Genomic DNA, 288,358 nt, shown 5'->3' with positions numbered 1-288,358 from the left:
AGTTCTTTCTATCTTCTAATCTTGCTGAGAATTTCTATTTCTAAATTTGTTTCAAGCAAGTTCATAATTGTTCATTAAAGCATTTTTAAAATGGCTGTTTTAAAAATCCTTGTCAAATAATTCCGATATCTGTATCATGTCAGTGTTGTCATCTATTGATTGACTTTTCTCATTCAGGTTGAGATTGCTGGTTCTTGGTATGATGGGTAATGTTAAAAAATTGTATCCAGGATATCTTTGATATTATAAAGTTCTGTATCATATTTAAATCATCTGCTTTAGTGGTTATCCTTTGATATTAGACTGGAGAGGAAAGGGGGGAGCTGTCTCATACATGGTGGTGTTGGAAGTCCAGATTGGTCACTCAGTCTCTCTTCATATCCTTGGTGGGGAAACATGCATTGTTACTGCTGGGGAAGGGTGAGATTTTTTACTCCCCACTAGACCTCTGCTGATACTGCTGGGTATGGGGGGAGGCTTGTAACAGGGATAACAGTTTCACTTCTCTACTCAACCTTCTCTAACACCCCTGGCTAGGATGCCATCATCTCCCCACATCTGTTTTCCTAAGCTTGTTTTATATATGATGTTCAGGGTTTTTAGTTGTACGTAGTGGGAGAATTGCATCTACTACCTCTTGGCCTGAACCAGTAGTCCAGAATTGATGTGGGCTATGGGTGGGAGGCTGTTCATCTCTTTGTAGATAACCTGAGCTGTATGTGTCCTGAGCTGTGTCTGTGGGACAGTGAGAAGCTGCAGCCCTGCCCTTGGTAACCATGGCAATGATTCAGTCCCAGGAAAACAATTTAGCAATGCAAACTCTATATACATACCAGTCAGTCCAGAGAGACTCTGACAATAGTGATGCTGAAGCTTAAATAAACTTAAGCTTGGCCTCAAAGGGGGGATATAATATGGCCTGTACATAAATTCAAAATTATCTAATTCTGTATCCAAGTGTGCCTAGAAATTCAATGAAGTAATATAGACATTTAGACTTTGAATGTTCAGAAAGGATGTGTATTCAAGGTTGCATCAGACAGAATGTGGGCGATATGTTAATTGAAGCTTACCTGGAATGTGGGGAATATGTTAATTCAAAACCTCTCTGGTACTCAGACAAACACTTAACCAACAAAGAAAGTCATTTTCTTTCATAAAAGCACCATTTAACTCCCCAGTCTTATATCTTTTCTGTATAAAAGAGAACCCAAATTTCTATTCTGGGCTCAGTTTTTATCAGGACAGGAGTCTGCTGAGTCCAGCAGGTTGAAATAAATCATCTTCCTTCTCAGAGTTCTCATGTCCTGGCTTTCAATACCATGTACACCTGACTTACCTGCTACTACAGAATAAGACCTTTATTCTTGTAAAATCTGAAGTAAGGCTAAAGGAAATAGCTCAGCTAAGCCTAGAGCTTAGAATTTAAGGAGAATTCAGGGAGAAATAATACAACTATAAAAATTTCTCCCTATCTACTGAGAGCAAACTATGTGCTTGGAATACACAATTTGTTTCTGATCTTCACAATAAGGCAGCTATTAACATTCCCTTTTTGTAGGTGAAGTGAATACATTCATAGAAATTAGTACTTTGGCCAGGATTTCACAATTAGTAAATGTTGGAGTCAAGGATGAAACCCCTTTCTGTCTGTTTCTGAAGGTTGAGATTTTTTTCAAATATCAAAATATAAGATTGGGGGCATGGAGGTCAGGCCTGCAGATGGAACAGGGTGCAAGTTTCAAGCTGTTAGCACATGGACATACATGTGATGATATAAATATTCTGAGATGAGCTTACATAATTACAGTGTATCCTGTCATGTGATGAACATGGACAGGTTGGCAAAAAATACTCCTACTAATGACAAGTGAGTGTAAAATTCAGTCTTTTTACACTTATTGTTGCAATAAAGTGAGCTCAAATATATGAAGGTAAGAATGGGATTCAGTTCCAATTTTGGGTTCATATTCTTTGTAGCCCATGCCCATGATGGTAATATTGGATAAATATTGTTGAATGAATAATTATTTTAAAACACTGTTTGGGCCTTGAGCTAGGTGTTTACTACATTATCCTTCTTTCTTATAGCAATTTATCAAGTAGGTGCTATTATTATCATATTTTACATAAGGAAACAAACTTTCAGACAAATCAGATAACCTGTCTAAACCAACATAGTTTTAAAAATGGATGAAACTGAAATTTGAATCCAGTACTACTCTAAAACCTGGGGGGTTGGCCACAAGACACACTGCCAAGTGGTGCTGGAAGAAGCTAAAGGAAACCTGACTGTAGAGATACTGCAAACCAGATTGAGCAGAATGATTCCTGTAACGGCCCTTTATTCGAGCCATGACTCAGATTATGTTGTTAATTCCCACCTGTTAGCTGGAGACACTTTTAGGAAGGGACTTCAGGTTTTCCCTTTTGAGAGGGTCATGGTTTGTCTTGATGCTAAGACCCTATGGCATTCACCCCAAATCTACTTTAGTTCTGCTGGAAAGTCCTGGGGTAGCTGCATGGCTTTCAAGGAGAGGGCACACTAAACCCTCATTTCTCTCTGGCCCAACTTTTGCTTTGATGAGGTCAAGTTTCTAGGTACAGCAGAAGCAAAGAAAGTTAACTTTGGGTTGAACATTTGGTATAATAAAACTGGCTAAATAGTAAGTACACCTTGGAATGGTACCTTTTGTGTGGATACAAAATCATACTTTAACTTATCATTAATATCGATTATTTGGCTAGTTTGATATTAACCTTTACCTATGCCTTTGGAAAAGTGAGTCTAAGCCAAAATATGGTGTAAACAGGATTTCAAGAGAGAACATTTACCTATTTAAGCAACAAATAATTTAACATGAAATCTAAGTAGGCTGAGATAAATTCTTCTTATAAAGTTTATTTTATATGTGAAAAACACCTTTAGGAGCAGTACATTCTATTATTTTTTAGTTTAATTACATTTTTATTTTTAGACAACTTACATGTTTTTCTTAAAAAACAATGCCTCTGCTTCAAATAAATCAAGATCAAAATAAATGACTATTTTTGGGGGGTAGGGTGGGGTGGGGAGACTCTTTTATATATTTAGAACTAGCTTATTTGTATCAAGCGTATAGTTTTACACTCTTGATTTGCTTATATTTTCTGCTATGGGCATGTACCATTGAGGGATGTTTTTGCTTCTTAATTTCAGAATGAAAGTTTTCCCCCGAACTTCTTCCTAAGAATAGTTGAATTTATAAGAGAGTTTATACACTACTTCAATGAAAGTATCAGTTTTACCTTACCTTTTGTAAGGTTTTATAATTTGTGGGGTTTTTTTTGTTTTGTTTTGTCTTTTTGCTGTGACATACCCTTCAAATATACTTAGGATGCCTTTTGGCTTAAGTATTAAGCTACAGTAAAATACATTTATTGCACTATCTTGAAGGAAATCTTTCTAGATAACAAAATGTAACTAGCTAAATAAAATACTTATTATCTGAAAGAAACCAAGAAAGGTATGTTAATCTATACAGTAAGAAAAATGTAACTCTAAAGATGTCCCTGAGGGAAGTTCAAGTTAGAGTCCAGGAAGAACTTAAAAATGAATAAAGGAAAAATTGGCCCCCCCAAAAAGTCTGCCAAGTTAGAACTTTTGAAGCATTTTCCTATCAATGTGTATGTTTTTTTTTAATGGCAATATTTAGTTATGGAAATGTTGATTTTAACATCCATATTTATTCTTATAGCTAGGTAGTGCTGGCAACTTCAGGTGTGTATTTCTATTAATCCTTTGTCTCTATTGATTTATGGAACTACCTTTCAATATCTGCAATTTTTTGTTCAAAAATTTGTGTGTTGTTTCTCATGAAAAAATCTCCCTGAAGATTTCTATTTTCTACCTATTTGAAGTTTGGGGAAAATAATTAATTTTTCCCTCTTGGTTCATGCTCTTAAGAAAAGTATTTAAGGTCAAGTTTCTTCTTGTATGATCACCCCTTCTCAAAGCATGGTGCCCAAAGGTCCACCATGCTTTTTGCTGAATGGAGATGTCAATGTCATTGTCTTTAAAAAATTATTTTTATTGTGGAAACATATATATAATATAAAATTTATAATTTTAATAATTTTTAAGTGTACAATTTGGTAGTATTAATTACATTCATAATGTATGTATTAGTTAGCCAAAGGGGTATTGATGCAAAATACCAGAAATTTGCTGGTTGTTATAAAGGGTATTTATTTGGGGTAGGAGCTTATAGATACCAGGCCATAAAGCATAAGTTACTTCCCTCACCAAAGTCTATTTTCATGTATTGGAGCAAGATGGCTGCTGACATCTGTGAGGGTTCAGTCTTTCTGGGCTCCTCTCTTCCTGGGTCTTGCTTCTTTCTGGATTCAGGATTCTTCTCTTCCTGGGGTTTTCTTCTCTTTCCTCTGTATGCTTACTTTCCAGGGCTCCAGCTTAAGGCTTTAGCATCAAACTCCAACATTAAAATTCTAACATCAAAATCCCTCAACTCTGTCCTTTGCCATGTCTTTTATCTGTAAGTCCCTAACCACCAAGGGGTGAGGACTCAATGCCCTACTGATGTGGCAATCAAACCATAATTTAATCATGCCCAGGTACAAACGAGATTACAAACATCCAATATCTATTTTTGGAATTCATAACTGTATCAACCTGCTACATTCCACCCTCTGAACTACAAAAAGACATTACAATATTCAAGAAAACTTTAAATCAGTAACCATACAAGTGCTAAATCATATCACAATTAATTTAAAGAAATACAGGTTGTCTTTGTTTGCTATAGACCTCTGAAACTTGCAAAACAATTTATCTGTTTCCAATACACAAATGGACAGACAAGGATAAACATTTTCATTATAATAAGGAGAAATTGGGAGGGAAACATGAATCACCAGTCCTGTAGAGTTCAGTAAACCTGCAGGGCATCCACCATTCGATTTCAAAGTCCAAGAGTCATTCTTAAAATGATGGTTTCTTTTCCTTGGTGCCTTATGGAAACCAAACCTTTCTACATGCTTGCCCAATGGCCATTTTCTTGGTTCCGCCATCATCAAGCATCTGGGTGTTGACCAAGCGCCAAACCTCATCCTCCAAGAGTGTTGGGGTTGGGAAGCGGATTTGGCTGAACTGATAGAGTGTCTGCCTACCATATGGGAGATCCAGGGTTCAAACTCAGGGCCTCCTGACCCATGTGGTGAGCTGGCCCAAGCACAGTGCTGATGCATGCAAAGAGTGCCTTGCCACGCAGGGGTGTCCCCTGCATATGGGAACCCCACATGTAAGGAGCGCACCCTGCAAGGAGAGCCGCCCTGCATGAAAAGAATCACAGCCTGATGCAGCAAGATGACACAACAAAAAGAGACACAGATTCCCAGTATCACTGACAAAAATGCAAGTGGACACAGAAGAACACAAGCAAATGGACACAGAAAGCAGACAATGGGGGCGGGAGAGGAGAAGAAGGGGAGAGAAATAAATCTTTTTAAAAAAAGTGTGTTGGAGTGATTGCCACACCTCACCTAATTTTTGGGTTAGAATCTTAACCCCCTAGTACAGTGATGTTAAGACAACATTCCCCCTAACATTTGGCATACAGGTTCAACCCTCTCAGAGCAACAAGTTGATCACCTGGCCTTCCCTAATCTATGGGGGACAGGTCCACCCCTCTCATACCTGTGGGGTGCTGACCTTAACCACCCTAATCCTTGGGGAATGTGCCCCACCCTCTCTGTACCCTGGGGCAGCAAAACTCTCCCAGAACTTCGGGCAGGAACAACCATCCTCTTCAACTGCTGGGGCAAATTCACCCTCTCTGTACACATGTGTGGAGTTCATCTCTTGACCCAAGGTGACGTCTTAATTCCAGATCTCAGCTTCCAAGGTTTTCCTCTTGAAGTTGTTTCCCCTTCAATAATCTCTCCTTTCCATGTCTCTTTTATTCCAGGCTGACAGTGTTTTTGTTCATACAGCTCCCTCAAAAACCTTGTTGGTTTAGAATGCAAGAAGCAGGGGTCCAAGCCATCAGACAGTAAGACTTTCCACAAGTCTTTTCTAGATAACTGCATCTTCAATCCTGATTTACAAGTTTCAAGTTTATTTAAGTCCTCCAGTGGGGCACTTTCATATGGGGGCTTGATTTCCAGAGTCTTGGAATTTTAAGATTCAATTTCTGTTTTCTTTTTACCTGACAGTTCAGTCCTTAGCATCTCTCTCTCAACTAGCATTTTGCTATAAGCGGCAAGCAGAAGCCAAGTCATATTCTCCAGATTTACTCTGGAAATTTCTTCAGCTAAATGCCCTGGAGTGACGACAGGTTATTCCACCTCTTTTCCTCAGAACCCGGTCTTTTTCCATGGCAGTGAGGTGGGGCCCAACCTCCTCTAAAGTGACTTCGTTTCACACATTTTTAACTGACCTCAGCAGTGTCGGCGAGGTGTAAAGAGGAAGGGATAGAGATGCCAAGGGAGTAGGGCCACGAGGACACGCATGTCCTCCAGCATGGCCTTTGACCCAGATGCCTGGGCGGTGCCTCTCACTCGTTGGTGCCCTTTGCTGCCGTCTCTGTGTTTGAATAAAGTCTGAAATGCTGTGACTTTTTTTTTGTCAATAAAGACAATGAAACAAAACAAATGAAAAAAAAAACCCTCAAATCTCTCCTTTCCCATGTCTTTTATCTGTGAGTCCCCACCCACCAAGGGGTGAGGACTTAACGCCCACTGATGTGGCCCAATCAAACCCTAATCATGATTTAATCATACCCGGGTACAAACCAGATTACAAACGTAATCCATTATCTATTTTTGGAATTCATCACTATCAAACTGTTACAATGTGCAACCATCATGTCATCCATTGCCAAGACTTTCATCAATCCAGACAGATACTCAATCCATTAAGCAATAACTCCCCAACCTGCCCTGGTAAACTCTAATCTATTTTCTGTGTCTCTGATTTTGCCCATTCTAGAGATATAAGTGGAATCATACAATATTTGTCCTTTTTGTGTCTGGCTTATTTTACTTTTCATAATTTTCATGGTTCATCCATGTTGTCATTTGTATTAGAATTTCATTCCTTTTTCATGACTGAATATTCCATTGTATAGTTATACCAGATTTTGTTTATATATTCAAATATTGATAGATCTTGACTTGTTTCCATTTTTTTGGCTATTATGAATAATGCTGCTATGAACATTGGGATGCAAGTAGTTGGTTGAGTCCCTGTTTTCAATTCTTTTGGGTATATATGCAGTGAATCTGTGGTGTCATAAGGTAGTTCTATTTTTAACTTTCTGAGGAACTTCCATACTGCTTCCACAGTGGCTGCACTGTTTTATATTTCCATGAGCAACATGTGAGGGTTCCAATTTCTCCACATCCTTGTCAATATCTATTTTCCATTTTTTTATATAGTAGCTGTCCTAGTGTGTTTTATGAAGTTGTGTCTCATAGATTTGATTTGCACCATGACTAATGATCTTAGCATCTTTTCATGTGCTTACTAACCATTTGTATAAATTCTTTGGGGAAATGTCTTTTCAAGCTCTTTGTCCATTTTTTAAAATTGAGTAGTTTGTTGTTGAGGTGTAGGTATTGTACATATATTCTGGACATTGAACAATTACCAAATATATAATTTGGAATTATTTTCTCGCATTATGATCATTGTCTTTTTACTTCTAGATAGTGTTAGGTGTTTGCAATAATTAACAAGCTGTAGCTCAGTTTCCCCTGATATGCACTGGGAAAAGGCTAACCCCATCCCCCATAAGCCTACATGTCCAAGGGCATGGCACTTCCTCACAGGTTAAATAAAGAAACCACATAGAGAGTAAAGAGAAATGGAAACCTTCCCTACCTATATATCAGAGGGAGATAAAATTCCTACAGAACAAAGAAACATCTGCTCCTGCAGCATTCTAAGAAACCATAATTCCCTAATCCACTATCAGGGAAAGTTTTCATCTCTAGGGCTTCCTATTGGTCCCTGCACTTCACTTGGACCCTCACCCCCTCCCACCAACTATCATTTCCACCTAGGAAAGTTCTGTATAAATTCAAATCCCCCCTTCCAGGGGTAGGCCGAAGTCTGTTCTTCAGAACTCCTCCGTTGGGAGCGCTTCCCAATAAATCTTTGTCTATCGTCATTTCATTCTCCATGTCCCAGTAAGTGCCATATTTTCTTCAATAGATAGCATCCTTTGAGGTATATGCAAGCTTTTAATTTTAATGAAATATGACTTATGTATTTTTTCTTTTGTTGCCTGAATTTTTGGTGTCCTAAGAAACTATTGCCAAGTCCAAGGCCATAAAGATTTGCCTGTATGTTTTCTTCTAAGAGCTTTATAGTTTTAGTTCTTAATTTAAGTCTCTCCTTCACTTTGAGTTAATTTTTATATATCATGTAAAGAGGTAAGCATCTACGTCCATTTTTTTGTGTGTGTGGATATCCAGTTTTCCCAGAACTGTTTGTTGAAGAGACTATTCTTTCGCCATTGAATACTTGTGGCACCCAAGTTAAAATCAATTGACAGTGGGATGTGAGGGTTTATTTCTGGACAAATGCCCTCTTTTTTAGAATTATTATAGTATATTATAAAAATATAATTCTATAGTATTTTGAATTCCATTTCCTTATTTCAAACTCTGACCAGAAATGTTTGTTTTGGTAAATTTTAATTTAAAAATTTCTAGGTCATTATTTTATAAACAAATCAAAAGCAGTGTTTGATAATGCAAAATGCATGGAACTGCAGATTGGGTAGAACTGGATTTAAATTCCAGATCTGCCATGTAGTATCCCAACCTTGGTCAATTTTTTGTTAGCTTCTGTGTATCTCAACTTTTTTTTCTATAAAATGGAGGCAATTATGCTAATCTTATAATGTTACAAAAATCATACATTAAAAAAATAAATCTTCTAGTCTAGTGCTTTGCCCATACATGTACAATAAATGGTCACTCTTTTTAAATCATAAGTATTCTATAATTTAATCCCATAAACTAACAAAATCCTTACCAATAGGTTTCTTTTGTTGTTAACCTACCTTTCTAGGCACATGCTAACTACTGAATTTCTCTTCTTACCTAATTTATGATGGGCCCAAGAATCTATATATTTAACTATTATGTTTTTTATCTTTGCTCTGCTTAATTTGAGAAGCAACTTTGAAAATTTTGTTATGGTCTGCTCCCTTTCAGAATATGTAGGTTTAATATGCTTTTGACAGTTCTGAATGATTTTTTAATTTAGGCTGTGGTGATTTGTCACTAATATTAAACACATCTTCAAATTGTTTTGCTGCACCGGTATGATGTAAGAGGTATTCACCTTTCAGATTGTTTTTAAAGTTTCTACCAGTCTGTCTCTTCTCTCTCCCTGGTAGATTGTATCTAACAAAAAGTTTGCAACAATATCAATACCTCCTATTCCATACCTTCTTTCTCTTCTTTCATTGTGACTTTGGCACTCCTCCCATTGAAATGCATGTGATGGACTTGTGATTATAGGAGAAATGACTCTGTGGGATTTCCAAGGCCAGGTTATAAAATGCAACACAATTTCTCCCCAGTTCTCTTGGGATGGTTGCTTGTGGACCCAGCCACCATGCTGTGATGACACCCAAACTACTCAGCATGCTGTGAGTCCTCGTTGAGAGACTGCCTGGAGAATACACATGCACATGTCTGGCTGACCAACCAGCTGACTACCAGCGCCAACAACCAGGCATGGGGATGAGATACCCCAAGATGATCCTAGCGTCAGCTGTTGAATGACCCCCACTCCTCTGCCTTCAAGTTGTCCCTGCCGAGGCCCCTACCATCATGGAGATGTGCTCTTTGTGAAGTTCTGACCCATAGAATCTGTGAAAATAGCTGTTCTAAGCCACTAAGTTTTGAGGTAGCTTATTACTTGGTGCTAGTATTTGGAAAAATTTCCGTCCCTTTTCCCTGTTTCCCCTTCTCTTGATCTATCGATAGAATTTGACTCTGTATTATATGTATAGTTTATGTGACTGTGCAGTGATAATAATGGCTTACATTTGGTCAGTGCTTACTATAACTAGGCACCATTCATTCTAAGCACTATACATGTCTTAACTTATTTAACTCTTACCATAATAATTTAAGAGAACTACTATTATCATCCACATTTACAAATGAAAATATTGTCACATAGAGTTTACCTAGGGAAGCAGATGTGGCTCAACTGATAAGAGCGTCTGTCTACCATATGGAGGGTCCAGGGTTTGATCCCCAGGGCCTCCTGACCCATGTGGTAAGCTGGCCCATGTGCAATGCTGCCATGCGCAAGGAGTGCCATGCTACGCAGGAGTACCCCTGCGTAGGAGTGCCCAACATGCAAGGTATGCACCCCGCAAGGAGAGCCGCCCCTGTGAAAAAAGCACAGCCCACCCGGGAGTGGCATCCACACACGGAGAGCTGACACAGTAAGATGATGCAACAAAAAAGAGACGCAGTTTCCCATTGCCGCAGGATAATGCAAGTGAATGCAGAAGAACACACAGCAAATGGACACAGAGAGCAGACGATGGGGGAAGGGGAGAGAAATAAATAAAATAAATCTTAAAAAAAAAAAAGAAGAGTTTACCTAACTCATTCAAGGCCAATCATCTACTAAGCATGGGTTCCAAAAGCCTCTCTCTTGAATTCTAAAATTCAGATGCAAGTGAAAGTAATATTGAAATTGTAGGTCAGGGAGAACATAATTTACTTTCTGGGTGTGTGGATAGAAAATGCTAAATTCCAAATATGTTAAAAAAAACATGTTTTTCATTCAAAACTAGTTTTTCTTTACAGGAAGCTAAAACCATCTTTTCTTTGTTTAAGTTAGCCTAGTTTGAATGCACAAAAGAGTTTGATAATGGTAAAGTTTATTCCTGGTTTTAAATATATTTTAAACAATTTAATGCAACACATCATATATCAAATGACTGTTTACTCATACAATTTTACTATTAAGATAATAGTAGGTATTTTACTTTAGTAATAGAGGAAAAAAACTATATTTCATTGTTAAAATGAAAACAGAAGATTCCCAGTAGAATCAAAACTAGTTTTTGAACTTTAAACAAAATATAAGACATTACCTTTTGTTTTAGTAACATAATTAGATGCTGGGATCCAAGGGCTAGGAATTACTAAATCTAAGTTTTGACATCAAAATTAGCATCATACTCTTTTAAATCATATTTATTCTATTCTAAAATGTACCTTTTTAACATTTTGCCAGCTCTGAAATGCGAATGTCCTCTCCCTTTCCCCATTATGATTGTGTGTCATAACTTTTAATAGGCAACATTTTAACCACCTTTAGTGATAAATAATGGTTGTTTTGGTAAAAGGTATATATTTCACATTTTCAAACTGGTAATCTAACATAGGCTGGAGTGTGATATATATTATTGTTGCAACAATGCCATAAACATACAAGGAAATAACTCAACAACCCTTTCAAATGGCTGATACAATGCGAAACTGAACAGTCAAGGAGTGTCAAAGCTGTAGAAGGTTCTCAAATGAGACCAGCATCCAGTATTGTCACTCAAGTAGCAATCATCATGTATACACACTTGGCCATATATATTTAACTGGGTCTCTTTCCTAGAATGAGGATTCATAAGATACAACCAAGATCCAGTGAAACTTACTGGGGCAACTGCTGCTGCCAATTATTTCACTCCCCTGCATACAAAGGTCTCTGGTACCTCATTTGATCCTGAAATTTCTCTTGTAAATCCATTTTTTTTTTCTGAATTATCATAAATTTAGTTTCTTCCTAACTATCTCAGTGCTTTTGCAAGCTTTTATAGCAACTTAAAAGTTTCTGAGGTCTCATGCATGGGAAGCAGATTCTCAACTGCTTGAGCTGCTTCCACTTCCCAACTTAAAGTTTTTTAATCATTTGTGGTGGTGACTGTGCTATACTTTGTTGATTCTTTTTTCCATAGAATCTAATTATCAAAGTTTTGTTTTGTTTCTAGTAGCTTAATAAGTGATTTCATTTACATTGTACCAGTCTATGTGTTTAATATTCATGAAAGGAATTATCCTATTATAGTAAGAGTTCAGAGTCTTTTAGACAAAGCCTCTGAATGGAAGGCATTGCACTGGCCTAGTGGTAAAATGACCACCTGTAAGCAGGGCTGTTGCATCTGCTGTGGCCGTTGCAGATCTGATATCCAACTCAAATATAAATTTGTTTTATATTTCTTCTTTTAGTGGAGCTTTTCATCTAATAACAAATTTTTTTTTTGTCTGATGACAGAAAGTGGTTTTAAGAGATTAGTTCCTTTTATATTCTTTTGTTTCAAAGGGAAATACAGAAAATGACTAATTGCTTTCAGAATTGATTTCAATTCATAATATGAAAATTTTGTTGAAGTAGAAGGGTCTTTAAATATATTGTATGTTGTATTATTCTGCCAAAGGGATGCTAATGCAAAGTACCAGAAATCTGTTGGCTTTTATAAAGGGTACTTATTTGGGGTAAAAGCTTGCAGTTAAAAGGTCCTAAAGAGTCCAACTCAAGGTTGACTCCTCACCAAAGTCAGTTGTCATGTGTTGAAACAAGATGGTTGCAGATCTCTGCCTGGTCTTTCCATCCTTCTTAGCTGCCCAGCTGCTCTGTTCTCTTTGGCTGCAAACTATCAGGCAAATGGCTGATTCTTTTCTGGGGTTTTAGCTGTTTGAGCCTTCTCCTTTCTGTCACATGGCAAGACTGAAATGACCAAGTTCTCTCCTCTGCGTGTCTTCTTGAGTGAGTGTCCATTTATATAGGCCCACCAAGGGGCTGGGGACCCAACCTGAGTCACCCCTTACTGACATGGTTAAATCAAAGCCGTAATCTTAACAGGTAATTTAATCAAGGACCCCTCAACTGAATCCAATGTAATAAAAGGATATCACACCTAGAATAGGTTAGTTTATAAACATAATCTTTCTCTTTTTTGGGATTCATAAATAATTTCAAACTGCCACATATCTGATGAAACAGAATGTGACGGGTATAGGGATTTGAGGCCACACATTTAAATGGTTAGAGTGTACAAGAGGTACTGTGAATTGAAGAGTCCACAGCAGAAGAGGCAGTGTTCTGAATTGAGATCAGAAGAACAAAAAAAGATTTGGAAAAAAAAGCCATTTGAAAAGTGTTTCAGGCAGAAGCAGCAAGTGCAAATAATCTGCAGTGGGAAAGAATTTGGCATGATAGAGCAAGAGGCCGGTGTATCTAGGACATGGTAAGCATCAGGGAACCAGGTACCAGACTGTTGGACAGAGAACCAGAGGAAGGGAAATGTTCACTAGCACCTTACAGGCCATGATCATAGATATTCTTGGTTGCCTACCAAGTGTCCATTTTCATATTTTCCATTTCCCTATTTTTTTAATCTTACCCTCCTTCATGCAGTGCTCATGTACTTTAGGGGAAACTGACCCCTTCTCCAACTCCAAGAATATTTCCTTTTTGGCCAATCATTTCAATACTCTGGCCATACTCATTGGTTCAGGGGAAACATGTAACCCAAGAGAGCTATTGAGAGCAAACCACAGGACGTTTGCCCTCTCCTTCAGATAGGAACAAGAAAGCCCATTATCCTGATTGTGTCTTGTAGACATTTTATAAACTATATCTTTGAGAGAAAGTCAACCATATGGTAAAAGAAGCAGAAAATAGGACTTTGATGACATCTTTGAACAGTTCTATTTTGGGATTTCTCTTATGTGAGTCAATAAATCCACTTTATTGTTTAAGCCCATTTGATTCGGGTTTTCTAATTTCAGCATGCAGAGTCACAGTCCATTGACAAGCCATTAATGGTTTTATGCCAGAGTGGCATGTCTTTCTTCCACTTTTATAAAAGGTTATTATAAATTTGTTTTATTAATATGTATTAATAAAATTGATTTGTTAAAAAAGCTTATTCTTACTTAAATAATAAAGGAATTTATTGACTTACATAAGAAAAATCAAGAATCAAGGAAAATATTGGAAGCAATTATAGTAGTGATTGCCTAGGGTGGTGACATGGGAGATAGAGAAAAAGGTATAAAGAATTTACTTTGGAGCTAGAACCAATAGAATTTGTTGGGGGTTAGCTGTAGGGAATGAGGAATAGGAATAATCATGGAGGCCTTCTCCAAAATCATGGGAAGGTTTTTGTTTGAACAATTAAGATGGTACCATTTACTGAGAAGGAGAAGCAGTTGGGCTGATATATGGGAACCAATTATTTTGGATATGTTAAAGTTTGAGATAACTATTTTTCTTTGAGATGTCAAATACATAGTGTACAAAGTGATACATTTGTAGAATGTACAAGTCTGGCACTTGTGGAGGAATCAGGGCTGTAAATAATACTTGTGAGTAATCAGCATATAACTGTATTAAAAAATGGCATTAGATGCGGAAACCACTAGAAAGATCATAGATTAAACAGAAAAGAGGGCCTAGGTTTGAGCCACGGGGCTTTCAAACTTTGAAGTTTGGATAAAAGAGTTTGGGAAGATATTTGGGAAGATTGGCCAGAAATGCAGGTAGAAAGTCTGAAATATAACAAAAAGTGCTATTAGAAAAAGAGGGAAAGATTTTAAGGGAGGCTTTGGCTATGTAGGCTCCTGCTGAGAGTTTGAGTGAGGTAGGGAAAGAGAGAACTGTCCATTTTACTGGGCATAATGGAAATCTGAGTTATTAGAAGGCTTTCAATAATCAAAGAATAAACTATTTAGTATTCATTTAAGACAGATATGTTCTAATATCTATACTTTGAAGATGATATTTCATGGGATGATGAATCATAATTAAGCAGATTCTTATCAAAAGTAATGATTCTACTCGAAATAACCCTCAGGTCTTAGGTGGCTCTGACTCCAACCAGCAAAAAGAATTTAGAAGTATTCCGATTCTTACTTGCACTTCTCAAAGAAAAGTAAGAGTTCCACGTCATAACTCATAGCCTCACTTCTCTTAATTTCCTGTTCTTTTCTTCTTTAATTCTTTCAAATCTTCACCTTTGAGAGAGAAATGTGTTTGTGTATGTGTGTCTGTCTCTCCCTAATATTGTCCCCAAATCACTCCTAGATTCATGTCCCCTACTTTATCTTTTATCTCCACTTCCCCACTCCCCCCCAAGAATCACCATGCCGGCTTTTCTGAGTGGCTGCTGAGATTTTTGTTCTGACCACCAGCCATCTCATTCCCGGATGATTGCAAGGCCCAGAGACTGCACTTCCCTGGCCCTTCCTCCTGGAGGGAAATGCAAGTGGCCTCTCATAAGCACACTCTTCTCTTATCTGATAGCTTTTTCCTTGTAGAGAGGTTCATATGAATCAAATTAACTTCCTTCTTTGATCTAATTTTCCTACCATGCTAGATGAAAGAGTTGATGGTTCAAACTACTTGTTTTTTGGGGGAAGTATTTAAAATAAATAAATTTTCTTACTGTTACTAATTTTCAAAAGTCAAAATACTAACCATATTGTAGAAGGCATAAACCATTTACTGCATTTGTGAATTAAATTTCATTCCAAAGGCTGACTCTTGCTCTTCTTTTGTTCCTGCTTTTCATTAGTTAGTTATGTGTTTTCCATAATGTCATCACCCCTTTGAAATCCATCTGTCTCGCCGTGACTCTCCCAACCCCTGAGGTAGGATTGCTATTTCAAGTTCAGCAGGGAAGCCAGATCAAATACTAATCTTATCCTCTTCAAAAAATATGTACCAAACAAAAACAAAAAAACAGACCCACATAGAAAAGACAGGTATACATACCCTTGCTCTAAAAGAGTAACATGAAACTAATATTCTGTTAATCTATTGAAACTTTACTCAAGTTCTTTCATCAATGCATTCACATCTAGGATAAAAATGACCACTGTTATATTACAGAAAAATAAACAGTATAAATTAGAGAAAGAAAAGCAAATAGTCCACATTTTCTGGCTCAAGTTGGGAACTTGACTGGTGTTCTTTTATTAAAGTCAAAATATGCTTCGACAGTACATTTTCAAGAGAATGGGAGAAACCTAGAGATTCCTGAATACAGCTTAGTATGTGCCTGTTTTCCAAATCCTTTCCTTTATTGGTCTGGGCAGGATTTAAGCATGAGAAAAAGCTAGTAGGCTCATTCACCTACTTCCTACAATACTTTAAATGCTGAGGTGTCCTAAAACTTCAGGTATTCTTAGGAAGTTAAGCTGAGAAGTTTTTTTTCTTGTTTATTCTGGTCCAGTGCAAATATTTGTCTATTGAGAAATGCATCAGTCTTTAGAATCGTTAAGTCCACCATCTGCTTAAAATGAGCCAACACCTACCTGTACAGAGACGGATGCAGGCTGGTATCCTGTTCTTCTGGCTCCTAACTGACGCTGTGGAGCTCTCCTTTGTTTGAGCTACCCCATGCTAAGACTGCCTGATAAAATTCCAAAAAAGGTGTGTACATTTGTTGTTACCAATAAAGATTACTGCCAGGTTCTCTTAGAGAAACAGAAATGTACTTTTTACAGTGAAAGGTTAGAAAGAGGCTAAATTGCTATCAGTTTTGTATAGGTGAGTGCATTTGTGGATTCTCTACTCTGATGCTCTAATACGAGGAATGAAATAAACTGATAAATTACCTGCAGTTATGTCAAGTATGAATGCCAACATTAGCTAAAAGAGAAAGAGCTCTTCATTGCCTTGTTCCTTGCAAGTGCCAAGAGGATGACAGCAAAATGAACATTCTTGCATTGTGGTTTGTCTTTCTAAATGTGGCTCAAACAATTGGGCTCCTGTCTACCATATAGGAGGTCTAGGGTTCGATGCCCAGGGCCTTCTGGTGAAGGCAAACTGGCCTGTGTGGTGAGCTAGCCTGTGTGGAGTGCTGGCCCGCGTGAAGCTCTGGCTTGTGTAGCGTACGCAGAGGAGAGCTGGCCAGCACAGGAGCACTGACCCACGTGGAGAGCTGGCACAGCAAGATGACACAGCAAAAAGAGACTCAGAGGAGAGATAATAAGAGATGCAGCAGACCAGGGAGTTGAGGTGGCACAAGAAAATTGTTGCCTCTCTTCCACTCCAGAAGGTCCCAGGATAGGTTCCTAGAGCTGCCTAATGAGAATACAAGCAGACGCAAAAAAACACATAGTGAATGGACACAGAGAGCAGACAATGGAGAAAGGGGGGAGAAATAAATAAATAAATAAATAAATAAATAAATAAATAAATAAATAAATCTTAAAATAAATCAAGACATTTGACTGACATTTCACCCTAGAGTTGACCTTGAAATGCTTGCTCTCTCCACATAACAATAAACTTATGAATCTGAAAATAAATTGTTAGTGAAGTGTTGTTTCTTGGAGCAGATTCCATTGCTTTTATAAAGACTTCCAGAGAACAAACATTTCCGGGAGATCACGTATCTGCTATTTCTTGGTAAAGTGATTCTCTGCAGGACTTGTCTCCGAGATTATCCTTTTTGCAGGGAAAACCTAATAAAAAAGACAGAAAGATGACTGGTTGTTATATTTTAGATTTTTAAAGTTTGAAACAAATCACAAAGGATTTTTTTTCACTTAAAAAATTTTTTTAGAAAGATATTTAGTTTACATAAATGTTACAGAGAATATGTAGGGGATTGGCATATGCTCCACTCCTCACACCTCCCATATTTTCCCCTATTAGCAACATCTTTCATCGGTGTGGTACATTCATTGCAATTGATAAATACATTTTGGAGCATTGGATTATAGTTTACATTGTAGTTTATACTCTCTCCCTTTCGACTCTGTAGGTTATGGCCAGATATATAATGGCCTGTAGCTGTTGTTGTAATGTCATTCAGGGAATCACCAAGAAGTTTTATCAAAGTTACAGACTGGTATCAATGTGCCTGACAAAGAAACATGATTAAGATGTGCCAAATCCAGGTATGAAATCAAACTGAGTTAAACCTGCTCTTTTGAGGGCATATTGCTTTACTCTGAAATTTCTATTTAGCTTCCAAAGAATTACATGGTTAGTGTAAATGAAATTCTTAAATGTCCTGTAGGATCAGTAACATTGGAAGTGAATGACTTCAAAGTGGTACTAGAGCCAGATTTTAGGTAGAATAGGTGGTTTTAAGGGGGCAATTGAAAGCCCCACTTACTATTGGTTCTTGAAAACTCTTCAGCCTTCCACTATTAAGCTTGAAAATATAGGTGGAAGGATCACTGATCACAAACACTTTATGGAGGATTAATTTACATAGCTGCTTTGACCATGGAGACTCTCTAAGTGGGATTGGACAAAGGGCAAATAAGGTTTGGAAAAGGACCAGGAAAAGCAAAAGCGATTATGGAGGACAAAGGTCCTGTGGCGAGGGTTTACCTAGTGCAGGTTTGGAAGGGAGCGTCTCTGGGTAATGAGTGATGTCAAGAGGGCAAGGTATAACTCAGGCAGAGATTTTAAGGAAGGGAAGAATGCTGCCAAAGGTAAACTGTCATCTTAAATTTTGCTGTGGGTAGCAGTGCATAGCATTATAAACTAATATTACTAGGTCATTTTAGATCAATAATATGCATTGGTGGGGGGTGGGTTATAGAATAATGGAACCAACCCAAGGACTTTTTCATGCTACCTTGCCCTTCCATTCTTTTTTTTTTTTTAAAGATTTATTTATTTTTATTTATTTCTTTCCCCTTCCCTGCCCCCACCCTGGTTGTCTGTTCTCTGTGTGCATTTGCTGTGTCGTCTTTGTGCACTTCTGTTGTTGTCAGCGGCATGGGAATCTGTGTTTTTTTTTGTTGCATCATCTTATGTCAGCTCTCCATGTGTGCCATGCCATTCTTAGGCAGGCTGCACTTTCTTTCACGCTGGGCGGCTCTCCTTTCAGGGCGCACTTCTTGCACGTGGGGCTCCCCTATGCGGGGGACACCACTACATGGCAGGGCAATCCTTGCGTGCATCAGCACTGCTCATGGGCCAGCTGCACACGGGTCAAGGAGGCCCGGGGTTTGAACCGCAGACCTCCCATGTGATAGACGGATGCTCTAACCACTGGGCCAAGTCTGCTGCCTGCCCTTCCATTCTTGACCACGAAGATTCTCAAGTTGAACATCACAGTTATACTGAGCCTTTTTTTTTTTTGAAACAAATCAATTTCATTGATACATACTGTACAATTTACCCAAAGTGTACAATCAAAGGTATTTGCTATAACATAGTTGTACGTTCATCACTTCAATCATTATTAAAGCATTTTCATTATTTCAATAATAAGCAATAAACAGACAAACAAGAAAATTCACCACCTCTCAATCTCTGTTTCCCCTGCTTTATATAACTGCTATTTTTGGTTATTCTTGTACAATTATTTGTTTATTAAGCAGTTTTATTGACATATATTCACATATGATCTATCCAAGGTGTATAATCAGTGGCTTTTAGTAAAATCACAATGTTGTACATTCATCATCTCAAAACTTTTGAACAATTTCATTACTCCAAAAAGAAAGACACCACACTTCAGCATTCCTTCCTCAGCCCAACATAACCACTAATCTAATTTCATCTTTATAAATTGATTTATATTTATATTTTATATAAATGGAATCATATAGTATGTAGGACTCTGTGTCTGATCTCCTTCACTTAGTATTATGCTTTTTTGTGTGAGTGTTGTTGTTTTTTTTTTGTCTGATATTAATATTTTGTAGTATTAATCTACATTTGTTAAGCGTCAAAGAAAAACAGTCTTATATATGCAATTTTACCTATATTCATATTATACTTCGCTTTAAAGGTTGATGGAAGTTTGTCATCTGGTTTCTTGGGAGGTGGAGACTCAAGGCTAGAAATGGAAGGATTTCCTACAATGCTGCAGTAAAATATATTTGAAATCAATGTTAACTATACTTCTTTAATTAAGGGCATAATCTAAATATTTTTAGTTGTTGAATTTATCAGTTTTGATTAAAGCTGATGTTTTCCACAATATACAAATCCAAGACAGCATTGTGTGGTGGCTAAGTATGTAGATCCTGGAGCCAAATTCTAGTTCTATTATTTTCACTGTGTAATCCTGTTAGCAAGTTATTTAACCTCTTAAATTCCAGCTAACTCATCAGTAAAATGGGGATAACAATTTCACATTTGTGGTGAGCTATTAATGAGACAATCCAGTGCAGTGCCAGGAACATAGAAAATGTTCAATAAATATTTGCTTCAATGATAATGAAAAATACCAAATATAATAATCAGTTCTTTCTCTGGGCAAAACTTTTGCTTTTTGAATAAAAACCACAGCACTGCCTTTAGATATTTCATAACTCTTAACTAAATCTCTGACATAAAACCCTTTGGTAACTCAGATAATATATAATTGGGCATAAATTTGTAGCTTAGAACTGGAATCTGACAAATTTAGTGTGAGAAATGACTTTTCCATCCTATCAGGGGTTCTTTTTAAGTGTGTGCTGGGAAATTTTGTTATTTCCTTATCTATCATGGAACTATTGCAAATTGTGATGGGAGAGAAAGAACATGTTCCTCTGGAAAATAACTGTAATATACTTCCCAAGGTTGCATTAATCAGTAATCAGTAAAACTCCAGTTGCATGATTACAAGGCTATGGGCACTGGATGTGTTCCAGCAAAGATATTCATAAATGGAATCACTGAAAACAGGAGTTAAGTGTTTACTGACATTCCATAATGGATGCTCTCTACAATTCCCAACTCCCCCAATACTCGCATAATTTATTTTGTGAAAGAAATTATAGGGAGTGAAAAGACTTTCTGCTCCCCGGTGGCTTTGCCTTTAGCAAAGGAGATAGATGTTGAGCAAGAAACAATTTTAAAAAGCAGAAAAAATGTTTTTCTTTACTCAGTATGGATGTTCATGAATATACTGATTGTGGATGATGCATCATTTTAAGTGCAGTTGTGTTTTAAGAAGTACTAGTGTAAACCCTCAAGCAAACCTCTATAAATACTTATAGTATGTTAATTAATATGTTTGAAAAGTAAGTTTGTCTGAAGCATGACACACTATTTTATTAACCCTACTCTAAAATTCTAAATACTCTACAAAGACAACTCAGTATAGTTGCTTGTGTTTTAGAGTTAAACCAATTAACAGAGACATCTTTAGTCTCTACGGAATGCCTCATTCTCTACTCCATTATACTGATTTCCATAAAGATGGAGAACATTCTTGTATCACTCAAGGTGCTGTCTCTGTATGATGCCTGACAGACCTACTAGGCGGTAGGGTCATCTGTCTGCTGATCCCACATCATTCTACTATATTGTTTAATAATGAGCTATTTCCTTTCAGCAATATACCAAATAATGAAAAATACCAAATATAAGGTTACCACTATGCTGTGAACTCCTCATGGGTAGCAAAATTGACTTTTTTTAAAAAAAAAAAATTTTTCTGTCTAGTTCAGCTTTATATCCTCAATACCAAATAGAGCATCTGGCACAGGGTAAAAATTGCAAATTTGAATACTTGGCAGAGATAAAATGCTACAAAAACAATTGGCAATTTTTTGAACTCAGAAATTGAGTACTTGATTTGAAATACAAAATAAAGGTTGCCATCTTAGATAAAAAATAAAGAAATTATAAGGAGGAAATGGAGGAGATTCTAGAGGGCAACTCTAGAGTTGTCAGAGTTAGCAAATAAAAAAATAGGATACCTTGTTAAATTTCAGATAAACACCAAATAATTTTTTCATATAAGTATATCCCAAATATTGCACAGGATAAACTTACACTAAGACAATTTTGTTGTTTATCTGAAATTCAGATTTAACTGAATGTCTTGTATTTTATCTAGCAACCCTATTCTAAACTCTCTTTGAATATGTAATTTGAGCATTATCTCTCTTTGAAATGTAAACAAAAACTCCGAAAACCCCTTCTAAAGAGGAGAAGGAAAACTAAATTAGTTACAGGGCTGCACAGTAATAAAACTGATGATCAAATTAGTTATATGGACAATATATGTACATATACATCAAATGGGACTGTATAATTATGTGTATAATAAAATGTTTAATAAAATAAAAATGCATATACATTAAAGATAATCATTTAGTAATATTTTTATAGTAATTGAGGAAAAAATACTCATTTTATTTACTAGTTATTAAAAGAGCAATTGAATTTTCACCTAATTTCTACTTTGACTCACTGCAAATGACTTTTGACATTCTCTGTTACTGTACTATTTATGCAAAAATAAAATGAAATTTATTACATTAGTCTTCATAAGTTAAATTATTAAGTTCAAGAATAGCAGTGCCTTTTGATATTCTAGTATTCATTTAAAAAATTAACTCCAGACTTTGATCTAATATTTAAATAATCAAAAATAAAATAGAATATTTAACATTCTTTTGCAAACAGGATAGATACAGGAATATCAGTACTGTTGGCATGTAACTCATTTATATGTCAATAAATCAGTGTACTAAAAGTTTGCTTAAAATTAACAGAATAGTGTTCAAATAAAACTTGGAGGAAACTTTCTTCCTCTGACTCCTCAAAAATTGGTATTAATTAGGTTTCTAAATCATAGCCCAGTGTATGTTTATATCTCAAATTTTGTTAAATTCAACCAAATTTATGTGTTAGAAAAATTTCTGCCCATCTGAAAATTTTCTCCCTTCTAGGAATTACTGCCAGCTAATTATTGTGCTGCATTAGCAGGAAATTTTTGTGTCATTTAAAGGAATAGAAGAAACAGTACCAACCTTCAGAAACTTCCTTTGAAGAATTCAGTTGGTGACTGGGAGTTTGATAATTTGAGGATGGACATAATCCTCCCCCTATTAACTAGAGAAATTCTTCAATCTTCCTGAAGCAGTTAAACTTTTCTTAAACTTCTTAAAAGTTTTTAAGTGTTCACCCAATAATTAAAGGAACACTTGTAATTCAATTTCTAAAATGTATACTTTCACTTATTATAAACTGAATTTTAAATGTCTATTTTAATTTGAAAGAGGATAAGAAGGAAATGATTAACTCTGAAACATGCAGCTAAAAGTTAAATGAGAAGTAGCCAGGATGCATCCACCTGCTTTAGCAATGTGCAGATCATTTACAGAGCATGCTTGGGACAGTGGGAAGGGATAGAATCAATGAGATTAGTTAGTGGAGTGAATGAAAAGTGAGGAAATAGAAACACCCAGTATAGACATCTCTTATTTAGGCCCTTCTCTTGGCTTGTAGTAAGCTTTCTTTGCTTCTGAGGCACGCAGAAACCAAACTACTTGGTCATGCTCTGGCTTTGACAATTTAGTTACTAAAATATAATTTTGCCTTCATAAGGACATTGAAACCATTTAAAAAATCTAAATAGTAATATGAAATCCATTTACTTGTACATTTAAGATTAGTCAATTAACCAGAAGTTTTCTTTGTGATATTTGATCTCTTAAAGGATCAGACATTTTTTTTTGATCATCCCTTACAACTCTTACTGAATCAGTCTTAGTAATCTCTTCATGTTTTTATCATGGAAGTAGAGAAAATATATTTTATGATACTATTAAATGAAAATAGCAAACATTATCATCTATTAAGTCCCATAATCTGAAATTGACTCATTTAAATTTATAGCTATGAAAGCATGTGAATTTATTTATGATATTAAAGAATATTAGGCTAAAGATGCTACATGTAAATATAGGGATTAGACCACTCAGAGATGGTTGATCAATTGTAAACAATTTTATGAGAGGGGTTTTAATGGTCTAGGATTTCCATGTTTTTATTTTTATACTGATTATTCTGTATCAGTATCACTGGATGTAATGGTTATAGTTGTATTAAAAATAGTTGATTTTAAGTGTTGTAAAAATTAGCTTAAAGTCCTATATAAGACTGTATCTCTCCTTCCTTATAGACTTAAAGACAAAAGATTTAATTATTTTCAATTTTCGGAAATTACATGTGATCTTTGACACGAAGAAAATTGACTGGCTCTCTTAAGGTTGGAGTAATTGTAATGCGTACGATATTCTTTTTAATGGTCATAAACCTTAGGGATCATAAAAATTACTAGGCATTCTTATTAAAATAAAGATTCTAAAGTGCCAGAGAGATTCTGATTCTGTGTGTTGGTGGGAGGCAGGAATTTGCATTTTAAACACCACCACTATCAATCCCAGTGATTCTGGTTTGTGATTTGCACTTTGAGGCACACTGATGTAGGGACTTACTGTCAAGCTACTACCATTCTTCAAGATAATGTGTAAGTACTTGCTTACTGGTAAGTTCTGAGGTTCATATGTGTACAATCTGTTAGAGTATCTCCCAGTTATATCAGCTCTGACTGTTAAAGAGGGACCTGCCCAGGGAAAAAAGTCATTGAAGTACTATTTAAAATGTTCTTATAGTCATTCTTCCTCTAAAACAAATATTAAGCAAAATTATAAACAAAAAACAGTTTTCATACATGTGAACTCAGAATGAGTTAACTTGAATTCTTATAATAATTTTTTAAAAAGAATAACCCTTGAACTAGCATTTAAAACGTAAGCATTCCACTCATTATTATTGTTATTATTCATAGGAGGTACCGGGATTGAATGCGGGCCCTTGTATATGGGAAGCAGGCACTCAACCACTGAACTACATCCGGTTGGGTTGCCCTTTTATTGTTGACTTGAAGGATTTTTTTTTTAACAAATCAATTTTATTGATACATATTAATAAAACATACAATCTATCCAAAGTATACAATTAACGGTATTTGGTATAATCACATCGCTGTGTATTCATCTCTTCAATCATTATTAGAGCATCATCACAGCTCAGGAAGTATGCATAGGACCCTTTTGGAAATAGAATACTCATAATGTGAGATTAGGCAGTTGTCAGTAAGCATGAGGTAAAAAATTAAAACATTTTCTGTCCTTGTTCATATCACTGTCACATCCCTGGAAATACAGGCTAAATAGATTTTGCAGATCACTTCATATCCACTTTAACATCATAATATAAATGATAAAGCAAACTTGGTTTTTAAATAAAAATTCTAACATCATTTTTGAAACTACAAACGGGACTCTTCACATATTAAAAAATGATCTAATAGCAATCTTCTGTATCTAGACTACATATATATATGTAGTATAACTTGTAGCTCTAAAATTATTTATTTTAAACTGAAGTAAAAACAATTAGGTCATTGCAGTTATTTCCTCATCTGAGTCATTTGTTTCATCTTTTAGTTAACAATTTCCCTCAATCGTTTTCTACGGTTGTAATATTTCTCCTCTTGCACTTCTTGGGAGCTGCATCATTAGCACAGATTTTTTCATTTAACGTTTCTTCAGCTCAAAATCCCATTCCCTAAAAGTCTTTGGATTTCTTGCATTAACCATGCCTGGAATCTCAAGGCCACATCCTTATGCTGCTGCTGCTGGCACACCGTCGGCTGCCTGCTGGGAACGATGCGTCCTCCCTGCCTGTCTTTGATGCTGTTATGTAACTCAGTCTTCTCCAGTTCATTATGGAATTGGTTTAAATAACTTTCAATTAATTCACAAGTGTCTTTCTTTGACTATTCTACCTTTTTGGAACTGTGGTAATTGTGAAACCACTCTAGTTTTTCACCAATACTGTTGCGATGCGAGGCCTTTTCATTCTTCAATTTTTCTCTTTTTTTGGCTGGGTACAGTGTACTTTATTGATAGTACATGACAAGGTAAAACCCTCTGCCCTTTGAGCCCCTCCCCTTCTTTAGGGAGTCTGGGTGGAAACCGTGGAGGATAAGCCACGCTCAGTGGTGGGAGATGAGTTGGGGCTAGGACACCCCAACAGCTGCCTTCCTCTCTCTTCCTCTTATGCTGTCGCTGGGGCTGGTGGTCCAGGGGGCTCTTACTCCTTGGAGGCCGTGTGGACCATGAGGTCCACCATCCTGTTGCTGTAGCCAAATTCATTGTCATACCAGGAAATGAACTTGACAAAGTGGTGGTTGAGAGCAATGCCAGCCCCAGCAACAAAGGTGGAAGAGTGGGTATTACCGTTAAAGTCGTGGGAGACAACCTGGTCTTCAGTTTAGCTCCGGATGCCCTTTGGCTTCCCCATCTCCTTGGTGTCATTGTATTTGGCCGCTTTCTCCAGAAGGAAGGTCAGATCCACAACAGACACGCTGGGGGTGAGGATGCTGAAGACATTCAGTGGGAAGTGAGCTTCCCGATCAGCTCAGGGATTGCCTCGCCCACCAGCTTGGCAGCACCGGCAGGTGCAGGGATGATGTTCTGGGCAGCTCCACAGCTGTCATGACACATTTTCTGGAGAGGCCATCTACAGTCCCGTGGTTGGCAGTGATGGTATGGACAGTGGTCATGAGTCCTTCCACAATGCCAAAGTTGTTATGGATGACCTTGACCAAGGAGGCTAGGCAGCTGAGTGTGCAAGAAGCATTGCCGACAATCTTCAGGGAGTTGTCATACATTCCATGGTTCACGTCCGTCACAAACATGGGGGGACTGGCCAAAGGGACAGAGATGACGACTCTCTTGGTGCCACCCTTCAAGTGAACCCCAGGCTTCTCCAGGGTCGTGAAGACACCTGTGGACTCCACAACATATTTAGCACTGGCATCGCTCCACTTGATATCGCTCCACTTGATATCGCTCCTGCAAGATAGTGATGGGATTCCCTTGATGACAAACTTCCCAATTTAAGCCTTGCTAGTACCTTTTGAACTTGCCACAGGTGGAATCATACTATAATATGTAGACCATATAGTTGAGGTCAATGAAGGGGGCACTGATGGCAACAACCTGCTCCTTTCTGGCATTTACAGCAGACCTGGTGACCAGACGTCCTATAAGGTCAAATTCATCTGACCTTCTCCATAGTTTTTCATGGAGGTGGCTGGCACTGTGGTTGTCTGTAGAATGTGGAGGAGCAGAGAGACTTTTTTCCTTGTTTGTGGACTTCTCTTAGAATTTAAGCTACCTTACTTCTGTATGGATGGATGGCTTTCCCCATCCCATCCTGCACTTTTCCCCTTTGATGGTTAGGCATGGTGATGTCCTCACCACCCTGGTGGAACTCTGCTCTCTAGACAGGGCAACCACACAGACCACGGCATGTACCACTCCTGGAGAAGTCCAAATACATGTGGGACCAGAGAAAAACCCTCTTCATACTTAAAAAAAACACACACCCAAACCCCTAGTGTTTTACTATAATTTTTTCATATGATCATTGTCTTTTATTTATTTATTTTATTCTTTAGGAACTGGAGCCAGGACCTCATGAGTGGGAAGCCAGCCCTCAATCACTGAGCCACATCTGCTCCCCTACCCATACATTTTTGAGTGTCATTTTGATCTTAACTCTGAAAAGCTTTTTTTAAAAATATTTATTTCTTTCTCTCCCCTTCCCCCCGCCCCAGTTGTCTGTTCTCTGTGTCTATTGGCTGTGTTGTCTTCTTTGTCTGCTTCTGTTGCTGTCAGCAGCACAGGAATCTGTGTTTCTTTTTGTTGCGTCATCTTGTAGTATCAGCTCTCCATGTGTGCGGTGCCATTTCTGGGCAGGCTGCACTTTCTTTCGCGCTGGGCGGCTCTCCTTACGGGGCGCACTCCTTGCGCATGGGGCTCCCCTACACGGGGGACACCCCTGTATGGCAGGGCACTTCTTGCACGCGTCAGCACTGTGCATGGGCCAGCTCCACACGGGTCAAGGAGGCCCAGGGTTTGAACCGCAGACCTCCCATGTGGTAGACGGACGCCCTAACCACTGGGCCAAGTCCGCTTCCCTTTCTCTGAAAAGCTTTGATAATAGCTAATTGGCTTTCTAATTATTTAAAGTAGAAAAATTAGAATTTTAATGATAGTAAAGAATAAAATAATTGAATTTGGATATAAAGGATGTCTCTAAAATGTTGCTTTAATCCTGAGAGGACTGTGCATCAAATAAGGCAGATTCTAGTGTGTGCTTAGTAACCACAAGTCTTTTAAAAATTTAACAGTTAATCATGTGAGTACCTGTCATTACATTACCCTATGTGGTACCAAATGTTCTTTAGCTTTGAAAAATGTTAAGTATGAAAATGTGAATGTTAATAATTTTATTTAATTCCTTAACTTGAACTATAAGTATATTTTAGGTAAGAATAAATCCTACGCTTACCCTTCATAAGATTTATGACAGAAAGCTATTCATGGTACAAAGCTAGCTTTTGCCAGCACTTCAAACTTACTGATGAAAAAACAGACTAGAAATCCAATGAAGGAAATGTCCTTGGCAATTTTTACCAATAGGAAACTAGGGCTAAGAATATTTATTGACTTTTTTAGAGACAGATCTATCTAGAAGGCAGACCTTCAAAGTATCAGTCTAATAGTTTCTACTAGATAACTCTTCCTCTGGTTGAGCTAGATAGGTACTGGGCATCCTGACACAAAGTTAAGGTTAGGGGCATGACTCTTTCTGATTTCTGAACTGCTCTCGTTTCTGCGCAGCACATACTAAACAGCCGGAAACAATTGCAACTATGTGTGGGGAAAAATATTTATGTAACCCTTTAAAAACTAATTTCAGCATCAGATTTCCAGACAATTGAAGTCCAAGGAAAAGTGATGAAGACAACAGAAGACTTCCGTGCTAACAGGTAATACTATTACAGGGTATTCACATATTCAAACCAAGACACTACCACTTCAGGAAAAGCACAGAAAATATTTCTGGCAGAATTTGAAGTAGGAACAGAGAGCTGAAAATTTTTTCAGTAAAGGGCCACTTAGTAAATATTTTAAGTTTTGTAGACCCTATCAGGCAAAAGCAGTCATAGATAATACATAGAAGAATAAAAATGTGTTCTAGTAAAGCATTTTTGTGCATTGAAATATGAATTCATGTAATTTTTCATTGTCACAAAATTTCTTCTTTTGAATTTTTCAAAAATTTAAAAGTGTAAAATCATTCTTAGCATGAGGACTATATAAAAACAGGTGATACCTGATCTAATGCCTGAATAGGCAAATCAGATTATGTGGAACTTGAGAGAAATAATTTTTAAAAACTTGATAACTGTACTTCTGAGACTGTCAATAACCAAAGCTTCCTGAACCTGGCTGCTTATCAGTATCACTTGGTGAATTACAGTTTTACATTTTATAATTTTGTTTTAAAATAGATTATAAATTCAGATGGTTTAAAATTCAAAAAGGTAAAAATCTCCCTCCCACTCTACCTTCTGGAAGTAAGCAGTGTTACCATTTCTTACGTATCCTTCCAGAGATTTTGAGGTCATATACCTGTTTATATCTATGTATATGTATATGAATTGTGTACATCTATATGGATTTGTGTGTGTATCACACATATATGTATATTACTTTAGTTTTAAAAAGCAGAAATAATAGCTAGTATACACATATATTTGTATGTTGCTTTTTTACATAACAATATGTCTTGAATATTCTTCCATTTTGCTGTTGTTTAATATCTCATTATAATTAAATTTATGTACGGAATCCCCCAAGGATGCAAATTTAAATTATTTCCAATGTCTCTAGGTTTAGTTTCCAATCATCTACAAACACCGCATTGATGAACATACTGTTATACACAGATGGTTTTGCACATATGTGCGTATGTTCATGAATACATTTCCAGAAGTGGAATTTCTAGGTCAAAAATGTGTATATTGGGGAAGTGGATTTGGCTCAACTGCTAGAGTGTCTGCCTACCATATGGGAGATCCAAGGTTCAAACCCAGGGCTTCCTGATCTATGTGGTGAGCTGGCCCACACACAGTGCTGATGTGCACAAGGAGTGCCGTACCATGCAGGGGTGTCCCCATGTAGGAGAGCCCCATGTGCAAGGAGTGTGCCCCACAAGGAGAGCCATTCCACACTAAAAAAGCACAGCCTGTCCAGGAGTGGCATCATGCACATGGAGAGGTGGCCGGCAAGGTTACGCAACAAAAAGAGACACAGATTCCTGGTGCTGCTGACAAGAATGCAAGCAGATACAGAAGAACACACAGTGAATGGACACAGAGAGCAGACAGCGGTGGGGGGAGGGAAGGGGAGAGAAATAAATAAAAAGTAAATCTTTAAAAAGAAAAAAGTATATATTTACAGTTTTGATAGATATACTCCCCATAGAGGCTGTTTCAATTTATTTTTTCTCTGGTTCTGTGAAGGAGTAAGTGCTCTAATCCCACTAAATCTGGGTTATCAAACATTTTATTCTTTCATAAATGGTGAAAAGGGAAAGTTAGCATGGTTAATTCTCTTATAGAAATTATCATCTTACTAATATGTTTAAAAGTTACTTACTTGTTTTTCTATCCTGTGAACTATTTTTCATATTAATTATTCATTTTTTTCTATTGACTTGTTGGCCTTTTTCTTATTAATTTGTAAGAGAACTTAATATTTAGAGAAATTCACCCTTGTGCTATGGTTTTTGGTTTCTGCTTGTTGCAGATGGTTTTTGGTTTTGTTAAGGTAGAAAATTCATGTAATAAAAAATAAGTCATTTCTTTTAGGCTTTTTCTTTCTTTTTTTTCCACCCTGCCTCTTTTCTTTTTCAAGCCTAAAGACCAGGACTAGGGTTAGGCAAGAGGAGTGTGTAGGGTGTAACATTTAAGTGCTTCCTTTTTGCATCCTAGGGGCCTCTCTCGTCTCACCTGAGTCCCAACCCTTGTCCACTCCAAGAATTTAAAAATTAAAATCCTGCAACAGAATATTGTAGTAACTTTATGATTTCATTTTATAATGATATTTTTGTAACTTATTTTGGCATAAAAAGTAAGGCATAGATCCAAATTTCTTTCTTTTTCCCAGATAACTACCTACTCCTTTCCGACATCAATTATTATATAGTTGGTCTTCCCTTACCTCTGATTTGAAATGCTACTTTATCGTTTAAAAATTCCTGTAATATGCTGTTGTATTTCTAGACTCCCCATTGTATTCTACTCATTTATCAGTAACTTTCTGTGTTGTAGCTTGGTAAAATGTTTGATATCGAATGATTAATGCCAACTGATTTCTTTTCAGAATTGTCCTAACTATTCTTTATTTTTCCATTTCACTTTGGAATCATCTTTAAAAAACATCCTTGTACCAAATTATTATGATTCATTTAACTTTTTTATAAATGAGAGAGAATTGATGTTTTTATGTTGTCAAGTGTAGTGTTTTTATCCACGAACGTTGATACACCTTGCTTTTCGCGTGTACTTTTTTTTTCCTTTGGTCCCTCAGTAGTGCTTCCAAGTCCATATGGGTTTTATATTTTTTCTGTTAAGTTTATCCTGGGATATTTTATCTCTTCTATTGCCACTTTTTATGGGGGTAGTTTATGAGTTCCTTTTGGTGTGTTTTCTGTTTATAAATGTTACTGACGTCTGTATATTAATTTGTTCTCATCAAACATAACTAAATTTTCATTGTTTTGATTATTTTCATTTCATTCTCTTGAGGTTTTTATATATACAATCTTCATTTGCACATAAAGATACTGTTACCTCCTCCTTTACAAGTTTGTACTTTTAGTTTTCCTCATATAATTGCATTGGTTAGTGCCTCCAGAACAATGTTAGTAATTATGGTGATTGCAGGCATCTTTGATTATCCAGACTTGAATGGGATGCTTCTCTTTGTTTTCCTATTAGACATGACATTGGCTTTTTTGCTGGGATGGATGTTTCCTTATTAGGGTAAATTAAAATAGTTAATATTGTTTAATAAAATTGTTTTTAAAATTCAAGCACAGACGTTGCATTCTATTAAATGCCTTTTCAGCATTTGTGGAGATAGGAGATGATTCTATAATTTAACTCCTATAAATATTAAATTATTTTAATTAATAAATTTCTTAATATTGAATCATCCCAGTATTCCCAGAATAAACCTCAGTATATCAGGGTGTGGGTGTATTTATAAAATGTTCTACAGGCTGTTCTTTGCTAATAAGTTATTTGTTTGCTTCACTCATATTTGGAAATGAGATTATCATAGAGACTTCTTTTATAATATTTGTCCAGTTTTGAGAGAATGGTTACTTAATTCTCATGTAATTTTCTATTCTAGAACAATTTAAAAAGTATTGGAATTGAATGTTCTTCAGATATTTGGTAAATTCTTGGGGAATTTAAAAAATGCAAGTTTCTAGGCTCTATGCCCAAAGATTTAGTATGTCTTTAAGGATAAAAATCATGCTGCTCTTGTTCATTGAGCCAAGAATAGCCTGGCACATAACAGTGGACATTCAATAGGTACTTGACTGACTGAATATAAATACAGATTTTAAAGAAGTTCCCCAAATGATTCCAATGAGCAAACAGGCTTGAGAACTACTGCTCCCAACCTTTTGCTATTTAAACTTGTAGAATTTCTAATGAGTGATACTATTTTTGTTTTTTTAAAATAAAACTTGCATTCAAGCTTGCTTGTACAATTAAGAAATTAATACAGAGTTATTCAGAACTCATTTATAAAAAACCTCCTAATGGCAACTAGTAGTCAAATATTATGCAGTACAGCAGAACAAACACCATGGCATCCTTTCAGAAAATAAAATGCCAGTTTTTGGCTCTTCAATAAGGAAGTACCTATACAATCTATTAAAATTAACTGAGAGATACTTTACCTTTTTCGAGCATGAAAGAGACCTTCTTCATAAGTCTGTACCCAAGCGATGTTATCTCCCCATCCTGAAACAGAGGAGAAAAAAATCAATAGATTAACCCAGGACCACAGAAGAACTCTGAACTGGGCATTTGAAAAGTAGGTATCTACTCACAGATATTTAACCAAGCACAGAACAGTTGGTTGGCATAAAGTGTATAAGGTACATAATTGTGATTAATATGAAGTTGTGTGGAGTCTTTTCCTATTTCCAACTTCAAGGACCATGGCCTTAAATGCAGTAAGTACTCAATAAATGCCATTATGCTTAGGGGTAATTGGAAGGACCTTTTCTGGATCTCACCAAAGCTCTGGCTTTTAGAATGTCCAGGCAATAAGAGTGAAGCTTTTCATACTTGGTAAAGGTATCAGAAATACTTAGGGCTGAACTCCACAAAGCTCTTGTATCCTGAGCACTTGAAGATACATGACAACCCCTTCGGAGTTAGTATACATTGTGGGAAAAAAAAGGAATTATGAATTTAGCTGTGAGTTCAGACGTGGAAAAATTTCTTGTGTGGGAATTTTATGGTTGAGAGGCACAATAAAACAGGTGTTTCGGAAGTGTACAGAAGAGTGAAGGAGAGAATCACAAAGCAAGGAAGAGAGAACCCAGTAGCGTTAGAGAAGATGTGATATGAGTAGTTGGGAATGCATGTAAGAGATGAAAGGGTGACTCTTCAAGGAGAAAAATGCACAAACACCCAGAAACATTGCAGAGTAATTCAGAAAATGTCTCAGTGTAGTGATGAGAAAGATTGAATCAATTTGAAATTATAAGTTTTGGGATGCTAGTGTGGATGCCAAATTTCTTGTGTGTTTTGAATATTGTCAGGCCACAGTTCGTGGTTTTGATGCCAAGGCTAAATAATGGCTAGGAATTAAGAAGCAAGATATATACACATTCCTGAGTGAAAGAACCATATTTTGCTTGCTGGTTTGTTTTTGTTTGTTTTTGGTAAGAACTTTTATTTAGATATAATTCAATACCATATTTACTCATTGAAAATGTACAGTTCAATGAGTTTCAGTATATTCACAGTTCTGCAACTATCACCACAATCAATTTTAAAATATTTTCGTCATGTCAAAAAGAAACCCAGTACTTTTTAGATATCATGTCCCCCAGCCATAAGCAACCATTACTCTACTTTCTTCTATATAGATCTGCCTATTTTTTTCATACATTTTATTTTATAGCTCATAAGGATCTGTATATTTTTCTTTTTCTCTTTTCTTTTTTAAAAGACACTTAGATTGCATAAATGTTACAGAGAATATATAGGGGAAGGTCTGCCTATTTTGAACATTTAATACAAATAAAATCATAAAACATGTGGCCTGTTATGACTGGATTCTTTCACTTAGTACATTTTCAATTCAGTTCATCTGTGCTGTAGCATATATCAGTACTTCATTCTTTTTTACTGCTGAATAATAGTCCTTTATATGTGTATTCTACATTTTGTTTATCCATTCGTCAGTGAAGGCCAGTGGGTTGTTTCTACTTTTTGGCTATTATGAGTAAAGTTCCTATGAACACTCATGCACAAGTTTTTGTGTGGAGATATGTTTTAATTTCTTGTGGGTATATACTTATGAGGAAAAGCTGGGTTGAATGGCAACTCTGTCTTTCACTGTTTGAGGATCTGCCAGACTGTTTCCTAAAGTAGCAGTACCATTTTAATTTCCTTACCAGCAGAGTTGCTTTGTTTTTACCTGATATTAGTAACTATCTCGGTTTGCCAGAGCTGCTTCACAAATATCTCACAATGAGTTGACTAAAACAATGTTTTTTGGTCCTTTTGTATTAATTTTATTTTATTTTATTTATTTATTTATTTATTTTTAAAGATTTATTTATTTATTTATTTCCCACCCCTCCCCTGGTTGTCTGTTCTCGGTGTCTATTTGCTGCGTCTTGTTTCTTTGTCCGCTTCTGTTGTCGTCAGCGGCATGGGAAGTGTGGGCGCCACCATTCCTGGGCAGGCTGCTCTTTCTTTTCACGCTGGGCGGCTCTCCTCACGGGCGCACTCCTTGCGCGTGGGGCTCCCCCACGCGGGGGACACCCCTGCGTGGCACGGCACTCCTTGCGCGCATCAGCGCTGCACATGGCCAGCTCCACACGGGTCAAGGAGGCCCGGGGTTTGAACCACGGACCTCCCATATGGTAGATGGACACCCTAACCACTGGGCCAAAGTCCGTTTCCCAATTTTATTTTAAAATTTCAAAAATTTACATACCTGCTATATTTACTGAGCAAAAGCTCCCCATTTCCCCTTACCCCTCCATCACTTGGAAATCCCTAATCTACCTCCTATCTCTACAAATTTTCTACTTTTAGATATTCATCTAGGTGAAGTCATATAGTATTTGTCCTTATAAGTCTTGCTTATTTCATTCAGCATAATGTTTTCAGAGTTCATACATAGTGCAGCATGTCTCAGAACCTTGTTCCATCTTACAACCAAATAATATTCCACTGTGTATGGACCACATTTTGCTTATCACCTCATCTGCTGATGGGCATTTGGGTTGCTTCCTCCTTTGGCTGTTGTGAATAATGTTGCTCTGAATGTTGGTGTCAAGTCAGCTCGAGTCTTGTTTTAAATTTATTTGAGTATGAAAAGCTAGGAGTAGACTTGTGGGGTAATAAGGTTATTCTACATTTAACTTTCTGAGGAGCCACAATACTGCTTTCCACAGTGGCTGCACCACATTACATTTCTACCACAACATACAATTTCTCTTCATCTTCTCCACTACTTGTTACTTTCCTTTAAAAAAATTCTTAAACATAATAAACTTTATTTTAAAAGAGATTTTAGATTACAGAAAAGTTACACCAAATGTATAAGGGATTCCTATATATCCCATCCCTCCCTGTCCTACATCTTCCCCTATTAATAACATCTTATATTAATGTGGTACATTTGTTTCAATTGATGAATAAATATTGAAGCACTGCTACTAATCAAGGTCTATAATTTACATTGTGGTTTGCATTTGGTTCCAATGCCCTATGTTCCAACTATTCTCCCCCCACCCCCAGAACCTCTGGTAACCACTATCTTTGTATCAGTGGTACACACACTTCCATTACTACTTTGGTCCATGGCCATTACTTTGGTCCATGGCTGCATTCCCCCTTATATTTGCTCATTCCTTAACCTTGAGGATTTGGGGATGGGGATGCCTGCTCTGCTTCAGATTGAGAGGGGGCTTAGATGTTATGGAGTAGATGGAAGGAATGTTTTGCTTCCAGTTGTAGATACTCTGATTTTGGGAGATGGGGGTTGTCCATCACCATCATTTTGTTCATTGTCCTGGGTGAATCTGAAAAACCAGAGAGTAAGTGTGGCTGCAACTCTGCTTAGATTCAGGGCTCAACCGGCATGTGAACAGATTGAAGAATCAAGTCTCTGGGACATTTATTTAAGGGGTATAGTGCTATTTATAGGTTTAAGTAAAAGGGATAGATGAATCATGTGTAGGGAGTTATAAATGAGTCTAACTCTGCTATATCCAAGGTAATGCCCACCAATGAGATGTCCATTTCCTGGGGTTGTGTATCTTGCCTATAGTGTCTGGATGGCCCTAGAACCCTCAGAAGCACCCCTATTTGAAATTTTTTACTGTGGCAGTTAGAGCTGCCTGAGATATGCATAAGTGCAACCTCTGAAATGAACTCCTGACTCACTTTGAAATCTCTTAGCTGTAAAACTCTTTTGTATTTAATGTTTGCCTCTTTAGGTCAGGAGCTTTTTCCAAGTGCGTCACTGGTTTGTGCTTGGTATTAATCCCTTGGTGCCAGAAAGGCTCATCCCAGGAGTCACGTCCCATGCAGGGCAGAGGGGGAGTGGATCATGGTTTTGAGGCTAGAAGTAGTTCAATATAAAGCTGTCAGCTAGACGATGCTTTCTCTCTGAAGACTAACATTCTGGTACTGGCTGCTGGCAATCCTTGGAGCTCCTTGGCTTATCTCTGCCTCCTGTCATATGGAGATGTCCTCTCCTTTCCGGCTTCTCTGACTTCTAGGTCCTCTTTATAAGGCCTCCAGTAATCTGGATCAAACCGCACTCACTCAGTTGGACCAAACCTCAAAGAAATAGTGGTCAATGCCTTTGTTGTTATACTGCTAATTTTGAATTAACCATCGAGAGACAAATGAGTCTATTTTTATTTTGGTTACATGGGGACCTAGAAACCAATTTTGAATATTTTTATTTGTAAAATGTTTCTTTATAGATGAAGATATAATTGTTTCTTAGGCCAAAATGAGACAATAAGTATAAAAATAGAACTTTTCCTAATCATGAAACTAATGACAAATCTATGTTATGACATCTGAAAACCACTGTAGCTGTTTTCTATAATCAATATAGCAAGACCTTGGTTAGTCAAAATTTTCAAGAGGTGGGGTAAATTATAATTTTCTGTGTAGACTTGTACAAAATCATCCCATGTTATTCTCATAGCTTAATAAAGAGAGGACAGGGAATATGAACAACTCTTGAGGGCTCATAAATTGTCTTCAGAACTTTGTTATACAAAGCAATCAATCCTTATCATCCAGAACTTTGGTAACCAAAGTTATAAGCAGCCAAACCAATTCTCCACTATTTTCGGAAAAGATGTAGCAAATTGTTTTCATTTTTTGTCAGATAGTTTCACTCACTCTCTAAAATTAAGTGGTCTTCTCTTTTTGCCTATTTTGAAGTGGTATACAGAAAAATATTTCAGTTAATTGTGTTTGAATTATTACCAGACTATGGATAAAAAGACTGGATATTTTTAAAATAATCAAAATGACAGAATTTAGAAAAATAAAGTGAGATTTCAGTACCTCTTGAGAGTATCTGAGGAGGTCTCTTCTGTTTCTTGATTGCAATGGCAAGGTTGGAAGAAACTGCTATGAATAAGAGGCCAAGGGCAGAGCTGGGATAATATCATTTCTTCCAGAGGATCCCTCAGAAGCAGCTAGGTGATAGAAAATAATGTTCAGATCTAGTAGGTTACCCCAGGCTGTCATTAAGGGAGGTTTGTTAACAGACCAAACCTGTGCTGACAGATGGTACTGCTGGCTGGATTTGACATGGTACAACCATGGAAACATTTCATTCATTTTCTATTTTAAAAACATTTTAAAAAATGCAATCAGCTCAATAAATGGTGGGAAGCCCTGTTCTAGGCATTCTGGGAGCAGTCAGAGGGGGTAGAAAGAGAATAGGACCGTGGGTGGACTTGGCCCAGTGGTTAGGGTGTCCTTCTACCACATGGGAGGTCCGTGGTTCAAACCCCAGGCCTCCTTGACCTGTGTGGAGCTGGCCCATGCACAATGCTGATATGCACAAGGAGTGCCCTGCCACACAGGGGTGTCCCCCACATAGGGGAGCCCCTCGTGCAAGGAGTGCACCCCGTAAGGAGAGCCATCCAGCGCGAAAGAAAGTGCAGCCTGCCCAAGAATGGTGCTGCACACATGGAGAGCTGACACAAGATGATGCAACAAAAAGAAACACAGACTCCTGTGCCGCTGACAACAACAGAAGTGGACAAAGAAGATGACGCAGCAAATAGACACAGAGAACAGACAACCGGTGTCGGGGGGGAAGGGAGAGAAATAAATAAATAAATCTTAAAAAAAAAGAAAAGGCTGAATTAAAAAAAAAAAAAGAGAATAGTACCAGGCCTACAAAGCCTGTTTCTGAACTGCGTTATACCACTCATAGTACAATAGTGAAATCCAAATAAGATCCTTATGAAAGGCCTTTAAATTGTAAAGTGCAATACAAAGGTGATTTCCAGCATAAAAGAAATACTCTTTGCCTTTTGATTGTTCTGGATCTAATAGATTTAAATAGAATTTAATTATACATCAAGATAATGACATTAGACATGAAAAAATATTACTTAAAATGGAATTCAGAGGAAAAATAGAATTTGTATGGGTGTTTCTTGTCCTTCAGTTCCTTCCTCTTCCTGCCTTCAGTTACTTAGCCTTTTGTTCTTAAGTTAATAGCCCAGCTTTTACTTTGAATCAAGAATTGCTGTCACCTTGTTATAAATTAAATATATATATAAAGAAGAGCAGACTTGTGTGATTACATTCTCTCTTGGTTAGCTAGATTCAAGTTGATGCCGTCCCTTACCCTCCGCATGTTAAGAGGTGATCAAAAGTTTTAGAGCTGGGCCTGATCTGGTCTTCAACCTCTTGATAAATATGTTACACGGAATGTTTAATACTGGTGAGATGTTGTTCATTTATACCATTTGCAGTATATAAAACCCAAATGAAAATGGTTGACATGTTGTTTTGAAACTTCACCTCAAAATAATGTACAGAAAACTTCACATTTGTTAAAAACTCCTTTAAAACATTTTCCCCTTGACGTCCATTATTTAGTGGTAAATTCCTACACCCAAGGATTAAAATGGTGACTTGAATGTTGAGTGATTCCGTTTATACAACACTACTAGGCATTATAGAAAATGGAAAGATTAATAAGACACAAATACATCCTTGAAACGTTTCATGCTGGGCAACGATATAATAGGTTGGTTGTGCCACATAACAGCTGTCATCATAGAGAGGACCAGCACCGGGGTCGTGGGGAAGTTTACAGATTCTAGGCCTCCAGATCCTTTCTCATTCCTCCCCTTCCAATCTCTTTACTCTCCCAGCAGTGCATCCCTTCACACCATCAGATATAGGAATGAAAATGCTTCAGGTTAGCCCCATTTAAATGATTTCTCTCACTAATTTGCAATGGACCCACCTATTTTTACTTTCTTTGTATTCAGCATTGAAAAACCCTGTTAAAGAATAACCATGGTGCCCGATAAGGATCTCAGTTTAGGTTCTTATAACTTACTAATACCATAAAACATTTAAGAATAACATTTTGTACTTTAAGGACTGAAAGGTAAGGTACTGAAACAAAGAAAAGGTGAAACTGAGGCAGGGATACTTTCAGGTGAATCTGGAACGCAAAGCCCGGTCTGGAGAGGGCAGGCTCAGTCAAGTTGAAAGTTGCAGTGGAGAAACTGAAGCAATCAAACAGGGTAGCATTTTTACCTGTATCCACTGGGCTTCTAGAAGGTCTATGGATGAGCTTCAGGAGGCTCACAGTTCCTGAAATTGCTTGTAAAATCTTATGTGTCTATGGGTACTTGACTAGAAAAGAGAGTCCATAATTGTTTAAAGATTCTTCCAGGGGCCTTGGACCTAAAGAAGAGTCAAGAAAAGGTAATCTGGAAGAAGTGTTAGAAAGGGTTCTTTATGTTAGAGACAGAGATTAGCGGGAGAAACTCATATGACAAAGAAAGTACAGCTTCACCATTTTCCTATTTGAAAGGTGCCAAGTTTAGAGTTGAGTGGGGACCAAATTTTTTTTCTCCAGATTTCAAGTGTTTACATATTTTTGTCAAATATTGTCCTTAAAAAAATTAAAAGCTTAGTTTTCTGTTTTACATTGTTTGATAAATTATAAAGTAGGTATTAAATATAGACTATGACAAACAATAAAACTTATGTATTTTTGGGTCCACACTGTTTGGTGAACTAGAGCACAAATTGCAGAGGTCCCATTAGCACCAGGCACACAGGTAAGCTACTTAAAGGAACACAGATGAATATTAACATGGTTTTGGCCTTGGAGCAATTTACTCAGGGGGTTCACAACCAAATGTATATAATTAGGTTTTATAAAAATGGCTAGTGAGGATTTTCTGACTCTACTATTTTACTTTTCAAAAGTAATTTAGCATAAGTCATTTACTTATGCATTATACAAAAAGTTCTCTATTTTAAAAAGAAACTAAATTTAAAAGAAAACAGGGAAAAACAATTGTTATTTGTAAAGTCATTTTGTTTGGTGCCACTGTGTTTAATATCATTATTATAAATACAGAATGAAATTATGAAACCAGCAAAAGAAATTCAGTTCATTAAGAGAAGAAAAGCACAATTTCGTTTAATTTTCTCCAGTTTAACTGAAGGTCTCACTTTTGAATAGTGAAAGTTGATCATTTAAATATAGCAGAATTTGACTACTGATTAAATAATCTGGAAACGTTGCATGCTTACCTGAACTGGCCTGTGCTCTGGCTAGAAGTGTATTCTGCATGTTTCTGGTTAAAAATGGGTGTGGATTTATAGACACACACACCTGGCCTATAGCCCCACCTACACAGAAACAGGAGCGAGTTCACCTGCAAACTGAAAAAATAGGCTTGTCTGAAAAAAAACGGTGTACTTCATTCCAATTCTCATGCTTTCCACGCTAAAAACTCTTCTCTCTTTCTCTAAATTAAGATTGAGTGTCCTCATAAAATAGGCCAAATACCAACTTTGGGCTTCTTTCTCCTCCGCCTTTTACTTCCCAGGGTAATTTAATGTTTGGCTGGAGTTCAGCACCGAAAAATGAGGGGGAGGGGAGAGTAGAAAGAAATCGTTGTGAATGTAGGAACTGTGTAGAAGCCATTGTTCTTAAGAGTTCCTGAAACTTGCAGGTTAGATACGAAGCAAATAGAAATTCCTAAGGGTTACTCTGTCTACTGTAATATAATCAACAGCTAAAGAGAATAGGTTTTTTGTTCTGTTTCTTTTGGAAGAGAGAGAGAAGGAAATAAAAATGCTGGTTTAAAGTTCAACATTTTCATAATTTGAGTATTCTTTAAAATCTTTCGATAAAATTGTCGCCTTACTATGTAAAAAATAGAACATGCATTTAGATAGGTTTTTTAATGCTAACTTTAAAAAAAACTGTATGATTAATAGATGATTGTGGAAAAAAAATACTTTGAAAGTATAGAGTTGTGTTCAATAAAAAGTAAAATTCTCTTTCCCTGCTAGGGGTTGATTTTTTTATTTCCCCAAAAGACATATTCAGATTCCTAACCTGTGGTCTTGTGAATGTGACCTAGTTTGGAAATGGGCCTTTGAAAATGGTTTTAAGAAGAGGGTGTGCCCTAGTCCAATATGACTGGTGTCCTTCTATGAGGGGAGAATTGGACACAGAAAGACAGAGACACAGGGAAGAATGCCTTATGATAACTGAGGACAGGACTGAAGCCCAAGGGTGGCCAGCACCCTGCCAGAAGCTAAGAAGAGGCAAGGAAGGATTCTCTCCTACAGCTTCAGACTTCTAACCTCTCCAACTGGGATAACAAATTTCTATTTTAAGCCATCCAATTTGTGCTTTACACCAACCCTAGGAAACTCAGGCTGCCCCCTTCTCAAGTACTCCTTTTCTCCCTTTTCTCTCCCTCCCCCAACCCCTCCCCACCCCCCACCTTGCTCTGCTTCCTGGATTAATCTCTGTTAAAATGATCTAGGGAAGGGTACACCAAATCGAGCCTGCCTGTTTTTGTACAAACTGGGAGATAAGATTGGTTTTTGTGTTTTTAAATGGTTGGGGAAAAAAATCAAAAGAGGAAGAAGAATGGTTTGTGACCCATGAAAAATACATGAATTTCAAATTTCAGTGTCCGTAAATAGTCTTGCTGGCACATAGCCACGCTCATTTGTTTACATGTGGTCTATGGCTGCTTTAGTATCACAACAGCAGAGCTAAGTAGTTGTGAATGGGACTGTATGGCCTGCAAAGCTTAAAACATTTACTATCAGGTCCTTTACCAAAAGTTTGTGCTGATCCCTGATCTAAGATATTGTTTAATAAATTTTCTTCCTCCTTCCCTCCTTCTCTCCTTCCCTCCTTCTCTCCTTCCCCGTCTCCCTTCCTTCCTTATTGTTTGACTATTTAATTAACGCACTGCTGAGAATGGTTAGTATGTAGTCTTGTGCCTGACTTTAAATGGAGTACTGCTAGAGTTTCAACTGCAGACACAGTGATGGCTATGGGTTATCATGTTAAGAAGATGAGTGACTTTCTCTCTTAAAGGCAGGAATGTTAGACTGTGTTCTATAGAAATGGATACATGTGTTTTCTCTTTTGATATATTAATATAATAATTTAATTGTTTTCCTCTTGACCTTTCCATGTATTACTGAGAGAAACACCATGTAGCCCTGTTGTAATATTCTTTTACTGTACATTGAGTGGTATATTTGTCAAATTGTGTTTTCTTCCTTGTACAGAATTCTCAAAAGGAACCTTCCCTGGAACACGCCATTTGAGCAGAATCCCTCCTACTGGAGGTTAATAAGCTTAACTTAGAATTATAATTCTAAATCCAGCATTTACAAAGCAAAGAAACAGCTGGACAGTGATCCATAGGTTTTCCTCTTATAGAGGAGTGTGGAAAAACTTCCAGTCTGTTCTCCACTGCAAGTGCTTTATAGGAAAATTTCAAAATATTTCAGACATTCCTGTTAAACTCCTTATCAGTTACCTATTTTAATAGAAAAGAACACGAGGAAGAGGAAGTCTAGTATCTAAAGGGTAGTGGAACTAAATCTTGTGGTGTCTATACTGACCAATCTCATTTGTTCTCTCACTCTAGGGTGACCTTGTACTTTATCCTTTAAATCAGGCCAATTTTAATATTCAAAGACATGTTTCTAAAAGTGAAGTAAACTGAAAATTGTAATTCTTAATCTGAACTGATGTTTTGTGTACTTGATGATTAAAATTTACACTAACAATCCTCAGTTCTGTTTTTTATTCATCTCTCTGTTTTGTTTCCAATAGCACAAGATTTTAAGTTCAGGTTTCCCTACTCTCTACACAACGCTTTAAAAAAATTACTGTATTGAATACTGTTGGCTGCCTACGTAAGGCTATTTTTCTTTCATTCTTGTCTCTTTTTTGACATATGTGAATTAATTCAGGTATTTTTCTACCTCTTCTATATGTCCTGTTTTTAGGCAAGTGGGCCCCACAACTAGACCCAGGGGGAAGTGAGATTAGACTATTCCTGTCATTCTCAACCAGGACTTATCGATCCCTGTCCCTGGAGACAGTCAGCAACGTATGGAGACATACTTAATTGTCACAACTGGGGTGGGTGCAGTGGAATATAATGGGTAGACGTCACAGATTTTAAACATCCTATAATATGCAGGAAAGGCCCCACAACAAAGCATTATCTAGTGCAAAACGTCAGCAGTGCTGAGGTTGAGAAACCCTGGTCTGTTCTAACCCAATCATCATGGTCCCATTCCTAAATCAGTGTTGGATTCTCCATGAGCATGTGATACAATTCTGATCAATGAAATATGTGGGGAAATCTAAGAAAAATTTCTTCTCATTAATAATGGTTGATAAATGTAAAGAAATGTCCCCTTTTTCCAATGTACATAGTCATGTCTAGATTGTAGTGCATGGACTGCAAGAGATACCTTGTTCTTATGAGGGTTAGTTAGGAAGGACAAAGCTGATGTAGTGGAAGGAACATGATAGAAAGATGGGAGAGAATCTGTGTGTTTGTGTGTGTGCATGTGTATCTGTGAGTATACTTGCACATAGACATACATGTGTACATATCAGAGCTACTGTTTTAAGCAACCTTGGAACCATCATATTTTAGTTTTTATTATAAGGAAAAAAATTTTCCTTTTATTTAAGCTTCAACTATGTGGAGTCATAGTTTTTTTGTTTTTGTTTGTTTTGTTTTGTTTTCTTAAGCTTCTAGGCTAGGTTTTGGTAACCTCTAATTTTTCTGTCTCTATGAGTTTGCTTATTCTAGATATTTCATAAAAGTGGAATCATACAATACCTGTCCTTTTTGTATCTGGCTTATTTCATTTAACATAATGTTTTTAGATTAATCCATATTGTAGCATGCATCAGATATTCATTCTTTTTTATGGTTGAATAATATTCCACTGTATGTTTATACCACATTTAGTTTATCCAATCATCTGCTGATGGACACTTGGATTGTTTCCACCTTTATCTATTGTGAATAATGAGTAATAGAGATGTACATTGGTGTACAAGTATCTGAGGCCCTGTCCTCAATTCTTTTGGGTATATACCTAAGGGGGAAATTTCTGGGTCTTACAATAATTCTAGGCTTAATTTTTTCAGTAACTGCTGAACTATTTTCCACAATGGTTGAATAATTTTACATTCCCACAAATAATATATGAGGGTTCCAAATTCTTCATAGTCTTGGAGATGTTGTTTTCTGTGTTTTTTTTCAATAGCCATCATGCCATCATCAAAATGTTTTTTTTAAAAGATTTATTTTTTATTTATTTCTCTCTCCCTGCCCACCCAGTTGTCTGCTTTCTGTGTCCATTTGCTGTGTGTTCTTCTGTGTCCACTTGTATTCTTGCCAGCAGCACCAGGAATCTGTGTCTCTTTTTGTTGTGTCATCTTGCTGGGTCAGCTCTCCATGTGTGCAGCCCCACTCCTGGGCAGGCTGCACTTTCTTCAAGCTGGGTGGCTCTCTTTACAGGGTGCCCTCCTTGTGCGTGGAGCTCCCCTATGCAGGGGACACCCCTGCGTGGCACAGCATTCTTTGCATGCATCAGCACTGCATGTGGGCCAGCTTTACCACGCGGGTCAGGAACCCCTGACTTTGAACCTTGGACCTCCCATATGGTAAGTGGATGTTTTTATCCATTGAGCCAAATCTACTTCCCATCAAAATGTCTTAAAGCACACATTTCCACTCCTTAGTTTTGTCTGGAATTTAATGAATTTGTTTAATGTAAAGACCCAAGTCTGGGAAACAGATGGGGCTCAACCAATTGGCCTGCTGTCTCCCAGATAGGAGGTCCAGGGTTTGATGCATACGGCCTCCTGGTAAGGGCAAGCTGGCCCATGCGGAGTGCTGGCCCAAGCTGGAATGACGCTCCGTGCAGGAGTGCCCCCCTTCCTGGGAATGCCACCCAGCACGGGAAAGCCAGGAGTGCTGGCTGATGCTGAGTGGTGGGGAAGTAAGATAATGCAACAAGACACAGAGGAGAGAAAAGAAGACATAGTAGAACAGGGAGTTGAGGTGGTGTAAGAGAATAATCACTTCTCTCCCACTCCAGAAGGTCCCAGGATCAGTTCCTGGAGCTACCTAATGAGAATACAAGCAGACACAGAAAAACGCACAGTGAATAGACACAGAGAGTGGACAATGGGGGGGGGGGGGCGGGATGAGGGAATGGGGGAATAAATAAAATAAATCTTTAAAAAACAAAACCAAACCAAAGTCTGTATTTAATTCCTTGAGGTATTTTTTTTTTCTCTTCTGATTATGTAGCTGGTTATCTATTCATATTCTGCTCATTCTGTTCAACTTTTTCTTTCTGTAATCCTTATTTTGTGTATATTGGATTTCTGACACTGTATTGGTCAGCCAAAGTGGTGTTGATACAAAATACCAGAAATTGGTTGGTTTTTATAAAGGATATTTTTTGGGGGTAGGAGCTTACAGATAACAGGCCATAAAGCACAAGTTACTTCCTTCACCAAAGCATATTTTCATGTGTTGGAGCAAGATGGCTGCTGATGTTTGAAAGGGTTCAGGCTTCTTGGGTTCCTCCCTTCCTGGGGCTTGCTTCTCTTTCCTCTCTGTGCTTACTTCCTGGGGCTCTAGCTTAAGGCTTCATCATCAAACTCCAACATCAAAAACCATCAACTCTGTCCTTTGCCATGCCTTTTATCTGTGAGTCACCACCCACCATCAATGTCCTAATGACATGGCCCAATCAAAGCCTTAATCATAACTTAATCATGCCCAGATACAGACCAGATTACAAACATAATCCAGTATCTATTTTTGGAATTCATAACCATATCAAACTGCTACATACACTAATACTTATGTGACTTTTATACTTTTCTTCTCTTTAATCTCTTCCTCAGAGGTCTGAATTCCTCAGGTCTGTTTTCTAATCGATTTGCTTCCTGTAGCATCCAATTTATTTCTCATTGCCTTCATTACAGTACAGAAGTTAACAGTGTCATTTTTCCATTCTAAACCTTTTTCCTGTTTTCAAATTGTTCTCTGTTGTGACTACATATCTTTGGTTTTATGTCTATAAGGCATGATGCCTCTGGTAGAGCGATTCCCTGCCAAATATTAAACTTTGGCAGCAACCTCAGTTACCAAGGCTGCCCCTTTGTCAGGTTACTCTGTGCATGCGTTTGTGGCTCCTCACTCTATGAAGATTTCAGGTTTTACTGTGCTTCCTGGAAAATCCAGCAGAATTTAAATTTCCCTCTACCCACAATCCCACAGCAGCCTAGTTTTCAGGCTCCATAGCTCTGAACAGGAAGGCTGGAAACCTGCTGGGGTGTATGCCCTTCATTTAGGCCCCTGTTTGCTTTCCTTTATCTGTATTATATCATGGACGTAACAGTTCTTTTCTCTTTCTGATTTTGACTGTGATATCTACAGGCAAAATCCTTTGGATTTTTTTTTCCTTTGCTTTATTTTTATTTTTTATTTTTAAAGAAGCTTTAGATTACATAAGTGTTACATAAAAAATATAGGGAATTCCCATATGCCCCCTCCCTCCCCCTCCCACACTTTCCCCATTAACAACTTCCTTCATTAGTGTAGTATGTTTGTTACAATTGATGAACACATATTGAAGCATTGTCACTAACTGCGGGCTTTAGTTTACATTATAGTTTACACTCTTTCCCACACTATTTTGTAGGTTATAACAAAATATGTAATGGCCTGTATCCATCATTGCAATGTCCTGCAGGACACTAAAATCATTTGGACTTTTAGATTGGTTAAATCTATCTTTCTGTAGTTTCCACAAAGGTTTAGTTTTTTTTCCTTACTATATTCAGAGGAGAGTTTAGAAGGAAGGGTAGATTTACTAATATGGGCTTAGGTTGCCATCTTGAACTGAAAGTTTCCATTAATCCCACTTTAAACTGAGTCTAAAATGGATTGAGTTACTTGCCCAAACTTACAGTTAGTAAAGTGCCAGAGCCTGGTCACAAACTTAGATCTTTTGAACCCAAATTGTGTGTTCTTTCACTAAGGGAGCTAGTAGATACAATGGTTAAGAGTAAGTTCCCTTGGAAAGCACCAGAGACAGGAACAGAAGTGTTGCCGTGTTGTACATACATCACAATCTGATCGCTGGTTTTAATTACGTATTTCACATGGCTTCCTAACGCTTTCATTGTTTGCCTTAACAGTTGTCATTAGGAGTCACTTGAGGAGCAGTGGCATGGTGCCCTTTGTCCCTGCATCCGGGCTCCAGTTGTCTTACTGCTCCAAGGCCAGGCTGTCTGGGTTTGAATACCTACCTGATCTATAGCTGCTGTGACCCCAGCCAAGTTATTTTTACAGATAGAAATGATGATAATGTTCATCTTACAGAGTTGTAAAGGTCACTTCAGAGAGAACATGAAAAGTGACAGAAAGTTAGCTGTACTTTCCCTGACATACGGGCCTACTCTGGACTAGGCTCTCTTATAACTCTAACTAGAGACAAGACAGAGAATAAAAAGGTCAAATTGCTCTCCTTTCTGGAAGAGAGTATGAATGAATATAAAAAATGACAGTTCGTGATGAATGATGAATAAATATTAGCCATGCCTATGTACTGTTATAAATATTAAAATGAGCCCACAAAGCCCAAAAACTAAATTAAAAAAACCCTTTTAGCAATAGGATGGACTGATTATATGTGATGTAGTAGGTGTATTACAAAAACATAATTTTTAAAAAAATTTGGACTTGTCTCAAACTGAGACAGCTTGTTTTGAAATTTTGTTCATCATTTCAAGTACTAAGTAGTTTTAAACAAGTTTAATTCAGTTTTGTTCTTATTTTTTGTGGGCCATCAAAGTTTCTGGCAAACTGTCTGCTGAGAAAGGATGGATTTGCAACTGAAGAGCTGCAGGGATTTGGAAGCTTGATAGGAGCTAAGCTGCAGATACTCTCTGATTCTGACATTAGGTGTCACTACAATCAAAGGAAACACAAGCAAACAAATGAGTGATGAAGTGAGAGCTTGAACTTGGAGGGGGAAAGATACATATTTAAATTGTGGCACAAAGTAACATTAGAATATGTGACAACATCATATGTATACCTACCGTGTGGTGAAAAGGAATACCACTTTAGCATATATATATATATATATGTATGTATGTATGTATGTATATATGGCAATAGAACCCAATTTCCTAAAATACTAGGGTTAGGAACCACTACTAACCACTTTCCATATCTTGCTACTTCTGATAGATGATAAAACTGACTGAAGCTGCCCAGAATTTGCGTAACAGAATAACACCAATAGGTTATAAATGAGAAATACACTAGACAAGATCACTCTTGCTCTTCTCATAAACTTAAACCTTAAACCTTAAACTTTAAATGTCTTCTAAATCTTGATCATGTAATTTATCAGGTGTTTCAAAGCTTCCTTTGCTTGATAAAGATGTAAAGAACTAGGACATTTAATGTTCTTAAATTAAAAATTAGTTTCATACTTGGAACAGAGATTTTTTTCTCTGTGGTTATTAACAGTAGTGTATAAATTTACAGTCTACCAGGTTATGTCCTTATTTGTTTAATTTATTTAAGCAAATTAATGCATTAAAATGAATTTTATTTTATAAACAATTGGAGGGATAGAGTCCACCTAATGTTTCCTTTTATTGTTAGTCAACATGGTGAACTGAAAAGTTAGTCCTCCTAAGGAATGTTGTATTAAATTTACCTTGCCGTGTGTATTAATTGGCATATGCTATTGGAATAGATTCAGAGTATTTAACAATTGATAGAGCACAAGTACTGATGAATCAAATGGATATGAACTTTAGTTTTAGTAATGTTTTGAATCTTCTGTAATTACTAAAGCTGTTCTTCTGGGCACCTGTATCATTATCTTACTGATTCAGAACCAAGCTTACAGCTAAATTACTCAGTTTATATTAATCTTTGCGTGCTTGGAAACTCTTAATTTTCTATAGCTAGAAAGAACAAAATAACTCCATATGCCTAAACCTGCCTCTGCCAAGCTGTTAGCTGTAGCAACAATTATGTGCACTGCCAAAAGTATGGATGTGTCATACAATTTAAAAATATGTGAACCTATTCTTTGGCACTATGACTTTAAGAATTAATTATTACCATCATGATTAGGAACGTTGTCTCACTGACATCAAGTACTTATTTATGTCACAATAAGATGTATTTTTCGCTGTATGTGAAATTAGTTTCCTTTATTTATTATTTTTTTTTTTAAAGATTTATTTATTTATTTAATTCTCCCCCCTCCCGTGGTTGTCTGTTCTTGGTGTCTATTTGCTGCGTCTTGTTTTTTTGTCCGCTTCTGTTGTCAGCAGCACGGGAAGTGTGGGCGGCGCCATTCCTGGGCAGGCTGCACTTTCTTTTCACGCTGGGCGGCTTTCCTCACGGGCGCACTCCTTGTGCGTGGGGCTGCCCCACGCGGGGGACACCGTTGCGTGGCAGGGCACTCCTTGCGCGCATCAGCACTGCGCATGGCCAGCTCCACACGGGTCAAGGAGGCCCGGGGTTTGAACCGCGGACCTCCCATGTGGTAGACGGACGCCCTAACCACTGGGCCAAAGTCCATTTCCCTAGTTTCCTTTAATGTCACCAGTTTTCATTGTTCATTTTATCAATGCAATGGAACATAGATAATTTTTGCTCCAATGCCTTGGCTTTCTATTTTTAAGGTTGATCTCATTATGTATCTATGGATTTCACAGTATAAGTTGGTTGTACTTTTGTTGTGAATAGAAATTACCTTGACTCTAGAATAGCTTCAAACTATACTACCAGCAAGCCATTTCAGAAATCAGAGAATGGAAAATCTCACAGACCCAATTACTTCTCTCACATAGTTTATTGAATCAAACACACAAAATGAAAGAGGAAAGACATGGCATAGATTAACATAATTAGGATAGGATGCAAGTGTAATGAAAGGACTACACTACCTAAGTCGTCATACAACATCCGGCTTTTTCTGTCACATCAGTCTTCCCCTGCTAATAGTGTGCTTATGCGTCGGAAGTTGGAGGTGGGCAAGGGGGTTCAGTAGAAGGAAGGTGCCCACTTCTAATACACACTTGCTCTATCAGAGAGAAACAGATCAGCATGTCTGGTCAGTAGCTGACACCAAATAGCGGAGACGTGTGTGTGTCTGGGGAAGCAAATGTGAGGGCCAGAGTAGGTGTCTCCAATGAGTGGTTGATTTAAGAATGACATTACTGGAGGTGGCATGCTTTTTTACATCTTTATTGAGATATAATATGCATAATAAAGTGCATCCATTGTAAGTTACACTTCAATGAGTTTTGAGGGAAGTATATACACATGAAACCATCAGCACAATTAGGATACAGAACTTTTCTTTCAAGAAAATATTCCTTTTTGCCTCTTTACATTTGATCTCCTAGCCTTAGCCATAAGCAACCAAAGGATCTACCTTCTGTCACTATTGATTAGTTTTGTCCTTTCTGAATAAAATTAGGCAGAATGTAGTTCTTTTTTGTCCAGCTTCTTTTGTTCACAACAATGTTTATGAGCACCATCTGTGTTGTTCATGCCTTGGCATTGTTGGGTACTATTTCACTGTATGGGTATACCTTAATTTGTTTACCCTCTCACCTGTTGTTGAACATTTGGGTTGTTTCTAGTTGGGGGTTATAATGAACAAAGATACTAGGAATATTTAAGTACCAGTTGGTGTGTAGACAAATAGTATGCTTTGTGGAGCGAGAAGCTACAAAGGTGTATCATGGGAATACAAGTATGGCGCAACAGAAACTTTAAGCAAATGATCTTTTTACTACTGGCATGGAATAAAGAGTTCAGAAAGGGCAAATAATATTCTTGTCACTCATCACAGAGTCTGAAAGAATTAGGGAAGAACTCCCATCATGGCTGGTCTCCCACAGTGGCCAAAAACTGCCTCAGGTTGGGACTGATAGATGGCAGCTCCGCACACTCCACTTGGCACATGCTACCTCAGGGGGAGGCGGCCCTGCCACTGAGATTTCCTGTTCTGATAAGGGACTGTTTGCTCCTTGTTCTCAGGTTCTAGGTCTAGTTGGGCCTTTTCATTATACTTACCATCTCTTTCAGTTTATGGAATAGCACACAATAGAAAAGGAGGTGGGGGTAGTAGAAACTCAGAGGACTGCCGTTGTGTTTGTATCTTCCCCAGAGAAAGAGGGAGGGGTAGGTGAGGTCTGGGTGACTGCTAAACAGATGTCTGTGATTTCCCTAACATGTTTACATTTCTCTTGAGTAAATACCTGCAAATTGAATTGCAGGGTCATGTGGTGAATGTGTGGTTAACTGAATAACAAATTACCAAACTGTATTCGGAAATGATTATACCAATTTCATTGCCATAAGTTGTTCCCTATACTGGCCAAAGCTTCGAATGATCAATCTACTTAATTTGATATTCCATGGATGTTTATGGCATCTCAATAGGGTTTTAATTTGCGTTTCTCCAATGACTAACGATGTTGAGTATCACTTCATGTACCTATTGGCCATTTGCAAGTCTTTGGTGAAAAGTCTATTAAATTAACTTGCCTTTTTTAAAAAAATAGAGTTTTTTTATGATTGAGTTTTAAGGGTCATTTTATATTTTGATACAACTTCTGTGTCAGAGAGAATATTTTACAATGTATAGTTTTCCTTTTCATTTTCCTAATTATGTTTTTTTGGGGAACAGAGGTTTAACTTCATGAAGTCCAATCTACCTTTTTTTGTTGTTCTTTTCTGTGTAACTTTCAAGAAATTTTCACCTCTATCAGTATTGCAAAAAAGACTTACCTATGTTTGCTTCTAAAAATTTTATGCTTTTTTGCTCCTATGTTTAAGTCTATAATCCAACTTTAAAAAAAAAAAAGTTGTATTTATTTATCCCCCTTCCCCCCCACCCATTGTGTGGAGTCACTGTCTGCTCTCTGTCCATTTGTTGTGTACTGTCTGTATCTGCTCATCCTCTCTTTAGTAGGCACAGGAGCAAACCCAGGACCTCCCATGTGGAAGTGAGGTTCTCAATCACCAGAACTACCTCAGTTCTCTGGTTTGTTGCGTCACTCATTGTCTTTCCTCTTTCTGTCTCTTCAGCTGTGTCATCTTGTTGCATCAGCTCATTATGCCTGCCCGCTGTGCCAGCTCGCCTTCTCCAGGAGGCACAGGGTACTGAATCTCGGACCTCTCATGTGGTAGGTGGAAGCCCAATTGCTTGAGCCACATCCCCTATAACAGACTTGAACTAATTTGTATGTGTGAAAAGGTTGCGGTTCATTTTCTTTATATATGGCTACCTACTTGTTCCTGCACCATGGGTTGAAAAGACTAACCTTTTTCCGTTTGTGGAACATTTGCCACAAATTAATTAATCATATATACGTGGGTGTATTTCTGGTTTCTCTATTCTATTCCATGGATCAACTTGTTAATCTTTATGCCAGTGTCACACTTTCTCAATTACTGTAGCTATATAGTATGTTATGAAATCAGGCAATGTAAGTTTTCTTTTCTTTCAAAGATATTCTGACTATTCTTGGTCTTTTGCCTTTCTATATAAATAGCAGAATTAGGATGCCAAATTGCACACAATATTCTTTGGGGATTTTAATTGAGAATGGGTTGTGTCCATAGATTAGGTTGAGAATAACTAATATCTCAAAAAATAGGTTCTTCTAATTTATAAGCATTGCATATCTATCTCTTCATGCCTTTAAGTTTTCCCTAATTTCCCTCAGTGACGTTTTCTAGTTTTCAGTATACATATCTTGCATGCACATATTTTGATAAACTGATCATGAAATATTTCATATTTGTGGATACATTTGTAAATGTTTTATTTATTTTAAAAAAATATTTATTTATTTCTCTCCCCGTCCTCCTCCCACCCCGGTTGTCTGTTCTCTGTGTCTATTTGCTTCATCTTCTTTGTCCACTTCTGTTGTTGTTAGCAGCACGGGAATCTGTGTTTCTTTTTTTTGTTGTGTCATCTTGCTCCGTCATCTCTCCATGTGTGCGGCACCATTCCTGGGAAGGCTGCACTTTCTTTCACGCTGGGCGGCTCTCCTTATGGGGTGTACTCGTTGCATGTGGGGCTCCCCTATGCGGGGGACACCCCTGCGTGGCACGGCACTCCTTGTGCGCATCAGGACTGTGCATGGGCCAGCTCCACATGGGTCAAGGAGGCCTGGGGTTTGAACTGCGGACCTCCCATGTGGTAGACGGACGCTCTAACCACTGGGCCAAGTCTGCTACCCTGTAAATGTTTTAAAAATCAGTTCATTTCCAATTATTTGTTAGAATATAGAAATATGATTGATTTTGGATATTGTCCTATATACCCTATGAATTTGCTAAATACAGTTATTAATTTTAGTAGCTTTTCTTTGAGATCGTTGGATTTTTAGCTTACATATTCAAGATGTCTATGAACAAAGATGGTTTTACTCCTGACCTTCTAATCTCTTGTTTCTTTTTCCTCCTTATTGTATCTCCAGTACAATTTTAAATAGGAGTGGCAAAAGCAGAGAGGTTTACCTCTTCCCCCATCTTAGATTAAAGCACTCAATATTTTATGATTAAGAGTGATTTTAACTGTAGTTTTGTCATAGATAACGTTTTATCAGGTTGTGGAACTACCTTTTTTTTTAAATATTTATTTAATTTATTTCTCTCTCCTTCCCCCCCATTGTCTTCTTTCTGTGTCCATTCATTGTGTTTTCTTTTGCATCTGCTTGCATTATCTGGTGGCACTGGGAAACTGTCTCTTTTTTGTTGCATCATCTTGCTGTGTCAGCTCTCCATGCGTGTGGCGCCACTCCCGGGCACGCTGCGCTTTTTTCACGTGGAGTGGCTCTCCTTACTGGGTGCACTCCTTGCGCATGGGGCACCCCTATGCGGGGGCGCCCCTGTGTGGCACAGCACTCCTTGTGCGCAGCAGCCCTGCATGTGGGCCAACTTACCATACGGGTCAGGAGGCCCTGGGGATCAAACCCTGGACCTCCTATATGGTAGATGGATGCTCTATCAGTTGAGTCATGTCCACTTCCCGGAACTACCTTTTTATTATTATTTTGCTCAGAGTTTTTATCATGAATGTGTATTGAATTGTTTTCTTTATTAAAGAAGTTGTAGGGTTTACAGAACAATAATGCATAAAATAGAAGATTCACATAAATCACCCTATTAGTAACACCTTGCATTTGTGTGGAAAAATTGTTACAATTCCTGAGAGCACATTTTAATAATTGTATTATTAATGATAGTCTATGGTTTAAATTAAGGTTCACTGTGTAGTGTAGTTTCATAGATTTTTAAAAAATTTCATCTGTTACCATATATACAACCCAACATTTCAGCTTTTAGTCACATTCAGTTATATATTTCAGTGCTGTTACTTATGTTCATAATGTTGTGCAACCATTACCATTATCCACTATCAAAACATTTCTATCATTCCAAAGAGAAATCCTATACATTTTAAGCCTTAATTTCCCACTCTCTATCCTCACCCTGTTCCCTGGTAATTTATAATCTAGAATATTACTCTATGAGTTTGTTATTCTAATGATTTCAAATCAGTTAGATCATACAATATTTGTTCCTTCTTGCCTGCCTTATTGCACACAAGATGTTATCTTCAAGGATCAGCCATGTTGTCACATGTATCAGGGTTTCATTCCTTTTTACAGCTGATAAATATTCCATAGTATGCATATGCCACATTTTATTTGCCCATTCATTGGTTGATGGTCACTTGTGTTGCTTCTATCTTTTGGCAATTGTGAATAATACCACTGTGAACATGGGTGTGAAAATATCTGTTCAAGTCTCTGTTTTCAGCTCTTTGGAGTATATACCTAGTAGTGCAATTGCCTGTCATGTGGTAGTTCTATACTTAGCTTTTGGAGGAACTGCAAAGCTGTCTTCAACAGTGGCTGCATCACTTTACATTGCCACCAGCAGCAAATAAGTGTTCTTAATTCTCTGCATCTTCTCCAACACTTATTTTTTGTTTCTTTTTAATAGCAGCCGTTCTAATGAGTATAAAACGGTATCCCATTGTGGTTTTGCTTTGCATTTCCCTGATGACTAACGATGTTGAGCATTTTTTTCATGTGCATTTGTATATCTTCTTTGGAGTGATGTCTGTTCAACCCTTGTGCACATTTTTTAATTGATTTGTCTTTTTGTTGTTAAGTTGAAGGATTTCTTTATATATTCTGGATGTTAAACCCCTATCTGATATGTGGTTTCCAAATATTTTCTCCCATTGCATAGGTGGTTGTTTTATTTTCATTATAAAGTCCTTTGAGGTACAAATAATTTTTAGTTTTGATGAGTTCTCATTTATCTATTTTTTTCTTTTGTTGCTCATGCTTTGACTGTAAAGTCTAAGAAGCTATTGCTTAACACAAGGTCCTGAAGATGCTTCCCTATATTTTTTTCTAGTAGTTTGATAGTTCTGACTCTCATGCTTAGGCATTTGATCCATTTTGAGTTGACTTTTGTACCAGGTGTGAGGTAGGAGGGCCTCCTTTTTTTTGCAAATGGAGATCCAGTTTTCCCAGCACCATTTCTTAAAGAGATTTTTCTTTCCTAATTGTGTGGTCTTTGCCTCCTAGTAAAAAATCCTTTGGCCATAAATGTGAGTGTTGATTTCTGAGCTCTTAACTCTAATACATTGGTCTTTATATCTGTCCTTTTGCCAGTACCATGCCGTTTTGATTACTGTGGCTTTGTAATAAGTTTTTTTTTTTTTTTTGCTATAATAAGTTGTAAGATAAGGTAGTGTGAGTCCTCAAACTTTGTTCTTCTTTTTTCAAGATGGCTTTAGCCATTTGGAGCCCCTTAGTCTTCCATATGAGTTTGATTATTGGTTTTCCATTTCTGCAAAGAAGGTTGTTGGAATTTTGAGTGGGATTGCATGGAATCTAAAAATTGTTTGGGGTATGATTTGCACGTTAACAATATTTAGACTTCCAATCCATTAATATGGAATGTCCTTGCATTTATTCAGGTCTTCTTTGATTTCTTTTAGCAGTGCTTTGTACTTTTCTGTGTACAAGTCCTTTACATCCTTTGCTAGATTTATTCCTATATATTTTATTCTTTTAGTTGCTGGGGGCAGCTTGATATTATTTTTGAATTCCAAAAAAGAAATTTGATTATGTTTGTAAACTGGTCTGTTCTTCGGGGTGTGATACCCTTTGATTATATTAGATTCAGCTGAGAAGATTTGATTAAATTAAGTTAAGAGTAGGGCTTTGAGTGTAACAGTCCCCACCCCTTTGTGGATTATATAAATGGACACACAATCAAGGAACACACGGAGAAGATACATAGATGAAGAGAGACAGCTCCATAGACACAGCAGAGGCCCTGGGAAGAGAGATAAGCCATTCATCTGATAGCTTACAGCTGTCCTTGTAAAAGAGAACAGAGAGCAGATGAGCCTGGAAAGAAATAAGTCCTGGGGAGAGAGATTAGCCTTATGCCATCCTATCACTGAGATTGGAAGAAGCCTGACCACGGAGCCTTAAGAAGAAGGAGGAAGTCCAAACCTTTGCAGATAGCAGCAGCCATCTTGCCTTAACATGTGGCAATAGACATTTGGTGAGAGAGTACCCCTTATGGTACCTTTAGTTGGACTCTTTTGGGTCTTGTAACTATAAGCTTCTACCCAAATAAATACCCTTTATAAAATCCGAGAGATTTCTGGTACTTTGCTTCATCACTGCTTTCACTGACTAATACAGTTGCTACTGTGAGTGGAATTTTTTTTCTTGATCTCTTCTGATTATTCATTGTTTGTGTATAGAAACATAATTGATTTTTGTGTGTTGATCTTATACCCTGTCACTTTGCTAAATTCATTTATTAACTCTAGTAGCTTTGTTGTCAATTTTGTATTTAGGTTCATGTCCTCTGCAAATAAGAAATGCTTTACTTCTTCTTTCCGATTTGTATGACATTTTTTTTACCTTGCCTAATTGCCCCAGCAAGAACTTCTAAGATAATGTTGAATAACAGTGATGGCATTGGGCATCCTTTTCCTGTTCCTGATCTTAGAGGGAATACTTTCAGCCTTTCAACATTAAGTAGGACTTTTCATATATGGCCTTTATCTTCATGAGGAAGTTTCTTTCTATTCTTTTTTTTTTTTTTAACTTTTTTATCAAGAAGAGGTGCTGGATTTTTGTCACATGTCTTTTCTACATCAGTAGAGATGATCATGTATTCTTTTATCCCTTCCATGTGTTAATGTGTATTACATTAATGGTGTATTACATTAACAGATTTTCTTATGTTGAACCAACCTTGCATACTAGGGATAAATCTCATTTGATCATGTTGTACAATTCTTTTAATATGTTGTTGGCTTTGGTTTGCTAGTATATTCTTGAGGATTTTCCCATCTATATTCATAAGAGATATTAGTACATAGGTTTCTTCCTTTGAAATATCTTTACCTGGCTTTGACATGAGTGTGATGTTGGCCTTATAGAATGAGGTAGGCAATATTCCTACCTCTTCAATTTTTTGGAATAGAATTTGAGCAGACTTGGAGTTAAGTCTTCTTGGACTGTTTTGTTGAAATCACCTATAAAAGCCATCTGGTCCTTGGGTTTTCTTTGTTGGGAGGGTTTTGATTACTGATTCAATTTGTTACAAGTTATTGGTTTGTTAGAATTCTCTATTTCTTCTTGAGTCAATTTGTAGTTTTTGTGTTTCTAAGAATTTGTCTGTTTCATCTAGGTTATCTAATTTATTGTTGTACAATTGTTCATAGCATCCTCTTATAGTCCTTTTTATTTCATTGGAATAGTTAGTAATGTTCCCCGTTTAATTTTGATTTTTGTTAGATGTGTTGTCTCATTTTTTCTGTCAGTTTAGCTAAAGGTTTGTAAATTTTATTGATGTTTTCAAAGAACCAACTTTTGGATTTATTGATTTTCTCTATTGTATTTTTGTTGTTGTTATTTTCCCTTTCATTTATCTCCACTCTAATCTTTATTTCCTTCCTTCTCTCTGACTTGGATTTAGTTTGCTATTTTTCTAGTTCTTTCAGTTTTGAGGTTAGGTATTTGAAGTCTTCTTTTTTTTTTAATGGAAGCATTTAAAGCTATACATTTTCTTCCTACCACTGCCTTGCTGTATCCCAAAAGTTTTGGTATGTCATATTGTCATTTTAATTTACCTCAAGATATTTCCTAATTTTGCTTGTGGTTTCCTTTTTAACCCATAGCTGTTTAAGTGTATGTTTTTAAATTTCCACATATTTGTGAATTTTCTCTTTCTCCCTCTGTTATGGATTTCTAGCTCCATTCTGTTGTGATCAGAGAATATCTTTGTATGATTTCAATAGTTTTGAATTTATTGAGATTTTTGTGACCCAACATATGGTCTATCCCAGAGTACCATCCATGTGCACTTGAGAAGAATGCGTATCCTATTTTTCTTGGGTGAATTGTTTTATATACGTCTGTTAGGTCTAGTTTGTTTAGAGTATGATTCATGTCTTGCATTTCCTTACTGATCTTCTGATGACTATTGGGTAGAATATTCTATAAATTTAGATTAGGTCCTGTTGATGATGATGTTAAGTTTTTATATATTATTGCTGATTTTCTCTCATGTTCTGTCAAATGCTGAGTGATTTTTTTTCTCTTGTGGATTTGTCATATGTTCTTCTTCCTTGCATGTCAGGTAATTTTTGATTGGCAGGTATTTTAAATTTTAGTTTGTTGAATTCCTTTAAAGAGTGTAGGCCTTTCCCATAGCAGGTTTGATTATTTCAAGTCTTATCTTTGAGCTTCTAAAGGTGGCTTTAAAGTAGGTTTTACCCTAAAGCCAGTTTAGCATCACTTAAACCTTTCTGGGGTTTCCACTGAATACCCCATCTATTCCCTGTCCTCAGATCCCTTTCTTCTAGAGGATATTCACAACTCTTTTTAATTTATTCTGTTCATAGCGAGGTGGAATTCTACTTTGGGCGAAGGGTATAGTTATTATAATTAAAGTACTAAGGAGGAGAGATTTCTTTGTGAAGCATAAAGAGATTAAAAGCTGTCGTTTCCTCATGGCACACTCTGTTTGGGTTACCACTCTCATGGTGTTTACATGAAGTAGATGTGGGAAAAAACATTTCGAGCTGCTGCTTTTTTGGGGTGAGCCTTCTCAAGGAAGCTTGCATAACCTGGCTTAGCTCTTCTTCTTTTTAATTATTTTATTGTATTTTCCTTGTGTTTATCCTTCTTTGACTCTGATATTAACAGCAAAATGCAAAGGGCCAGGATATGGGTACAAACCAGGATGTCAAAGAACCCATTTGTTAAGACTTTTATAAGCCTAAGTCCAAGGCACCAAAGCAATTTAGTACCTCACTGACTTCAGTACAAGTCTGGGGTGTCCACTTTGGAAGTCGTCTTCACAAATCAGTCCCGGTGGTAGCAGTTTGGTCAAGGTTTTAGTATTCCTGGATTCTGTTATCTTAGCTTTTCCCACCACACAGACATGGATCAATGTTTGCAATGTCTGCATAGTATGAGCAAGAATCACATATTTGAGGAGCAAAACCCCTCACAGACACTAGAACTCTGGCATCAGAAGTAACCTCTGTTGTTAATATCAAAACATGCAAGCATTGTAATTGGTAGGTATAGTTAGTGAAATCTGAACTGATGAAAATAGTGATTCCAAACCTTTAGGTCAAAGTTCCACGTGGGAAAACAAGACTTGGTAGCAGTAAATAGCTTGATTGCTGTCTATTAGTGGAAAGATAGTTTTGGGGGTCAGAAAAGGCTTACCTCAAACTAGGCAGATTCAATTTGCAAATTTTTGGATTTCAGCTTGATGATACTGTAATTGGTAGGTTGTACAGGATTTGTAGAATCTTCTATTTCAGCTTCAGTTTCAATTTTCTTTATGCCAACATAGTTGATACCCACCTGCAAATATCTAGGATCAAAAAGGCAGCCACAGGAAAAATAAATTCCTAATTTCACCCACATCTCCATGGCCTAGCAATTTAATTCTGATTTATTTTTTGGTACTCTGTGATTTCTATAATTTTGTGTGTGAATATATCCAAAGAAAAAAGAAAAACAATCAAGTCATGGCTGTCTGTGTGATTTGACCTTGTGACACCCAAGGACTCCCTTGCTAGTCAGGGACATTCAGTGGACATCCAGTAAGATTTGCTCTTGGTTGTCATTTCAGGGACTCAGGATATAGGTCAACTCCTGATAGATATCAGAGGAAATCAGTGAATAAAGAAGACCGAGAGCATTTCACTTGGGTTGTTAAAAACCACTTTTAGTCTAACAGTTGTAGTTAAAACAGGCTCTAGTTAAAATAGATACTGTAGGAAAAAAAGAGAAGGAATAGGAGGAAGATACTCAGACTATACAAATGGTGTTTGCACGGTAGGATAAGTAATTCATGCTTTTAAAAATCAACTGAGGAGTGGATTTAGCTCAAGCACTTGAGTGCCTGCTTCCCACATACGAAGTCCTGGGTTTGTACTTCCTAAAAACAGACAACAAACAAACAAACAATCAAACAAATTTGGGGAAGCCAATGTAGTTCAGTGATTGAGTGCCAGTTTCCCACATATGAGGTCCTCGATTCAATCCCCAGCCCCATTACCTCAAAAGAAAAAAAAAAGATCAACTGAACCAACTAAAAAGATTAGGGAAACACAGAATAAAGTATCAGAAGAAAAGCTCAGCATTTTTTTTCTCAGTTCAGCTGTAGAAAAAAATTGGCTTGTTAAGGTGATTTTTTTATGGCTATGAGTGAGGTAGCAAGTAAGAGTTGAGAAGAATTCAAGAACTCAGGAAAGTCCAATCTTTGAGAAGGAGCATATTGTGAAGCTTTTTTTTTTGTTGTTGTTTTTTTAGGTACTTGGGAGTGAACCCATGACCTCATACATGGGAAGGAGACAGTCAAACTACTGAGTTACATTTGTTCCCGAGGAGCATATTACAAAGGACAATTTGGGTTTCACTGGGCCCATAATAAAAGAGGGCTGAGATGGACAAGTGTTTAACCTATAAGTCCCTTAATTTTTTTTTTTTTTTTTGCAAAGTACCTGTTAAAAATAGGAATAATCTGCTTATAACAGATTGACATAGGATTCCTAAATAGAAACTACTGTCAACTGAATACTGAGGTAGCTGAAATGCTAGAGTCACAGTGTTACAAGAAAGAGAAGAAAGATTTTTAAATATATGGAGTGAATTTTAAATGCAGAGAAGGGAATTTGGGAAGTAATTAAGGTTTAGTGGTGCCACCATTACAAATTCCAATTTTAAAAGAAAACCTGTGTATTTCATATGTAAATTTCTGAAAAGACCTGGCAATGGAATTGTTTTTTCAGATTAGGTGAATATAAAGTCATAATTTACTTCTTGATAGGAGATTTCTTCAGGTCCAAGTTCATTTTAAGACTGGAAAACTAAGATTTATTGCTAAATTGGGAACAAACAAAAACATTGTTTTCTTTCCCCCTCTATTTTCTCTCCCTAGCCTCTTCTCTCTGAAAAAAGACTTGCCATCGTGTCTTGTTGGCACAGTCTTCTGCATCAGGATTAGTGATGGCAGCCAGTCTACATGAGGTTCACCACGCCTCTAGGCCATGCCCTGCTGGCATTGCTCCTGACACGTCCTCTAGTAAAGCTAGTAAAGCTACGTGTTGGGGAGGGTCCCTCTGGCTCTGAGCAGGGCCTCTATCATCAAGAAAGCTGGGGCGCCTAGATCCACAGGGATACTTTCAAGTACTCTTTGGTTTTTACTATTTATGTTAGTGTGTTAAGGGTTTCATGATTGCCAGAAGATTCTCTGAGGTACAATTCTCAAAGTCCTGATGGTAAGATTCTGGTTATTTGGGGGCTAAATTATAGGGGAGGAATAACTGAAAGATTTGTGAAATGTAGTATGAAGCAGAGCAGAATAGCTTAGCTATATGTAAACTTTGGTGACTATTATTTTTGAGCTGAAATTAAGATATTCCCTCTACTACTTCCATGATGCTGTGTCATGAAGTAAATGTAAATCATAAGCCTATAAGTCAGAGTTGTTTTGGTCTTCAGTATGTTACCACATCAACAGTTACGACTACTTTCAAAGTAAAGTGTAGAACTGGTTACTACATTACTAAAATGTGTTAAAATGTGTGATATAACACACCATATGGGTATAAAATGGCCCAAAACCTTCTGTTAATCTAGAACCCTAATATCTTCATGAGTACATAGTATTTGGATGGACTCTGTGCTGATAATGAAACCAGAACAATTGCTATTACAGTGGGCTCAGTCTTACCCTAGGGTTGACTGGGTGGGACATGGGATGTATAGTTGTTTCCTGTGGTCCAGATATGGGCTGTACTACATGGGTTTCTATCCAATCAAAGAGAGCTACCTAGAATGGAGCAACAGCATCCTTGGAGAAAAGTTGTGACTACCTGTATTAGTCAGCAAAAGGGGTGCTGATGCAAAATACCAGAAATTGGTTGGTTTTTATTAAGGGTATTAATCTGGGGTAGGAGCTTACAGAGTCCAGGCCATAAAGCATAAGTTACTTCTCTCACCAGTCTACTTTCACGTGTTGGAGCAAGATGGCTGCCAACGGCTGTAAGGGTTCAGGTTTCCTGGGTTCCTCCCTTCCAGGATCTTGCTTCTCTCTGGGTTCAAGTTTCCTTTCTTCCCAAGGCCTGCGTCTTCTGTGGGAAGGCTTCTCTTTCCTCTGTGAATTTACTTCCTGTGACTCCAGCTTCAGCGTCAACTCCAACATCAAAAACCCCTCGACTCTGTCCTTTGCCGTGACTTTTATCTGTGAGTCCCCACCCACCAAGGGGCAGGGACTCAACACCCTAATGACTTGGCCCTTCAAAGCCCCAGTCACAACTCAATCATGTCCAGGTACAGACCAGATCACAAATATAATCCGGTATCTATTTTTGGAATTCATAACCATATCAAACTGCTATACTAGCCAACATGGAGAAGCATCTGCCTGACTCAAGGGAACTTCAGAGAAGAGGTCTCCAGTGATGAGCATCTCTGAAGAACTGATAAAGTGTCCCTTCAAAAGAGATTCAACCCTAAACCTCTCCCAGACTCAGAGAATTGACTTAAAATGGCATCATTTCAAGCATTTCACCTCCACTTTCCATATTTTGCTCTTTCTCATCCCCTACCAGCCCTTCCTCAGTTGCTGCTTAAATGCACACACACTCAGGAGGAAGAAGAAGCTGTCTAGGAAATAGGAAATGGGGAGGAGGGGGATGCCTAGACATCAGCAAAAATTTATAAGCCATACTAAGAAAATGGAAAGGCCCAAGAAAAGGAATATATCAAGTCCCAGAAGAGACACAGGATTTGACACAACTAATCAACAAGATACACACAAATTGCCAAAACCAGATTAAGGGGTTGAAAGACAATATGGCTAAAGATATAAAGGACATCAAGAAGACACTGAGCAAGCACAAAGAAGAATCTGAAAACCTGAGTGGGAAAGTAACAGCTTATGGGAATGAAGAGGAAAAGTGTTCTCCAAAGCAAATTTGATGTTTAAAAAAAAAGTCATTAAAAATTTGTTGTGATACTTGGTGGATATTCATATTTAATTTCAGGTATTAACCCTGAAGTGTATATTTCCACTTTTATATTATATTCCTATTTTATATTATATTCCTATTTCTAACGGACTGCTTTTTCAATATTTTGTCTGACAATATGCATACAAAATCATCTGTCTGCATCAAAATTAACCCAAATTGTTACTCATAATTTTAATCATGCCTTTATTTTTCCTTTCTTGAGCAAAAAAGTGTTATTTTGGTGCTTAGGCTTGAGATACTGTCTTGTAGATTATCCTTCATTGAACTATTTTGAATGTTAAAATTAGGTGCCACTTAATTTTATTATATCATCAATAGCTGGTTAAAAAAGAACCAAATATTTCTAGTAAAAAACAACACAGTAGAGGCATACAACAACAGACTCAAAATAGGAGAAGAAAGAATAATTGATACAGAAAATAGAGAGCTGAAAGTGAAGAGAGAAAAGAGAGAGAAAAGACTGGAAAAAATTGAGCAAGAGTCTGGAAGTTGACTGATAATATGAAACACGAAAACATACATGTCATGGGAGTTCCAGGAAGAGAAGAGAAGGGAGAAAAGGGCAGAAAGATTATATGAGGGAATACTAGCTGAAAAATTCCCAACTCTCACAAAAGAAATGAACTTACAGGCCCAAGAAGGACAGTGTACTCCCATCAGAATAAATATGAATAGACCTACTCCAAGACACATATTACTAAGAATGTCAAACATCAAAGATAAAGAGAAAATTCTCAGAGCAGCAAGGGAGAAGCAAACCATAATATACAAGGAACACCCAGTAATACTGAGTGCAGATTTCTCATCAGAAACCATGGAGGTGAGAAGGCAGTGGTATGTAACATTTAGGATACTGATAGAGAAAAAATGCCAGCCAATAATACCTTATCCAGCAAAATTGCTTGTCAAATATGTAGGTGAGTTTAAAATATTCACATACAATCAGAAACTAAGAAAGCTCATTAAAAAAGAATGCCTCTTTGTAGGAAATATTATAGCCTAAAAGGAAAAGACAGGACAGGGAGCCTTGGAAGATAGTATAGAAGAAAGACTAGCAGAAAGGTTAACCAAAAGAGTAAAAAGATAGACAAAATAAGATATGACATAAGAAACCAAAGAATAAAATGGTGGAAGTATATAATGCATTTAGGGTAATATCAGTGAATGTGAATGGCTTAAATTCCCCATTCAAATGATAGGGGCTAACAGAATAGATAAAAAATCATCAGCCATCCTTATGCTGCCTCCAAGAGACTCTATTTTTTTTATTTTTAATTTTTTTAAGTGTTGGTGCATTGGCTCAATGACACCACTAGGTACTATTTATTTATTTAATTTTTATTTTTCCTACAATCTCTTTATTTTTTTTTAAATGTTGCATTTAAAAAATATAAGAGGTTCCCATATAACCTCCCCACTCCTCCCACATCAACAATCTCTTTCATCATTGTAGGACATTCATTGTGTTTGGTGAATACCTTTTGGAACACTGCTGCACCACACGGATATTAGTTTACATTGTAGTTTACATTCTCCCCCAGTCCATTCAGTGGGTTATGGCAGGATATATAATGTCCAGCATCTTTCCCTGCAATATCATGTAGGTTGACTCCAAGTCCCAAAAATGCCCCCACATCACATCTATTCTTCCCTCTCCCTGCCTTCAGTAACTACCGTGGCCACTTTCTCCACATCAATGCTAAATTTCTTCCATTACTAGTCACAATATTTCCATAGTAGAATATCAGTAAGTCCACTCTAATCCATATTTTATTCCTCCATCCTGTGGACTGTGGGATGGTATACTCAGGAGACTTGAATCTCTGGACTGTCCATGTGCCAGCTGGGCCCTGAGCTCAGCAGACTTGTAACTGCTACCCTCTGGTTCATTGGACTTACCCAGGTCAGCTAACAGGGAGGTAAAGATGGTCAACCACCACACTAGGGGACCGAGAGGGCCTACAAATGCAAGCAAGAGAATTGCATCCCTCATCCATGTGGAACCTAAGCCCCCTCTTGATATAGAGGTGGAAGAGACTCTCTTTAGACGCGGGGATACAAACCAACTGAAAGTGAAAGGTTGCAAAAATATACCCACACAAAGAGTAACCAAAAAAGATCAGGGGTAGCTATACTGATATTGTACAAAACAGACTTTAAGAGCAAAATTTAGGAGTTACAGAAGGACATTGTATATTAATAAAAGAGACAATCCACCAGAAAGAAATAAGTCTTAAATATATATGTATCTAACTGGGGTATCCCAAAATACACGAGGCAAACTCTGGCAAACCTGAAGGGAAAAATAGACATCACGACAATAATAACTGGAGACTTCAACACACCACTCACATCATTAGATAGAACAACTAGAAAGAAGATCAACATGGAAACCAAGAATTTGAACAATATGATAAGCAAACTAGATCTTACAGACATATACAGAACGTTGTACCCAAACTTAGAAGTTTATGCATTTTTCTCAAGTGCTCATGGATCTTTCACCAGGATAGACCACATGTTGGGTCACAACACAGGTCTCAATAAATGTAAAAAGCTTGAAATTATACAAAGCACCTTCTCAGTTCATAGATGGAATGAAAATGGAAATCCATATTATATGGGAAAGAGGTAAATTCACAAATTTGTGAAGGCTGAACAACATACTCCTAAATAATTAGTGGATCAAAGAAAAAATGGTAAGTGAAATATATTGCAATGAATGAAAAGGAGAACATGACTTACCAAAACTATGGGATACAGCAAAGGAGGCCTTGAGAGGGAAATTACAGCCCTAAAAACCTATATTAAAAATGAAGAAAGACCTAAAATCAAAGATCTAACTGAACAACTGGAGAAACTAGAAAAAGAACAGCAAACTGTTCCCAAAGGAAACAGAAGGAAAGAAAAAATTAAAGATTAAAGCAGAAATAAATGAAATCAGGAACCATAAAACAGTAGAGACAATCAACAAATCTAAAAGCTGGTTCTTTAAAATCAATAAAATTGACAAAACCCTAGCTAGACTAACAAAGAAAAAAAGAAGTTGCAAATAAATAGAAATGAAGGGGGCAAAATTACAACTGACCCCACAGAAATAAAAAGGATCATAAGACAATATTATGAGAAACTGTATGCCAAAAAACTAGACAACATAGATGAAATGAATATATTCACAGAAATGCACAAACAACCTACACTGTCACTGCAAAAAGTACAAGAACTTAACAAACCAATCACATTTAAAGAAATTGAATCATCATCAAAAATCTTCCAGCAAAGAAAAGTCCAGGACCAAGCGGTTTCACAGGTGAATTCTACCAAGCATTTTAAGAAGAATTAACACCAATCCTACTTAAACCCTTCAAAAAAAAAAAAAAAATTGAAGAGGATGGAAAATTACTCAACACATTTTATGAAGCCAAAATCACCCTAATACCAAAGCTAGATAAAGACAATATAAGATAAGCAAATTACAGACCAATCTCTCTAATGAAATAGATGAAAAATTCTCAACAAAATACATGCAAATAGAATTTCAACAGCACATTAAAAGATGTATACATCATGACCAAGTGGGATTTGTTCCTCATATGCAAAGGAGGTTCAATACAAGAAAATCGATTAACATAATATACCACATTAACAAACTGAAGGGAAAAAAAACACATCATCTAGATTGATGCAGAAGAGACATTTCACAGGATACAACATCCTTTCTTGATAAAAACATTTTGTAATATAGGAACAGAAGGATAACTCCAAAATACAATGAAAGGCATATATGATAAACCCACAGCAAACATCATATCCAATGGGGAAAAGTTGAAAGCTTTCCTTCCAAATTGGGAACAAGACAAGGATGCCCACTCTCACCACTGTTATTTAACATTGTGCTAGAAGTTTTAGCTAGAGCAATTAGAAAAGAAAAAAAAAGGCATCCAAATTGAAAAAGACGAAGTAAAACTCTCAGTATTTGTGGATGATGTGATACTATATTTAGAAAACTCTGAAATGTCTACAACGAAGCTACTTGAGCTAATAAATGAGTTGAGCAAAGTGACAAGGAACAAGATCAATATGCAAATATCAGTATGTTCTTGTATACTACTATGAACAACCTGAGGGGGAAATCAGGGGAAAAGATTCCACTTACAATGGCAACAAAAAGACCCAAATACCTAGGAATCAATTTAACCAAATAAGTAGAGGACCTATATGCAGAAAACTACAAAAACAATGCTAAAAGAAATCAAAGAAGACCTAAACAAATGGAAAGGCATTCCACTTTAATGAATTGGAAGACGAAATATCATGAAGATGCCAATCCTACCCAAACTGATTTATAGACTTAATAAAATAGCAATCAAAACTCTAGCAGCTTACTTTACAGAAATCAAAGAGGCAATTACCGAACTCATTTGGAAGGAAAAGCGCCCCTGAATATCCAAAAACATTCTAAAAAAGGAGAGTGATGTGGGAAGAATTTCACTTCCTCACCTTGAAACATATTACAATGCTACAGTGGTAAAAAATCTGGCATAAAGATAGACACATCTATAAGTGGAATAGAATTGAGAGTCCTCACATCTATGGCCAACTAGTTTTTAACAAACCTACCAAAGCCATGTTAATGGGACAAAACAGTCTTTTCAACAAATGGTGCTGGAAGAACTGGATATCCATAACCAAAAGAATGGAAGAGGACCTCTAGCTCACTCCCTATACAAGAATAAACTCAAAGTGGATCAAAGACATAAATATAAAAACCAGGACCATAAAGCTACTAGAAGAAAATGTGGGGAAACATCCTCAAGACCTTGGTAAGCGGTAGTTTCTTGGGCCTTACACCCAAAGCATGAGCAACAAAAGAAAGTATAGATAAATGGGACCTCCTCAAAATTAAACATTTTACACCTCAAAGTACTTTGTCAGAACGGTGACAAGACAGCTGACTCAATGGGAGAAAATATTTGGAAACCACATATCCCATAAGGGTTTAGTATCTATGTTATATAAAGAGATGCTACAAGCCTCCTCTTGACATAAAGGTGCAATGGACACAACCAATCCAGTGTCCACATAGAAGAGGTGGCATTGGATTGGGAAAAGTGGACATAATGGACAAAGGGTATGGGGAAAGGCAGGAAGAGATGAGAGGTGGAGGCGTCTTCGGGACATGGAGCTGCCCTGGATGGTGCTTCAGAGGTAATCACCGGACATTGTAAATCCTCACAGGGCCTACATGATGGAATAGAGGAGAGTATGGGCCATGATGTGAACCAATGTATATGAGGTGCAGAGGTGCCCAAAGATGTACTTACCAAATCCAATGGATGTGTCATGATGATGGGAACGAGTGTTGTTGGGGGGGGGGGAGAGGGGGGGTGGGGGGGTGGGGTTGAATGGGACCTCACATATATATTTTTAATGTAATATTATTACAAAGTCAATAAAAAATAAAAAAATTAAAAAAAAAAAAAAGAGATGCTACAATGCAACAGTAAAAAGACAAATGATTCAATTAAAAAATAGGCAAAACACTTAGTAGATTTCTATCAAAAGAAGAAATACAAATGGCAAATAAAAAAACACATGGAAAAATGTTCAACATCACTAATGATTAGGGAAATGAAAATTAAAGCTACAATGAGATATTTCACACCTATTAGAATGGCCACAATTTAAAAGACAGAACTACAAGTGTTGGAGAGGATATGGAGATATAGGAATACTTATTCACTGTTGGTGGGAATATGGAATGGTACAGTCACTGTGGAAAAGTGTTCGGTAGTTCCTAAAGAAGTTGAATATAGATTTGCCACATGACTGGGAATATATCCAGAAGAACTGAGAGAAGTGACACAAATGGACACCTGAATACCATTGTTCATAGTAGTGTTATTCACAATTGCCAGAGGTTGGAAACAATCCAGGTATTCATCAACTGATGAATGGATAAACAAACTATGGTGTATTCAAGTGATGGGATATTATGCAGCTGTAAGAAGAAATGTATTTGTAAAGTATATGGCACCCTTGCACGGGACATGACTCCCAGGGATGAGCCTGCCTGGCACTGTGTGTTTATTACCAAGCTCAACTAGCAATGCCTTTGGAAAAAGACTTTGACCAAAAGGGAAAAATATTAAATACAAATGAGGATTTATGGCTGGGATACTTCAAAGTGAGTCAGAAGGTCATCCCAGAGGTTACGCTGACATATGTCTCTGGAGGATCTCAACTGAATGCCACAGTAAACAGAGCCTCAAGCAGAGGTGTTCCTGAGGGCTCTATAGACCTCTAGACACTATAGGCAGGGCAAACAATCCCAAGAATTTGGCATCCTGTCAGTGGGCCTTACCTTGGAATATATGCTCCCCAATGTAACAGAGTTATACTCATTTGTAATTTCCTTATGCATGGATCTTCTGTCCCTTTTATTTGAACCTATAATTAGCACTATACTCATTCAATATATGTACCAGAGACTTCAATCTTCAGTTTGTTCATGTGCCGGTTGAACCCTGAATGTCAGCAGAGTTACAAACCTACACTCTAGTTCATTAGACTTGCCTAGGACACTTAATAAAAAGATGATGCAGAGCAATGCCAATCCCAAAGAAACATAGAGCATCTGTACCTGCAAGCAAGACAGTTCCATCCATCTGCCCCATGGAATCTAATTCCCCTCTCAATCAGAAATAGAGTGGTCATGACCATCCTATATTCCTCAAGATTTAGGTTTGAACAAACATGGGGGGTGGGACTGCAACTATGGTCTAAAGTAGACTTAATATTATTCTAGTAAAGGGAGAACTTGTATTATTGATACAAAGGCAGTGGTCACCAGAAGTTCTGTGTGGAGGGAGAGGGAAGAATAGGTATAACATGGGACATTTTTGGAACAATGGAATTGTTCTGAATGACATTGCAATGATGGATACAGGCTGTTAAGTGTTTTGTCAAAACCTACAAAAATGTGTGATGGAAAGTGTAAACTATAATGTAAACTATAGACCATGGGTAGCAGCAATGCTTTAATATGAGTTCATGAATTATAACAAATGTACCACACTAATGAAAGATGTTGGTGATGCTTAAAAATGTGGGAGGGAGAAGGAGTGGGGTATATGGGAATCCCCCTGTATTCCCTGTGTATCACATATGTAATCTAAAACTTCTTTTTTAAAAAGTAACTAAAAAAATAAATAAAAAGTAAAGTGTATGACAACACTAATGAACCTGGAAGACGTTATGTCGAGTGAAGCAAGCCAGACACAAAAGGACAAATACTGTATGAATATACTACTATGAATTAAATATATTGTGTAATCTCATGGAGTTAAAACTTGAATATGGGTCATCAGAAAACAGAATGAGGTTAGAGAATGGAAAGCTGAGAGTTAACTTGTGCAGAATTGGCAAAAAGAATATATGTTCAACTATGTGATTATAGCAAATACCATTGATTGTACACTTTGGATGAATTTTATGCTTTATTGATGTGTACCAATAAAATTGATTTGTTTTTAAAAAACACAAAAGGATATGTGTTAATCTTTGGAAATGAATAGCAGGTAAAAAAATTTATAACTTGGGAATGTATAGCATAGTAATACGACATGTGAACTATGAATAGGGGTAAAATTGCATTATATAAGGCCACTTTTCTTTGAAACTGAATTAATATATGTTAATATTACAAGATGTTAATACCAGACCAAAAAAACCCCAGTATGCTAACTGAAAGAAACCAGACACAAAGTGCTATGTGTTGTATGATTCCATTTATATAAAATGCAAATAAAAATCAGTTTATAAAAATGAAATTAGATCAGTGGTTTTGTAAAAGGTGGGGAAGCTAGAGGGATTAAGAGGTGACTGCTTGCCACACAGGGGTGTCCCTGCATAGGGGAGCCCCATGTGCAAGGAGTATGCCCTGTAAGGAGAGCCGCCCAGCGCAAAAGAAAGTGCAGCCTGCCCAGGAATGGCACCGCACACACGGAGAGCTGACACAACAAGATGACGCAACAAAAAGAAACACAGATTCCCATGCCACTGACAACAACAGAAGCGGACAAAGAAGACGCAACAAATAGACACAGAGAACAGACAACCAGTGTGGGGGGGCAGGGGAGAGAAAATAAATAAATAAATCTTAAAAAAAAAAAGAGGTGACTGCTAAGGGGAGTGGAGTTTTCTTTTTGGAGTAATGAAATTGTTCTAAAATCTTTTGAGGTGATGAATGTACAATATTGTGATTATACTAAAAGCCATTTTAGTATAGATTGTATGGATACATTTGGATAGATTTTATGGTGTGTAAATATATCTCAATAAAACTGCTTAAAAATAAATAAATGTCCAAGAAAAGCTGTAAATAACAACTATGTACCACAGAGGAAGCAGAGAGATTAGGAGGTGAAGAATCTTCTTGTTTGTTTTTTTGTTTCTCTGTTTTTTATTTATTATTTTGAAACAATGAAAATGCTTTAATAACGATTGAGGTGATGAATGTACAACTATGTGATTATACCAAATACCATTGATTATACACTTTGGATAAATTGTATGCTTTATTAATATGTATCAATAAAATTATTTGTTCTTTTGAAAAATTGTTAGGATTAAATCAGAGGCTTTATTTGAGGACCTATCAAAATGCCTAGTCTACAGGATGCCTGCAATCTAAATTAGTTGAGAATAATAATAATGATAAAGTTTTAAGGCAGTTTCTATGTGGTGATTTAAATATTTTAGGATTTCTAAATTTTGGAGATAGTCAACTAATGCCAAAAGTAGTGAACTTTTTTCCAAGTATGAAATGGACATCTAAATTATTAAAAAGTTTATTCCAAGTTTCCTATAAATCAAGGGCTTTTAAGAAGTAGCCTTTAACACCTTCTTTTTGTCAACAATATGTTAGAGCGCCATCTGCTGATTGAAAAACACTTTGGAACAGAAGCTGGACATTATATATCCTGCCATAACACACCAAATGTACTGGGGGAAAGTATAAAATACAATGTGAACTATAATCCATGCGGTCGAGCAGTGCTCCAAAATATATTCACCAAATGCAATGAATGTGCCACACTGGATGAAAGAGATTGTTGATGTGGGAGGAGTGGGGAGTGGGGGGTGGGGGGTGGGGAATGTGGGAACCTTGTATTTTTTAATATAACATTTTTTGTGATCTATGTATCTAAAAAAAAAAGACAATAAAAAAATTTTTTTTAAATGGAGCAATTTCTTTAACATATCTTAATCTCATTAAGATTGTGATGTAAAAGATCTGTGAGAGTTTAGATTTTGAATAGCTTTTTTCCTTCTTTCAGAGGTTAGCCCAGGATTAGATTAATCTGGATAGATGCTATCAGCTGGCTTTCTACTCCTGTCTGCAAAATGAGCTGTAAATTTTAGGCTGACAATAGAGGCCCATGTGGAAAGAAGTCCTGGATCTGACTATGGGAGATCATGCAGAGGGGTGTGTGTGTGTTATATATCAGGCTGGACCCTTGCAAGAAAAAGAATAACCTTTGTGGTCACTTGCAGTCAGAGCAGACTTTGAGGAGTCTGCTAGCATAACCATAAGTAGAAGTGAATATCTAAAATGTGGCAAATAAATGCTATGCCACATGGTGTATGATTTTTTGGTAGTAAAATTTGCATAACGTAAAATTAATCATTTTAGACCATTTAAAAGCATACAGTTCAGTGGCATCTAGTACATTCACAATGTGCAATCTTCACCACAATCTAGTTTCCAGAATATTTCTATCACCCTCAAAAGAAACCTCATACTCTTAAGCAAATAATCCCCAGTCCTCTCTTCCCCCAGTTCTTGACAATCACTATTCTACTTTCTGTATCTATGGATTTGCCCATTGTGGATACTTCAAATAAATGGAATCATACAATGTGATATATGGTTTTTGTTTTGCACCTAATGATGAAAACCTTTATTTTGCATAAAGGCTCTGGAAAATACAGCTGTATTGGGGACACATTATTGATGAAGAATGATCTGTACATAGTATAAAAAATTATAAAAGAATTTTCTAGCTATTACCAGATACTCTGAATCATTAATGCTTAAAGTAAAACATAATTTGCCACACTAAAAGGCTAGATGTGAAATAGTACAGAATTTAAACCAGCAGATACAAATGTGTCTGTCTTCTTTCACTTAGTACAATGATCTCAAGGTTCATCCATGTTTTAGCATGTATGGGCACTACATTCCTTTTTATTACTGAATAGTATTCCATTTTGTTTATTCATTTACCAATTGGATGTTTGAGTTGTTTCCACCTTTTGGCTATTGTTAAAAGTGATACTATAAACATTCATGTACAGTTTTTTGTTTGAACACCTATTTTTAATTTTGGGGGCGGGGTACATACCTAAAAGTTGAATAACTGGATCATGTGGTAATTCTAGGTTTAACATTTTGAGGAAAAGCCAAACTCTTTTCCACAGTGGTTGAACCATTTTGCATTCCCATTAGCAATGTATGAGGGTTCCAATTCCTCCACATACTTGTCAGCACTTGTTTACTGCTTTTTAAAAATTATAACCATCCTAGTATGTATGAGGTAGTTTTGATGTGCATTTCCCTAATGACTAATGATGTTGACTGTCTTTTCATGTGCTTCTTGTCCATTTGTATATCTTCTTTGGAGACATGTCTATTCAAGTTCTTTGCCCTAAACAATTAAAAAAAAAAAAAAGATTAGCCCAGTGAAACTAGGGTACAGAGAATAATGATTAGGCTCATTAAGACTGTAAAGAACAAAAATCTACTCAGGTCATCCAAGGTAGGGTGTGGTTATTATAAGACTACATGGAATTAAGGAAGCACAAGAATCAATCTCAGCAACTATACAATCAGGCTTCATGGAGAACTGGAGTGTGGTTCACCACAGTCCATCAGTGGTTATTTAAGGGCACCAGGTGGGCGGGGGGGACCTTGTAGGCACTAAGAACCACAAAGGAGTATGTCCACATGGTTTCCAGAAGATGGTATCCACTACTCCCTCTTCTATTGACTCTGTCCTACTTGTTCCTTAGATTTTCTATCTTCTGTTTCTGTTTTTATACTCTTGTTCCTTTCCTTGAATTCTACTGCTTTCTTTATGGTCTCACACTGAATGCAGAATCTCACTGGGCAGGTTGCTTTGCAGCCTCTGGAGGACTCCTGTTTTCTTGCTGTAGATAGTCCAGTCAGATGTCCAGTCAGCCGACAGCTTACACATGAGGAACCAGCTCTGTGCACCATGCTCAGGAAAGGGTGGAGGGTGAGGCAAACATTGCAGGTGTTTCATGAGGTGATTACTATAAAGTTTCAAAAGTTTTGCAAATTTATAAGTGGGTCTGTACTAGCTTTGCAGTTATTGCTATAACAATTACTATATACTGAGTAACTTAAAATGACACAAATGTGTTCTTTTATAGTTCTGAAGGTTAGAAGTCCAAAAAATGAGTCTTAGGGCTAACAGCAAATATTGGAAGGACTGTTTTCTTCTGGGGGCTCTTTGCCTCTACATTCCTTGACTTGGGTCTCATCACTCCAATCTATGCTTTCGTCATCACGTCCACTTCTCTGTCTGACCTTCATGTATCTTTCTTATAAGGGATACACTGAACCCAAATAATATAGAATAATCTCCATATCCCCAAATCTTTAACTTATTAATAATTACACCTGCAAAGTCCCTTTTGCCACATTAAAGAACCTTCACAGGATCTAAGGATTATTATGCAGACTTTTTTTTTTGGAGCTATTATTCAGCCTATCCAGGATCTCAATAAAGAAAAACTAGACCCTAGCTTAGACCAAGGTGTTTAAAGCATCAATAGAAACAGTTCAGGAAAGTGAATGTAATTTAAAGATGCTGGTGTTTCTTTTAGTACTTTATTTGTCAGACTATGATTGGCAAACCATGTTGTTGCCTGGATGATAATATTTTGGAAATGAGCCAAGAAAGGTCATGGTTCCTCACAGGAGTTAAAGCAGATCTAAAAGCAATTAGGTGGGGAAGTGGATGTGGCTCAAGCAATTGGGCTCCTGTCTACCATATGGGAGGCCCTGGGTTCGGTTCCCAGGATCTCCTAGTGAAGGCAAACTGGCCCATAGCACAGAGAGACATGGAAAGAACTCACAGCAAATGGGCACAGAGAGCAGACAGCGAGTGCAAACAACAAGGGGGGGATAAAAAAAATAAAAGCAATTAGGCAACATCAGGTGTTCTTCATAACTGTGGATTCATTAATATTAGCAAATAATGCTGCAGGAAGTAGTCTTACTTTAGATCTGCATATAAAGGGACGACCCTCTTCTTGTCTTGAAATAGCTGTGTAAACTGGGATCTCAGAGGTTAGTCTGCAGAGACCTGGGTCTCAGAGGTTAGGTTTATATAATCCTAGAGCTCAGAGGTTTGAGCTGTGAAGACCTTGATCAGGGTTGTGTAATCCTAAAGCTCAGAAGTTAGAGCTGTGAAGATCTTGATCTCAAAGGTTAGAGCTGCCAGGACATGAATCTCAGAGTTTAGAGCTCTGTAAACCTGGATCTCAGAGGTTACTGCTGTAAAGACCATCATCTCAGAGGTGAGAGCTGCAGAGAACTGGATGTCAGAGGATAGAGCTTCACAGACCGGGATCTCAGATCTCAGAGTTATGTAGACCTGAATCTCAAACATTAGATCTGTATAGAACTGGATCTCAGAGCTTAGGGCTGCGAACGTCTTGATCTGAGAGACCAGAGCAGTGTAATCCTGGATCTCAGAGGATAGAGCTGCATAGACCTTGATCTCAGAGGCTGGAGCTGGGTAATCCTGGATCTCAGGTTGGAGCTGTGAAGACCTGGATCTCGGAGGTAAGAGCTCTCTAGACCTGGATCTCAGAGGTTAGGGCTGCTTACACCTGGATCTCAGGGGTTAGAGCTACATAGACCTGGATCTCAGAGCTTATTTTCACACTGTAGTTTTTTCAAACAAATAATTCTCCACATGACTTGCCTTTTTCACCAGATAGGCTGAACTCCCAAGCCATGCAGTGATGGAGTCAACTTATACAAATTGTACAATGGTCCATAGAATGTTAGACTACTTAGACCTTTTCTAGAGCCAAACTAATTTGGAGAAATGGGAGGGGGTGTTACCTATACCAGGGAGATTAAAGTACCTCAGTTTTTTAATTTTTTTATTTTTTCCTCCTTTCTGTTTGTTTTAAATATTTGCTTAGGGAGTAGGCAGGAAATATATTTTACCTAAAATGTCTTATAAGTTCAAAGTGTTTCTCTAGTGGATTTGTGTTTCTGCTTATATATCATCTCAATCCTCCTACTGGCTGGAACTGTAGGACTTCTAGCCCAGTGTAAATGCTTTTTAAACACACACACCCTTTCCTTTCAGATTGGTCCAATGATTTGCCCTCTCCACCTCTCCACTTATTCAACTCCAAGACCTGCTCATGCAGGATTTTCCTTTATCTCTGATCTAATAGGGAAATGATTGGGGAGTTTGTTTGGTATCTAATACCAGTGTATTACAAGTAAATGGAGCCTGGGGGCGGTGCCTGCTGATAGTCTGAGCATGCCTTGTTGTAAAATCAACATTCTGCTTTCCTCAGTTAAGAACCATTTCTCTAAACAACACAGCTCACCCTTTGAAACTCTCCCAGCCCATCCTTCACTTCACCTCAAAGCAGTCTCAGCTAGTTTTTCACAGAAAGGGTCTGTCCTAAAGTCAAGTTCATGTTTTTATTTTTGGCAAAAAGGTCAGTTTCTGTTCTTTCTACTGTCTCTTTTGAGATGTCAAAGATATTTAGTCAGAGCTTAAGTTCAAGGTACTTTCTTCAGTTTTGCAGTTTTTATATCATAAATGATGGCTCTCACACTCAGCTTGGGAGTTAGGAGCTCAGCTTGAACCCGACTGCTTTTTGCCATCCCATCACAATTTATTAGTGGTGATGGCAGCATAATGATAGTTGCTGAAATTTCTGGAAATAGGCCTAGAAGGATGGTTCCAATGACTGATTCATTGGCTGATACGTATAAATTTCATTGTTACCATAGTTTGGAATCCCATCTTCAGCTTTAAAGTATCAGAAATTTAATATCATTTTGGAGCTAGACTTGAGGGAAATGACTCACAAACAAAGCTCACAAGAGACTACTATATAAAATATGAATGTCAGTTCATTATGTTACCATGGAAAAAAAATTAGTGTCCACTAGCAAGTTAAGCCTTTGGTATCAGACAGACCAGTGATGTCTCTGAGCATTGTAGCAGCTGTTCTAGACCTTGGTCTAGTCAGATGGAAATTAGAGTAGTACCTATATTCTCAGATTTTTGTGCAGACTGTTGGAAAAAATGCATGCAAAGGATCTCACCAGTACCCTCTGATGGGTGACTCTCCACAAAGAGGGCCACCAAAGTCATGATCATTATTTTCATCATTTTACAGTCGAAGGAACTGAGGTTCTGAGAATAATCAATTCCCAAGTGGCAGATTTGGGTTGGAACAAGGTTTTTGACCCTGTGTTTCTGAAAGAGCTTCATAGCTGTGAATCTCAGAAGCTAGCTTCCTGCTGAGAGTTTGTCCACTGTCCAGAGATGCCTTTAATTATCCTACTTTGTCTTAAACTAAAGCACAAACCTAACTTTCAAACATGACCGCTCACCAATCTGGAGGAAGCAGTTCTGGAATTTCCATCTCTTTTGAGTCATTTTGCTACTAAACATAAAATCTTCAGGCCAGTTGCTTTTTTATAGACAAAACTATTTTTTTCAGTTCAGCATGTGCAATAAAAAGGATGTGTAGTAATTGAAGTCTCCACTGGTAGAATTTCAGATCTCCCCACTTCTTCAGAGCCTTGAAACTCTTGTTGCCTCACAGACTTCTTTCTATAAAATATGACTTAAAGAAAAACTTCTATGTCTTTTAAGGCCCCTCTCCCCCTTTAGGTGACTGTGTGCAAATAAAAGACATAACATAGACAATCTTTTCTGGACCCACTTTTCCTTTGGAAAAGTTTCATCTAATTCTATTTCCCTGGTTTTTTAAGGCTCTCTTAGTCACTTTATCTTTGATTCTTGAAGTATTATAGATGACTATTAGAATATAGAAGGTGGCAGTAGAGAATAGTATGTAGGAAACTGGGCTAGAATTTAGTGGATTTGGTTCTACTCCCAGCTCTCAGCTCTGCCTGACCTTGGACAAATTTAATGCCAGTTTTTCGTTATTTAGGTTGGTGCAAAAGTAATTGCGGTTTTACATTGTTGAAATTTGCCATTTGATATTGGCATACATTCTTAAATAAATGTGGTTATGTTATATATCATTTTAATGTTCATTTCCTGCTTTATGTTTTTTTGCTACTGACATTACTTGCTGTTTATGTTATATTTATTTTAGACTATGGAAATGATATTAGGCAAAAAACAAATTCAAGTGATATTCTTGAGTTCAAAATGAGTTGTAAAGCAGTGGAGAAAACTCACAACATCAACAATGCATTTGGCCCAGGGAACTGCTAACGAACGTACAGTGCAGTGGTGGTTCAAGAAGTTTTGCAAAGAAGAGAGCCTTGAAGATGAGGAGCATAGCGGCCGGCCACTGGACGTTGACAATGACCAATTGAGAGCAATCTTTGAAGCTAATCCTCTTAAATTACAGGAGAAGTTGCTGAAGAATGCAACATTGACCCTTCTATGGCTGTTTGGCATTTGAAGCAAAATGGAAAGGTGAAAAAGCTTGTTAAGTGAGTGCCTCATGAGCTGACCAAAAATTTTAAAATATCGTTTTGAAGTGTCATCTTCTCTTATTCTATGCAACAATAATGAACCATTATTGTTGTGTGGTGAAAAGTAGATTTTATAAGACAACCAGCAATGATCAGCTCAGTGGTTGGACCAAGAAGAAGAACCAAAGCACTTCCCAAGGCCAAACTTGCACCAAAAAATTGCATGGTCACTGTTTGGTGGTGGGTCTGATCCACTACAGCTTTCTGAATCCCAGTGAAACCATTATATCTGAGAAGTTGCTCAGCAAATTGATGAGATGCACCAAAAACTGTAACTTCTGTAGCTAGCATTGGTCAACAGAAAGGGCCAATTCTTCCATGTGAACGCCCGACTGCACATTGCACAATCAATACTTCAAAAGTTGAACAAATTGGGCTACAAAGTTTTGCCTCATCTGCCATATTCACCTGACCTCTTGCCAACTGACTACCATTTCCTCAAGCATCTCAACAATTTTTTTTTTTTTTTGCAGGGAAAACACTTCCACAACCAGCAGGGTACAGAAAATGTTTTCCAAGAGTTCTTCAAATCCCAAAGCATGGATTTTTATACTACAGGAATAAACAAACATTTCTTGTTGGCAAAAATGTGTTGATTATAATGGTTCCTATCTTTATTAATAAAGATGTGTTTGAACCTAGTTTTAATGATTTAAAATTCACAGTCTGAAACTGCAATTCCTTTTGTACCAACCTAATAATCAGAAATAATGTCTGCTTTAACCATCTTGCAGCATTGCTGGGAGAGAAAAATGAGACATTATACATGGTAGTGTTTTTTTTTCAGGGTTAAAATTTTTAATTTAAAACAGTAGTAAAGCATTTCATTGATTTTCTTAAACCACTTCACACTTAGCTTTTTGCAGGCAAAAGGTAAAATTAAAAAAAAGGAAAGGGGAGGGAAATGTGGGGACTGACCTACCTTCCCCAGAAATAAGCCCCTGGTCCTAGCATCTGGAATGACTTTTGGACACTGTCTTTAACAAAGGAGAGAAAAGGAAGCACCAAAATATTGTGTGTCAGGAGCAGATTAGAAAACTCCATAAAGAAAAGAGGAGGGAAAAAGGCTTTGAACAAAGGTCCCAAGCATCCTGGTTCAGATCTAGAAATGCCCAAGTCTGGAAGCATCTCCTTTCCATGACTGTTTCAGAGCAACATAGGGAGCAGGTCCCTTAGGAGGAGGACTCCTCGGAGCTGGGCCCCTGGGGGTTCTGTGAGCCCAGACCCCAGACCCAGTGTGAACTTGAGAGGGTTCCCAGATTATTGGAGATGGCTCAGGAAGGACAGAGGCATGTTCAGAAGGAAGGGAGACTTCAGGCACCTGCTGCCCTACTCTTCCTCCCAGCTCCTGGTTCTTTTGCATTTGGTCCGAGTGAGAAAGAAGACTATCTGCCACTGGATGGCAGGACAAAAAAGGGCTGTAAGTAGCTTGGGTTTGCTCACCCACAGTATGCAGGCTCTTTGTTGGAAAGGGACCACTGTCTTGGGGACAGGAGACCAGAGAAAACCTTTGTGGTATAGGGTCAATCCAGGGTAAAACACAATGATGGCAGCCTCTGGATACATGCTCTCTGGGCCCTCGACCCCAGACAAGGAAATATGAACAAGGTTCTGGAATGGCAATGGTGGCAGGGAGCGGGAAGGGGGACGGCCAGGGAGGAATAGTCTGACTCATGGGCTCAGAGAAAAGGGCTTGGGAAGCTGACCTGGGAAACTGTGCTGCCACTGCAGAACAGGCTCTGGTGGCCTCATCTCCAAAATCCAATCTGCCTTTGACAAAAGCAAAAAAATATAAATACATATTTTTCACACTACCTGGATTTCCTGGCCCAGAGACCAGAGGCATAAGCCTTCCGCTACCCCACACCCTGGTGCCCATGCCAAGGACACTTTCTGCCTGACCAGCAGCACAGTGAGAGTCTCTGGCCATGTGACCCCTTGGCAGCAGGCCCTCCAGCGTCCTGGTTGAGGGACTGGCTCAACCCTTTGGTCCACCGTGTGCACTAAAATTAAAATGAGAAAAAAAAAAGGCTCCACTTGGTGACCTGAGTATGTAGAGGTCTCTGCTTCATCCCTCTATCAGTCATTCTGTCCATTCTACATGTCATTGTGCAGACCAGACCTGGAACTGAACCCAGCCACACTTACGGTCACTGCAGTTTCATCCCCCAGCTTGCATTGCCTGTTCCTGGCTAGTGCTCGGGTTACTGTGTACTCAAACGGGACCACTCTGTGAATGATGACACTCCTGTCTCGAATTAGGAGAAACTCAGAGAGAGACCGAGCTGCTATCTTGGGGAACAGCGGGGTGAGGACCTCCTGGGTGAAGACCAACCAGGCAATGGCTATGAGGCTCCCAGTGATGCCCCCATAGAACCTGGCTCCAGTGTGGTACAACAGGTAGACTGTGCTGTAGGAGTCAGAAACGCTGTGATGAGGAGCCCAGGGAGAGCACATGATTCCAGCAAGTCAGGAATGCTGGCGTTGTTTGTCTGGTGTGTTCTTGAAGGAATAGATGGAGAAGAATGTCACAGACTGGAAAAGGCTGGAAAGCATCCTGTACTTGGTGCCCATTGCTGCGTGGGAGCCTCCACAGGGCCAAGGCTCCTGAATGAAGTGTTGGGTCAGCCAGTTGAGCCCGTCGTTCAGTGCCAGGCTTCCAAGGAATGAGACTGTGTGCAGCTCTGGCTTGAAGATGACAAAGTTCGCAAAACGGACAGTGATGAAGGGCTGAGGCTCAGGTCAGCCAGGAGGTGGCTGGAGCGATCACCTGCAGGATATTCAAGTGGGGGAGGGTCACCTGCCACCGTGAAGCGGGAGCGAGCCCTGTCTGTCTGCTGCCATCTTACCCAGAGCTGCATGGTAATTTTTTGAAAACTACGAAGTCGGTACAAATTGTTGCAGAGTGAAGCAAGCCTGGCCTGCTGTGGTCCCCAGCTCTTCACCACTGACAAATCATGTATTCTTTTCAAGAGAATCGCCATCTCCTCAACTCGAAATGGGTGGAGGGAGGGGGGAGGAATCACCCTACATCACAGCAATTTTTAAGGCTCCACCATGGAGACAAAAGGACCTGAAAGATTCTGTGAACTGCAAGAGGCAGCATGAGTGTGATGCAGGAACCGGAGGACTCCAGCCTTGCCTTGCTCCGTGTCCTCAGGTGTCCTGGGCGGCAGTCAGCTCTGGGGCCTCACCCGGGCATGTGGATGCTCTCAATGGCTGCCTGTTTAGAAATCCATTACACCAACACACCTATATGTGTTTACACCAACATACCTATATGTGTTTTTCTTAATAGGAAAAGTTCTGTCTCTTACAAGTGCATTGTGACCTGTTTTCTTCAACTTTAATGGCATTTGTTTTTAATTGTTTCATGAAAACATGAAGTAATTTCTTTTTAATTACTTCATGGAATTGTGTTTATTGCTTACAGAAATGATTTCTAGGCAACATTCTTTGATCCTGAAATGATTAAAATTCCTAAGATATTGAATAGATTCCGATCAATTAAAATTTGTTTTAATTTTGCTCATCAGAATGGAAATGAGGCATAAATTGAATGAAGAGGAATGGGGATTGATTCTGGGGATTAGGGCTCTAGGAGGCATTCTTTGAAGCCCTGCTTTCAAGTTAATTCTCTTTACCTCTCCTTCCTTCTCTGCAGCACACATTTTGAATCTGTAACCAGAGAAGAAAATGATGATGTATTATTGGCCTTGGAGTTCCACCTTTTTGAGGTCAGAGGCCATGTTTCCTAGGGCTCTACTGAACCTAGTTTCTTGGATAGTTAAAAAAAGATTAGGTCAGGTATCAATGTGAAAAATCTTTGTACCATATGTTTGTGTGTATATAGCATGAGAAATGTTCTGAGGTGAAACTGAGAATAGTGGCAATTCCTCTTCTTCCTGTTCCTAGGTTAAGGTTGCTCAATTGGAATATATTTCTACAGTTGTCTGAAAGGAAGCCAGCCTACATGGTGGGGAGAGTGATGTTCCCAAGTTTTGGACTATATTTTTATTTCCCTTATATCATTGTACCCATTTGCAATAATCTAGTGAGTACATCAAACAGCACTCTTTAGTGACACATTTGAGACTTCAAATGACAGCAGTGATTTCTATTCTTTGATTACATCTTGGAGAGGTCCGACAAATGGATTCTCTGAGTCACTGACTTCATCTCTTAGGAAATCTGCCTAAAATTTGTCACTCTTCATATAAAGAGCTGGTCAAGTCTGGTGGAAACTTGCAATCAAAGACATCTTGGGAGATCTGTAGGATATACACAGGCCACTTGGTGGTGCTCGTGACAGGACAATGCTCTTTCCAGGGCAAAGACTCAAATCTTCACAGCTGTGACATTTTAGTTCCACTTTACTGAACGGAAAGCAGTTCAGTTCCAAATCTGATCCTAAATTCAAAACCACAGTGTGCTATAAAACCTTGAGCATTCCTGTGAAAGCAGATTAAGGTGGAGTTCGTTTGCACAGTTCCAGGACAGTCTTCTGTCAACAGCCTCTTCTGACAGAGAATTATAAATTAAATGTGTGGCTAAAGGTATTTAAACATGTCAAGTTCTAACAAACCATAACTATATTCCAATGTCCTTCTGTACTCAGAGAAATGGTCAAAAAATTAAAAGCTGAAGTTCACAGGACAGACAATATACATTATTTCCTTCCTCACTTAACAATTCCAGGTATGGTGAGAAGGATTCAGAAATCCTCGGGAACATGGGCAGAATATCTCTTGAGTGAAATCTGTTTAAAAAACCAAAATGAGCACAACCATGGAAGTTTTTCAAAAGAAATTTTTATTTATTCCCAATTAAATATTGGACCCCAAAATTCATATATGTAAGCATCTATACAAATCTGCCGTGACTGTTGACTTGGTCCTTATCTGTATGCGTTATATAGTTAAAAAACACCCAAACACTTCATAAAATAACACATTTTCTATCAACTGTCCATTACTATCTAAACCCTTCTTTACACAGTAGCCAGGGGTTTTCCTTAAAAGAAAAACCAGATAATACTCTGAATAAAATGGCTTCACAATTATAAAAATTCAAATTCCCTAGCAGAACTTTTTTACATAACTTCTGTCCATCTCTCCTACCTCTGCTCTCATAAAGCTTTTCCTCAGTCCTCAGGCTACAGACTTACCAGTTTTCCTCAGGTTTCTCCAATATGCCCAGCTCCTTCCAGCCTCAGGACATAGATACATGTTGTTCCTTACTCCTGAAATGCCCCTGTACCAACTCTTCCTTTTTCTGGCTCCTTTTCTTCCTTCAGTTTTCTGGTGGGATGTCTCTTCAGAGAGGCCTTCAACAGTGCGGTCATCTTAACAGAACCCCTAGTTATTTTTAAACCTTTATTTGTTTTCTTTACAGCTTTATCCATATACTAAAACATGATGTTCTTAGTTTATTTTTAAAAAGAATTTTGTCTTACTTAGTGTGCCTGGGTTGAAATTGTGGTTGTACAATGTGGTTGAACAATTAGGTGACTTCTCTTACCTCAGTTTCTTCATCTGTAAAAACCCTCAAAAGATTGTCATGTAGAATAAACAAGTTAATACACTTCAAGTGTGTAGAACTCTACCTGGTGTATAACTAGCCTCAATACATGCTAGCCATTATTACTGCTACCATATCACCACCTCTGAGCAGAAGACATTCCTCCCCTGGTAACTGCTTCATTCCCTGTCTAATCCTTCCCTCTCTCTGGGGATGGCTTCCCTGACCATCCTATATACATTCAGACCAGAACCCTCAGGATTCCATTCAGAGTCTCATTTGCTCTGATTTATTTATTTTTCCATAGATTTTCTCTTTATGTATTTACATTGTTATTGCTATTATCTCTTTCTTGCCCTAATTTAAGGTCCATGAAAACAAGGAGTTTTTGGTCACTGCTACAATTTCAAGGGTCCAGTAGAATGCCTGGCAGGTATAAGGCACTCGATGAATATCTGTTGTATGAATAGATAATTGAGAAATCATTACCATCAACATCTGTTTTCCTCTCTAGAAAGTAAACAGAGGTTGTGTCTTCCTTAGTTATGTACACGTGCCTGGCATAAGATACAGTTCCCAGAACAAAATGCTCTAGAAATATTTGTTAAATGAGTGAATTTAAAATAGGAAAACAGTGTTTTGAAACTTTGCTGAAATCATAGATACAGGAAGTCTTAGCAATAAATGCATTAGTGCTTATATCCTTTTGTGCTTAGGTGGGAATTGTGATGTTTTGTGATCAAATCAGTTTTATAAATAGCTATAACAACTTTAAATATCCGATCACCTACATTTCATATTTGTATATTCTTTCAGTCCAATCTGTATACATATAGAAAAATTCTTTCATTTTACATACTTGGGATGATCTCACGTATCCTGTACTTGTGTAATGATCTGATCAGATTACATTTACCCAGAATTTAGTGCAATGCAGATACTTAATTTTTCATAATTTTCTAAATCTTTCAATTGGACTCAACCTAAGTAGTGACATTATTTGAACATCAAGCATTTTCCTCTTCATTTTACAGTACAAGTAAAATTTAATTTTCTCCATTAACATTTTAAGGGATGCCAATGGCAGAGGAGCACACTTCCTTTTACGTCATAAAGGCTGACGGTTTAGAAATAGGAGACATATTCTTTGCCCTCTAGAGGCTCCAAGTCTCTTGAGAGTTCAATACCTGCCCAAAGAGAGTTAAACATGGTAAGAAGAACACTCAAGGTCCTAAAGAGTTAGCAGATAAAGTAGGTGCTGTTAAGTTCAGAAGAGCTAACAGTCCACCAACTTCACTGACCATACTTGTCAGCCTCAAACAGGGCTGTAAGCAGCTGGTGTTCATAATTTGTTATCTGACTCCATGAGTTCCAGAATCTTTTTTTATAAATGAGGCAGTATTTTCCTCCTAACTCTTAGAGATCTTATTTATAAAGCCACTCTTCTGAATGTGCCTTCCCAGTGTGATTTTCCTCTTTAGTTCTTGCTGTCAGGCACACTTGACAATGTCACAAAAATTTCTCTCCACTGATTTCTTTCTATCCAGCTTTTCCTTACCGTCATTCCAAGCTTTCTGTTGTTGTCCTAAACATGACTTTAAAACTCTCTTCCTTATTTGAAGTATTTTATTTCAAATGTCATCCTTTCTTTATTCCTAAAGTTCTTGAGTTAACTCATATAATTCATTTCTCTTTCTAGAAAAAAGTATCATGGGGGAATGATCCAACCATTTTTATACTAAACCCTCAAACTATTAAGAAAGATAAAATTGACATTCTTATGGAAGTGGATACATGAAGAATAAGAGAAAAGATTTTTGATGTTTTCTTTTCTTCTTCCCAAAATATTCAATTTGTTTAGGGATCACAATTTTAATAATCTTCATTTAGTGATTTTGACATTATTTTACAGATGCTTTATGTTTGCCACATACAAGATTTAGAATGAAAAAGGAACTATCCTTGCCTTGCCACTGTACATACAGGACAACACCAATTATAGTGATGAAAGGCAAAATGTCAAAAAAAAAAATTTACAATATTTTTCATTTTTTAATTCCCCAATTTATTTTTTACTTCATTTTTAGTTTTTCTAAATTATTATGTATTCTATTTCTAATCTTTAAACCTATCATTACTACTTCATTTTCCTACTAATTGAATTTGGCAATGTATTAGGCTTAATTTTTTAAGAAGTTTTGGATCACGGAGTGGTTCGACTATATCAAGGGAGGAGCACTGGTGTGGGGTGTTATTGATGTGGACTGCATAATGGGAGGGAGTTCTCCAGGGCATGCATATAGGGTTTATAGGTATGTTCAGATATTCATTGGGTATGGTCATTGTGGGTAGAGTTACACACAACAACTGAGGGAGTGCTCAGTTCCCATCCTGAGATGCTCTGTCACATTCCCCAATGGAACAGCAACAGTCCCCCAAGTGCAAGGGCAAAGACCAGTGAAGAAGGATGGTCCATTGATGGGCCCTTGATACTGATGACTATGCTTATGAGCCTGTGTGCTTGAAATTTCAACTAGACTTAAAGCTGCAGGGTGCCTAAGAGTCACCTCCTGAGAGCCTCAATGTTGCTCAAATGTGGCCACCATCTAAGCCAAACTCAGCATGTAAATGTATTACCTTCCCCCTAGCATGGGACATGACTCCCAGGGATGACCTCCCTGGCGCCAAGGGATTACTACCATCACCAGCTGGCAATGTAACTAGAAAAAGACCTTGAATAAAAGGGAGAAATGGTAAACAAATGAGTTTATATGGTTAAGAGACTTCAAAATGAGTCGGGAGGTTATCAGAGGGTTCATGCTTACACTCGTCTCATCAGGATCCCAGAGATAGCCAAAGCAGATACAATCTAGTACTCATTAGGGCTACAGAGACACATAGGTTCTACAGTTGTGGGAGATGGCTCTGGAATTCAGTGCCTTGCCAGTGGGCTCTACTTTGGAATTTGTGCTCCTGAGTGTGCTGCATTTGGACTCAGATGTGACCTCTCTACACATGCTTCTTCTGTCACTTTCACTGAACCTGTGGTTGGTGCTGGGGTTGGTGTATGCTCAGGAGACTTGAATCTCTGGACTGTCCATGTGCCAGCTGGGCCCTGAGCCTCAGCAGAGGCTCTCTGGTTCGTTGGACTTGCCCAATCAGCTAACAGGGAGGTGAGGGTGGTCAACAACCACACCAGGGAACTGAGAGAGTCTACAACTGCAAGCAGGAGAATCTCATCCATCAGCCATGTGGGATCTAAACCCCCTCTCAATTTAGAGGTGGAATTGACATTGCCATCCCAGGATCCACAGGATGGTGGAATAAAATGTGGATTAGGGTGAACTTACTGGTATTCTACTATAGAACTATTGTGACTCTAGCAATGAAAGAAATTGTATCATTGATGTGGAGACAGTGGCCACTGGAGTTGCTGAGGGCAGGGAGATGAAGAAGAGATGTGATAACAGGGCATTTTTGGGACTTGGAGTTGTCCTGACTGATATTGCAGTGACAGATGCAGGATATTATATATCCTGCCATAACCTCCTGGGGGAGAATGAATGGACTGGGGGAGAGTGTAAACTACAATGTAAACTATAATCCATGCAGTGTAGCAATGCTCCAAAATCTATTCATCAAATGCAATGAATGTGCCACACTGATGAAAGAGGTTATTGATGTGGGAGGAGTGGGGATGAGGTGGGGAGTGGGGTATACCAGGACCTCTTATATTTTTTAATGTAACTTAAAAAAAAAAAAGACAATAAAAAAAACTCAAAAAAAAGGAGCAAAATTTGAGAGAAGCAAAATTTTTTTCTAAAATTTTCTATACTTGATGTAAAATTTTAAAATATTAAATTATTTAGGTATAAGTTGGGATGATAAATGCATTAGTTTTCTTTAGTGGAGTTTGTTTCTCAGCATTAGAAATGATAGGTATATCTGAGTATATAAGATGGTTATGAGTATAAAGGCTTGAAAAAAAAAAGGGAGAATGTAATTTCTTTTTTCATTTCAGTATTTCCACTCAGTTTAGAGTGCTTTGAGTAGTTTAGGCTTTTTTGCTCTGATGGAGAGCTTTGCATTTTTCCTGGTGTTCTTTATAACAGCTTCACTCCAAAGAGAAGGTATTTTCTTCCCTTATTACCAGGTTGAGTGGGGGAAGAGCCACACCCCATTGCTAGTAATTGGCCAAGAGTGTCCCATGGGGACAGTTATGTGGGATGACAGAAGAAGGGAGCAGCAGAGGCCTGCAGTGGATAAATTTTTGCCTGATGTAACTTTTTGTTTGTTTCTGCCAACAGTCCTATATTATTCTGATTTATATTAGAAACAGGAACAGCAACAAAAAAAGGAATAATCCATTTCTTCTTGTCTCAGGAGGAATGTGGCTTGTGTTTCTCAAAGAGGGCAGGTAGGGCTGGTTTTTCTTTATGCAAAAATGAAAAAAAGAACAAAGAGAATATGGCTTCCTGCTCAGCAAAACAATAACAACCTGTAAATAAAATCCTCAATGTGCTAGAGCCTTGTAAAGTCATATTAATCAAGCTTTTTTTTTTAATTAACTAAAACTTAGGATAGTTAGCCCAAATGAGGAATGGCTCTTGAGTATGAGGAGCTAATGGGCCTTTTGTATCCTTATACTGGTCCTTGTGTTGGTTTTCTTCTGTTGTTTCTCAGCTTTGAGTAACACTGATAAAATCAGACGTCAGTATCCCAAAACTCTATGTCCAGTCTCAAGTGTTTTTGCTTTGCATTTGACAGCACTAAAATGGAACAACAACAACAATAAAAGTGAATACTTAAAATCCTTTCCATGTAGGGCTCCTCTAAGTTTTCATCTGAGTCTAAAAGCTTTGTCAAAATAGTCAGTGGATATTTTCATGGTACCATTTTTTTCCTAGGTAGAAAACCAAAAGTACAAGCAACAGCTGTTTCAAAAGTACAAGCAACAGCTACCCAACATGGAAACACCTGCATGTTCATGTCTTACACCTTCAAGCCCCTACACCTAGGCTGGAGGACTGTTTAATCTGTCTCCTAGGTAGATGGTTGTGGGTTTTGGAATCACACAGTTACTTCCTCTGCTCTACAACCTCTTCCCCCACCCTCTTTATTCCTCCTCAGCCACTTCCCTTTTTGTAGCCAGCTTCCTCTTTCTTTTGGCTTCTCCCCCAAAGTGTAATTACTCTCTTCCTCCATCAATAATGTTAGTGACTGTATTCTGACAACATACTCCAACTTTGTTAAAACTTGAAAATATTATTTTTTCCCTCACAATTCATACTAATTAGGGAGTCTACTGCTCTCAAAAGAACATTTAATTTATTTATAAGGCTGCTGTTGGGATGTTAAAACACCTACTAACCTACATTAGATGCTACTTTAAAATAACCTATCACTTTTGCTGATGAGCTTTTGGAACAGTGGGAAGCTAGAGGATGCACTGCACACTGCGCTGTGAAGGTGCTGCATGAGAACTGTTTATACATATGCACATTGCAACAGTCTTATGGTCTTAATCAAAATAAACATCTTTTCTGCTTTTTAAGGAAGAAAATCAACATTTCCACATAAACAGAAAATGCAAATATTTACCGTCCTTTGGAGTGTTTTCCCTCCCTTTTGTATAACTAATTAATTCTCCTTATGTGTGTATGCTTGCAGTCCTAAACTACTGATGCCCTTATAGAAAACACTTGTAGGAAGTAACATATCTGGCAACATGGCAAGCAGGGAAGAATGGATTTTGGTTTATATTTGTAGTTTATGCTAAGGTAAAGCCATAAAGGAAAACAATCACTTCCTAATTAAGAAATCACCAGTGCTACTGATGACCAACACTTTTTCTCCTTCCTCCCAGGCTTATCCTTGACAAAACTTGGACCCAACTCTGCACAGTCCCCAAGGACTTTTTCAAGCTTATCCTGCCATGCAGGTGACTGTGCTCAAGGGCCCAGAAGTCATTCTGGCCGTGAGAGTGTGCAGCTGTCCCTGCCACTCTCTGACTATGAGTTGGGTGAACTTTTCCTGCCAGTGTCCTCCTCTCCTTTCCTCCCAGGACCCAGTCACTCAGGCCATTTCTTTTTGATCACACCACGGTACCTAATTATTCACATAAAGATTTTAGAACCAGTGTATTATCATGGGGGGAGCTTGTTAAAATACAGATGCCTGGGAGGTCCATTTTTTTCTTTAAAAATATTTTATCTAAGTGTATCATTCATACATGAAGATACATTACACAATAAGTGTATAGTAAATGTTGTCAATTTACGAAACAAATGTATATCATCATACAAGGCTCCTATACACCTCTCCACCACCAACACCTTGTGTTGTTATAAAACATTCATTACAAACTATGAACAAGCATCATCAAGATATTACTACTAACTATAGCCCATATCTTACATTTGGTGTATTTTCCCCCCAACCCACCTGACTATTAACACCTATATCAGTATTTTATTTAATATTTATCTGTCACAAGAGAATGTTATTTGTCCTGTTAACCACAATCCACCTTCCATCACTAGATTTCCTGTATTATACAGTTCCATGCTTTTGTACAGTTTATTCAAAGTATACACTCAATGACTCTTATCTTCATCACAGAATTGTGGGGTCATCACTGGGAGGTCAATTTTAAATGGCTTTGGTCTGAAGTAACTCCCAGAGTCTACTTTACAACCAGGAACTCCCAGTTGTATGAGTCACAGATCATGTTCTGTGACGCCCTGACTTAGTTTAAAAAAATCAGATTTCCTGGGGACTAAAGAGTAAGCAAAATGGTAAAGAATATACTTATAATGAAAATATAAGAGGGATACCTCCTGTACATGTAAAAACATATAAAAATCAAGTAACAAATCCCTATGTTGAATTACAATAATTCCAAACAATAGCACTTAAATAATGTATGTAATTGGAAGTACTCACAACATGATCAAAATCAGAAATGTTCCCTGTTGGCTCTGATTTTTCCAACTTCCTCATAAAGCTCAGCTTTTGAAGGCTGTGGTGTTATAAAGATTTTGCCTCTCCCTGGTGCCAGGATCACACCAGCAGGTAAGGATATGTCTAGGCCACACTTACCTGTGCTGCTGACTTCTGAGGTCACCCACAGGTGATGAAACAAAAAATCAAGTTAAAGAATAGAAGACAATTGAACAAGATTGAGCACAGAGGGGGTGTTTAATGATGAATTATTGAGTATTTAAAATGGGGATTCTTTGTGCATTTTTTCCTTTGGGGTGCTGTTTTCCTCTTTGTATTACTTCTCAGTCATGTCCACTGAGGATGTCTGGTGTTACCTACAGCTCATTTATTGTATTTTTCTCTCAAAGCCCAGCTCCCCCTCTATGAATCCTCATCGGGCAGATCTCCATATGTCTACAACTGCATCATACATCCCTTGCATTTCCTTCTGCCCTGTCATTGTGTTCAGGCAAGCAAACAAAGTGAGGTTGCTGTTTTAAAATGTTGAGGCTCCCAGGGTGGATGCCTATGCTGTATATTAAAACCCTCCCCACTCTGGCATTTAAAGACCCTCCTTACCTAAAACTTGCTTTCCTACTTGTGGTAGGCTGAATTATATAGCTCAATAAACACATGTTCCTAATCTTAGTCCATGTCCTGTAGGAGGGAATCCATTGCAAACAGGACCTTTTGAGGCTGTTATTTTTAGTTAAGGGGTGGTTAAACGAATCAGGGTAGGTCTTAATCCATGTTACTAGACACCTTATAGAGAGAAGAAACTGGAAGTCAGAAGGCAGAGAAACACTCAGCAGAAAATTATAAGAGCAGGCAAAAGGAAAAGAAAGACATTGCCAGATGACCAGTGGCAGAGATGCCAATCAGGGCACCCTGAGGATTGCTGGCAGCAAGCTCCAGGATGCTCTCGTCTCTTGGAGAACATAAGTCTTGCAGATATCTTGAGTTTGGACCTCTTTTAGCCTTAAAATCATAAGCCAATAAAGTCCTCTAGGTAAGCCAAAACCAGTTTGTGGTATTTTTGTTAACAGTTCTGGCAAACTAAGACACTATTTGAACATCTAAGTATAGTCAGCTGGTTTCAAGTCCTGCTCATGTATATAGATCCCTACACACAAGGAAGAGCTAGAGGTAAGTTTTAAATGCATGTATTTGTATCCTTGAGAAAGGAAATCCACACCTATTAAGCAAAGGAAACTCATAAGCTACTTGGAAAATACAACCAAGGGCCTCATTCTTAAACTTGAAAAACACCCAATGAAAAATATCCATGAAGAAAACCAGTAGCATGGAAAGCAAAAGCCAAGGAAAAGAAATAGGATAGATCCCAATAGGAAACATAATTCAGGAAACAGAGGATAATATATCAAAAAAAATAAAATCAAGAAGCTATGAAAAATTAGAGAACAAGAAAGCCTGTGTGCACTAGTGCAAGCTTTTCCAGAGAAAGAATAGCTTCTGGCTCTAAAATCCTTTCTTGTTCTCTGATTTTTCACGGCTTCTTGATTTTTTAAAAAAATATTATTACTACAGTAAACATGAGGGTTTTGTTTTTGGGGTTTTTTTTTTTTTGATATATTATTACTTCAGTAAACATGAGTTCACTGGAGTAAAATCTTCCATAGCAGATAGAAATCTCCTAGAAAATAAAACAATGCCACAAATAAAGGAAACTTGAGAGAAAAGATAAAAATCAATGAATTAGTGAAAATATGGGAGCTTTAGAAATGGGGAACAAAGAAAAAAATGGGGTGGAAATTTTCAAAGAACTATGAGAAAGGAATTTTCCACAGCTGAAGAGAGAACTTAGTCTTCAGAGTAAAAGGGGCCCCTGGTTACTAAGGTAAATGAAAAGAGCACACATATCTTGATTCATATTTGTGAACTTTCATATATTAAGATGAAAGAGAAGAATGTAAAACCTTCTGGAGAATTAGGAAAAACCTCACTATGTATGATGATGAATCGGAACAGCATAGAATTCCTAGATGCCAGCAAAAAAAAAATGGACAAATGCCATGAAAGGTTTGAGGAAAAAATGATATTGAACTTAGAATTTTATATTTATCCAAACTTTTAATCAAGGGAGAAAGCAAAGTAAAGTCGTTCTCAGAAACACGGACTTACAAAGTGTCCTTGGTGTGCTTTCCAGGTCCCTTTCTTCTAAAGGAGTGACTTGAGTGTATATGCTAAGAAAGAGAAAAGAGAAAGGAAAGAAGAAAGGAAGAGGCTTCAAAGGCTGCAGTAAACAGTGGCACTAACCCAGGGCCTTGGTTTGAGTTACTCCTAGGATGACATTGTTTCTAACAGCCTTGGAAAAAAATGAAAGAGTAGGTCAGGTTGTTTTAAAAGAAAATTGAAATGGCTATAATTAAGATGTTACATGATATTAATGACATGGAAACAAAAGCATATGTTAGTATTCCTCAAGAAGATAATAGAAAAGCATTTAAATACAAAGCAAAGTGACACAAACAATGAGATGTGACATTGAGAAGATGATGTGGAGTAAAAGAATGTTCCTTTTGAGTAGCATAGAAGAAAGGACGATGGACCTATGGAGAAGGAAATGTACTCCTAACATATTACCTGGCTCTTCCATGAATGAAATATGCATATTTAGGTGTCAGTCAGTTTTGGGTGTAGAAAAAACACTGGAAAGTATTTTAGACAGAATGGTGTTACTTATTTAATTATTTTTAATAGGTACAAGGCATTGAACCCGGGGCTTTATGCATGTGAAGCAGGCGGTCAACACTGAGCCACACCCCCTCCACGACAGGATAGGTTTGGTTTGTTTGTTTTGTTTTTGTTTATTTTAAAAAAATTTTTCTTCTTTATTTTCTTTTAAATGTTACAATAAAAAAATACGAGGTCCCCATATACCCCCCACTCCCCCTACCCCACTCCTCTCACATCAACATCCTCTTCCATCATCGTAGCACATTCACTTAATGCAGGGAATAGGTGCTTGCACTATCAAGGGCTGGAGGGATGAAAGCTAAGGCATAACCAGTAGGATCTCTGGATCCTGCCTTTGCAAGTTGGGTCTTGAGGTCTAGAAGCAACTGCTCCCAAAGCAAGAAAGCTTCAGGAGACATAACGGTGCTATAAGGCAAAGCCAGGGACTGGCGCAGGAACGTGCGTTTAGGCTGGCTTCTTCACTCAGGCTGCTGCAGCCTGTGTGCGCTAGTGCAACCTCTTCCAGAGAAAGACTAGCTTCTGGCTCCTTTCTGCCTTCCACCATCTCTCTACATATGTTCCGTTGAAAGATTAAATTGATTCTAGAACCCTCTTGGCAAGTGAGTGTCTGAGAAACGTGTCTGGTTAATGTTATTGCTCCCTTGCAGCATCAGGAAGCATTTAGAAGCCAGTAGGAATAAATGAGGGTTGCCAATAAACAAAACCCACCACTGAGGATGTCAGTTACTTTATTTGCAATTTTTGGAATCAACCTTTCAGCAAAATACGGCAGACTTGAAAAATACTTATAACTTGGAACATAAATATTATCAATGTTTAAAAAGAGCAATAAGAAGAGATTTAAGTACAATATTAGATATAAAGATAACAGAAGAACTAAAGTAATTACAATAAAAAATGGAGGGGAGAGGAGAAGTGGTAGGTATAAAGTGAGCTAAAATTCTATCAGAGCAGAAGTAGGCAGTGTCATTTGCTGTAATCATATTATTTTGAGTAGGAAAGGGAACCATTAGAAAAATTAAGAAGAGAGACAGAAGTGGGAAGTGGTATGAGAAGTGGGTGGGTAGGGGTGGGGTGCGAAAGGATTGCTTTTCATTTGAAGATCCTTTTATTGTGATTGAATTTTTTTTTAGCATATACACATATTACTTTAAAACATAAAAATTTAAAATGGTTGTTTTATTTTATTATAGTCTTTAAATAAAGATGTTGCTCAAATACTGAAAAATATACTGAAAATTTACTCCTCTTATGAATTCTTGCTCTGCTGGATTATTGAAGCTGTTTTGTACTATTTGGATCAAAATTACCAGGATTTTTTCATTAGTACTTAAAACAATTCAATTAGTTATCTACCTTTTGTGTCACTGCATTTGGCCCCTCACCTGCTGTAGGTATGTGTCACTGACAATGATGCCCAATTTCTGAGGTCTGCCTCCATGGCCATTTGTTTTCAGGAAAGCTCACATACCATGCCTGACTCATGCCCCTGTTTCAAGCAATAGGGGTAGAACCAGGGTCCAAATTGTACCCAGTTATGTCTGATATTATCTGAGGGTGTCTGAGAAAGAAAGTTTAATCAGGAAATATGTGTGCCTGAATTGTTTTACTGTGAGCATGTATTAATAGATACAAATAGTAACAAATAATAATGTGGAGAAAAATAATATAAAAGAGTAATGTGTGTGCCCAAAATTGTGTTAATGTGATGTACTTCATTTAGTTTTTTTCCCCAAATAAGACAGATTTGGTTGATTTCTGCCTTTTCTGTCCCAATTAAAGCTTCTGGGATCCATGAAACTAAGCTAAAGAGAAAAGAAGCATCTTTTTTCAAAGTGTATATCAAAGGAGAGTTCCAGAGCAAGCAAGTTTAGGAAAGGTTAGTTAAAAATAGCTAAACAGGTTTCTTTATTGCAAGTTTTCTTAGGAGTCAACTCTGACATGCTTTGTGAATAGCTTAGATGAAATGTGTGGCATTTCCCAATGCTTATTACACTAAAGAGCTCATAAGACTAGGTAAGGAAGAGTCCTACAGCATTTACTCAGAGGAATTGAGATTTGGGGAAATAACTGAAGAAGGAAAAAATTGTTTAGTAAAAACAGATTCAGTGTCCCACTGTTGAGGATGGATCCAAAAGGCAAGGAAGAGAGGAAGCAAGGACCGCCGCGAGGAAAAACACCGTTGTAGCAACTCTGGGGAAGGGGTTAAGTCAGAAGCTGGTGCAACTGATACGAAAGATGATGCAAAGGAAAAATAACAGGCCGTGAAGATGGCCTGAATTTGAGAAGAAAGTGGAGGCTGGCAGAGCTGGGGGTTCCACAGCCTGACAATGGCACCCAAGCAGCACGTGCCACCAGGAGAGCAGCGACGCTGGCAGCGCTAATTCACACGCTGATACTATTTTTTTCAGATCGAAAACAAGTGATTTAATCCTGTGGGTACCTGATTTTTAATTACATAGAAATGGAAATATTTCCTTTTGTGTAAGACAGTGCCGAAAATATTATTTAGGCTGAAATTTACATGTTTTATAAAAGGGAAAATATCCATTTCGAAAAATAACTTCAATTAAATAGTAAAATGGAATATGCATGCAATACATTTATTTTTAGACATATATTTTCATGTACAGAAGTCTTTTACTCCCTTGTGAATAATAAAAAGAGACAAATTTTTTTCCCATCATTTGAAACCTAATATATTTGTTCTAATTGTATGTAGGGGACTTCTGCATACTCTGTCACAGATGAATTTTTGTTTACACTACTCAGACTTATGGAAATTTTTAGTCATGGTCTATTTAGAAATCTGTTTATATTGATTAGTATGTTTTTATCCTCAATTACAATACTTCAGACTCTTACATTGCCAGGCAAATGCTTTGTGACAGGCTTTCTTCAAATTTAATGACTTATTAAAAAAACTGCTATATGAAATCTTAAATACAGAACTGAAATCTTTAAACACCTACATAAATGAAATCAGATTTCTTTTTATAGAGAGAAATTACAGGCTTACAGAAAAATCGCAGAAAATACAGTTCTCAACCCCCCACCCCTATTATTAATACCTTGTATTAGTGTGGTATGTTTGTTACAATTGAGGAAAGAATATTATTACAGTTGAGCTATTAACTATAGTCCATGGTTTACATTTCGGTTCACTATATTATATTCCAAGGGTTTTTTTTTTTTTTAAATATCCCAGTAACATATGTACAACCTTAAATTTCTCCTTTGACTTTTTTTTCATATAATAAACTTTATTTTTAAATAAGTTTTAGGTTACAGAAAAGTTACACTGAAAGTATAGGAGATTTCCTTATATCACACCCCTCCCTTCCCACATTTTCCTCAATTAATAGCATCTTACATTAGTGTGGTACATTTGCTACAATTGATGAACAAACATTGAAGCATTGCTGCTAACTGAGGTCTGTATGGTTTACACTTTGCACCATTCAATTTTATAGGTTTTGACAAAAAGTGTAATGGCTTGTATCCATCATTACAATATCATGCAGAACAATTCCAATGCCCTAAAAACGCCCCATGTTCCACCTATTCTTCCCTCCCACTCCCCTCAGAACCTCTGGTAACTACTATCTTCGTGTCAATGTTACAAATTCTTCTGTTACTACAATAATAATAAATCTACTTTGCTCCATGTTTGCACTCCCCCCTTATGTTTGTTCATTACGCAGTCTTGAGGATTTGGGGATGGTGATGCCCACTCTGCTTCTGATCGACGGGGCTTAGCTCTTACGGGGCAGATGGAAGGGACTGTTTTGCTTGCAGTTGTCCATAGTCTTTTTGGGGGGGGATGGGCATCGTCCATCATTATTTTGTTAGTTGTCACGGGTAAGTCCATTGAACTGGAGGATAAGTGTTGACTGCAACTCTGCTAAGAGACAGGGCTCAACTGGCATATGAACAGATAGAAGATTTAAGTCTCTGGGACATATATTTAATGGGTATAGTGCTAATTATAGGTTCAGATAGTTGTGGCAGTGGATGGGGTTATGGTGGGCCAGCAATGTGAATGGGGTCGACAGTGCTGAAATGTGAGTAAGAGCCGGGTTAGGGGGATGGTTGGGCTATACAAGGAGCTGAGGGGAGGGCTGGAGGAAGGATCAGGTGAACTCTGGGGAGGTTGAGGACTATCATTGAAAATACAATCGCAGGAGTTTTAGCAACTTTGGCAGGGGATAGTTGCTGGTGCAGGGTGTCAGTTGTGGGGGAATGTGTGGGAGAGTATGCACCTAGGGCATGCCTCTATGGAATAAGAATGTGTTCTTGTTGTCACAGGGTATTATCTCAGTGTGTGGAGACATAATAACCAACAAAATATTAAACATCCATCCTGGGAAGTCCTGCTATGTTCTTAAATAGAGTGGCAAAAATCCCTATAGTACATAGGCAGTGCCTACTAGCCTAATAAAAGAAAACAGATCAATATGCCAAACCTTCAATATTAATGCTTGTTCTTATGAACTGTATTCTTCTGTGAAATTGAAATTAACCTAATAATACCTATTGCCTAAGAGTTACCTCCTGAAAGCCTCCTTGTTACTCAAATGTGGTCCCTCTCTAAGCCAAACTCAGCAAATATATTCACTAATACCCCCCCTCCCCCCACCCCCAGCATGGGACATGACTCCCAGGGATGAGTCTCCCTGGTACTGAGGGATTAATACCAAGCCCCAACAAGTGATCTATTTGGAAAAAGACCTTGACCACAGGGGGAAACATTAAGTACAAAAGAGTTTTTATAGCTAAAAGATTTTAAAGTGAATTGGGAGGTCATTGCAGAGGTTACACTTATGCACGTCTCAGGTGGATATCACTGACTGCCACAGTAAACAAATCTTCAAACAAGGGTGCACCTGAGGGCTCCAGACACTATAGGCAAGGCACACAACCCCATGAAATTAGCACCTGTTGGTAGGCCTTACCTTGGAATATATGATAGCCTATTTTCCCAATGTAGCAGAGTTAGACGCATTTATAATTTCCCTACACATGATTCTCCTTTGCTTTTTAACCACATTCAAATATATAATTCAGTGCTGTTAATTACATTCACAGTGTTGTGCTACCATTCTCAACATCCAGTACCAAAACTTTCCAATACCCCAAAAAGAAACTCTGGACAATTTTAACATTAACTCCCTATTCTCTAGCGATACCCAGGCCCCTAGTAACCTCTAATCTAGTTTCTGAATCTATAAATTTGTTTATTCTAATTATTTCATATAAATGAGATCATATAAAAATTTTCCTCTTGGGTCTGGCTTATTTCACTCAACTTGATGTCTTCAAGGTTTATCCATGTCGTTGCATTTATCAGAACTTCATTCCTCTCTACAGCTGAATAATATTTGATTGTATACACACACACACACACACACACACACACACATATATATATAAAACACATTTTGTTGATTTTTCATTGGTTGATTGTTTGCACCTTTTGGCAATTGTGAATATTGCTATGAACGTGGGTGTGCAAATATCTGTTAGAGTTTTTGTTTTCAATTATTTTGTGTACATTCTTAAAATTGAGCTTGCCAGGTCTTGTTGTAATTCTACGCTTTCTGAGGAACCACCAAACTGCTTTCCAAGTGGCTGTACCATTTTATATTCTCATCAAAAATGAACCAGTGGTCCTATTTCTTCACATCCTTTCCAATGCCTGCTATTTGAATCACAGTCATTCTACTGGATGTGAAGTGGTAACTCACTGTGGTTTTGATTTGAATATCTCTAATGCCAATGATGTTGAGCATCTTTCCATGTCCTCTCAGGCTATTTGTATATCTTCTTTGGAAAAATGTCTATTCAAATCCTTGTATATTTTTAAATTAGGTTGTCTTTTTTGATGTTGAGTTGTAGGATTTCTTTATGTATTCTAGATTTTTTAAACCCATATCAGATATGCGGTTTCCAAATATTCTCTCCCATTCTGTAGATTGTTTTTTTTACCTTTCATTTTAAATACTTCTCACAAAAAATTTTAATTTTGATGAGTTCCCATTGATCTATTATTTTCTTTTGTTATTCATACTTTGGGTACAAAATCTAAGACTAAGAAACCATTTCCTAACACAAGGACCTGAAGATACTTCCTTATGTCTTCTTCTAGGAGTTTCATACTTCTGATTTTTCTATTTAGATCTTTGATTCTTTTTGAGCTGATTTTTGTGTGTGGTGTGAGGTAGAAGTCCACCTTCATATGGCCATAGAATGTCCTACCATTTATTTAGTTTTCTTTGATATTTTAGCAATGTTTTGCAGTTTTCTGTGTACAAGTCCTTTATATCCTTGGTTAGATTTATTTGTAAATATTTTATTCTTTTAGTTGCTGTTGTGAATTGATTTTTTTTCTTGATTTCCTCTTCAGATTTTTCCTTATTACTGTATAAACACTACTGATTTTTTTGTGTTAATTTTGCATGCTGCCACTTTGCTGTATTCATTTATTAATTCTAGTAGCTTTGTAGTAGAATTTTTAGAATTTTCTTTCTATAGTAGGTTCATGTCATCTGCAAATAAGAGAAGTTTTACTTTTTCCTTTCTAATCTGGACGCTTTTTATTTCTTTCTTTTGCCTAATTGCTCTGGAAAGAACTTCCAGTACAATGTTGAGTAATGGTGACAATGAACATTCTTTCTCATTTCTGAATTTAGATGGACAGATTTTAGTCTTTTAGCATTGAGTAAGGTATTAACAGTGCATCTTTCCTATATGCTTTTTTATCATGTTGAGGAAGTTTCCTTCTATTCCTATTTTTCTAAGGATTTTGAGAAGAAGGGGTGCTGGATTTTGTCAAATGCCTTTTCTACATCAATCGAGATGATCATGTGGCTTTTCCCCTTCCTTTTGTTAATGTGGTATATTTCATTAATTAATTTTCTTATGTTGAGACACTCTTGCATACCTGTGATAGCTTCCACTTGATCATGATTTATAGTTCTTTTTTAATGTGCCATTGGATTTGGTTTGCTAGTATTTTGTTGAGGATTTTTTCTCTATAATCACAAGGGCCCTTGATCATTAATTTTCTTTCCTTGTGGGATTTTTATCTGGCTTTGGTATGAGGGTGATGTTGGCCTCATTGAATGAGTTAGGTAGGATTTCTTCCTCTTCAATTTTTCGGAAGAGTTTGAGCAGGATTGGTATTAGTTTCTTCTAGGAATGTTTGGCATAATTCCCCTGTGAAGCCATCTGGTCTGGAGCTTTTCTTTGTTGGAAGGTTTTAATTACTGATTTTTTTTACTAGTTTTTGCTCATTTGAGATCTTCTATTTTTCTTGAGTCAGTGTAAGTAGTTTGTGTGTTTCTAGGAATTTGTCCATTTCATCTAGGTTATCTATTTTGTTGGTATGTAGTTGTTCATAGTATCCCTTATAATCCTTTTTCATTTCTTTGAGTTTGGTAGTAATTTCCCTCCTTTCATTTCTGATTTTAGTAATTTGTGTCCTATCTCTTTTTTTATTTGTCATTCTAGCTAAAGGTTTGTCAATTTTATTGATTTTTTTTTCTCACAGAAGCTACTTTTGGTTTTGTTGATTCTCTATCATTTATTACCTCTCTAATCTTTACTTCCTTCCTTCTTTTCACTTTGAGTTTAGTTTGCTTCTCTTTTTTTGTGTCTTCCAATTGTGAGGTTAGATCTCTGCTTTGAGATCTTCCTTTTTTCCCCCTAATGTAAGCATTTACAGTTATATATTTCCCTCTCAGCACTGCCTTCACTGCATCCCATAACTTTTGGTATGTTGTGTTTTCATTTTGATTTGCCTCAAGATATTTCCTAATTTCTCTTGTGATTTCTTCTTTGATCTATTGGTTGTTTACATTCCACTTATTTGTGAATTTTCTTTTTCTCCCTCTGTAATTGGTTTCTAATTTCATTTTAGTGTAGTCAGGAAAGATACGTTGTATGATTTAGTTTCCAGACTTCTTGATACATGGGAAATAAACCACTCTTTTAGATAAAGCCCTTGTATAATTATTTATTTTATTTATTTGAAAATTTCAAAGACTATACAATGAGAAATTATAAGATTATAGGGAAATAATCTGTTCTCTTGAGATAACTATCCACCCATGTATCCATCCACCCATCTCTCCACGTATCTTTCTACATAACCTATTTTTTTAGTGTTCTGATACTTTAGGGTAGAGTGTAAAATGGCACAATATATGTGACACAGCTAACTAAATGCTATTTTGAAATCAGTTTTCCAAGTATAAATTCCCTGATTTTTAAAAATAAAGAATAGCCATTTGTAGCTGACTAGTTATTTAAAGCTGCTTTCCTCACTGATGTCAAGAACAGAATTATAAGAATGACAACATTTCCACCAGAATTTAGGCAAATATAACTACAACATTAATAAGACATTTTAGGCAAGAAAAAACTGCTGTTATCTAGTCTAGACCAGACTTCTTGTTAATCAAAAGCATTGTAGGAATTCCGGGGCAAGTCCTAGGAAAGGGAGAATAAGAACAATCAGTGGTAAGATGACCATTAGGACTCTTCATAATTAACTAGATTTGTTCTCTTCTGAGTAGAGGTTTTTCTTTTCTTTTTCTGACAAATTCCTCAAAGAATGCTGCACTTTCTTTACTATTTGAAGCACTATTTTAAAGAGAAGTAGCCTACTAGGCTAACATTTGCTAGATTATTTCAATGGATGAGGCTGCAGTGGTGAGTTGTACAATGTAGGTAGAAGATAGAATTGTGCTTTTAACAGACTCTGTTGTCAGAGATGGGCATATAGTTATGGGTGGTGACTTTAGTCCTAGAATATCCCAGTGCACGCTTAAATTCACAGAACACTTTTTAAAAATCTATATATAATCGCTTTAAAACTGTTGGACTTTCCCTAAGGCCATTGTAGATAAGAATATTTTTTTTAAAAGAAGTTTGCTTTGTCTAAATATAAATTTTAGCTCCTCATTGCAATTTTTCTCTTAATTCATTTTCTAGGTGTGTGAAAATGATTGATTTGTAGTTTTTTCACTTTTAGTCCTTAAAATGATTAACTTTTATTTCTTCATTTCAAATGAAGTTCATGATATTTTGCTAGGTGTTTTAAAAAATAGAGATAATTCAAACTAAAAGAAAATGCAAAATTTAAAATATCACCCATTAGTCTTACTCTGTAAGTAGAAAAAGAAAACGTTGTTAATCTTTTGGTGTCTTAACTCCCAAACTTTTATTTATTCCTAAATAAGGTCACACATGTATATAGCAGGATATTCTGAGTTATTTTCTGTTTTGTTCTCTGTCATAGGAATCTGAAAACCATATAAAGAATTATCACTTTTGTATCCCACAAAGGTAACCGTTTTAGTCTGCTAGGGCTACGAAAATGCAAAATACAAGAAATAGGTTGGCTTTTACAATGGGGATTTATTGGCTTACAAGCTTACATTTCTGAAGCTGAAAAAAATGTCCAAATCAAAGCATCATCAAATGATGCTTTTCCCTGAAGATGGCTGCCAGTGTTCTGAACTTTTTTGTCTTAGGGCAAGACATGTGATGGCAAATGCTGGTCTCTCCCTTACCTTTCAGATTTTTTGTTGCTTTAGCTTCTGGCTTCCTCTGGCTTTCTCTCTCGCTCTCTCCATAGTCATCCCATTTATGAAGGACTCCAGTAAAAGAGTTAAGACCAGCCCTGGGCCACACCTTAACTGAAGTAACCTAATCAAAAGTCCCACCCACAATTGGTCACACCCACAGAAATGGACCAGTTTTAGGAACATGATTTTATGGGGTACATACAATCTCAAACTACCACAAGTAGCCAAATGCTGTGCTCCAAGATCCTTATATTGGAATTGGTATTATTTATGAATTCTTTGTTGATAGAATATAAGCAAAAGATGCCAAGTAGTCTCTTAAACTTTTGTTTTTAGAGAGAAAAAGCTAGGCTGAGAGACACAAACCGGGAACCCTTAAAAGGAATGATGTCTTTTATAGTTTGTTCTGATACTTGGAAATTTTGGGGGTAGGGAGTGGGAGTGGTTAGATGACTTACAGGACAAGCCATGAGGGATAGTAGGGCCATTTGGAGTTATGTACCCCAGAAAAACATGCTATTAATCTTTTTTTCTTCATTTTTTAAATATTACATTAAAAAAATATGAGGTCCCCATATACCCCCCACCCCCCTCACCACACTCCTCCTTCCATAACAACAATCTCCTCTATCATCATGAGACATCTATTGCATTTCGTGTAATACATCTCTGAGCACCGCTGTACCTCATGGTCAATGGTCCACACCATAGCCCACATTCTCTCACAGTCCACCCAGTGGGCCATGGGAGGACACACAATGTCCGGTAACTGTCCCTGCAGCACTACCCAGGAAAATTCCAAGTCCTGAAAACGCCCCCACATCACATCTCTTGTTCCCACTCCCTACCCCCAGCAGCCACCATGGCCACTTTCCCCACACCAATGCCACATTTTCTTCAATTACTAATCACAATAGTTCATGAATAGAATATCAGTAAGTCCACTCTAATCCATACTCTATTCCTCCATCCTGTGGACCTTGGAATGGTTGTGTCCACTCCACATCTATATCAAGATAATTCATTCCTGTGATTGTGAACTCATTGTAAATGAGACCTTTGATAAGTCTACTTCCGTTAAGGTGTGGCCCAATCAAATCAGCATGGGTCTTAATCCTATTACAGGAGTCCTTTGGAAGCAGAATGAAATTCAGACACACAGAGAGAAAGCCTTGGGAGGAAGCCAGAAGTTAATGAAACCCAGAGAAGCCAGGATGGTTACCATGTGCCCTGCCCTGTTGACAGATAAGCCAAGGACTCAGGATTGCCAGCAGCCAGCCCCAGAATACCACAGTATTCCAGGAGAAACCATTGCCTTGTTGATGCCTTGATTTTGGACTTCTCCTAACCTCAAAATTTTGATAAATTCCCATTGTTTTACCCAATCCATGGCATAGTATTTGTTTTAGTAGCCATGAAACTAAAATAGTGATCCCATGGGTGATAGAAACTGTAGCTTTGGGATATCAAAGAAGAATCTACTGATTGGCAAGAAGACCATGCAGCTTTCTAGTGATTATAAGAACTGGACAGTGAGCTTGTCAGTGGTGTCTTGTGTGGGCTGAAGATAGAGGCCCTTCCCCAAATGTTCTAAATCATGTTAAACACTCATGATTTCTGAAACACTGAAGAGGGGGAGGCCTCATCTCCAATCACATGAAACTTAGAATTTCTTGACAGCCAAGTAGATGAGGCTTGTGGCAGATTAATCTGATTCAGGGAGACAAAGAAATAAGATATAATTTCCAGCAGAGTATTATGGAATACAATTTCCCTTTTCAAATTTCTTTCTATCCTCCAGTGTTCCCTCAGGATAACTTACTGAGATGTTAATTCTGGGTTTGTTTTGCTGCACTGAGAAACATGCTTGGTTGTCCCTTTCCTTGCTTCGGGAAGAACAACCAGGCCTCTGTTCCATGCTTCCCTTGCCTAAGGGGAATTAACTATTTTTTAGGATTAAATGAGATCCAAACACTTCATTAGAACAGTGTTTATTATATAGAAAAATCATTCAATAAGTCACGGCATGAATTATATTATGATCTTTAGGGAAAATTAATGATAAGTGAAAAGAGGCGTCAAGAAAATGGACATGTTTATGTAAACGATGTGAATCAAGTCCTAATTTCTCTGAGGCTTGGTTTTCTTGTTTCTAAAATAGCACTAAAAATATCAAATATATATATCCCACTTCATTCATAAAGGGTTCTTATGGAGTAATTATCATGTAAAACAATATACGTCAGAAGCAATTTTGCAAGGGGATAATATTGTTGTCATTATCATTCTCTATGATTTCTCTGTTTTGGGACATACATTTCAAAATGGGACAAAATGGGAAAAGATAGTAAACTAGACAATGTTCCAGAAGGACTGGGGGAGAGGAATAAGGTAAATACATAAGTGCTAGGGTATAGATATATTAAGATGATTAAAAAATAGATTTTTTATGTTAATGAAAATGTACTTAAAAATTACCTAAATTCTTGTTTAGGAAGAAATAGTAATTTTAAAAAACCTAAATAGACCTATGGAATATGGAAGAAATAATACTTTTTTTGGAAACTAGATATGTCTTTGGAATAAAATCAAAGAAATATCTTTTTCAAGGGAGTTTCTTGTGAATATTTAGGGAATAGGCAATTCACAAACTATTTAAACTCAGAGCAGAGAAAAAAAACAGGTAAATGTTCTAATTCATTTTTTATCAAGTCTCATATCCATAATACCAATATTAAACAAAAATAAACAGCCCCTCCTATTCCCCCTCAGCAAAAAACACTGCAGACTAGTTTTTCTTACTAACCCCTTGTAAAAAAAAATCCAAAATAAATGCCATTTAACTGAATTCCTCAGTATATTAAAATACCACACAATGATCTAGTCAGAGTTCTTAATTGCAACACCAGAATCCACTCTCACTTTAGAAGAAACACAGCTATTAAATGAAACTCGTAGAATCTCACCAGGCCCAAAGAACAGGAGCAGAGGCCCTGAAGCTGGACAGAAGCCCACGTTGTACCCTGGAGCTACGCTAGAGAAGAATTCCTGCCCAGGCTGCAGTGCTGCTGAGGTGGGACAGCTACGGAAGGCTGGGCTTCTCAGTAACCAGACTTCACAGATCGGAACTTAACCAATATTTGCTTCTCCGTGACATTTATTTTGCAATTTGCTTATTTTATGTGTATACCTATTTGGCTGATACTAGGTTATGTGTTGGACTTATTATATGATAGGAAGTCTGAAAAAATGAGTTTCTGCCTTCAAACCTGTAAAGTATAAACTTCTCCAAACATAAGAAGGTTATGCAAATCTGGTCACTATACAAACCAAGTAGTGCCTAGTTCATTATTTTGGGGTAATTTAATATTAAAAGAATAAGACAAAAATCAATCACATTAAAAGTTCACATGTGAAAAAAATAATTGTATCAATAAATGATGGAAAAACAAATTTAACATCAAATCTGGATGAAAAACAGTAAAGTAGGACAGGAAGTGCGTTTCTTAACAAAATATGGAATATTTAGCTTAAAATAAAAACAGCAACATATCTAAGAGTGAAACATCAAAGGAATCACTTTTATTATCACTTTGTCATTTAGTGTCATTTTAGAATTTCTTGTCAGAACAATAAGTTAAGAACTAAGAGTCATAAAATTGGTTCTAGAAGAGAAAACATGTCACTATTTGCAGTTATGTTTTTCTTCTTCGAAAAACCAAGAGCATGAGCAAAAACAAACCAACAAACTATCTTTTTTTTATTAAGCATTTTTTATCCCCTCCCCCCCATTGCTTTTGCGCTCGCTGTGCTCTCTCTGTCCATTTGCTGTGTGTGCTTCCATGTCTGCTTGTCTTTTCTTCTCATCTTTCTCTTTAGGTGGCACCAGGAACCAATCCTGGAACCTCCAGTATGGGAGAGAGGCACTCAATTGCTTGAGCCACTTCATCTCCCTGGTCTGCTGCATCTCTCTCTGTCTCTCATCTGTGTGTCCCTTTGCTGCATCAACTTGCTATGCCAGCTCTCTGCGATGCGGGACAGCTTGCCTTCACCAGGAGGCCCTGGGAATTGAACCTGGGACCTCCCATATGGCAGATGGGAACCCAATTTCTTGAGCCACATCTGCTTCCCCAACAAACTCTTATAAGAGAGTTTGGTAAGTTGGCTGGTTAGCAAGACAACAAACAGGAATGGAAAACTCTTCAATTTGAAAACAATATATGAGAAATATCATGAGTAGAAAACCCCACTCAAAAATATAAAAATATATAAATCACTGAGGACAAGAAAAGATTTTGATAAATGGAGATGCTTTCAATTTATTTGGATTAGAGAACTTAATTTTATTCAGCTATTGATTCTAAATAACCAAATTTTTTCAGTTAATATAAAACGGTAATTTTTAGAAATTGAATGAATAAATATAAACTTCGCTTGGATGAATTAAGTTTCTTTGTTATAAATGAATATGCAATTAACACAATACTGCTAGAAATGTTCTTTGGATGGCCTTATTTTTAATAAAGTCATTATTTTTCTCATTTTCTCAAGTGCTGCCAAAAATTCACGCTGCAGGTATGACATAACCATTCATTAAAAAAAAGATTAATTTGGATAAAGAAAAATTTAAAACTACTATTACCGTTGTAAGACTTGGTTACTTAGAAGAATTTAAAAATGTGTTATCCACTAGAGTAATCATGGGTATTGTACAGCAGAATTTGAATAATCTCATCAAAATATGAAATAGCATTATTGAGGCAAGTAATCTTGTACACACTCTAAATATGAGTACTTTTTATTTACTGTAATTCCTGGAATTTGTTATTTGGAATGATCTGGTAGATTGCAACTGTTATAAATATATCAAACAATATTTGAATTTGTACATCTTCATGGATTATAACACACAGAATAAGAAATGAGTAATAATAACAACAAGGAAATAGTCATGGGCCCTGTCTAAAGGAGCTTATGTATTTAAAGCTCTCATCATTTTTAGGATGAATATGATTGTGCTGAGGAAGGTTAATTAGGGAACAAAGAGATCAATCTGAGACCTGGTAGTAAAACCACCACCATAAAACATGTGGCCATGGGAACCCTCCCTGAAGGAAAGACCATTCAAGATGGCTGCTGGAAGAACCTCACAAGAATTCCCCATTCAGAATGGGATTTCAACAGGAGTCAAGGAAAACTCTAGATATTCTCAAGGTACCTTGCCGTTGGGCCCTCTGGGGGAATTGATGGGTGGGGTAATCAATAAAAACAGCAAACAACTGGAACTCCTCCCCAGAAAATTAAAAAGCGGCAGAATAATTAATGGTTTTAAAAGCTAGCACAGAAACAAAATCAGCCTGTTTTGCCCTTTCTTTCCCTGTCCAGATTAGCATGCAATTAGACCTGAGGATTTGTAATCTGTAATGGGGATTTGTAGTCTATAAATCAGTCCTTTTTTACCCCTTTGTATCCCTTTTCCTTTCTCTATTTGGGACCCATAATCTGTTATTTTCTCCCATTTCTCTTCTCTCATTTTCTTAATAAATTACTGGTCTAACTGAACTGGCATGTACTTAAAATTCTTTTTTTGTGACATAGCTAAGAGCCTACAGAAAATCTGGCAACACTGCCTGACATAGTTTTAGAGTAGACATAATAGTAGAATAGAGTCTTTGGCAATAAGAACTTCTAGTTTCATAATCTAAATAAATTATTAAGTTTGTTTCTTTAATGTTGTATGGCAGACTTTACTTTCTTTTATCTATTATAATATTTGTATGAGAAAATTCCTGTGCTACTCTTTTTAAAAGTAGTTCAGTTATGTATACATTGTTTTAAAATGGTCTATAAAGAAAAAAATAAACCCATTTGCACAAAAACTAGTGACTGTCTTTTCCAAATTTGAGACTTGCATTATAAGCACATCTAACCTTGGTTTAGCTAATAAATTCATTTTTTTAGTCTTCCTGTTTATGTAGTTTTAGTCTCTTAGCTAAGATTAGGTAAAGTGAAATCCCTAGCATTGTAAACATATTAACTTGTATATAAACAGGAAGATTCAAAGGAGGTTAGCTAGACCAAGGGCTAGACCTACTTATAAATTATAGTCTTAGGTTATAAGAGGAAACATCATTAGATTGGTGCATTTGCCCGAAAAATCTCTATAGTTTTATTTTGCTCAGCTTTTCTTTCTTCACCATGGAAGAAGACAAATACTGAACAGGTTTTTTATTCCAGTGAAAAATATTCTAAGAACAGGTGTAGAAGAGACTTAAATACGTACCCCCCAGAGTCAAGTAAGAAGTCAAGGAGATAAAATTGCTTTTCACTCTGCTAAAACAAATAGTTATTTGAAAGAGTTCCTTCAGCGGGTGAAAAAAGAAGTCTATGCAAAATTCACAAGGCTAGTTAGTTAAGGTGAGCATATTTCAGAAGGTTTTTAAACTTTGAAAAATGTGTAAGTCTTAAATTATATGCTAGGGTAAATTATCTAGCCAGAGTTATTTTGGTTGTTTCTTTGTAGGGATATGTAACATAAAAAATGATGTTACTGACTTAAGGTAGTTTGCACATTGTGAAGGTTTATTATAAAATATCATTTCAGTCATATGAATGATGTTTTTTCTCAGGTATTATTTGCTATGATAAAATGAATAGTATGCTGGTACTTCAACATTATTGGGTAGAATCAGAGATACTGATTGTGGCTTTCTAATAAATATTTTCTCTATGAAGAGTGCAGTGGTTAAACTAGATATTTTAAACCTGTGTCCTTAGAGTCCAGTGCATTTTATTTTAATCAACTCAGGTAAGTGGTATATGTGTTCTTCATAAAGTTATGGGAGGTATTTAAATTACTCTTCTATCCTTGAAGTCTTCCTATTGTCTTCCCTATGTACACTAATTGCATCCTTTATTTCATGAAATGTGATACCTGTATCAGGGAGATGACAAGGGTTCCTATGGACAGTCTGGCTCAGTGCAACCCATGTTAACTTTAGGTTATGGAAGTTCTACTTATCTCTTTCTTTTTTCTATCTATTCCTTTCATATACAGTCACTTCTTGCTAAGTAAATATAACTTAAGTTGATTTTTCCTATTTGTAGCAGGAGTAGAAATGGTCTCCGTAATGGTAGCAGCCAAAGACCAAGTAGGTTGCCACTTAGCCTCTATGTATTGATGGCAGGGAAAATGGTGTGCATTAAGTTTAAAACAGATATAGATTCTTCCTCTCTATGTATTTGTACAATGGTAATGTGAACTGTTATGTTGAAAGATTTTGGCTAAACTAGTTATAAGGTTCAGTTATTTGGACTGGCCAACTCTTATGGCAAAAATCACTTTACTCAGTTTTTCACACAATTCTATCTTCATGATGGCACAATCTTATCAGCCAAAGAAAAAACATCAGCCAACATTTGGAAATTTTCTCAGGTATGATACTTTTTCAGTAATCTTCATCAAAGTTGAAAACTTGGCCTTGACATGTGGGAGATTTAACACCATGTAAAGCCTGTACAATTTCAAGTTTTTGCTTAGCTGGTCTGTCATTGCCTTTTAGACAGTGATGCATAGCATAACTTTCATTGCCCTTGAACTTGGCTCTTTAACTGTAATATGAAACACAGCAGAGCTCACAATAAGAAGAGATGATTGAAAAGGCATCTTCATGAATGGAGTAATTGAAAGTAAATGACTTCATTTCATGTATTTATGGCAATGTACCACATCTTTACAGTAAATACACTTGGATAGCTATAAGCCTTTCAGAGTCATGGATCACTGCACGTTGAGACTGGTTCATTCTTGCACATAGATAAAATAATGGTTGTGTGCGCAGGGGGGTGTCTGTGGTAAAATGAAAAATACATAAAACTAAATTGTAGTTAAGATTTGGCATCAGCTCTAAATAGTGAATACTCTGTGATAGGCTTTAGGACTTAAATTTCCTGGTCAGAAGGACAAAAAGGTACAAAGGAAATAATTTTAAGACAGAGATTCCAGCAGGGTTACGTACCTTATTCAATGCTCTGTGTGTTCCTGTAATGGGAAATCAAGGTTCTTTTCATCTGTGCATTCTCTCCTTTCTAAGTCAGGAATAGGAAGGGAGTAATATTCACCAAGGTTCAACATGGATTTCTCGGAGGCATTATGGGACAGCACCTCCAGGCACAAACCTTTATATATAAAAATGAAGAAAGTTAAAAGCTCAACTGTTTATACATGACTTAATAATTAGATTCTTTCGTTTTAGAATTATGGCCTCTCTCTTGAGATTAACTTTCATCTTGGATTCACTTTCTTTTTTTCTCTCAAAAGTTGAAGGGGTCCCTTGAGCTTCCTCCTTTCTGGGAAGACACAACTTGCCCCTCAATCCCACTTTCAACCCAGTGAACCTATGCCAAGTCTGGCAAAATAAATAAATAAAAAGACCTGGGTTGAATAGTATAGATGACTATTCACGGCCTGAGGGAGAAATGTTTTCTTCTTTGGCATGGTTTTCCTTAGGTTCATCCTTTCTCATTTCTTCTCTTTCAGAAGTCCAGTGGGCCTAGATTAGGGTGTGAGTTGAGGGAGCTGTTCAGTCTCTTTCTAAGGATGACTTAAGCCTGTCTTTATCCTAAGGGAGCACTTTGCTTGCCCACTCTAACCAAGCTTGCCATGGGTAAGAGTTTCATATATTTGGATCAAAGCCTGTACTTTAGATTTTAGATGTCCTTTTCCTTGGTACACACATTCATAAAACTTAAGAGCTCTGTTGGGGTGGGTAAAGTTATGGCAAGCAGTCAGTGGAGAACTTAGGAATTCTAGCTATCTCTCACTATCTTGGATATAATATTAGTATCATGTAAACCTCTCTCATAGAACTTTTTTTTTTGGTAACAATTGGCAGACTTTAATATTCAAGAAAAATTAAGTCCATCATACATGTTAAAAATACAGGAATTTTCATGCAGACATGAAGCTTCCAATTCTGCTTTGTTGTAACATTTAGAATGAGAGTTTCTTATAAATACAGTATATTTTACTGTTCCCAAACTTCATAATAGTATACTGTGATTTATACAACTTTTCTTTATATTTTACATACCCCACATCGCTCACTTGATTAACATAGCCTAACCTGCATTGCTTCAGCTCACAGAAATAAAAATTTTAAGATAAAATAAAAAGGTAAGTACAATGACATATATCCCTCCCACTTCATGAAAATGAATGAAAATATTTGTATAAAGAACTAATTTAAGGGGAAAAATTAAGGCTTACACACTTAGTAGTTAGGACTAAACATAAGAAATACAAAATTAAATCCTCCTGTGACACTTTTACTGATTGATACCACGTTTTCAAGTTTAGAAATTATTAACTGCAAAAACTATAAGAAAAAAAGTGAAGCAAATTTGTGTAGAACATTTTAAAAAGAATATTCATGATACAAGGGAAAAATGAAAAACAAATTAAATATCTGATGTCAGAATTAACCAAAATATGTTTCAATTTAAAATATAAGTAACCTTATTGAAGAATAAATTCTGATAGCAAAAAATTTCATGTAATGAAGCCAACTTGTGGGAATCAAACTGCGTTTGCCTCTATAATAAAAACGGATTTGTTTTGATATTAGATGTAAAAAGAAAGTGAATACTAGTCAGTGAATAAAGCATTGTTAAGTTACTCAAAAAGAGCATGCATTTCTTTCCTTTCAATTATTTTTTCTAATTCTTAGGCTCCTTTTAAGTCTCTTTTTCCCTACAAAAAACAAAATTTATTTTTTGTTTTTTTGTTTTTTCTTGCAATAAATTTCAATTTCTTTCATGTAGGTAATGAGGGTTCCCTCCAGATGAACATCTGTCAAGTACTGAGGGACATAATAAAGAGAAATAGTTTTAAGAAAACAAAAGAAACAGGTTACTGACTTCCATAGTTTGTCAAATCAAATTAACTCCAGGGAATCATTAACTGCATAATAGTAGTAAAAGGTCACTAAAGCTCCCTTACTGTATTACAGAAGGTCCTACTAGTAAGATGCAAAATCATATTGTGACTCTCCCTACCTAAGTGACACTAAAGAGCTAAAGATTTACAAAGTTTTTCTATTAAAAAATGACATTTATCCTACCTACACATTATTATGATTAAGTCCATCTAATTAAAATCTCCAAAGAGGTCTTTCAATCACAATCATCTGTGAAAATATTCAACAAGAGTACTTTTTTCTCCAAGGAAAGGGTAAAACATTGTATTAGTTACCTCTACTTTCCAAGCAACTGGAAACAGAATAATAAACATTAAAAAAAACCCACGAAGGAAAACTCCCTCCAATAAAGATCTGCTGTAAGTAGAAATTTAAAGCAGCATATTTTAAGATCCAGCTAACAGGGAACAAATTTGGTTTTAATCTGATATTACACTGATGGCTGGTGTTTACGTGAAGACACAAACCGTGGGCAGTAATTTATCCCTGAATTTCATATTTAAAACTTCCCCACCTTGATACCATTATGACAGTTTCTCCTCTCATACAATTGTTTTAACAAGACCAGTGTTTGCTTTTGTAATCCAGATACTCTAAAGACATTGTTGTAAATATCACACTGACAAACTCTGTGTTCGTTTGTAGTTTGAAATTCATTTCAAATGGGCAAATATTATTTTTCCATTTCACTAGTATTAGTTTGAGCATTACCTCTAATAAAGACTTTTATACCTCATTTAGGATACTGAGATCTCAAACATTCCAAAGCCACCCAAGGATGAGTTTGCTTTCAAAATGTTTTTGGTTTAGTGTTGCCATAAAAGAATTACTATTTTCTCAGATTAGCTGAATGCATTTTTACTGGCCTGTGATCCTATCAAATTTAGCATTTCATAAAAATGAAATGTTTGATGCTTCTCTTTCAGCTAAGCTAGAAAAAATAAAATGAAATAATTTGAATGATCAAAGAATAGACACACATTTTAGATTGCTTATGTCCAAATAAACAGGTCCCAGTTCCAGATACTTGATGTGACAGAGGATCCTTAGAATCCAAAAATAGAACATGTGCAATAGATACAAAATAAAAAGGGAGATTATTATGGACTTCATTACTATTAGTCATTAATATGGCAGACTTGCTACAGGACAGCTTTATGAAGACATTGGAGACAAGGTTTATCTACCGGAAGATATAATTCTGTGCTTCAAGGAAAAAAGTACACTTGAAGACATTTCCTGCATTTTCATATGTGCAGTACAAATATGCATGGCATATATTTCTGAAAAAGCAATAAACACATATTAGGAAAATAGATGTTACTCTTAAATTTTGTTAGGAATAAGATGGCACCGTTGATTTGAGATTTTGTCCTGTCATTACTGATGGTTATTTGGGTTATTTCAGCATTCACTCTTATTAAACTCTTTTTTTTCCTGGTGATAACACTTGAGACAATTATTATAGTATTTTATCACGTATTTCATGATGGAGAGATCATTCTTTTTGATAAGTGTATGTTGATAAGACATTCTTTTTCCACCTATACCTGGAATCTGTACTGCAGAACGACATTTTTAAAAAAATATCTTCATTAGCTCAATTCTAAGGAAAATTCATTTGCCAAGTTTTCAAAGCAGAGGACCTAATTTATCCAAATTCCACCTGGCTTGAGTGTTTTCCATATTGTATCAGTATACTTAATTACATTATGAGCTATGTCTATGAGGAAAGAGATAACAGTACAGTCCCAAGTATTGCATTCTGAATATATCTCCTGAAAATTTCTGACTGTTGTAGAAATGTTAGAACCAGAACAAAGACTGTGGGGGTTAAAATCAGGAAAAAAGATTGGTAGAATTTGATCAGCTGATCTCTGGTTATTGCTGGTAGATTCAAGGATAAAGCTGATATTTATTAACTTCAGAACATCTGTTAAGTACAAAAGTAGAAGAAAAGAGCATTAAAAAATCTTACACCTCATGGAAGCAGAGGTATAAGCTGAAGAGATCTACTTAGGAGTGAAGAGATCTTTCTGGTATTTGAAGAGTGTGGGGTATCCACGCTGGCATTGGAGATTTGAAGGGACTACAGCTTCTGCCCTGGCATTGAGAAAGAGTGTGGCTGTTCAGAGAGGGTGAGGCCACTGCCCAGTGCCTGGAGGAAGGTGTGGCTACCACTCTAGCAGGACAGAGCATGAAGCCATGTATTACTCTCATAACTTGAAATCTAATGGATTTTGCCCTCCTGGGTTTTGGACTTGTTTAAGACCCATGACCCCCAGTTTTCTCTCAGTTTCTCCCTTCTAGAATGCGGATGTCTATTCTGTGCCTGTCCTACCATTGTATCTTGGAAATATAAAATTCATTTTCCAGGTTTCACAGGTCTATAGATAGAGAGAAATTTGTCCCCAGGTTGGGTCACTTCCATAAAAGTTTTGATGAGAGTTTGGACTTTGAATTGTTACTTAAATGACTCAAGGCTTTTGGAATTTTGGGATGGGGTGAATGTATTTTGTATGTAGAAGAACATGTCATTTTTTTTCTTTTCTTGATTCAGAGAACAGGCTATTAAGGATTGAATCATGTCCAACCCAAAGATATGTTCAAATCCTAACTCCCACTCCTGTGGCTGAGATCCCATTTGTAAATAAATAGGATCTTTGAATGTCCTATTAAGATGAGACCTAATTAAATCATGGTGGCCCTTAATCCGATATGACTGGAGTCAAATATGACTCCTTTTAAGCAGAGGAGATTTTGTCACAGTAGGAGTAGGAGACAGAAGGAAACACATGGCCATTTGATGAAGTAGAGATTGAGTTATGGGTTGTTGGCAAGCTGCCACCAGAATGCCAAAGACTTTGGAGAAAGCATGGCCTGCTGCTATTCAATCTGTGGTATTTGTTATAGCAGCCCTGATAAACTAAGGCATCTTTACTAGACTAAAAGCTATTTGGGGACTGGGTCTATGTCTGAATCATCTTATCTCCCTAATACTACTTAAAAATAATAGCAACTCAAATATTTGATGTGTAGATTGATGATTACTCATATTGGAAAAGGAGTTATAAATTCTTTTAGCAACATTTAGTAAGTACTAGGGAATATTTTTGATAAATTGATAAGCAGTCCCTCTGGCAACTTTGATTGTATATTTATAGAGTTAGAGACTGGAATTCTTGACCCAGTAGCTACCTACACTGAAAAAAAAGTTTATTATACAAAATTCAAGTCACACATGCAGAGAAGAGTATAATGAGCCAAATTTACTTATCATCCAGTTTCAACATTTACCTGTACATGAGCAATCTTCTTTCATCTATAGCCCTACTTAGTTTCTCCAAATAATCTCCAGATTATTTAGAAGCAAATCCAAAACATTACTTTATTTCAGCTGTAAATATTTCAGTATGCTAAATGCATTTGAAAAATATTACACTGAAAATTTTTTAGGTTCTATAGAATGTTGTCCTGAAAGGATAAGTATATCCTAATGTGCACTAGGGTTGGAATTAATTGGATGAGTTGTATAAAGTTAAGTTAGGGAGCTCTAGAAACTCACTCTGAATCCTATGATGAAGGAGTTGATTATGATGACTTAGCTGTAGAATATGACATGATAGAACTGAAAATACCAAAAAGAGAAGGTCCATGTGTTCCTTGTCACTCTGAATTGAGTGCCAACATTCCAAAGTCAAATTAATTTTTACAGACCATGCTCAACTTTGGTAATACATTCTGTTGGCAAATACATTAAGTGACATTTAGTCTTGGATATGCCACAGGCATCGCTTTCAATCCCCAGAAACCACTGTGAAAAGCCAGCTGGAGATAGGAACACACATTCTTCTGTCCTCATGAATATCAATCTGCCAACCCTGGAGCTTGGTTAGATGAAAGCATCATATTTCCCAAGTAATTCCTGAAATTCCTATTAAAATCTCTTTAAAGACATCATCTTCGTATTGCCATAACATTTGGCACAATGTCTATAAGGTACACAGTGTCTATAAAGTACATAGCAGGTACTCAACAATTGTTCAATGAATTGAATGGTGTGGAAATAGGATAGTGTTTGGAAATCAGAGTAACAATAGGTACATTGAGGCAGTTCATAAAATAGAGTTTCTGAGTTTTAGAAAATACTAGCAGAAGCAGACACATATTTTTGGTATGTGACAATAAGCAAAAAAAAAAAGAAGGATAATGGGCAAAATATGTGTATACTCTGAATGGATTTACATAAAACAGGTGTTTTTGAGATATGTAATGGGAACATCTTATTAGGTAGGAGCCTGGCTCCAAAGGTCTCTGAGGAACTTATATTCTCCCAACAGAGGCATGATACAAATAGATCCCCACTGAAAACTTGTTTTGACCAAGGATATAGAGGTGACATGACCACTCACAATATTGCTCTGGGAGGAAATGGGGAGAGAGTTCAATACTAAATTGTGATGAGAAAAGTTCTCTGTGTTAGTGGGGTCTTGGGGGACTTTAAATTAACCTGATTTTTTTTTAATTAAAGAAGTTGTAGGTATACAGCAAAATCATGTAGAAAATAGAGCATTCCCATCTACCCACAGACACATGCAGTTTCCCGTATTATTAACAATTTACATTAGTGTGTTACCCTTGTTACAAATGATGAAACAATATTATTATAATTATGCTATGGTCTATAGTTTTGCATTAGGGTTTACTGTTTGTGTGGCACAGTCCTATAGTGTAAAAAAAATTATTTTAATAACACATACACTCCCTGAATTTCCCCTTTTAACCACTTACAAATACATAATTCACTGGTGTTAACTAAATCACAGTATTGTGCTATGTCTGCCATCCACTACAAAAACTTATACATCATCCCACGAGAATCTCTGGAACAACTAAGTGTTAATTCCCCATTCCCTAACCCAACTCTGGCCCCTGGTAACCTATATTCTAGTTTCTGGGTCCATGAATTGGCTTATTCTAATTATTTCATATCAATGAGATAATAAAATATTTATCTCTGTGTCTGGCTTATTTCACTCAAAATTATGTCTTCAAGGTAAATTGAGGTTCTCTTATGTATCAGAAATTATTTCTATTTATGGCAAATAATACTCCATTGTATGTATACCACATTTTGCTTATCCATTCAATTGTTGATGGACTCTTGCCTTGCTTCCATTTTTGGAAAATGGACTCTTGCCTTGCTTCCATTTTTTTGGAAATTGTGAAATCCTGCTATGAACATGGGTGTGCAAATATCTGTTCAAGACCCTGCTTTCAATTATTTTGGTTATACACCTTTCTGAGTAACTGTCAGATTGTCTTCTGCCAACAATGTGTGATGGTTCCTAATACTCCAAACTCTTGATAACACATGTAATTTTCTAGTAACTCTTCTAAGTGGTGTGAAATTGAAATATATGATTGTGGAATTGATTTTTATTTCCCTAATGGATAATGATGTTTAGCACCTTTTCATGTGCTTTTTGGCTATTTGTAATATCTTCTTTAGAGAAATGGCTAAGTCTTTTGTCCCCCTTTTTCCCCACTGTGTTGCCTTTTTATTGTTGAGTTGTAAGATTTATTTATATATTCTGGATATTAAGCCCTTATCAGATATATGGTTTCCAAATATTTTCTTTTATTGTGTAGGTTGTCTTTTTACTTTCATGATAAAGTCATTTGATGAATAATTTTTTAAAATTTTGATGAGGTCCCATTTATCTGTTTTTGTTTAATTGCTTGTGCTTTCAGTGTAAAGTCTGAGAAACTATTACCTAACACAAGTTCCTGAAGATGCTTCCTTATATTTTTTCCTCATAGTTCTAGTGCTTGTTCTTATATTTAGGTCTTGCATCCATTTTGAGTTGATTTTTGTATATGGTGTAAGATAGGTGTCATCTTTCTTTCTTTTGTGTATGGATATGCAGTTTTATCAGCACCATCTTTTGAAGAAATATTCTTTCTCAGTCTTGCGTACTTGGCACCCTTGTCCAAAAATCAGTTGGCCATAAACATGAGGGTTGAGTTCTGAACTCTCAATTCAATTCCACTGGTCTATTCTTCTCCTTGTGCCAGTACCATGATTTTCTTTTTTAAAAATGTATTTATTAGAGGAATTGTGAGTTTACAAAACAATCATGCATACAATACAGGATTCCCTTACATTGCTCCATCACCAATATCTCACACTGTTGTGACACATTTGTTACAAATGATGAAAAAACACCACCATAATAGTACTGCCATCAGTATTCCTTAACTTATATTTATTGTATTTTTCCGCAAACCATCCTATTATTAACATTATGTATTAGTATTGTATATTTGTTATAGCTCATAAGAGACATTCTCATATTTTTATAATTACCCACAGTTATATAATCCACTATGGAGTTCACTAGGGTCAGTGAGGGTTGTTCATCAGTTTCTAGAAATTTTTCTATTTTGTCTACATTGCCTAGTTTGTTGGTGTACGGTTGTTCATAGATCTTATGATCTCTTTTATTTCTGTGGGATCAGTAGTAATGACCCCCCTCTCATATCTGATTTTATTTATTTGCATGTTCTCTCCTTCCTCTGTATTAGTCTAGCTAAGTTTTCTCAGAACCAAGTTTCAGTTTTGTTGATTCTACTGGCTTTTTTTCTCAATTTCACTTATTTCTGCTCTAATCTTTGTTATTTCTTTCCTTCTGCTTACTTTGGGATTAGTTTACTGTTCTTTCTTTAGTTCCTCCAGGTGTGCAGTTAGGTCTTTGATTTTAACTCTTTCTTCTTTTTTAATGTAAGCACTTAGGGCTATACATTTCCCTCTCAGCAGTGCCTTTGCTATTTCTCATATGTTGTGACATGTTATGTTCTTGTTTTCAGTTGTCTCAAGATATTTACTGATTTCTCTTGCAATTTCTTCTTTGCCCCACTGATTATTTAAGAGCATATTATTTAATCTCTATATATTTGTGAAGTTTCCCTTTTTCCCTTATTCCATAATTGATTTCTAGCTTCATTCCATTGTGATCAGAGAAAGTGTTTTATATAATTTCAATCTTTCTAAATTTATTGAGATCTGTTTTGTGACCTAAAGTATGGTCTATCCTGGAGAAAGATCCATGTGCACTTGAGAAGAATGTATATCCCGCTGTTTTGGGATGTAATGCTCTATAAATGTCTCAGGTTTAGGTCACTGATCGTATTTTTTGAATTCTCTGTCCCTTATTTATCTTTTGTCTAGATATTCCACCCAATGCTGAGAGTGGTGTATTGAAGTCTCCAACTATTATTGTAGAGACATCTATTTTCCCCTTCAGTTTAACCACTGTGAACTTCATATATTTTGGGGTACCCAGGATAGATGAATAAATATTTATGGTTATTGTTTCTTCCTGATTAATTGTCCCTTTTACTAACATATAATGATGTTCTTCATTTCTTATAACACTTTAGCCTTTAAAATTAATTTTGTTAGAGATTAGTATCACTATTCCAGGTCTCTTTTTGGTTATGACTTTGTGGAATATCTTTTTCAAAACTTTTGCTTTCAGCCTGATTGCATTCTTGCATCTAAGGTGAATCTCTTGTAGACAGCATATAGATGGCTCATATTTTTTTATTCATTCTGTCAGTCTATGTTTTTTTATGAGCGTGTTCAATCCTTTAGTGCTCAATATTATTACTGTAAAGGTATTAGTTTGTCCATTTTATCCTTTGGTTTTGCATTGTCATTGTCATATCTTACTATTGTCTTTTTGCCCTTTTTAATTACCCTTCCTAATAATCTTCATTTCTACACTCTTCTCCAAGCTTCTCACCCTTGTCTTTTCCATTCAGGCTACAGCGCTCCCTTTAGTATCTTTGTAAATCTGGTTTCTTGTTGACAAACTCTGTTTTTGTTTTTCTGTGAAGATTTTAAGCTCACCCTCATTTTTGAAGGACAGTATTCCTGGATAAAGAATTCTTGGTTGGCATTTTTCTCTTTCAGTACCTTAAATATATTATATCACTGCTTTCCCATCTCCATGGTTTCTGATGAGATATCTTATTGATCCTTCCTTTTTTTCTCTCTCCCCTTCTTCCCCCCCTCATTGTCTGCTTCTCTGTGTCCATTCGCTCTGTGTTCTTCTTTGTCCACTTGCATTCTTTTGTCAGTGGCACAGGGAATCTGTGGCTCTTTTTGTTGTGTCATCTTGCTGTGTCAGCTCTCTGTGTGTGCAGCGCCTCTCCTGGGCAGGCTGCACTTTTTACGCATGGGGTGGCTCTCTTTGGGGGACATACTTCTTGCACATGGGGCTCCCCTATGCAGGGGACACCCCTGCATGGCACAGCACTCCTTGTGTGCATCAGCACTACACGTGGGCCAGCTCACCACATGGGTCTGGAGGTCCTTGGTTTGAACCCTGGACCTCCTGTGTGGTAGGCAGACACTCTGTCAGTTGAGCAAATCCTCTTCCCCTGATTGTTCCTTGTATGTGATGTATTTCTTTTCTCTTGCTACTTTTGGGATCCTCTTTCTTTATCTCTGGAAATTTGACATTCTGAATAGTAGGTGTCTCAGAGTAGGTCTCTTCAGGTTTATTGTTTTTGGGGTGGGCTGTCCATCTTGGATATTAATATTTAAGTTTTTCATGAGGGTTGGGAAATATTTTTTCTACCTCTTTCCATTCTCTTCTCTTTCTGGGACACATATACCATGTATGTTTGTGCATTTCACACTGTCATTGAATTCCCTGAGACCTGTTCAATTTTTTTCCCATTCTTTTCTCCTTATGCTCTTCCAACTTTTCACATTCAAATGTCCTATGTTCTAGTTCACTTTTTCTGCCCTCCATCAATTCAAATCTGCTGGTATAGTCCTCAAATTTTTTGGGGGGTACCAGAATCTCATACATGAGAAGTGGGCACTCAGCCACTTGAGCTACATCTTTTAAGGTTTTTTTGTACTACATTGAATCTAAGGTGTGTGAACAGGCTCTCTCTGCTGTGTGATTTAGGTGATAGTTAAGGAGCTCTGATTTCTAGATGAAGGATTTTATGCAATCACTGGTTTCATGGCATTTCTCTCCTGCTGTACAATTAGTATTGTGACCAAAGATGCATTTCCTTGATTTGACACTTGTCGAGATATTGCAAATCTTTAAATGTTTTCCCAAGTTTTGAGGAAGATGGCTCAGCTTCCAAAGAATGAAACTCTTGTGAAAAGATAGGGTGGTCATGGACAGGCTTCATTGACTCAGGGTTGCCTGCCACCCTCAAGACAATTTCCTTACAACTAGGGACATGTGGCCACAGGTTAGACAACTAGAGCACAGGCTGTCCTCTGGGTAAAACCAGTATCCAATGAAAGGCATGCTGTAAAACATCACAGTTGCCCCAAACCCAGACAATTCCCCTCAGGCTTAGGTTTTACTGTTACTCACAATCAGAAGTAAAAGAATGGGTTCTAATCCATCTGAAGAAATCTAATGGTACACTGCTATCTAGCGACCAGCTGATTTCATGAATAAAAATTATGGTCTTGCCTCATGTAAATTCTTATCCTGCTGGATCTGGTACATTAGCGGCGGCTTGCTCGGTCGGTAGAGGTGGGGTCTGGCTGCGGACGAGGGGTCGGTCCAGCTCAGGACGAGGGGTCGGTCCCGCTTGGGACAAGGGATCGGTCCCGCTTGGGGCGAGGGGTCAGTCTGGCAGCAGACGAGGGGTCGGTCTCACAGGGGTTGCGCGGTTCGGCTGACGGGGTCGCCCGGCGAAGCCGACGACGAAGGGGTCGCCTGGAGAAGCAGGCGACGAACTGGGGACAAGGGAGGCCAGGCCCTTGTCAGGGGCTCTCAGGACTGGAGGGCGCACGGCAGAAGAACTACCACGGAGACAAGGTAAACACGCAAGTCCACTTTATTGAGGGAGAGGCAACAGTTTTATAGGGGCTGGGGAAGGCTGATTGGTCGAAGCCACGCCCTGTTCTGATTGGTTGCTGGCGAAAGGTCAGTGGGCGGTACTGGACGGGGGAGGGGTGGTGGTTAGGGATTGGCTGTCGCTGTTGCTGGGGGAAGGGGCAGGGTTTAGGGATTGGTGGCTGCTGTTGCTGGGGTGGAGGGCAGACTTGAGTTTTCTGCCCACGCCTGGCTGTTGCTGCTGTCGGGGGGAGGGAAAAGGGCAGACTGGATTTTTCCGCCCTGCGCCTGCGCAGGGAGAAAGAAGAAGAAGGGTGCCGCCCCACAGGCATCGTGTGGCGCCATCCGGGAGGAGGGGCGGCCGCGGAAGCATGGCTGCCGAGAAGGGGAGACCCGAGGGCACTCTGCGCCCATGCCGAGCTCCCTTCAGGGGTGGCGGTGAGTCCGACCAGCCACCCTATTATGGGGGCAGCGGCTTGGCCTGCCGCGGCTGCTCCCCCGCCAGGCCAGCAAACCACACTTCAGCCCGAGGGGTGACCGCAGCTGGATCTGGTACATTAGAAAAAATCTTGTATTATAATGCCCACATTGAGGATCTTTTGATAAGCCTAAATTAGTATATTTGTATGCTCAAGTAGAAAATAGAGGCTCTAAAACTAATCAACCTGAATTAAATACTTATTTTAGTTGATACTTGAAAGCTTCCAAATTTATGACTAATTCTAAAATTGCCTCTCTTCAAGAAACAAATACTAAATTAAGAAAGAACAATAAGTACTTATCTAAGTGCATTATCAAGCTTGAACTCCTGAATCTGACTTTTCCAACCCTCGGCAAATCCCTCTTGTCTTCTTCCTCTATGTCCTAGCTTAGCCTAAATCTCTTTCCAAAGTGATAAGATTTCTGGAATCCTAATGAAGACCCAGTAGATTTTGCAAAAGAATTCAATCTTATCATTAAGACTTATAAGCCTGGATACTCAGACCTTTACCAATTAATTTATATGACTGCTGGTGAAGGCCATGCTGAAATCTGGAAAGATAAAGCTAATTGGAAAAATCCCTTAAATGACTGGAAAATGAATGGCATTTAAAGTAGCTAAGGAACTTCATAAGGTTGTAAGGGCATACCTAAAGTTTTCCCCAAAATTATTGATTGGAGAAAAATTCAGCAATGTACTCAGAATTTTGATGAGCCTATATATGAATATTAAAACAGGCTAAAAACAAAAAACAAAAAACCTTTGAACAAAATCATGTCTTGACCATATTAACCCCCAAATCACTACCCTATTTAATTATACTTTTGTTGATGGCCTTTCCAATGAACTAAATATCACTCTATAATATAAACAATTAAAAGGGAATCTAATGATTTAGGAAACCTCACACATCAATTAGATGACACATTTAAGAAGTTGTTGATGTGGGGAAAGTAGGGATTGAGGAGAGTGGGCATATGGGAATCTTCTATATTTTTTTAATGTAACATTTTGTGTGATCTATGTCTCTTTTAAAAATAAATAAAAAATACATTAAAAAAAAAAAAAGAAAGAAAAAGCTGAGAAATAAATATCCTACCAAGCTAGAATAACAGCTAAGCAAGCCCCAATAGACCTTCTAGAAACCAGGGTTCAGGGTCCTGAAACTTGTAATTGCTGTAAATAACCTGGCCATTGTGAAAAAGACTGCCCTAGACTTCCTGAAAACAGCAGTGAACCCCCTAATGTTCTTTGTCCCCTAAGAAAGAAAAGTACCTTATAAATGTTACTGCTGGGGCTGCCCTGGGAGATGGCAGTCTTTTCCAATTGTCCACATGACATCTTTAGGTGAACTAGATCTGATAAGTAGAAACTGATGTGGGCTATGGGTGGGAGGCTCTTTGTCTCTTCAGAGATAACCTAAGCTGTATGACTTGTGGGTGTGGAATGGTAAGAGGCTACAGTCCTGCGCTTAGTGACAATGGCAACGACTCCAGTCCCAGGAAAACAGTTTAACAATGCAAGGTCTATAAACTTTAAGTATTTAGGGGAAATGCAAACCAAATATGCTAAAAGCTTACCTAGAATGTCTGGAGTCCATGCTAAAAGCTTACCTAAGATGTGGAAGATATATATGCTAATTCAAGCCTAGTGAGAACTGAAACAAAGGGACCATTTGGTCTTTCCTCTCTGTGTAAAAGAAATTTGAAAATCTTGTTCGGGGCTTGGGATTGAACCAGAAAGCTCCCGAGTCCGGCCAGCCATCAATAAACCATTTTTCCTTCTCAAAATCATTCCTGAGTCCTGGCCTCTCTATACGCAAATAATTGAACCTCTCTCAAATTCTACAACAAAACAATGGGAAATGAGAGCACACAGGCTCTAATAGGTATTAGGGCTACCTTCTCTGCCTTAAATCTCATCACTCTCATTAACCCTCTTCACTGGAGTTCGGAAACAACTCAAGTAATGGAAGTCCCCAACAAACCCATAACCATCTTTAAGTCTCCCAATTCCCTTTCAGTTAGGATCTTTACAAACATGATTTTTTTATTATTCCACTCTACTCCAATTCACCTTCTGGGAAAAAGATTTCCTTGGATTATTCTTAGCCCAAATATCTTTCTCCCAAATGAGGAAAAGTGATTTGGAACTCCTAAAAAGAAATTTAATGGACCAGGATAAAGAATTAAGTTCCACACGTATTCTTGTCCTTCCAGTCAAAAAATAAAATTTTAAATTCTACCTTCTTTTAGCTACTATTTCAACTTATTTCGCTGCATTCTTTCTGCCTCACCTATCCCTGCTCCCAGGATTTTCTCCTAGACCTTGGACAAATCCAAAGCATTCCAACGTTCCTTCCTCCCAAGACCAAAACGTTAAAAAAACAAAATGTTTTTTTGCCTTGCAAGATATTGTAGAAATTGGATTCCTAATTTTTCTTTGATCGCACAGTCTTTCTATGCTTTGTTTAAAGCTAACCAAATTGAGCCCCTTATTTGGGATGAAACTTGTCAAAATTTTCCTATAAAGAGATAAAGCATAGTTTGCTCAGCATGTCCACACTGGGACTCTAATTACAAATTAACCTGTTTTTTTCTTTGTCCACGAATGAGACAGGAACTCCTTAGATTTCTTTACTCAAGAGCATAGATACCAACATGGACCACTATGATTACCCAGCAGTTGGATACTACTGCCGGGGAACTTCCTCCTTGCATAAGGTCCATTGCTGCAATGACAAAACTTTTAGATCAATTGAAGAATTAATTATGAGAATTAAATAATAACATGAATTGACTATTTGTCCCTCATTCTGTTGAAGCTCTTTCTACCAAAAGATTAACTTTTTATAAAATTCTTATACTTTCCTCTCTCAATGTTTTAGATTGCTAAGTTGCTGAAATGCAATATACCAGAAATGGGTGGGATTTGACAATGGGTATTTATTAGCTTAAAAACTTAAAGTCCTGAGGTCATAAAAATGTCCACAGCAAGGCATTATCAGGCGATGCTTTCTTCCTGATGACTGCCTACCAGAAGTCCTGGACTCCTCTGTCATATGGCAAGGCACATGGTGGCATCTGCTGGTCTCTCCATTCTCTTCTAGGTTTCATTGTTTCAGCTTCTGGCTGTCTCTCTTTTTCTCTCCTTCTGTGGCTTTTTTCTTCTTCATATTATCCTGTTTATTAAGGACTCCAGTAAGAGGATTAAAACCACTTTGGGCCATACCTTAATGAAGTAATCTAATCAAAAGCCCTTCGCTTAGGTAACCTAATCAAAATGTCCCACCCACAATAGGTTTATACCCGCAGGAACAGAACAGCTTTAAGAACGTGATTTTCTGGGGTTTATACAGTCACAAACTAACACACAGTGTCTCCTTTCTTCATTGTCACAACTTTACTTCCTATTATTTCTGATGAAATGCCAGGACTACATAGCTTTAACTGATTACTTTAAGCCCTTGAATAGATTTACAAGAAATCCCAATTGATAATACTGATATTTTCTAGCATACAGATGGTTTCCAGCTTAAAGGTAACTCAGGAATCTATCTTGTTAGATTTGCTGTTACTCTAACCATGAAGTAATAGAAGCAAATTTCTTACCTAATCCTACCTTAGCTCAACAAGCTGAAATTTTTGCCCTCACAAGAACCTGTATACTTACAGAAAGAAAGACATCAAATATATATACTGATAGTATGCTATTGGAATTGTTTATGATTTTGAAATGTTACAGAAACAAAGAGGTTTTTAACATCCAGTGGAGGACAAACAGAAACAACTCTTATGTTAAGGAATGTCTAGATGCTGTACCATTAACAAAGGCTTTGGCTATAATTAAAATTCCTGGTCATTCTTAGGCAAATATGGAAGAAACCACTGGCAACCACACAGCAAATACAGCTGCAAAAAAAAAATTGTGGAGATAAAGCCTAGTTCTATTCCATTCCTATAATAACTTTTGAACCAAACAACTATATTAGAAAAGAAAAGGGAAAATTCTGGGTGCATTTATAAGCCTGCAATTAAATCATGTGTTAGCCCGGATGGTAAGCCAGTCCTCTCTACTTGCCTCTAGGAAACTGTTTTGGAAATTAGTAATAATATGTCTCACTGTAATACTGATACAATGGTAAACCGAGGTAGACAATATTTCTGGAAACCATCCCCTAAAATAGCTTTGAAAATATATCACAATTGTTTAATTTGTTCTAAGCATAATACAATAAAACCTTTCCATAGCTCTCAAGGATAGTTTCTCTTACCTACTGGACCTTTTAATATTTGGCAATAGGACTTTATTCAATTGCCCCCATGTCAAGGCTATACATGTGTTTTAATAATGATTTATACATATTCCCATTGGATTGAAGCCATTCCCTATAGACAAGCTACTGCAGCTACTGTCACAAAAGTGTTATTACAAAAAGTAATTACAAGTTGTAGAATACCCTTGGACCTTCACAGTGACTGAAGAACCCATTTACAGGAAAATTATGAAAGCGATATGCAAAATACAGCCTATTTTGCAACATTCCCATTGTGTCTCTCACCCCCAATCCTCAGCATTAGTAGAAAGAACAAATGGTGTAATTAAAACTCAGTTAGCTAAATTCATGGAATCCCTCAATCTACCATGGCCAGAAGGTTTACCTATAGTCTGACTAAATCTAAGATTCACTCCTTGTGGAAAACATAAATTATCCCCATTTGAAATTATAACAGGGAGACCTATGAAAATAAACTCTGGAATATATGTGCCTTGCTCATAAAAGGAAATAGCTAACCTGTTGTCAGGAACTGATCAAAACCTTAAGGAAAAATGAAACCTTGGCAGAACAATCCTTTTATGGTGTACTCCCTGGAGACAAGGATATCCAAAACCACAGTCTTCAGCCTGGCAACTTTGTACATTGGCAAAGATATTTCCATAGCAATGCATTCCAACTTCTCTGGAAAGAAACCTATTAGATATTTTTATCATAACCCAAATTAGAAGGTGTTGATTCTTAGATTCATATTTCTCATTTAAAGAGATGTCCTAGCTCTCTCTGGATATCCATTCCTACTGGGAACCTGTAAAAGTTTGATATTGTTTATGAATTCCAAAAATAGATATTGGATTATGTTTGTGAACTGGTCTGTTCCTCTGGGCATATTAGATTGGATTGGATTCAGAGGTTTCACTTTTACTTGATTAAATAGTGATTAAGGCTTTGATTGGGCCACATCAGTAGAACATTGAGTTCCCGCCCACTGAGGGGGTGGAGACTCATGGAGAAAACTGCAGTACAGAGGAGTTAGACTTTTGATCCTGGAGCCCAGGAAGTAAGCACACAGAGAAGCAGATATGTGAGGAAAGAGAGATGGCTCCATTAGACACGGCAGAGGCCCCAGGAAGAGAGACGAGCCATTTGCCTGAGAGTTTACAGCTGGCCTTGTGGAGAGAGCGGAGCTGCTGAGCCCAGGGAGATAGGAACCTGGGAGAGAAACAAGACTTGTCCCAACCTGTGGCTGAGATTGGAAGAAGCTGGGACCTCCTTGGGAGGAGGAGGAAGACTGAACCCTTGCAGACATCGCCGGCCATCTTGTATCAACACATGGTAATGGATTCTGGGTGAGACTGATGTGCGCTGTGGGTGGGAAGCTGTTCGTTTCTTCATAGATAACCTAAACTGTCTGTGTCCTGACTTGTGGGTGTGGGACGGTAAGAGGCTACAGTCCTGCACTTGGTAAAAAATTATTTCTGAGTCCTGGCCTTTCTATATGCAAATAATTGAACCTCTCTCAACTTCTACAAGATAGTTCCTTTTATGGTACCTTGAGTTGGGTGCTTTAGGGCCTTGTGACTGTAAGCCTTTACCCCAAATAAATACCCCTTATAAAAGTCAACAGATTTATGGCACTTTGCATCAGCACCCTTTTGGCTGACTAATATAGAACCTATAGGTCAAAATTACCAAGGATAAGAAGTAGACAACATCTGACATAGATAACTAACCCAAGACCTGGGACCAGGCCTATATAATTGTGCTTATTGGTAATCTTAGGCTTAAGTTACCCAGAAGTAAAGAGCACCTGATACAAACGGCTAATCCAAGAATCAGGATCAAACTTGATTTTCATCAGATTGAAACGAATTCAATAGTGTGGCTGTTATCTTCAATAATATACTGTTAATATTAACTCTCTTATTCGCATTTTTATTTCTCCCTCACTCTTTCTTTATACCCTAGTCCATCTCTGTTCCTCTAGCATTGAATCCTACCCCTTTTAAATTCCTCTTTCTCATCCTTACCCCCTTTTCCTTGTCCTTTGCCATTTACCATTCTTTTTTCCCCCTAACAATATGAAAAGCTACCAATTTAGGTAATCTATCAAATTGCTGGGTCTATGCTAATTTAGAATCCACAGAAAGACCATAATTTTTGACTGCACCCACAGACACGTATTTGATTGGATAAATCTTAGATCTTGAGGAGACTAAATTTGTAACATATTCCAAACTGTACTAATTTTTTTTTTATTTTAGCTAGTACAACATCTCTTATTCATTGTCTCACCTCCAGAGTAACAGCTGCAACTACCTCCCAAGTTATGCCAAAAAGTCAAGTCCTTGATCATGATGCTTGCACTTATGAAACTTGGCTTACATTTCTGTATTGACAAAACTAAGCATAATTATAATTAATGACAAAGTGTCAACCTCTGAAAATATCCTTGATGCTCAAATGTGGCACATCTCTAAGCCAAACTCTGCAAATAAACTTACTACCTTCTTTACTATGTGAGACATGATTTCCAGGAATAAGCCTTCCTGGTACTGAGAGATTAATACAAAATGTTGATCAGTGACATTTTAGAGAAAGATCTTGGTCAAAAGGGGAAAATGTTAAAAGAAATAAGACAAAAGAGGATTTCTATGGAGATTTCAAATGGAGTTAGGAAGTCATTCTGAAGGTTACTTTTATGCAAATCTAAGCCATATATCACAGACTGCCATAGTATACAAAGCCTCTAATCTGAGAGACAATTGGACCACCCCAAATATACACCAACCACAAACAATTTGTGTAATCTTCTTTTCCTTTAAACACCCTTCCCTGGAAATGCCAAGTGCACCACTTGGGTTGTTACCTAAATCTGTGTACCCCAAATTGCAATTCTAAGACCCAAATAAATGCCTTTATTGCCTTGCAACAACAACAGCAATAACAACAACAAAAAGCCAAGCAAAAACAATAAAAAAACCTGCAAATGCTGTTCAGAAATAGTATTTTGAAGAAGCCTTACAATGTTGGAAAAAAAAAAAGTATAGCAGTACTTTGAAAAAGTGAAATGTAAGCAGTTGCTTCTGCCATTTTACAAACATTTGTCTTGCTCTGGAGGTATGGCTCAGGAAGGGTGTGCATCAGCACTTAAGAACAGATGGCCAAGTTTATAGATATCCTGGGGATGGGCTGGATTGAGGAAACATGAAAACAAGAGAGGGACCCAGAAGAGCTCTATTTTGAGCCTACGAAGTAAACGCTAAACTATGTAGTATAGTGAATAAGTCTTTTGGATGGGTAAGAAAGGCCGTTGAAGTCATAGACTTGGAATCAGCAAGAAAAAGTAGATGGAAGAGAGATGAGCTGGGGTCTTTTTTTCCTGGAACAACAAGAATTTAATGTGTTAGCTGAGCCCTATTACTCTTTTGTGAAACAGTGAAATTTTAATGTGTGGATTCCTAAATTTGTCCACCCAAGAAATTTGGATTAAATGTTTCCTGTAATGTAAAGACATTCCATGAGGTTTAAAGCAATGGAAACAGGATAAAATGCCAGAATTATAGAGCTGGAGGACTTCAGAGATTCTAGTCCAAATACTTCAGTCAAACTGAGGTCTAGACTACTGGGGTCATTTTGCAGATGGCAGAACTGGAACTAAGAGATTCAGGTTCTTATCTCTGTTAAAGCACACAATTTTTTTTTGTAAAGACAGAAAAGGATGACCAGAAAGGCATGAAACACCTGTATTATTATGTATCAATATGGAACAATTTGAAAGCTTGTTCAATTTTATGGCCAGGTTCCCAGTTAGTGAATGTACTCAAATCAATATTTCCCCTCAGTGAACTGAAGTGAGGGACAATCAAGAGGTCACAGGAATATGACAACTACATAGTTGCCCCTGGATGTTGTCTAATAAATGGTATCTAGAAGCTTATTAGAGTGAAAAGGTTAAGTCTATGGGCTTTGGAAGTTGAATTCCTTGAATCCAAGTACTGGCTCTGCTACTTTCTAGCTTGAATGTCTTTGGCAAATCTCAGTATTTTCTTCACGAGTGAAATGGGTATAAAAATAGTACCTATTTGTCAACTATTTGATGAATAAATGCAAAACTCTCTGGAACAGAGTAACTGGCACATTTTAAGTATTCAAAATTACTGGTTATTATTATGGTCTTAATTTTCAAAAATAAATCCCATAAATAAAGCAAAACAAACAAGCAAGCTATGAATAAACAAAATATGATGGCAGATATGTCATAGTAGAGTATTATGGGATCATAAAGGAGAGGAGTTTTACCCGGGCTTGAGGCAAGAGAGTCAAAACTCAACTCATGATCTTCCCACAGATTCCAAATCTACAACTCTTCTGCTTGTTTTCCCTTTCATCCCCATTTGTACATCCCAAATCTTGATTTAGTCCAATGTTTCTTTTTTTCTTTATTAAGGAAGTTGTGTGTTTACAGAATAATCATGCATAAAATACAAGGTTTGTTTACACCACCCTATTATTAATATGTTGCATTGGTGTGGAACATTTGTTAAAATTGATGATAACAAATTTTTATAATTGTCCTATTAACTATAGTTCATAGTTTAATTTAGGGTTCACTGTGTAGTGTAGTTCTATGGATTAAATTTTATCATACATACATTTCCCCTTTTAATCATTCAGATATATATATTTCAGTACTGTTAATTACATTCACAATATTGTGCTACCATCACCACCATCTACTACCAAAACATTTGCATCATTCCAAATAGGAACCCTGCATATTTTAAGCCTTGATTTCCCATTCCCTATCCCCATCCCATTCCCTGGTAACATATATTCTAGATTTTGACTCTATGAGTTCGCTTATTCTATTTAAAATCACCGATGTCATATAATTTTTCTCCTTTTGTGTCTGGCTTATTTCATTCAACCTGATGTCTTCAAGATTCATCCATATTGTCACATGTATTGGGGCTTTGTTCTTTTGTACTGTTGAATAATATTCCATTTATGCATATACTATATTTCATTTATCCATTCATTGGTTGATGGACCCTTAGTTTGCTTCCATCTTTTAATAATTGTGAATAATGCCACTCTGAACATCACTGTGCAAATATCTGTTTGAATCCCTGTTTTCAATTCTTTGGAGTATGTACCTAGTAGTGGAATTGTCAGGCCACATGGTAGTTCTATACTTAACTTTCTGAGGAACTGCAAAATTGTCTTCTACAGCAGCTGAACAATTTTACATTGCCACTAGAAATGAATGAGTGTTCCTATTTCTCTATATCCTCTCCAATACTTGTTATTAGTCTAGCATTTCTTATCTCATTGGTTGCTTATGTCAGACACATAAGATTCCCCCTAGACATATCACATTATTTTATACGATTGGCTTAAACTCTTTTAGCAGGGGCAAATTCTTTTTGATCAAGGACCTAACTCCTTGGCCTTCCAAAGAAAAAAATTTTATAAGACAGATGCAAAATAAAACTGCATCTAAATAAAATTTTAAAATTTTGTTTTTCAACTTGTTTTTCTACTTTCGGATTGTTACTATGTTTAAGGACTATAACATCTCTTTACTTCCAAGTATAAAGAAATTATTATTAAATGGCTTATTGTTAATTATGATACTTATGAGTAGTTTCAAGAGTTTCCAAAATACTAATATAAAAAAATTTTAAGGTATATTCTATAGAATCTAAATTATGTGATGGTGATCTAGTCCTACAAAGAAAATGTTACAACCATAAAATGTGTTCTAAGAATTGCTTAAAAGTAGGGCCAGAGTATAAAATTCTGAAAGAATCAATTAAATCGAAGCCAAAAATTAATGTGACCAGTTGTTTTGAACTACGTGAACAAGAAAAAAAAACGGTTGACTTAAATTTTCTTTTCAAGTGGTGATATAGGCGACATGTAGACAGTCGCTGTGTCTTGGTTCCAGGTCAATGAAAATGCTGCATCTTCCCAATGGTCATCTTCTTATACAAGGAAGCAGCTGGTGCTGGAGGTTCCCAGGATCTTTATCTTAAATCTTAATCCATGTGATGGTTACTTTTCTTTGTCAACTTCGATAAGTTTTGATGTCCATTTGTTTGGTCAAGAAATCACTGACCTTATTGTGGATTTAAATCATTGGATCAGTTGATTGCATCTATGGTTGATTTAAATCTACGGATTTAAATCATTGCATCAGTTGATTGCATCTATGGTTGATTATATGTAAAATCAAAAGAGAGTGTTTTAGCAATGAGAGGAATTTCCTCATCCAATCATTTGGAGACCACAAAGGGGGGATTGAGAGTTTCAACAGTCAGAAGAATTTTTATCTCTACTACAGTTAACCAGCTTCTCCTGGGAAATTCATTATCACCTTCATTGGAATTCCCAACTTGCCTCTGCTCCTACAGAATTCAGGCTTGCCAATCTCCATGGTCACATGAGCTAATTCCTATAATAAATCTCTTAACAGTTACATTATATATATATATATATCCGTGTCTCTGAAGAACCCTCATAAATGGAGCCTACCCACCCCACTTAGAGTCTGTTACTACAGTCAGGTTCAGCCTGAGTGCCATAAGCCTCTTGGTATGCCAATATATCCCTGCTGTTAGAATTCTTGGATTGTTTCATACTTTGTATAAGCTATTCACTGGACTTTCTCATTTAAATTTCTCCCACATTCTCCCTTGTGCACTGCCACCAAATCGCCCTTCCTTGCATGCATTTATATATAAATATGAAATTGTCTGCTTTTCCTCAACTTGATCTATCTGGAAAGCTTTTCCACAAGAAAACATTACTACTTATTATCTCTTCCATGGCCCAGATCAAATGCCGTCTCTCCATAAAGCCTTTCTAGATGAATTTAGACTTTCTATTCACCCACCTACCCATCATGAGCTTCCTCCCCATAGCACAGCATGTATATCTCTAATATCATGTTTTTGAAAGTCTACCTTGTACCACTCTTCTGGCATTTATCTCTTTGACCAAGTTATGATTCTGAAGGCCAGAGGCTGTGCCATTCATTTGATATCCCCACAAAACCTAGCATACTGCCTTATAGGCCACTGTCATTCAGAAGGTATCTGTGGAATGTAATAATAGAAACAGATCAAAATAAGGTTGATCAATCAAATTTGATGACTTGATGTTAGCAGGCATTTAGTACCTGGTGAACAGCAGGAGCATGAATAGGTACAGATGGCTACTTTCTGATGATATTTTAGAATACTGGTTTCAGATGTGGTGAAGGAAGCATAGTGGAGCAGACTACTAGAAATCTTGAAGCTTACAATCCTGTTGCAGTGTTTTAAGGTATAATATCACCTTCCCTCTTTTTCTCCCAGTACTATGGATTTGAAAAGATTTCAAATTCTTACAAAGTGACCTTTTCTTGGTTTTCAAGCACATATGTATTGACAGGAAACATACTCCCTGTATTTTTCATTGTTTAATATTAATATTAATAAAATATTGAATACAATTTAACATCTTAGGAAATTCTAATGCTTTGAAATTGGCAATCATTTCCAAAGGGAAAAGTGAAATTGTGTTCTTTGTGACTCCTTTTCAAAATCAAGGATCCACTGAATTAACAGATTAAAAACTTGACAACCCAATCTCTACTATTCCTAGTGGGAAGTATTTAGGTTTTAACTTCCTTTGGAAAATCTCCAAGCTGGAAGGGAAATAAACATACTTTTAGAATCAAGGTTCCTTTTCAGAATTCAAATTTAAAATATTATTTCAGGGATTCTGGCTCTTTAAAATTTTTTTCCTGTCTTAATCAACATTTCATCCCACTCATGTCAGCTGCCAAAATCAGACTTTTACTGGACTCCTAGGGATTTGAAACATTTTGGCAAGCTAAAGAGATTTGAGAATGAGTGGGAAAAACTTTCAAAGAGGATAAGTGAGAAATGATGTTTCCACTTCCTAATATTCTTGGCCAGATCAGTTTTCTATGTGGGAGGAGAAAACTCTGGAATCATTTCAAGTACTCCACTGAGATTCAGACTAGTGGATCTGGTCTCATTAAATCAACAAATATTTAGCATGTGGTAGGACATTTAGTGGACATAGAACTTTTAAAACTCAGTCCATATTCTTAAAAAGCTTGTATTTAGTTGTAGAGATAAGATGTTTGCAATGTTTGGTAATAAAACAGATAGGTATAACTCAAAAAAGTACATGGTCTGTTTTGAGTGATTATTAAGAATGATAATTGTCATTGTTAATCTACCAACTCTAATTGCAACATTGTTAAATTCTTTATATATAGTCCTTCTACTCCTAATATCTTTGCAAAGTAGATACTATGTGATTTTATTAATAAATATTTTTTCAATGGACTGTAAGCTCTGTGAGGACATCTTTAGTTCATCTTTGGAGCCCTAGGCCTACCATACCTTGTATGTGGAAAGTAATTAATTATTATTATGGACTATAGATGAGAAAACAGAGGTTCAGAGGGTGAGTAACTTGGCTGTGGTCGCACAACCCATAAGTGGCAAAGCTGGGATGTGGACCTAAATCTATGTGAATGTAAAACCCAAGGTCTACTGTGGTAAAGTGCTCGTAAGTGATGGATTTTATTTGAAGAGTCGGCGAGAAGTGAGAAGGGCACACTGTGTTGGAGAAAAGGCATAGAGGTCTCTAACTAATAAACTAGTAGAGCTGTGGTAGTTATAGGCAAACTGGAAAAACAAGTTGGAGTCAGATTATGTAAAATTTTATACATCAGACTGAAAAGATTTTTTCCTTCCTCTCTCCCTAACCCCTCCCTTCCTTATGAAAAATCGTTCAAGATTTTTTAAATAAGAGAAACGTGATCAAAGCAGTGTTTTTGTTTTTTTAAAATTTATTGAAGTATATCACACATACATGAACATACATAAAGCAATAAGTGTATAGTAATAGTTGTGAACTTACAAAACAAACATACATAACAGAATACAGGGTTCTCATACCTCACCCTACCACCAATACCTTGCATTGTTGCTAAGCATTTTTAACTAATGATTAAAGAGAATCCCCAAAATATTACTACTAACCAAAATATTTTCCCCCAACCCACCCTATTATTATTATTTTATGTAATTTATACTTGAATGTACATAAATAATAAGTATATAGTAAAAGTTGTGAACTTACAAAGCAAACATGCATAATGTCATACAGGGGTCCCCTACACCAACCCTCCACCAATACTTCGCATTGTTGTGAGACATTTGTTACAAATTATGAAAGAATATTGTCAAAATCTTACTACTAATCATAATCCTTATCTTACATTTGGTATATTTTTTCCCCAACCCATCTATTATTTTTAAATATATTTTTATAACAGAAGTTGTAAACTTACAAAATGTGCAGTTTTTAAGTGTCAGGGAAGTTTCACAAAATGATATGGCCTTGCAGTATACAGTAGTCATATGATATATTACCACAATTTCAGAAGACTCTCATAATTATCTTGCCCCTCCCCTATTCAAGGTAGCCTTTATTCTGTTCTCTATCATCAGAGATGTTTGTATACTTCATATAATTGAATTCATATAATATGTACTCTTCTGTGTCTGTCAGGCCTCTTTCCTTTTGCTCAATATTATGGCTATGAGATGCATCTATATTTTTGTGTGCATTGTTAGCTCATTTTATTAATTGCTGTGTAGTGTGCCTTTTACTGTGTATATCACAGATTATCTGTTCTATATTTGGACATTTGGATTGTTTCTAGTTCAGAGATATTGTGATTATTGCTGCAATAATGCAATCTTGCATTCTTGAAAATTAACCCAAATTGACTGGATGAATAAATCCAAATAGATTATCTTTTTAAAAATATATTATCGTAATTTGTTCAGGATTTTTGTATATATTTCTTTAAAGGAATTGACCTGTCATTTTCCTTCCTTATAATATCCTTGTCAGGTTTTGCTGTCAAACTTTGATAATAAAAGTTTGCCTGCCTCCTTAAATAGGAATTTTTCCCTATTTTTCTCTTCTCTGGAAGAGTTTGTATAAGAATAGCCACATTTCTTTCTTCAGTGTTTGAAAGAATTCAATGATGTAGACATCTGGACTTAGATCTTTCCTTGTGGCAATAAATTCAATTACTTGAAATATCGATAATCATTCAGTTTTTTTTTTCTTTTATCACTTTTGTAGTTACATTTTTCTAGAAAATTGTCTATTTCTAAAATTTCAAGTTTATTGTCATATCTGTAAAGTTCTTTGTTCTTTTTAATAATGTCTGTAGGATCTTTTCATCCTTGAAACTGGAAATTTGTTCACTCTCTTTCTTTTGATTAGTCTTAATAGTGATTTATCAATTTTATTAATATTTTTTTAAAAAAACATTTGGCTTTGTTGATTTTCTCTATTTTATTATTTTATTGATTTCTGCTCTTTTTTTATTATCTTATAATTTTACTTTTTCAAGTTTCTTCAGAAAAATGCTAAATAACTGATTTCTAGTCTTTCATAATTTATAATATATGCATTTGAGGTTATATGTTTTCCTCTATGCACTGTTTTAACTGTACCCAAGTTTTGATGTCTTATATTATTATTATTATAATTCTGTACAAAATCTTTTCTAATTTGACCTGTGGTTATTGCTTAAATTCCACAAATTTGGAAGTTCTCTAGTTTTCTTCTGTTATTGATTTTAACTTAATCCCACTAAAGCCAGAAAATGTTTTTGGTATTATTTCAGTCCTTTGAAATTTGTTAAGACTTGCTTTATGGCTCACCATATGATCTATTTTGGTAAATTTTCCATTGCACTGGAAAAAAATATGCATTCTAAAAGGTTGAGTACAGCGTTCTATAAATGTCAATTAGGTCAAGTTTGTTAATCATACTGTTACGATCTTTTATATTTCAATGCTTTTTTGGTTTGCTTGTTTTGTGAGAAGTATGCAAAAATTTGCTACTATCTTCACAATTTTGTTAATTCTGTTCTCTTTTTTTCTTCATAGATTTTGAAGCTCTCCTTTAGATGCAGACAAATTTTGGCTTGTTATATCCGTCTGTTAAAATGGCAGTTTTATCATTATAAAATATACCTTTTATCTTTGGTACTATTACCTATCTTAATGTTTTCTTTGTCTAATATTATTATGGCTATACAATTTTTCTATTTTTGGTTCGTGTTTTCATGATATTGCTTTTTTCTTATTCTTTTTCTTTCAACCATTCTATATCCTTAAACATAAGTATATATATTGAACCTTAAATCATAATTAATCATAGTTAGGGAAGCCAAAATTATGGGAGAGGAGAAAGCAGTCTTTGCAAAGAGACATAGGATTAATTAGAGAAGTAAGAAGATTTGTGTCTTGACAATTTGTATTAGTCAGGGTTGTATATAGAAAGAGAACCAGCAGGAAATATCTGTAAATGTTATGAGATTTTATATTTTCTCATGCAACCATGGAGATTACATAGGGCAGGCTGCAAGCCAGGATCTCTGATGAAGGTCCACGTTGAATTTCCCAGAAGGAGTTGACTGTCTGAAGTAGAAATGGGGGTTCTCTCTCTTGACTGCTGAAGTCACTTCTCCTTTTAAGGCCTTCAACTGATTAGATGAGATGTTTCTCATTGCTAAAGGCAATCTCCCAAGTTGATTGTAGATGTAATCAGCCATAGATGTCATCAACTCACTGATATTTAAGTCCATGAAATGTCCTCACAATAACAATTAGGCCAGTGCCTGCTTGACCAAACAACTGGACACTATTACCTAGCCAAGTTGACACATGAGCCTAACCATAACAACAATAGTCTAGAAAAGGTTTTGTGGTGTGTCTAAGACCAGACAGTAACTTAATACTGCATGGGAAAACTAGAACTTGGTTCCAAGTTACTTTTCAAATTTTCATTATAGAAAATTTTCATAAAAATAGGAGAATAGAGTGATCCACCTCTGTGAATTCCATCACTTAGCTTCAACAGTTATGAACACTAAGACAACCTTTCTTCATCTATATCCTACCCATTTTTTTCTTGCCTTACTGGATTATTTTGCAGCTAATCCAAGACATCATACTGTTTTATGTATAAGTAATTTGACTATGAGAAAGGAGAGATTAAAACGTGTCATGCAACCTTAGAGCCACAAATTTTTTTTTAAAGATATGGATTTAATAGATGGTTCCTATCAAAATACAAGTTATCAAAATTGATCCAAGAAAATAATGGAAAACTCAGGGTACCTATCATAGAAAATATAGGAACGATGACTAAAACTGGGCATTAAACATTTCGCCAAGACAAGTTGATTTCACCACTGAATTTTATTTATAATGATAAAAAGCTTGAAACACGAGGGAAGTGGCTGTGGCTCAATCAGTTGGGCTCCCGTCTACCACATGGGAGGCCCTGGGTTCACATCCTGGGGACTCCTTGTGAAGGCAGCTTGCCTGCATGCTGCGGAGTGCCGCCTGGCCTGCAAGCGCCTCGGAGAGCCGACTTAGCAAAGGTGATGCAACAACAAAAAAAGGAAGAAAGCAAAAAACACAGAAGAGCACACAGTGAATGGACACAGAGAGTAGACAGCACACAAAAAAGTCACAAGGGCGGGGAAGGATTAAAAAAGCTTAAAACATGTACATTTTTGGTGTTACATAAATTCCCCTTGGTCATGGAAAAAGATGGAATTTTCCTAATTAATTTAATGACAACACATTAAAGACACAAATAGAAATAATTGATTCAAGAATTGGAAAGAAAATTTTGTTTTCGTTAATAATAATCCAACATATTATATTTAAAAACTTGAGAATTTTGGTGAGGTGCATTGATACAATTTAAGTATATTAAAATCAATAGGTTTTTTTCCTACCAATCGTAAGCACCTAGAAGTGGAATATGAAAAAATATTACATTAAAATAGAAAAAAATTCTGAAATATTTATAAAAGCATTTAAGAATAAAGGCTAAGGTTTTATATGAAGAAAATGATTAAATCTCATGACTTACGAAGTTTGTTAAAAAAGAGGTAAACAAATAGGCATACCATATTCTTGGAATGATAGACTTAGTGGCATAAACAACAGCAAATTTACGATTAGGAAAAAATATCTAATAGAAAAAAGGGCAGAGACTATGAAGAAAAATTATATAGATAAATTTATTGACCAAGAAACATATTTAAAAAGCTGATCCTGGTCACTAGTAAGGGAAGTGCAAATTAACAATGAGATATCACTACAGTGTAGGCTAAAGCTTTGCCATGATTGTGGTCTTGATTGTGTAATTAGAAAAGATGGTTATACTGTACTAATAGTTGTGTTAACAATTTCGAACTCATTAAAAAGTAACTTGCAGTGTTTGCTTAGAAACAGCATTCAAACAGCTTGAGGGGTTGGGTCTTACAGTCCTCAAAGCTTTCAAATGTAATGCAGTAATGTATGAGCAAGTTGGGTAAATATGTGTAATTACATCTGAACCCTCAGGTTTGCTTTAATGCTATTGATTCTCTGTGTGTTGATATGTAAATAATTACATAAATATTTACCTAGTACTTACTATATTCCTAGGACAGTTCTCAGCTCTAGAGTTGACATATTAATTAAATTCTTATGATTGATACTGCTAAGGTGGCTTTGTATGGCAAATACAATTTACTTGTCCTTATTATGGAAGAAAAAGTAATGCAGTTGGCAGTCTCTGTGGCTATGTATGTGTCTCTTATTGTTATGGCACTCAAGCCAAAAATATGGGAATTTCCACATATTTCTCTTGAGTCTGTCCTTGCCTGTTTTAGTTTCCTAGCTATTAAACAATGTGTTGGCATAACAATGGGAATGTATTGGCTCACTGTTTTGAGGCATCAGCAAGGCAGTGCTTTCTCCCTGAAGACTGTCGTGTGTCAACACTGGTTGCTGGTGATCCTTGGGCTTCCTTGGCTTTTTCGCCACATGGCAATGCATGTGCCATGTGCCACTGTCTTTTCCATTCTCATCTGGGTGTCATAGACTTCTTTTTTTTTTCTTAATATTTGTTTCTCTCCCCATCACCCTGTTGTCTGCTCTCTGTGTCCATTTGCTGTGTGTTCTTCTGTGTCCACTTGCATTTTTTCAGTGGCACCGGGAATCTTTGTCTCTTTTTGTTGTGTCATCTTGCTGCATCAGCTCTCTGTGTGTGTGGTTGTGCTTTTTTTTTTTTTTTTATCACGCGGGGCAGCTCTCCTTGCAGGGCGCATTCCTTGCGCGTGGGGCTCCCCTACACGGGGGACACCCCTGTGTGCCATGGCACTCCTTGTGCGCATCAGCCCTGTGCATGGGCCAGCTCACCATATGGGTCAGGAGGCCCTGGGTTTGAACCCTGGACCTCCCATGTGGTAGGCGGACACTCTATCAGTTAAGCCAAATCCCTTCTCTCATTGACTTCTAGCTTGATGCTTCTCCAGTGCCTTCTCTCTGCAGCCTTTCCGATAAGGCCTCCAGTAATAGGGTTATCCATCCTGATGTAGTTGGTCACACCTTAGCTAAAATATCCTCATCAAAAGGTCCTATTTAAAATGGGTACACAATCCACAGGAATGGATTAAGGTTAAGAACACATTTTCTAGGGTACATAACGCTAAGCCACCCCACCGCCTTTCTGTATTTACTGCCATGTCTAGATCCGGTCCTCACCGTCTCTTGCTTGTACTATTGCAGAAGGCCTCTTACTAGTTTCTCAGTTCCAGTTTTGTCCTTTTGCCATCTCCACTGACTTCTAAATTATCCATCTCACAATGTAAGTTTCCCCAATAAATCTCTTCAATTGGCTTAATATTCAACCATACTTCAAAAGATATTTCTAATTCCAGAATCTGAGTTCCTAAGACTAGGACAGGTTGTCTCCCAGGAGGGACTAGAGTCTTCTGTTTCATCGCCTCCTAAATCCTAAAAGTTAAATCTAATTGATTGTGTCTTCTTAATTTCCTTCACATCTCTTCCCCTTTCCCAAGCCGAGTTCAAGTGCCTTATTTTAGGATCTCAAAATTTCTTATTTTATTATTAACAATCTCTTGCTGCCGGTTTTCCCTATTCCATTCTGTTTTACCAATATCTGGTAGAATGGCCATATAAAACACAAAATTTGGCCAAGCAGCTTCCTTAAACAGAAAATAAGATATTTCAGTGGTTCTCATTCACTTTCAGAGTGAAGTGCACTCTTTGCATGGCATCCATAGCCCTTGATTGCCTGGCCCGTGTCTTTGAAGTCTTCTGTGGCTCCTCTTCTCTCCCTCAGCAACAGCTGATACCATTAAATTGCCTGTGATTTTTGCAAGTCCTTGTTCATTCTTTGTCTGTACCTCTGCACAGTGTTCTCTGCTTCTCTTAGTAATTAATTTTGCCTAATAACTCAATAGTTTTTTTTTAAACTTGTCTCACTTTTCCTGGGAAATCTTTTCTAAGCACCTTTATCTCCAACTTTAGCTTCAGATTGGTTCAATGCATTTTCCTGTATTCTCACAGCCCGATGCTTAGCTCTACCTTAGTACCTACTGCACTGTACTTAAATTGCCTGTTTATGGAAAAACCACAACTTAGTTATCATCTTCAGCCCGAGGGTACAACAGTGTTCTAGTACAAGTAGATGCAGGTACAGGCAATATCCCTGATTTTAGAATCTCCAACAGACTCCTCATAGGGTTCTGCTCAAGAGCTGGTTCTGTTTTCTTTTTCTTATTATTTTTCAAGGCTGAAAAAATGTTGAAGATTGTGAGGGGTCAGATCAAATTGCTTTCTAAATAATAAGGATATACTATAAATTAATTTTATTTAGAGGTATAGATTAATTCCACTATAATATTTTTTCTTTATTAGTTGAGACTTCATTGCTATTTTAAAGATCAGTACCTAGCCATTAAGAGCAATTTGTACACATCTTTTAAGGTACATACACAAAATCTAAAAAGTGATGTAGCTGTAATTCTTTTCCAGTTATTACAGTGACTTTCCAGCTTAAAATTTGGAGGTAAATTTTCCTTAAGTGTATATCAAGTACCAATATCTTCAAATATTGATAAGCTGTTACATTGTAAGTCTCACTAATTCACAATTTAATGTTGTATACACTACATACTCTAATTTCCAATCTTTTGTAACACATAAAGGCAGTTCAGTTTTACTAATAACATGATCAAAGATGTTATGGAGTACATGCAATTCTGACAGGGAAAGCCAAGAGCAGGGAGTGGTTTTCTTTAAGAAACAAATCTACTAAAATCATGAGAGTGGAAGTAATTTAAAATATTGAAGTCATATTAATGTATGGATGTGATTCCAAATTACAATTTAGTATGTTTTCCATTATAAGATATAAAAAAATGTCCCCCCAACCTATGGAATATTAAGTTGATAGCCAGGACAGTTAATGCCTCCCATAATCTAATATCCTACTATTTTCTGGTTGTTCCAAAAAACAGATAATCAGCAAATGATTTTACTTCTTTTAAAAAAAACATTTATACTTAAAAAAATAGGATGAGGTAGGATTCCATTCTCATCTTAAAATCATTTCTTCTGCAGCTACTAAAAAACTTGCATTTATAAAACAGTTGATAAAAATTATTTGTACTGTACAAGAGGGGAAATACAGGGACCACTGAGACATGGTGTATGAAGTAAATCAAGCTTCGCTTCTTTTCTCTTCTGCTTTGTCAGAGGCTGGACTCTCATCATAGTTAGTTTCTCCATTTTCTGCAGGTAAGCCAAAAGAAGCAGCAGGAAAGGATAAATCTTCATGCAAAAAGTGTAACCCAAAGGAGAAAAGGGAGCAAGGGGAAAACAAGCCAAAGTGACTGACACATGAACTGTTAGAGCCCTTTCTAACCTCATGCACTACATTAAATCCAGAATCTCTGCTCAGTGGGCCCATATCAATAAATTCAGCCTGATCCAACTTTAAGTTCTTTCCACCATTATTCCCACACTCTTAATACCCATTCTCACACATGTTCTCCTAATTTCTGTCTATATATTTTGGGAAAAGAATGCAGTTCTTTTGGAGTGTAGCACACTTCTTCTGTGTATCACACTTTGTACCTCACCTTTTGGCATCTATTGGGACTTCATTCTAGTTACAAGCCTGGAAGAGAAGAGGCATGGTGGTGGGTCATGAGGAGGTTACAGTGTCATCTGGTGAAACAAGATTAACCTCTTCAGACAGAGGTGTAAGAGCTGTTTCCTCAGGGGACGTAGTTACAGGTAATCAGGCACAGCAGGGTTCATCTCTTCAGGTATAGGGAGGATGGATAATTCCTTTGGGAAGACCATTCCAGGTTTATCTGGCAAAGAAGCAGCAGCAGAATCTACAGTTTCAATGTTCCCACTATCATCGTTATCAGTCCTTATGTTCCCAATCCAATTTTTAGGATCCCATACCTTTTCCATCAGTGCCCTCAAATTAACAACACACACTTTGAATGTTGAGGATTTACATGGTAACTCAATCACTTGCACAATGAGACTCTAAGTCTGGTTTTCAGAATCTCAAATGTGTGAATCTAAGAAATGAGGATTTCTTTCTTAGAAACTTTCATGTCATTCATGCAGCACTTAAACTGGGAATTTGAAGCCTTGGGTCATCACTTTCTTTAACAGTTGTATCCAGCATATTTAGGAACAACCAGACAACATCATTATACTTTTTAGCTTCACAAAACTCTGTTAAGGTATCCAATACACTGTCACTCAGAGCCTTGCCTCTTATAAATGTTTGAGTAGTAATATCCAGTGGTGATATTTTGCATATCTTTTTTGTCAATTCACACCATAGACTATCAGTGCTATCTTGATCATTGGGAATAGTCATTATTTGTTTTTATCTAATCTAGAGGTTCTTAACAAGGGGTCTGTGAGCTTGAATTGAAATTCAAAAACACATTTTTGTGGGGATGTGTTGGTGTGGATATGATATATTTATTAAATAATACACAGTATAATATGGACTTAGTAAGGGATCTGTGGTTTTCATGTGACTGGCAAAGGGATTCATGGAACGAAAAAGGTTAAGAACCTCTGATCTGATCAGATTAGAAAATCAATTCCAAAAATTCCAGAACCAGTTCAGAAATCTCATCCTTAAGATTCTACTTCTCAAGAACCACTCTTATTCCCCAAATCTGTGTTTGGGGAATATACATACACATATGTATATTATGTGTAATTATTATGAGATTTATTATAGGAATTGTCTAATGCAAATGTGGGGATTGGAACATCCAAATTCTGTAGAGTATGCTGCAAGTTGTGATCAACTCTCCAGAAGAAGCTGGCTGGCTGAAGAAGAGAGAAAAATTTTTCTTTCTAACTGCTGAAATCATCAGTTCTCCCTTTAATACCTTCAACTGATTCTGTGAGACTTCTCTCACCGCTGAAGGCAATCTCCTTTGTTGATTGTAGATGTAATCAGTCATAGATGCAGTTAACTGCTACTGATTTAAATCCAGATATCATGACAGTAATAATCAGTCCAATGTCTGTTTGACCAAACAACTGGGCACCATAGCTTAGCCAAGTTGACACTCACTCAGACTGAACCATCACACAAAGCAACCAGTGTTGTTTTTATTTACATGATGTTGATGTTAAATTTATTAAAAACCAGCATTTGTAATGTTTTTGCTGACTTTTTCATGATCACTAGTACCATAATGATGAGATTTTTTTCCAACAGGTAGAATTAGCCTTAAACATTAAAACTTGTTTAAAAAATACTTTCATATTAGCTAAAAATGCTCTTTGCTAATCTAATGATTTTTAAGACTTTGCCACTTCATTTTTGCTTTGAGTTATAATTAATGTACTTAGGGAACCTTACTTTTTTTTTGTTTTGTTTTGTTTTAATGGGCCAAAATTAAGTTACTTTTAGTCACAGGATTTCTGTAAATACAAACTTATGTCAGAAGAGGCCTTCTATTTACTTTTTGATTCAGCTCAGCATGTTTATTTAATCTGCAATGATTCAGCTTACTGGCTGCTTTAGAAACTCAAAGAGTTATGTGTTCTCATGATGACTGAATAAGTTGATGGCTTTGATCTCAACTGCAAAAGCTCAGAGAGAAGGCATTTTTTCCCCTTTGCAAATTTGCCTTTGGAATTTCTCTTGCTTTTATTTTAGGAAGGTGCTATTTGACTATAAGACCACTCTCATTTAATTTAGATCTACCATATTTGCAGAATTACAGTTTTGTCATTTTGGGATACTTTGGGGGGCTTTAAAATGGAAAAAGTAGGGTTACTCCAGGCACTGATAGAAATTTGAATTATTGGTGTTGTCTTCTTTATGGAGGAAATACACAAAGAAGCTGCTGATATTAATCTACATTAGGGAGATTGCAAAAAACCAAGGTACGGATAAATGAATGGTTCTTTATTCATTTCTCAGGAACCTAAATGAAAGAAATGTGACCAGGATGTATTCTGTCTCCAGGCAAGATTGACTCGCACAGTCTGTCCCCGGGGTCATCAGCCTCCGACCTCCATCAGTCTTCATTTACTCATTTTCCTTCTCTTTTTCTTAGTAGTATCTTCTGTTCATCTTCCCTTTACTTCAGATTGTGACTACTGATTTTTATGATCCTCCTCCAGATGTTTGTTATCAAAATTTGAACCCACTGCTGCTAATTTTGCTCTCATGTCACCTGAATTCCCATGTGCTAGATGAGTCTGTCTGACCATTATGCTCCCAGACTCATGCCTGCCATTAGGGATTGCTTTCCTTTGCTCTTCTAAAATATGGTTTCTTAGAACCACAGCTTTCAAGTAACTTCTCTGGAAAGAAATGCTTGGAGCTACTCTGCAGGCTTGATTCTTTATGATGTGAATGATCCCACAGTATTTCAAATAAATATGGTCTTTTAGATTCTGACACCTTAACAGGAACTTTAGAAAAGACCCGAGAGTATCATAGTCTACTTTCATAGAAATCAGATTCTTTATAAACTTAAACCCAAAAAATATTTACTTTTTTTAAAATTAAAGAATCAAGTATTACAGAACTTCAGTGTTTGTGAGAAACCAAAAAGTAACTTGTCCCTTCTATGTACAAGTGTCTCTGCTTGAACATACCTAGAGATGGAGAACTTACTACCTACTTAGGCAGCTCATTTTGCATTTGGACTGATCCAGCAGAAATTTCTTCTTCCTATTGAATTAGTGTTTGTCTCCTTAGGATTTTCATTACTTGGTTGTGATTCTGCTTCTGAGCCCATGCAGGCCAAACCTTTTCTTTTGAATATTTATAGAAAACTATCACATATTCCTCAGTCATCCTTTTCAGGCTTCTCATTCCCAGCTCTTTCAACTTTTCTTCCTCTAATCTGATCTTATGTCCTCTCACCTCCTGGTTGTTCAGTTCTTTCAGTTTGTCTCTAATTCTATTAAAACATGTTGTCTACACTCAAAGGTGAGGTTTTATTACCGCCCGCTTTCTTGATGCTTTTGGTATTGCAGCCTAAAAGAGAAATTACCCTTTGGTACATGTGTGGACATACCATACTCCTGGTTTTTAGTGAAATCGTGATGTAAAATCTAGAATTAAAAAATGGGTACTGCTACGTCACTTTCTGTCTCATTTTATATTTATATAATAGATATTCTGGACTTCAACTTAGTTTGTTATGTTTATCTATGTTATATTTTATTTTCTCAGAGAAAGCCCACTATTTAAACAGTTTGAATTCTGAATCTATAATCCAATGTATTCATTTCCCTTTTTACTTTGTTGCCTCTGTGCTTTGTGACTAGACCTCCTATAGCTCCATCAAAAGGTCAACAGGATGTAAAAACGATCTCTGCCAATGGTCACCAGAAATCTCTCTTCAAATTGATGCCTATACTTCAACTGAACCACTCATAGTTGTCCAACCAGTTACAAATTCATCTTGTTATTTTTTACACAGCCGCCTTTTTGCCCACCTTTTCCCAAGGGATATCACAAAACACCTTGACAGGACCTTTGCTGAAGAGTCTTTGGAAAATATTTCTCTGTTAAAGAGAAAAATGAAGATAATTCTATTTACTTAGTTGTCACTTCTTTCCTTGTCCTTTGTTTAAAAACCACCTTTTAAGTAATCTCTCTTCAAACTTGCCATCTAAATTACCATCCCTTTTTTGAAAACCTGGAATGGATTTTCCTACATCCCACTCTTTTGCACCTTTCTGTTCTTCATTATTCTTAAATTATTGCCATGTCTCATTCTCAGTTATAGACTTATCCCACTAGGAGATTTGATTAATATGGAGTTGTAGGGTGCTCATAGATGTCCCTCAAGGGTAGGGGCTGCACCTCTGTGCCTAGTCTTGTTTGTCTCATAGTTAACACTTTTGCTGTATTGAACAAATGACTCTCCTCACTTATTTTGGAGTTACCAAAGTTTATTCAACATTTTTCAATCTGAAGATCATTATAGTTGTCAAGATTGACTATAAAAGAAAATGCAAAATCACAGTGTCTGAAACAAAATAGAGCCACTAGAGGTGCAGGGCAGGGAACCAGCTCCTTCTTTCTTTCTGCTCTGCTATTTTGACATTTAGTTTTCAGCCTCTAGGTGCAATGTGCTGCTGGAGCTCCATCTATCATCTTTATTTTTCAGGAACCCTGTATGGGAAAGGGAAAAGGCAACTTACTGCTGAGTCAGCTTTCTTTAAGAATCCTCATTACTTATCCTCATTTGCCAAAACATATCAAATCGCCACACATAGCTGCAGAACAGACAGGAAAATTAGAAGAGTTGACCAGGTGCACTGGTCACCCAGTGAAAGGGTTTATTCTACTAAGGTAAGAACTATTGGGCAGTAACTATTTCAGTAGATAACAGGCTAAGGAGTTCCTTTTTTATGTCCTTCAAAAACATATTTGGTTAAGAAGTAAGAATCTTTGATTACCTTTGTGCTTCAAACATTGATAATAAGCCCATTTTATTGACCACAAAAAATCATATAGATATTTTTCATTTTGAAATTTAGCCTATTAACATGCTTTATGTTTGTTTGTGTTATTGTTTCTGTATATCTATAACAGATTTTTTAGCTTCCTCTTTTGAGATTTGCAGTTACTCAATCAAAACAGCATTTTTGCTGGTTTCTCTGCCATGTTGAGACATATTCACTTTCAGATTCTTAGGTCACAGAGTTCGAGAAAACTTTATTTTCAAAAAGCTTTCTTGAGATTTTTGTGAAGACATATCTGATCTTTGCCTTTTTCTACCCAGTTTCTAGCCACGTTTTCAGCAAAATTGATTTGGCTGGAGCTCACCACCCTCTTGGACAAGGTTTGGGCATGGTCTGGTCAATATGTTCTCCTTTCCTGTTCATAGTGACCCAGTCTGAAACCATTCAAAGGGACTCTCTGCTTCTGAGATGGTTGCGAACTGTCTCTAGCATCACATGGAAAGAGAGTGAGAATGAAGTCAACATAGAAGAAGCAGAGCTGATAGAGGGAGTGAGTGAACTTTCTGAAGACATCTTTTGAGCACCCAAATCAAGTCCACCTGATGCTAGGACTACTTCTGGACATGTGTGTTATGTAAGCCAATAAAGATTTTTTTCCCCATTTAAGCCAGTTTTGAGTTGAATTCATGTAACTTGTTCCCTAAAGAGTCCTCATTAATTAAACTTGGCAACTTCTTTTGGATTATTGTTCATTCCACTAGTCATCTCTTGTTCCTTGTTTGTTAAAGTGTACCAGTTTTATTAGGTACAAATGATCCTGCATGTGCTAATTGAGTGTACAGAAAGTAGATGTGAAATAATTATATAGTAAACCCTCTAAACCGCCATTATCTGTGTAGTGTTGTTACTAAGAAATGATCAGATTCTGTGTTTATATGAAATGAAGGCATTTATTTCAACTTAATCTCTCCAGTTCTTTTGCTGACTGCTTGTCTCAGTACATAAAGAACACAGAGGCTATGGGTTGGAAACATGACTGCACACCAGAGTCAGGGGAAAAAAAACAGAGAAAGGCACAAATAAATGCATTTCAGAGAAAACCCAGGAGCAGACATGTTGAAGAAGGTTTTGAAAGGAATTAAAATCCCTCTAGAAATCAGTTAATGATGTCTCTGTTCCATTGTACTTGAATTTTGAGCAATTATGGAAAGCAACTAAGAATTTCCCAAGACTAATAGGGGTCCTGATATAATTCAGCACACATGTTAATCTAAAATGACATAGGACACAGCAGAAGGAAGCAGAACTAATATTTATTAAGGATCAAGTATGTGCTAGACATGGGATAGCTGAATTTTCATGCAGAATTTTGTACTAAAAAGAGAAAGGACAGAGGAATTTTTAAAGCCATATCTAAAGAAAATGGGTATATAAAGGAAAATGGGAACACAAGAAAAATGGAAAAATAGATCCCAAGACTTAGGAAATACTCAATAAACAATAGTGATGGTGGTGATGATGATGTACAAACACCTGACAAGGTAAACCCTCTTAGAGCAGCAGGTCTGCAGTAGCCCTTACATTCCTAATAGAGTAAAATAAAATATTTATATCATTGTACTTGAAGGGCAAATATATATATATATATTTTTTAAGATTTTATTATTTATTTAATTCCCCCCCTCCCCTGGTTGTCTGTTCTCTGTGTCTATTTCCTGCATCTTGTTTCTTTGTCCGCTTCTGTTGTCGTCAGCGGCACGGGAAGTGCGGGCGGCGCCATTCCTGGGCAGGCTGCACTTTCTTTCATGCTGGGCGGCTCTCCTTATGGGGCGCACTCCTTGCGCGTGGGGCTCCCCTACGCGGGGACACCCCTGCGTGGCAGGGCACTCCTTGCGCGCATCAGCACTGCGCATGGGCCAGCTCCACACGGGTCAAGGAGGCCGGGGGGTTTGAACTGCGGACCTCCCATGTGGTAGACGGACGCTCTAACCACTGGGCCAAGTCCGTTTCCCGAAGGGCAAATATTAAAATGTAGATTCCTAGGTCCATAGGATAAGTGATTCAGAATCCTTAAAGGTAGAGTCCAGATAATTTGCATTTTATTTCACTCCCTGGGAGGCTTTGGTTCCCATTGGCTCAGGTGTGACACTATTGGGGAAGTGGGGAGGGGATCATTGCATTTTACTAACTCTTAAGTTACCTTTGAAAACCATCCAAATTAATTTAGCATCACCAAACAATAATTCCAGAACAATATCAATAGCAATATACACTGATTTTTTTATCTTTCTTATCTAATATTTTGTCAGAGCACAATTTCAATTTACTAAACAAACATGACTACGTTACTTTATTTTTAATGTGTACCAAAGCCACCATTAAAAATTTTATGGCCCAATTTAGCTAACTTACTTGCTTTGTTTATCTTCAGTCCTTCTCCTTCCCTCCCCTCCCCATTCCTCTCCTACATATTTTTTTCTCATAATGTAGTACTTCACAGTGATCAGCAGAGGGCACTATTCTGCAGCAAGTCTGAAAAGGCTCCAAAAAAGAAATTGTCGATTGAATTCAAAGAAATTTGAGTAAAACAAGCTCATAAATGTTGTTACATACATGAATGCCCCCTGCATTTTTAATTACGGTGATTTACACGGACCTGTCATGATTACATGGCTCATAAAACATATTCCATTTTTAATAGCTGTGTTTAACGATGTACCCTTTCCTTTATGAGAATTTAATGCTGTCTTTTCAACCCTTGAACTCCTAAATATGATGCTCTTAAAATAAGACAAGCTCTACTCAAGCAAATGGCCAATAGAGCCAGGGCCTCTCTTGAAAACCCTGTTTTATTGGTCTTTTCAACTATGTAATTGTTTAGTTTAACTTGATAAACATGTCAGTTTTCCCAGGATAATTGGGTGGATAAACAAAATCTTCAAAAAGAAATGGAGCCAATTAGACTCTTTACAAGGGACATATACAAAAAAGTCTTTACAGATGGATGGACTTTTCCTTAGAGATCAGGTCTTAAATTAGAGTTCCTGGAATTTCCAAGGGACAAAGGAGCCAATTTTCCTAAATATAATGAAATCTCAATTATCTGGAGAGTAGAGCAGGTAAATAGCCACTCCCATGTGCTTCAGCATTCACACTTGAGTTGGAAATGCAGAGGGGCCAGTGTGCAGGAAGAGCATAATTCTGTGCCCCACCTACACACAACCACTTAATAAACAGGTTGGGGAACTGGAAAAGATTGTTCCGTGGCTGTGGGTAATTTTCTTGGAGCAGGCTCAAAGTCGACATGTATCCAACGGTTGTTTGTGCTATTAAATATGTTGCTACACATGCTGTGGACAGGACTTTCATGTATTGTATAGACTGACGGTCCACAGTTGTTTGTCCTGAAATTAACAGCCCATTAATACATTGGGTACTCTTATGTAGACCTCGAGATGCTTTGAGGAGTAATTAACATTGTATCTTGTAAATTCTATTTATTATTTTTGGTCATTGACAAAAGATTAATATTTGCAGTATAATATCTAACTCGACTTTTTTGATCCAGCCTTTACTTCATGTTTTGGGCTTCTTCTTTATAAAGAAAGTTTAGTCCTTGATTAAGTGGTAACTCATGTCTCTGCCAGTATTCATATTGCTATCATTACGGACTCAAGGAATATTTTTCTATTTAAAAATCTTCATAATGCAACCTAATAAAATATGTACTAATATTTTTCTTCACCACTTCTTACTACATTTTTTATGTTTTTTTTCTAATTATTATCCTTTTTGAATTCTAGAAAGTTGCTCGAAATGAGAATCTTCATAATTAACAAAATGTTTCTAACTTTAAGGAGTTTTTTCCCATGATTACTCCTACTTCTTCCTCTTTAAGCTCATGTATACTGTCTAGATTTCTCCATTCTTAAAGCATTTACTTCATTTGGGGTAGTAATAGAATCTCTTTCAGAAAATGCTCTTTCATTCTGTAATAGTAGCGTTTGCTTTTCTATAAACTCCTTTCAGAGTTTCTTTACCCTGCTTCCAGTCTTATCTGGATTTCTATATTGCTTTTTCTATTACTTGTCTCAAAGTTTCAGTATAATACCAAAGTCCTTCCTGTCTATTTGTCACAACATCTGTTGTCACTGACATAGACTGAACTTTTTTTGTTTCTTGGTTGCCGTAGCAATGAGCTTACCAAAGCCATTCAGTCTCTCGTGGGAGTAATTCAGCACACAGTTAAGATGTTAAACTGTCTTTTGACAGGTAGAAATTAATAAATAAGTAGTGTACAAAACCTTATGTTTCAATTTATGAAAGGTTTTTAAGGGGATGAAATCTAGGGACATGGTGTGGGCTATGTATATTTTAAAAATTGCTTGGAATTAATTGTGCATTACTGCAGGACACCCCATGTGCTTGAGACTGTTGTGTGCCAGCAAGTAACAATGATGATCTGGACAGAGTGGTTGCTTCTCTCAAGTTGGTTTTCCACCAGTTTCACCTACCTTGAGAGCTAAATCTACATTCTGCAGAGTCCCTAAGTATTTTGATGTTGTCACAAAAACTTTAAAATTTTTACTTTCCTTTTTAAAATGAAACAGCTGTATTTTGAATAGAAATTTGAAAACATGAAAGCATTAAGAAATAAATAAAAATTACCCTAAATACCCAAGCCAAATAAAACCCTATTGAAGAAATACCAAAAAGTTGGAGAATGCAAGCAAACAAACAAAGAACACCACCTGAATCCCACATACCTTTAAATGACCACAATTAACATTAACATTAGGTGAAAATATATTTCTGTCTATAGATATAGACAAACCTGGGCAGGTAGATGGATAGAAATAATATTATAAAATACAATCATATTGTTATTTTAAAATAATGAGTTTACATTTTACTACATTTGAACAGAAGAAAAATTAAGTGAAACTGAAGAAATTCTTGCAATTCAGATAAAAGTTTCTTTATCATAAAAGGCACTAAGCTCTAAAGAATCTTCAGGATTTGAAAAATAAATTTTTAGAAACTGATGGAAGAAACTCAAATCAGATTGGCAATTTAATTTAAATTCTGGCCTCAATAAATTAATCTTAATTTTTCTTTTATTTTGTGCTCTTGGAATGAATTTCTAACAAGACATGGGTTAGCTTGAGCCTCTCTTTTTGCAAGAGTGATCTTGCATCACATCAGAAAGGAAGACAAATCTTCCCAGCACTATGAATAACTGCCCAGGTATGAATAACCTTTTGGAAACTATATTAGATAAAAAGTAAACAAACTAATTTGTTCTTCCCTCTCTCAGTTGCCTAGCACAGTGCTCTGCCCATAGTAGGAACTCAATAAATGCTGAAATGAATTAAAGCCAAAAAGGGGTGACATCCGAAATGTTTTCACTATATGACTTATATTTGACCTTTTTATGTCTTATGGCTAAATCCAGGAAGAACTCAAGAAGATATGGTTTTCCTCACTGGTCAATGATAATAGAGCCTCCCTGTGGACATTTCAGCAGATGGTTAAAATAACCACAAGTTAAATATCATATCAACAGTGAAGACTCTGGTTCCATCCTGAACTTGTTCTCAATTATGCAGACCCTCCTAGAGGGCATAAACAATAACCAGCAGCCAGAGGGAGGGGAAGAGGAGCATCTGGACTCAGATATTATCCAGGCAGGCCCTGAAATTTTGCAGGCAACTGCCTCCCAGGCAAGCTCGCATAATAGAATTTACCAACAGGGAAGTCCTCAGGCACTCTCGGCCATAGCAACTGGGTTCCGAAATCAAAGACCCGTCCTGCCATCACTGGATCTTGTGTCTGAGATGACAAGCATTAGCAATTTAGCACTGTGTCATCGGGATTTCTTCTGAAGAATCAACAAGAATTCGATCACAACAGCTTTGAAATCCTGTAGGAAACCACAACCCTTTCCCCACCCCCAAATAATATTATGGGATTCTCTTATTCAAAGAATCAAAATGAAAAACCTCTTTTTAGCAAAAGGCTTATGAAACCAAGATCAGAGGACTAACTTCCAATTTCAAAGCAACATTACTAAGTTTATTAAACTCATGGTTTAATTAAGAGTTAAATTGAGCTGAGAGCAAACGTCATGGGTGGAAAGATCATCCGTATGGTCTCTGGAAGGCGCAATGCCTTTAATCATATTATGTGGATAATTGCATAACAACAATGTAGTAATGCTACTGAACAATTGGTACATTGTTCAAGATGAGGAAGTAAACAGTTTCCAGTGTTGCCATCACAAGTTCCCTAAACACTTATTGAATGCTTTATAACTTCATCCAGTGAGTTGGGTTTATCTGCTGCTAAGTGAAAAAACAAGCAAGGTAGAGGAGACAGCAAGAATTTAATGATATGCCCTATTACACTTCTGTGTTGCTCTCACTCATATCTGCCTTTGTACTCACATTAGTGGGGAGTCAGATGTTGAAATCAGAGCAAAGTTAAAATCTTTATTCAATCTTTCAGTCATTTAATGACTATTTATTACGAGGTAAGATGAAATAACAGCCATCCCCAAAGATGGGAAATAAACGATGCCAATCTTGTAGAATTCAAGCTTTGTTAGGTGAATTAGAGCAACTTTTAGCCTAGGACTCATTTTTCCCCCACTATTGAGTTGATACTTTTCTGAGTGCTTTATGTGATAGCCCATAAATTACAAAGTCTTCCTCTGCTGTCTCCAGATGAACTCCGAGAACTGTTGCCACAGGTGGTTCTTTCCCCAGCCTTGGGTAATTCTCACTCTTGTGCTGCTCAGAACTCAGCTGAAGACTCAAAGGGGACCCTCTGCAGATCTCCAGAGATTGCCCTGTCTTTCTGTGCAGCAATCCCCTCTCCAGAACTCTACCTGCTAACTCTAGCTGCCTTGGCCTCCCTGAGCCCCTAGGCATTTCCTCACCTCACAGATTCCACCACGCTCTACCTGTGCTGTGGCCTGCAAACTGTCTCCAGGTAGTAGTAGGCTGGGGCACCCATAGGGCTCACCTTGTTCCCCTCTGTTAGGGATCACTGTGTTTTGTTGCCTGATTTCCACTGTCTGAGAATAATTTTTTCATATATTTTGCCCATCTTCAGTTGTTTCAGGGGAGAGGGTGAATCCAGTCCATGTTATTCCATGTTGGCTAGAAACAACCATGTAGATTTTAAATTAGAAAACACTCTTCATTGATGTATCCTTGAAAAATTGCCAGTGACTTCCAGACACAGTATCTTCTATTGGAGGAGTTAGTTTACCATCTTCAGCACTAGGGGAAGGCGTGGTCAAGAGAGGAGTCAGGTGGGACTTGGCAAGTCTCTCAAGTTGATTACCATGAGAGAGAGCGATGGCCCTGTAGTTTTGAATTGGAATTCTTATATAAATAAAATCTTATTTTCAGAGGGAACTTATAAACTCTGATTACGAAGTCTCTTCTTTCCTTCCTTTTTAGTTAAAAAAAAAACACACATAAAACTGCATCTCTGGGGCACATAGTGTGGGTTTACCTTTAGGTTATACAATTGTTAGCAGATTTGCCAGTGTAAATGCAGGCCACTTTATTCCAGGCTGGTGTTGTGCCTTAGTCTTGAAATAAGTCCTGGTTCTCACACCATGGACCTAGAAGAAATTAGAATAGAGACAATCAAATTAGACCCTGAGATAATAACGTTGAATATGCTTTGTTTCCTTCAAATTTTCCGTTTGATTTCCACTGAAAGCCCTTCTAAGATATATTAAACTTATTTGTGACAAATAAATACCCATACGTACTTGTTTGTGTGTTGTATATGTTGAAAATAAAGACATTAGTGGCACAGATAACATGCATGGGAACACTGCAAATTTGGTGAACTCCTAAGAAGTTAGAGAAATGGAATTCTTAAAAACAAGGCACAAACTTGCACAAGGCAAGGCCATGTGTATTGGTTTCCAGTAAAGTTACAAAAAAGGATGAAATAGTATGTTGTTGCTATATTGTCTTGTAAAGATAATTTAAATGACCTTTGTTACTGGGTGAAATATGAGCATGTAAACAGCCAAGCTTAGTTTTTATACCCCTAAACTAGGCTGCTATTTGGGAAACAAAATTTATGTGTGAAGAAACAGCAAGTAAAGAATAGTTTTGGGTGAAGTTAGGACTCTGGGGACCAGACAAAATGACTCAGTATTCGAAAAAGTCACTTAGCATTTGGTAATCCTACTGTCATTTCCCTAGTAATTCAGCAAATTATCTCTTCATAAACATTTGTTTTTATTTTGATAAGTCTCCAAATTACTAGGGATAATTGGATCATATTTTGGTTGACCTTGATGTTAACTATGATAAAGCTAGTTAGTTCTTTTTTTTTAATATATCTGGAAAATATAATTACTGTTCTTAAATTACCTTTTTAAATTTATGAGTCAATATTTATTTTTTATTAAGGTTAACCTGAAGTCCATTCTGTTTCATAAAACCTATCCTAAATAACCCAACTAATAAAGATATATTCTTTTTAAAAAGTTCTTACGGTGCTCATAGTTAATGTTATCCAATTACATAGTTGAGTATATATACAGCCCTGCTAGTTCTTGTATATGTTTGGTATTTAAGTTTTGTAGTGTTCTTAAATGCAGGGCTCCTCTTCTTGTATATTTTCTCTTCTCTCTCTTTCCTTTAGCCCACTGCTAAGTTGAGAATAAATGTTTGATAAATACTGTTGCCATGAAATCAATTAAAAATATTTAAAACTGGATATACCCCCCACCTCCCACCACAATCCTTTTGTTAGTCCAGAAAAACTAGACAAGAAATAATAGCTTGTGAAGGGCCACAAGAAAAGTTAGATATCAAACTAAAATTGGACCTCAGAGTTTCAAACGCATCATCCTAAAATCTAAACAAAAGGCCACACAACCTCCATCTATGTAATTAGATTAAGAAAAGCATTCAGAAAAGCAAAGCTGATCATGTCCTGAAGGTAGAAAATGAAGACTATGGAGCTCATTAAGATGCCCCATCCCTGCGAGGCTGGATATACAGCCATGTAAACATTCTTGAAGGGAAGCACATTCAGCTGCGCCTGGGAGAGGCGCCCTGTCTCGTCTGCCTTAGATGGAAAGCTCTGACTACCCTGCAGTGGTTTGTTGTTTTGTTGTGTGTGGACAGCTGAGAGTCATTTCCTCTTCTTTATTTCAAATGAAGGTGGGCACTCCCTTTTCATTTTAAAAAGTAATCTGTGTGAGAAGGGAGCTAGCATGTTTACCCAGTGGGCTCAGAGCCAGTCCAGGGCAGCCTACTTTTCTTGGTCCTTCCCCTCTGGTTTCCCAATCTCGCCTGCTCTAAGATGTCCAGATATGAAAAGTTGCCAGTCAGGATGCCGGAACTTCAAAGGAATCTATCCTGAGTGCACACAAAGGCTCATTTGTGCGGCATTTGGACGGAGATGCCAGTGGCTTCCAGGCAGACGGAGAATTAAGGGTTTGTCTTCTCTTGACTTCTTGCCGGCACCATCTGGCTGATGGAGAAGCATTTCTTTTCATCCTGTGGCTTCACCAAAGTGAACATAACTGTGAATAGAAGTGCCTTTTCAGCCTTTATTTGTCTCCATTTTTAAGGGGACAAATGAGGTCATCTCTGCTTCTGGAATTAAATTTTTCTCAAAAAAAAAAATCTATTTACGATTAATACCCCCAATATACTGGACTTGGGGGATAAACATGATAGGTAACTGGCTATATGGAGGGGTCTGGTTTTTATATGTCATAAAAGTACTTCATCAGATAGTGTCCCTTCCAAACACAAATCCCCTTCTAAGATATTCTACATAGAAGAGAAAAGGTGAAATTCTAGTTAGAATACTTGAAATTTTACTCATTCTATTTATTCCTTGGCAAAAACTTCATTTTAAAATCCAATCAGTCCTGGGCAGATAATGTTAAGCTTTACCAATAAATTTGTTGCTGATGTGAATATGTTTCAGATCCAGAGTACAGATTTTGAGGGAAAGTATGGTGAGTGAGATAAGGAAGGCTAAGGTCCCTGTGGGACAGGAAGAAATGAATCTGAAGGCACAAAAAGATATTGGGTTTGGAAACTTCTAAGATGCACCAGGAATAGGGTGAGGCAAGTGAAGTTCCCAGAGTGCAAAATTTAAGGAGGTACTTACTCTCAGGTTCATGCAAGTACAAGGTCGGTCCCTGAGAATGAGAGCCTCCTTAAAGTTAGAGCCTTGGGGACCTCACTTGCCTCCGCTAGTACTTGTCCTGCTTCTAAGATAGACAGCAACTTTCCACAACTTTACCAAGGCAAGACATTCTGTGGAGCAGTAGTGTGTAGAGAGCAATAAATGTTGGATAAGTGAGCAAATGTGGACTCTATTCTTGATTCTAAAAGCCATATAAGTTTGGGCAACTCTCATTACCTCCCTGAGCATCATTTTCACCCAGGAAACAACTAACACTATTTTATCCATCAAGAATTATAAAAGGTCTAAGATTTTGCTCTAATTGCCAGCTAACAAGTTAGCCTGGCCCTGTTTCACTCAAACTGATAGGACACGTGATTCCTGGATAAGAAACAGGATTTTATTTCAGCAATAGCAGTAGCCAGGGTATAAGCATTTGTATTGGTTTCTTGAACTCCAGTTCCCACAGAGTGGTGCAAAGCAGGCCAGATGATACAGGAGCTCACAGTGGGCTACACTACAGGAGATGAACCCCAAAGTTGGGAACCCGTATGTTCTATAACGGTGTTAAGCAGACCAGCCCTTGACACTGGAGAGAGAGTTTATCCTTATTATACTGGACAGTAAGCATACCTGCTCTTTGCTCCAGAGGGAACCTGGAATATTTCCAGAATTATTTTATGTGAAAGGAAAAACAAACCCTTATCTTGTTTAAGACTCTGTTATCTGAAGTTTTTCTGTTTATATGCAGCCACACTGTCTCCTAACTAATACAGTACTTGGTATCTGGAGGTACAGTGCAGTAACATGGCATGGCTTAGTGAAGAGGAAACATTTGTGTAATTAGGACTCAGATATTGCAGTCTGGACAACTAATGACTCTTGTTATGACTCCTGTTATGGATAGGAAAGTATTTGGTTCCACTGTCACTTGTTGTCTTCTTGAAGATAAACTACACATGATCTGGAGCTGAAGCACTAGAAGAAGTGTTAGGAAAAATTCAGAAGGTTGATGTGTTGTCATCCTCAGCAAAGTTCCACAGGAGTGAGATATGAGCTTAGACTAGAGCAAGTCAGTCTGCAGGCAGAGAAAGGACATGCCTCTTCTCTTAGAGAGGTCTCTCTGTGAGCTGTCTGCAAAGTAAATCGCCTACATGTAGTGTAATTTGAGGTGTTGAAGGTTTGATAGAGACCCTCTCAAATTAAAGTAGTTGTAAGTGATGAATGCAAAGTGACATGCCTCAGTGGGAAGTTAATACTTCGTTGCCAAACCTTATAGCAAGTTTTCTGCAGACAATGGGAACTAGTATCTGCTGAAGGTTCTCATTTTCCCATCAAAGGCTGTTTTTTTTTTTCAAATGGGAACTAAGCAGCCCCTACTTGTTTGAGAGGGGGATAGAGAAAGAAGAGGAGGCAGTAAACAGAAGATGAAAGTGTCAAGGCTGGAAAACCACATATAGACAAGATCTTGGTTAGTTGCATGTGGAACAAATTAGAAACATATATCAGAAGCCTACTAAAATTTGAGGGAATGATATTGGCAAAGAGACCCCAAACTTGACCTGAAGTTCCTGTGACAACCCCTTTGGAAAAAACCTTGAATCCCCATTAGAAGTGGGCTGCAAAAGCTATGCAGACCCTGTCAATGGGCCTTACTTATTAGACTAATTTGTAATTTTCCTACACATGGCTCTTCTGCCCCTTTTATTTGAACCTATAATTGCAGCTATTGACTAAAGTAGACTTATTGTTATTCTAGGAATGGAAGGACTTGTAACATTGATAAAAAGGCAGTGGCCACCAGAGGTTCTGAGGGGAGGGAGAGGGAAGAACAGGTATAATACGGGGCATTTCTGAGACATTGGAATTGTCCTGCCTGGCATTGCAATGACAGACACAGGCCATTATATATTGTGTGAGAACCTACGAAATTGTGCAGGGCAAAGTATAAACTATAATGAAAACTATAGTACATGGTTAGTGGCAATGCTTCAATATATGTTCATCAATTGCAACAAATGTACCACACTAATGAAGGATTTTGTTAATGTGGGAAAGTGTGGGAGAAGGAGGGGGCAGTGTATATGGGAATCCTCCTGTATTTTCAATGTAACCTTTATGTAATCTAAAGCTTATTTCAAAATAAAAGAAAAAAGTAAAAAAACAAAACAAAACTGTGCAGGGTCCAAGAAGGTCACACCCTTCAGGATCTACTTCAAATATGTCCACAGATATAGATCACCCAAGAGTCACGAAAAATGCATGAATATGTTCTCCAGAGAACAGAAGAGGCTTCCAGAAGAACCAGTCATGAAACTTACCTCACTGCTGGGGCTGGGCCTCTTTTCAATTCTGCCCAGGTGACTTTTATAATCGCTTGGACAAGTGAGTGTGGTGCATTTGCCATTCCCCCCACCCCCCTCCATTTTCCAACTAGTTTTATTGCAGCCATACTGTTCCTTTTCTGCCAGAGTATATCAAATGTGTTGGGGGCAAGATTTTCTTAGTTTATAAATCACCAGATTATGAGGAACAACATTTTGAGCTGATGGAGAGAACTGTGCATCACCCAGAGATTTTGGAATTTGAGTTGGATGCTGTAACTGTAGAAGACTTTGGGTTGTCTCCACTGAAACAGGAATGTATTGTTTTTTTGGTAGTAAAGGGGTATCCAGGATGGAGTTTTATGTCCAACAGGACAGACTGCAACAACAAAGATCACTGCTTATCTCCTGAATATCTATTTCCTCCTCATTTTCTATTATAAAACCCCATAGTTATTTTGAGGATCTATCCACTCAGTTAAAGGATTATATTTCCCAGCCTTCATTGTAGCTTTGTACATTCATGTGATAAAGTTCTGGAGAATGAGATGTAAGAGGTAATGTTGTATTATGCTGATTTAAAATGGAGGAGGCAGACTCTTCTTTCCTTCCTCCATCCTGAATTTTGGAAAATGGATGTGATGGCTGGCACTCTAGCTGCCATTTTAGATGGTGAGGATGAGGCTCTTCACTCTAGAACTATTGGAATGAAAGAAGCAGCTGGGACACTGTTGAGTTCATGGAGTTGCCAGATCAGTCTTTCTTTTACATAAGAGAATAACATCTTTTTATGTTTAAGTCATTACTACTCAACTATAGCTGGAAATAATTTTGGTCATTGTAAAATTCTATATTAATATAAGGATGTATTACTATGACTCAGAAAGAGTGTACATATGTCTTTCTAACAAAAATAAAGTAAAATATATCTTATTTTATTTTTTATGATCTTGACAATAGGATCAGAAATTTTTATTCTGATGTGAACTGTATTACCATAAACTTTGCCCTCCATAAGATTTTAAAATCTTAAGTCCTTAAGGCAAATACATTGTTATACTTATAGGAACCAAGAAGAATCCTGAAGGGACAGGGGTAGGCTGAGTTTTTTTTTTTTTTTTTTTTAATTAAATGATTCCACTTCTTCTAACCCAGCTAATTGGACAAATGTAGAAAACTGACTGTGGAGGTCTAGAACTGTATGTACCTCAGAAAATCATGTTCTTAAAGTTAATCTATTCCTGTAGATGTGAACCTATTGTAAGTAAGACCTTTTGATGACGTTACTTTAGTTAAGGCATTGCCCAGGATGGGTCTTAATCCTCTTACTGGACTCTTATATGAGAATGAAACTCAGACAAAAAGAGAGAAAGCCCTGAAAACAAGAAGCTGAAAGCAACAAAACCTGGAAGAGAAGGGCAAGACCAGCAGGTACCACTATGTGCCTTGCCAAGTGGCAGAGGAGTCGAGGATCTCTGACAGCTGGTCTTCAGGAAGAAAGCATCACCTGATGAGGCCTTGATTTGGACATTTTCCTCAGTCTCAAAATGTAAGCTAATAAATTCCCATTGTTAAGCCAACCCATTTCATAGTATCTCCTTTCAGCACTCCAGCAAACTAAAATACTAACCAATACATAGGATGGTTAGTGACCTACAGTTGGTATGTTTTGGTATGAAAAGCAGATCTGGGTCAACCAGCATCTCTCTGTCAGCAATTTTGAATTAGGAAAACAAGGTAAGTATTGGTTAGCCATGGAAAATAGGGCTAAAAGTCAGCTGAAAAGGTTAAAGTTAGACTATGATAGCCATGTTTAAGCCATGAGTCTAGGATAGCAGAAACCATGACTAAGCAGAAACTCAGGTTAATAATGGGCATAGAATAGAGGATAAAGACACTGATGAAAATAGTATGAGAAGATACACATAAAGAAGAGATAGAGAGAATAACTAAGAGACTTGTCAGTGTCAGAAATACTTGAACTTCTGTAGGTGAGATCCCTACAGATGTGAAGATCTAGTGCCTAGGTTTCCTGCCTCTCTCAGCCCTTCCCTCCAAAGTGTCTATACAATAACTCATTACCTGAATCTCTTTCTTCTGTCTGAAAGAGACTAATTAGAGCAATTGGGGTATAAATCATATTTACATATCTTACTATCCAAACCTTATTGCTTTTCTATCACTATGAATTAATTAAAAATTATTTGTGTTCTATTTAATTTCAAAATGAATCAATTTGGGGCAATCTATCATATTAAGACCAATATAGGGAAGACAGTTAAAATAAGGTTAGATGAAAAAGATGGTTATAGGAAGAAACTGAAAGGAGATACACTTTTAAATGATGGGAAAAACAACCTTTATTGGGTACTTCCTATGTGGTATGCCATGGAGCACTTTCAGACTGGTGGTAAGTACATTAGATGTGTTGTTATTATCATTATTAAAAATTTACATCACCGTTATCAAATAAATATTATTTTTACCCCCACTTTATAGATAAAAACACTGAGGCTAAGAGGGTTAAGCATTTTTCATACCTATTAAATGGCCGAGCTGGAGAGTTCATCTGGGCTGTCTGACCCTAAGTCTATACTCTAAACCGCAGCACCACCTCTCTTTTTAGCTTGGAGATTACTCATGGGTCAACTGATAGGTAGCTCCAAGGTGTGGCAAAGTGAATCTGTGCAACATGGGCAGGGCTGCCGTGGATGAAGCTGGGAACCCAAAAGCCATTTCACAAGGGATTGCAGAATACCTTGGGGTCTAGGTCTAAGAAGCCAATTGAGGAAATTCTTGAGGAATTCTGAAGAAGAGAGGGAAATGGGCTTCTTCAGCACCCCTGCTGCCATTGTTCTCAGTCACACTTCCTTAGCACCTTAAGGTAGAATTGAAACCAATAGAGGCAACAGTGTCCTGGTTACTGACAAGGGCTCAGGGCCCAGGCCCTGCCACTTCCTGTGAGTGTGACCTTAGGCAAATTAAGCTGCTGCATTTGTTTCTTTATCTGTAAAAGAGATTTCACCAAAAGAGAATTTCATGTGTATTTCATAAAATCATTGTGAGGATTAATGATCTAATACAAGTCAAGTCCTTGAAGGAGTACTTGGCAGATAGGAAGAGCTCAACAGGTTGTTGTTGTTATAATTATGGTTCTCTTCCTTTCCAACTCTCTAGCTGTTGCGTCCAGGTTTCCTTGAGTGCTGGTAGTACTATAAAGTGGTGTCTAGGAACAATAAGCCTCATTTTTACTCCTTCAGACTTCTTGTATGATTGAAACTATTAATAAAGCTAGTTGTAGCTCACTCTGGCTCAAGTTCTGTATCCACAAATTCAACAGCAACTAACATATTCTGAATGTTTGGTTAATGCTAGGCACTTAGCTAAATACTTTCCACAAATCATGAGCTTTACAAGAAGATGAGAAGGTAGATGCTATGGGTAACCCACTTCACAGGTAAGGAAAAATTGGAACTGTTTTAAAGTGACAACAATGAAAATAGAGGACAAGTTAGAGTGTGTCTGAGTTTCTGTGAAAGCTCCCGAGGTTCTGCTTTTTATTACAAATAGCTGAGAAGAGAGCTGGCAATACAGATTGGTGCCAAAGTGTATCACAGCATGGGGGGCAAAAAAGGCCCAATTAGCAGGAAAATATTGGTGTTTACTGGAAGTGCAAAGACTGGGTCAGCATGGACCATTTCCTCCCTCTTCAAAATATTTGCCTTAATGGGACCGTCGTCTAACTACTCAACCACAAAAGTCAACTCAGCCTGAAAGGTCGGGGGATTCCTGAAAGTGACTGTGACCAAACTAGGTTATATGAATGTTTCAGGTATTTCCTCTTAGTTACTCCTTACACCTTACTAGAGATGAAGTAGGCCTGGTCACCATGCTTACATTACACCACTTTTGTGACTGAAAACCATCATTGCTTATATATTGTATAAGTTATCTATTGCCACAGTAGTGCTGCATAACAAATGATCCCAAAATTCTCTGACTTAATATGCATTGATTTAGTTTTAGTCTGTGGGTCATTAATTCAGGATGGGTTTGGCCAGGATCAACCCATATTTCTAGAGATTGGCTGGATGTCACCTGATCCAGGCTGGCTTGGCTCTGTTCCATGGGTCTCTGATCTTCTAGCAGGCCAGCCAGGCATGTTCTTATACTGTGGCAGAGGGACAAAAGAGAGAGAAATCCCAATCAGGCAAGTACTTTCCAAGATTCTGCTTTTGACACATCTGCTAATACCCCTTTGGTCAAAGTATGTCACATGACAAACTTACATTCTAGGTCTGGGAAATGGATTGGATTCTAACTCTGTAGTGTTTAGAGAAACTCTAGATACAGGAAAGGATGCGTTAAAGTCATGACTGCAATCTCCACAGGTGTCTTTTTCTTAAGGAAAATATACTTTCTAGAGCATTATTGTTTAAAACTTCAGTTTTTATTTTAATCAAAATTATATATGTGCATAAACAGGGTCAAATGTTTCTATATGACTTATACAGTCTCATGACAGTTTCAGCTCTTTTTTTGCTGTTTCTTTTCAAGTTAACCTCCAGAGCTCTTAAAATGCTTGCATTGCAGCTTCTTGACCTTCCATTTTTAGGCATTACCTATTAACGTCTTAACTGGGATGATAAAGATTTACTTCTTTTCCACTCTGCTCCCTACCTCCCAACACATAAATACATATTTCTCATATTCCTACCTTTTCAATACTTTTGTTTTATCATTCTAGTTAGATTATTTTTTCAGTATTTAGATGATTGAGACTTTGTAAACAGTATTCATAGTTGATCCACAGCATAACAATAATCATGTTTCCATTCCTGCACAATTGTTATTGGCCCTGAAGTTAATTATTACCCTGTTTTTCTTTGCCATCATTTTGTAGATGCCCTTTTCCTTGATTTTGAGTTGTATACGTATTTCTTGGATACATACATTTCTAAATCATGGATTATTGTCTCAGTTGAGGTAGTAAATCCTTCTATAGCTTCCTTAAAAAAGAATAGTTAGGAAGTATATATTTTACACTAAATAGTTTATTATACACTACTGTCAGTATATAAAACAGATTACTTTTGTAAAATAAGCATAAATTCAGAGAGGTAGGTGTTGAGGATTAACAAAAGCAAAGATGTATAAAATGCCATTTTTTGTTATATGGCTAAAATTTTGTATACACTCAAAATGAGGTCTCCTTTGATTATTTAGTAATACATTTTCCTCAAGTTTTTATTATAAATTTGTTCAAATATGGAAAAGTTGGAATGATAGTAAAATGAACAGTTGCATACACCTACCTATGTTCAGTAACTGTTAGCATTTTGTCTTATTTATTCTCTCTCTAAGACATTCACATATTTGTGTTTTTTTATTTTGCTATACCAATAAAATTTTTTTTTTATTTTCAAAGAAGCTTTAGAGTACTTAAATGTTACATAAAAATATAAGGGATTCCCATATGCCTCACTCCCTCTCCCTCTCACACTTTCCCACATCAACAACATTCCTCATTAGTGTGGTTGCTGTGCAATTTGTAGGTAAGTAATTGACCATGTGACATTTGTACCTAAACATTTCTGCATACCTCTGTTAAAAATGAGAATACAACCAACCATAATACCCTCTACACACTTAAGAAAATTATCAATAATAGCCTGATATTATCTGGTATTTCCAAATAATTGCAATTATCACAAGAATGCCTTTTGTTAACAACAGGGTCCAATCTAGGTTCATGCATTGTAATTAATATGTTTTTAGGTTCTTTTAATCTAGAATAATTTCCCTATTAAAATTAAAGAAATATTACAGTAAAACTAACTTATTTTTTTATTAGAGAAGTTTTGGTTTGTAGACCATGCATAAAATACAGAATTCCCATATACCACCCTATGATTAATACCTTGCATTGGTGTGCTGCATTTGTTACAATAGATAAAAGCACATTTTAATAATTGTACTATTAACTATATTCCATAGTTTAACTTAGAGTTCACTGTTTGTGTTAAACAGCTAGATAGATTTTTTTTTTTAATTATTCTAGTGCCATATACACAATATAACATTTCCCCTTTTAACTCATTCAGATATGTATTTCAGTGCTATTGATTATGTAAAATTAACTTTTTTTGGTATGTACTTCTGTGAATACATGGGTAAGATTCACATAATCACCACCAAAATCAGGACATAGAAGTGTTTCAAAACCTAAAAAAATTTCCCCAAACTGCCCATTTGTGGTCAATCTCTCCCTCTACCCATATTTCCTGGTAAACTCTGATTTGTTTTCAGTCCTACCATTTTGCCCAGAACGTCATATAAATGGAATCGCACAGTATATAAACATTTGAAATTGGCTTTTTCACTCATCAAAATATATTTGAGAGTCATCCATGTTTTTGCATGTATCATTAGTTCATTCCTTTTTATCATGAAATAATATTCCATTATATGGATATATCACAGTTTATCCATTTACTCATTGAAGGATATGTGGGCTGTTTCTAGTTTCTGGTAATTATGAATAATGCCACAATTAACATTCATTTACAATTTTTTGTGTGAAAATAAGTATTTCTCTAGGGTAAATATCTATGGATTCCTAGGTCATGTATTAAACATATGTTTTACTTTTTAAGAAACTTCCAGCTCTTTTGCCCAATGGCTGTATAATTTTTAATTCCCACCAGCTACACAGGAGTGTTCCAGTTGCTAGCAGTTGGCTTTAATTTGCACTTTCCTAATAACTTATGATGGTGAACATTTTTCATGGGCTTATTTGCCATCTTATATCTTCCTTGGTGAAATGTCTGTTCAGATCTTTTGCCCGTATACTAATTGGTCATTTATTTTCTTATTTTTGAGTTTTGAGAGTTCTTGATATATTCTGCATAACAGTCCTTTGTAAGTATTTTCTCTCAGTCTGTCGCTTGTTTTTTCAGCCCTTTATCAGAGTCTTTTGCAGAGCTAAAGTTCTAATTTTGGTGAAGTTTGATTTTTCTACTTATTTTCTTAACTGTGCTTTTGGTGTCATATCTAAAACACTGCATAACACAGGGTTACACAGATTTTTCTCTTGTCTACACATTTTTATTTAACCTCTTATCTAGTTGTTAAGTTTTAAATGGCATCCTTTGACTTCCACCCATTACCTATACAGCAATCAATGATTATAGTCTTTCCCTTTTCGCTTTATAGTTTTCTTACCTTTTTTAGGCACCCCCTTTCTATGCTGTCAAAACATATAATAATATCTATACACTAATCTTCCACCTATGTTTCCAGCATTGTTTTAATCTTAGACCACCTTATTAATTGCTCACTGTCAGTACTTTTTTCTAATGTTTTCCCTGTTGTCTCTTGCATGAATAAAGTTAATCCTTTAGTGGGTTTCTCCAGAAAGGCTTATAGGTACAGTATATCCTGAGTGCTCACACATTAAACGCTGATTTGCTATAGCTCTTGGTACTTGAAATTCTGCTTAGGTGGATATAAAATCCTTGGCTTTCATTTTCTTTCACTGAGTTTCTTGAAAATGGTGTTCATTCTTTCCTTTCATTGTTGCTCTTGAGCAGGCTTATACTAGCCTGTTTTACTTTCATAAGTAATTTGTTCTTTTTTGCCTGAAGGCCTGTGGATTTCTTATCCTGTGCTTTTAAAGTTTAAAATTGTGCGAGGCTGTGTCTCAAATTTGATCGTTCTGGGTAAATTTTCTCAAGTATATAGTAGATCTTTTCAATATATAAATTTAGGTTTTCTCTTACTTCAGGAAAGTTTTCTTCAATTATAGGCTTAAATATTAATATTAGCTCTGTTCCATTGTTTGATTTCCTTTAGGGGTTCTAGATATATATTAGTTGGATATTTGCCTATCTTATATTTCAACCACTTTTTCTGTCTGACTCTTTTTACTTCTTTTTCTCATTTACATTCTCTTGGCTCCTGGCTTTTTTCCTGCATTTATTCAATGTCTCTTAGTAAATAAATTTTTATTTGCCTCTCTTCTCCATTGGACACCATAGGATTTATTCTTCATTTTGGGGATGTTTTGTCTATATAAATTCCTTTCCTGAGTCCTATTGACTAATTGCATTTCTTCCTTTTTTATGAATTTCTGTTCAAAGGTTTTGAATTTTGATTATAAGTTTTATAGCTATACATCTATATATAAATGCTTATTTGGAGACATTTAATTAAGTTTTAAGATTTATGTTGCAATTTCCTTCTATCTTGTGGTTTTTGTAGGGGGTAATTTTTTACCCTGTTAGATTATTTTCATTTTTTTATAGTAGCTTGTATAGAGTTGGTCTTTTTTGTTGTTTTTATCCTATTAAGCATATTGTGGATATTATTTTGGTTCAAGTGTGCCCTCTTCAGTGGTTATGGTGAAGCGCCATTTGTTTAATAGATGACTGTGTTGGTGGTGGGTGGTGGCGATCAATGAGGAGGAAGAAGGGTTGGTGTGCCCAATGCTGGTATTTAGCCCTGCAAGCTCCTTAAGTTTTCCCTCTTACTTTTGGCATTCCTTTCACTACTTCATCTGTGAGAGCCAATTCCCCTTCTCTTTTTATCTCCTTTCTCCTCAGAATAAAAGGCTTCTTCAGAGTTGCCTATTTCCATCTCCCTCAATTTTAACCCCCTCTCTGGAGCTGTTGTGGACTATCCAGGCCAAGACCTGAGTTAAATATTTTAGCACTTAGCATTGGCCTTTTCTCTTTCTAAGGGTACTTTTACCAAAGCTTCATTTAAGTCCTCTGACTCCTTTCTTCTTTTACATGGAATGTTTAAAGCCTCTCCTCCCCATCCTCCACACCCATGGTCTTGAAGCTGAAGTGGGAGCCCTGCTGCAATTGCTATTTACGTCTTTACATAAAGGGAGTTTGAGGTTCATGATATTCTCTATCTCCTAATGCTAAAGGTTTGCATCAACTGTGATTTAATTTGTGCCCCTTTTAGTTCTTGTGGTTGTTCTCCTCCTTCTCCCTCTCTTCTTTCTGCTCCGTGTTTTTTAGAAGATGTGTGGAGAGATTTAGCTTTAGGTATCCGCCTGTTAGGGCCAAATGGAATGTAGTTATTAGCTGGAAATAATTTTCCTTCTATTGTCTTCTAGTTTCTAATGCTGATATTAAAAAGTGCCAAGCCATTCTGATTCCTGACCTTTTGTATGTGACATACTTTCATTCTCTAGAACTTTTGCTATTTTTCCTTTGTCCCAAAATTGTTGCATTTTCAAGGTTGTGGGTTTCTGCTATGGGTTTCTTTTCCTTCATTGTTAGGGTAAAGAGGTGGACCCCCCTCCCTCCCTCTTCCTCACTTCTTTTCCCCCTCCCCTGCCCTTCCCCTGCCTCTTCCCCTCCCTCTCCCTCCTTCTCATCTCTCCTCTCTGATGTATTTAACTTTTTCTACCAATCATTTTATTCAGATTTTAATTTTTACCATCATATTTTATATTCCAAGAGTTATTTTGGATTATTTCTTCTCCTGGTATTTTAAAATAAAATTTGTTCTTGTTCTCTGGATAGATATAATATACTCTCTTCTTCTGAATAATAGATTTTGTGAAGTTTTTATTTCCTTGTACTATCTCTGTCTTCTTCAAAGTATTGTTTTCTTCGGTTCACTTTGATTTTTGTCTTTCATGTTAGAGTTTGACCTTAAAAGTTTAGTAGTCTTTGGTTTATTTATAGTAACAAGTGTGGCACTAAGTAGCTGATTGCAAGGTGTAGGTGTTTTCATGAGGCTTGCTGATTATGGGTTTTGCTATAGACTAGTATGTCTTGGTTTTTTAATTGGGAAAATACTAGATATAATTATTAAATCTTTTTTCTTGGGCTGGCCAGATCATTTGAGAAAAATCTCCCAATCTCCTGCCATACAGCCATGAAAATGAATAAACAACTGTACCCAACAACATAGATGAAGTTCATGAACATAATGTTGATTGAAAGAAGCAAGATGCCCTCCTACTGTGTGGTTCCATTTTATAAAGTTTGAAATTTTACAAAGCTAAATTTATTGTATGGACTACAAAAATAAGTGGTAATATTAAAAAGAAAGAAGCCTTAGTTTGGGATTCCCTGAAAGCAGAGCATGAGACAAAGACTGTGGCAGATAGTGTATATGGAAAGTAAGATGTGGGAGTAAGGACAGTAAGAAGGGAAGGAAAACAGGTCAATATAAGGGTGTGTTTCCCAGGTCACAGCTGAAAACAGCATGTGTTATATTATACCAGGACCGCTGAAGATTGGACAGAGTGCCTACCAGGACAGGAACCTGGGGCATTTACCTATCCGCTCCCAGTCCCTGTTGTTGGAGGGTTGTCCCCTGGTGTGTTAACTCCATCTCTCCTCACTTCCTGTGCTTTTTGCACAGGCTGAGCAGGCTTGGAGGAGGTCTTAAGACAGAAAAGCTGAGAGATGCAAGGCATATGCTGCAGGTACAACCATGTCCGCATAAACCCGAGCACACGTGTAAGCTGTGATTGAAAGCAAAGATGGGCTGAGGGATTGTGGCACAGGCACCACCAGTGTTTGCCGCAAAAGGCAAGCTCATAATTAACAGCAGAGTCAGTATGTCAGCAGGGAAGGAGAGAACTATGATGGACTTTGGGGACAGGGAGGTCTTTTGGGGGTGCTGGTCCTGTCTCTTGGTTTCATTTGTGGTTATAGAGAAATTGCTTTATAATTTATTTTAAAAAGGGCATTATTTATAGTGCATTCTTCTGTATGATAAAATAACTAATAATAAAAGAGGGTGTTAATGTGATGGTAGTGACCTTGAAGCCATGTTTTCGGCCTCATTTCTATATACAAATCATGTGTGTGCTGGGACTGGGGGCACTGAAAATTTGGTTCAATGAGGAGAAATGAAAAAACCAATATTACTGGAAGATAAATTTACAGTGATGTTCAAGATAGATTGAGTGAAAGAAAGATGAATGGCATGGAGTCACAAAGGGGAATGTTTATAGAGTTTAGATATTTGGTGACAGTGATATGAATTAGGGAGATAACAGGGTGAACATGAAGGAAGGAATTGATGTAAAAGCTATTAAGGCAGATCAGGCTGACCTGATGGTGAAATCAGCAGATAGGTCTCTAACACTTTTAATCTCACTCCTTTTCCCAAAGACATAGAATTGATCATGCTATTTGTGTAAGTTTGCCATCATACTTTGTACCTTAGTACAAGCTTACATGTTATACTCCAGTTATAGCTCTTATCTCACTGAATTGTAAACACTTGTGTACAGGTCTGATTCTCTATTTCAGGGTAAGCAAGGAGAGAAATTATGACTTCCTTGTATGTATCAGTTGCTTGATAATTCTTCCTGTATGAATGATTGAATTACACAAGAGAAATACATGGCCTAGAAGAGATTTAAATTCAAACTGGGTATTTACTTCATCAGTGAGAGTCTTTGATAATGTCAAAACTTAGCTGTGTAGGGATAAGGAAAATAGACTGATCAACACCAGAGATAAGTTTTGCTCATTTTTTGTTTTTGTTTTTTAATATTGGCTATTGTTTCCCATGAAATAGCAATGTTTTGCTCTTAGTTGCCTCATTCTATCAGTCTGTTGTACAAAATGACCAATCTTTTTTGTTGGTCTTTGACCTACACATTCTGGAACAAGAATCAACAGTTACTGACTTCTACTCACTGCTATGGAATTGAGCCTGGTTATGAATTTGTATTTCTTGACTTCCTGTTTAGAAAGGACTATTAGTAAGTACTTTAGTAAGGAGTACTTAGTAAGTACTTTAGTAAGGAGTACTTAGTAAGTACTTAGCTTCCTATAGGGGGAGCTAAGGGATTTCTGTATACTGGACGTAAGTTTACTGTTAATTGAACACAAAATCACCACTTTCATATTGAAACTGTCCTAATTCTATAAAAAATGTTGAATAGATGTATTATTGGCAAGGGAATTCTCTTGTCACCTGCTTTGAGTGATGTAGAAGTACCTGCAGGGTAACATCAGCAAGAATGGGCATTTGGACCTTGTTGGAGGCACCCAACGTCAGTCAGATCAACTGCGACATCAGGGAGCATGGTGTCAGAGAAGTTACCCAAGACCAATGCACCGAAACTGAAAAAAGGGAAAAAATACTTCTCAAAAACTATGCCAAAGAAATTTATTTCGTAATCAATTTTTTGCAGATGTTAGAGTAAATGTGGTAAGCAATAGGAATCGACGCAACATGTTTTATTTTCGTAGGCTGCTGAAAGCAGATACCATGAAATGAGTTGGCTTAAAAAAATGGTAATTTATTCACGTATGGTTAGAGTCTGGGAAAATGTCCACATGAAGGCTTTAGGGTGATGCCCTTTTCCTGAAGACCAGCTGCCAGAGATCCTTGACTCCTCTGTCACATGACAAGGTCCAAGGTGGCATCTGCTGTCTCTCCCATTTCTTCCAGGTTTCCTTGCCTTTGAATTCTTGCTTCTGTGGCTGTTTTTCCTCTCTGTGTCCATCCCCTTTATAAAGGAATATAGTAATAAGATTAAGTCTCATCCTGAATGAAGTGGGTCACACTTAACTGAAGTAGCCTCATCAAAATATCTTGCTTACAAAGGGTTTATAGTTACAGGAATGGATTAAGAAGGAAGGCCCGACAGTGCAGCCGTCCAAGCCATGAGACTTGCGCTACAAGACACGGGACTATGAGTAAACTCTAGCCCCCACATGCCCTTGAGTAAACTCAGGGATGGTCTTCAAAGCGCTGAGTCATGGGGCGAGGACAGTGCGCATGTGCCGCGCCGCCATTTCATCTCCTTCCGCCATTTTGTCTAGTAAATCTATAGTTACCATATATAGACATATTGCTGTCCCAACCAATCAGATAATGTTTCCATGTTCACCCTATGTAACTCCCGTCCACCACCCCTTCCCCGGACTTGCTCGCAGATGGCACCTAAGCCCACGCGCCCTGGCTCCCCCGCTTCTGCCAATAAAGCTGTCTACTTCTCCTGGCCAGTGGCTTGCGTGAGTTTGTAGCGTGGTCCCCCTTCGCTGACTAGCAGCCCCGGCCAGCAGTCCCCGGCGCACGGCTGGTGAGGTGTGTTGACAGCCCGCGGCTCGCGAAGGCGGTGCGAGGAAGGCTTCCAGCAGTCGCGGTGGCGGCGGCGGAGAAAGCGAAACCAACATCCGTGCCGCGGCACGACTCCCGCCGACAGATTAGATTTAAGAACCTATTTTTCTGGGTTATATACAGCTTCCATCCACCACAAGCAGTTATTGATATTTTGGATTACTTCATTCTTCACAATAGAAATGATGTTGAAAACCTTAGTGGTATTGTTTTATAAATATAATTATTTGTAGTTTGCTTTGCTTTACTTGATATTAATTTTTTTCAAAAGATTTTCCTTTCCTTTCTTTAAAATTTCTCCTTGGATAGGAGAATAATCAGTAAAATTAAGATTAGGGAAAACTGAATTGCAGGGTCTACTATTGTTTGCCTTTACAAGCAAGATAAACCACTATTTTTCCTCCTTTGAATAAGAGAAATGAATTTGGTTGAAGATGTGAAAAATTTGAGTTGTGGGAAGGTGATATGAAGGGCTCAAGGAACTTTTTTTTAAAGATTTTATTTATTTTTTATTTATTTCTCTCCCCTCCCCCCCTTCCCCAGTTGTCTGCTCTCTGTGTCCATTCACTGTGTGTTCTTCTTTTTTGTCTGCTTATACTCTTGTCAGTGGTATCAGGAATCTGTGTCTCTTTTTGCTGCATCATCTTGTTGCGTCAGCTCTCCGTGTGTGCGGTGCCACTATTGGGCAGGCTGCACTTTTTTCACACTGGGCGGCTCTCCTACAGGGCACACTCCTTGTGCATGGGGCTCCCCAGTGCAGGGGACACCCCTGCATGGCACGGCACTCTTTGCACGCATCAGCACTACACGTGGGCCAGCTCCACATGGGTCAGGAGGCCCTGGGTTTGAACTCTGGACCTCTCATGTGGTAGGCGGATGCTCTATCCATTGAGCCAAATCCATTTCCCTCAAGCAACAATTTTGATTTTGGTTTTGGGAAAGTTCACCGAACACACGCATCAGTATCATCAGTAATAGTTTCCTGAGATTTGAGGTCTGGCACAGTGGCTTCTCATAGATGCCCAAGACAAATGTGAGATTGAGCTGCCGGTATACTCCCTGGTCTTCTATGGTGGTTTGAAGCTGTATGTACCCCAGTAAAATACGTTGTTAAATTTAATCCATTCCTGTGAACCCATTGTACGTAGAACCTTTTGATGAGGCTACTTCAGTTAAGGTGTGATCCAGCCCAAGCAGGATAGGTCTTAACCCAGTACCAGAATCCTTTATAAGTGGAATGAAATTTAGACAGAGAGAGAAAGCCACAAGAAGCAAGAAGCTGGACAGTGGAACTGCCCAGTGGAACCTGGAAGAGAAGAGAAAGAACAGGAGGCACTGCCATATGTCTTCACATGAGCTAGGGTAGCTGAGGATTGCTGGCAGCCAGTCCCAAAAAGCTTGTCTTCAGGGAGAAAGCATCACCTTGATGATGCCTTGATCTGGACTTGCTTTCATCCTCAAAACTGCAAGCTAATAAATGTCCAGTATTTCAGCCAACCCATTTCTTGATATTTGCTTGAGCAGCCTGGAAATGAAAATATCTTCTGATGTACACATTTGCCCAGGAAATGAATAGTGATTGAAATCTCCCCATTCTAGGAACTTCCTGCCTGCATGCTGATTTTCTCTCCTCTGCCACTTAATCCCCCTGCTTCAGAAGAAGGCTTCTGTTTGCACTAGCCACTTGACAGTATGTTAATAGTTGCAACAGAAGGGAACTTAAATTGCATCTATTAAAACATCACCAGGTGTGCAGGAATGGATGGCCACCTTGGGAAAGGGGAATGATGTGTGGACATGGAAGGGTGAAGCAGCATGTTTGCATACAGAGACAACTGGTAGATCAGGTTCTAGATCATAGAAAAGATTTTGTAAACTAACATTTTTAGGTCTCTATCACGCCAACAATCTATCAGCATTGTCTAGAGATCATTTCCATATACAACATATAGTTGCTTCAAATAGTGTGAAAAATTCATACAAATGTCAATTATTATGCAATATAATGCTCTAGGAAAAATTGTATGAGATTGTGGAGATGTGGTAGAATATTTAAAATGTGCTAATTTCTTTTGATTAGCATACTTAGAACTGTTCCTTCTTTTCAGACTTCTAGATTCTAAGATGTTTCACTAGCAATAAAAAATAGAGCAATCCTGGTTGTGGTTCATTAGTCCACCATAGTACATGTTAAAAGTCTTGAAGTGGGAAGCAGCTGTTACTCAAGTCATTGAGCTCCCACCTACCACATGGGAGGTCCCTAGTTCAGTTCCTGGTGCTGCCCAAAGAAGGCAGTGAGATGGTGTGATGGGCAAGTGCAGCAAGCTGATGCAACAAGGGACACAAGAAGAAAAATAGAATGAGAGCCACAACAAAGCAGGGAACAGAGTTTCCCAGTGCCTCCCAAAGAAGATGAGCAAGGCAGCAAGCTGACATGATGGGCAGGCATGGCGAACTGATGCAACAAGATGATGCCATGAGACACAAGAAGAAAAACATAATGAGAGACCCAATAAAGCAGGGAATGGAGGTAGCTCAAGCATTTAGGCACCTCCCTCCCACAATAGAGGTTCCAGGTTCAGTTCCTTGTGTCTGTCAAAGAAACAAGGACAATGAACAGACACAGCAAGTGCAAACAACCAAGGGTGGGGAGATAAATAAAACAAATCTTAAAAAAAAGAAGTCTTAAAGTCGTTTTTGTTGCCTATCACCTTTCCCATCTGGTCAATTTTTTTTTGAGTGTAAAATATTCTTCAGATATTTCTTTTTCTGTGTATTTTTTAGCCATCATTCTATTTCATGCATCATTGCATTATACCTAATCCACTACAGTAGTTATTCAGTTACTCTGTCGTGAATATTTTGTCCTTGTTAGAAAGAAAGCTGCACCTGTAGAGAACAAGAGCTTACTGTATTGTGGAGGAGAACAGAATTTTATTAACGATCTTGCAAGAATGGGTGCATGATCTGGATAAAATGGCCGTTGCTCCAAACAAGAAGCAGTGATATCTATAATCTGAACCTAACACGCAGTTCCCTCCCCTGTTCCCCGTTGATTGGGTTCTTCAGGGGTTACAGCCTGTCAGAGAGATCTAACTAACATACCCGGTTCCTGCTCTGAGTTGTTACTCCTGCATTCTACATAATGGGCTGGGCGGGCTCAGCGCCCCTTGCACACCTGGTGCTGCTTTTCAAATTCAGCCCCACTTTCACTATAGGCCCCGCCCTTGATTCTCACTATTGGCCACCCTTCCTTCCGGGCCACTTTTCAAATTCTCGGTGCCAAAGCCGCTAGAACCCCTTTCCCTCCCTCCTCCAACTCCCTGCTCTGGCTTCCCCTTTATGTGAAAATTAAACTTAACCCTTTCCTTACGGTCCTCAAATCCAAATTTCTAAAAACTGTTATAGAAGCTAAACACTCTTTTTATCATTCAAACCAGTAGCAAAATGACCTGTTTTGCAGCTGAAGAAATAAGGAAATAGAAAGAGAAGGTATGACTTTTCAAAGGAAGGAGGAAGACTTATTCTTAAGTGCATATGATATAATTGTACACTAAAAATTAACTGAATTAGAATTAGTAATAATTAAGTGGCCAGATTCAGAATAAACAAAAATCCACATATTTCCTTGCACTCCAAGCCCAAGAACAGGTTTGTTTGTGCTTATGTAGCCCATAAAAATGGCTTTATTACCCTCTGAATCTCACCAACTCCCTCATAGAATCCCGACACTTTGACATCAATTCTTAGCCCTTTCTTAGCCTCAAGTATATTTTCCTCAAAAATTGTCTGGCCTGCAGAGGTATAGATCTGCCTCCAAAATTACCATTGGTAGCTTCAAAATTATCATTGGTAACTTCATCCTCAAACAATTTTAGCTCTTTGGAGTTGAAATTTTAAGCATCGCTATTCATAAAGGAGGCCCTGAATAGGTAAAAAGGAGTGATCTTCCAGCACAAAATAATAAACTCCCAAAAAGATGAGTGCCAAATATTTAATTTGTGCAAACTGATGCTTCAAAATCATCCAGTTCAGGGAAACGGACTTTGGCCCAGTGGTTAGGGCATCCATCTACCATATGGGAGGTCCGCGGTTCAAACCCCGGGCCTCCTTGACCCGTGTGGAGCTGGCCATGCGCAGCGCTGATGCGCGCAAGGAGTGCTGTGCCCACGCAAGGGTGTCCTCCGCGTGGGGCAAGGAGCGCGCCCCCTAAGGAGAGCCGCCCAGCGTGAAAAGAAAGAGCAGCCTGCCCAGGAATGGCGCCGCCCACACTTCCCGTGCCACTGACGACAACAGAAGCGGACAAAGAAACAAGACGCAGCAAATAGACACCAAGAATAGACAACCAGGGAAGGGGGGGAAATTAAATAAATAAATCTTAAAAAAAAAAAACAAACCATCCAATTCAGCCTTCCCTGGACACCTCACAGTCTCTGAGCCCTGAAGAAATAACTAACCTTACTCTGGGATGAGAGATGATCAGGGGACAGAAATTAAGTCCTGGGAATCAGAACTCCTCAAGTGGTCACCATCTACTTAGTCATTCAGATTCTTCTTTTGATGACTATGAAAGCATAAATGTTATAAACTAAGAACTGAAGAGGGAGTGTTGTGAACTCCCTTGATTCTGCCTCTTTTGCTTGTTCTTTGAAGCCCAGGTTCCCAAACGCACTCAGGCATACTTTGTTAGGATTCTTGGAAGATGATGAGAGATTGCCCACCAATGTAGCAGGATAGGTTTTTCTCTCTTCTCTAACTTTATTCTCTTTCTGGGGAGATATGTTTACCCACCTGTATTAGTCAGCCAAAGGGGTGCTCATGCAAAATACCAGAAATTGGTTGGCTTTTATAAAGGGTATTTCTTTGGGGAAGGAGCTTATAGATACCAGGCCATAAAGCGTAAGTTACTTCCCTCATTAAAGCCTATTCTCACGTGTTGGAGTAAGATGGCTGCTGACATCTGCAAAGGTTCAGGCTTCCTGGGTTCCTCTCTTCCCAGGGCTCCAGCTTAAGGCATCAGCATCAAACTCCAACATCAAAACTCCAATATCAAAACCCCCTAACTTTGTCCTTTACCATGTCCTTTATCTGTGATTCCCCACCCACCAAAGTGTGGGGACTCATCGCCCTACTGGCACAGGAGGTTTACATAATTACTTAATCACGTAAACCTATGAATCCAATATAATCTAATATGCCCAGAGGAAAAGATCAGTTTATAAACATAATCCAGTATGTGTTTTTGGAATTCATCAATAATATCAAACTGCTATACCACCCCTCTCCTGAGGACACCTCCCCTCCACCCCCGCCGCCCTGTGGAGATGCAGAAGAGGTCTTTGGTAAAATGGAGAAGTTACAAAGAGGTTCTGTATCATAATTCCCTGGAATAACGCTTTAGGAGGGAGACAGTGTTAACAAGGGAGCAGGTTTTGGGCTGAGCACTGAGGCTGGATTAGGAAAGACCCTTTTCTTTTTTCATGCTCTCTACTTTATAGGGGTGGAAGGACCTTGAGCACTTCCACATCACCGAGGGACAATTGGACTGACTGTGAGCCTGGGCCGACAGTTGAAAGTTGAAATATTAAAAGGAAGCTTTTGATATTGGGTTATATATATATTTTTATATTATATATATAATAATAATGTATTTTTTTATATTATTCCACAGGTAAGGGAAAAATTAAGGGGATTCATTTGTAATTTAGGCTATTAGTCCTTTTTCCCCTCTCTCACTTTGCTGTCAAGCCCTTTTATACCAAGAGAATGGGCCCCTTTGTTTCTACATGCTTGGTAGAAGCATGTAGACTAGCTTGGGTCAGGTGATTCTTGGCTTGTCAGCTATCTTACAAGGAGCAGTCTGAGTCCTGGAGAGGTGTGGTGTGAAGGTACATTACCCTTGGGCTGAACAATCTTCAAAGAGCAGAATCAATTCCCAGGTGCTCAGGAGGCCAACCTAGCACTAGGACAATGTCATCTAGTTGTCTTAAACCCATTAGGCTCAATGACTAAGAGAGATGACAAAGCGTAAAAGAGAGGCAGTTATTAATATTAATAGCAGCTTGAAGTGCTTTCTTAAAGATGTACTTTAAGGAAGGAACTTTTGCTTTTCAAAACAAAAGAATTTATGTCATTTTTCAAAAGCACATTAAAAAAATATAGAACTTCTGATTATTCTAGCACTTGAGCAGATGATGCCCTTGGCAAAGAATATGATCTCCTCTTCTCACCCCAAAGTCATTGGGAAAGAATGGGAAACAGCCAGTATTCTGTCACATAGCCTCCTGCATGAGTCCTTAAATGGTAAGTGAATGGTGAGAGAATCACAGATAATTCCAAAGTGTGAATAATTAAAAATATTAGATAAAATTCACATGTCACCTGATTAATGAATCAATATTCTTGAGATAAAACTTCTACAAATCTCATTTTTGCCAACTCTGCTAAATACAAGAACTGAATTAAAATAATATGAATAGCTTTCCCTTTATTGGGCCAATTTATGAGTGAATGAAAGCTCTTTCACATGAATAAGGTTGCTAACCTGGGCAATAAGATCTTATAAATATAAGCAAAAATGTTTCCAACAGCAATCAGAACAAAAAATGTTTCCATTTTTATAAAATTTATTTTATAAAATCTTTTTTTAAAATCTTTTTATAAAATCTTTATTTCATCTTTTATAAAATTTCCTATTGCTAAAAAGTTTGATAGTTAAACGAAATGCAAATAACATACAGGCAATGAAAGAAAACCCAGTGGTAACACAATGGCAGTATTTCAAAACTAGCAATATATTAATGTACATTTGTAGATGTAAACTTTTTTTTTTCTTAATACTGTACCTAGGTTACTATCGCAAATGTTGGCATGTGGGGGTGATCAAGGCAGCGGTTCTGTGGGCTAATTATATACATCTAGAGAGCTGGCGAGTGCTCCTTGTTGAAAAACCCACTAAATCTTATTGTACCATTTAGGGAAATGGTACAAATTTAGCCTCTTTGCCCTAGATTTTTAGACAATGATTAGATATATTCATATTTTAGTTTTGGTGAATTACTTTAAAACATTAGAGATGCCAAAATTGCCTTGGTTCTTCTGAGAATTGTATTCTCTCTGTTTATGAATCACTTACGTATTAAAAATAAAGCAAGGCATTTGAAAATCAGTACTAGTAAGTGGCAGTGGAGTCACGCTGTCTAGCTAACATAAAAAAGAGCAGTGCTTTGGAAACTGACTTTGTGGTTCAGACTGTCTTTCAAGTCTCACCGGAAGTTAATGAAAATCAACTGCTCTTCTTCTTTTTTTCTTGTTTCTTTTAAAGTTCATTTTATCATCTTTTGAGTTTACTCACTTAGTTGCTGATGCCAGAAAATTCCTCAATCCACTGTACTAATTGAAAAACAACTCTTCATTTCGGGCGAAGAGCTCAGACATACCAAATATCTCTCATAGTTGGATTAAAGGGTTTGCAATTGAAATATCTTGATTCAGAAGAAATGTGAGGAATTTCAAGGTTTCCAGTCTTTAAACTGCAAACACTAGGAAGGGCTATGCCGAGTTTATTTCTCCAAATTCTTTTGGAGCTCAAAGGGTGTGGTTTAGACTAGTATGCCCTTGGGGGATCTCCAGGGATATACATATCTGAGTGTATTCTCATTTTTAGAGCATGTATATTAGTTCATATCCTGATTCCTTCAGGGAACTTTAATTTGCTTTGATCAGTAAGCCTCAGCGTCTTTGATATTTTTCCTGGCTAGCCACTCACTCACACTTCTGCCCTTCAAAGATAACACTCCTGGTGGTGAGATGACTATCTCTGAGTGAGGGTAGGTTACCAGCAGTTATTTCACACAGTGCACCTTGGGTGTGTGTTTTGATGTGACTGCCAACAATACTTGCAGTTGTTGTCATTTTAGCCTTAAGGTTAGCTCAAAACAGAATAGCCTCTGTTTTCCTTGTACCTATTTCCCCACTGCCTGTAACCATAGCAAGACTGAGATGTCCGCAGTGCTTCTTTGAAATGCTTCCTTTTCCTTTCCATTTATCATTTATTCATGTGTGTCACATCACAGGATGGTGACTGGATAATAAATTTGGTGATATGAAGGGATGCCCTGAGGAGCACTCAATGTAGCAAAGCACCAGTTTTTCCATGCACAAGACAGCCAGGTTGTGCAGAAGGAACCACTAAATTTTTATTCCAACTTCAGAGATTTAGCCTGGCAGTTAGACTAGAGTAAAGTGGTGGGAAGGCTCGGATCCTGGGGAATTTTCTAGATGGAAGGAGAATCAGCAGAAATCAGAGAAGAATGTAGTGAGGTTTGCATGGAAGATCAGAATAAAAACATTGCTAGCTAGTCCAAATTCAAGAACTAAGAGAAAGAGTTTTAACCCCATGAATGGTTAAGCCAAATTTATTGCTTAGGAAAGTATAAAAATAGTTGTAATGTGGAAACTGCTCCCAGAATAAAATAATTTTGTGAAAATTGGATTGGGATTTTTAAATGTAGTCATTTTCAGCTGCAACAACAAATATGCAAACCACATAAAAGCTTTGGCCTCACATATTTTAACCGGATTTTTTTTACTTCTATACATTAGTTTTTTGTTTTTTGTGTGTATTCTTTTTTTTTGTTTTCATTTTTCACAGTGTATCATAACCATACATCCTTAACTCACCTTCCATTCAACTGTTGGTATACCAGTGAATTAGAGTAAAGTGGAGGAAAAACTGGGCTTTAGATTAATTCCAGAATTTCAAATCTGCATTTACAATTACTACCTATGTGACCTTGGACAAATCACATCGACCATCTGAGACACAGTTTCCTCATCTGTAAAATGGAATGATATCTATAAATCACCTACAGATTTTTTGCAACATAAAAAACCCTAGGAATAGTAGTTATTCTTATTATTACTAGGATTGTTATTTTGAAGGTGAGGGTAAGCTGATATTAAAAAGAAGCATTTAATGAGATTTTCTGATAGAAAGAAAATGAAATAAAAATCTAAGTGTCAAAATGCAGCAAAGGTGTGCCGCTCACAATAAAATCAGATCAGGACTCTAGTTCTACATATTTGTCTAATATTATGTCATACATTTTTACTCTCAAGTTCTTTTGTGTTTTAGTGAATTTAACAATGAAGATCTTTGAGATACGAGTGAAGTTTTTTACCAAGGTTATTTCCCTGGAAAGTACTTAAGATGGAGATAAGTTATGTACCCTACTTTGTTATGACTAGCTTGGAGATCATCCAAGTTTTGTATGGACTCTTAGTTTTCTGCTGGTTTCCATGGTGAATGTGTCTGTTTGTGTCTGTGTTTGCCTGCCTACTTGGTACCTGGTGGTACTGTAGAGGACAATTGGTCCTTTAACATAAATTTATTCTAAGACATTAATTAAGAAGCATGTGTAGCATTAAAATATTTCTAAAAATCTATTCTTGTAAAAGTATACCATTAGTTGGAAAGTATAGTTTCACTTCCTTAGGAAAGCCTTTATTTTAATGTATGTTAACAAATCACTTTTGGGGGGGATGTCATTTAAATTTGTGCCACAAAAATGATCATAACCTACGTACTTCATTCTTTGGTACTGTTTTGAAATAAGCATACACTTGCTGACACAAGTTTCTGCCACATTCTTTGCTTCCCCTCATAGGCAAGTTCAGACTTAGAAGGCAAAAGTCCAGCAGAAAGTACCGGAACCAAGGTAAGAATATTTGCCTAACCACCTACACCACCAAATGCTTCTCTGGAATCTGTTGTGTGTATAAGATCATATCTTACCCACACATATGTAACCCTTGCCTTTCTGTAAACCAAATCTGATTCTACAAAGAAATGATAAAAACAAAAATATTGGTTTCTCTAAAGTTTAACAGGTTTTTAAAAAATAGACTAGTTTAAAAAAAATACAAACTTTGGGACTCCCTTGTTTGCAGAGAGGATAATGGAGACTTTATAAGCAAAAAAGGTAAAGGCACTAATCTCATGTAATTTGCGCTATAGAAATGAAAGATAGATTCTTTTATTTTATAACATGTATGGAACGTTCCCTCTCTTCATTCTCAATGGCTTTTCTCACTCTATCCTGAACTAAAACTTCTTTTCCCAAGGTTATCTTTGACCTCTCACTTGTTCAACCATGCCATCTTTCTACTGCATTATACTTTATCAGTTTATAGCCTTGACCCAATTGACCTGTGGAAATCACTGCCATTGATTCTTATGACACCGCTCTCCTGTCATCTCTTCCAGTCTTTCTGGCCATTTTTTTTTTTTCCCCCTATCTTTTTCATTTCCTCCCTCTCCTTTGCTTATTTCTTAATGATTACTTTTTCCCTGAGATCCATTCTTGGCCTTCTTCTGTTCTGTTACTACATACATTCCCTGGGCAAATTCATTATTGCCATGAATCAAAGTATCAAAAGTAAATAAAAAATCTCAATCTTTAACCCTATCTACCCTCCCTGAAAAACTGAGCCTAGATTTTACAGACATTTTAAATGTCAGGAGATCTAAATGCAAAACATTTTCTTTCTTACTTCTACCACCAACCTTAGACCTGCATCTTTTCCTATATTTCCTGTAAATGGCACCATTATTTATCATGGCCCCCATGGAAACTATTTTTGAAGTTAGACTGTGTCAGACTCCCTTCTTGCTGCATCCTTTGATCATGTTCTTTTTCTACCTGGAACATTGCCAGATGCCCTCTTACTTAGTTACCTCTTACAGATGTCATGTAAGGTGCTAGGTCCTCATAGCTCTTTCAGATTTCTGTTTTGCAAGCTGTCACAAAACATTTTCCTGCATAGAACTTTTTACAGCCTGAAGCAAGAAACATACTTAAGTAATTACTAAATAAATGACTATATTTCCCATTTGCCCACTGGATCACAGGGGTCATATTTATTTCGGTTTGCTATTTTATCCTTGGCACCAAGTACAGTCCCTGGCACTGTGGAATGCTCTCAATAAATCTTCCTGGATATTGAATAAGTGGCTTCTTCTTGGTACCTTCTGATAACCTCCAACTTCAGTCACCATGTCCTATTGTTTCTATTAGATCACATTACCTTTCAGATCTGCTCTTTTCTGAGTATTTCCAGGGCTATTCCTTGGAGTAGGTCTCAGCACGCCTCACCTACCATCAGCCTCAGCTCCATCTACCAAAAGTATTAGACACATATATGATAGATTTGTTCTCTTTCTCTGGAATCTTTAAGGGGTCCCAAAATTTCTCTGGGACCATATCTAAACTCCTTAGCCTGGAATACAAGGTTCTTGATAACCTGACTCCAATTGCCCTCTCTAATAATAACCTCTTACCTTATTCACTGTGTGATTCAATCATGACAGCAATATCATGTGCTCTGAACACACCACATTCTTTCCTGTGTCAGTTTTCTCTGCTATTTTGAACTCTACCTTTTGTGTCTTGAACTCCAATATTTGTGTGAATGTCTCAATTTTTAAAAATCTTTTTTTTCCTCTTTCTTTTTCTTTTTAGGAGGTACCTGGGATTGAAATTTGGACCTCATGCGTGTGAAGCAGGAGCCCAAACACTCAGCCACACTGGCTCCAACTGAATCTCACAATTTTAAATTATAAAATCCTCACTTAAGCAGGTCATTACCCCATTTACATGCTTATATAAAGTACATTTCCCAAGGTTAAATCAACCCTTGGGTACAGTTGATGAATAGAAGCATAATATACTGGTAAAATCATTTTCTCTGACTTTTTATTACACCAGTCAAAACTTTCCTTTTGACTTGGGGGGTTCATTCTAGCCACAGGCATAAACTCTCATTTGATTTCAATTTCTTTTTGAGGTGTGGGGGGGTTATCTCCCTTCCAGCTACACTCAGGTCACCTTTCTGTATCACAGCTTTGGCACGTAGCCATTTTCTGCTCTGCTCCACTGTGGTCATACAAAGGTGGTGGTGAGTAACCTATCACATGTGAGTCAAAAACCAGGGTGGCCCTATTTTCTTACTGTGCCTCTAGTAATGGAGTACACTTACGTGATTCATTCTTAATATATCTCCCCACTCTTGAGGAAATTGGCACAGGTATTTGAGTGGTTAGGCTGGAAGACAACGTAAGTAGTCATTCTATACACCCCAAATCACCTCTTTTCATTACCTCAGCCAGGGTCTCTGTTCTAAATTTTCTACTTTAATGATCTCACTTGAGGACCAAGGCTGTGGAGGGCAGCTATGAGTTCTGTCCTTTCGAAACACCATTTATCCTTGAGCCTCAGGCAAAACAGTACTCCTGCTTAGCCTCCTTAGTGAACCAGCTTATTAAAATGGTTCATGGACTTAAACCAAGAAACAGAAAATCTTAATAGAAAAAAATACCTTTTAATTAAGATGTAAATGATCCAAGAATGATTAGCTTTTGAACTTCTGAAAATGGTTTATCTATTGGTAATAGAAGTCTCACAATTATTCTTTAATAAATTCTCTGACATTGTATAAAAAATACTAGTGGTTCCTAAATATCTTAAAATAGTTTATGGGGAGATGCATATCAGCCTAATTTGACAATTTATATGTGTGGCTACTAGCAAACCAGATTCTGGGTCTCTTAAGGAACTAGGGTGAAAAAAGAGGTTTTCTACAAATACAGTAAGGATATTTCTGCAATTAGCAGTATAGAGTGGATCTAGTTTGCAGACTTGAGCTAGATGGAATTTGAAGTCATACTATTATGGTATGTTACAGTGAAATATTTTGACCAGCTGCCATTTATTGAAATATTGGACTAAAATCTATTTAGCCTTTCTTCCATTCATTTCTAAAGAGCAAAGAGGGAAACACAATCTGTTTCTAGATTCATGGTGATTATAAGATGAAAGAAAACCCTTTGTTCAGGAGAAGCAGAGCTTTCATTTTTTCTGAACCTTGGCTTTTCCTTTGTATCCATGTTACCAAAAAAAAAAAAAAAAGAATATGGTAATATATAATGGACAATACCCTTTACAACTTTCCTCTAATGCATACAAATGTAAATTTCATGCAACTGTCTTTATAATATCCTTAATGCAGACTGTGGAATTCAATTAAAAAAATATTCTATTTGGGACCAAGAAAATACATGCTATGTGTGTGGTTCAGATGATGAAGCAAGATGCATGAAAGTTTAAATTTCTTGAATTTCTTCATAAATATGTAGGAATTGTCAAAAGTGTTTAGGAAATGTATTTCTAGAAAAAAATAGAGATATAAGTACTTTGAAGATTAAATGCTTTTATGAGCTAATTTAGCAAAATGAAACAATTGCAAAAAGAATCACTGAGACAATACGGATATATAAAGATGCCATGTTATCACAGAATTAAAGGTGATCTGTGGAAAATTTGCACCAATAAATTAAGCTCAAATAGAATTCTTCCTAGTGTGATGTGGTCTTGTTATATATTGATTATCTATATTAATCTAGTTAAAGTGGCCTATTATGTCTTTGCTATACTTTTTTACATCCTAACTACTCTTCAAGATCTAAATCAAGACCCACCGCTACTGAAATCGTCTTTCCTCCCTTAGTTTGCATGCATCGTCTATATTGTACAATATCCCTGTCTCTACTGTTTTATGCTCAAGTTGTTTGTATCATGTGCATAGTCCTATTGTAGTTGGCAAGTTATCCTGATCGATGTAATTCAGTAATACAATACTTTTCAACATATGTCCCATACCTTGTAGTTAGTGATAGAGCTTAAAGCCAAGACTATGTGTTCTATCTGGAAACAGTATTCCTCTCTCTCTCTCTCTCTCTTCCCTTCTTCCCTCCCTCTTGCTCTCCCTCCTTCTTTCCCTTCTTTCCTTTCTTCCTTTCTCTAAGTGCTTGATGAATATACTTGTGTGGCATAGACTCACTCAGGACAGAATGAGCCTTAAAGCACCCAGAACAAAGGTAACAGACATGGTAGAGCTTTACTGAGAAATTGAATGCTTTAATTCCAGTCTTACTCAAAAAGGACTCTGTTAGAGTATATGTCTGTATCTCTCTGTGAAATCATATGTATTTTTTTCACTTTTCACTGTAGCAGGAATATAGGTTTTACTGCTATTAGTCTATTATTGCTTTTTATTACAATGCATAGAGTATCATTTGCTTGAATCTATGTTTTCTACTAGTCTACATTTGATATTGCTCATAGTTATTAAAAATATTATACTATATTTGAGTTGTGAGTCTTAAGACTTCTTAATTTCTACATCCCAGATTCAGTACACAGATACTTCAATGAGATATCACTGCCCCCATAAAAATTCTCCTTCTCTGTCCTGGAATTTAGCCCATCGTTGAGTTTGCTGTTATGTGTAATGAATAAGCTAACTTTTCTAGCATGGAAACCCCCAAACCTCATTTGTGATAATGGGACTTGACTTGCCTTCTTCCTCTCACTTTTAAGAATATCATAAATAATGTTGATGCATCTGATATAATTAGCATAAGCAGTCTTAAGAAATGCTTTACTGTACCAGAAAACATTGATTAGAATTTTAATTACTATTGTTTTTCCAGAAATTGACTTATGGGGCCAGGCCAAAAGGATTTCTGGTCCTTGGACTGTGCTAATCAATATAACTGTGGGCATATGTTTTCAAGATAAGTTTTATTACCAGATTTTCTTGTCTAAATGACAAGTATTTTTCCTGTCTGTTGTCTGTTGGAATGGACTACCTTATTACCCTTAGAGGATAAAAAGTAGGAGGCAAATGAATAAGTTCCATTTCCTGCTTTATTCCATCTTCTACACACAGATAGTGGGAAACTGAGTAAAAAAATCTTCAACTTTCCCTCTTGCAAATTATTCATGTAAAATGAAAAGGCAAGAAACAGAATATGGGAGATCCGTTTCTGTAGCAGGTTCAATGATGGCCGCCAAAATGACTATGTTCACATCCTGTAACCTATAAGTGTGACCTCTCTTTGAAAAATGGCCTTCGCAGGTGTAATTAGTTAAATTAAGGACCTTGAGCAAGATCATCCTGGATTATTCACTTGGGCCCTAAATCAAATGACAAGTATCCTTATCAGAGACTCATAGAGGAGAAGTCCATGTGAAGGCAGAGGCAGAGGTGGGGTGACACAGCCTCAGGAACGCCTACTGCCTCAGAAGATAAAAGAGGCCAGGAATGGAATCTGCACTGGAGCTCCTGGAGGGAGCACAATTTTACTGGCTCCTAATTTCAGACTTCTAGTTTCTAGAACTGTGAGAGAATAAGTTTATGTTATTTTGAGCTACGAAGTTTGTGGTAATTTGTTACAGCAGTCCTAGGAAACTAATACAATCTCCAAAGAAATAATAACTCAGAATATATGTGGCTGTAATATTGTAGCAAATAACCAATAATGGACCTGTATTTTACAAAAGCTGTGTCCTGGTTGTATAGACATAGGTTCTCAATGGACAATATTTATATACAGAGGTGGACTGATAAATAGTTAACAGCAGAGCTTCATTTTGGAAGACCAGTAAAGAAAATCTTTTGAGCCTCAGGAAACTTCTGAGAAGCGTGATTTAACTCTGATTGGTTTGCTTAGCCTAGTGCTCAGGCAAGTTTACTGACCACAGCCCTACTTCCTCCTTTTAAGCAAGTGAGTGAAATATCTCTCACTAGTTGCAGAACTGTCTAAGAGGGTGAATGGAATGTCTTTGGGTTGGTGTAGTTAAATCTTGAGGGACCCTAATTCCTGGAGATTAGTGATCATCAACTTCAAACTGCTGAGCATTTTGAGTGATTTCTAAACTTCTAAAGATTTTAGAGAATGCTCAGCTGGGCTGACATTTGTTTCTGGATCTTATCATTTCAAATATAGCACAGAACATTGTTTAGAAATGATTGCAACATCCTCCCTTAGTGGATGCATATCATCTCATTTATTAAAATAAATACTTGATGACACATTTGTTTTTGGTGTGGGTTCCTTTTAGCCCTTGGGAACACTGAAGAACTGCATACATGAGTCCATATGTACATTTGCTTTTTGGTTGGTGTTGGTGTCTTTGTGAGTAATTTTAGACTCTCTCCTAAACAAATAAAAAAGGTATATAGAACAGCATGTACCTTGAAAATAAATGAAATCAAAGTAATGGATGCATGGTTAATAGTACCTAATAATTATATTCTGAGTTTTAACTTGGTGAGAAAACTGGAAAATTGTTTGCAAAACAGGCATATTAATATCATCATGCTGATATTAAGAATTATGCTAATAATTGTCCATTAGACTTTTCCCTTAAATTACACAGTTATATATTAAATTTATGGTATTCAGTGGAATTATTTATAACTTGCCCATATGTATATAAAATTAGATTCTGCATATTTAGTAAAGATTATTTTAGAAATTGTATTATCTTTTGACTGTAAATAGTTTTGCATTCCTGTGTTAGCTCTCATGAGATAGTAATAGTTTCATAAAACACTTTTTGACAAGGATTCTGGGGCTGCATTTAGATGAGGGAAAAAGAGTTTTGTGATTGATTACTTCTGTCTCTAGGAACTTACAAGAACACATAGTGGCAGGTATATTAGGTATTTTTCATCTCTAATCTGTTTCAATTTCCTGAATTTAGAACAAAACAAAACAAGAGCAGTAAACCAAAATTTATATAGCACTTTTTTTTTTTTTTAAAGATTTATTTTTATTTATTTAATTCCCCTCCCCTCTCCCGGTTGTCTGTTTTCTGTGTCTTTTTGCTGCGTCTTCTTTGTCCGCTTCTGTTGTCATCAGCGGCACGGGAAGTGTGGGTGGCGCCATTCCTGGGCAGGCTGCACTTTCCTTCGCGCTGGGTGGCTCTCCTTACGGGTGCACTCCTTGCGCGTGGGGCTCCCCTACGCGGGGGACACCCCTGTGTGGCAGGGCACTCCTTGCGGGCATCAGCACTGCGCATGGGCCAGCTCCACACGGGTCAAGGAGGCCCGGGGTTTGAACCGCGGACCTCCCATGTGGTAGACGGACGCCCTAACCACTGGGCCAAAGTCCATTTCCCTATATAGCACTTTAGAGTTTGCATAGCTTGTTCACTTTTGATGACACAATTAATCCTTATAACAGTCCTATAGATTATATATTTTGAACCCCAAGTGTAGTTGAGAAAACTGATTTGTTCAAATTCATGAAGCAAGTTAGTGATATAGCCAAGACCAGAAACAAGTTCTGTTTTCCAGTCAAGAGTCCTTTACACACACACACACACCACACACATACATTCTCACTGTATCAATTAGGAATGCCTTCGTGAGTAATAATTTGATTAACAAATAGCTTAAATAAATAGATAATATACTGGTTTCCTTTTGCTAATGTAACAAATTACCAAAGACATAGTGGCTTAAAACAATGCAAATTTGTTATCTTACAGTTCTGGAGGTCAAAAGTGTGAAGTCAGTTTCACTGGGCCAAAATCCAGATGGCAGCAAGCTTGAATTCCTTCTGGAACACTCAAGGAGAATTTGTTACTCTGCCTTTTCAAGTTTCTAGAGGCCACCAACATTCCTTGGCTCACGGCCCCTTCCTACACCTTTAGAGGCAGAAGACTCTCTTCTTTGACCTCTGTTTCCATGTTTACATCTTCTCTCTCTAACTCTGATCTTCCTGCCTCCCCCTTATAAAAACAATGGAGATCACACCAATCACATCAGCAAAGTCTCTTATCACATAAGGTAACATGATCCCAGATTCTGCGGATTAGACATGGACACCTTGGTGTACTATAATTCAGCCTGTCCTTAAGTATAAGGCAAGCAGCAGGTAGATAAGCCAGCAATGGTGCAGGAACTCATATGTGCAGTAACCTCATTCATCATTGTCCCAGTTGTCTTAATCTTTTCACCCTGTCATCTTTAGTGAGTTGATCTGTTTCCTTATAGTTCAATATGGCTGCCCCAGCAGCAGGTATAACATTTGTGTTTAAAGTAGGTAAAAGAAGAAAGTGTGATGGATTTCCTTACTGCAATTCTTCTTCTTTTCAGGGAAATGAAGCCCTATTTTTGACAACCTACCTCAATCTCATAAGCCAGCACTGTATCACAGGAACTCTTAGCTATAAGAGAGAATGGGGGAAGTGGGTGTGGTTCAAGCAATTGGGCTCCCATCTACCATATAGGAAGTCCAGGGGTTGATATCCAGAGCCTCCTGGTGAAGCAAGCTGGCCCGTGTAGTGAGCTGGCCCACACGGAGTGCTGCCCCACACAGGAGTGCTGGCCCATGCAGAGAGCTGATGCAGCAAGATCACACAACAACAAAAAAAAGACACAGAAAAGAGACAATAAGAGACATAGCAGACCAGGGAGCTGAGGTGACTCAGAATGATTGCCTCTCTCCCATTCTGGAAGGTCCCAGGATCAGTTCCTGGAGCTGCCTAATGAGAACACAAGCAGATAAAGAACTCACAGCGAATGGACATAGAGAGCAGGCATTGGAGGGAGGGGGGAGAAATAAATAAATAAATCTTTAAAAGAGAGAGAGAGAGAATGGGAAATTGGGTATTTCACTTTTTAGCCTCTTTTTGAGTACGGCAACAAAAGAGAAGATAGGCAACGGATATTGAGTGAGTTAACCTTCTACCAGTCAGGCTTATTAGTTGCAAACACCAGATTTCACTATGTTTAATTTAAGCAGAAAGATTTATTATAAAATATTAGGTAACAGAATATCCAGAAGGACTAGAGAATCAAGTTTACATAATACAAAGAGTATAATGATATAGCCAGATGTGGTGGTTTAAAGCTGTATATACCCCAGGAAAACATGTTCTTAAATTTAATCCATTCCTGGGGGTGTGAACCCATTGTAAGAAGGACCTTTTGATGAGGTTACTTCATTAAGGTGTGAGCCACCTCAATCAGGAAGGTATTAAGCCTATTACTGGGGTCCTTTATAAATGGAAAGGAGAGAGAGAGATAGACAGACAGAGACAGAAAGAGAGTCAGAAAGCACCATGGAAGCAAGAAGCTGAAAGCAACAAAACCTGAAAGAGAAGGGAAAGCCCAGCAGATGCTGCCATGTGCTTTGCCATGTGACAAAATAACCAAGATTACTGGCATTGGTCTCCAGGAACAAAGCAACACCTTGATGATGCCTTTATTTGGATATTTCCTGGGCCTCAAAACCATGAGCAAATAAATTCCCATTGTTTAAGCTGAACCATTGCATTTGTATTTGCTTGAGCAGCCCAGGAAACTAAAACATATTTTGGTATCAGGAGAGTGGAGTCTGCTATTACAAATACAAAAAATATAGAAACAGTTTTGAAATTGGGTAATGGGTAAAGGCTGGAAGAATTGTGAAGGGCTTGATAAAAAAGACCTAGATGGCTTTGAAGAGACCACTGATAGAAATGTGGATACTAAAGATACTTCTGCAGTAGGTATTAAAGGCATTAGAAGGAAAAGGTGAATCTGTCAGTGGAAACTGTAGGAAAAGTGATCCTTGTTTTAAAATGGCAGACAACTTGGCAAAATTGTGTTCTGATGTTGAATGGAAGGCAGAATTTGACAGTGATCAACTTGGATATTTAGCTGAGGAAATTTCTAACCTGAGTGTGTAAAGTACATCCTGGTTTCTCCTTCAGCTTGTGAGAGGAAATGGATGAGCTGAGAACTGAACTCCTGGGCACAAAGAAACTAGAAATTGATGGTTTGTAAAATTCTGAGCTTCTGAAGAGCAAGTCCCCAGAGAATAGTGCCCTACGTGATGTTTTAGCCAAACATGGAACCAGTCAGTAATTTCCATGCAAGCCAGGATTGGGAATGAAGTTATCCAGGAAGGATCTGTGTAAAGTCCTACTGTCTGAGTGATTGGACCCCTGTGTACTACATGTAAAATCAACAAGTTTTTTGTGTAATTTGTATGAATAAAACTGCTGCATGCCTGGACTAAAAGGGAATATATTAAAGGGACAAATTGAAGGAAAAATCACTTTAAGGGCAGAACAATAGCAGCTGAAGTCTGGACCAAAGATTTCTTCTCAGGCCAAGAGAGCAGATCTACCCATGTATGTATGTAATGTGTATGTAAAGGATGAGTCTGTCCCATTGTTCAGGAAGAGTGTTGCCACCCCAGTGCTTAGAGAGGGTGGGATCTGTGCCCCAGCATTTGCAGAGAGCTTTGACACTATCCTGATGTTCAGAAAAGGTGGCACTTTCACCCAAGTATTTGGGGAGACATGACTGCTGGGCAAGCACTTGGAAAGGGTGGACCTGCCATTACATCAAGACTGGAGAACAAAACATCATTGCATAGATGACTCTCAGACCTTGAAATCTAATGGAGTATGTCCTGCAGGGTTTCAGAATTGTTTGGACCTGTGACCTCTCTTTTCCTTCCAATTTCTCTCTATGGGAATGGGAATATTTATCCTATGCCTGTCTTTCCATTGTGTATCAGAAGAAGATAACTTATACTCTAGATTTCACAGGTCCACAGACAGAGGGGAATTGTGCCCCAGGGCAAAACACCTATAACTGGTTTTGATGGGATGTTGTACTAAATATAGTTTCTGAAATGACTTAAGACTTTTGGGATGTTGTGATGGAATGAATATATTTCGCATGTACAGAGAACATGCCTTTTGGGGGTCCAGAGGGTGGAGAGTGGTGGTTTGAAGTTGTATGACCCCAGAAAACATGCTTTTAAAGTGAATCCATTCTTGTGAGTGTAGATTCATTGTAAGTAGAACAATATGATGAGGCTACTTCAGTTAAGGTGTGACCCACCTCAATCAGGATAGATCGTAATCATCTTACTGGAGTCCTTTATAAGAGAATGAAATTCAGACAAAGAGAGAGAAAGTCACAGGAAGCAAGAAGCTGAAAGGGAACCCAGAAGAGAAGGGAGAGACCAGAAGAGACTGCCTTGTGCCTTACATGTGACAGAGGAACCAAAGATCACTGGCAGCCAGCCCAAGAATGCCAGTTTTTGGGGAGAAGGCATCATCTTGATGATTTCTTGATTTGGACATTTTCCCAGTCTCAAAACCATGAGCAAACAAATTTCCAAACTGTTGAATTGGTATTTGCTTGAGGAGCCCAGGAAACAAAAACACCAGGATTATACTCGACACACCACAGGACTTTTCTAGCAAAAGCATCACAGCTGCTACTGCCCCTGCTTGGCAGTGATAATTCTTGGATCTATGTATTAGAAGCACCATGATACTACCTGCTCCACAGCAAATGCCAAAAGATCTCCCCACAAGTGGCCACTCCCTCCTATTGCTTCTATTTTCATCTAAATCTCAGGTACATCTGATTCATGAAGCCTGGATACCTTTCCATTCCTAGCTTCAAAGGAGGCTGGGAAACCTAGGTCTCTTAGACTAGTTCCTCCAGAAAGCAGAGCCCAAGACAAAGATTAATGCACTGGTGATTTATTTAAGAGTCATAAATCCAGAAGTGAGGATGAGGAAATAGATAGAACTAGGAGATATGGCACATTTCTGTGTCTACTTTGCATATGGCACTTCTACAAAAGATCTGAAAAGAGGAACTGATTGAGGATATACCTTATATAGGAGAAAGGAGGAGAAATTTTTCTTTGGCATTACCATATCCATTACCTATTGGTCAAGGTTGAACTCACAATGGGCTTGTTCCCACATGCTTCCAAGTAAAATTATACAGCTCACTGGCAGCCATTAAGGAAGCAAGATCCCATTCCTGGCATTGTGACATTTTACCTAAGCTTGGAAGTGGAGGGACAATTTAGTGTGGATATCTTTGAAATGTGAGTGGAATGGATGGTGTAGTCTAGAGCTTCATCTCAGACTTCAGTCAGCATGAAGAACTCTTTAGGGTGGTAGCAGTGTCCAGAAATGTACAGATGGAAGAAGATAGTTGAAGGATTTTCATGGTACACACCACATTTTCATCCTATACAGTAGGGTTTTGGGTTTCCGGTTTCCACCTTAAGGTTGGTTTCACCATGTAGAAAACTATCATAATGTATGGAGACAACAGCTCCCAATGGTAGATGGCCATTTCTATCTGCCCCACTTAATCATTCAATTTAAAGTATGTCTCCCCTATCATTCTCTCCACAGCCCCCAATTTTTCCTTCATAGAATTTATCACAATTTAATATTCATGAGGGCAGTACTGTATCTATTTTGATTCCTTTGTATAACCAGCAGCTAGTATAATGCATAGCCCAATGTAAGTCTCAATAATTATTGAGGATGAATGAGTGACTGAATACAAGACAGTAAATGATATGCTGTGTAATGGTATGGGTGGTATTAGGGGTTAAGATAAATAAAACAATTTTAAACCAGGAAAACTTTCACAAAAGTGGTGGGACTGGGTTAGGCCTTGATATATGGTTTCAACCAGAAAATCAGAGTAGACGCTCCTGGCAGGAAAGACATGTGAAGGAGGATACATATTTTAAAATGCTCTAAGTTTGTTCATGAGACAGTGGAGAAACCAATGTTGTATCAAGTTTCTTGCAAATATTTTCTGTTGGATTTCTGTTGATCGCTCATTATTTTTCTGACTTAGAGGGACTACAAAACATTATACTGGGAGAACTGTGCCTTCAGTGTCTCTTGAGAAATAGTGACCTGGGAAGCTGAACTTTCTTGATTGGATTAGTAGCATTTTGGTGTTTCAAACTGAAACAGGATTCGCTGGTCCACACTAGCTAGTGCTTTTTAATCTACACCATCTATTTTGTGGTATTGCTGAAGTATTAGAACTAACCCAGGGTGACAGGAAGTGGCATTAGAATTTTTTTCTGTTTTAGCCCTGCTTAGAAATGGAGTACAAGAGTAGAAAAACAGCACAATTTTTCTATATCAGAAAACACAATTCCTGTACAGTTGAGGTCTGGAAAAAAAAAGAAAAAGAGAAAAGGCAAAAGGGACTTTCCGGTCATCAGGGTAAATATTTCCTGGATATTTTACTCTATATTTCAAAGGGACATTAGAGTCAACTCATTTGCCCTCAGTTATTTTCTTGGTAATGAGAGAGCATATCCTATAAACCTTAATCCCATTTACCAAACTACAAGAGCAATCTGTACCTTGTCTCACATAATTATGACTGAGGTAAGCTTAGGGAATTTAGTTATCTGTAGAGAGTTGTTTTTCCTATAACAAAACATCTAAATAGAATTATCAAGTCTATCAAAGGTTAATTTGTCAAGAAAAACAAAAGAGATAAAATGAATAATTACATTTATAGTGTAAATAGAGTATTATCATGAAGGCTTCCACATCTCCAAAAGGAAGTATGACTGATATATGATTGAAGGAAATTCTTAATCAACATAAATCTAGAGTCATTTTCTTCTGAAAGAGAATGCTGCTCTAGGGTAGAGAACATTCCCATTGCGTTTTCAGTTTTCTGTGGGATATGCTGATAGCTGTAGGAACAGTCCTGACTTTGGGCTCCTTGTCCTCAGCTGTGACTGGTGCATCTTCAAAAAACACACTGTTAAAACAATAGATAGGGGAAGTTGGTAGTCTGGCTCTCTCAGCTACTCTGTGGTGAAGGAGATGAGAATGGAGTTTCTATCCCTACATAGGGCAAGACTTCCAGAATTTCCAATGGATGAGCATTCCAGTGACTATTCCCCCATAAAAGGTATTGATTACCTTGTAGTGGAAGCCAAAAGTGATTAACGCCTTCTCTGAATGTCTTGAAATCTGATATTTGTTCCATACTCTTTATTCTGTCAGCTTTCTAATCTCTTGTTCTCCTCCACCTCTAATATTCTTCTTATAATACTAGCCAGGTAAATTCTAATTTTGAGAAATTGGTCTGAGGTACACCTTTAAATTGCTGTTGTGAAAATCTGATACCTGCTATTTACATTGTAAGGTAACTTATTTAAATTTTAGGGCATCAGTTTACAGTGTTCCAAAGAGGACAGGAAAAGAGGGAGAGAGTACAAAGAAAACTAGATTAGAGCAAAGCTACAGATATTGTCTTTTTCTCAGAAGAAATCAGTAATCTTCCCTCGCTCTCCTCCCCTGGTCACTAACTGACTTGAATACCCGTGGGAAGATGGGCTGTGTCAGCAACTTCCTTTTTCTGTCATTTTCAATGGAAATGACAAAAAGTGGAAGAAGCTTTCATTGTGGTAACTGTCCAGTCTGCCAAATAGCCTTGAAGATCTGCAAATTAACTAGTTGGAACCTTGGTTACTGGAAAACCAATTGCAGATGTTCCATCTAATCTTCCCAATAGCATGTGCTGACTGAATCCCACTTATTTTCTCATTGTTCTCTTCCACACCACTGTCTGACTCCCTTTCTATACTTTATGCTTACCTCCTTTTTTCCCCATGTTCTCTTTTCAGTTTCTCTGTTTTTAAAGATATTGTAAGAACAGCATTTTAAAGCTTAAAAGTAATATATTCATTTTTCGAAGCTACCAAAAAACCACACCCATAATACCACTACCCAGACATACGTTTCGTTCACATTTTCTTTCTATTTCTGCTATGCATATGTAAGTATTGATATGTTAGTTTTGTAAAATTGGAGCCATCTTTTAACAGTGCATTATAGATATTTCTTGGGTAAATAACTTCTATATTTTTCTGAGTATATGCACACTATTCTATGAAAATTCCATTACTCATTCAACCAAACCCTATAATTTTAGATATTTATATGGTTTTACTGTTATAAATAAGGTTGTAATGAACAGTTTACATTTGTACCTATCTCTGAGAATTTCCTTAGGGTAAATGCTTTAAAGGGGAATTTTAAAATCAGAGTATAGATATTTATGATAGAAGACTTTAATTGACAAAATGTTTCCAGAAAGGTAGCAATTAATGTATTCCCATCTGTAGTGTACTGAGTTTACTTATATACAGTATTGGTAATATTTTATTACTTTTTTATAGTAATAAAGTTCCTTTGATATCAAAGTTCTTTTCATAAGGAACATATATTGGCATTGGGTTTTTTTAATTTCTCTGACTGAACTTGAATTTATTTTTTATTAATTGGCTATTTAATATATATTATTAGCCATTTATGCAGAATATCAATCCTTTAACCACATACACACACATTTGTTAGTAATTTTATTTCCTTAAAATTTTTTTAACATATAGAAATTTTCAGTGTTTACTATTGTCAAATTTATCAATAATTTATTATATGGTTTTGGCCATTAAAAATATGCTTAGAAAGGCCTTCCCCATCACAGGATCAGAGAAATATGTACGCACATTTTCTTTTCATTTTCTAATGGTTTTATTTTGTCCATTGCACTATTTAATCCATTTGGAAATTACTTTGGAGAATAGGTTATTAAGAGAGTAGCCGATTATTCCTGATATACTAGTGTTCCTGTGTACTTAGAAGAAAAGTCATTAATTCAGATTTCTGGGTGTAGCCATTTGTTTCTTCTCCTGCCCTCTTAAACCTGCTATGAAACCAAAAATGTGAGAATTTATTGCTCACATCAATTTATTTTGTCTTCTAGATGCAAAGTTTGGGCTTCTGGGAAACAGCAAAAAGTATATATATATGTAAATTATATTTATTTATTTATTATTATTATTTTTTAAAGATTTATTTTATTTATTTCTCTTCCCACCCCCCCCCCCCCTGTTGTCTGCTGTGTGTTCTTCTGCGTCTGCTTGCATTATGGGAAACTGCATCTCTTTTTTATTGTATCATCTTGCTGTGTCAGCTCTCTTTGTGGCGCCACTTCTGGGTGGGCTGTGTTCCTTTCATGCAGGGTGGCCCTCCCTGCAGGGCGCACTCCTTGTGCATGGAGCACCTCTACGTGGGGGCGCCCCTGCGTGGCAGGGCACTCCTTGTGGGCTTCAGCACTGTGTGTGGGCCAGCCCACCACATGGACCAGGAGGCCCTGGGGATCGAACCCTGGACCCTCCATATGGTAAATGGACACTCTATCAGTTGAGCCACATCTGCTTCCCTGTAAATTATATTTAAATCTAAGCCCCAATATATAAAATGAGGGGTCGAATGAAATGAACTCCAAAATACTTTGACCTTTATCAATGTTCTTCTTAGAATTGCAAGAGAGTAGTCCATATTTAGCATAAAAGAGTTGTTCTTATTCTAAAATTTATATTAAATATATTCAGAGATACATTAGAATAATGATTTTAGCAAAAATAATGATTTAATAATTCAGCTAATGATCAAAATGTTGGAGAAAAGAGGAAGATAAAATACATAAATGGAACAAAACTTGCTTAGTAACTTTAAAACTTCTTGATACAAACTTACTACAGTGCTTTCCAAGAAGGAATTATTTCTCTATGAATTTTTGATAATAGTCATAGCCAAATGGAATATTTTGATAACCTAACACTAACTTCATTCCCAATTCTGCTACACAGCGGTAAAGAAATATGTCACTTCTAGTAACACATATTTTCTATTTAAAAACCAGTGTCCCGGTTTGAGTCTTTTATGGAATGATGTTCTTAAACTAACCCATTCCTGTGTGTGTATGCCTATGGGAACTTTTGGTTAGATTCAGTTAAGGGACCTTTAGAGTAGATCACTTTTGATTAGATCTCTAAGGTTGAGGGACTTTGATTAGATTGCAGAACCCAGAGTGGGACCTAATGCTTTTACAGGAGTCTTAAATAAATTGAGGACTGAAAGCAGAGGCACATAGAGAAAGAGAGCTGCCATTTCACCTTGTCATGTGAGAGAGGACTCCAGGATCATCTGGAGACCAGAAACTGGAATCAGCAGATCAGGGGAAGCTGAAGCAATCTCCCGAGAGGCTAGGCCACAGAGCAGCTCAAAACTGAAAAAGACTGGCCCAAGGAGGGAGAAGAAGAGAGAGTTGAGTAGGTCGCCATTATGCCGTACATGTACTTGCTTGCCCACAGCTGAGCTTTGAGAGAAAGCATCTTTAGATGATGCCACCATGTGCCTGTTTGCCCTCAGCTGCAATTCATTGAGACAGCATCCCTGATGATGCCTTGATTTGGACATTTTCACAGCTTGGAACTATAAGCTTTGACCCTAAAAAATTCCTATTATAAAAACCAACCCATTTGGTATATTGCATTGGCAACTTTTAACAAATTAAAACAACGAATAAACCATTTCTGGAAGACAATTGATATTCCTATGTAAAGTCTTTATCCTAGAGGTTCATTATATAAAATCATTCAGAGTATGGAATTGTTACTTTCAAATAACCATGTCACTGTGTAGTGGTGCGCATCATTAAATTGTAGAAAATTTTGTTAATGTTACATTTTCTTTTAATGATTTAGTCATTTAGTAAAACATGTAAACTGTATGAAGTCATTAAATAGTAAAACCCCAGGCAACCAACTCTAGACTTTTTCTAAGTGAGCTGCTGGGCAATAGTAGGACACAGAGCTATGTAATAAAAATTAAAGCTGAGAAATGGACTTTCTCTCATTTTCTACCAACTTATGTTAATTCAGTGCACATCTATTTCTCTACCTGTGATCTCAGATCGGCTCTTTCTTTCCAATAAGTTGCTTGCCTATGGAATATGCTGCTGTTTGTTGCATTTGCATGAAAGATGCCATATTCATCACTCATGGGTAAAAATCAGAACTGGTATTAAATGACTTTAGCTGACTTTCTTATTCCATATTATTATTGTATAATGGCAGGACTTCTATCATCAGAACAGAGTTTTATTTAGTCATAATTAATCATTAAGTATCCATTGTACACTGAGAGACTCAGAGTAAATTCGAGAAGGAAGCATCAATAATCAAATGAAATATTGAGGGTTGAGCTAATCAGTATTTACTGAGATACTAATATTTCTAGAATATGATACAGATAGTTCTTAGGCAGCATATGTGGTACAGTGGATGAACAAATAGGGTTTTGCAGCCAACAGAATCAAATTGAAATTTAGGCCTGGCTTGTAAATAGATTTGGGGCAATGGGTGGTTGGGTCACAGTTCAATTATAAAAGGAATATAATAGCAACTACCAGGCAGGACTGTTTTTTAGGGGTCTAGATAATACATGTAACCTTTTAAACAAAATCACTGGTACACAATAGTGGATATTTAGTATTTAATAGTGTATATTTATTTATTTGTCTTTATTTTTTAATGTTACATTCAAAAAATATGAGGTCCCCATATACCCCTCACCCCCCTCGCTCCACTCCTCTCCCCATAACAACAACCTCCTCAATCATCATGAGACATTCATTGCATTTGGAGAATACATCTCTGACCATTGCTGTACCTCATGGTCAATGGTCCGTGGCATGGGAAAAATTTTCAGTGATTTACCATAATACAAAAAATTATTCAATTCCTTTCCCAGTCAACTGTACATTTATCTTCCACTTCTTGAGCTCAAACTTTTCTAATTGGAAACTTCGGAGGATTGGGAAAGCGAGTCAATATCTGCCGAGTGCACAACATATACAATAGTGGGGCCACTTTGTCTAGTTATTTCAATTTGAACCACCACCCATCTTCTTGCGTATAGGTGACATCAACCCCACTTGATAGATGAGGCATGGTGGTTAGAAGAAAGTACCAACTTGCTAGTAAATCACAGACTTGGACTTCAAACCCTACCTTCTGTTTTTGTACATTATGATGCTTTTTCTACACAATTCTTAGATTTTTATTTATTGGTAAAGTCTAAGTTTCAGGTTTAGTTGGGCCAAAATAAGTAAGGGCATTTCTTCAAATTCTCTTTAATGCTAGCCTACTCTACATATGAGTAAGCATGAAATTGTTAGACAGTAAAATCCAGGTAGACAACTCCAAGGACATTATTAGATGAAGTTAGTGATTTGTGGGATATATCCCAGTATTTGAAGACTTCTGTACAGGGGGGTAGGATGATAGAAAATTCCCTTTCCCAGTGAAAGCCAAACTAGGAAATAGTTCTCATGGAAACAGCTTGGGTTATTTCAGAAAGACAGAGTTGGGAGGTGCCATACTATGTGAAAAAAGAATTGCCATTCTTAAAGTAAAACAGACATCATACCTCTTTTCCCCAGGCTTAATTAATTCACTTTATTTTACTTGACTAAAAACACTATATGGTGCCCCACAGACAGCCTGAGACCTCTGCATGGAGGCTCTGGAGTGGGTCTTTACAAGATGGTGGGTGACTCTTCCTGATAGGGAGACTTGGTAAACATGGTCTCTTTCCAAGGGTCTGGGCTGGGAGAGCTGTAGGTCTGGGAAATGGAATCAAAAGTGGCTTTGGTGAAGTTGCCCAGGGTGGCAGTACAGGCTCTGGCTGAAGTGTAGTTGTTGTTGATACCAGCCAGCAGCAGTAGCTTTTAGGGCAGAGGGGCCAAAATGATGCCAGTGCCTCTGGGAGCAGGGATGAGTGACCCCAACGCAGAGCCGCAGCATCTGTCATCTTGCAAGACCTAGTGCGGGGCTTGCTGATCTTGTTCCTCCAGTAGCTCTGCCACACAGGATGACAGAGAGCTTGGCTGGATGATGGCCCTGTGGATGGTGGTAGCAACCTCCTTGGAGCACTTAGCACCTAGATGGATGGGACCACTGTAGGTCCTGATGGCAACAAAGATCTTGACCTTGGTCTGCTGGCCGGGTCTCTTTTGCACCAGCACAATTTTCAAAACCTCATTCTTGAGGAATGTCCCCAGGAAAAAGCCAATGATCTCAGACTCCTCTATAGGCAGAGAGAAGAGATAGGTCTCTCCTCCAAGGATTCAATCGTCATGACCTTGTCCTGGAGACCCAGCTTCTGGAAGCTCCATGACCTGGACCAGGCACCGACCACAGCCACGCCTTGCACCTGGGTTCCACTGCCCAAGCACCCACAGAAGCTGCCGAGGCCTCCAATTCCAGAAGCTCCAGGGCTTGCTGCAGTACCAGAGTACTCTGCCATTTGGGGTTTTCTTGAAGAAGAAGGGCATCCGGTATTTTAAAAAAACACAGTGGAAGGAAAGTAATCTTTAGGAGTAGTGTTGAACAGGACTCTAGTATTTATATGTGGGTTTTCAGCAGTAAGACATGGAGCCGCTTAGGTTTTTCTGGATTTCTCTGGAGTTAAGAAGCTTGAAACAAGGAAGTGATCATTCAGATGTGGGCTGATAAGGAATATAAATATCATAGAATGTAGCAATTCAGACAAGGATGGAGTTAGAACTAAAGAATGAAGAGACAACAGAAAGGATGAGAACAAGAGACTTCGGTCACATGGGTTTTTCTCATTTCTTCATGAGAAGAGTTTAGAAGTTAACCCCATGACTGTACTCCACATTAATCTTAACTTTTGTATTTTTATTCATGTCTAAATTAACAATACTACAAACTCCCATTATATTGTGTCCCCTGCCATTTTGTTGTCTTTATTTATGACTCTAAGAACTCCCTTTAGACATGCTTATAGAAATTTGGGTCAGGAGGACCTCTTTGGATTATTGCAGGCAAAATTCTGTTATCCCAGTGATCTGGTAAGGAACAATACTCCTTATAGAGTGCTGCATTCTTAAGACTTAATAATAAGAAAGTCTAGCCTGCTTTGCTAGACTTTCATGGTTGTTGCACTACAGCTAGCTAACACCAGAAAACTATTGGATTGTTAATGCTATGAGCCACTGAGTCACTCAACCATTTAGTGTAAATGAAACTTCCTAAACATCTCTGCCTGAGGGCATTCTCTGGTCACAGATATGTGGTAGGTCCAAGAGGTGCAGGCCAGGGATGCAAAGGATTTACCCTCCTAGTGATTCTTACCAAGTGAAGGGAGCTGGAGGATAAATACTGCAGCTTCCTCGCCATTTCCAGAACAGTTTGAAGAGGTTCTGCATCTTAGAAGCTCTCCGTGGGACTGAACCCCACATTCCCACAGTGGTAAGCAGCTCACTAACCACCCTGTACTGGCTTCTTTCCTTCCCTGTTTTCCTTCCCTGTTCATTCACTGTTCTTCCTGGGATCACTTCCCAAATAAACCATGTGCACTCAAATTCTTGTCTTAGGATCTGCAAACTCAGACTAAAACAACCACCAGCTTTCTTTCCTTCCTAATAGCATAGCAAAAAACTTTTAAACACTTTTAAATTAAAGCAGTTTTTAAAGAGATTTCATAATATTTTGTTACCAGTGAGACTAGTGGTTTGGGGAGCATAATGGAGTTAGGAAAAAGACCTGGTAAAGATGGACCTGCTGGGCCAAAGTCAAGAAGAATCAAATTCCTGAGAGCATTCTCAGGTGGGCATACCTGTGGCACATGCATGTCAATGCTGGATGTAGGCACGATTCTCTGTGTGTGTAGGTGACAGTATGTGTGTACTTGTCTATCACATCATGAGGTGCCTTGTTTGGGTGTGCCTATACAAAGCTGTTTCTGGTCCAAGAAGAAATGGGGAAAGCTTAGCACGGTGATGCCAGAAAAGTTACATCAGACTTATGGAGTGAAAATACGCCCCTTAATGTTTATAGCATATACAGTACATACTGAGATCATTCTATAAATCTTGCCTTGAAATTTATAAAGTCTTCTAATATGTATATGCTTAACTTCATTTCATGTGTTTGTTACCAAAAAAGATCCTATAATTTTATTTGAAACAAGTATGACAATTTTAACGTACAAAGTTGTGGTATCCAGTAATTCACTGTTTAGGAGTGGTTTAAATGCTTTTTATTGTAAATCTATCAATGTGAGCCCCAACAATACTCATCTAAAATGAAAAAACAATGAGAGTTTTTAAAAATCTTCTAGATAAACAATGTATTGCAAGCAAACTATTGTTAAGCATTAGCAATTAATCAGAAAGTGAGCCCTCCCACCCCACCGTGTTTATCCTAACCCTACTAATTCTTAGTATTTCAGGACTCATTCCTTTACATTCCACTCCAGGAAGTAGAATGATATTTTTTAAACCATCAGTAATCTACAGAGAGTCCTATATTTAAAAGTTCAAGTTCCTCTTTCTACTAAGGGATCTACTTATTTCTTCTTTCTTCCTCTACTTTCTGACCTCATTGGTTGGTGCAAAATATATCTTGTAAAGTTTCACATTTCCATTATTAATGGGCATACAAACTAAATTCAGCAGCACTACGCAAATGAAATTATATTTCCTAGCTGCATAAACAATTAGATTTATATTCTTATATGATGCCGATCACAAGAGATAAAAAGTAAAAAAAAAAACTAAAACCAACTGGAACAAAGATTTGATAGAGATGACAGTTGTTTGGGAGTTTATTTTTGTAGAACAAAGGCGAGCATTTAATTGTTTATCTTAAGGTTAGAGAGTTTATATTACAGAGGTATTCATATCTCCTTTTCTTTCTTTTTGCTGTGACACACTTCCTGGATATTCCAAACTGCTTTGCATTCTGAAGAGGTTTCCTGCCTAATTTAGTTCCATCGACTGATTGCTATGGAAACTCTTGCTATTCTTTCCTCTTCCTGGAGTGAGACTCTGGCTGTATTTCAAATAGGTTTGTCCACACAGAAAATAGAGTAATTTTCTGTAGGTAAAATGTATTGTCTGGGAAGGATAACTCTGCAGGGCAATACAGGGGGAAGAGGAACCACAGTTCACTGCACCGTGAATAAGATGGGGGGCTTAAAACTTAGGGACTGGTAGCTGCAGCTGCATCTAAATAAAAATGAGGCGAGGCTTGACTGGTGTTTTATTGAGAGGGAAGTTGAAATTAATCCTTGGTTACATTACTGCCCAGCAAAATCAAAGCAAAACTTCCAAAATTATAGTAATTCTAATATTTTATGAGATTGAGTCTGTCTGAATTTCTCCAGGGCTTCTGAACGTTTTGGAGAGTGTGTGTAGTTAGGCTAAAAGAATAGTTTATTGAATGCAATTTAACACAAATATCAGTCCAATTTTCACCATGGATTATAGTTAAAAGTGTATTTCTTGAACAATACCAAATGTATGGGATGCATTGAGTCGTTGTATCATATCCGATGCTTTGAAACTTATTCCCAGTTTGTTTGTTTTGAATGAAATTCAGAAGGCTAGTGCCAATTATAATAATGGGAAAGCAAGGAGAGATTATGTTTTGTACCCACTCCTGTGTGTGTGTAGGGGTGAGAGAAAACTTTAATTGTACGCAACTGCTCTACCTTACTGGCATGTAGTTGTGGGAAGAAGTACAAACTGATAGAAAACAAGTTGGTACATATTACGAGTAAGAGAAAAGCCCTATCTACTGGTTCTCTGTAAATTCAAAGACCACATAGTTTCTATAAAGTTAAAGTAATCTGTGTTTTGCTATGCTTTTTCTCATAACGTTCAGACTTTGCATTTCCTTGTGAAAAATAAAAGCCTGAGTGTTAATCAAATTCATAGTTATTTCTGGAATAGTTTCTCCAAACCCGCTTCCTGCCTTGACAATCTGAGCGCATATGAAGGTTGAAAGATGGAATCAGAGATTTCTGACCTAATTTTGCTGAGAAGTTTGGAGAGCAGCTATTAGGATCTAAAATTGACCTGTATGTTTCAGTGAAACATCTCAATTTTCTGGGGCCCTTTATCAAATTAAGTTATTTTTATTTACTTTATTTTTGCATACACTAACTTATATTGTTATTTTAATTAAAATTTTTTTGTACCTAGTCTGACTCTTTCACTACTTGTGAATTCTGAGGAAAAGGGGGACCTTTTTCCTATGACCCATTTTGATTTTTAAATCTAGCTCAGCAAGTTGCACACATATTACTGTCTCTATTTGTAAAATGCATAACAGCACCAGTTAAAAGTCGTATATACATCAATAAAATAGTCCCTGTACTAGTCAGAAAGGGCTTGCCAAAAATGAACATATCCTGACATAGAAATTACATTTCTGATTCTGGAAAGGACTGAATAGGATAAGTGAGTGGAAGCTGTGTGGATATAGAATTTGGCTCCATCTGAGGAAGAGCCTGACAAAAAGTAGCCATAGGATTCTTGCTTCATGATGGGGAAAGAGCTTCCTGTTACAGGGATGAACTTTTGGGATTTCAAAGAGGAGATTATTGTGTTGTGAGGGGCCTTCTTTTCTCCCTTTGGTCTTTTCTGTCATCTGTTCTTGTTTCTTTTACTTTTCTTTTCTTTCTCTCCTCCCCTATCTATTTATCAAACATGCATCACCTTTTACCATGTGAGAAGTACTTTACTTCTTATTCTAAAGATCTGTATTTGAGAAATAACATATTGAGAAATTATGTGAGGAAAGAAATGGTCGTGTTTCAGACTTCTCTTGAAAAGGGCTTGCCTCTATTTCACTCTTAGTTTTAGAATTTTAGGGCACATACAATTAGCAATGCTTCTTCAAAAATTAATTTTAAAATTAATTTAATAACTGTCTGAAAGTTTTTTCCCACCCATTAATTGTAAATTTTAATTTGTGGTTGGAAATAATGGAGCATCCACAGAAATAACAAAGGATTAACAATGAAATTTGGAAAGGTATTTAAATGTGGGCATCCATGGCTGGTCATCTCTGGTATTCATGTCTTTTGTAGCAGTTTGGCATTGTTTATGAATTCCAAAAATGGATATTGGATTATGTTTGTAAACTGGTCTGTTCTTCTGGGCATGATTAAATTAAGATTAGGGCTTTGATTGGGCCATGTCAGTAGAACTTGAGTCTCCACCCCCTTGGCGGGTGGGAAATCACAGAGAAAAGACATGGCAGAGGACAGAGTTTGGAGTTTTAATGCCAGAGCCCCTATAAGTAAATACACAGAGGAGAAGAACACAGAGGAAGAGAGAATGTCCATTAGAGACCGCAGACGCCCTGGAAAGAGAGACGAGCCATTGGCCTAATAGTTTACGGCTGGCCTTGTGGAGAGAGCAGAGCAACAGCTGAGCCTGGGGATAAATGAGCCCTGGCAGAGAGACGAGACTTAACCCAGCCTACAGCTGGTATTGGAAGACACTGGGACCATGGAGCCTGAACCCTTGTAGAAGTCGGCAGCCATCTTGCTCCAACATTTGGCAACAGACTTTGGTGAGGGAAGTAAATTACTCTTTATGGCCTTGCGACTGTAAGCATCTACTCCAAACAAATACCCTTTATAAATGCCAACAGACTTCTGGTATTTTGCATCAGCACCCCTTTGGCTGACTAATACATCTTTCAAAAGAATTAAAGGAAAATAGAACAGAAGGGCAGGTAGACAACCCTCTTATATTTGTTTGTAGTTGGAGGAATCAATACGGTAAGAATGGAAACATGCAGTTATTCTTTGCCCTGCTTAGGTAAAAAGTCCCTTGAGGCACAACCTGTAGAACTATCCCCAAATAACACATCTCCTCCTTCTCCATAGTAACAAAAACTTTAACCAAGTGCATGGCTGCTCAGAATAAAGACAATATATCCCTGTCTCCTTTGTAGCAGTTGTTGCCATCTGACAAACTGCTGACCAATGTGATATAAACTGAATACCCTGTGGCGGTTTCTGGGAACCTTCCCTAAGAGATGAATGATGTACCTCCTTTGCCCCTCCTCTCTCTTGCCTCTCCTCCATCCTGCTACCTGGAATATAGCAATTGGACTGCAGAGCCCCAAGGGCTATACCTTAGCAGAACCATGGCTGGAAAGAGGTGGAGTCCCTGAGGAGATCATGACACATGCCTAGATGACCTTTATGTAAGAGAGAAATAAAGATCTGTCTTCCTTAAGTGATATAATTTTGTTATTATTTTAGATAGTTCATAGTGAAACATAATCCCAACTAATATTGCCATTTTACAGGAATGCTAAAAAAGACTGCCTCCATTTCCAATTCTCAAATTTTCCACTACCTCAGCATTCCTAGCTGGCAGCGGAACTAACATTTTTGATGATGTTCTAAAATTACACAGATTCTAGGTGTTTTATGTAGGTTTTCCCCACTTAATCCTCATGGATGGTACAAGGCTCAAACTATGAATGAGGATACTCGGACTCAGAAAAATAACATGAGAAGTAATGGTAGGTCTTGCCTCCCTGATATTCCGGTTTTGGTAAATAGATTGTCTGGAATCCATTTATCCAGTAGGTTTGACATAAGACTCTGGTGTAGGTGAAGTTTCCTTAGTGTAGTATAGATAGGTGACTACAGATTTCCAATCTAAATAGAAATATTAACTATGACTTGTATTTGAGAAAGATTTGTAAAGAAATGCTAGATCTGGTTTTTTGCATGTCTGTAGGTTAGCAGTACAGTCCCAGGCTGATTTCAGACACCACAAATATTTAGTTTGTCTCACAGTATTTAAAAAATATTAATTAGTTGCTGTCCTTTAAAAGTCAAGATACTTTACAAAACATCTGTGTTTCTAGCATCTCTTGAGAAATTAGAAGAGTTGGTCACACTAGCATTGCCTTCCCACATGAAACAATCCACTGAAATTGTATATGATTGCCATTCCACCAAGGTATAAGGGCTTGTCTCCAGTTTGCCATAGTTCGTACTCAGCCCAATCCTTTTGTCTACATTACTGACCATTTCCTGTTAGGCATTTGAGAAGTTTTTTTTTTTATAATCCTTGTGTGTGTGCTTCTTCCTTATTGTTAATCAAACATAGAATAGATATTATCTGAGTTGTATGACAAATATTTTTTATTTGTAAGTATGATTTGGTAAACCTAAGAGACTCCTGTCTTAACTACAGGATTTTTTCAGGTCACCTATCAATTTCTTTAGAGAAACTCACAGAATGAACCAAATTCTTTCTGCATTTTCATGCATAGAGTTGGATTATTTCAAGTCCTAGAGGTTTTCTATAGCTCCATCTGCCCAGAAGGCTTTGTGCCTGGTTAAAATATAGTCTAGCAAAATGAGAACTCATGCAGTGGTGATAATTTTATCAAAACACTGCCTCTCTCTTATAATATGATCAAGAGGCAATTTTTTCACTGAATATCTGCATCTTTTTAGAAAACAGTATATTATTGTCACTAGCAGAGAGACTCTAGATATGTCTGTGTGTTAGACTGAAGGAAAGAATAAAACAAGTTGTCTTCTTTCTCTACTCTTTACTCTAAGAGCACTTAATATTATACCCTTGAAAATTCTGAGGAAAATTTCAATAAGTATTTATGATAATGACCATGAACTGAGCATTCTCTGGAATATTTCAATAAACAATAATGTAATTAGAACAAGGCAAAAGGCATCCAGACATCCTTTTAAAATAACTGTAGTGAGCAAAGGTTACTGGAGAGGTGAAGTTCAGAGACTTGTTAGATGTCTGTGCTCCATGACTATGATAGACATTAATTTGCCCTCATCTAAAGACTGGTAATTAAAGTTATAAACTTCCATGTCTATCACGGGTGATAATTAAAAAATCCACAGTCCTGTTTTCTTTTGCAATTTCCAAAGACATGGAAATGCAACTCCTAAAATTAATGCTTTTTGTTTTCATTTTTAGTTCAACCATATTTTGGTCAAAGAGCATTTTCATGCTATGTCCACAGCTTAGACGCTTTTTTCTATCATTCTCTTATGACAACCACTTTTAAATTAAACTCCAGCTCTCTAAGATCTGTTTTCTTGTACCAGCCAGTCTTACTTTCTAATAGAAACCCACTGCTTCTCTTGTCCACAATTACGGTCCTTGCCCACGCACTTTTGCTCATATTGTTCTCCTGAGACTAGAAAAGTGTTCTTAACCCTCTGTGTTACAAATCCAAGGTCTCCTTGGCTTAACCTATCCGATTGTCACCACATGGATAATCCATACTGTATAAGGGAGGAGAGATTTGTGTAGTGGTCAAGTGCCTGTGGTATGAAATCAAACTTCCCAGCTTCAAATCCCATTTTCATCAGCTACCAGCTGTTTGGTAAATTAATGATCAGTCTGACCCTCAGGGTTTCCCTGATAAAATTAAGATAAAAATACCTACTTTATAGGTTCCTGGGAAGAATAAATGCAGCAGTACATGTAAAGTACCAAACAGCCTATTAAGCCTGCAATAAATGTTACCTAATATCATTATTACAAGACATATAATTATATTGTAATATCAGTCAAGATGTTGATTATATGTAAGAGAAACAAACTCTAGTTAATTTATGCACAACTATATGGGGCAGCTCGCAGAATCAACAGGTTGGATTGAAAACAAGACTTAAAAATGTTTGTCAAAAGCCAGAGAGGTTAGACAGCAGGGAGCAAAGCAAAGTTCTACAGAGAAGGAGGTTGGGTTAGAGTACCATGGCGAGGCACTGCTATACCTGTGCACTGGATGTTGTCACCATTAGTGAACTCCAATTATCTCTTTGCTTTGCATCAGTTTCTTCACAGTCAAGGTTCTATGTGGGAATGCCCAATAAGCCTCTGCCACACTCCCAAAGCATAGCTGCCAGGGGCTAAGGAGAGGATCTGACTGCCTTCCTCCTACCAAAGGGGTCTCTCCAAATAGATGTGGGGCTGCTAAAACATTCTAATACAACAAGGATGCCCTTTACATTGTTTCATAGGTGTTTTTCAAATTAGAGTACAAATTTTCTGAAAGAAGTGCCAAAGTATATTTTATAGATCTCATCCTAAAACAGTTCTCAATAAGCACATCTTAGCATAACGTTAAAAGTTTATGATAGACTTGTTTTCAGGACTTACTGCTTTTTATATTCCAGTTATTGCAACAATTTTATTTTCAGACTTAAAGGTAGAGTTGCCAAAATAGTGATTTACATTATGATGAGCGAGAGTTAGAATATTCTTTAAAGCTAAATAGGCCGCCTTTACTGAAATGGATACCCTGTAGTGCAGAGAATCAAAATGAGAGGGTTGTGACATGTGAGATAATTAAATCCTGTATTGAGTAAAGAATTTTCAGGGAGAATTACAGTAGAAAAAGGGAGTAGGGGGAAGGTATTAATATTATTTAATACAATTCTTATATAAAAATAGTATAATTACTATAAGAAATTTTTAAGATACAGAAAAATACAAACCCAAAAGCAAAATGTTTCCTAATCTAAGTGGTCATGATTATTTGGGATGCATTTGTATACTCATTTGTATGTGTGTATTTTTTGTGTATGGGTATTTAGAACCACAAATTTACACACACACGTGGCTATTGTTACAAAGCCATGTGCTAATACAGTATTTAAAAATGTGCTCTAAATTTATTTTATGTGCTCTATAACTATTTTATTAAAAATGAAGGTTCTTGCTACCAGAGATCATTACAGAAAATCCAGGAATTGCAATTTAAAAAAAAAAGAGACTGTAAAACATGCAAAATACCAGCAATTCAGATATAGCAATTGCTAATATCTTGGTGTAAGATCTCATAAAAAATTTTTTGTATAATACACAAATAAAATTTTGTTTTTTACAAGAATGTCCTGTATTTGGTATTATATTTCATAACCTACTTTTAAAGACTAACAAAAGATTATGATCATCTTTCCATGCCAATAGGTATATTTCTGCACATTCAGGATTAATGTATGTATACAATTCCAGTTTGTGAATGTGCCCCAATTGATTTTCAAAAATACCATAATGTTGGACATTTAAGCTTTTGTCCTTTTGTTTTTACAAACAATACTTCAGCACACATCTTAATAATTTTATCTTTAAACATACCCTTAAATGTTTCCTTAGTACAAATTACAGAGTATGGTTATTTATGCAAAGGTTATGGATATTTTTATACCTTTTATTAATAATACCAAGTTGCTCTCCGGGATACTGCACCAATTTGAAATCACAATAGTAGAATATAAGTGTGTGCATTCTCCTTGAAAATAATAGTGTCCTTTTAAAAGAGATAAAAATCTGTTTACGTTAAGTATTTTGGCATTTAACATTGTAAATATTTCTCATGTGATTAAGCATTTTAAAGACATTATTTATTCTTTCTTATGAAGCAACCTAGCAGTACCCCACCTATTACTAAATCTCTGCATACACTTACGACTATTTCCTTGGGAAAATTTCTAAGTAGGGTTTTTTCTGAGAGAAATGTACATTACTTTCCTGTAGCATGCTGACTTTGGTTCATTTGTAGAAAAGGAATAGTAATGCTACAATATGTAATATATGTATTATTTGTGGATTAAAGCCATGTTTGATCCCTGTTTAGTTCTGGTCTTCTCAAGTTATAAATGGATTTCCATCACAAAATCAATAAAATATACACTTGTGACTCTTACCTGTCAGTTATCCGTGAACCGGCCTCTACCTGCCTCTCTACCCTCAATATAAAATCTTCCGGTCTTCTTAACTGCGTTGAGTCTGCTCTAGCCTCACACACCTTGTGTCTGTCCCTCTAGCACACCAAGTTTGTTCCCTCCTGAGATTTTGCACTTGCTCTTTGTCAATCTATTCATGACTTGCTCCCGATCATTCAGTTATTCAGTTAGCTCTCACTGCTTCAGGAAAGCATTCATGATAATGCTAATTAAAGTAGGCTGAGGTAATCATGATTGCTCTTCACCAGTATTTCTGGTTCTCCTCCCAGCCATGCAGTATGATTTACATTTCCCAACCCTTTTGAAGTTCATCACAGCCATATGACTTGCTTTGGTCAATGAAATGTGAGAGATATGAATTGACACTTCTGGGTGGAAGGGTTTGGAGGCTGGTATGTAATCTGCCATGTGTCCTTCCCAATGCCACAGCAATTGGTGAAGGCCTACTCCTCCTGCATGCCTGAGAGAGGACATGGAACTTTGCCCCATAATGTACCATGATGGAGATGTATCCTGAAGGAGAAGAAAACCCTTGTTTTATTTTTTCGAAACCTTTAAGACCTTGGGATGTTTGTTTCTGCAGCAAATCTAGCTCACCCTGATCATACAAAGCCTCCCTCCTACCTTTAGTTAATCTCAGTTTTTCCTGTTATATATATATATTTTTGTAGATTTTATCATTATATAAAATCATCTTATTTGTTGATTTTTGTGTGTTTCCCCCAACTAAAATATAAACTCCTTCAGAACAGAGCTTTGTCTGTCTTATTCATTGTTTCTCCTCAATGCCCAGAATAGGACCTAGTACATAATAGGTGTTTCTTAAACACCTTGTTGAGCAAATGGAAGAACTCTAACATGTACTATTTTCCTCTGAAAAGGATGGGAGAAATGTAAATTTTATAACAGCATTATTCTTCCTTGTTCAATTCTAAGAAAATGTGATGTCAAAGTCATGTGATTAAAAAAAATGATTTCTTCTAATTAAAAAAAAATGGATGGGAGATTTCAACACATGCCTACGGTGTCTAGACTCACAACTTTTTCCTTTTGTAAAACAATTGTTCCCAGTTTCCAAGACACCTTTGGACATACTTAAAAAAGAGAACATGCTAAATTAGGATTCTGATGACCAAAAGTGGTTAAATATTTTCTCAACAAGATGTAAGAACACGTAGCCACTTTCACCATTTGAACTTTTCTTCCCTCTAGCCCCATGAACATTTTCTTTCCATGTGGAAAGCAAACAACCATGATTTTAGTAATTTTTAAATGTTCTGCAATCACTAGAGATTTCTTTAATGAAAAACACTTTAGCAAAGTCTTAAGTGTAGTTGACAAAGTTATTTTCCCCCAGGCTTTCAAAGGGCGAGACATGGCATTTTGTTTTAATGTCCAGGCCTTCAAGGTGTATTCTTCCATTTTGGAACTTGATTATTCTTTTATTACGACATTTTTCTTCCTTATGGTCTGCAGATGTGTATTCATTACAAAAATATTTTGAGTTGATTTGTTCTAAAAGCCTTCAAACACGTGGAATAGATGTATTTGTGATTGGGTAGTTGTTCAACAGTGTTTCCCAGTAAGAGCTAACAGACTTATGGCCCATTCCCTCATCTGAAAGAGACTCCACACTTGATCCAGAATGACAACTTCCATTCTTTGGTCTTAATCCACACTAATTTAGGGTAATTATTTACAGCTCTGTCTTTTGGTCTCTTCTCAATCAGCATGTGCCTTCTCTTGACCAGAAATAGAAAAGCACAGATGACTTTGCTACACATTTGTATCTCCCATTTGGCTCTAAAGCTACTCAATGTCTTTTCATATGCCAGGCAAAGGGAAGAATTGAAGAAAGCTCTTCTTATGTTGAGCTGCAATGTGACTATTTATTTGTTAACTAGAAATACATCAGCATGGATATATGTGCCTTTAGATGGTCCATATGCTTGGATTTACCATCACATACCTAGGTTTATTTGAACTCTTTTGTTACAGAAAAAGGAAGTATCTGGTCCTTTTGTGTTTTGGTTTTTAAAAACATTTTGGAACTCTTCACTGTTAAATGAACTTCCCAGTCCTCTCAAACATTTTCATGTTTCTTTTCTTTTCCTCTATGTCACTTTTAATTTAGTTTGGCACTTTGTTTTTGTGTGTTGCATAGCAATTGAGTTTAGAATGTGGCATTATTTTCTCTTCAAGTAATTTCAATAGCATGATACACTGAATAAGTTTATGCAGTTATGGTATAGTATAGGGAAACCACAAGACTTTGGAATCAGATAGTTCTTGGTTTGAATATCAGCATATTTTGTCCTTACTGACTATGGACTTTAAGTATATTGTTTAATATTTGGGGGCTCAATTTCCTTATCTGTTAAACTAGAAAGAAATATTTCCTATCTCACAGTATTGAGGATTAAATCAAATAATTAATTTTAAATCCAGAACCTGGCTGGCAGTGAGCACTCAAAAAATAGAAAAATGGCAGTTATTGTAAGAACTGAGGTAAAGCTGTGTGTTAAATGTGCTGTTTTAGCAAGATTCCAAAGTGTGGGTAAATTTAATTCATTCTAAAGAAATAAGGACTAACACCAGCAAAAATTTGTTGTCAAAATAATAATAGCAAAGACCTTTGTACCTTATAGTTTGTGAAACATTTCTACTTGCAAGCCCTTATTTTAGCCTTGGAACAACCCTGAGGGATAGGTGAGTGAAGCATCATGATCCTCATTTATTGTCTATTCAGAAAATGTTTATTTAGTACCGCTGTGAATACAGCAGTGAACAAAATGAAGATTCCTGTCCTTGTGAAGTATACATTCTAGTGGTGAGGGAGATAGACAATAAATAATACAAAATAAAGAAACATTGTATGTTAGATGTTTAAGATGCTATAGTCAAAGGAGGAAGAGGAGGAGTGGAAGAAGAAGAAAAGAGGAGGAGGAGGAGGGAAATAATAAGAAGAAAAGGAGGAAGGATGAGGAAGAGAAGAAGTAAAGGAATAAGGAGGAAGGGAAGAAGAAAAAGAAGAAGAGGAGGGAGAGGAAAAAGGAGAAGAAGGAGAACAAACTAATAGGGATGGCAAGTGCTGGATTAAGGGGCCCAGGATGCAATTCTAACAGGGTGGTCAGGGTATATCTCATTGAGAATGGGAGTTTTGGTCCTCCACTGGAAAAAGGTAAGAGACTAATCCATACATTTATTTGTGGCAAGAGCATTCTAGGCAGAGGGTACAGCCAGTGCCAAAGTCCTAAGAGGAACTTTGCCTGGAATGTTTGGTAACAGCCAGGAGACCGGGGTTGCTGGAGCAGTGACTGAAGGAAAGGAAAGTAGGAAATACTTGAGAGATAATCTGAGGCCAGACAGTAGAGGCCATGATTAAGTACTTGGGTTTTGATTTGAGGGAAATGGAGGGCCATTGCAGGGAGTGTGGAGGGACATGATTGCATTTATGTTTTATGGTGTGGCAAGGTTCTCTCCAGCTGTCATTTTTAGAATAGACTAGAAGGGAAGCCAGGGTGGAAGGTCTTAAAGCCAAAGATAAATAAATAAATAATAGCCTAGCCCTGAGGTGGTGAGAAGTGGATCTATTTTGAAGGTAAAGACGACAGGATTTCTTGATGGAGTGCTGGATGTGGAGTTTCTAGATAAAGCAAGGCTAGAGCAACACTAAGATTTTTGACCTGAGCAATTACAGAGAGGAGTTGCCATTCTTCAGATGGGGAAGGCTGCAGTTGGAGCAGGTTTCAAGAGGAAACCTCCAGAGTTCAAGATATCCATTAAGTGGATTTAAAATGTTTATCAGACATACAAGTATGTGGCAATGTGAATATCCAAGATGGAAAAATGGAAGCTTAGAAATTTTAATTATTACTTATCTTAGAAAGCAAATAAATGCAATCTCAGTAGCAAAAATTATTACCTGAAGGAAGGAGTCTAGTTTTAACAGAGTATTCATTAATGCTGAGTGATTAACATTTTAGAAAAATTAGCAAAGGAAATAGAACCATTCACTTACCTCTTAAATTGGCTATCACATGTAGAAACGTGTCTGTCACTCAGAGTATCAAAGTAATGAATGTATAAAATTCCTGTTGCTGTGCACACCAAGTCCAAAGGGTTAGCACATATGCCTAGAAGAAATACAAAAATGGCATTTTAGGAAGCACAGATGGATAAACATATTGTCTTATGGCAAGACAGCAAATAGATTTCTCTATCACAGAATAGTTTCCCATTGAGTAAGACTTCAGATCAGCAGGTTCTGGGCCTATGAATTAACAGAGTTTGACTGATAACAAAAGAGTTTACTCACTTGGCTGTGAGGAGGACAGATGATAACGCCAATTCATATACATAGCACAAATCTTTAACCTGAATGAGTCAGGAACAGTCATTATTACCTAAGAGTTGTGTAGTCACATAAAGTGAATTTGGATATTGTCTGAGAGTAAATTTTCATATGCTTTTCACAACTTACTACTAAGAGTTCATAAGCATTCACGTAAAACTGGAAAACTTAAAATGACTGGTTTTGTAACTAAATTTGTGTTTTTTCATTACAAGAAAAATGAAGAGCCCCAGACTCTTTATTCGTGTACCCCAGGGCACATTCAACCTGAGAGGAAGGCAGTTTGGCCAGCTGGGAAGGTATTTAGAGGACCAGTGGTAAGAGAAAGAGCCCAGGAGGTGAGGCCTGGTTGTGGAAGCCTGCATGTCCTGTTAAGAAGTTTATGTTTTATTCTGTAGACAATGAAACCAGAGAAGCATTTGGAACTTGTGGACCAGAGAAGCATTTGGAGCTTGGGAATGATAGGATAACTAGCAGGATCTTAGGAAAATATTTTTACATGTAAGGAATATTTTGGCTAAATTGAGTAGAACTTAATACTAATGTAATAATAGTGATTTTAAAAGAATGTCTCATTTTCATTGTTGTAAATTGATTTTTATGTGTAGTATTATGAAGACCCCAATTAAAATCTTCGGTATCTATCTCAAAAAATCCAGACCTATATCCATAGATATTTATGCTTAGAGGTTTTAAATCCTCTCAAATATCCAAAATCAAACTTGGATTTTTTTCCTACAAAAATGTGCTTCTTTTCAATCATGATTTCTCTTTATAAGGTGCTACCATTGTCGCAAGATGATTGATTCAAAAATAGAAATCATCTTTAAATTTTCAGTATTACTCCCCTGTTCCTTCAGATACTAAATCTTTTTTTTTAAATGTTCCCTAAATAGTCATACATTTGAACGTTCTCTATCCCCACTACATGACTTTGGATTTTATCAAATCACATGGAAGGAACTAGCACAGCTGTCTCTGACATATTCTTTAGCACCTCTTATATGCTTCTAGCCTAGGAATCTTTATGACCTTGGCAAGGACAGAAAAGAAATATGAAAAGAATATAGACTTAGAACTAGAAAGACAGGTTAAATTTTAGTTCTTCCATTTATTAGCTGTGTGATCTTGGGTAAGTTTCTTAACTTCTCTGATACTCAGTTTCCTTATTTGTTACAGAGAGAATGTTTAGGTCATTATGGATTATTAAGAGAATTAACTAAGATCATGTGAGAGTGTTCCTGATACTTATCAGGCCCTCGATGGAATGGTAACTGAGCATGAATTCATCCTTTCTTCACTATGTTCTATCATGTGAAATCTAAATTCTTTTCTAAAATCTAAATTTCACCCACGATTCTCTTTTTCTGTGCACATCAGAGGATTACACATTCCAACCCCCTGGTAGGTGGAAAACCCAATGGGCTGTGTCATGGCATTTACTTGAGTCATGGCATTTAATTGCCGCATGAGAGGGTTGTTGAAAAGTCCTCTTCTTGAGTTAGTAGAGCCACAAGTTCAAAGCAGACTGTATTGCTAAATTGTTGTTGCCCTGGAATGTCTCTTGGAACTAGAGCCTGAATTATATGAAGAAACCTTTAATAGGTTAAACCTTTGGGAATTTGGGATCCTTTGTTACATAACTTTATCTGTCCTATTAAAACCCTGGATTTTAATGTTTCATGTTTCCCATTGTCTGGTCTCATCATAGCTATCTAACACTATTTTTCTCTTGGATTTTGTGTAATCTGTCTTCATTCCCAAACTATTTCATTTGTTTATGCCTCTGTGTGTTTGCTCATGTTTTTCTTTCTTTCATCCCTCATTTCCACCCAGACTAAATATCACTCATGTATCACAGCCCAAGCATTTTAGACATTATAGTTATGCATCAAACCTTAATTGTAAATAGCCTAAACGTATAGGTCCTGCTTGTTTTGTGTGAGTGTTCTGCCAGAGCAGCTTTTTCCAACCCTCATGATATGAGCTGGTTTCCCTATACCCAATGTTTCTTCCCTCCAGTTGTTTCAAGAACCATTTGAAAGCACCATTCTGATCATGGAATTTCCCAGCTCATAACTTTTCCCTGGCTTTCCTATAGGAAATGCCTGAAGGATAAAGTTCAGAATTGACATTTGAGGATTTCAGACCAGTCCCAGAGTTTTCTTCTATTATTTCTCTCTGTCAACATAACTTGCACGTCCCTAGTTCTGTGATTTTATGACATTCACCCAGCCTGGAAAGGTCTCATTTCTACCTATATAATTATAATGCTTCAAAGAATTACTAACCAGAATGGAAAAGGTAGATAAATTAGACAACATTAAAACAACATTAAGAGAGTGGAAAGGCAACCCAGGGATTATGAAAACAGAGCTGCAATATATATATACATCCAAAAGAGGTCCCATTTTCACTTTTTATAAAGAACTCCTACACCAAGAAATTGAAAAAATGCAGGCAACTCAAACAGATATAGGCAGAATTCTTGAACATCCATTTCACAAAGGAAGAAATCCAAGTGGCCAATAAACATATGGAACAGAACTTAACTCTATTAGTAATCAGAAAAAAAAACAAAACCTCAAAGAGAAATCACTCCATGTTCACCAGATGGTTTAAAAATTTAAAAGTCTAACAGTACCAAGTACCAGGGAGAATGTGGAGTCATGGAAAAATTTACTCAGCAGGTAGGAGTGAACCTTGTTATAGCACTAGGTAAACAACTGTCATTATCTTGTAAAGTTAAATATGCAAATAAATGATAATCAACAAGTATTTACTTATAGAAGTGTGTGATTATGTGGGCCAGGATCCAAATGCAAACGTGTTCGCAATGACATTGTTCATAATAACCCCAAATCTGGAATCAGCTCAAAAATTCATCAAAGTAAGAATAAATTAATAAACTATGTATACATAGAGTGGAATATAGCACTGAAAGTAAATGAAGACACTCTACAGATCAAGTGGGTAAATGTTAAAACACACTGTTTAGCAAAAGAAGTCAAGTACAAAAGAATGTATACTCTCAGTTTTCAATTTTATAAAATACAAAAAAATAGGCAAAACAAACTATTATTTAGGGATGCATACTTAAGAAGAAAAACTATAAAGCAAAATAAGATGGGATTACCATAGTATTTTATGTATCAGTTATCTCTATGGAAGGAGAGTGAAGGAAGGGAGATAGAAGTGATTCTGAGGGACAGGTAAGATGATAGTTACATGGATATTTACTTTATGGTTTTAAACTTCATGCATTTTTATATCTATATGTTAAAGAGATTTTAAAAGTCCTATGCATCCTTCAAGTCCTGCTCCTCCATGGAATTTGTCCTGATCATCCTACTCCAAGAGCTTGCTTTCCAAACCTTCCAAGTAGGAATTATATAAATATTAATTGAGTGAGTTAATTTTAAATAGTTCTCTGTACTCTCTGTGTGCAAAGCCCTCTAATACATGCTATTTGATAAATAAATAAATGTTTAATCCACTAAAATTAAAGAATCTTTATAGGTCAGTCAATTGGGCTTGCTTTGTGACATCACTACTGTGGTGATATTTAAGTATTAGGTACCTATTTTATAGTGGTTCAAACAATAGTTTATTTATTGTTTATTCATCTGACTCTCAGTTTTCGAACCCCATTGCAATGATACCCAAAAACTTAATTGTTCTCTTAGTAAGAACTCAATATTTGTTAATTAATACATTATGTTTGTTGTATTCCTGGATTCCAGATCTAAGGAACACATTTTCAAGTATTTATTTCTAAAGCATGCAAGTGGTATCATATCAGGGAGTGCAATATCGTGTCCTAGAAAGAACTTTAAAATGGGAGTCAGGAAGTCTGTATTCTGGTCCTTCTTTTGCTGGATAATAAGCCATTTAACTTTTCTAATATCAAGTGCACCATGTGCTAAATGTGGTATTTGAGCTAAATTTTACTTTCTAGTTTTAATTGTATGTCTTTGAAATGCTACTTTACAAAAAGATCCCAGGAGAAATATTTAGAATCTCTTAAGCCTATCATGTAAAAAAAATCCAGGGTATTGAGGGAGAAATTTTGGAAAACAATAAACCTGGCATTCTTTGCACAGGTAAAAACATGTTTTGTTTTTGTTTTTATTGGAAGGAATGCCCAAATGTTTACAATTAAAAGGCACACAGAAAATAGAGGGAAAAAAATGTCATATAAGTCACACAACAAAAGCATCTTTTTTATCTTTTTCAAGAAGAGGAAATGAGTCATCAACTGACTCTGTGACCAAGAAATCATAGAGGAAATTCAGAAAGAGAAGTTGGGTTGGAGGAACTGAAACAATCATCAGAGAAATAAAAATATATATTTATTTTTCAAGGGCCAGGACATTATGTATTTGGTTGCCCTGATTTTGCTGTTTTATTCCATGGATTTGTTTGGGAAAAATAATATATTCAAATTTAGATGGTAATTATTAGAGATCATTGATAAGGGATTTGGATAGTCATGAAGTCATAGTAACCCAAGAAGCTATTTATTCCCAATGCCCAACCATTAAAGATGCTGTCCTCCTGGTTAGAAAATACTTGCTGATCACCTAATTTAATCTTAAACATCTCCAGTAATAGAGATCTTAGTACCTCCAGTTGCTGCAGTATCACTTTTCAAGATTATCATTGTATTTTCACACAGAGAGCTAACTTTATATTGAGGAAATATTTTACAATTCCCTGCAAATGTCCTTTTTCTTTTTCCCTTCACAATATGTACGTCTGGCTCTCCTTCATTTTAGTTACTGTTGGCAGTGATACTTTTAAAGAATAGTACTTTCTCAGGGAGGGATTTTTTGCTTATGTTTCAAATATTGGCATAAATCCATGATTTGGGGCACCCCATCTCTAGAAGCCCTGTTTGATGGGCTGAGCAAAACAATTCCTCTTCATCTAATTGACAATTCTATTTCATTTTAGGTGACTGAGTACCATTTAATCAGGTCACAGTAAAATGACATGGCTGTTGGCTCCACACACTTTGTATTCAAGGTTGAAATGAAGTTACCTGGATACAAAATAAAAGTAAAATACAATCTAAATACCACGTTGAACAGAGAGCTGATTTAAATTACTTCCTCTTTCTGTTTCTTTTTCTTCTTTATTATAGACAGTTTCTCTGTAAACTGGAAATCAGTATACTGGAAAACATGCCACAACCTTAGGTGCTTTGCTACAGAAACCCGAGCGGTATTTGCTCAGATAAAATTGACTTCCATTCTATTTTTAAAAAAGTATTTAAAGAAATGGATACAAGGCAGGTGGTCTTCTCTATGGAGTGACTAAAACCAAGAGCCAACTAGAAAATTCAATTACATTTGTAGAAATGTATGGCCAAAAGGGTGTGAATGCACCACGTGTCTTTAGATCATGCTGTGTCTAACACCCTAATCCTGGCCCTGTCTGTGGACCCCACACCTGCAGGCACGAAGGATGTGCCTGCATTCAAAAGACTCAGTGTATTAGGCTGAGCAGTGGATTAGCCTCTGCTTCTAGCTGAGCTCAGTCAAAAGGTAGGTGGATTTTCCACTAAGATTCTCATCATTTGTTCATTCCTTGCAATGAAAACTTTTGTTTGTGAGAAATATGATCTTACATCCTCTCCTCACTAGGGTTTTTGACAGTGACATCTTGATTAATAGAGAATTCATCTTATATCTGATAGAGAATGGGCATATTTTTATCTTTGCTTTATTATGTTGAACAGAAACTTGAATTAGCAATTGCTACTGTATCTCTGAAAGAAGGCTGCTTTTTTTGGAGAGAATGTTTGGCAGTGTCCCATGCAGAGAGAGCTTTTCACTTGAGCGTGGCAGAGTCGGTGGCACATCTGTGAAAACATGCTTGTCATTATCCAGGGTCTCCTGCAGACTTTGAGCATTTGCCTTTATCTTCTTTATTTCCTCAGCATGTAGGTCAATGAATAGAAGTACTCTACGCGTCAAGCAGGAAATCCTCAGCGCACATAATGTTGAATATAGCAATTTGTTTATTTGCATCTGCCACATAATCACAATACTGATAACCTAAAACATAAATGGTATTGGCTTTGTGTTGTGAGATTGTTGACCAACTTACTCTGTTGGAAATATTCTTGTTACTGCTGCTTAATTATTTTGATTGCTAAACTTGTGCAATCTTTATAGCTATCTAACAAATAAAGCACTTATCTAGTCTCAACTTTAATTTCTAATAAATGAATAGAATAAATTAGAAAATTATATGGTGTGTAAAGAGTGTGATAGGTGCAATGGAGAAAAGTAAGTGGACACAACGTAATCTAAAGACACGTGGTGCATACATACCCTTTTGGCTATACATTTCTACAAAAGTACTAGGGGAAGGGGAGAAGTATTGAAGTACTTGTAAAATAGAGTCATCAGGGAAAGCCTAATTACAGTGTAGCAATTAAGTGCATCAAAACTAATTAATATTGAGGTGTTCCAAATAAAACTTTAGGGTGGCTGTTCCTATGCAACCCATATTACTCATCAACACCAGTCAGGTACATGTAAAGGTACCCTGGTCTGGGAGAGCTCTCAATATTTCCTTAAGAGAGAGATTTGAGACGACACTCAGTTACCTATGGAAGGCATATTAAACTCACAGTCATTTATCGATTTCATCCCAGCAACTATGGAAATTGCTGCTGCTGCTTCCACATACTGGATCAGAGTATTAAGTTTTTGTAAAATGGACTAAACTTCAATTTCATATTTTTGTGGCCTCCATCTTCTGTTATAGATATCAATAGTGTGGTAAAACACATAAACATCAACTAGCAGATGGAGGTCAAGAAGGTAAGTAATCATTGCTAGACTACTGAAAGTTTCCATGTGATTTAAAATTAATCTTTATTTAAATGTAAAGATCAACTATCTAAAATCCAAATTCAATTTCTTAGTTACACATTCAAGCAAATGTTCAATCACTGCTGTTTTATTTTCTTGAAGAGGTTTCTTATAAACATCATTCTTTCATTTTCTATTACCTAATTCAGAAAAGTCAAAAGCTTATCAAATGGTATTGAAACCACTAATGTGTTTAAAATAATCACTTTTAATGTCTATAAAAATATTCATTCTTAATTCTTTATCTTGACCACTTAACAAGCCAACAGAAATGAGACAGTTTATGTTAAATAAAAAGCAACTAATCTTCATAACAAAAACATATCAAACACATTTTGAAATTTAAATGGACAATCGTGTAATACAATAGAGCATTTGTTAAAATTGATGATAGCACATTTTATAATTATACTATTAACGAGAGTCAATGGTTTAATTTAGGGTTCACTGTGTAGTGTAGTTCATGGATTTGGATTTTTAAAAATTTTATTCTGTTACCATTTAGGCAATCTAACATTTTCCCTTTTAATAACACTTATATATATATATTTAGTGCCGTTAATTACATTCACAATTTCATGCTACTGTCACCACCATCCATTGCCAAAACATTACCATCATTCCAAACTTGAAATCTTGTAGTACAAATTAGTAAATTAAATATCTGTTACTTCAGGTCTTCACAAAAATTTTTAATGCCTAAACTTCTATTTGGTTATTAACTACAAATTGATTAACATCCTAGGGACTAACATTTCACACACAGTTCTGAAAATCCTTTTGAATCTGCTATTTACACATTCGTTCTCTTCTATTTCTAGACCCATAAACAGAATGGAAGCTCAATTCTCCTTACCGTGTCCCTTACCTAATATTTCTTCTCGAGAAACTATTCTTTCCTTCCATTAACCAAAATTGATATCACATATGAATTTATCACTGACTCTTCTGAAAATTCACTACATATGCTATGTTATGACCTGTTTGTCCATCAGTACTCTCACCCCCGTCTCCTCTAAGCAGAACTCTTCCATGTAACCCATGGCTATGAAAATTGGCCCTCTCTAGCACATCTGTAGAGTTCTACACATATTTCTGGTTTGGCATTTATGCTAGCTCCAGCTATCCAATGTATAACTGTGTACATCAGAAAGTACATTGTGTCAATATTTTCTGTTGTTCAGATTCCATGTTTCATATATTGCAGTGTTCTTTTAAGGTAAAAATTATTTAACTGCTTTCTTTAAAATATTAATATTATATAAATGATATCTCAGTATTATGTAAAATTTTTAAAAATTGATTTAATTTGATTTTTTAAAATATATATATGTTCTTTAACATACATCTCATGGTGGTAAACTCAGTTTTTGGGTTTTTAAAAAGATTTATTGTATTTATTTCTCTTCCCTACCCCCACCCTCATTGTCTGCTCTCTTGTATCCATTTGCTGTGTTCTTCTGTGTCCACTTGCATTCTTGGTGACACCAGGGATCTGTGTCTCTTTTTGTTGCTTCATTTTGCTGCGTCACCTCTCTGTGTGTGCAGCACTATTCCTGGGTGGGCTGTGCTTTTTTTGCACAGTGTGGCTCTCCTTGCAGGGCACACTCCTTGCGCATGGGGCTCCCCTACATGGGGGGCACCCCTGCATGGCACAGCATTCCTTGGCACACGGCAGCACTGCACATGGACCAGCTCTCCACATGGGCCAGGAGGCCCTGGGTTTGAACCCTTGACCTCCTTCCTATATGGTCTATCAGATGAGCCTCATCCACTTCCCTAATGTGATTTTAAAAACTTGGTTCAAAATAGTTAAATTTGTTTAAAAATAATATAACAGTTGATCTTTAAACCTTTTAAATTTAAAAAAAATTTGCTTCAACCCCTGAATTATATACTACTTATGGAAATAAGTTTCCTAATTGTAAGCCATAGTAAATCAGTGGACCAATGATTCATTCTGTAGATGAAACATTGTGTCATTAAGAAGTAAACTTGGTATTTCAAAAATACATGTATTTCAATTATTTTGAAACAAAATATGAGATTCTGAACAATAGAAAAATTTAAAAAAGTCCTCGTGATTCAATGTAAAACATACACTTTAATGTAGATGATGGTCAATAAATTTTTCTTAGATTATGTATATATATATTGATTTTATCCATATACTTTTTTATCAGGCCTGCCAAAAATGTTCATTGATGCCATCTTACAAACATAAAAGTAGTCAGCTCCTATATAAATACTTTGAGGACCCTTACAGATGATGTCTGTTTGTAAGACTTTACAGTGGCAGGTACTTCTTCAGGTACTTCTTGAGAACAAACTGTGGTTCAGGCAATGGGAATTAAATTCAAACTTTTGGGCATATGTGTTTATGCATTTTCAGATTCTTAATACTGGTCTATTACTCGAGGAAAGGTTAAGAATCACTGTTTTAGAGCTCCAGTCCACAAGGTGGGGCTGAGCTAGAGAGTCATAAATACATCAATACTGAAAACATGGACACTATCTCTTGGTTTGATGATATGAAAACAGCTTGGAGGATATATCCTAAGTGTTACTTCAACTCTCATGTGATCTTTTAAATGAAAGTGGCATGAACATTTATTATAATAGAGTTCAATCAAGACCACCCTCCCCATATTTACTGCTGGGTTGTTCCCAGCTGACTTGAGAGTATGTGATGAGTGTGTGTGATGAGTGTGTTTGATGAGTGTGTGTGATGGGTGCGTGTGTGCGATGAGAGCATGCATGTGGGCATGTGTGAAGCACCTACTGCCTCAACAGAACTTTTAGTGATGAAGATCCAGTTAGAAGAACAAGAGTTGGAAGACAAGTTCTAAAACTCTCAGTTTTGGGGGAGAAAAAAAAGTTTCTTTTTGTGTGTTTGTGTATCATTAGGCACTCACAAACTGGAGTTTGTTTTCTTTAACAAATTAAATGAAAGGTTAGGTTCATACTCCAGAGATTTTGTTTTTTTGGGGGGTGGAATATGTCAAAAGGTTTTAGGGTATTTTTAAGACCATCACTTCCATACTCTCACTAATTCTTAAGGATGATTTTGCTTGAAATCCTGAATTAATAAGAATATTTAGATTCTGGCATTTTAACACATACTTACATACAACCATATATAAAATGGTTTGCTGCATTTGCTCTTATTAAGTATCTGCTACCTACTGGGCATATTTATTACAGGGATAGAGAGTGTGACTCATGCTTGAGTCATAATAGGCATCTGTTCAGATGAGGAACTATAAAATCTCCTTTCTTGGCCAACTTCAAGGAGTAAATGATTGTTCTGAGAATTCTTCATTAGGCCTTTTATAAGGTAGAGGGTTTTATAGCTATGGTAAGAGCTATTCATTTTTCTAGTCACCTTAAATATTTTCAAATAGACAACGGTTTTCCCAAGTAATTATCTTCCCTGGATTGGCTTGGGGGAGAGGTGTGATGGAGTGTTAATGCAACAATCCAAGTCTATTCTATACACTTGGATTTGTCCATCCTCCTGACTGCTGATCTGGCTTCTTTCATTCAGCAAGTGCCTGATACTTCCAGTGATTCTTGTAATAAAATTTTGTTGGCTCATCACAAAGGAAGTGGTAGAAAACAAAGCAGGACACTGTGACTTCAAAGGGATGGGTTTCCTTTCATTTGGCTTAGTCAAAACTTCACATGTCCTTCATATTCTCCTCTCATCATAATAGCCTTCTCAAAGCGCAGCCTGTCGAGGATTTGGGGGGACCATTTTAATATAGTTTAGTTTGTTTGAGAGGAAATACTAAAGGACCACATTTAAATGCAGATGGGAAAAATAATACAGCTCAGAGCTTTCTGAAAAAGTCTCACAGATTTTCATTGGACAAAGTTAGGAGACATAATAATATATGTTGAACTTGTATTGTGCAATTTAAAGCAGTTTTTTTAAAAAATTTATTTTTTTTTATTTAATTTCCCTCCCCTCCCCCGGTCGTCTGTTTTCTGTGTCTTTTTGCTGCGTCTTGTTTCTTTGTCCGCTCCTGTTGTCGTCAGCAGCACGGGAAGTGTGGGCGGCGCCATTCCTCGGCAGGCTGCTCCCTCCTTCACACTGGGCGGCTCTCCCTATGGGTGCACTCCTTGCGTGTGGGGCACCCCTACGCGGGGGACACCCCTGTGTAGCACGGCACTCCTTGCGCGCATCAGCACTGCGCATGCGCCAGCTCCACACGGGTCAAGGAGGCCCGGGGCTTGAACCGGGGACCTCCCATGTGGTAGATGGACGCCCTAACCACTGGGCCAAAGTCCGTTTCCCAATTTAAAGCAGTTTAATCACACTTAGCCTAGTGAATAATATACTGATGTTGTATATAATAAAAGCTATCTGCCAGCATGCTAGAAATTACCAAAGAAAACCATCAAGGCATATGCCATACTCTAGAAGCACTTAATCTAACTATAAAGTTTACAATATGCCGTTAAGGGACTGGAGAGTATTTAGAATTTAACTCATTATAACTCATTATAATAAAAATACTTGTTCTCAAGGCACTGTGAAAAGTGAATTATTCTCTCCGCTCATTTGTTAAAGGCCGATTTCAGACTATATGCTATGAGAAATGAACTACCCCAGCCCTTTAGTGACCTTCAAACTCAGCATGGGCAGAAGCCAGGGTAGAGTCATGCTGGCACACAGATACATGCTCACATACTTAATGCAGATCTGGGCCCTAGATTAGGTGGGGTAGGGGTCTTTTCTATGGAAGGATGTGATAATGGTCAGGAAATAATGTTCAGGTGAGGGGAAGTCATGGGGAGTTTCCTCATTTCCACTCTAAACCCCTGCCCTGCACACATCCACACAGATCCCATAGTCTGTAAAGTGGTAGTTTGGGTCCGACAAAGTGAAGCAAAGTGTGCTACTGTATTTAATAATTTATTATAAATATTTAGTCTGTACTTACCATGTTCTAGGTATTCTTCTATATTCTGGGGATATGTAATTAATCAAAAAATTCTTATAAATCTTACACATTCTAGTAGCCTTACTACAAAGCAGCCACTTTACTAAGCCTTTCATGTGACTTGGCTCATTTAACTCCCTTGAAAATATATAAGGGGGGACTGGATGTGGCTCAAGAGGTTGAGTGCCTGCTTCTCACATGGGAGGTCCAGGTTCGGTTCCTGGGACCTCCTAAAAACAAAAACGAGCAAACAAACAAAAGAAAAAACCAACTCAGGGGAACAAAGTGGCTCCGTGGTTAGCATGGGCTTCCCACATACGAGGTCCCAGTTTCAACACCTGGACATGGTACCTCAAAAAAAAATATATTATATATATATATATATATATATATATATATATATATATTTATTTATTTATTATAAAATATATATACTTAAGGAAGGTACCAAAATCCCCACTTAATAAATGAGAAATCTGAGGCATGGAGAATGGACATAACTTGGGGAAACAGAACACATACCCATGCAGTGATTTCTTAATCATTTTGCTATCCTGCCTCTGGGTACCTGAATTGGAAATGTATGTTTATAGGAAGTGGGGAATGGGGAATTAGGGAGGTGGAAAAGAGTGAACATTGTCTGATGAATGTACCGATCATAACTGTAGGTGTTGCAAGTGGATTACTTAATTTTGTTTTATAACAATTTACAGATGGGCTCAGAGAGACTGAATAGTTTGTTAAGGATCATGACCAATCAAGTGGAAGAATCAGGATTTATCTGATTCCAAAGGCTCATGATTTTTCCTTTGTATCACACCACATCAAAAAAGAAAAACAAATTCAGAAAATGAAAATTTTAAAATATATTTTTCAAATTTATTTCAAAAAGTCCTTGGATAATTTGTGTTTGTGTGTGTGGTGTGTTCATTTGATTGTTTTTGATTAAAACCATAATCCCTTGGCATCTTAGACATAGTATCAGACTTAGTGATTTAGTGAATGAAATGAATAATTCTTTCTGTCCTTAGGAAGTTCTCATGATACGTCTAGCATGTGTTTTGGCAAGGTTTTTCACATCCTTTTTATTTTTAAGGAAAAAAAAAACCTGTGTGGCAATATCATTTGAAAATTTTCACATCCTATTTCACAGAAACTTTAATATTTGAGGGTACAAAACTTGAGTTTTTTTTATTTAAAAATTGGCTACTCATATGACATTACAACATGCTTTTGTATTTTTGGGCTTTTCCTCAAGCATGAGCAGCACATAGTGACCAATGTAATCATATCAATGGAAGTGATCTACTTGTCCTTGCTCCTGCTTGTTGATATAAGGCCCGCTGGTTTTCTTGGGAATTCCTACTGGTTATACCACATATATTGATGAACAGGTCTGCTCCACACTCAGCATTTTCTGGGCCCCTACATACACCAGGCTCCTGCAATCCCTATGGCAACTGGGGTAATGGAGCCCTTGAAGTATTAAAGCTGCGCAGGTTTCTGTTTTAGTGGAACAGAACTCCTTTGAAGGCCAGCAAAGAAGTGCTGCTCTTCTGAAAATGTCTTGATGGAGATTTATAGAAAAGGGGCTCCTTGATTCTTTCCTTTGCTCTCCACGATTCTCAAATAAGAGTTTACGGGGCTGGGATAGCAGATGAAGCCAAGGAAGAGACATTATATTTAATCAGAATCAGCTCTCACCTCCCGTAACCATGACTTTTCTAACAAGTCAGGCTCATCATTCTGGGCTCTTTTCCACCAGTACAAGTACTATCCAGAAGGTTGCCAAATCCCATTGCAAGTAGGCTTCTGGAAGTTCCACCTTACCAATTTCTTAAACATGTCCAGACCAGTCTAATATACTCTCACACTCTAGTTGGATTACCATACCACACCTCATAATACTTACTGGAAATGAAACATCATAAGCATTATGGTATTTCATCTTCACTACAATTCCACAAGTTACGAATATCATCTCCATGAGTCAGTTGCAGTTTAGCAAAACTAAGTACCTTGTGTAAGGAGAAGGAAATTACTTGAAAGAGAAATTACTTCTTCTGGTTAGGAAGAAGAAAATCCAACAAACTTTAATTTTTTTCAAACACATTAACACCAATCCTCATCCTCATGTGTGATAACTATGGCATGTTACATATTCACGTAATCCAGAAATCCCATATTCAGGCAGAGTTGTATTCAATTATGCTAAAATCAAGTGTTTTCATTTTCACTTTTAAGAGTCTCATGCTCTACTGACTGAACTAGCCGGGCTATTTTCACTTTTAAATTGTCAGCAGTCACATGTGGTAGGCAAGGCATTAGATTTGAAGAAAGCATTAATTTGATTGATCCCAACTGTAAACCTGGAATGTACTTTTCAACTTACGGTGTCACAGTTGTTCTTCTAGGCTCTGGATTATAGTAAAATTTCTTATCTCCGAACAGATTATTTACTGATAGGTCTTAAGGTTACAGATCTTAAAAGATGGAAAGTATTTGACAATATTTCCACTTTCTTTTCAGTGACCAATTAAAAATAAATTTGTACAATAAGGTGATTGAATGGCGTATGTGCTTATGTCTCAATGAAATAATAATTCATAGCACATTACTGTTGAAAAAACAAAGCCAGGAAAACATAGTACCTGTCTCCAATAACACATTGTATCTGATGGGTAAGTAAGTCTGTAAGAGCTCACATGCACATGCACACCATGTGGATCGGTAGTCAGACACATGTTTTGTATGGTGGGTGGTCTCAGACTCCATAGTTTAAACCTCTTATTCAAATAAACAGATTGGTTCTTGCTCTGAGTCTGTGCCAGGCGGATAAGCTAAAGGCTATTTTGAGAGTTTTTCCTTTCCTCTTTCTTATTCCTTACCCGATAAGCTATTTGAATACTAGAAACTATTTTACAACTCTTTGATTGTAGTAAAAATGTATTAATAAAATGCTAGAGGTTAATATCATAACCTTGATTTCACATATGAAAAATAGTAGACTGTCTGCAAAATATTTTTAAAAATTAAATACATGCACACACATTTAAATACATGATCAAGATTTGGCAGCAAAATTGCAAACCCATTGCCTCTTACCTTTTACTTCTCCTGCCATATATGCTGCTTAATCAGGCATGCAGACTTATGAAGCTTGTCCTAGCTACATTTCCATTGTCTCTTGCTATTTGCAATTTCTAGAAATTTTACACTTGATAACATTATTTCTGCTCCATAGGGGACTTCTTCAGTAAAATCAACCTAACAGAGGTCCTCTGTTAGGAGGTAAAAGCTAGGAGATTTTTCAATAGTGTATAATAAAGTTCATCAAAATAGAGTGTGTTCAAGTTCCTAGTGTTAGCATTTGGGCAACCCACCTTAAGACTGAAGTTCCAATTTATGTTATAAAATATGGCTTGAATTCTGGGATCCTCTACAATAACAGTATGGTGATAAAATATTTGTATAGAACTTCATAGTTCAGAAAACTTTCACGTGCACTTCCCTATTAATTGTTATAATCTGCTTGTTAAATGTTTTATTGGTCCTAATTAAAAGAGATCCGTTTCATTATCTCAAGGTCACAGAGGGAAAAAGTAAACAATAACAACAGTACTAAATATGAAACTCTTTGAAAGAAGTAAATGTCCAGAATTGTGATGGTACATAGCTCAATATTCTTTGTAGTATAAAACTCTTTCATCATAGTTCAGGGGTAGTTTGATAAATGTTCCACTCCATATCCCCACCTTACAGAAATGAAACAGAACAACAAGAGTTTTTCTCATTTTTGCTTATAAGAGAGTCAAATTCGGATTGTATTCACGTAGCAAGTGTACTAGTTATCTAGCCTCTTGACTATAGACATGCAACATAAAATGAAATAATAATTATGTGTGATAGGACAAAGGCAGACAGATAGTATTTTTTTTTATAGTGACATAGAGATGCCAGCTATTCACCAAAATTCATGCATGTCCTGCCAGAGTATAGACTGGAAGTTAGGAGGCAGCTACCCAGCCAGAGATTACAGGCCAGTTAGATGGGCTGAGACAGTAGCTCTTGCCAATGGAGCATGAGCAGAATCATGGTCAAGAGTGTTTTCTCCAAGCTTGCTTGCTTTCTTCTGCCAGCTCAGGCGGAGAAAAATGACACCCCAGGGGATGGAAGAACCATAAGACGAAAGTCGCCGAGGAATTTGAATCGCTGTGTGAAGAAAAGCAATCTACCAGGAACACCCAAGTCAGAATGCTACATCACTGAGAAAAATAAGCTTCTGCTGCAGCCATTGAAATTCTGGAGTTTATTATAGCAGCTATAATCTAACCAGTATATAACTGAACATGTATGTCAATAAAAATTGATATTATTATGTGAAAACAGGAAAACTAAATCCTAAAGATATTTTAAATTGAAAGAAATTGAATTATTTTAAAAATTATCAATACTGCAGAAGCTAAATTCATATTTCCTTTTTTCCAGAGGAAAAAAAGGAAAAGGTCCTTTTCACTAATTGAAATAATTTATATATGGTATTCTCTAGTAAGTTATACGGCATTACCTTTTTTGATATAATAGCTCACCAGGGTATTTTCTGTTGAAATAATTTATAGAAGGGACTCTAATTATGCAGGTACTATTTCACTTTGCTCTGAAATGCACAAACACCCTTTGGCCAGCATAATGATGTTTAAGCAATTTGGAATTTGGAGAAAATCACCTTGTCACATTTAGAAAGTGACCTCAGCTTGTCTCCATTTGTGTGTGGATTCATGTGTGTATGTGTTTATGGGCATACTCTCACTCATGGTGGCCAGTGGCTAGGATGCAGAGATGGTCAAGCTAACCATTTCCTGTCTATGAGACTTGGACAATTAACCTCCTTGAGTCTCAGTTTCCTTGTTTGTAATTCGAGAATAATAATGCCTAGGCTATAGGATTATTATGGAAGTAAAATGGATAATATATATGATCTATCTTTTAATCTGTCAACCAAAGTACAAATTATTTTTGCCATTATTTATTGGAGTTTAGGCTTCATGACAAAAAATTCATAGGAATGCTTGTGTTTTCATTTCTTAGGCTCTGCAAGCAAGTACCATGCCAATGGTTCGGCTTAAACAGTGAGAATTTATTTGCTCATGGTTTTGAAGCTAAGAGAAACTCCAAATCAAGGTATCATAAAGGCAGTAATTTCTCCTTAAAGACTGTGACCTTGTGGGGTTGGGCTACAGGCAATCCTTGGTCCTTAGCCTGTCATATATCAAAGCACACAGCAGCTTCTGCTGACCTTTCCCTTCTCTTCCAGGTTATGTTAATTTCAGCTGCTGGCTGCTCCCTCTGTGGCTTTCTCTCTCTGTCTGAATTTCATTCCACTTAATCCAGTAATAGGATTAAGACCGATCCTGAATGAGGGGGGTCATACTTTAACTGAAGTAGCCTGACCAGCAGGTACTACTTACAATGGGTTTACACCCACAGGAATGGATTAAGTTTAAACACATGTTTTTCTGGGGATACATACAGTTCCAAACCACTGCAGCTTGAGTGTGTATATTTTAATATTTCTGGACTTCTGTGCACTTTTATACTCCCTTAAATGGGTTAAAGAAAAAAGAAAAATTAGTCATCTGTGAATACCCATACAAGCCACTCTTGTAGGTCAAGATGGAGACATGTTAATGGAGAAAAGATATCATTTATTTACAAACATTTCAGTTGACTGAAGAGACTATGCGTATTCAACTGAACTCAGAGATTCCGGAGGTCACTGTGCATAGGAGAAAAATAAAGTCGGCATTAAAATTAATCATACTGACGCCTGTTTGTCTGTTATTTTTTAGAAAATTGTGGGAAGCAAACAGCAGTGAAATTTGGCAAGAAATCTGGAATTTCTATGTGTGTGCGTTTTATAAGATGCGGCCTTTTAGACTTGTGCTAAGTTTTGGCCCAAACCCCATTGTCTGACGACCTAAGCGGACCAAGTTTTCAAGTTTTCACCCATTTGTGAAAGGAAACAAAGTGGGAAAAAAGTTAATATTCACACATCTTGTGAAATTTCAGAAAATTTTTGTGAATCAGAGACTAACTGTACTAGATAACGCATAAAAAGTAAAATTTGATACGGAATTGAGGTGAGAAGACAGAAGATGGAAGTCAGCAGGAAACCAAAGAGCAAATACGAGGAGAGGGAGATTCCCATGTGATGGGAGACAGAGCTGTAGGCCAAGGAACTCCAAGGATTGCAGCAAGCCAGAACCAGAAGGCACAGACTTTGAGGGGAAAGTATGGACTTTGCTGTCACCTTGATTTTTGGATCACTAGTCTTCCAAACCATAAGTCAATAAATTCCATTGTTTGGTAATTTCCATAGCAGCCTGGCAAATTAAGACAGTCCTGTAACTTTAAAATGAATATATTGCCTTCTTTATGAAATGCAGAGAATGAAAAGGACTTAATTGCTCTCATTCCGAGTCACTGTGGAGTTATACGAGTCTTGGGTTGAAAGAAATAGCAAACAGCTGCTCAACTATCTGGTGTAATTTGAAGTTCATTAAGTCCTTATTTAGTCTTGTCTCCCTTTATCTAAATGTTTCCTTTATTCTCATAAGATTCCATTTTTCAATCTTTTAATCATCCTTAAGGCTTTCCTCTAAACTTGCTTCAAATTCTCTAAATTTCTTGCAAATTATGTACCTCAGAACTGGACTGAGATTTTTATTAGTCTTCTGTGATTATAGGTTTGTTTTTGTTTTTGTTTAACAGCTATGTGGTGGCCCAAATACTTCATGCATAATTTTTTATGTTTCCATTGAAAGCAGGGAGTTATAGTATTGTAATAGCAACCCAATGCACATATATGGGATTTTAATATAATTTATCACTCTGGATGCGATAATGATATGTCATTTACTGAATTACATTAAGAAAGCAGTGGCTTGGTTTGGATAATGACATATTCAGACATACTCAAATATTATCTGCTAGCTTTTCTCTGTGATAGTAGCTTTGCCTTTTCTAACTAGGTTTTATACAGTTATGTTGATTGAATGGTTCATTTAAACGTAAAAACAGACTTCAGAATTTACTAGTGGAAATAAATGGCAGTTGTCATCTCTAATTGAGCTCGAATCACTGACTTCTATTGAAGATGTTCTTGTGAGCAGTGAAGCATACTGCTGGTGTATAAAAGTGGGTGATTCGGTTCTCTGGGGCATATTTGCAGAACTCAGAAGTATTCAATTTCTAAATTATACTACATAGCCACCATATATACACAGATTTATTCACTGACTCTAAAGTCTGGCATTTTAAGGCTTGTGTGACATGCTGCTGCCCAGAGGGAAAAGGAGAATAGAAATGGGTAGAGGTCAGAGTTGAGTTTTAGATGTATTTTTAGAATTGTCAATACCTCCATGCCTTACAATAATCATTTCCAAGAATAAAGAATATTTTTTAAAAAGATACCTCCATATCTCATAATGATGTCTATTTGGAATTGATTCTCTAACTTTTTTTTTAAAGATCAGTACAATTGTATAATTACAGATATTGCGATTCAATGACCTACTTCTGTTTACTACACATGAATTAATCCAGAGGACAACATGTATTTTTAAATAACTCTTTGATTGGTTAGGTGGCAATTTGCTTGATGTGTTTTTCAAGCAACCTCAGATAACTTTATTTACATGATATTCTCTGTGGCAAATTGGTTTAAAAGATCAAGACATTGTGAATTATACTTTATATTTCAAAGATTGTTAGGATATGGATTGAAGGAGAAAACCTGTGGTTTGAAAACCCTAGTAATGTTTGATGAGTTATGTCAGGATTATTGGAATTCCTGAGGACCAACTAGAGGATACACTTACATTGCTGCTCATTTGTAGTTAAAGATTTTGCCAAATAAATATATATGCCACACCATATTCAAATGAACCTGTTTCCAAGAATGTCTCTTAGGAACAGTGTTAGAACAATGTCTGACAGTTGCTTAGAAACTTTATGGAAAGTGTATGAAAAAAATAATTTGGTAAAGAATCTTTCACTTCTTATTGGTAAAGCCATAACATGCTTTATTGTCACAGAAAGCTTGACTTGATGACACTGATTCAATTAATTGTTATCAGCTATGTTTCAGGATCTGTCATAGTTATTTGTCAAAATCAGGATAAGAGATCCAGTGCTTTACCATTTGGGTTGTACTGAAGATTTTTATGAAGATTTTAAGTAAAAATGAGATTTAAAAAATTGGTGACAGTTATTGTTTTGTTTTGGGTTTTTTTTTTTTTTTGAGCAATTGATCCTTTCCTGTGTTGGATAAAGTAAATAAATATATAGAGAAAGCAGCAAATATCAACTAGACTCTTTATGAAAAGGAAAAGAAGCTATTTGATATTCACTTGTCTTTAAATCCTTTGAAATATCACTTGAATGGATACAAAATGCGCTCTCTCCCATTTCCGCTACCAGATTTAGACTCCTAAACTCTTGTCCATTCTCTCATGGTGATTTTCTATTACCCTCCCTCCTATAATTCCTAGTCAATGAACTTGCTAATTTTCATTTCTTTCCAGCCATTTAAAATCACTGCTTTGATTTTCTGCAGGTAAGACTCCCACAACCTCATCTACATTTCCAGTATTATTTTCTACCTTCCTTCAATAAGGCCCCTCAAATATAGGCAGACCTGTGTTCTTTCTGTGCATTCCAATCTTCACATCTTTCCTCATGCCTTTCTCATTCTACCTACTTGGATCTTACTTCCCTTTCAAAAGTCAGTTTTCTTTTCTGCTATGAAGACTGCCCTGATTATGCTGACATGTTAAATGCTCTCTGGCTTTGGATATCCTATTGCAGTTATTGTAAGTGTAATGAATTTGCCCTTGATGGTAATGCTAGGCATTGACCCTAAATTCTTCATATTTCTCTGTGTGTGTGTGTGTGTGTGTGTGTGTACACATTTTAGGTTTTGTTTTCACAGAAATGATTACCAAAATGCTCACTTCAAGGAATTTTTGCATATCTATAAATGTGTGTGTGTATAGATGTATATCTATGTAGTAAAAAAGCCAAACAAGATATAAAACATCTCTATTATCCAGAAAGTTATATTGATTATTTTCTTTATTCTACTTGGTTGGAGTTTAATTTGCTTTTTTTAGATTCATAAGGTGGGAGTTTATGTCATTGATTTTAAATCTACTTCTTTTCTAATTCTTTGCATGTCTTGGAGCTATTGAATTTATGTTGCACACTTTAAAGTAGAAAATTCAGTAATACTGAATGGGTAAGTCTTGAAGTTGAATAGATTATACCTTCAAACTCTTTTACTCATTTTCAAGATTAACTATGCTATGTTCTTTTCTAATATAAGTGCTATAAATTTAGTGCTATAAATTTCACCAGTTGTAACAAAGGTACCACACTAATGCAAGGTATCAAAAATAGGGGATTCTTTGGGGACATTGTATTTTTACATGATTTTTCTGCAAAGTTGTAACTTCTCTAAAAAAACAACAATAATTTCCTAATGCTTTCAGGCCACAAACCAAGTACATCTGGTTCCCAATGTACTTCTCAGAACTCATCTCACACCAAGCACCTCCTGTCCTGGTCTGATTGAACCTAACACACTGTCTAGAAGTCTTTGCTCAGGAAACTCGGGAAAAGTTCAGTTTTCCCTGTAATATTACCTCATAGCACCGTATAGCTTTCCTAGAATTTAGTGCAGCTGCAGTTTTATGTTCATGTGTGATTGATTGATTGATTGCACATCCCAACCCCGTAAATATCTCCTGGATAAAAACAAACATGTGTCTTTTGGTCTCCACTGTTTCCCCAAAGCCTAGCAGAATGTGCAGTAGGCATTCAAGAAATATTTTTGAACGACTTGCTTAGTGGATGAATGCCAAAGAAATGAATGCCTAATGTAGGACTCTCACTTGCTTTTGCTCTTCTTCTCACATGGGAAGAATGTCTGGTCCTGCTCTCTCTAACAATGGTTATTAGCCTTCCCATCCACAACAGGAACCAATACTGCATTATCTGCCATTGTCCCAGGAAAACAGACTGACTGCTATTCTTTTATTCTGTTGCTAGAATCTATCAGTGTCAATCTACCATACTGGCAGAATTCTTATAAAAAATTCAAGTTTAATGTGCATATTCTCATTCCAAGAATTACGAGGCCCTCTGCATCAAGGAAGGCCAGGCTCCTTGAAGCATCACTGCATGAGTCCGCCTCTTCCAAGTGAAGCATGGCCATCCTATTGCCTATTAGTGTGCTTTGTTTGTTTGCTTGTTTTTTCTGGAATAGATTTGTAAGATGATGAGTCAATATCTGTGGGATTCCTGGGAGAAGATTTTTCTTGCCGAAAAAAAAAAAAAAATGCCCTGAGTAAAGGGCATTCTCCTTACAGACCTTTGGACTGATATTGTTTGTCACTGTCTCATTTTCTCAGCTGTTAAATGATATGATCACCCCCGCTTTAACTAATTTAGCCACATTTTTTAAAGGATTAAAATGAGAACTGAGGTAAGCGTGTTAAAGAATTTTGTAAAAAGTGTGTGGTATTTAGATAGAGTCATTTTTATATGACAGTTTGAACTCAATCTGATGTTACCTAGTCGTGGCCTTTTTAAGGGTATAAAGATTAGGATAGGTTGGACTGTATAAGATAGTAAGAAACAAAAAATAGAGGCAGAAACAATTTTTCCCTCTTAAAAAATGTCAGGGCTAACACTCTAGGGCTGGAGTGGTGGCTTTGTGACACCACCAGGGCTGCTGACTCCTCTCTCTCCGCTCCTTCTCCTGAGCGTGTGGTTTCTGTCCTCAAGGTACCTATAAGAATTCTCACCATTGCATTTTTTTCTCTCACCAGGAGAAAAGAAGAGGAAGGTGAAAAGGGTAAAAGGACTTCTCTCCCAGCTGAATCAACTGAACTGTGAAGGGCACCCCTGGAAGAAAAACTCAATAACTTCTGCTTGGCCACCCTCAAGGACGTTAGAAAATGCAGTCTTTAGCTGAGGTCATCAGTAGTTTACTGTGGTCTATAAAACAAAACATCAAACTTCTGCTTTTTTGTTACTCTCCCTCCCCCCCCCCCCATTGTGGAAAACAAATGTGCATCTTTTTCTTGAGACTTACCCTATCCCTTAATCTCTTGGTTTGGGATGGAATAAATCTAAGAAGCCAAGCAATGTTCAGAGATGGAATTAGGGATAAGTGATGCTCAAAGATACTTCTGACATATGTACTTGGCAATAAATAACTCTATTTTAAATTTTAATATGATTTTAATGTTTTGGAAATATTAAATGCTCAGTTGTTGATTAATTTTAAGCAAATATTTATTGAGCACCTACTATGTAGTAAATGTGACCAAAAATTATCTTGCTAACTTGGAACTTGTAGTGGGGAGAGTAGTAGACAATAAACAATATAAGAAACGTGAAAGATAATTTCAGAATTTAAGTGCTATGGAAATACTACAATGTGATAAAATAAGAGCATGACTGGGTCTGGCAGACGGATACTATTTAGATGGGATGGTCAAAGTAGGTTCCTCTAAGGAGAAAAATTGGGGCTGAAATCAAAGCTCAGGTTTACAGGAAAGTAAAAAATAGTATTCCTACTATTAACTAATGTGATTAGCAATCCTAATAACTAACACAATTGTACTTCAGTTCTGGTCCTTTCTTTCCTGATTCTTTTCGACACCACCACAAGCACTTTATAGAACCGAAAAAGAGTTGACAGTGCTAAGTTATTAGTGCAAGGTGAGGCAAAAATAACTAAAGTATCAGGAAAAAAGACAGATTCCTTATATCTACTGTCTAGTTCATTTTGTCATATTTTTGGTATCATGGTCACATGCCCAAATCCATTGAACCAACACTTAATTTTCCATTTCAACCTAAACTACCTCGACCTCTTAATGGCTCTTTTTAGAGTTGAGTCTGGTTGCATTCACTTTAGATAATTATCTATATTTGTAGAATCAATTTGGGTCCTTCTTGGTCTATGGTCTATGACAAGAAGCAGAGAGTTTATTACTTGCCTTAGGGCTCTTGATTCATCTCCTTGCATGAGCAGCTTATGAACCTGCCCTGTGTTTGAGCGGAAGCTTCTTGGACTGGAGCACATGTGGTCTGGCAGAGCTTAGTGTGAACATGTAAGTGCCAGTAACCAGCACTGGATTCCAGCTCTGTGAACTCGTTGTAATCACAATCTGATCATTATCATGCCCCTGGCAGGGTGTGCCTCAAAGAGGCTGCGCTTGTGATTTGAAGGGTTAAAGAGCCAGTTAAGAGACCCATCTAGAAAAAAGTAGTTGGCATTGCTTTGTGCGATTTGGCCTTGGATTATTCTATAAAGGAAGAGAGAGCAGAGGAAAGTGGTCTCAGACATTGCAACATCATCACTGTTGAAGGATATTAGGAATTTCCTGCTACATTTAATAAGTACATTCTTATACCATACATTAAATAAATGAGAATATATTTATTGCATTGTTACTATGTATGAGATTCCATGGTAGATCTTAAAGATGTAAAAGGCAAACATCCTGATTTTTAGTGAGCTGCAGTTTCGTTGGGGAAATAAGATTAATATATTAATATACATGAAAGAGGACAAGAGAACATGAGATTGTTTATGATTGAGAGTTAAATATCTTAACGTGGTTTGTATTATAATTGCGTGAGAGCTGAGGCAAGTTTTTGGTTGGTTGGATTTTTTTGTTTGTTTATTTGTGTTTATTTTTTTAGGCATTGAGGGGTCAAAGAGTACCAGTCATGAGTCATTTAAGCATTCCCTAACAAAAATAGGTTTGCTCTTACTAGAACTCATCTCAGTCAAGTTCTGGGTACTGATGAATTGATTATGTTCAAGATTATTACAGGGATCAGGCATGGTACAGAAGCCAAAACTCACCCTAATAGGTTGAACCTAAAATAAAATGCATGTACTACAAGGGATAGCAAAATAACCTAAGACTTTTCCAAGAGGCCAGTTCTGATTTTCATGGGGTTTCTTTTTTTTTTTTTTTTTTAGGAGGTACGCGTTATTGAACCTAGGACCTCATACATGGGAAGCAGGCACTCAACCATTGAACTACATCTGCCTCCTAATAAGAGTTGGTTTTTTTCATTTGTTTGTTTTAGGACGTGTCAGAGATCAAACCTGGGATCTCACAGATACAGGTGCTCAACCACTTGAGCTACATCCACTCCCCATGTTTTTTTCTGTTTTTTTTTTTGTTTGTTTTAACAGGTTATAGTTATAATTGCCTCATCTTGTGGATCACAGCGGAACTGCCACTGACTGTTGTCATAGATGAATAAAAGGCCAATGACATATTCAACATATACTTGTTGTGCACGAATTACCTACTCTTGACTTAGAGATAGATTTTGTAGAGGTAGAACCTATGATATCTTTTGTGACATATGTCACCTTAGATTTGACACGATTAGTTTTACAAACTAAAATACTCATAGGGTCAAATGGATAGAAGTGGACTGAGGGTAAGGCTGTTTTAAGTGTTGACCAGATGAACAGGCTTTAGCTAAAGAGGTAGTCACTAATCAGTTCTAACCCAGTTTTCAAGGATGAATGCTGGCTTAGTTGCCAAGTCTTTAGATATCTTCAAGAGAATCTAGCTAGAAAGAGGTTTCTCTGCTATTTAAAGCACTTTTTGGACATTTGGCTGGGAAAGATGGCTGTACATTGCAGCCAACGCTGTGGGCTCTTGCCTGCTATTTCCATGAGTTGTCTTGATATGGTGCTCTCTGCAGCAGGGACTTTTCATCCAGCTTTTCCACCAACACTGAGTAGGAATAATGAGATTGTAGTGCATTCTAAGAAAGCACAACACTGCAAAATACCAATCAATATACTTTGCCCACTACCCCATACTAGATATAAAAAAGAGGCATAGTACTCAAAGTGGCTTTTTAAGCAAACAAATGTAAATGTGTCACAGGAGCAATTATCTTTCTAAACGCCATCCCTAATATTTTCTGTAATTTAGAGGTCAAGGCTAAAGCTACCTTTTCTTGTCAGAATGTGACAGCGTGGCCAAATCTTGCAACTTGCATTAAGCTTCTGTGTGTCAGGAATGTAAGCAGAACTTTCAGTCCTCTAGAGAGCTGTTGAGCAGATCTCAGTGTCCAGGTAAACTTTATTCCATCTTCTGTCTGAATCTGCTTCTAACTTAAGAACTCAGGAACCTAAAGAAATCAGCTTTCCCTCCTTTTATCTTTCCAGAAATTTTTCATCCTTCAAGGAAAATTTGAAGAGGATAGCTGGTAGTACAGGTCAGGAGAACTATCTCACTCTTCTTTGTTCCTCCCCACTCCAGAAAGGATAGTCTGTGAAATCAGTGTCTACGTCCACACCATGGAGAACTTCAGCCCTAACCTCTTCTTTGATCAAAACTCTGAGGCATAGAGCACTTGCTGGTCAAAAACCAAATTACCTTTCTTCTCTCATTAACCTTTTTATTTAGTTCTTGTAAGCAAATTACATGTAAATATTCAATGATGTATTTTGAGTAACTTAATAGTGTGCTCTTTTCCATAGAACTCTAAACTAAATTTTAGTTTTTGATGATCTTTAGTAATTTTATCACAATAGTATGTGTGTTTTGAAATAGGGTCTGATCTCTCACTGAAAGGAAATACTCCCCCCACTCCCCCCCGTTTTAAGAAAAGGGCTTCTAAACAATTCAAACAAAACTATTTTAGACTTGCTATTTCTCCTTTCTTTCCCAGACTGCTGAAATAGTCTATCACGGTTTGTAAAGTATTTGTTTGCCTTTCTTTTTTTTTATCATACCTAAAATGTGATTTTCATCTATTTAGCCCAAAACCTATAAAATTGTACAGTGCAAAGTGTAAACCATAATGTAAACTATAGACCATGGTTAATAGCAGTGCTTCAATATGTGTTCATCAATTGTAACAAATGTACCCCACTAATGAAAGATGTTGTTAATGTGGGGATGTGTGGGAGGTCAAAGGGTGAGGTATATGGGAATCCCCTATATTTTTTATGTAACATTTATGTAATCTAAAGCTTCTTTAAAAATAAAATTTTAACTTAAATTCAAAAAAAAGAAGTGCATTTTCTTGATTCAGTAAGGTACATATCAGAGGCAAACCTCAATGCACTGGACCCCCAACCCTATCCCCCAGGATTTCCCAGGGGCTTTGCCTAGGGCAGGAATCCTTGTCTAGTTCTCATAATTTTATGTTCTTTTTCTTAGAGGTCCCCAAGATTTCAATAAGTGTTAGGCTTCACAAAATTTGAATTTATCCCAGCCTGTTAGCCAGACTTGAATGAAGAATGAGATTTCATTTTTGCCAAGAATTTAAATCTTTTGATGAACAAAAATAATTTCTTTTATAGCAGCCATTTCTGGTATAAATAAAGTAACATGATTTTCATTTGGTAGATATACTTGGAAAATTTGTTTTACTCTTTTTGAAGAATTTAGTAGTTTCTTAATATCACAATTTAAATAACTACTAATATATACAGTATTGGAAAAATTGACTTGCTATTTTTTACATCCTCAAGTTCTCTGAGTCAAAAATTTTTTTAAAGTTAAGGTTTTAAATAAAAAGGTAAAGCAGAAAATTTATGAAGCCAGCTCTTGAGTACCTTAACATTTAAAAAGGTAAAGCAGAAAATTTATGAAGCCAGCTCTTGAGTACCTTAACATTTATTTGCCCTTATTTTATGTTGTTTGCCTCTTCCCCTGACTTCTCTACTTTCCAGTGACCTATTTATTAGCATTTTTCTTTTCTCCAAGGTATAAAGAAGGAAAACCAAGCAAACATATACACTAGTTAATTTTGTGTGAAAGCGTGTGTGACTCTTTGGAAGAGATTGAAATTCTTCCTAGGTAGAGTCTGACCTCTTTTTTCCATGATAATATTTCTATAACACCTCATTTATCTTGCAGCATGGAGAAATGATAGTAAGTTAGTTGTAGTTGAACTTCTATGTGTTTAAACATGAATCACCTAAACAACTAATTAAAATGATAAATACCTGACTTTACCCAAAATTGAATCATAATCTTTGAGACAACAGCCAGATAATGTTTCAATAAGCTCCCCCAAATAATTCAGATGCATACCAAAGTTGAGGAGCCCTTATGTTAATGATTATTGAAAAAAATTTGCCTTGGGATGAAGAACAGGAATTTATATTTTAGGCATAACTAAGGGATATAGTAACAATTAAAATCAGTAAAATCAGTAAGTTATCCTTTAGGCATACCTTATCTTGTCCCCTAGATCATAAGGCAGCCTGCAAAAACAGGAGTAGCCATGAGTCAAATATCGTTATGCTATTGGATTAAACTGATATATAAAATGAATGTATCTGAACGCTAAAAATGCATATAATTTGGGTAGCTGGCATATGATAAGCACTCAATAAAAAGTTGAATCAATGAATAAATAAATGAATATCAAAGGCTAAGAGCCTAAGGCCAATCAGAGATTATCTCAGCATTATCAGTGGTTACAAAATGCAAACAACAGTAGACTAAAGACTATTAAAATACAAAGTAAATATTACACCAATTTCATTCTTTCTTAATTTAATAGTACTTTTGCCAATTTGTTGGTTTCTCACTATAGGACAAATAGGGATTGTAGACGGTAGAGCTTTAAGTGAAAAGGAGATAACCTTTGGCAATGAAGATCCTTGGGTTGAATCCTTCCTACCTTCATCCTTACATGAGTCACCCAATCTCACCAGCTTTGTTTTCATCAGTTATGTGTAGAAAAACTAATACTCATAGTGCATGGTGGTTGAGAGAATCATGCATGGAAGGTGTCAGGGAAATGCCTGGCCCATGATAAGTGTTCAATGAATGGAAGCTGGTGTTTTTGTGGTTATTGTTTTTGTTGTGATATTTGGGAGTTTCTGATTCTATGATGTAAATAGTTTTCTTACTACTCTTGTGATTGAAATGCTGGACAAGACCCTGGGCTTTTCATCTGGCTTGGAAAGATTGGGCAGAAGCATATTGTATCAGTCTTGACCACTGTTGTTTGTCTTACCTAAAGTTGGTTTTAACTCACCATTGAAAGGGCTCATAAATGATTTATCGTTTACGTACCAGAAACCCTCTTTAACAATAAACCATTTATATTAGAAATCAGACATGGGGGCATATCTGTGGGAAAAGCCTAACTGAAGTGTATTTACCCTAGAGATCAAGGAAAGTAGAGAAGAGAGATTTGAAGTATGCATTTTTGGTTCATATACAACATCCCAGCATTAGAGTGAGGGGTAAATTTGGGGTGCAGCTTCATAGGTGTCTTTAGTTAAGATGTGTCTATGCATCCAATGCTGCTCCATTATTTTTTCTTTTCTCTATTTGTCCTGAACATGTATATCTGTGATCACCATAAGTGGGCACCTATTAAATTGCTTATAAAGTAAACTTTAAAAGGCCTTTTAAGAGTCATATCTGCCATTTGCCATCAAGAGAGAATATACTGGAAATCAATGACTGGATTGTTTTTTTTCCAAATAAATTTTACAATCATTTTTTAAAATGTATAAAAGAAAACCTGCTGTGAATGTAATCAAAATAGCATTAAATTAATACATTAGTTTGAAGAAAATTAAATCTTTACTGATATTAAATTTCCTATTTAAAAACATAATGTAGTTTTCTATTTATTCTTATCTGCTTTTATGTATTTCAGTAAGAAATTTTTCATATATGCTGCTTGCTTCACATGTATTCTGTTCTATTTTAAATTATCCATTGATCTTATATATTTATATCATACACAGGTATATTATTATTTAAGTAATTCTTCATAAGTGAACACATTTAGTAAATAAAGAGAAGGAAGCACATTTTGGAATTTACTAATACATCAATAAGCTTGATAAAATCTATCTCAAATAGAAAATACATATTTTCCCATGTCCCTTGAATATGTATAATGTTAATTTTGTCTTGATCCAGAAATAAAATCTTAAATAATTCACCATTAGACCCCTTATAATTTGATCTCACAATCAAATAAAATTAGAAATAAATGAGAAAAACTTAACATAAAGAATCTTAAATACCTGGAATTTAAGAAACATACTCTTACATAATCCTTTGAGTAAAAAGAAAATATCACTTGAAGGTGAAAGCTATCAAGAAATCCATGATAAGGAGATCATTTCATACCAAAACTATAGGACACATTGAAAGTTGTAATTAGAGGAAATATATAGCCATAATGTTTTCATTATAAATAGATAAAAGCAAAAACTAAAATAATAATCCTAAGGTAGTAGAAAAGAACAAAAAATAAAGTAAAAGAAAATATAGGGAATTAATAAACAAAAAATGTGAAAGTTAATGAATTTAAAAAAATGCCAAAATGTAGAAAAGATATTTAAATTCATAAACTGGTTCTTTGAAAAGACCAATGAAAGAGATAAACTTTTATGAGCTGATTAATGCAAAGAAGAAAGAGCAAAAATAATAAGATAATAAAGGAATCCAATAAATATGTGTTATGCCAGAATTGCAAAGGTGGTTCAGTAACAGGAAATCTAGCATTATGTCATAGAAAAGAAGAAAACTGTAAGATCATATCAATAGATGATGAAAAGGTATTTGGTAAATATCAACTATTTCTACAAAAATTAAAATAGGGACAGAAGGAAACTCCATAAAAACAGTAGCAAATATTTTTCAAAAACCAATAGTGCATACTATTTTATTGATAATACACTAAAACTGCTTCAGTGAAATCAGGAATTAGATAAAGATCATTACTATACTTATTATTTTAGGGTTATAAAAGAATGTAGCTAGTGCAATAAAAAAAGAAAATGAAAACCCCAGTGTAAAAATTGGTAAAGATATACTGTATTTACATCCTCCAAGAATATAAAAGATTATATTCTTTTTAATAATCAAAATCAATGATATGGGACCTTCATTTCACCTTTTTTGATAATGTCTTTCTACACAGCATAACTCCAAAGGGTCTTTAATCACTCCAAAGAGGATCCCTGATTACTATAACAGTGAGGAAAAACATGTAAAACCTGCAGTCAGACCAAAAGCTACCCCCCTGCCCTTTTTTTCTTTGAGCAAGGTAGATTTTTGCTAATAATAGGCATCATGGCTAAAGCACACATTGCTAAAGTACATACTCGTACACCTCCTGTCTGATGGGTGGTTCTGCTGCATTGGTGCCTTCCATGCTCATCAGTAGAAATTCCCATTGCTATTGGAGTCCAGAGACCGAAAATGTGTAATAAATCTGGCCCACAAAAGAGGCTGTTGTAGTGAAGTGACAACCACAGTCATTAGTTAACTTTCAGCAGTTCTCTAAGACTAGTTGATGTTAATGTTACTGTGACAGCCACTTCATGTCATCAAGGCTTCTTTGTCAGAATAAATCTTCACCTTATTAAAAATGAAATTTAAATAAAAAGTTCATTTCGAGGGAGGGACTAAAATTATAGATAGATTCTCATTGATTCATATATAACCTTTGGGTTTACAGGAATATCTATTGAAACATCCTTATCTCTTAGTAAAGTTTTTTCTAGCAGCACAGGTTTTTCATTCAGCCATTGTATAGACTTTTACACATGATTATTTTCCATTTAAAATAACTTCTGAGGAACATGTTTTAAAATAAGATTAATTAAGCAATTACGCAGTGAGTCAATTTCTTGAATACTGATTTCTGGTAAGGATATAGTTCTCCCCAGCTAAATTTCCAGCTAACTCTCCAAATTATTAGTGTTAGGGGAATTACATTTCATCTCTAGACACACTACTAAGAGTAACTTATGTTAGCTAGATTTTGCTCTGAGAATCAATTCAATTTGCAATACCAAACCCAAGGGACCTTAGCAGTTTCAACCAGTATTCAAAGAAATTAGTGCCGAGGAGGAGACAAGAGTAGCAAATACCCTCCCCCTTATCCCTGTCCCCCTCCCCCTTCCCTTAATCTTGTGACATTAAAATGTTCCTGGCTCCTTGGCCTGTGTTTTTAACTCATGTATATTATACGATTCAGAGGCTGGCAGTGCTCATAAGAGGTGTTTTGTTTAGCAAAGTGTTTTAGCTGGAATGTTTTGAAAATGAGCTTTTGAGAGCATAGAGTTGGATGATAATTGGCACAGAGTTTCTGGATTAGGGAAAGAACAAGCTGAGGAATGTAGCCGGGGACCTGGACCATGTTGACCTTAAGGACATAGCACACACCCCTGGTTTCTCTCCAGAGTGCGTCAGACAGCTGCTGTCGTTGTCAAATGCGATTTCTCTACCAGTTCACACAGTCATCACATCTAGATTGTTCTGAATTGTTCAGGATCCTCTCATTACCTTAAGGAGAAGATTTTAAGTTTTTAAGGAGAACTAATTTTGTCAAGGAAAGTACTGAATTCCAGCATTTATAAAGTATTAGACATTGAGAAATTTCTGATGATTTCTGAAGTTTATCAACTTACACATCCATGAAGAAAAAATGAAATAAAGCTCATAATTTAAGTAAACACAAATGATAAATTGCTTAATGTAATTTAATATTATGAAAGCTAACTGCTTAAAAATAACAGCTAGAATTACTCTTTTAGATATCATCTTTGTGTTTTGGTTTGCTGTCAAAACCTATACCATACACTACAATAAATATACTGGGGAAAAGCAAAAATATGAATACCTTTATCTAAAATTTTTTAGATTCTGAATGTTAAGTCTGCACAAGATGAGGAAACAATGTGCATTTTTAATTTAATTTAATTTTGATTTTTTATTTTTATATTCAGTCACCCAGTCAACAAATATTTGTTGACACCTACAATATACTAGGCATTCAGCTGTTGGGTATACAAAGCAATTCCTGCCCTCAATGAGCTTCCATTCTAGTTCAGGGACAATAAAAGAGTAAACTTATTATTTGTTAGGTGGCAATAATTGCCTTGGAGCAAAGAAAAATAAACAGTAGAGGGAAGAGTGAGTGCCCAAGATGTGGAGAGAGTATGGGGTGAAATTTGTCAATATAAAATGACATTCAAGGATGGTCTCCTTGAGCAAGTGACATTTGAGCAAAGACCTGAAAGAAGTAACAAAATGCATAGAAAAATATTATTCAGTTTATGAATTCATAGTTTTCACTTTCTTTTCTAGAGGATTTTAAGTAAAAAGTATTTGGGAATGGTAATATTTGAATCATTTGCTCCATTTGGCCTTACACTAGGAGAGCAAATGAATACAACCCACACAGACCCTATGTCCACCTCAAAGCATGGATCCAGTTCTATGAGAGCCTGAGAACTTCAATATTGTTGGAGAAAATCATAGGATTCTGTATTATTTTTTCTAATTTATTTGAAAACTAGAGACATGGTCATTCTCCATACCTACCTTTAACCACTTAATGCCTGTGTTTAATAAACAAGAACGTCCCATTCTCTGCCCAGGTTAATGACATGCAGAATTCAATAAGCCCTGAAATAGAATTGAGACCTGAGTTTTAAGCTGAGTGTTCATTCACTAAGTAGCTTTAGGACTCTGGATAACACATATTATTTCTCTGTTTCTCAGTGTTCTCACCTGCTAGACAGTTTGTGCACCATAGTCCTTAAATTTTTTTTATAAGTTGTAAATGTCTACCCTTTCTAAAGAATAAACTTTCAGTGCCTCTTCTAAAATACAAGGCAGCAGAGTAGTAACTGTTTTGTGGGAAGTTCTGTGGATGACTCAACAGATCAAACATGGAGTCATGAGCACTCCTTTCTACCTGTGCCCATGAAAATCCTGTTGCTGAATTTTCAGCTGTAGTCACTGATTACAGAACCTGTTAGGGGCCTTGCCAAAATTCTCCTTCTCCCGTTGCTCAATCTGCATGCCAAGCTGCTTCATCTCCTGCTATTGTTCCCCAGAAGTTTAAAGCAGCTTAAAACTATATCCCTTGAAGCTGTGCTTTGAAGTGCCCTCGCTGCATGTGGTGGCTTTGTTGTATCTCATCGTGCCCACATTCCAGGAATCCTAAAGCAATCCTTTCTCCTTACATGAGTATCTCAGGGGAAATGTGCTGTGGTATGTCCTTTTGAAGAATAAATGAAGATGGGCTCTATTCCAAACCTTGAAACGGTATTATTTTTTGTTTTATTTGGAGGAGGGGAGGAATACTTACTCCATACCAGAGGTCAAAGGCGAAGTTGTGGACCTCAGTATTAACTGAATTTAATATTCAATGTTACTCTCTTCTACTTGTACAGAGGTCACTGACTACTTCAACCTACATTAATCACCCCTTTACTTTGAGGATGATTAGTGTTGTGCTGTAGTAGACAGAACACACACAGCATAATTTGGAGATAAACAGCCTGGATTTATATTCCAACTTCACATTTCAATTGGATGTGTATTTGGAAAAGAGTTATTGCTGCTACTGCCAAGGATTGATTGTACTGCATTTATGTATAGATAGAGATATATATGCACATATGCACAGATGTATACATATATAATTTAATCTTTTCTACTCCTCTATAATAATTCAATTCCTTTAAAATCAGATTGTAGTATTCATATCACATAGTTTTTGTGACAATTATTAAAGGATGAGGTGTGTAAAAAAACAATCAATCATTAAGGTATTCCCAACATTCAAACCATATTTAATTTCTCCCTGTGAACTTTTATTCAGTATTTTAAGTTGAACACAATTATTTTAAATTATTTTGTATCCATAAATTATATCTCATTTATCTTCTCCTTAAATAAGTGAGAAAAGTCACAGTGCCACTTATTTCTTTAGAGTACTCAGTATACTGTTTGAACAACTTGAGGGCTTCAATGAGTTCATAATTTTAGACTTAGTACTTTACACAATGTGAGACATATAATCATTGTTCAGTAATGACTTTATGAATGAGAGAGCTTCCTCTGCCCTTCACTGCTTTTTAAAATGTTGTGGTTCTGATTTACTGCTCCTACAATAGTTTTTCTCTAATCAAAATTCTTCTTTGTAAAGGCAGCAATGCATGGCTGGCCACAATAACCTGGTGCTACTATAGTTTATTTGGAATATCTATAATATTCTGTGGCATCCCAGTCCCACATCTCTAAGGTGTTAAATCTATCCTAGGACTACAAAGAAGCCAAATCCCAGAAAGTGGTAGCCACATATAAGAACATGCTTTAAATTTAGGTGATAGCATATGAAGGGCCAAGTAGACATATGAGAGATTTGTCCAGGCTTAATCAGAGGCCTAGTTCTGCAGTTAATAGTCAGTACTAGAGAAAAAACCTCCACAGGGACTCAGTGAAAAAAAGACAATTTCCACTTGTTTAGAACTTGGGAGGATTGTAGAGACTGGAGGACTCCACAAATGCTGAATCAAAGAAAAGGAAAAATATCATGTAGGAAACTTCTGCCTTGGACATGCCAGCCCACTTCCTCTCCCTGACTCTGACCTGTGCAGCTTGGGGAGTTGCTTAGATGCAGTGACTTGGATCCATCACACCTCACACCAGGAACAGCAATGAGAGAAGCCCATGCATATTCAGGTGCAGGGACACAAGTCCCCTGAGACCTAGGAGAGAATGCACGCCACTAAGGACTGCTGCATACAGAAGAGTCCATAGGAAGGGGAAAAAAGGGAGGGCAGAGACTGCAGCAAAACACCAGAGGAAAGTGCTGCACTTAATCCATTTTCTGTTGACTGGACCACCTAAATGCAAAATGGAATTTTCTGGAGTGACCCACCTTCCTGGATTGACTCCATCTGGTTCCCCAGGGGAAAAAAATTTAAAGAGAATGGGAGTTAAACTGAACTGCTGTAAGAGAGGAGTATACCAGAACTGGAAAATGGGGCACTGAGTGAGTAAGATAATACAACCAACTAAGAAGAGCTGGAGAGAAAATTCTGCACAAAGACAAACAGACAGATCTAGATTTCTGGAGAAAGAATAGAGGATAGGAATTTTTCTCCTGGAAATGAAACAATTACAAAACAGTGCAGTCTTGAAAATTGTACCATATAATTAGGGCTGGAATCAAATGACGAGCTGAGAAAAGCAGATCAGTTAAACACGGGATATTAGAAAACCTAGAATAAATTGGAGTAAACATCAAAGAAGAGTTTTAACACAAATACAACCAACCCTAGAGAAGAGGGAGAAACTGACCTTCCAAATTCAAGCATCAAGATAATTAGATGCCTAGATGTCAGCAAAAAATCACAAGCCATACTTAAAAATAGGAAGATTTGATTCAATGAAGGGAACAAATTAAAACTTCAGAAGAGTCACAAACATCCAAGAAGTTCAAACAAACCTAAATCAATTCAAGGAGGTGGAGGAAAATATGCATAAAGAGAAAAGATATTAAGAAAACAGTGTGTGAACATAAAGAAGGCTTTGAAATTATAAAAAGAAAAAATTATAGGGATAAAATTCACAATAACAGAGATTAAAAATTCACTAGAGGCATGTAATAACAGATTTGAATAGGCAGAAGAATCAGTGAGCTAGAAGACAGGACAATTGATTTTGTACAGTTAGAAGAACAGATGGAAAAAATAATGGAAAAAAAATGAGAGAAAATATCTTAGAGATATGAGGGATGACAAGAAGAGCACAGAGTTATGTGTTATGGGCCTCCCAGAAAGAGAAGAGAAAATAGGTACAGAGGACATGACTGAAAACTTTCCAATTCTTATGAAAGGTATAAATGTACATGTCCAAAAGTACAATATGCCCCAAACAGAATAAATCATAATAGACATACTTCCGAAATATGTACTAATCAGAATGTCAAATGCCAAAGATAAGAGAATACTGAAAGCAGCAAAAGAAAATTGATTCATCGTATACAAGGGAACCTCAATAAGACAAAGTGCCAATTTCTCATCAGAAATCATGGAAGTGAGGGAAGACAGTGGTATGATGTATTTAAAGTACTGAAAAAGAAAAATTGCCAGCCAAAAATTCTTTTATTTCTGTAAAAATTGTTCTTCAAAAAGTGAGGGAGAGTAAATAGTCACAGATAAACAGAAACTGACAGAATTAGTCAACAGATGACTTGCCCTGAAAGAATCACTAAAGAGAGTTCTACAGGTTGAAAGAAAAGACAGGAGAGAGTGGTTTGGGGTATTGTGAAGAAATGAAGACTTTCAGTAAAGCTAACTAAAAGGGAGAAGGCAACACCCAATAGTAAAATATCCTCAATATACAATACTACTCTTTAATTTCAGTAAGAGTAAGAACAACTGAACAAGAAAAAGGCATAGTTCCTGATAATGGACATGCAAAATATAAAGTAGTAGAGTGGAACAAAAACAACATAAAACGGGGAAACAGAGGGATATGGGAGCAGAGAATGTGTATGCTATTGAAGATAAGTTGGTATCTTTTCAAATTTGCAAGTGTAGATAAAGGTTGTGTAACATAAATATGCAGAAACAGAAAATAAAAGTAGGGCAAGTCAGATACATCTCAAAAGTTCAACTGTACAGAAAAGGAGGTTGTAATAAAGGATGAGAAGGAAAAAAGATATGATATATGGACATTAGGACAAAATGACCAATGTAGGTCTTTACAGTAATACACCAAATGTTAATAGATTAAATCCCCAAATCAAAAAACAGAGAGTGGCAGAATGGATAAAAAAGCATGATTCAACTATATGTTGTTTATAAGAAACTCCCCTCAGATCTAAAGACACAAATAGGTACAAAATGAAAGACTGGAAAAAGATATTCTATGCAAATAGTAATCAAAATGAGCTGAGATACTTATACTAATATTGGACAAAAAAAGACTTTAAGTCAAAATCTATTATGAGGAATGGGTGTAGCTCAGTGGTTGAGCATGTACTTCACATGTATGAGGTCCTGGGTTAATCTCCATTGCCTCCTTAAAAAATCTATTGTAGAGGTGCAGATGTGGTTCAAGTGGTTGAGCACCAGTGTCCCACATGGTAGTTCCTGGCATCAGTTCCCAATGTCTCCTAAAAACAAACAAACAAAACAAACAACAAGTAAACAAATGAAATAACCAATTCAGGGGAGCCAATGTAGCTCAGTGGTTGAGCACCAGCTTCCCACATAAGAGGTCCAGGGTTCAATCCCCAGTAACTGGTACCTCACATACACAAAAAAAAATCTATTATAAGTGGCAAAAAAGGACACTAGTCCATATGTTAATTAAAGGGGCAATCCACCAAGAAGAAATAACAATTATAAATATTTACACACCTAACCACAGTGCCCCCAAATACATGAGGCAAACACTGGTAAAATTGAAGGGAGCAATAGATAACTTCTACAATAACAGTTGGAGACTTCAGTACACCACTCCTTGTGACTCAACTTTGAGTCCCAGTCCCTTGGGCTTATAAAATAGACTCTTAGATGGAAGTAGATACACAGAAGAAGGACACAGAGGAATAGAGATGGCTCGTTATTACAGCAGAGGCCTAGGAACAGAGATGAGCCTGATAAGTCTACAACTGACCTTGTGAAGAGAACAGAGCAGCTGAACCTGGAAAGAAATGAGCCCCAGGAAGAGAAATGAGGTTTATGTCAGCCTCCGCTGAGAAGCTGGGGCCACAGAGCCTTAAAAGAAGAAGGAAGGCTGAATCCTCAGACATTGCCTGCTGTCTTGCGTCAACACATGGCAACAGACTTCAGGTGAGAAAATTCTTCTTATGGTACCTTGAGTTTGAGTTGTGACTGTAAGCTTCTGCCCCAAATGAATACCCTTTATAAAAGAAAAGGGAAAAAAATAACCACTTTTATCAGTATATAGAAAATCTGGACAGAAGATCAACAAGGAAACAGAGAACTTGAAAAATATGATAAATGTAGTAGACCTAATAGATATGTATAGAACATTGTACCCCAAAAGAGCAGAATAGTCTCCTCAAGTGCACATGGATCATTCTTCAGGATAGGCCACAAAACAAGTCTTAATCAATTTAAAATGACTGAAATTATACAGATCCTCTTCTTTGACCATATGGAATGAAGTTGGAAATCAAAAGCAGAGAACTAGAAAATTCACAGATACATGTAGTTTAAATAACACACTCATAAACAATCAGTGGATCAAAGAAGAAATTGCAAGGCAATTCAGTAAATATGTTGAACAGAATGAAAGTGAGAACACAACATATCAAAACTTATAGGATGCAGCAAAGGCTGTGCTGAGAGGGAAATTTATAGCCTGACATGATTACACTAAAAAATAAGAAAGGTCTAAAATCAAAGACCTACCTGCACACCTGGAGGAACTAGAAAAGTAATAGCAAACTAATCTCAGAGCAGGTAGAAGGAAAGAAATAACAAAGATTAGAGCAGAAATAAATTAAAATGAGACTTAAAAAAAAGCAATAGCATTAACAAAACCAAAGTTCGATTCTTTGAAAAGATAAATAAAACTGACAACCCTTAGCTAGACTGACAAAGACAAAAAGAAAGAAGAGACAAAATCAGTATCGAGAGGGGGAATTTTACTACTGACCCCACAGAAATAAAAAGGATCACAAGACAACTTAGACAACATAGATGAAATGGACAAATTCCTGGAAACACATGAACAAACTATACTGACTCTGGAAGAAATGGAAGGAAGACCAATTGCAAATAAAGATATTGAATTGGACATCATAAATCTCCCAACACAGAAAAGCCTAAGACCAGATGCACTAGCAGGTGAATTCTTCCAATTATTCCAAGAAGAATTAATACCAATCCTGCTCAAAGTCTCCCAAAAAATTAAAGGGAAGGAACACTGCCTAACTCATTCTATGAAGCCAACCTTACCCTAATACCAAAACAGACAAATATACTACAATAAAAGAAAATTACCAGTTTCTTTTATGAATGCAGATGTGAAAATCTTCAACAAAATACTTGCCAATCAAATCCAACAGCACATTAAAAGAATTATACACCATAATCAAGTAGGTTTTATCCCAGGTATGCAAGGGTGCTGCAAAACAAGAAAATCAATTAATGTAATACATCACATTAACAAAACAAAGGGTCTCCATTGACACAGAAAAGGCATTTGACAAAATTCAGCATCCTTTCTTGATTTAAAATACTTAGAAAATTAGGAATAGAAGGAAACTTCCTCAACATGATAAAGTGTATATGAAAAATCCACAGATAACATCATACTCATTGGTGAGAGATTGAAAGCTTTCACTCTTAAATCTGGAATAAGACAAGGATGTCCATTCTCACCATTGTTATTCAACATAGTACTAGAAGTTCTAGCCAGAAGAATTTGGCAATAAAAAGAAATAAAATGCCTTCAAATTGGAAAGGAAGAGGTAAAACTCTCACTATTTGCAGATGACATGATCCTATATATAGAAAGTCCAAAAAAATCTACAACAAAGCTACCGGAGCTCATACATAAGTTCAGTAATGTGGCAGGGTCCAAGATCAACACGCAGATTCAGCAGTGGTTCTATACAGTCATAATGAGCAATTTGAGGAGGAAATTAAGAAAAATATCCCATTTACAATAGCAACTGAAAGGTCAAATATTCAAAAATAAATTTATCCAAGGATGTAAAGGACTTGAACACAGAAAACTACATAACATTGCTAAAAGAAACCAAAAAAGATCAATGAAAGGACATTGCATATTCATGGATTAGAAGACCAAATATCATTAAGATGTCAGTTCTATCCCAAATGATTTATAGATTCAATGCAATTCCAATCAAAATTCCAGGAGCTACCTTTTCAGAAATGAAAAAAACAATTATCAAATTTATTTGGAAGGGTAAGGGACCTCAAATAGGCAGAAACATCTTGAGAAGGAAGCAAAAAAACCAAACAAACAAAAGTAATGAGCATACAGCGAGCAAAGAGATGAGCGAGGCATAGGTGGGGTGAAGGGAAACTGAAATGAGATAGCATGTCAAACCCACTAAAACAGCTATTAAAACAACAGAAAACTACAAGTTTTGGAGGGGATGTGGAGAAATAGGAACACTCACCCGTTGCTGGTGGAATGTAAAATGGTACAGCTTCTGTGGAGGATAGTTTGGCAGTTCCTCAGGAAGGTAACTACAGAATTATCATATGACCTGGCAATCCTACTACTGGGCATATACCCTGTAGAATTGAAAGCAGGGACTTGTACAGATATTTGCACACTGATGTTCATAGTAGCATTATTAACAGATGTCAAAAGATGGAAGCAACACAAGTACCTGTCAACAAATGAATGGATAAACAAAACATGGTATACTCATAGAATAGAATATTATTCAGTCATAAAAATGAATGAATGCATGTGAGAACATGGATGAACATGAACCTTTAGGACATTATGCTGTGTGAAGTAAGCCAGACACAAAAGGACAAATATTGTATGATCTCACTGATAAGAACTAATTATAATGAACTAACTATAATGAGCAAATTCGTAGAGTTAGAATATAAAATATAGGTTACCGGGGCATAGACTGGGGTTAGAGAATGGGGATTTGATGCTTATATTGTGTAGAAATCCCATTTAGGTTGATTGTAAAGGATTGGAAATGGATGGTGTTGATGATAGCACATTATTGTGAATGTAATTAATAGTACTGAATTACATAGGTGAATGTGAGTAAATGGGATAACTTTGGGTCCTACATGTTACTAGAATAAAACTTAGAAGCTAAAACACAGGACTGAATAACAGTGAACCCTATGGTAGACAATGGACTACAGTTAATCGTACAGGTATAAGAACGTTCTTTCATGATTTATAACAAATATATGACAATAATGCAAGTTAATAATAGGGTGATACATGGAAAAAAGTACACTTATTGTAAACTATGGAAAATGTTAATTGTACTATTTTAGTAATTTTTCATCATTGTAACAATTTACCTATTGTTAAAAAATTAGTACAACAAAAAAAGTGCTATTGTAAATTGTAACAATTATTCCACACAAATGCTAGGTGTTGGTGGTGGGATGGTGTATGGGAATCTGGTATTTGATGCATGATTGGTCTGTAAACTCACAACTTCTCTAATTTTTTTTTAAATAAGAGAGATTATTGCTGAGGTCCCTTGAGTATAAAATTGCCTATTGGCAGGTTAACTGTAACCATTATCATAATTTCAGCAGCACCAGGCTTTCATTTTGATTTTTGTCTTCATACTTCTCTTTTCAGTAGTGACAAGTAACAGTGTTTTCAAAGCCTTTAATTGTTTCGCATATTGTCAAGTTGAGATTTGAAGAGAGTTTTAAGTTAGAAAAACTTTATGGGCTTGATCCCTTGCTTTTGGAGTACAGGGCCCCTACGTAAGAAATCCAACTTCCCAAGACTGCCATGCTGTAAGGCAGGTCAAGCCACAGGGAGGCAGCACTGTGGTTGGTGGCCCAGCTGAGCTGCCAGCAGCCAATCAGCATTAACCTCCAGCCTTTGGTATGAGCCACCTTGGACATCCAAGTGCAGTCAAGCCTTCAGATGAAGGCAGCCCCAGTGACCTCTAACTTTTGTGACCCTACTCCAAGCCAGAACTTCCCAAATGAGCTATGCCTGAAACACTGACCTATAAAATAGTGAGAAAAACACAGTGATAGTTTTAGGCAACTAAAGGCAAACACATAATGGATTCAGAGTTTCTATTTAGGGTGATGAAAAACTTTTGCTAGTGGATGGTGATGATGGTGGCACAATATTATGATTATGATTAATAATCACTGAATTGTACATGTGAAAGCAGATAAAATGGGAAATTCTAAGTTGTATATATGCTATCACAGTAAAAATTAAAACAAGCACAAGTCAACACAGTTCCAAATACACCTGACACATGTCCAAGAAGAGACCATCTGGATTCTTTAGGTTTACCATCCTAGTTTTAGTAAATAACCACTTTTTCTAAATTTTGAAGGAAACCTACCAGAATTTTGCATGTTTATCCAAGAATCACAGTGTGACTAATGATTGTGAAATGGTTTCTATTTTGGTATCTCTAAATAATATTTATATTTTCAGTACAGAAAAAGAGGAGAGTTAGAGCAAGTTGCCAGTCAACTAAGCAAATACAGTGAGGTATAATTTAAATATATTAGCAACTATGAAGGACAAATGTGTAGTTTAGGCAGCCGTCTAAAATTTTAACTTTGGGTCAGAATCAGCTGTGTACTTTATTAGAAATACAGATTCTAGGCATCAATCCCAGAGACTTCAGTTTAGTTAGTATGGGATGAAGTCCAGGAATCTGCATTATAACAGGCAGCCCTGGTGATTCTGACACTAGCAGTCTCTTGAGCTCTGTAATAGAAACCTTGTCTTGGGTTGGACAATGTAGTCACTACTAAGGAAAGAGCATATGGTTATTACAGTCAGACAATTCAGTTCAATTTCTCAATAGGTCATTTACGCTCTTCATGAGCAGGGCAAATTAGGTAACTTCTTCAGTCTCATTTTCCTCAACTGTAAAGCTGAAAACTTACCATATAGCAGGATTAAAGACGTATAGTATCTCAGGCACTTTCTACATCAAAAAGTAATTGTTGCTATACAACATTGTGAATTTACTTAAAACCACTGAATTGTACATTTTTTTAAAAAGTTGAAATGTTAAATTTTATGTTATGTATATCTTTCTAAATAAAATTTTATTGAAGTGTATCATTCATACATGAACATACCTAAACAAAACATGTATAATAAAAGTTGTTAATTTACAAAACAAACGTATATCATCATACAAGGCTCCCATCCGTCTCCTACCACCAACACCTTGCATCGCTGTGAAACATTTGTTAAAAATTATGAAAAAGCATTGTCAAAATACTAACTATAGTCCATCTCTTATATTTGGTGTCTTTTTTCCCTGAACCCACCCAATTATTAACACCCTATATTAGTAGTATATATTTGTTATTATTCATGAGAGAACATTCTCATATTTGTCCTGTGAACCACAGTCCATCTTCCACCACTGGATTCCTGTGTTACACAGTCCCAGGCTTGGCACAATCCATTCAAAATGTACACTCAGTGGCTCTCATTTGTTATGTGTAACCCAAGAAAAAAGCAATCAACAAAATAAGAATTATTTATTTATAGTATGTATATAAGTTTCTTTAACTTTGGTGGCCTTCTAAATATAGTGGCTATTAATTATAATAAAGGAACTTATTATAAATTCATTGGTATAATGCCCTGAGCTACATTCAGCTCCTTAATTGCTCTGTGGTTACTAAGGGATGAAAACCTTAAGAAACCCCCATCTAATGAAAATATGGTATCTAAATCATCAGTGTTTCTTCAATATTATGGTATACAAAAGTTGTTAAAGGAAAAGTAGAATTTATACACTCCATTACCCTGAATTGTAATTTTTTAAAAAGTCCCCAACTATTTCTGGCGTTGTGACTGCATTCTAAGTCTCAGTGTACTTTCCCCAAATCGTCAATTGAGGTGATTGCCCAGACACACAACATCTGGAAGTCAATCTGCTTTGAGGCTTCCTGGAATTTCTGATGCAAATACAGGTAGAGGCTGAAGGGCTTAAAACTCAGGTTGTTCCAAGGTCCAGCCTGGAGATGTGTTTGCGCATCATTATATTTGAAGGTGGCAAAGGACCAGCCTTGAGGGGAACCCAAGCCTCATGTAAAACTGAATTAATTTTTCTCCCTATTTTTCTGACTCGGGGTTACTTTGGGAACATATTGGGCAAAAGCTTTCCCTGTGCTTCTGAAGTAGATGCTCCACACATTTCCCCGCAGCACTTGATATTTGCACCTTCACGGGATTTCGTGAGTGTGCTGTATTTGATAGTTGGCACATCTCACACTTGAGAAAACAGACTGTAGTATCTTCATTTTTGTATCCCAAGCATACAGGACACTGCCAGCCATTGAGTAAGTGAATGAATGAGTACTCTTATCCTGGACTGAGGAAGTCTGATTAGTTCTGTCCTGTGTTGTTCTTTTTGTAGTTGTACAAATGTTATATCTAAACATAAAAGGCTAAACTGTTCCATTTGTACATGTACTTCCCTTAAAGTTAATGAAATGCTTTATACACCAATGCTTCAGCATAACAGAGAAGAAAATAATTATCCTTATGATTCATTTATGCAATAAACATAAACAGATGCAAAAGAGATAATTTATTTTTTTCTACTTTGGACTGAAGTGACTTAGAAATCATTTTAGCAGGTATATCTTTGAGACTAAGTCTCAAATCATAAAAGACCAAGGAAATATTTTTTAGTAACTTCAGATATAATAGTTAACAATCCATATCTACTATGGAGAAAATTAAAAATATTTCAATCTTCTATTAACCAATTATGCCCAAAAGACGTAGAAAAGAGCTGTTAAAATGCTGGAAACTTTCTTTCTAATAAAATTATTTTACAAAATGTTAAACATTTTATAAAGTTAGCAAATTTCCATTTCAGTAGAATAATTTGGGGAAAAAATGTTCATCTGCAGTAGGTTCCAGTTGGTCAGACATAGTTGTTAAAATAAGTTGAAATATCTTGAGTTACAAAATGATGGGTCAACTTACTTTATATAATCAGTGAGTAGATCGGTTTAATGGTATTAGAAAGCCAAACCTTTCAAACTCCATGTATATACATACATTTTTGGATGAATTTGGTCAGAAGGATGTTCCTCACTGGATTCCCCCCAAATAAATAAACCTAAAAATTACCTTTGCTATACTCTGACCTTGGTGAACTATACTTAAAAAAAGGAGGTGGCATTGGACATACATGTGACAAGAGAAAATTTTGCCTATGGAATATTATTACTGCCAAGATATTCAAGATATTTTAATATAAGCATTTTTGAATGTTTTGTATTTGTGATGTGGCATTTAATACTTATCTGAGCACATCTATTAGAAAATACTTAACATAAAACATTTAAAAAATTGAAAGAAATTTCTTTCAAATGTAAAAACTAAATTCTGTGTCTGTTTTATATGTGGGTGGTGTCCTGCCACCACAGTCCTTCTGAACTTCGTAGAAAATGAAGCTGGAGTCCTGATTTTCTGAATCTAGCTCTTCTGTGATAATTTTGAGAAATAGTCTCAAAGCATGATTTGCTCCTAGAATCAACAACAATAGTTCATGGCTTATATCTTATATCTCCTAAGCTTTGTTTATTTAAGAAACTGTGTGTAATAAAGATGCTACTGTAGATAAGTTAATCTATTCTAAATTTATAGTGTGAAAAATTAAAACCATGAAGTATAAAAGATAGTTTATATGATGAGAGAGATTTGATAAAATAGCTGCCAAGGAAGATGCATGAGATTCCAGAGTCAAACAGAGCTTACATTGATGGGCAGGAGTGTCAGCAGTTGTTGTTCCAAATATTTGTTCCCTGTAGGCACTTTATGATGTCATATTGCAAATTGGCCTTTCTGTTGTAGAGAGAAGAGACCCTTTATAAGGTCTTCCTATGAAGGATATTTCATGGTGGTAGAAAAATCTATTAGTTTAACAGTGGCATTTAGACCATTTACCAAATGGTCTTTTATAGAAAAACTTAGAAAATGAAACTTCCATTTTCATGACCATTATTTATAATTATGAAAGGATTCTGGTGATTAAATGCAATATTCTTCAAAAGTATATTGAATACCAACAACTACTACATATTTACTGAACACCTGTAATGTGTCAGGCACTCTACTTCACATGGATTATTTCACTTATCCCTCAAAACCATCACTTCAGGTAGATACCGTTATTATTTCCATTTCACAAAGGAGAAAGCACAGATAGGCTGTGTGATTTATTCAGGGGCATGAATTCAGTCATTCACCACACATGAATTGAGCAAGTATATGTGTAGCACCAGAGTTACAAAAATGAGCAAGACATGGGCTGGCCCCTGAGGAACTTAGTGGGAGAGACAACTCCATGTGGCACGAAAAGAGCTAAATATTCAAAACAGGAACAGAGATCAGACACAGAGAAAATACCACTTGAGCCAAGAGTAAAATTTCATCAGTAGAAATGGGAAGGTCATTCCAGACATCATAATCTGCATGTTCAAAGATAGATGTGAAAAGGTATGGTGTGCTGGGGAATACTGATGATGAATTTGTACAGCTGGAGTGGAATGTGTGGGGAGAAGAAGAACCTCTTATTGCCCAAAAGACAGAGCTGAGATAATTAAATTAATCTTTGATTTAAAGAGTTTTATAATTTACTTACTTCCTTTTCTCATTCCCTTTCTTTCTTTTTTACTCTTTATCTGCTTACTATTTCCACAAAATCTTTGTAGAGTTTATATTAAAAAACAGTACAATAGGATATCACCCTGGCTAAATAAAGTGACAAAATTAAATGAGCAAATACCTTAGAATAGAGACAGGGAGTTAAAGAGGTGAGAAGAAAGAGAAAAGACATATCACTCCCTTAATTAGGCCTGAAGAGGTTCTAGAAAGAAATATCAAATAAAGCCCTGACCATCCTAGACAAAAAATATTGAGTTATACATATAATTAAAAATTCTTATTTCTGAGTATCATGTTCACTCATGAGGTTGGAAAATTCCTAAGGTTATTTAGGGTATTTGAGTATACTACAACCCATGGGAAACCCCTGTAAATTTGTCTATAAGAACAGGGTTTTCTGAGTTGATGTTGAAATATTCCACTTCTGAAAATAATTTGTTTCAGAAGACAGTGTGTCTAAAAGAATTTTAACTAAAAGAATACAAGCAAAAATTCTAAGACTGTCTATAGCATACTCAGAAAGACATGCAGACATTTACGCAAATGAGAAAAATATAAATCAGAATGATGATGGATCAAACACTAATCTCTTTTAGCCCTTTCTAGCAAGGAAAGAACCTGCTGTAGAAGTAAGGAAGCCAAAGCATGCAGATAACCATGTATAGGACAACAAGAGAAAACCTGTAGGAGCAGTGCAGGTAAATCCTTGTGTCACTTGTTTACCACTCAAGAACAAAGCCATTTAGGGAACCACGCTTAACATGATAATATGTGGTGGCACAGGGGGATTAAAATGGTATTTTATACATCATCATCATAAAACAAGGCATGACGGTAAAGAAAAAATTTATGAATACATACATACATACATACACACACACACACACACACATATATATATATATATATCATCAGTGAGTAGATCAATTTTATGGCATTAGAAAGCCAAACCCTTCAAACAAATTCTTGGGGGGGCGTGTTATGTGTATGTCATTCATATACACACACCAAAGAATTTGTACAGAGGCCCTAATGCATGCAATTTCAGGGAATATCATGGAGATGAAAAAGAGAGAGGAGTGAGAGGGGAAGCACAAGGCAGTAGTGAGATAGGAGACCAGAGCTGCAACACAAACAACAACTTGATAAAAAAGGAAGAGAGGCAGAAAATGTATAATTATCAGTAGGTTCTAGGAGTTGCCCCCTAGAAGGGTGGCTCTTATTTGAAGTCTTTAGCCCGTTATTTCAATTCATCAAAGACAAGGGAAGGATATTCTATGGGAGACCAGAGCTGCTGGATGCTGGCAAGTGTCCACACACCCAACAGTCTCATTGATTGTGGGTTATTGCCACAAGTGGTGACCAGTCAAGGAACGCCTAGTGCCTTAGCCACACACCACCCCCTGGCAGCTACTCTGTGACTGCTCTTTTTGTGTAGCCATAGGACTGCTTCTTCATTGGGGGTAGGGCAGATCAGACAAATGTGAGCTAAAGCGTCCACCTTTGGGTTCCCAGGTGGAGAGGTTTTTGATGTGTAGAGACACGCTAAACTGTCAGGGATGCCTCCTGGGCTTAGAGACAATTGTAAATCTCTTACCATAGTGTAGCACCCCATGACAGGTGTCCCATCAGTTGCCAGTCATCGTTATGCCATTAATTTATCCAATAAGGTGAAGCCCCACTATATGGCCCAGTTATCAATGCAGAGGGTGATGAGCCAAATTTCTCTAGTAATTAACACCCAGGTGGTCCTTAATTCAGCCCATGGGCTACTCTGTGCTAAACTGGAATCCAACCAGGTGCTGTCAGTTTGCATTTATATGGCCACAGCAACCCGATTTTGAATATTTCCTCTGCTGAACCTGTCAATGTACCAAATATTTTCAGGAATTGGAGGATATCCCTCATGTACTGTGGTAGGATGGCATCATGATAGAGAGCCTCTCTCTATCTGTGGGGGACAATTTGTTTCCTCGAATATTATATGGCTGAAGACTCGTTGTAAGGTCTGACTAGGAGGTCTAGTTGATATTACTCCCCTCTGCTGTAGATAAACATGCCATTTATGTAGTCCTCCATTGGGCCAGTCCTGACTGGGGCTTAGTTAGTAGCCCTTCTAGCCAACCTTTTATGGCTATTTTTACATTTACTGTCTGAGCCCCTGGAATAGACTCAGTGTGCTGGAGGGCTTTATACACAGCCAGCAGTTGTTCCATAATGGTGTACTTAGCCTCTGCTTCCACTTCTGCGACCAATTCTATGGGCATTATGCCATAGGGTTGCTTTTGTTGCAGACCCCCAACTCATACCTTTAGTACTTCTAGTTACTTCTAATATATAAGGATGTTGGGGCAGGGGAAAACAAAGCTCTTGATCTGTGAGACCAGGAGCTTAGCTTGCTGGAATGCCTTTTGCTTTTTATCTCCAGTCCCAAGTTTCGTGAGAAAATGTGAAGATCTGAAGACTTGGAATAAATGTGGTATAAATATCCTCCGGTAACCTACGAGTCCTATGAGAGCTTGCAGCTGTTTAACTGTGGCAGAACCAGGTTGGTGTAAATTTTTTTCTATTTCTTTAACTGTAATGTTAAAATACCAGGTGATGCCCCAAAATTTTACTGCTATCTTATGCCCTTGAATCTTGTTGGGACTGACTTCCCATCATCTAGCATTTAAACCCCATCAAGCAAAATGTCCAAAGCTGTTTCTAAGTCTGCAAAAGAATCAAAGGTTAACATAATAGCATCAATGTAATGAAATAAGTTAACAGGTCATGGCAAGACAATTGCTGCAAGATCCCAGGCCACCAGCCACCATCCCAGGGCAGATGGTGGGACTATGTAAATATCCTCGGGGTAAAATGGTGAAAGTTCATTGCTGACCTCCCTACGTGGAAGCAAATTGATCTTGGAACTGTGAGTCTAAAGGAATGCTGAAGAAGGCATTTGCAAGATCTAATATGCATGAGCAGTTCCCAATTTAATAGTAAGCTGATCAAGTAATTCAGTTATATTGGGATCTGCTGCATGTATTGATGGAGCTATTTTATTTAATTCTTGGTATTCCACTGTCATTTCCCAAGCGCCATGTGGCTTTATCACTGGCTATTGAAAGGATTGGGCTGATTGTATAATTTGTGTTCTAGCCAATTCTTTGACTTTATCAGTTATTTCCTGATGTCCACTTGGCAAGTGGTATAATTTTACATGCATAATACACCTCGGCGGATGTAGAACACCAGTTTTCATTTAGATCAACTTCGTAAAGTAGATTTGACTACTTCCACCCATAGGTGGAATTCTTCAGCAGTGGAATGTAAAGTGTGGCTCAACGAAATATCAACCCTGAAGATGTTTTATTGTTGGGGAAATATATGCATTACGTATTTTCTTGGGGGATAGCTGCCCACCCAAGAATGAGACATGCCAATCTTGTTCTTATGGCAGAGATGCCATAGCTGTTTATTGTGACCCATTGCCCTTGATGGTTTTTTTTAGGTTTGCTGTAAATTAGAGTGCATTCAGCACCTGTATCTATGTTTTTGTTTGTTATGAGGTGTTCAGTAAATAATGAGCTCCACCTGTGACCTCCAGGGCTCAGACTTTTAGGCAACCTTGGCCTCCCCATCAGAGAAGGGGCTCTGGGGGACTTCTACCTGCAAGATCAGTTTCTGGTAGAGCCAATGGCACTACAGTCACCCCATCTTCAGGGGTACATTGTTTGGTAAACTGCTATTCAGGTTTTAAGGTTTTCCATAAACCAACTAGTACAACATTTGGTTTCTTATTTATGTCTTGACAAGCAATGCCTGCTTTCAAAAGAACAGCCCACAATTGCTTGAGAATTACTTTAATGGGACCCTAAGCCATGGATGTGGATCCCCAAGAGGGCTGTTATCCTTTCTGTCTTTTACCTTTTGTCCTTTCATCATCTGTCTCACTCACTCTTTGTTTCTGCCTAAATCACTCAAATCAGCCATGGCTTCACCAACTACATTTATTTCTTGGGTCACTATGGGCTTAAAAGGGCTACCATAGTGCCATACCTTTCCCTAGGTCCAGAATTTGTAAATTTCTTCTTAATTTCTCTTGCAAGCAGAGTATGGCCACGTCCTGTAAAAGTCTGATCATAAAAAGCTTCTTGCATTTCTAATTCCCATAGCACAACCAGGGATTCCTCTACAGTCTCCCACCCACACAGGTGGGTTCATGGCTACTAAAATGTCATCCAAATACCTCAACATGTGAGACTCAGCCAGTCCATGAGGGAATGTGTTTTGCAAATCGTGCAATTTCTGCCTTAAGGCTGGATTGATGGTTATATTACTCACTTTTTCTGCTTGCCCAATGGTTAGGCTGATTCCATCAGCCCCACTGTCCCATAACCATAACATCCAGGTTGTTAGGAATTTCTTAGGCTATTGCAGGAAAGTTTTTCCTAATGCAACCTACTCTCCAGCAGGATATTTTCTAACAATCATTGTTTCATTAATAGGTCCACCATTTAGCACTACTGCTTGTGCTGGATGTTGCACCTAAGATTTAGCTTTCCTCTATGTAAGGGGCCAGACCCAAGGATTTTGGTTTTCTTCATCAATAGCTTCTACATCAGTGTCACTATCTTCATCTTCCTAAAGTTTCAGTGTTTTCAGATCCCAATCTTTTCTAGCTAACATATCCAGAGCTCTTCATCATGTTAGCGTATGACTTCCTAATTTTAAGAAATAAGAGGTTGATGTTTCCATGTCATCCTTCTTTTTATCTAGCTTTTTTCAAGAGACCTATCACTAAAGTGAAGGTGGAAATCTGTATAGCTCTTTCTAGTTGTAATTCCTCCTTCATCCTGTATATTTCTCTGTCTTTCTTGAGATAGTCTGCTGTAATTAACCGTACTGCCCATAACAACAGCCTGCTGGTTGCTGTGGCAGTCTGCTTACTGTATTTGTTGAATTTCATATAATCTTTTGTTCTTGGAATATGTGCTCTATTCCTTCCAGCATTTTCAGGGTGTCCCCATACTCACATGGAGGTCTGCAACAATCAAGCAATCAGGCAACTCTTCTCCGCATAGAGGTAGAACGCCACCCCAGGATTTCGCCCATGAATTCCCAATTTTGGCCCATGCTTTGGTCTGACAAATCCTGTCTCTTATGCCAATTGTCCTGAATATTACAAAAAACTGTATAAAACGACAGCTTCCTGCCACATCAAGAGGAATATGTCAGACTGAAGAACAGCTCAGTCAAATCCAGCTTGGTGAATAAATAAGTGTTTATTAGGGAGCTTACATGGTGTCCTCATCTTAGTGGTAGGAGGATAGACAACAGTTCCAACCTTGATCATCTATGCCTACCAAAAAGTTGGTGGGGCATATATTGTGGTTGCTATATGCAAGTGAAACATAAGCATATCTCTAAAGAAATGCAGCACTTTGCTCAGGATTAAAGGTGCGTACACTTAAACATGTTTACCAAGGCATGAGAGGATGTGCGTGACTTCTACAGAATGCTTCTTTGATTACAATCAAAACTGATGTCTGTATTATTTATGCAGGGAGAGAAAGCTCTGATAGTTGCAGTTTTATTGACTTTATGATTTACTTATTCCCAGGCAATTATTTCCTGAGGCATATCTTGTGACTAGCTGAATCTAACTCACAGTTTAATTTAAGGAAAGAGCAGTAAAAGTTGGGGCATGCTAAGTTACCAATGCCAAAATAGATAACATGCTTCATACAAGGAAACAGCATACAGCAGTTAAGATAAATAAGCTATATCTCTACATGTATATACAATTAATCTTAGAAACATAATGTTAAAAAAGCAAACTGGAAGAGAAGGCATTGTATGATAATATTTGTATACATTAAAAAGTATGAGCAACATTTCTATTGTTTAATCAAAATCTCTGGAGTATCTGACAGGTGTTAGTCTTTGAGGATATAACATTACAAATAAAACATAAAGGTAAGCATAAAAAGCTTGCTCTCTCAGAGCTTGCATGGTTTGTGGACACTAAGCATATTTAGTCAAATACCAAAAATGTGCACAGTAATGGATACCAGCTTCAGTACAGAGGTTCTTACTGAGGATTGAGGAAGGAAGAAGGGGTGGGTAAATGGTATTAAATTAAGGGATAACTTTACTTATGTTTTATTTCTTTGAAAAGATTCTGCAAATATGACAAAATATTAACATCTACAAAATCTTAGCAGCAATTCTATTATTGTCTATGCATTTATAATTTGTTTTAAATATTTCATAATTGAAAATAAAAAATGAATCTATTGATAGTATTATAATACAGGAGCTATTCTTTGGCTTACTTCATATCTTACTAATGTGTCATATATATGAATAAAAACTTAAAGTTTAAAATTTGTCAGTATTGATCTTGAACTAAAAGGAGGCAGTATGATATATTGGGAAAAGTTTATATAAAAGTTTACATAGGCTTGGATCCAGATAAACATGAATTAATATTCCACTTCCTAGCATCAATAAGTGAAGTTCATTTTTTGGGGAATGAAATATGTTTGATATAAAAGCATGTGGTGGCACAGTTGGTTATAATAAAAGTTAAACATACCTCCCTGAATTTTTGCTTGTAACAGAAAAAAAATAAACAAATAGCTAACCTTTATTGAATGCTGATACGTGACAGGAAATAAGGGTGGTGATTCCAAGGTGGGAGAAGTTTTACAGTAAAAGTGTTTGCTTAAGAGTAAAATGAAATATTATTTTTCTTTTAATTTGTGTGTATTTTTTTTCAACTCACAGTAAGTTGTTAGGAAATAAGCCTTAGTTAATTGTTGGGGCATAACTAATCGTCAAATGGAAGTATTAGGGGTTTCTTTTGACCTAGGCATATAGTGAAAAAATTACTGAGGCAATAAGAACACTGTAAACAAAGAAGATCTGGGAACCTCTGAATTAATTCATTTAATCCTCATGTCAGCAAATAGAGGTGAATCCTATGCTTATCTCCATTTTATAGAAACTGAAGCACAGAGAGGTTTACTATTTTTCACACACAGGTAGTAAGAGTACTATAAAGGATTTGAATTGGTCAGTCTTATGTCACAGCTCACATCTGTAACTAATACACTCCACTGTTTCTATGTATATAAGTCAATAACATGATAGTATCAACTTACTACACTGAAGAGAAATATTCGTATAAGAAATATATTTCAATCAGAATATTAGAAGTATATAATTTCAAGCTGGAACTGGGGAAGACATTTATAAATCATTGTTTAAAGAAAGAAACTAAACTCCATTAGATTGAGACAAACTTACTTAGTCACTGGCACAATCAGGGTAAGAAACTATGTCTCCCAGTTTGCAGTTCTAACATATCTGCCTAGAACTGAAGTTCTGTTCAGGAGTGCCGACAAAAAATAGGATATACAATTACTCATCATGCCACAAGTGGTTACGGAAAAATAAGCCCCTGAACTTAGAGAGCCGTGATCCAGCAGAGGTGTTTGTAGTCAATAAGGATCAATAGTTACATGTCAGGTATTTTTCCCACTGAGCTCAGGGTATTTATCATGTTTATTCCCAGCACTTAGTAGAACAACTGCTCCCTTTGGACAGTGAAATATTACTCATTGAAGGGCTCTATATTTGAGCTGTCTGCTTACCAATCTGTAAAATACCTCCTTCTTCTGTGCCCCCTAGTAGTCATTTAATACTTATTTCTAGTCTCATCTGGCTTCCCCACCAGCCAAGAGCTCCTCAAGAGCAGGGGCCAGGCTGTTTTCCCTGTATCTCTAACGTCAAGCATTATGCTCAATGCATCATAGGTGCTCAAAAGACATTTTCTAAAAGAATGTATAATAAATGTATATTGGCAAAAAAGTGTATATATATACTGTCATTATTTAATCAGCCTTAGCCCAAACACTATGGAAGATATTCAGTCCAATAGATAATACTCTTAAGATACATAAAGTAAGCTTATATTAGTAAACCTTAAATCAGTAAAAATATTTTCTATAGATAAAATGTCAGAAAGGGTGGGTTATGAAGATTACAAAGGATATAATTTATTTTAAAGATAATTGGGGAATCCATTTGTAAGTTTAAAATATTTTTTAAGGTATGGTTTAATTTGTGGAGCTCACTATCTACTATTATGCCCAAAAATAGCATGCCATACCTCCCAGTAGAATTCTTTGCTTCCTTTTGGTGTAGTTACTGATGGTCATGAACCCTGTCCTTTATCTCACTGCATCCCCTTAGTCATGGAATTCTGCTGGCACGCTCTCAGTGGTGTTCCTCATTTTTGCCCCTCTTCTGTACTGCCCTTAGTTCCACCCCACCTCTTGTCCCTACCTGCTGTATCACCTGTGTCTTGGGTTCCTGTGGCTGCCATTACCAAGTACCATAAACCATGTGGATTAAAACCACAGAAGTCTCACAGTTCTAGAGGCTAGAAGTCCAAAATCAAGGTGTTGGCAGGGTCATGCTCCCTCTGAAACCTGGAGCGCAGAATCCTTCCTTGCCTCTTCTTAGCGTCTGGTGGTTTGTTGGCAGTCCTGGACACTCGTTAACAGCCATAGCACTTCAGTTTCTGTCTGCATTGTCACACAGCATTCTCCCCTGTATCCATCTGACCCTGTATCCAATTTTCCCTCTTCTTGTGAGGACACCAGTCATATTGGATTAGGGCCCACACTAATCCAGTTTGGCGTCATCTTTAAGAGCTTCAAAGACCCTATTTCAAAGTAGGTCACATTCACAGTTATGACCTGAACGTATCTTTCTGGGGGATACAATTCAAACAACAACCTGCCTAACTGAACATCTTGGCTTTAGGTATTTCATCCTTAAATGAATTATGGTCACTATTGCCAGACCAATATTCCTTATACCCTCTGATTTCACTGGCCTCTTGTGGCAGGGGATGACTGGCTGATCACTATACCCAAACCTCTTCCTCCTGGGCACACGACAGAGGCTAGACTGTATTTCCCAGCCTCCTCTGCAGGGAGGTGGCTATGTCTCTGAAAAATCTAGCCTGTGGAATATAAGCAGAAGTGATGTGTGTTGCTTCCAGACTTAACCCTTGAAAACCCCTCAAAAGCAATGATCTGCACTCTTGTCCTTCCAAATTCATGCAAAGGAGCTCTAAACCCTTGGAAGTCTCAGATTAATGATGGTGGAGCCAGAGTATCCTGGATCTCTGAATCACTGCTTGGAGTAAAAATGTCCCGAATCAAAAATACCTGCTTGGGACTTTACCTAAGTGAGAAATGGATTTCTATCATGTTAAGCTGCTGAGATGTTGGGGTTTTCCTGTCACAGAGGCTTCTGTTACCCTAATACATCTGTTCAGTAGCCTAAACTAACTTCCCGTTTTCCCCAAATTGAAACTTTTTCCAGGGTGAGATCTCAATTTAGGCATTCAAGCTTACTTGTAGTACTATCCAAATCCCCTTATGCTTTGGCCACACTGTAACATTCACATCTTCACAGTGTTCTAAGAACTCATCATCATTATTCCCCTCCTTGCCTTTATTCATAATATTCATATTGCTTGGAATGTCCTTTTCTTCCTTCTTATCTGTCCAAATACTCTCCTTTCTTCATCATCCTGCTTAAGGCTGATCTACCCTCTTAAACCTTTTAGACCTCATTCCTCTGAACCTCAATAGCAAGACAACTCTGGGCTGCACCATTTAGGTCATGACTACACTGTCCTAACTTTGCTCTTATTTGTTTGTTAGTTGATGGAGATTGGATTGTGCCCTACAAAGAGATATGTTCAAATGCTAACCCCTAGTTTTGTGAATGTGACCCTATTTGGATACAGAATCTCTGAAGATGTTATTAGTTAAGATAAGGTCAAACGGGATTAGGGTGGTGCCTAATCCAATATGACTGTTATATTTAAAGAAAAGAAGAGAATTGGATGCAGAGAGAGAAGAGGGCCACATGATGGGGGCAGAGACTGTTTTATGGACACTGGCAAGCTGCTGCCAGAACCCTACAGATTTCAGAGGGATCATAGCCCTGCCAACACCTTGATTTGGACTTCTAGCCTTCAGAACTGTGAGGTAATACATTTCTGTTGTTTTAAAGCCACCCAGTTTTTGGTACTTTGTTATGGCAGCCACAAGAATAAGACATTAGTCTAGACTCTCCAATTAAATTTTAAGTTCTTTGAGTACAGGAGCCAGTCTTTATAACTTTACCAGATCTGACATGGTCCTAAACACATACAGCTGTCATTCAGTATTTCTTGATTGACTTAATTCATTGATATCAGCTTCATATTTTGCTTAATTACAAATGATTTGACAGACTCCAAATCTTATCCCATCATAGTATGTCATGAGGCACTAAGTACAAGCAGAAGTCGGTGACACCAAAGAGGAAGGGGCCACTCATTTATTGGACACCATATGGAGTTAAACCATACATCAAAGCAGAGTAAGAAAAGACATCTTGAGTGGGTGGAAGTTCAGCTATAGTTCATGGCCAAATATGAGAAGGTCAGTAGTACTAAGGAAATTAAAAAAGCCAGACCAGAGCAAAAGCTTAGATTGAAGTGAATCAAGCTGCTTGTGTCCCCATGATGCCAATTTGAATAGTTCTAGGCTTCATTCCATTAAATCTTTTCATATACATGCTTTAAGCTTCAATCCTGGCATTAATGCCCCTGTCTTCAATGACATGGATGCATTTGGGTTAACCTGGGATTACGAGATGTGTGTGTTCATAGATGGTTACAGTATGGTAGCTACATCAAGGGGATGTGTCTTGGCATCTATGGCATCTGTCACCTCAGTGCAATTTCTTTTTTGATCTTTGTAGTGTATAAGGCCTTTAATGATGTAACAGCTGATAAAGGACATACAAGAAAACATTACAACATATTCCATGAAATCTTTGGTCTCTCTTCTATTGGAACAAGGAACCATTTTGGCTAAAAGTGCCTTTGTATCTGAGTAACTGAAGAGAATGAAAGAAATGTGCTTTCTTTCCCATATGGTGTATCTAAATTTTTTAAAAGGAATTAGCATTGGCATCTCTTAGAAGAGTATGAAGGGTGCTATTTTTTAGTTTTTTATCTTGCAACATTGGATTTTTCAATATAGTATATTTTATATCTGAGAAGATATAAAGTATATATCTGAGAAGATATAAAATAGATCATCTGTCTAAGGACATGTTATAGAAACTAGACAAACCCAGATATCAAATTGCCAATCAATTAAGCTACCTACCACTTTCAATTCTCTTTTCTTGTTTTGGTATTTAAAAGTTTAGTCTATTTTCTCTTACTCTTTCCCTCCAGAGCAATGGGGCAACATGGTCAGCCTTCTTTGAATTAAAAAAAGAAGTCATTTTAATGGGTCTAAATTTCAGAGAAAAGGAAGAATGGCAGAGATGCTGATGAGGATGGTGGTGAGGAGGGGGCTGAGGTAGCACGGGTCACCAAGAAATAGAGATTTGTGTGAGTAAAGAATATAGATCCCTTAAAACAGTTTCATGGTATCAACCGACATGAAAAATTTTTCAGTCTTCAGAGAGATGTAGATCATTTTTAAAAAATACACTGCAGTTAGAGGGGTTGAGATAAAGAAAAATGTTACTTGCATGAATGAAGAATACTGACCCTTTAAAGCAGCTTCAATATAACTGATACTGAATGCTTCCTATCACTTCTCGGCCACCTCTAAACAGTTCCAGGTATTTAAAAAATGTTATTTTATGGTTTCTCATGTTTGCTTTTAAAACGAGAATCATTCCCAATAGTTTTTCACTCTCTCGAGCTCAGTCAAGAAGTTATTACGCTGCTAGAATGGACTTAAACTATGAAAATGTGAACATGTAGAAGAAATTGAGAGACAATAAACATTTCACCTAAAGTGACATAGGCGGGAACACGTAAAGAGATAGATTCATGATTTCTAGCCTGAGAAGAATGATGGAAAAGGACAGAAACAGGATAAATAGAATGGAAAAAATATAATTGTTTCAGTATGTAGATAGATGACTGTTTTAGGATATCTTACTGTAGATGTTTGAGAGCAGTTGGAAGCACAAATGTGGAAAACATGACACATATGAGGACTGCAGCTGCCAATTTAATAGGCATCTGCGTTCTGTTGAAGGTTTGTACTGGATAAATTTACTGTGATCTTTCTCTCATTCCCTAATCTCTACTCAGTTCCTTTCAATCAATTTTATCTTTTGAAATTTTGATTTTTCCTTTCTAAAATAATACATTATTCTTTTATAGCTGTATGCAGCATGATGGATTGAGGTCAGGGAGAGAGAAAAGAGAGATGTTTATCTCTATGATTTATCTAAGTATCAGAAACATAAGAGAGGAAAAATGATGCCTGCTGAAATGCTTGAATGACAAGCTTCCTGATGAATTATTTTGCAAGTAGCAGTCTGCTGGTAACATAGGCTTTGTCCCTTGTTAAACTGTGCCTGATGTTTGTCACCCTCTGCTGCTACTGGGACATCATAGTTAACTCAACATTTAGTATTCCTTTATGAGCTCTGTAAGAATCCACTAAAAGCATTCTCTGAGGATACAATCAGTTCTGGGAAGACATCTGAGCTATGATCAAGCAATATGTGAGGGAACATATCTCTGGTATCTTATTTAGTAGACAAGAATAATGTATTCCTCTCTTCAAATGTGTTTTAGATGGCATTGGATAGGTTTAGAGATATTTGTAACAAAATGGGATTAGTATGGCAATAGAATCCCTTGATCCATTCTTTTATGATTCTCAGTGGAAATCTTTATATAGTAAAATGTCAGATTATGGGCTCAGCGCAATCATTTTTTGAAACATGATCGTGTTATTTCAGAGGACCTTATCATTTAGAAAAACATCTTTGTTCTAGTAATTCCTGAAAAAAAATTCAATTTGCTTTGGTGCTCAAAGTTTATATTAAGTATATTTATATACTCTTTTATACTTGTCTTATAAAATTTCCAGTAGAAACCCATCCACACAGATTTTCATTCTTAACACTAAGTAGAGGAATTCAAATTGAAAGTATGGACATATTTTCATGAACTCACATCTGTGGTGCATTTGTTCATCTCTGAGTAAGCATGTGAAGAAAGCAGTATGTTTTGTGGGGAGGGTTGCAACTCAATTGACCAGAACAAGGGTGTGCTGTGCTGTTTAGATCTTTTACCTCATTGCTTTGCAATTTCTGTAGCCTTGGTCCTGGCTTTTTGTTTCCAAAGTGTCAGAAGTGACTTCTTGCTTAAAATAACTGGAGTTAGTTAAAAAATAAAGCAGCTCTTGGACCCTATGCCTTTTATTGCTTTTACCCTTGCTCTATACTACTAAATACCCACTCATGAAAAATTCAGCATTTTAAATTCTACATCTCCCATGCGTCAGTCCACAATTCCCTAGTGAGCTCCTAAAATTGTTTTATAGCCGTAAAACAACAAAACCATATCACCCAAAGAATAGCTAAAAGCACAATTTAGTAAACCTTACACATTTAAAACTGATGGCAATCTATGTTAGGAGAAAATCACGTTAAAATGAGGGTTGTGGAATATTTTTAAAATTCTCCAGACTTGATTTCATGTTGATGATAGCAAGATATAAACTACAAAGATGATAATCCAAATTGGAGTGCCCACCTCCTGTTCTCTGATGCAAACTTTAATCTCTGCATGACACATAATTTCAGTCATTTGAAAATGTAGTAAAATAATTTAAGTTCTTTTTTTTTTAAGATTTATTTATTTTTCATTTATTTCTCTCCCCTTCCCCAACCCCCACCCCTGTTGTCTGCTCTCTGTGTCCATTCCCTATGTGTTCTTCTGTGTCTGCTTGTATTCATGTCAGCAGCACCAGGAATCTGTGTCTCTTTTTGTTACATCATCTTGCTGCGTTATCTCTTCGTGTGTGTGGCGCCACTCCTAGGCAGGCTGCACTTTTTTTTGCGCTGGGCGGCTCTCCTTGTGGGGGTACACTTCTTGCATGTGGGGCTCCCCTACATGAAGGACACCCCTGCGTGGCCTGGCATTCCTTGCACGCATCAGCACTGCATGTGGGCCAGCCCACTACACGGGTCAGGAGGCCCTGGGTTTGAACCCTGGACCTCCCATATGGTAGGCGGACACTCCATCAGTTGTGCCAGATCTGCTTCCCATATTTTAAGTTCTTAATAGCCACATGTGGTATATTTAAAGGAACCAACTGCTAAGCTATTGGCCACTTGACTTTTATATCAAATTAAACACCTGTTAGCATTAGAAGTCAAATAGAGACCTATGTAGAATATTGGAAAGCACAAGTTCTTTTAAGTTTAAGGATCCATTTTGAATCAAGTGCTAAGTAGAAAGAAGTTTTTTCAGTATGTGTCCTGAATTTTTTTTTTTTTACTCTTGTTTACACCAGGGGATGTGCTAGTGGTCAACACAGTGGTTAATGTGCAGCAGCTAAGAAAGGGGCCTCTGAATACAATGTTTATTGTGGTTAGCAGAAAAACTGCCCCCAATGATCCTGAGGTCCTACTCCCTGGAATCTGTGAATATTTTACTTTCTAAGGCAAAATGGACATTGCACAGGTGATTAAGTTACAAATTTTGAGATGATGAGGGTATCCTGAATAATCCAGGTAAACCCAATCTTATCACATGGATCCTCAAAATTCAGAGAGAAATGAGACAACAGAAGAAGGACCTGAGAGGGTTTCAGTCTGCTGTTGCTGGCTGTGAGGATGAAGAAAAGGGGCCATAAGCCAAGGAATGTGCGAATCTGGAAAAGGCAAGAAAATGGATTCCCTGCTAGAACCTCCAGAAAGATGTGCAGTCCTGCTGACACCTTTTATTTTTTAATAAACTTTGTTTTAGAATAATTTTTAAATATACAGAAAAATTGCACATATTGTACAGAGTTCCCACATACTCCACACCCAGTTTCTTCTCTTTTCAACATCTTACAGTAATGTTGTATATTTTTTGCAATTAATGAACCGGTATTGATAGATAATTTTTTCTACCTCCCCCCCTGCTATTTTACTGTCTGTGTCCATTTGCTGTGTGATCTTCTGTGTCTGTTTCTTCTGACTTCTCATTTTCTCCTCTAGGCTTCACTGGGATTCAATCCTGGGAACCTCTGATGTGGAGAGAGGTTTCTTGTCACTTGTTGTTCCTGGTTTCTGTTACGTCTTGCCTTGACTCTCCCCTGCATCTCTCTTTTGTTGAGTTATCATCTTATTGCATCACTCGCTGGGCAGGCCTGGCTTGCCACACAGGCACGCATTTACCAGGAGGCCCTGGGGATTGAACCCAGGTCCTCCCATATGGCAGACAGAAGCCCAATTGCTTGAACCACATCTGCTTCCCGATAATACATGATTATTAACTAAAGTCCACCCATTGTTAAGATTTCCTCAGTTTTTACTGTTTCTGCCTAATGTCTTTTTCTGTTCCAGGATTCCAACCAGGATACCACATTATTGTTTTTTTTGTTTTTGGTGCTTTTTTTTTTTGAGGTACCAGAGTCGGGGAATGAACCTAGAACCTTATATGTGGGAAGCTGTCACTTAACCACTGAGCCACATCAGCCCCCCTGAGTTGGTTCTTTCTCTTGTTTGCTTGTATGTTTTTAGGAGGCACTGGGGATTGAATCTGGGTCCTCCCATGTGGGAAGCAGGCGCTTAACCACTTGAACCACATCCGCTCTGACCACATTACTTTTAGTAGTCATGTCTTCTTAAGTACCTCTTAGTTCTGACAGTTTCTCAAATTCTACCCATTGGAAGGAATTCACAATACACAAGCCATACTTAAGGAGCGGTGAGTATATTTGTTTCCTATGGCTGCTGTAACAAATGACAATACTTGGTGCTTAAAACAATAGAAATTTAATCTGTGACAGTTGCAAAGGCCAGAAGTCCAAAATAAGTATCACTGGGCAGACATCAAGGAGTCAGGAGAACTGCCCTCTGGAGGCTCTAGGAGAAAATCCATGTATTTATTTATTTATTCATTTATTCATTCATTCATTCAATTCTTCCATCATTCATTCAATAATTTTTTATCTGTAAGGACTAATGGATATGTATTTTATACTTTGGTTTATAAGCCAATGAAACTTTATATTTTTTCTTGCTCAAATTCTTCCAGCTTTGACTAATGGGATCTTTTTCAGTTGCCTTCTGTGTCCCTTTGACATACTCCCATCATTGTGTGTGTGTGGTGTACAGGGCGTGGGGTGCATTAAGCACTTCCTCAGTTTCTGGCACTTCCCGATGTTCCAGGCTTATCTTGTATATTTCCTGCTGCAGTCCTATAAGCAATCATTTCTCTAAGAAATGCTTGTTCCTTTAATTGGAATATAGTATTAGAAACCAAGGCCTAGAAATTAAATTTCCTAATTGCTACTGGGGAGTTGTTGCTCCTAGACTCTCTCAGGTGGCAGAATAAGGAAATATGTGTATGTATACTAGCACATGTGTGTATATACATTGTATAAATATTTCTATATGTAACCATTTGTATCACTATTAAGCTGAACATGAGTTCATACTGATGACTCCAGCTCATTTTGCCCCCTCCCTTTACTTATTTGTACCCTCCCACTCCAAAAATGAGAACCCTGGCTCCCGCCACCCTATCATTGACTTAATTGTTCAATTCTAGTATATATAAGTATAATGGATTCAGAATTATTAATACATATCCTCATGGGAAACATTTTTAAGCTAATGTACAATGCTTTTATACAATTTCTTTTGACTTTAGTCTTACAGACTCCAATTATTTCCACAGTTACTTGGGGCAGCACCTTTACCCGTACTTCCTTAAGCGAGGTCGTTTCACATATTCGTAATACAGTTAGATTATTGTGTCACAATTCTGCATTCAATCAGGAATCCTCTAGCCTCCTAAATGACTTTTTTCAAGATTTGTATATATGAAGGTTCATTTTTTTGTGCTGTAAAGTTCTTTGGCTTTTGACAAATGCACATCATCATACATCTGCCATTAGAGTTTCATACAGAATAGTTTCACTACCCTGAAAAATTCCCTTTGCTTCACTTATTTAATGCCCCCCAGCCCCACAAAAAGGAAAGAAGTCCTTGGAAACTACTTATAGTTTTCCCTTTTCCAGAACATAATGTGAATGGAATAATACAGTATATAGCCTATCAAACTAACTTCTCTCACCCAGCAATGTTAAGAGATTCAGTTATAGGTTTGGGTGGTTTGACCACTCTTTGCTTTTTTATAATCACTGAACAGCATTACATTGTATGGATGTACCAAAGTTTTGTTTATCCATTCACCTAGTGAAGATATCTTAGCATTTTCCAGTTTGGGGCAATTATTAATAAGTGTTATGAACATTTGCATGCAGGTTTTAATGTGAACATAAATTTTCATATCAGTTGGGTAAATACCAAAGAGTGTTATTGTTGGATCATATAAATAAGATTATATTTATCTTTGGGGGAAAAAAAAAGGCCTGCCAAACTCTCTTCCCAAATGGCTGTACTACGTTGCATCCCTACTAACAATGAATGAGAGTTTCTATTATCTGCATACTTGACAAAAATTGGTTTTGTCATGATACCTTAATTTTATTCCAGTGAAATCCATACTGAACTTCCAACCTTTATAACTGTAAGATAATAAATGTTTATTTTTAAACCACTTTTGTCATAATTTGTTACATGAGCAATAGAAAATTAAATACATGTGCTTAAAGATAAAATTCCAAAGTTGAGTAAAGTGTGCTATAGCGTTTATGTTTTGAGTAATGCAGGCATTTTGGAAAGTCTACCCTGTGGCCCAAACCCAAATCCTTCTTTAGGGGTAACAATCTAGAATTTCAACAATCACACTGAAGTCTATTCATGAGTAAGATGTACATTCTCATATTCCTTCTCTCATTTCAGTAAAAAATAAATACTTGTTAGTCATTCGAAGATGGATCATTAATACCTCAAACCCTCCAGCTCTCCAACCATAGTATAAGGAAATGTTAATAAATATGGATTTAAAAGTTTGAAGCTCAAAAAATAATTTTATCATAAAATACATTTATGTAATGAGTTAAATGTCTATTTTACATGATTTCTTTTTTAACCTTCTTTTTAAATGTCTCTTCACTTTGTCTACTTCAGAAAATTTCCCTTTTGCTTTCAATTCTGCAAAGTACATCTCATAATTGATATTTAGATTTATTAATATTGTAAGAAAAATGCAGACAATTTAAGAGATAAAAATTCAGTTATATTGAGAAACATTTTTATGGCTACTATTTCAATCAACAACAAATGCAGAACAAAACTTTTTTTTTAGCTGTAAACATTGTTTTTTACAGCTTTATTCCTTGAAGCAAATAATTTCTTATTGCTTAACTCTTCTAATCTATTTCCCCTTTCTTTATCACCTCTAATTTCTAGTTAATTCTTTTCCTCATTGGGCCTGCATTATATTCTGCCTCCCCCACCCTATTTCTCCCCATATTAAAAAGCCAGTCTCAGAATACTTTCATTCAACATCTCTATCAGTTTTCTTAAAATTCAAAGTCATCAGAAAAAGTGCTAATTATATACTTCATATTTTAGAAGAATATATGTGCCCATTCTGCATTGAGAAGCATGATATAAATAAAGTGTGTGTGTGTATATCAGCATGACTTTTTTCTTTTTAATACTCTACTTCTCTTTTTCTCCCCTTCTTTCATATAGATCCTTTATAGTAAGACGTCATATGTATTTTATCTGAAAAACTTAATGAGAAATCTGTATGTAAGAGTATATCTATTACTATGTAACTGTATTAGAGAAAATTATAAGTGAAAACATCCTGTGAATGGCAATATATATGATTATGAGATTGTTGATGGCATGGGGAAATAAAAGTAAATCAGTAAGCACAGTTGATACTTGAATATATGTTCATCCAAGATGTAGAGCAATGAATACTGCCATGGTCCTTGGATCTCAGCAAAACCTACAGATGATTTCTGCCAAGATCAAAGACTTAAAGCTTTAATTGTTCCACTTCAGTTGAACATATATTGAGTTTCAACTGTGCTTGATAAGACACACTCCTTTACCTTGGGGATTTCATAATGTAGAAGAGCAAATGGCAAGTACAAACTATAATACAAGATAAAATATGATCATTATAAAATATACACTAAAGGTTTAAGGGATTCAAAAGAGAAATAAAGATTGTATCTGACTGGAGAACCAGGACAGGCTTTAAGGAGGAGGGGGGATTTGGGGTGGGCTTGAAGAACTGATAAGAATTTAACAAGAAAAGGAAACAGAATGAACAAATCTAAAGAGCTAGAGCTGAGAATGCACAGTGAATATTAACAAATAGCCGGTAATCCAGCACAGGCTTGGGGTAGAATAGGAGTAAGTGATAAAAAAGAGAAATTTGTCAAAAGTTACATTTTTAAAAACCCCTAAAAGTCAGGGAAATATGTCTTACTTAATTAGCCCATAAGAAGCCACTGTAGATATTGGAGTAACAGATTATTTTAGTGAAAATATGTAAAGCAGATTAGAAGAAATATTGAAAACATGAAAGGGAGCTAAGGGATTTTTTCCATTTTTCGCTCTAGGTCTGGATTGAGTCTGAGAATTGTCTGTTGAGCTAATTAAGAGGCCAGTGACTGGGCCCAGCCGTGAGAATCTGATTCAGTTTATGGTTTATAATCTTTACTTTTAACAAGTTTCCCAAGTTGGAGTATACACATCAAAGTCTGAGTGTATA

The 288,358-nt window shown here is 37.0% G+C and overlaps 2 long non-coding RNA genes and 3 pseudogenes across 2 annotated transcripts; 1 reads left to right on the top strand and 4 right to left on the bottom strand.

Annotated features, from left to right (window-relative positions):
* Positions 1-13,982: 13,982 nt before the first annotated feature.
* LOC101421597 (uncharacterized) lies at positions 13,983-40,967 on the bottom strand. Its single transcript, XR_009185800.1, has 5 exons — positions 40,773-40,967; positions 39,762-39,911; positions 37,533-37,666; positions 32,648-32,711; positions 13,983-17,514 (listed from the first exon to the last, which is right to left on the bottom strand). It is a non-coding gene; the product is annotated as an uncharacterized lncRNA (long non-coding RNA).
* An 11,739-nt stretch (positions 40,968-52,706) lies between these two features.
* On the top strand, positions 52,707-188,651 carry LOC139438925 (uncharacterized). Its single transcript, XR_011648754.1, has 3 exons — positions 52,707-52,788; positions 186,675-186,725; positions 188,529-188,651. It is a non-coding gene; the product is annotated as an uncharacterized lncRNA (long non-coding RNA).
* Positions 76,703-83,018, bottom strand: LOC101422042 (dolichyldiphosphatase 1 pseudogene; annotated as a pseudogene).
* On the bottom strand, positions 116,231-116,791 carry LOC101422484 (carnosine N-methyltransferase pseudogene; annotated as a pseudogene).
* A 17,378-nt stretch (positions 188,652-206,029) lies between the features above and the next one.
* LOC101422921 (small ribosomal subunit protein uS5 pseudogene) lies at positions 206,030-206,879 on the bottom strand (annotated as a pseudogene).
* Between the last annotated feature and the right edge of the window lie 81,479 nt (positions 206,880-288,358).

The sequence above is a fragment of the Dasypus novemcinctus genome, chromosome 5 (genome assembly GCF_030445035.2).
Source record: "Dasypus novemcinctus isolate mDasNov1 chromosome 5, mDasNov1.1.hap2, whole genome shotgun sequence".
Taxonomy (NCBI): domain Eukaryota; kingdom Metazoa; phylum Chordata; class Mammalia; order Cingulata; family Dasypodidae; genus Dasypus; species Dasypus novemcinctus.
This window is presented reverse-complemented; position numbering and strand designations above follow the sequence as displayed.